The 288,358-nt window shown below is 40.7% G+C and overlaps 10 protein-coding genes across 16 annotated transcripts; 7 read left to right on the forward strand and 3 right to left on the reverse strand.

The window, feature by feature from the left end:
• Positions 1-710: 710 nt before the first annotated feature.
• ube2wb (ubiquitin conjugating enzyme E2 Wb) lies at positions 711-10,432 on the forward strand. Its single transcript, XM_079361653.1, has 6 exons — positions 711-813; positions 1,550-1,641; positions 5,637-5,739; positions 7,723-7,878; positions 7,967-8,042; positions 8,161-10,432. Exons 1-6 carry the CDS (start codon positions 799-801, stop codon positions 8,172-8,174), a joined length of 456 nt encoding a protein of 151 aa, XP_079217779.1. The 5' UTR covers positions 711-798; the 3' UTR covers positions 8,175-10,432.
• A 1,233-nt stretch (positions 10,433-11,665) lies between these two features.
• On the forward strand, positions 11,666-99,861 carry stau2 (staufen double-stranded RNA binding protein 2). Of its 2 annotated transcripts, XM_079361669.1 has the most exons (17): positions 11,666-11,737; positions 11,894-11,950; positions 13,579-13,786; positions 14,439-14,569; positions 15,273-15,432; positions 16,071-16,145; positions 17,380-17,515; positions 36,382-36,541; positions 41,610-41,717; positions 47,640-47,852; positions 48,061-48,198; positions 51,461-51,589; positions 54,134-54,191; positions 61,696-62,057; positions 73,822-73,935; positions 97,120-97,185; positions 98,353-99,861. In XM_079361669.1, the coding sequence occupies exons 3-17, from the start codon at positions 13,588-13,590 to the stop codon at positions 98,386-98,388; spliced, it is 2,085 nt and encodes a 694-aa protein (XP_079217795.1). In that variant the 5' UTR covers positions 11,666-11,737; positions 11,894-11,950; positions 13,579-13,587; the 3' UTR covers positions 98,389-99,861. The 2 variants fall into 2 exon arrangements, with proteins under 2 accessions (XP_079217795.1, XP_079217796.1); XM_079361670.1 differs by lacking the exon at positions 16,071-16,145 and having other exon boundaries at positions 11,669-11,737.
• A 4,885-nt stretch (positions 99,862-104,746) lies between these two features.
• rdh10a (retinol dehydrogenase 10a) lies at positions 104,747-115,242 on the reverse strand. Its single transcript, XM_079360805.1, has 6 exons — positions 114,638-115,242; positions 114,031-114,266; positions 108,162-108,260; positions 106,903-107,048; positions 105,952-106,083; positions 104,747-105,815 (listed from the first exon to the last, which is right to left on the reverse strand). The coding sequence occupies exons 1-6, from the start codon at positions 114,921-114,923 to the stop codon at positions 105,692-105,694; spliced, it is 1,023 nt and encodes a 340-aa protein (XP_079216931.1). The 5' UTR covers positions 114,924-115,242; the 3' UTR covers positions 104,747-105,691.
• A 1,886-nt stretch (positions 115,243-117,128) lies between these two features.
• Positions 117,129-121,407, forward strand: rpl7 (ribosomal protein L7). Of its 2 annotated transcripts, none has more exons than XM_079361682.1 (7): positions 117,129-117,236; positions 117,732-117,831; positions 117,919-118,085; positions 118,610-118,747; positions 119,661-119,770; positions 120,557-120,772; positions 121,359-121,407. In XM_079361682.1, exons 1-6 carry the CDS (start codon positions 117,223-117,225, stop codon positions 120,763-120,765), a joined length of 738 nt encoding a protein of 245 aa, XP_079217808.1. In that variant the 5' UTR covers positions 117,129-117,222; the 3' UTR covers positions 120,766-120,772; positions 121,359-121,407. The 2 variants fall into 2 exon arrangements, with proteins under 2 accessions (XP_079217808.1, XP_079217807.1); XM_079361681.1 differs by lacking the exon at positions 117,129-117,236 and adding an exon at positions 117,593-117,627.
• A 274-nt stretch (positions 121,408-121,681) lies between these two features.
• Positions 121,682-124,862, forward strand: cUnh8orf89 (chromosome Un C8orf89 homolog). 2 transcript variants are annotated; one of them, XM_079361678.1, is made up of 7 exons: positions 121,683-122,059; positions 122,159-122,204; positions 122,331-122,425; positions 122,836-122,974; positions 123,398-123,505; positions 123,599-123,654; positions 124,153-124,862. In XM_079361678.1, the coding sequence occupies exons 1-7, from the start codon at positions 121,858-121,860 to the stop codon at positions 124,290-124,292; spliced, it is 786 nt and encodes a 261-aa protein (XP_079217804.1). In that variant the 5' UTR covers positions 121,683-121,857; the 3' UTR covers positions 124,293-124,862. The 2 variants fall into 2 exon arrangements, with proteins under 2 accessions (XP_079217805.1, XP_079217804.1); XM_079361679.1 differs by lacking the exons at positions 122,159-122,204; positions 122,331-122,425 and having other exon boundaries at positions 121,682-122,059.
• A 3,027-nt stretch (positions 124,863-127,889) lies between these two features.
• sbspon (somatomedin B and thrombospondin type 1 domain containing) lies at positions 127,890-135,251 on the forward strand. 2 transcript variants are annotated; one of them, XM_079361676.1, is made up of 6 exons: positions 127,890-128,189; positions 130,768-131,816; positions 132,749-132,943; positions 133,543-133,621; positions 134,331-134,507; positions 134,742-135,251. In XM_079361676.1, the coding sequence occupies exons 2-6, from the start codon at positions 131,594-131,596 to the stop codon at positions 134,857-134,859; spliced, it is 792 nt and encodes a 263-aa protein (XP_079217802.1). In that variant the 5' UTR covers positions 127,890-128,189; positions 130,768-131,593; the 3' UTR covers positions 134,860-135,251. The 2 variants fall into 2 exon arrangements, with proteins under 2 accessions (XP_079217802.1, XP_079217803.1); XM_079361677.1 differs by having other exon boundaries at positions 131,035-131,816.
• On the reverse strand, positions 135,153-139,588 carry terf1 (telomeric repeat binding factor (NIMA-interacting) 1). Its single transcript, XM_079361672.1, has 10 exons — positions 139,310-139,588; positions 138,640-138,735; positions 138,252-138,379; positions 137,957-138,043; positions 137,714-137,863; positions 136,555-136,664; positions 136,441-136,467; positions 136,238-136,335; positions 136,053-136,123; positions 135,153-135,898 (listed from the first exon to the last, which is right to left on the reverse strand). Exons 1-10 carry the CDS (start codon positions 139,491-139,493, stop codon positions 135,737-135,739), a joined length of 1,113 nt encoding a protein of 370 aa, XP_079217798.1. The 5' UTR covers positions 139,494-139,588; the 3' UTR covers positions 135,153-135,736.
• Positions 139,589-142,176: 2,588 nt separating this feature from the next.
• On the reverse strand, positions 142,177-224,616 carry kcnb2b (potassium voltage-gated channel subfamily B member 2b). Of its 2 annotated transcripts, XM_079361667.1 has the most exons (3): positions 224,079-224,616; positions 222,247-222,955; positions 142,177-146,899 (listed from the first exon to the last, which is right to left on the reverse strand). In XM_079361667.1, the coding sequence occupies exons 2-3, from the start codon at positions 222,829-222,831 to the stop codon at positions 144,914-144,916; spliced, it is 2,571 nt and encodes an 856-aa protein (XP_079217793.1). In that variant the 5' UTR covers positions 222,832-222,955; positions 224,079-224,616; the 3' UTR covers positions 142,177-144,913. The 2 variants fall into 2 exon arrangements, with proteins under 2 accessions (XP_079217793.1, XP_079217794.1); XM_079361668.1 differs by lacking the exon at positions 224,079-224,616 and having other exon boundaries at positions 222,247-223,133.
• Positions 224,617-243,616: 19,000 nt separating this feature from the next.
• trpa1b (transient receptor potential cation channel, subfamily A, member 1b) lies at positions 243,617-262,417 on the forward strand. 2 transcript variants are annotated; one of them, XM_079361666.1, is made up of 29 exons: positions 243,617-245,500; positions 245,832-245,956; positions 246,127-246,294; positions 246,759-246,921; positions 247,094-247,269; positions 248,447-248,554; positions 248,750-248,858; positions 249,416-249,561; positions 250,632-250,768; positions 252,209-252,257; positions 253,298-253,397; positions 253,483-253,583; positions 254,046-254,221; positions 255,462-255,626; positions 255,855-255,969; positions 256,159-256,325; positions 256,696-256,786; positions 256,909-256,968; positions 257,070-257,165; positions 259,018-259,088; positions 259,230-259,386; positions 259,564-259,653; positions 259,889-260,058; positions 260,154-260,283; positions 260,676-260,858; positions 260,968-261,036; positions 261,259-261,360; positions 261,452-261,570; positions 261,862-262,417. In XM_079361666.1, the coding sequence occupies exons 3-29, from the start codon at positions 246,199-246,201 to the stop codon at positions 262,073-262,075; spliced, it is 3,360 nt and encodes a 1,119-aa protein (XP_079217792.1). In that variant the 5' UTR covers positions 243,617-245,500; positions 245,832-245,956; positions 246,127-246,198; the 3' UTR covers positions 262,076-262,417. The 2 variants fall into 2 exon arrangements, with proteins under 2 accessions (XP_079217792.1, XP_079217791.1); XM_079361665.1 differs by having other exon boundaries at positions 243,617-245,956.
• Positions 262,418-265,088: 2,671 nt separating this feature from the next.
• Positions 265,089-265,808, forward strand: msc (musculin (activated B-cell factor-1); the record flags this gene model as incomplete). Its single annotated transcript, XM_079361437.1, has 2 exons — positions 265,089-265,511; positions 265,725-265,808. The coding sequence occupies 2 exons, from the start codon at positions 265,089-265,091 to the stop codon at positions 265,806-265,808; spliced, it is 507 nt and encodes a 168-aa protein (XP_079217563.1).
• Positions 265,809-288,358: the final 22,550 nt, after the last annotated feature.

A 288,358-nucleotide genomic window follows, 5' to 3' on the forward strand; every position in this document is an offset into this window, starting at 1 on the left:
ATATTGGTAAAATATAAGTGTTTTGTAGTATGACATCCACCCCCATACATTTAACATGTATTTTGTAATAATTAAACACTTAAAATGATCAAATTCATTCGTTGTTGCTTTAAAATGAATCTCAGGAAAGTGACTCATTAATTATGTGATCTTTTAAGGTCTCACGCGGTCAGATCAGATGCTCGCATGACTCACCCCATTTCAACTTCAGCTCAATAAAAATCAAGGATATGCTATCTAGTTGAAGTTTCTTATTTTGCTGTATGGAAGCAAATTAGATCCTGCAGTTTATACTTGCACATTAAATAAAAGGAAAGTCAAATTAATGGAGAAAGTGCGAGTTATAATACAGGTTTTCTTTTAAACATCTTGGTTAAGGTTAACCGGGTGTTTTTGAATGTCATGCTTGACGTGTGTTACGAAAAAGAAATCAGAACAGTATGAACAAAAATTAATGTTATAATTGGTATGCACTAAATGTTTATCTGGGATGTGTGAAGCAGGTCCTCGCTCCGTGAGCAGAGGTCATTGACCCTCCTCCCTTAATGTCCTCTTTGACCTCACTAGATATGGCTTGAAAGCATCATTGCACTAATTTTCAAATTTCCACTTTCATTTAAAAAAAAAAAATCAAATTGCTGTCAGTCAATAAGGACTAAAATGAGTGAGTAGTGAGTAGAGTCGTTGCTTTGACGTCGCTCATCGCTGGCTTGTCTTCTGTCAAAACAACTCTTGTTGTCACGTGACTCGGTGACGTACACTCCTCCACTCTGCGCTGATGCAGGGGGGGTTTCCATCATGGCGTCGATGCAGGTAAGAATACAATCGCCTACGGTCGCATATTTACAATATAACTCACCTTTAGTGTTGTACTATCTGCTTGTTTATTACCTACTTAATTCACGAGCATGTATTGGTTCGAAGTAGCCATGACATTGGCGTAAAAGCGGTGTCATTTATCAGCAAAGACCAAGCGCTAGGTCTGTGCTAGCATTACAACTAGCCCATCATCAACCCAGAGCACCAAGTCAAGGCAGGCAGAGAAACCTGCTTCCTGCTTACAGGCTTCAGATATTGAGTAGTATTTTCGCAGCATCTAGTGGATTTTGGCTCAAGGGCTGTAAAGTTACGAGTTGAAATTCATTGCGATATTTTATAAAACAAGCTAAATGCTGTGTGGTTGACGTTGACGTAAGCGAGCTAACGAGACAGTGCGCAGATTGAGTAGTCCCAGTTTCCTGTGGTTGAACAGGTGCATCATCGCTGTGTGACATTTTCTTTTTTCAAACATCCCATGAGCCGAGTATTTAAAACAATATAGACGGATGTGCTGTGATTGGTCCTTATCTTTTCTCTTATCATAAAATCTGCAGACACGAGGTGATATCAGTCTGGGTGGAGTTGATCTAAAAAAAAATCTTCTTTAAAGAAATTAAATAGCACTGGTAGTTTTTAGCACTGTGGTGTGAAAAGGCAGATTTCACATTCAACTTTGATTCATTTATCTCCGTTTTTATATTTACTGTCATTGTACTGCTGTCACCAACAGAAAAGGCTACAAAAGGAATTATTAGCCCTGCAAAATGATCCACCCCCAGGAATGACGCTTAATGAAAAAAGTGTACAGAACACCATTACACAGTAAGTATTTCTTTCACATTTATGTTTATTTCATCTGTTTCAGCATGGCAACACAGTGAGCGTTAAGACATGACCACCTTCACCTGCAGTTGCCATCATATTATAGAGTGACTGATCACTCTGGCTGTTGTTGAAAGTCATGTTAATCACCACGCCTGGGCCCACACATGTAATGAGGCACATTGTTTGAATTGAAGTCGTGAGAACTAAAAGTGGTCGAAGCCTTGGCTGGTTTGGAAGGACTCTGAAGACTGGTAGATTTGGGGCCGTCATCGGAGTGTCTCTAATGCACAGTGTCACTATTCATCCTCATGAAATATTTACAGGTTGGCATTCGGGAGTTGGACTTGGGTAGCGTGGAATAGAGAGGCTACTTAGCTGACCTTTCCGTCTGGGTTTCTGGGTGTTCCTTTTAAAAATCCATTAAGTATGTTGACTGGCTGAGTTAGACAAATTGTGTCGGGTAAATCAGAGAGGAAGAAAAGGAAGTGAGGTCCTGTGAACGGTTTAGATCTAACTTTATGGACATCACTCTACTGCAGGCTCGCAACTCTTGACTTTAAAAGTTACTGCCTGATTGCATTTGTCAAATTGTCTCCCATAATAACTACTTGGCACTTTTAAAGAGGCGTCACACAGCCTCACAGTGCACTCTGGTTGATTTAACAACATTATGTAACAATGCAAGATCAATGCTTTGTTCCTTCATGACTCTGAAACCTGTTTAAGTAGCTGCTGCGTGCAGCGCGTCCCGGGTTTGACATGGTATTTACGGGTGTGCCTTTTTTGTTCAGCTCTGATTTTAGAGGTCTAATGAGCCTGTGGTAGTTTAATGTCACCATGACTGACAGTGGTAGGGACAATAATCCAGTGAAGTAAGATACAGACACTCGCTTCCTGCTTTAAGTACAAACTAAGCTTATCCCTTTTTTACGAAAACAAACCAAACAATGATGTGCGTGTCAAAGCGATAAGGTGTTCTCTGTTTTGGTACACATTGTCTTCCATTGCTGCTCCTTCGATTGCGATCTATGTGTCAGTCATCTGTCTTGTGCAGTCGGCGTAGCTCGATGCTGTAATGGGTAAATCGTTGCAAACAAGGAAAGTGTTGCTTTAAACTTAAAGCCCTGCTCAGATAACCTGTTTGCTTCTTCCTTAATCAGATATCTTTTTTTTTTTTAGTTGTTGGTTTTTTTTTGTTTTTGTTTTAATCGCAGATATCGACCACATTCCTATCCTGCACCATCACAGATAAAATGAAAATAACTTCATAGCACTCAATAAAGAGATGATATGAACGCTGTCTGGCTCATGCCACACCTGCGGTTCAAAAAATAACTCGCATATAGAGAATGAATGTCAAAACGTCCTTCTATTATCGAGTCTGAAAGTCATTCAGGACCGAACTGGGATCAAATGAACATATCTTCTATCAAACAACAGTCCTGCACAGTCACTATGTCGCTGACAGACTCTTTGCTTTTTTCTCTCAAGAATTTCAGTGAAACCCAAATATTTACTCAGAAAGTGAGTCCTGCGCCTAAATGGCTCGTCTTACAGAGAGACGAGATGCTACAGAAGCATGGACCCTATAACTGAAATCGCTTCCTTTCCCCCCAGTTTCGCTCAGAGTCACATGAAGTCCGTTGCTAGCACGACACCGCACACGCTAGCATCATTGATGTACTTCTAGCCATTCCCGTACCACGCTCAATATTTGCATGGCAGCGTTTCTCCGAACGGCTCTGTGCGACGTTTGTTGGCCTGATCATATAATCGCCAGGCTGTGGGGAATTTGAGCAAGCTGAGCATTATGTCCTCTGAGTCCTTGGCTGTGGTAGGCGTGGGTTGCATCAGGTGTAACTTGTATACAGTGAGGCTGCCTCTCTCTAAGCTGCTCGGCCTGGGAGAAAAAAACGGAGCTCCTTTTAGATGCTTTGACCGCTGGACTTTCCGAGGGGGCAGCTTCAAACGGCACTGACCTTGTAGCTGCCCTAAATGATTCTACGCCTAAGGCTAGATTTGAAGGAGACACAAGGCTGTATGTTGGAACAACAGCCACAAGTCTCTTTAGTGTCCTTTCTGGAAGAAATTAGGCCAGAGATTGTGATGCTGCCGTCACTGCTCCCTTTTCTTCTCCTATGCGCTTTTCTACGGCGAGAAGGCAATGGCCGTTTTTAACAGTGAAGCAACATCGAACCGGTTGTATGACCACGGAGGCGCTGCACACTGAACAGACTGGGCTGTCCTTCAACTCGAGCGTCTCTTCCAATCGTCTCTCATGTTCAGCAAGACACCAAATCCCTCGCAGCTCAGTCAGCACAGTTCTGTAGCAAGGCTGCAGAGGCGAAAATAGATTTGTCCACCAGATCAATAAGAGTATCGCATTATTTCTAAACCACTGTCATAACCCAGCTGGCTGTTCACTGTCATAACCCAGCTGGCTGTTCACTGTCAACGGAATGAATCAGACGCCCAGCTTACATCGACAGCTCACACACTTTTGAGTCTTTTTTTTTTTTTTTTTTTTTTTTTTTGAGTGGTCATGACACGAGCTCCATGTAAGTCATGTTGTACTTGTGTGTCGCAGCAAAACTTATGTGCTGCTGAACATGGAGAGGGAGGGAACATACTTTATGGGGCTTTGGTAATCATTTGATATTGTGACTAAAAGTCTGCAGCCACGGTAACGGATGAAATCAAATCATAGAGGCAGAGAGGCTCACAGCTTCACTCTCTCCAGCTGCATTCTCCCTGAATGAATTGTGCATTACCCAACAAATAACTACAGTCATTGACTACTTTATTAAGCTATTGCTTACAGGTTTTTTTTTGTTGTTTTTTTTTACCTTTCAGCCTCTCTTTCCCACTGCCTTGGTAAACTTTTTTTTTTTCTTTTTTTTTTTATGGATGCAAAGTCTCATGTTCTATATCTGTAACAATCTCAGATTTAATCCATGATAATTCCTGCAAAGTGAAGTGCAAAGGTCAAACTTCTTAATAAAGCACTCACACGCTGAGGTTTTATAATTTCGTCGTCCTCATGTAACCAAGTAGGGAGTTACGTTGGGGCAAGAGGAGTCAGTGTTGGGTTGGGGTGGGGGGGGGGGGGGGGGGGGTCGTTGTTTTATCCTCTTGTGGGTCAGTGCTTTTTTTTCACGGCTGCGTCCCTCACACCCACGCAGTGAACATGTTTGCTTGTGCGTGTGTATGGCTGGTGCATTAATGTTTGACCGGCTGGTCACGGGTGACAGCAAACAGGCTGAGAACGGTCTGAGTCAGGTCGTCAGGCGGGTCAGGCGGTGTGTCTCGGGAAGCATTTACACGCATAAGCTCACATGTACACATTTGCAGTGAACACAGAGTAAAGCTGAGGTAAATGAGTAAGTGCAGGAGACAAAGTGACATGTTTAAATTGATGTAATGATTCAGAGAGGATAACCAAAGCCACCAGGATGCTTCCTCCGCACACCATAAACATGGTCCTGAGGGAAATCCCAATCCGGCATGAAGTTGTTGAGGCATCGACATACAGACCGATTTTTCAATCTTTAAGCTTTAAAAAAAAGTTATCAGTGGTGTTGAATATACGTTGTATTACTCGCTCAATTATCTTAGAAGGTTTTTGCGACAGATTTAAGGTCGAAACTTGGTGCAGTGCATAAAAACATGGAATCAGATGATGATCCTCCTCACGTTCAGTTTTTCTGTTTTAAACTGCTTAAAGTCTCGTTTTCTGTGTTCCTGGGAGAAAGGCTGAGTGTACTTGGAACAGGGTATTAAAGGAAATGCAGCAGCTCAGAAAGCTGAGTAGTCTCACACACACACACACACACACACACACACTCACACTCTGAGGTCATGATGGGTCACCTGAAGTGTTTCAGTCTGAACTGAAGTTGTTTTTTGAAAGAGTTTTGACACTGCCTGTGTTTTGGTAAAGTAGAGCTTCTCTTGATGTTTGACATGATTTAATCCAGTTCCTTTCGTTTCAGGTGGATTGTAGACATGGAGGGAGCGCCCGGCACTCTGTACGAAGGAGAGAAGTTTCAGCTGCTTTTCAAATTTAGTAGTCGATATCCTTTTGATTCACCTCAGGTAAGAGCGAGATTATCTACCCAGCGATCAGTCCGAGTCAGTTAGTGGGTAAATGTGGCAAACTTTGTTTTCTCTCTTCTCAAAATGTCATCATTGTCCAAAGGACTGACAATTCAGTTAGCCGTTACCCGTCTTTATCCACAGAATTCATAAAACACAATCCTCTCTCAGAGCAACTCAAAGTTAAACAGCGATAAATAAAGTAGCCTGTCAGGTGCACTGTACAGAACATACAGAGAACTAAAGCTTTGTATGAAGTGTCTGCAATAATCCCATGAAACACAGCAGCTCTGCAGTTGTTGATGGAATGAATCTGGCCTCGGAAACATTGGAGCCAGGAATCACTGACCGAGACAGCAGCACAGAGCATCCGCTCAAGCCACGTTTGAGGGGATTAGTTTAACTCAACATTCTTGTTTCACTCATCAGGAGCTTGGCCGTCTATAAATAGAGAGTGAGTCGGTGTAGAGAAAATTAGATAATCTAAGCTACTACGCTCTCAAATAGGAAGGGCAGGCCCGCTGTTGGGCTCCAGAGTTAACTGCTGCAGTGCATTGTAGGTAATCTGAGGAGCTTTGATCATAACGTGTAGCGCACACATGTTATGTGTTGATAAATTGTGTGTTGGTCTTCCCTTCATGCATACCTTGCATACTAATGTTTCTATGTTTCAATAACAATTAAAAAAACCATCCAGAGTCCTTTTTTATGAATCGAATGAAACCAAAATAATATAAACGTTGTTCATCACTTGTTGATACTCATAAGTTCAATATTTTTTACTGGAAATATTTAAAGAATGTACCGCCCTGCGCCCAGTAGGTCCCACACACAACACGTGGCTGGAAGAGTCAGGCGTGTTTGTCATTAGACTGTGTGTCCGTCTCAAGAAAAACAGACACCTGCGAGTGAAGTCTATTTGTTGGATTCCCTTTACCTTAGTAATGTTGATCGTAGTCGAGACACACCAGCCTGATGACGAGAAGCCTCTGTGGTCCATGGAACAATTTAAAGGGACAGTCACCAAATAGTGGGGATGTGGATAAATTGCTCAGATGTATTGTGAATGTTTTCACCGTTATTAAAAAAAAAAACCCAAAAAGTTTACAAAGTCTGTTTTCATACCACAGAGGTCATGAACTTATTTTCGGTACATGTTATTAGTTATTCCACTCTGTAAGGATGTTTTTCGTCTATTTCCACCCTGACTCTTAGCACTTAGCTTCAGGTTTCGAAACTGTCTCTTTGCTCCATGCCGTCACCTCAGATTTGAAAGTGTAGCAGACGTTTCAGTAAATATTTGAAGTTTCTGTAAGCGAGGAGCTGTCAGATTGTCTTGATGTTTGCGTTGTAGTGCCAGCTCTACTCAGTGCTCCTATCTGTAACACTCATCCTGTCAGACCCCCCCCCCCCCCCCCCCCCCCCCCCGTCTGGTGCCACGCTGCCTCAACCCATTGTTACCCTTCATCGCCCTCTTTACTCCCTCCTTTCTCTCAACCTCACCACTTTCCATCCTGAGTTCGTCTCCTCTCATCACACGTTCTCTATCTTCATGTTCAGCTCCGACTCCTGCACCCATTTACCCGACTGCTGGCTGTCGTTGCTTTTTATAGACCATGGCACCTTTTTTTTTTTCTTCTTCTTTTTTTTTATTCAGCATGTCTCCTCTCTTAGTCTGCCATTCTCTCTTCCCCTCTCTCACCCCACCTAGGCCTCTCTGTCCTAATCCCAGAGCTTCATACTACCACAGAGCTTAACATGTGCCAATACAGCACAACTCATTATTTTCCTTTAAAAAAAAAAAAAAAAAAAACTATTTTTCCCCCTAACAGTTACTCCTCTGAGTTGTATCGTGAAGTACCAATAAGGCCTGAATTTTGTCCACACACTCTCCTTTTCTGCATCAGATACTCTCCACCATGTAGATGTATTAAGTTGGCACTAAAGTGACTAACATGTTTTTATTTTTTTATTTTCTCACAGGTAATGTTCACAGGAGAGAATATACCTGTCCACCCTCATGTGTATAGTAACGGTCACATCTGTCTATCTATTCTAACGGAAGACTGGTCACCAGCCCTCTCAGTGCAATCAGTTTGTCTTAGCATTATCAGCATGTTGTCCAGCTGCAAAGAAAAGGTAAGAAGCCTGCACTCGTGCGAAATGTAGTGCTCGCTACAACATCCAGCACTCGTTTAATCTTCATCTAAATGTTGTTTTTCTGCAGAGACGACCGCCTGATAACTCCTTTTATGTAAGAACGTGTAACAAAAATCCAAAGAAGACAAAATGGTGGTATCATGGTGAGTATTTCAAACCTCATGTTTCTTTTGTTTTCTGTAGTTGGGGGGGAAAGACGAGCTATTGATTGCGCCTCTGCCGTTGATGTAACCGTGCTATGTATGTGTTTTTCCTTTGCAGATGATACATGCTAGTGTACAAACTTTATAATAATCGTAGAAGAAAGAAGTCCTACTGACCTTCGTAAAGCACTTTTTAATCATTCAGTCTTTGAACTCTGACGTTTGACTGGAACAATGGACACCACGCGCTGGAGGCTCTTGACTGCATTCCCCCCCCCCCAGCGGACGGTTGGATGCATGTTTTAGGCGGTTGTAACATAGAGAGAGCAAAAGTAGTGGAACATAAAGATGCACCCGAGACGGATTGTTATTTTTTCGGTCGAAGAGATAGTTGATTCAGAAAAGCAGGCGAGGTGGATTTGTGGTGAGATAATTATACTTCCTGTTTTAAGATTCTTATTGTTTGTGTGTGGGTGCATTTAAAGGTCCTTTTTGTTGTGCAATAAGAAGTGATGGATGCATGCTTGGGCCTACGAAGAGAAATCCAAATCTGATTGTTTTTCCGGAAAGGATCTGACCATCATAACCCCAAGAAAATGCTTCATCTGTTTGTTTTTTCAATGATATGCACTGTGAAAGTATCTAGTTTAAAAAAAAAAAAAAGGCACTAGTAGTATGATATTCCCAACTTGCAGTAGTTCTGTAAGCAGTCCTCCGCGTATATATCAGGTTTGAGGGGTTTTAGTTTGCAACATTGTATCAAGATAAAAACACAACTGTCTTCTTCATTTTCCAACTCGAGACCCGGCTGCGGTTCCTGCTGCTGTTGGCGAGAATGTCGGTACCAATGGGATGAAAGCAGAGGTGATGACAGATGTTTTTGAGTTGAGTGCATCTCCTTGTAGACAAAGGGGGCTGAACGTGTGCAGCGCTCACAAGTCCAGCTTGGAAGATGCCTCTCCCTTCGTTTTTAAGAATGTCCTTTATGACAACGTCGATGCACAACCCATTTGTATTTGTGTGCTAGTTCAATTTTTAAATTTGATGCTTTAATCTTCTGAAACGTTTGATTTTAATGTCTTGAGTTGTTTGGGTTTTTTTTGTACTTTTTCCAACTAGCTCATACTGATATTGAAAAATGTCGGGGGGAGGGGGGTTGTTTTTTTTTTTTTTGTATTTATTTTAAATTTTTTAAATGACTATTTGTTCATGAGAACGGTAAATGAATGACTAAAAGAAGTGTCTTTACAGGAGTGGTAAAGATGAGGCTTTTGTGATTCCCCCTGGTCAGAGTTTTGGCTCAGGTACTTTTTTCAATATAGAGCTCACCTCTAAAAAGATACCTATCAGATATTTTGAATTTAACTATATTTTCACCAAAAGAGACTGTTATGTTGTAACATTATAACATGTCTGAAACTATTGTACATAAGTCTTGAATTGCCAGATGATATAAAAGAAATTAGCAGAGGATGCATTGACTTTATAGCAGAATGATAATAGGAGTGCTTTATTTCATTGGATGTTAGGCTGCATCTTTTGCTAATTACGACGTGTACAGATGGCGACAAACATCACTGCTGGTTAAAAATAGAAAAAAAAAGTGACGTAGTTTTACAGTGGGGATGCATGCGGTTTTAAACCCTACTTTTTCTTATTGGCATCAGGCATTGTGACAACTTTTGAGTATTTCCTTAACTTAGGTTCAGGTTGATTGGATGGATTTTATAAAGCTGAACTCCAGAAGCTTTGTGGCTCGTTGTCATTTTTTTTTTTTCCACACTGTAATCGCTCCATTCCTAAACAAATGTTGTATCGCCATCCAGTCAGAGATACTTGAATTTTTTTTCATTTGGGTTTGTTTGTTTTGCTTTTTCCAGGGTCTAGGTGGATCTCTTGAATGAACATGAGTGAATGTGATGATGCTCTATACTGTAGAGGAGATTACCACAGCACACTGCTATCTCAAAAACTATATTGATAACTTAAAGACATCTATTTAACCAATGATTTTTTTTTTTTCAATAGCTTAGTCTTGTCTGCTGTCACTGTGTGAGGAGAAAAGGACGGTGGGATTGAAATGATTGTGTGGAAACGAGAAGCCTTCACTTCGTGGCTCAGATTTGAAGATTGAGATTTGAAAACACATGCAAGGGAATATGTTACAAGGGTTTGGATGTGACTTTTTTTTTTTTTGCGTTCCTAGGTTTTTCTTTTCCTTTTTCAATGTGGTTTGAACTCTTAGCTTGCAGGTTGTTGTGCGTGATCAACACTAATGAGGGTGTGTTATTTATATTCGAAATTTTGTTCTGGGATGTGCAAGCTCCATGTAATAGGTGCCTGTTCATTTTCATAATCAATAATAAAAGTAAAGATTCACTTTTATTCAACCTTTGTTTGGATGTTTTTTCTTCAGTGCGTTCAGTTAATTGTATGTCTACAAAAGTTAAAACTGTCACGCTCAATAGGCCTAAATAATGAGGTTTGCAGCTGAATTCAGAGAATTAATTGTCTTTTCATGAATGTCGCCATATTTAAAGTGATAATGTAGCCTCCATATTACATCAAGGGTGCACCAAATAGACAAAAAACAAACAAGCTGCAATATCGACATGGAAATAAATGTGTAGAAAATACTTGCTTTTTATCAGTTTTCAATGAGTTTTAAAATGTATTGAGTCTGAAAATCCAATCCGGTGGGCGCCCGATGTTCGGAGGCTGTGTTCCTCCAAGTGTCATCCCCCTCAATTCTGACTATCCACTTATCTTGTCACTAAAAATAAATAAAAGCATAACATTGATACAGTCCAACTCACAATGACAATGGATACCTTTATCTGTCTCTGGAAAATCCATTTTTAAAAAGATAAAAATACTAATTTTTCGCCTTGATTGTGTGAAAAAGAATTTATGTTGTAGTTTTTAAATAGTTGTTTTCTTTTTCTTTCCTTTTTTCTTTTAAACTTTTGTTTAACCATAAAAATGTCTTGTCTCTGCATATGAGAGCAAAAAGAAGAACAAATCCAAATCGTATCATTTCAGTCAGCGCAAGTGACATAAAAAAAGCAAGGTAGTGGCTCCATCTAGTGGTCAAAAGTAAACGTCCACCATTGGTTTTTCCTTTTTTTTTTTTTAACCTCACTCATGTTCCCTCTGAAGTTCATGTCGGTTCCTTTCAGAAGTTGGAACCCTTGGTCATAAATACCCATCATCTGCTGTCATGTGACGTAAATCTTACAGCAGGAAATGTCTAAGTGACATTATTTATTATTATTATTAATAATAATAAATAATGTCACTTAGACTTACTAATGATTGAATCCATAATTAAACTCAAACTCTTGAGTCTCCCCTCAAAAAATGTTTAAGCTATTCAAGTTATAAACTGAGCCTGCAAACTGAGTGTTTAAAAGCTAAAGTCTTAGCTTTGGTGGCCAGGTATGTTTAGATACGAGGAATATTAATCCACATTGTGATGTAGTGCCTGTAACATGCATTATTCAAAAATCAAAGTATATGAATCAGTGTGTATGTAGCATGTAAAGAGGCTGTGCGTGGACAGCCAGGTAGAAAACGTGTTTGCTCTGAATCAAAGTTACAACTGTATCCTCTGAGGAAGCAAACCAGGACCGAACCATTTGTGTCTCCGCGGGGGTGGCTGATTCATTCAGGATTTATCTCGTACTGTAACGCTCGTAAGTAAGCGATATGCAATATTTAACATTGGAAAAAATAAACAAAACACAAACTTTATGCCTGCAATGTCAACATGACTAGTCTCTTGCTTCAAATAGGACACATTTCACATTTTTACCCAGAAAAAATAACTTGGTCTGTTCTCTTCCATCCAGTTCTCTTTAGTGTTTGCCAATGTCGGAGGTGTAACTGGGGTCTGGCCCTGGACAAAGGTAAAAAATACCCTTAATTATGAGACCCTTTGTTGCCTGAAAGTATCTGGGTCGTTCTTTACTCTGTCGCCTGATGATATGTGCAATTACTGTGGACTGAAATTCACCAGACTTTCACGGAGGGATGGGGCGGTATATGGAGATGCTAGCAAGATGGGTGCTCGGCCGATCAGCGATGATGAGCGCTAACCGGCTAAACTAGCTTTTCTGGAGCAGGCTACATGATGTATATTTATCAGGCGAAACCACAGAGACACAATCACGACGGCATGCATGCTTCCCGAGTGTGTTGAACAGTTTTAAGCAGCTGACACTTGCAGGAAACTGCGTTTTGTAGTTGGTGACGTTAGCTCATTGCTAAGCTGGGCACTGTCGAAGCTATATTTTGTAGGTTCAGGGGGTTGCAGACAAGCCATGTAGGACTGCAAAGTCAACCCGAGCCTTAACACCTCCCTCTTACTCAACTTGTGTGTGTGTGTGTGTAAGTGCAGGAGAGGCATGCATTTGGCGTGTTGTTCGAAGCTGTGTTTGTTTATGTTGCATGCAGAAGCTAGGAGAAAACCAAGACAGATTGTGACCCCAAAAACTCCAGGGCATTGAGATGAAATCAAAAGGATGCAATGAATGAAGTTACAGTCATAATATCATTATACTGTTTGGAAATATCACATATACCGGCTGTGTAATATAACAAGTCACTGCTGTGTTGTTTACACCAGTCTAACCATAGTCTCAACCATAAACAGTAGGCTTGGAGAACACCTGTTTAGTCAGTGTAAAACAGGTTTTAAGGTTAGGTTTGCATCCACTTTATGGTTTTTGTTATTGATCTCGATTTACCTGATGTAAATGTAATCATTTTAACAAAGAATGAAAGTTCAATGAGCCTTATCCCCCCCCCCCCCCCCCCCCCCCCAACCCTGTGCTCTGACCTCTGTGGGAACACACACTCCCTTCAGTGCTTTTCACAAATAAATAAATGAACCAGTAATGGAGCCATTCTGGTAAGATACGGTGATATCTATTTTTTTATGTTCATCATTTCCTTATAAAAAAACCCACATGGAAGCCTATTACGTTCCCTATCTTGCATAACAACGCTCAGTGTCTTTCTGTTTCTCACCTCAGTACTGCTTGTGACCTCTACTTCATCTTTACGGGCCTTTAGACCTCACTATAGTCACAGATAAAATATGATTAGATATCAATTGTCTTGTTCAGGCTGCTATCACAGGAATCTCTACATCCCACCCCCCCCCCACCCGGACTTTTTGCAGCAGTAACATGAGCAAAGCTCCTTCAAATAAAGCTTCATTGTCCGGGTGTATTAGCTGCCAGTGGATCAGAATGTGAGATAGGCCCAGAGCTGCCCAGCTTGAAGTCTTGTTTTCCTGGCTTTGCACACAGAAATCTCTCAAATGTCACTGAACAGCTGTAAAATGTGTAAAAAAAAAATCTGCTGCTTAATAACGTGTGCTTAAGTACATGCAGACATGCTTGTGAGGTGGTTATTTTTTCTTCTTTTGTTGTATTGAACAACTTGAATTTGAACAGCATTCGTCCATCTTAAGTGACATGATTACAGTGGGTGTCTTACTCAAAGTGTGTTCATTGTGGTTCGGTTCCAGGTATAGAGGATGGCTCAAGTGAAAGTACAGACCTCAGCACCCCTGGCTGGTCCTGGCCTCTCCCCCGGCGTTCCCCCGACGGCCATGGCCAGCCCAGGACCCCTGGGTCTGCAGCCCTCCGTCAACGGCACAGGCCCGACCCCCACACCCGCCTGCCCTGCTCCTGCAGTCGGATATGGGGACTCCCCTGTGTCTTCCACATCGCCAGGTAGAAAACCCACGGGGGAAATGCATCCCTACATCCCTGATGCAAAATGTCAGAATAAAGAAATATATGCTCTGCCAATATTAGAACTTGTTTCAAGCCTTTTCTGCTCTTGATCGCTTTGGATGCAGCTCTGCTGTCAACATTTCTGCTGTCACATGCTTGAATTTCCCTCGGGATCAATAAAGTATCTATCTATCTAACAGTAAAGGCTGAACTCACTGAGAACATTTGACAAAAAATGTAACTGTAAAAAAACTGTAGTTGTGTTTCTCTATAGAGTTGTTTTGTTGTTACAGTTTTTAAGATGTTCATCAGATAACCCTGATGATATTTCTTCTTATATGAGACTTAAATCACAGTCCCTAGCCTGGAGCTTCCAGACCCACCTGAGCTCTCACCCATAAGTAAACATCTTAAACAATGTCAGTGTCTCTTCTGCAAGATGGATCCTTTGTTTCATGACTCCGTTGTTTAATGTTTTTTTTTTTCCCCCACCTTTGTGCATAAAACACGATTATTACATGTGACATGTGTTTTAGCATTACTGACATAAATGCTACACAAGAAACATAGCGGTAACTCTGAAATAATTCATAATAATCGCTCCGAGTGTGACGCTCAGTGTGTGACGTATTCTGCTCTCTATTTTAAGGCCCGCCCCAGGAGAACATGGCAAACCCTAAAGAGAAAACTCCAATGTGTCTGGTGAATGAGTTAGCCCGTTTCAATAGGATCCAACCTCAGTACAAGCTCCTCAACGAGAGAGGCCCTGCACACGCTAAGGTAAGCGAAAGGAATGTGACTCTGGAGTTGAAACTGAGCCGAAAAACGAAGAAAACTGAAATGACACTTCATTTTCACAAAGTCAGTAATGCAAGCATGATTAATAATGAAACGATTGTAAAACTTAAACAAGAAATCTTTTAAAGTGCCAAGTTCACAGTTGTAATGCGTGCTTATTTATGGCATCTCCACTGGTATTGATGTTTCCGATTTTTAAGTACTTTTTATAAAAGAATCTTGAGCCACCCACAGCGCTGTATCCTTCATTACCGGCTTCTACAGCCACATGGTGTCAGTCGTGGTGTTGCTTTCTCGACTGTGTGTGGTTTCCTTTTGCATTGTGTTGTTGTGGAGGTGCAAAAGAGCCAGCGTGTGAGCAAACAGTGTGCGCTCCACATACTCACACACTCAGCATGCTCACACTCCCAGCACTGTTCTGCACTTTCAGCTTCTACATTACATGTTTGCCACAGTCTCCCCTCTGTTACGTCTCTTTAACCTCCCGTGGTGGATAAGGACTTAGCCACACCATTCAACCTCTGCACTTTACTGCACAGGAGACGTACAAGGGGTGTGTGTTCTCTGCCTTCAACTGTGTGTAAGCGCCATTAGTTATGGGTTATGCTATGGGTTTCTGAGATATGTTTATTCAGACATAGTCGATGTTAGTGACCGTCTCTCCCTCTGGGTGTCACTGTTGTAGATCTTCACAGTGCAGCTTACTCTTGGGGAGCAAGTGTGGGAGGCAGAGGGCACCAGCATTAAAAAGGCACAGCACTCCACAGCCGCCAAAGCTCTGGACGAGAGCGTTCTTCCCAGGCCAGCACCCCGCTCCCCTAAAGTGGACATCAACAGTAACCCAGGTAATGCCACATAAGAAAATGACAGGGAAAGATTGCATTAAAAACACTCCTTGAGTGGCTGATACTTTTCACATGCAAAATGTCAATTTAACTGATTGAATTATTATCATCATTTTGTGTTAATAGCACATGTCTTTTAAACGGAGACAGTCCTGAGTGTAAAGACTAATTCATGTACAATACTTTGAGAAAGTGATGAAATACAAGCCCTGCCGCCTCAACTTCAGCAGCAGCAGTTAACTGATTCTGGCACTAGCAGCCGGACAGAGTAGGATGGGATAAAGATCTTTACGGAGCAGCAAACCTGTTAAGCTTTGCATAAATCTTGCCAATATGGATCGTCATTTTTCATGGCAGGAAAGCTGGATGAAACTTCTGATGTTAATGCTGCATTTTAATTTGACGTGTTGAAAGCCAAAGCAGTCCCACATTGCAAAAAAAATTAAAACCATTTGCATGTAATCATGATAAATGTAAGGTATCAGTCTCTCCATAACATTGCTTTAAGGTCACATATTATGCATAATACACTTTGCCATGTTTTCCAAACACTAATTTGTGTCCCTATCCTGTCTACAAACCCCCCCTATTATGAAAAAAGTCCTTCATCTCCATCTTTTGCCTGCTCCACTTTTCAGAAAATGTGTGCCCAAACAAGCCGTTTGGAGATTTTCCCTTCATGACATCACAAAGGGCAGTAACCCCTCCCCCAGGTGGGTGACACTCCCACAGCTAGGTGTTTGTTCTGCCCTCTGAGTCTGCCTTCTCACTGTACACAATAACAGGGCATGGCACAAGAAAGCCCGAGCCACATCCCCTCCGAAGGGGGCGTGGTCAAACACAGCTTGCTTGCATTTAAAGCTACAGACACAGACACAGCCTGTTCAGAGCAGGGCTGAAATAGAGGGGTTTATAGGCATGATAAAATACAGTACAGAGTAGATTTTTAGAAAGAAACTTCACAGACATTTTTAGGAAGCTTTGAGTCTTATTTAAACTTGTTGAAAATGAGTATAATATGTGACCTTTAATAATATTGATGTTAGGTGCAATCCCCACTTCAGACACGCTGACTTGTTCTGAGTAACAGTTGGATATTGCTGTTAACATTTACACCTTAATCTCAAGGTTTTCAGAAACTTGCTAAGGGTGTTAAGGGCAACAACTTCAGTGTAGTTAATTTAAAAAATACAGCTTCTCCACAAATTATCTGCTCAAGAAAGCTATGAAAGGAAAATATGGCATCCATGTTTCACTTAATAGGTTTCATTCTTTAGGATTGTTGATGATTGGATTCCCAAATGATGTGCTGTTTTGTTTTTCAAACCACTGATCACTTATGTCACACAAGCATGGAAGCTCTAATCTTTATTTAACCTGTTCCCTTAAGGGTCCAGTAGCACACTCTAATGTTCATCGTATTGTTGAATGAGGCATTGAAACAGTCAGAAAGCTGCAGAGGTCCCTTCAGAGGGCGGTATTTTACTTTGGGACGCCTCATCTTGTCATGTGTTAGTTTAATCATAAAGTGAGAGGGCTGACATTAACTTGTTTCTGCATTATTAATGCACTGTTTCAGGATTTTGGGGGGGATTTTTGGCTTTTAGAACAAAGCCAGGACCCACGCGTTCAATAAAGATTAAGTGAAGGCTTATGGTTTTTTTCTCTGGTCAAATTAATTCCCTTAGTCTGTTTTACCCTCTTTGCCCTCTGAGATGTTGTAGTTGTCAAGGCCTCATAGTCATCTCTTAATGGGATTTAAGAAAGCCCTGTGAAAGGTTATGCAACATCAGTGTGCATCATTGGGATTTAAAGTGCATGCAACCGACAGGTGAGAAAAGTCTGCAGTATAAAGGTAGAACTTTTGGCTTTTAGCTGCCTGTTTCATTTCTTCTACAAATATGCAATGCCTTGCTTTAAATCGTTGGTATTTGCTGTCACACACAGGCAGTATAACACCGACAGTGGAGCTGAACGGCCTGGCCATGAAGCGAGGCGAGCCAGCTATCTACAGGCCTCTGGATCCTAAGCCCATGCCCAACTACAGAGCTAATTACAACTTTAGAGGGATGTTCAACCAAAGGTGAGCCCAGCAATCCAAACCTGTCAACTTGCCAAAAGTGTGTACCAATTCTCCCCCTAAAGGCCCTGACACACCAAGCAAACGGCAAAGAAGTAGTGGCGACGAAGGCCGCCCGTGACGTCGCCTCACGCCGCCACACTTCTTGGCCAAAAGGTGTTACAACACGAGAAAACTATTTTCACACATCTGTCAGTCACCACTCGTACCGAGAATAATGTCTGATAAAAAGTTGTCAGTTGTCAGTTGTCAGTTGTCAGGTCTTTTAGATGAAAAAGAAAAGAAGAGGCAGAGGCAACAAACCACACTAAATGGGTGAAAGCGTGGACACTACGACGGCATGCTCAAGGGGGCTTTCCCGAAGTGGAACGCTGGAAATAAATGAAACCTCGGGTCAGCCAGTCAGAGAGATTCCTATCACCGACGCTGCTCCAACGTTTCAAGTCAACCTAAAAAAGATCGACGGGGGGGGGGTGAAGGGTAGCGATGGAGCCGGACACACCACAAAAAACTAGGGCGTCGACCGCTCACTGATGGCCGACGATCTCCTTGGCGTGTCAGGGCCTTAATGTTACCGCATGTATGCACAGCATGTAGGCACTGATTGAGGATGGCCGATGATAAGATGAAGTCATGTGATCTGTAAATGTTTCGCAGTCCCACATTTAGTTGTGTCATATTCCTATCTCAACATGTTCTGCTAACATTGTATTGCCAACTGCTCTGCACAGTCACTCTCCTTACACTTCTATCTACTGAAGCCAAACCCTCACTTTGGGGTTTTTACATTGTGTGCAGTGCTGCTGCAAAGTCCCGCTGCATATCAATTGTTGGAAGAGCGTCATTGATGTTGTCTTGTACGCTGACTGTGTGAGGAAGTCCAAATGAAGAAAGAGAATGGTCTTGATGTATCTTTGATGGCCTGACACGGGATTGTTTCTTTGATCCCACCGGTCCTGATGCATGTCAGACGTGGTCCTCATCTCCATGTGTTTCTCCAAACGGATGAATGTGTTGCCCTCATGGGGTCCCTTTGCAACTCTCCGTCTCTGTCAACTCCCTTTCTTCCCTTGGTCTTCTTCTTCTTCTTTTTTTTTTTTTTTCCTTTTACTGAAGTCATCCAGCCATTTCCAAAACTCCATAAAAATGCCACAGTGGTGCAATTAATGATTCCCCCTCCCTCAGGGAAGGAATGTTTCTGAAGGCTCTGGATGTGACACGTCACGTTAAATCAAATTGAACTTTATTTTTCTCTGAGTCTAAAAGGTTGTTAAATTTACTATCTTCAGATTGAAAACTCATCCTTTAAGACTTTTCTGCTGAAATGCCATTACCTCTACCATCATAGTTTATAGTGTAACTAATGCTTTGATGATCACTCTCAATATACAGACACATGGGGACATTAGTTGTGCCTACAGTTAAAACAAGCTGAGCTGTGTGGCTCCACTTTATAATCTGTTAGTTTAATTTTCTTGAAATCATTTCCAAAGGTTCATGTCACTGCCTCCAGATGGCAGTGTTTCCTAAAGCAGTAATCCAGATGCTCTGCTCAAACACTTGTGTCTAAGGAGATTGAGCTCCCATTTTGTAATCTGTTTAGTTGAAACGTCATGATTTATTAAAACGTTTCATAAAACTGTGTGCAGTTAAATCTGCAGTCTTTACATACAAAACTTTTTAAAGCCGTAAAAAAAAGAAGACAGAAGTCTGTTTTGCTTTTCACTTAAACTTTTGGCTCATGAAAGTCCTAAAGTAAGGTACTCTGATGCCAAATGTGTGGGATTTGTTTTTTTAAAATGTGACGACGTCGCCAGAAGAAGTCAGTGTTTCAGTCGCAGCGTTTGGTAACCGAGTCAAGTCAGCAGACCGTCTAGCATCTGGGCCACATCTTCTACTATCTGATCCATGCAGGAACAAACACGGGAGGAGGGGGGGGGGGGGGGGGCGGGGGGGACGAGACGACTGTGTGCGCGCTCCAAGAGAAAATCTGTTTTCCAGCAACTGTCTGTCAATGTCATGTGTCACAGCGATGAGTTTCCAAAGAGACGGGCTGTAACTGCTGCTGTCTGTTTTGTTTTCTTAGGCTACTTTGGGAGGAAGATCGAGGGGTGAGGGGGATTCTGTGTGCGCGTCTGAAAACCTGAAAAGAGCTCAGAGTATATTTTATCCCAAGGTCATTTATGTTTTCACCAGGTGTCTTTCTTTCAGTGTAGTCGAGCCCCGGATTAATGAAAGCGAGACCTTTTGAATATGAATTCTCTTCATCAGACGGCGGCCTATGAGGCGGAGTGACAGGCCATATCTCCAATCGGTCACTTTAATGACACTGCGGGGAAAGGAAGGTTTCCATATGCTCATGTCCTTACCTATTATGATGAATAAGAGTGATCCGGAGGCATGTTGATGGAAAATCTGCCCATTAAAAGGGCAGCCTGGCTCTGATCCATCAGCGCTCTAATCACCACCAAGACCAGTATTGATTCATTCAGAAAGTGCCCCGATGAGGAAATATGGCAATAATATGAAACATGCATTCATCAGCGTCTTAATGAATCTTATTTATGGTGAAGGGCCTGTGCATAATTTCATACCATCAAAGTCCACTTTTAAATCAGCGACGCGTCTCTGCAAACTCGGCAGTCATAACGAAGCCATCGTACATTCTTAAGGACTGAAAATATGATGAAGAGTACAGTTTTTTTTTTGTCCAGCTTCTTCAGTCAGTTACAGAAACAGTAAGTGAAAATTCTGCTGAAACACACTTTCATTGAATCAAGAAAAATACTTTTGCTATTAAGAAATCTGGTGACATCAGACATTTTTTGCAGACGATCCCTGACTCCCATGTTATCAATGGAACACCTGATTCCAATGACTCATACTGGGCTCTTCTAATCTGTCCGTGGAACCTCCCAGTTTTCCTCCTGCTGCATCAATCCCAGGGGGTTCGGAGTACATGCATCCGGCATTCTGTCAGTTGTAATTTTTGGATCGGACTTTCCCTGTGAGCAAAGCAGAACAGAAAGAAGCCGCCCACCTCCGCCCAGCCCTCATTTGGTTATGACCGAAACATTATGTCAGCTGGAGGAATAGTGGGTTGAATGACTGGGGGGTGTTTTGCTCCGTGACATTTCCTTCTTTGATGAAGCTCAGATACTGATCTAACAGCTGCTTTCTCTGCAGGAAACGATGTGGGTCAACTGTGTCGTAGAGGATTCTGTACCCAGAGTAACGTTGTATTAGGCCGTCTGCCGCATTAGAGGCATACAGGCACGTGTTTGAAAAGTGACGCTAAGAATGTGTGGTGGTCACTTGCACAGGCGAACTCCCCAAGTTCACTGATACAATGGAGAATTTGAACCATAGCTCTTCCATTTCTCTCACCAGCAGGCAGAAGTTCACTGACAGAGATTAGAACTGTCACTAACTGTGCTGCCCACTGTCCACCATTAAAACTGGAGACTGCTAAAACAAAGTGTAGGATTTGTAAAATAAGAATCAGTGTAGAAACCAAAGCAGAGTTGCAATGAGAGCACCAAGCCAACATTAAACCAAACCTTCGACTGTGTTCAGGTTGAAAAAACTCTCGGCTCTCGGGTTTGGAAGCATTCGGTTGTATTGATTCAGATTGTGTTTCTTATCGAATTGTTAATTGAAGAGTAAAAATTAAGCACATATATTTTATGAACAAAAGCGAACCTTCTGTTAATTTAATCGATAGTGATTTTTCCTTGCACATCACGTTTCAATTCCAAATCAAATTCTGATTTATACAGAGGGGAGGGGGGACAGCGGTATACAGAGGGGAGGGATTTTGTATACAGGGGGGGGGGGGACAGCGGGTGTGTATTGTAACTAATGTCTTGTGTCCTGCCTGTCTGTATACTGCTACTGGATGCCTTGAATTTCCCTCGGGATCAATAAAGTATCTATCTATCTATCTATCTATCTATCTATCTATCTATCTATCTATCTATCTATCTATCTATCTATCTATCTATCTATCTATCTATCTATCTATCTATCTATCTATCTATCTATCTATCTATCTATCTATCTATCTATCTATCTATCTATCTATCTATCTATCTATCTATCTATCTATCTATCTATCTATCTATCTATCTATCTATCTATCTATCTATCTATCTATCTATCTATCTATCTATCTATCTATCTATCTATCTATCTATCTATCTATCTATCTATCTATCTATCTATCTATCTATCTATCTATCTATCTATCTATCTATCTATCTATCTATCTATCTATCTATCTATCTATCTATCTATCTATCTATCTATCTATCTATCTATCTATCTATCTATCTATCTATCTATCTATCTATCTATCTATCTATCTATCTATCTATCTATCTATCTATCTATCTATCTATCTATCTATCTATCTATCTATCTATCTATCTATCTATCTATCTATCTATCTATCTATCTATCTATCTATCTATCTATCTATCTATCTATCTATCTATCTATCTATCTATCTATCTATCTATCTATCTATCTATCTATCTATCTATCTATCTATCTATCTATCTATCTATCTATCTATCTATCTATCTATCTATCTATCTATCTATCTATCTATCTATCTATCTATCTATCTATCTATCTATCTATCTATCTATCTATCTATCTATCTATCTATCTATCTATCTATCTATCTATCTATCTATCTATCTATCTATCTATCTATCTATCTATCTATCTATCTATCTATCTATCTATCTATCTATCTATCTATCTATCTATCTATCTATCTATCTATCTATCTATCTATCTATCTATCTATCTATCTATCTATCTATCTATCTATCTATCTATCTATCTATCTATCTATCTATCTATCTATCTATCTATCTATCTATCTATCTATCTATCTATCTATCTATCTATCTATCTATCTATCTATCTATCTATCTATCTATCTATCTATCTATCTATCTATCTATCTATCTATCTATCTATCTATCTATCTATCTATCTATCTATCTATCTATCTATCTATCTATCTATCTATCTATCTATCTATCTATCTATCTATCTATCTATCTATCTATCTATCTATCTATCTATCTATCTATCTATCTATCTATCTATCTATCTATCTATCTATCTATCTATCTATCTATCTATCTATCTATCTATCTATCTATCTATCTATCTATCTATCTATCTATCTATCTATCTATCTATCTATCTATCTATCTATCTATCTATCTATCTATCTATCTATCTATCTATCTATCTATCTATCTATCTATCTATCTATCTATCTATCTATCTATCTATCTATCTATCTATCTATCTATCTATCTATCTATCTATCTATCTATCTATCTATCTATCTATCTATCTATCTATCTATCTATCTATCTATCTATCTATCTATCTATCTTCAAACTGATTCACTACATACAGTACAACCTATTTGTTACAAAGGGACTCTTGTTTCAGGATCCACTCCAGTCTGCTGTGCACTTTACTCTTTGAGAAAATCAATTGATTATTCAACCATAAAAGCTAAAGCGTTTATATTTGTGAGTTTTTATCAGCTGATAGAAATAAAGTTTTTACAAAGAGAAAAACAGAAAATAATTATTTATGCTTTACTAACATGACACTTAAATATGAATGAGACTTGTGGGCTAAAGACAGCTTAGTTAGTGTTCATCAGAAACGTGTCTTTGGAGAGATTACCCGATCATTTATCTAAAGCTGTGAATGTCTTTTAAAACAGACCATAGGATCTGTTGGTTTGAATAGGCTGGCAGATTGGTAAAGAGTCAGCGGTTTATAGCCATGGTTTCTTATTTGAACTCTGGGTAGTGTATGATATGACCTTGTGCTTTTGAATCATTCCCAGGATGCTTTGCTTTCATTTTTGAAGTCGTTTCATATTGAATAGGTCAAGTCCGGCTTCATCTCGGTACGTCCAGTTTTTAATTAAAAGGAGGACAGACTGAAGGCCTTGTTGCTCCATAATCATCAGTCCTGGCAGTACATTGGTATTGTTGTACTTAGCCGCTACTTATCATTACCAACACTGACAACTAGCTAATGTTCAAAGTGCGACTGGTGAGCTAGAACCATCATGTCGAACAGGTGAAGGAGGGCATGGAAGAAAATGCCGGCAATTTTCTGTACTCCAAGTGGCAGCTGGTGAAAATGTCCTTAAGTTGTAAGAAAATATGTTTTCAAATAAACATTTGTTGGTGTTTTGAATCGATTCACAGCCTTAGGAATTAAAAATTACAATTTTGACATTAATAGATTTTTTCAATCATGACTTTTTTCCATCTTTTATATGAATTTATATAAATAAACATTACTCCCTCTTATTATTTAAAATAAACACGATATGTGTCTGCCCAAATGAAAGCATGGAGAAACCCCTCTTCTAATTAAGCCCCTGCTGATAAGTTACATAACCAACCTGAACAGCATTACCCACTTCAACAGACCCAGCACAGTGACAACACCGATACTACCCACCCTACCACATGATCACCACTACCACCGCTCACCACACCAACACACAGACCTTCTTTATCTCCATACCACGTGACCATCACAGCTTCCTTCAAATGACCCAGGCCTTACCTACCCTACAACATGGCCCCCACAACCAGAAAGCACCTATTCCTTGTGCCAAAATAGAAAGACGGAGAGAAAAGTCTGAGGAGAATTCTTAGAAAGAGGATGAGGGAAGTAGTGCCAGGGTAAGTTGCCCTGATGGGAGCTCGCAGTCACCCCTGCCAGATCGGGCTGTTGCTCTACTTCTCCTTGCTGCGAGGAGAGAAGGAGAGAGGAGAGAAGTACAAAGGAGATGAATGGTCTCCTCCTACCTTTAGTTTGGCCTCCTACTGACATTATTTGATGCTATAGACCAGTGTTTCTCAACTCGTCTATCTTCAGGACTGGCCACCAACTACTCAGTGAATTGAAATTTTTAGACCAATCAGATTTTATTTACCAAAACATGGTATAGTTTGAATCGGCACAAAACATTTGACAGAAGCAAAAAACTGAACAAAACAAACATGTTTAAATAGCACAAGTTCTTTTCCTGGCACACATCAACCCACCAGTTGAGAACCACTGATATAGACCAGCAGCACTTCCTGTTAGCTGTTTTTGATGTACTATGAGGGCACACCAAAATGTAAAAGACGAGGCTTGAATCTTTGAACGTTCTGCAGAAGACACAGATGTCACAAAACATGACGGTAGGCTGATACTGACTTTTTGATCAGGAATTAGAGAGAGGTTGAATTCCTAAAGGATCTGTTCTCATAACTGTGTGGCAGTGTCCTTGTCAGTAACATCCTGTCAGCTGCATTTCCATACTTATGAAAGAAATATATAGGGACTGTTGCCATGGGAAGCGATCATCCTTCAAACATGAATACCTTTCTCATGCCTGCAGGATGTCAGAGTGATACCAGACACAGAGACGCAGGCACAGGTAGACTTTGTCATCTGTGTGTCTAATTGGGCCATCTCGTAGAACTGAAAAGGCAAATCTGCCCATGAGCACTTTTCTACATTCAACATTTCCTCTCATCCTTTTCTCTTCGTCGATATCAGATATCCCACGGGGTATGCTTCTCACACGCGCAGTCCCTGTGTTTCTTTTTTTTTTCTTTCTCCCCACTCGAGCTCATTTCGTGTGAAGCTAACTGGCCTGTTGGGCTTTACAATCTCACATAGCCTGATTGGGACACTGTGTGCTCTTTCGTCCACTCCGGCACGTCAGAGAGTTTTTTTTTTTTAATAATTATTATTTATTTATTTTACATATAAAAAAGAACATCCGTCTTATCCGTCCAATCATCCCCTCGGTCCAAAAAAACAAAAAGGAAGCTGCCAAAGCCCACAAGGTAGAAACTTCAAAAGAATTTCTTTTTTATATTATTATTGCATTCTATCAGTTTACAAAAAAATCCCCACATATCTGTGTAGATCAGTAAATCAGATGCACTCATGCAGATGGTTCATAAAGTATAACCGGCGACATGCCAGAACAAAGCACAATCTGTTCAAATTGTACAAATGGGGGTCAACTCATAAAGCGGTGTTTTATTGTGCAGCCTGGGGGTGGAGGACTGGAGTACAGCTCCAACATAAACAAATGCTTAGAATGATTTGTGCTCAACAGACTCGGTGATACAGAAGTCTGGTGTCTCCTTTCATCTGCTCTCCTCTGAGTGGAGCGTCGTGTTTGTGTCTCCATGTGTGTCCTCCTCTCTCTCTCTTTTTTTTTCTGCCCCTTTTTTGAACGTAAAGACGAACCTTGGACCACTATGTACAAAGCATCTGACATGACTGGGAAAAAAAGCGTTGTCTTTTTTTTTTCATTCTGATTTGAAGCAGGCCTGACTGCATGGTTCAAACAACGAAAGAAGGCGTCTTCATAGGGACTCTTAAGACGTGCGAATGTGCAAACGCACATCACTGCTGCTCTCTCTGCTCATCGTGTTCACTTCACGGTCAGTTTTCTCTTGACGTCACGTTGCAGGGTGGGAAGATAAAACGCTCTTATCAAAAGTTCATGGAGTACTGGGGTATCCCATGTTTGATTTATGAAAGCAGGAAACATTAGCAATCTTTTAGCTGCTGAGAAGATAACTAATAGACTACCAAGGGCGGACATTGAGCCATGACGTTAAACGCGATACTGGATTGCTGATTAAAAAAAATCTGGTTGATACAACCACCATGTTTTACAGAGATAGGCTTCTGAGTGTGACACGGGTCAGTGTCACCGGTAATTTCTGTTTTTATTCTCAGTTTGGGCAAAAACGAGGCCACCTCGGCCAAAACCAGTTTCAGTTTGAAGCACTACAAAGCCCATAGACACTGAGAAAAGGCCTCCCAAAAACGCCTTCATGTCAGGGCCGTTCTGCAGCCCACACATTCATTTTGGCCAAGTACCAACTTGTATACCAAATTTCATCAAAATCTGAGATGGTGAGGTGGGGAGCATTGGACCACTTCGCATGATCCATAATGTCATTACGCTGAATCGAACCCTTCTCTTCCCACAGTACTTGCCATGTAGCTGTAGCCCTCACTTTGATAAAAACCCATCATCCGTACTCTGATTTTCCAAGATACTGTAACTTCAGTTTTTCTTCTGGGAAATTCACCCTGAGCAGAATCCAGAGATATCACCTTAAGTGTTCATACGGTCTCGGGAACGTCCTTACTGAATAGTGACTCTTGAAAACCACACGAACAGCCCTTTACTGTAAACAGCTAGCAGGTGTTTGTCTCTAAAACACAAGTTTTATTTCTTCACTTTAGTTCCTCAGAGCCCGTTCTGACTATACCGGCAGTATTCTTTTTAAAATGATAATAATACTTCTGAATGATTTTCGAAGCCTGCCAGATTTATTTCGCTGCCTTTTTGCGGTAAAGGTTATTATTCAGGAGACTGATTCTTGATTTTTAGCCACATTTTGAACTCACTCCACATCCCAATCACCGATCCTCTCTCTGTGGTTTGATGACGGAGAGTCATGAAGAAAACAGAAACATCATAATATCTATCACAAATGTATACTTATGTGACTTTGGTTCCAATCCTGCCCGCAGCAGAGACACACGGTTGGCTCCATTTGAAAGGTTTGCTCTGGCATAATAGGGGTACGACACCTATCATCTTGTCTCCGTTGAATACTTTCAACTGTACGCAATAGTCAAAACAAAGTTTGTTCTGTTAAGTGATGCTGCGCGTCTTCTTTGGTGGTCTGAACAGTTGAATGCTCACAAGGAAAATGGGGCGGGCGGGGGGGGGTGGGGGGGGGGCAACTGTATTTCACATCACGTAATTGGTTTGTGTTGCGTTGTCAGCAAAAGCAAACCGCACTTCTGCTCGAAAAGGCAAACGTTCGGGGCGCCACAGCGTGATGGGATGGTTGCACATACTGTACGTTTGGAAAGGAGTGTTGTTAGCTGATCTAAATGGAAATACAGGAGTAATGAGGAAGGAAAGAAAGTGGAATGAGCCAAATTTGTTGATTTAAAAAAAAAAAAAAGTGAATTTGAGCGTTGTAAGGTCACTAATTTTGTCACTTTCTTTTCATTTTCTGCTTCTCTGCCAAGATAATAAAAAAAAAAAACTGAAGTCATCTGTCCTACACGTCCGTGATGCGCCCACACTACTTTCCACAGGGACTCAATGCATGCAAGTGAGGTACTGTAAGCAGAGAATCCAATGATGAAGAACCAGTCAAGTATGTTGCATGTTGTCCCAGACGACTTCCCAGATGTCTTTATAATTACAAAGAGGAAAATCATTCGCAGGCCGAAAAGCTTGCATAGAAACCGAGACCGAACAGTTTGGCAATAACACATTCATATCATTTCTATTAGAAAATGGCACAGGAGCACTTTTCTAACAAAGCAACTCGTTTTCCCCTCTTAATGACAATGCACATAAACCAGCAGGCCACAATGTAATATTCTTAATGAGGACAGCAGGCTCTGATTTGAAACTGAACACGAGCCAGCCGTGCCTCTTAGTCGGCCAAGGCTTAGCAAGTTGGCACAAGAAGGGCACACACACACACGCACACACAAAAGTTGTTTTTTTAGTTTTGCTTTGTCACATAAATGCACACATGGTGTCATTTTTGCACATAATGGCCAGTTTTATATTACTTACGATATTTCTCTGAGCTGAAGGGTTGAGAATTATTCACGCGATGCCTGTTTTCAGTAAGAAGATTAGAGCTCGGACTATTTTCCAGTGGTTGCTTTTATGGCTAGAATAATGAAATCAGCCCTTGTTTTTTTTTTTGTCTTAATAAGCCCATGTGAATGTTTTATTTCCCTGTAGCGTGCTACCTGTCAGTTCGAGCTCTGTAAATCTGTCATGCTTTGGAAAAAGGGGGACTTGGTGTACGACTCTGACTCGACAATAAAGTGTGACAGGAGAGCTCGGCTCGGTTTACAAGGGGCCGGGACTTGTCGTGAGTCCTGGCATGGAAGAAAGGCAGCACACTGATCACAGAGCTCGCACAAAGAGAGCTATAATCTCGTGTTCATCCAAAATTGGAACCACAACAAACAGTAAAAACAATGAACACTGTCAGATTGGACAATTTAATTAAAATAAGTTATGAAAGCTCAGATTTTTTTTTTCTTCTTCTTTGCTGCGTCTGCTAGTCATTCTTCATAAATAGCTGTCGTGGGTACAGGGAGCGATTTGCGAAGTTTAGAACAAACATAAGGCGGTTTTAAGTGCTGCACCATCCTCGTGAACGAACGCGTAGCTCTGAGTCAGAGCCGCCTCTGGGGACGTCCGGTCGAATAACATTTGTTGTGGCTTTTTTCCCCCTGAAGCTTCTCATTATCACTTTGAAGGTGTCATGAAACAGGTTGACGCCTTTTGACACCTTCCTTTGTCTTCTTTGTAAGATGTCGAATTATAAATATCAGCAGATCAACACTGTCTGAAGGACGCACGGGCCCACAGATCGAGTAGTTATTCATTTGAGGTGTTCCAAGGCTTGGCAATAAACCGCCTTCTATAATGGCTTTTCAATGACAAGTGGACCATTGTAGCTGTTTGCGTGGACGCTTAAGGCCGGCCTCAGCCTCTCCTCTTTGCCTGTCAGTAGACTAATTAAGGTGGAGATCACATTTCTAATACAGTGACTGTCATCAGGTTCAGCTTCAGGTGAAGTAGTTAGATTAGTTTGCAGCCGGAAAGATGGACATCCATCACGACACACAGATTACAGAACAGGCGTAACAATGAACACGTTCGGGAGAAAAAGAACTATAAAGACGTGACATATAAAATGATACAAGTCCTCAAGGTTCCACCAATCAGGACTTAAGGAAGAGAATAAATTAGATCTCTTCAGGCAGGGTAAAAATATGTTTTGTTCATAAAGAAATTAAAGGGAATGCGCAAATATGGCTGCAGTTTGTTCAGTTCAGTGATAGCAGCAGAAAGAAAGCTTTGTTTGACACCTTGGGACTAAAAGTCTTCGGTCCACAGCTGAAGAGAAGGTGAGAATCATCATTTCAAATCTCTGTAGCCGTCCACTGCAACTGTGACTCACCAATCAGACGGCTGGACCGTTTAACAATCTCATTTAAAGAGTTTTAAGATTTCACTGAACCATGACAGCCAAAGAAACGCAACACTGATTCAATAAAAAGCACGATACAACCTTCTCATTACGGTTCAGTCAACGTGAAAGCAGTTTCCTTCAACGCTGCAAAGACTGCACTTACTCAATATTCTGACCTTTGGATTACAGGTCAGAATATTGAATATTGGTCAGTCACGTGAGTTTTCTTTCTCAAATCAATAATCGTATCTTTAGCTCGAGATACGTTCAGCTGGAGGTAAGGTTCCTCACTCCATTGGACAAGCTGGCCGGGCCTTTGCGGTTCTCAGTCATCGGCATGTTTTGTGATAGATCTGTTGTGAAATCTGCTCGGACACATGCACATATTTATTTAAACAATAAACAATATGGGGGAAAGCATGCACCCTTGTGGAGAGCCAGTGGACGTGCACTTTAGGTCAGACCGAGTCCCATTAAGTCGGACTCTCTGGTTAGGAAGTCGAGAATCCAGCCCACTGTTTTTTACTCACGTTTTGCACACCCATTACCACCCAGATGTTTGAAAATGTGTTAAGCTGAGAGATTCTCGCTTCATGGTGTAACGTAGGAAGCAGGACCTGCTGCGTCCACTGAAGAGTACAGCAAAAAGACTCACATTTATTCAGACCCCACTTTGGTGTTTTTACCAGTTTTATTCATCTGTTAAAAAAAAAAAAGAAAAAAGACCAAAGCCCAAAGAATGTGTGTTAGAGAAATTAAGCATGTACCATAAACTATATTCTAAAATGTGTTTAATGTCCAGGCGTCTTTCGTTATCAGTAAAAAGAAATGGCTGCATTAATCCGTTTTGATCAATCCAACAAAAATCTGATTTTTTTTTGAAATAGTTAATCTCTCAATATTCTCTTTGTATGAATGTGCGAACGATTGATTCTATCACACCAACCCTTTAAGTCTCTTGCTGTGTCTTCCACCCAGTAAAGTAGGCGGGACATGAGGAAAAAAACAAAAAAAAACAAAAGACAGAATCTGCCCGTCCACAACCAGATTAGACCGTAAGGCAACATCAAACCAGGACTCCCATCATAACAAAGGAAACACTCTGTATACAAGGCCACACAGTTGGTTAGATTCTGCTGATGTCATCGTCGAATCAAACCAAAAACACACAAATAACAATGCAATCAAACCAACACATGTTTATTTTCACCTTGTGTTGTCATGCTCCAATGTTTGTCTTTTCAATCAAGACGCTGATTTGTATTCTAATTCAGATTTAAACACAACTTGTCTGCTCGTGTTTCATGTGCCGAGGAAAAAATATTGCTTAATATAAAATTAAAAAATCAATGACAAAGCAGCTCTGCCATGTCGCTGAATCAGCTTCTCCCATGTGGATTAGCGGTTTCTAACCTCAAACTGGTGTCCAACGCCATGACAGTCGATGTTTTGAGCCCTGTGTTTACTTGACTACATGGACTGTTTTTTTCTCACACCACTCTGTATTTTCTGCATTCGCTGAACGTTGCGTGAGGCCGAAGGGAAGGAACGCAATCAATGATGGACACTGGGAAGGAAGGATGGAAGCTGGGAGGGAGAGAAAACGAGTGAAGTTCAGACAGAAGATTGGAAGGAAGTGCAGCTGGTGGAGGAGAGAGCCCCGGCTCTGTCCCCTTTTAGGAGAGTGTGTGTGTGTGTGTGTGTGGTCAACAACGTTATGTATTACATTACAGGCACTACATTTGAGTTTACTTTCACATCATTATAAAAAAAGTTCTTATATCATTGTTTGTTTTTATTTGGTTTGTTTTTTAATGTGCCTTCTTCAGTTTGTGTGGTAGAAATATTGTACAATAAACTAACCTACAAAAAAAACAAACAAAGTCTGCCACACTTGAAAAAACTCCTGCTATTTGACGGAGGAGCTGATTATGTGAACACATCTGAGTGGGCCGACGTGAGAACACAGCAGGATGTAATCTGGAGAATTCACCTGGAGCGAGTGGGGGGGGGGGGGCCTTTAACTACACGCCTCTCAGTGTGCGTAGTTAAAGTCTATATGACCTTTTCTGTTCACCGACTATGTTGTTCCTCACGTGATTCTGTTAAAGTACACAAAGCATTAATTTCGAGGCAAACATTCTCGTGATAGAATCGTTGAGGGGACGACACGCTTCGACTGTTACTTTTCCTTCTTTTTTTTTTTTTCTTCTTCCCTTTAGGAGTCCACACACAATTTCACATGTTGTGCCGACCTCAAAGACGGTGGTTTCCTGTTTACTTTAAGAGCAAGTGCAACATCCAGAAAGACAGAATGAGCATTTTTTCCCCCATTAAAAAAAAACAAAAAAAAGAACAACATTTTCCATCCCAAAGGAGAAAAAATAGTTTCCGACCTAAATGTCACTCTGTCATTTATAGTATTAATTGCAATACCATGTCTCCGAATTCCCATTAGGACTGTGTGTGGGCTTCATAGCGGCAGCGTTTTATTATTATTTTTTGCCTGCGTCTGCTTCTGTGTGTGTTCGTGAATGCGTCTTTGAATGATTAAGATGAAATAGAGAACTTTAACCAAGGAATCCCACATTAAAGAAAGCCGCAGGACCTCAAAGTCAAATTCATTACTCACCGCTGAACACCGATGACTTATCATTTGATTGAGTTGTGGCATCGCTCAGTTTTTCTTTCCCTCGCACAGTTTGCACAACACACACACACACACACACACACACACACACACACACACACACACACACACACACACACACACACACACACACACACACACACACACACACGTCATCCCCAGACAAAGTGGTGTGTTTTTTCCCCTTATGTTTTGCTTCACACCCTCCCTACAGGTGTCCTGGTCCAATTCCCTCTCTGCAGTAATAATAATAACACAAATAATAATTGATAACACAGAACAGGCAGATCCAGCCAGCATGTGCTGATTTTTGTACGGACCACAGAGCGCTGACGTGATTTTTATGCTCTCTCTCTTTTTTGTCTGCTTGATTTTGATGTGTGTGCATGCGCTCGCCGGTGCTCTTGGCTGACTTGCTTGTGTGTAAGCCACTACTTTCCCACGTTGTGAAGCAGGGTCTCCCACAGGCCTCCTTCCATATCGCTCTCTTTCTCCTCTCCCTGACTTTACTTCTCCCTTTCTCGCTCTTTTCTTCCCCCTTCAGTCTCCCTCTCTCTCTCTCTGTCTCTCATCCCTCTCTCTCTGTTTCCTCCTTTCTGCACCTGTACTCGGCGCTGCAGCCCCAGCTGCTCCAATCTCAGCTCCGTACTGTTGGCGAGAGCCCATGTTGCACTTGGCATGTCCTCTGAGACCCTGGGGCCACACTTGACGTGCGAGGCCCAAGCCGGCCCCAACCAAGGGAAGGCTGAGAGCAGACAGATGAGAGTCGGGCTGTGGGCTGGGGAAGGAGCTGCTGGAATTCCTAGGAAGTAAAACGCTGACTCATTGTTAGGAGACGGAGAGAAGACACGAGCTCAGCATGTCATATAGATTTGTATGTAAACCGTGCTGGGATTGAAAAAGTTTTGATGAACTTACGAATACTTAAGCAATCCTAGCAATTTATTTCGTTTTATTTTCTTTCCAACTATCAGATTGTTTTTGTTTGCCTGTTTGTGCTCTTTTGTTATTTTTTGTTTAAAAAAAACACAAGATATAGATATGATAGATGACAGGTAAGTTCTTGTACATAGACTTATGTAAGGAGGGAGGCAGCGATCCTGGTGTGGAAAATGGGAAACATTTCATACATTTCGCTTTAAGTTCTTCGCTGATTATTTAACAGAGAGAACATTATTCAGAGGCCTCTTTTTCTCTTGCTTTTATAGAGGTTTATCCTTGTCACTGCTGCAACAAGATTTGTCTTGGTGCTAAGTGATTACCAGCACCGAAAAAGACTTGAGCTTGTGTTCTCCACTGTGAAGATCACAGTGAGTTGTGTTGTGTGAGTTGGACAGCCGGATGAGGATATTCCTACGAAGAAAAAAAAAGGATCAACACATGACAGGAAGAGCAAAAAGATAAGAGCTTGTCTCGTTGGTTCACCAAGACTTGACGAACTGAACGATTGTTCCAGTAGTTTTAAGGGGAACTTAGTCAGGTTATTCCAAGTTAATTATAATCTATTAAACAAACCATTGTTTTGTTCCCTTGGCCATAGTTTCTATGATCATTGATAACACTCTTCTCTGACCAAAGTAACCGTAGAGGTCCAGAAACATGGCGTCATTGCTCCACAGAGATTCATGAGGGGAGATCAAGCATTAAGTCCGTCAGACAGCTTGTCGGCAATCCAAAAGAAATCTGTATTATCTTTCAATTTCTTTTGGAATAAAATCCTAAAATCACCAGAATTGTTCTCTAAGTTGTGATGGATGTGTACAGCCGTCAGTTTTAACAATGCTTTTTGTTTTCATGCTTTCAATTTGGACGAGAGTCTGGACTGCTCATGTTTCTTTTCCCATCTGAGCGCAGCTCTTCGGCAAACGTCCAGATTCGAGACATTACATCGGTGATCTCTCAGTGTTATTATTGCCAGTAAGAATGATGCCTAAAACTAACAAAAACAGATTAAAGTCCTATTGAATCTACGTTCGGAAACGGGTCACCTCGGTCGCCATTACCCCTCCGTTAAAGACGCGTCATGAACCCTTTTCACGGACGTTTGAGTATTTCTGAAGCGCTTCAGGGCAACCTTCCCCCTGACATGTGACCGAGTCGCCTTCAGGAGGCAGGACATGATCAAAAAACTGTAATGTTAACAACACAACCAAGATGGCAGATGAAGCAGCAGATTTGATTGGTGGATCATTAACGCCATCCATCCATGTTGTCCTCGATGGCCTTTTAAACTTTCTTCTCAGGCTCGAGGCCTCCTGATGAAACAGCTCAGCGAATTCAGAGAATCACTGACTTGTCTTAAAATGCCATATTGATTTCTCACCTTCATCACAACATCTACCCTGGAGGTTGTATCAGACCTACAAGGTTCAGTGTCGGTGTATACCGATGACTTCAGTGATCCTGTGGCTTTTCCACTCCCCCATTAGATCCTCATTTATAGTTTTGATTTCCATCTCCCTTGACACATTTCAAAAAACTTCTGTTATTCCTGGTTTTTCTTACTAAGTTCCACAAAACGTTAAAAAAAAGTAAATTTCCCAACCCTAGCTCAAAGACTGAATGCAAGTTTCACTCGTGACCTAACATCCATCTCAGGCTCAGCTGGTCCTCATGTTCAGCAAGATAAAATAAGATATTACTTTATTGATCCTCAAGGGGGAAATTCTGGCGTTGCAGCAACAATCAAAAAGTCAAAACCGAACAGAATAGTAACATAAATACAATTTAGAAAAATAGTGGTAGAAGATGTATACATAAGAATATGCATAATGGGGTGAAGTCAACGGGACAATAAGAAATGATATGCAGTCAATGGCAGGTTAAAGTGACTTGGTAGGTATTTAGATCCAACGCTAATATGCTAAAGTAAACTGGTAAGTCTGCTATAGTTACTCTGGTTACCTTTGGGCTGCATTGTATGCATTGTTTTGTGAGCAGGCTAATGATACCACACAAACGCTTCATATTGCACATATATTGACACCGAATGACCGGCATCAAAAGACATAACATCCAAATAAGCAGTGAGTAGGCTATATCAGTCTAAAAGCAAGGCCGTCCCAGCCACGTAAACATGATGTAAACACGGCTCCGACAGCAATACAGCTGGCAGGACTCACACTTCTCACTCATTGTAGACAGTCCTGACTCAGAGAGACATAAACAGAGGAGGACGTCTGCTGTATTTATGTGTAAAGTGTTCTTCATTTAACATGCACATGTGTTTTTTGTTGAAAGAAACTACAAAAGTTTCCACTGCGTACCACTTTTCATTGAGCTTCTTGGTTTTTTAAAGCTTCTTGGGTTTCCCACATTCCAATTTAGTATTAAATCTCACGTCTCTGAGCGGCTGCAGTGCCAAGCAGGATGTTTTGGAATAGCTGAAAATGAATACATATCTCCATTTCTGTCAGGCTTGTTTTAATATTCTCCAGCATGTAGTGTACTAAACACCATTAAAACATTGAATACTTTTTGGCATCGGACACAGTTCCATAAATTGCGCCTGCCTGCTGTTATCCATTTGTTTCTATAGAATATGTTGGCTGTGCGTCCTTGTGTGTGTAAGTGAATACTAGCCGAGGGCATGGAGAAGGATATTAAAAAGTTTGGATTCCTCTCTCCTCTTGTTAGCTTTCCCACTATTTCTCTTTCCCTGTCGTCGACCTGGCAGACATTCTCCCCCCAAACCCAGGAGGGGGTATGACACACGCGGACTCCCAGACCTCTAAATCTGCTCGCTGATGGCTCAGTCCCGCTCTGTCATGACCCAAAGAAAAGAGGAAAATCTATGTTTGGGGCCAGAAGAAAGAAGAGAGGATATATATTTCCCTGGGCCTTGTTTAGCAACACTTAGATTAGATTCAATAGTGAGACATTTGTCAAGCGGTTGGCCAACAGGCTATTGTGTAGTAATTGACCCTGATGAAGTGGTGAGCGGTGTAAACGCTTTGAATTGATAACTCAGCTCATAAAGGCTCAGCCTCTTCCTTGCCTTTTCTTGTAACAGATTTATCTTGTATTTGAAATGAAGACACAAGATGTAAAGAATCAACATTTCTATGTATAAAATTCACGTTTTCTTTCCTTTTCTTCCCTAGGTACCATTATCCTGTTCCTAAGATCTTCTATGTGCAGCTGTCTGTGGGGAGTCACGAGTTTATAGGCGATGGCCGCACCCGCCAAGCAGCCAGACACAACGCAGCCATGAAGGCGCTGCAAGCCCTGCGCAACGAACCCATCCCAGAACGCCCCCCACAGGTAATCAGAGAAACACCAGCGATCGCTTCAGACGAATCACACCCAAAGATAGCCTCTTTATTTTACTGGTCAGGACACGAATAATCCTTTTTCACTATCATCAATACAAGGTTGAATGGGGGGGAGGGGGGGGTTGAATGGGGGGGAGGGGGGGGTTGAATGGGGGGAGGGGGGGTTGAATCCAACCTTTGGCTCTTGTCCTGTATGTCATTCCTCTCTCTCTCTCTCCATCTTTACTTTGTCATGATTGAGCATCTTCTTGCAGGTCCATTTACTGTCTGTTAAGTCATCGATGTATCGTGTGATTGAGCTCATATGTTGGGAACATTTAAAGGGAAATGATGACTTAGGTTGTCTGCACACGGTTCAACCTTATGAAGTACATCCTCAAACTGTTTCCATCCGATATGATGTTCTGTCAGTCATTCTTTTGGCCAAAGGTCATTCCTCTGTCCTTAACAATCAGCACCTCGTCCTGCACTTTAAGTCACCTTGTGACTCGGCACGTGTTTTTTTTTTTTTGCAGATGCTAAAATGAGCGCGTAACCAGCTTTCATCAGATTTAATCCTAATCCACTTCAGCTCTTATTACTCTAATGTATCGTTAAAGCCGTGCTGTCTCCATAGTTTAGTTGACACCTGGCTCGAGTGCTTTTTTCTCTTCCAAGTTTCTCTTTACTTTGGCCCTTTTTTTTCTTTTCTTCCCGCCTCCTCCCAACGTCACTGTACCTTTTTCAAAGTTTCCCCTCAGGCATGGCTGTTAACTGTTGTTATCATCTCCCACCGGAAATCAAATTACCCCATATCCTCAGCGCCTGGCATCGCTGATGGTTATTCAAAACGCTTTGGCTCTTCTCACTTTGCCCGACTCGCTGTCGTTGTGGCGTCGGCCTGCATAAATGTGCTCTTTGTCTGCTGCTGCTTCTGAGTCTTGCTTTACAAATTGAGGCACATTGTGTCTGCAGTGTATGTCTGTCATGTTGTATATGTGTGTGTGTGGGGACACCCTGGGGCTAGTAGTGTTCCTTTTTTTTTTTTTATACCACAACCTGTCAAACCTTTGATTTAAGGAGGACCACAGATAAACATCAGTGGTGTTCTAAATGTGTTGTGTTTATACAAAGGTAGAGCAACAATATGTAACCCAAGGAAACACAAAGAAAATGGCTTCAGGCGTCATAAAAAAATGGAAAGTGAAACGTTGACTAACTTGTAAATCCCTGCGTGTTACTGTTTGTCGATATTTGCCAATGATCGTTAAATCTGTCAGCATTCATTTATTCTTAAATGAACCAATACGACCAATATTTTCATACAGAGGAACAAAAAAACCCTCTTAATCAGGAACGATCATGTCATCAGGTACTCCGACTTCATCGCTTACAATCCTTTCAGCACTGCAGGCCATGCAGAGTGGCATCCTTCAAGAAGACATTCGTTCACATAAGCATTGGTTAAAAATGTTTAAAAATGATATTTATTTCCAAGACGTTTAAAATTTAATTTAATCTAAGTCATCAGCCTTTTTTAAGCTCCTTTGCGTCGTCAAATCATTGCAGAAGAAAACTCTTTATTCAGCCCAGCTTTACCAGAATATCTGCACTGTATCAAACTACTTCCCCCAGAGGAGAAATCCATTTTTATTTCACACAAGAATATAGAAGAATTGGCACATGAAGATAATCTAAGACTTTGTGTATGATCATTAAAAACAACCTGCAGGTCGCAGACTTGGAAACTTCACCCAAAAGAAATATAGAAGATTAAAGAAAAGCACCAAACACAGACAGAAAATTAGACTAGATGTGTGATTAAAAATCTCTTGTAGTTGTTGTTACTGTTCCTCATTTTGTCGGTATCAGACCAGCTGCAGTCATATCTGAAGTTCAAACAGTTCTGTCCCTAGTATGGTGTGTCTTGATGTTTGTGAGGGGGAAACATGCAAAGTGAAGTTTCGAGGACAACTTCTCAGCGGTTCATTTGAGGGGAAGAAGATATATTAAGATCTGTGAAATGTTGGACCTTCATAATAAACCGTTACTTTTCAAAGGACTGTTCTGTTTCCGTCCATTGGGAGATCCATCCCTCACATCCCTTTTGATGTCGAAGCATTTAGCCACGCTCGTGGGCATGGATGTGAATGTGAGACCCTCTGTACGCCCACAGTCTCTGTTCATTCACACGGCTCCTTCAGGGCCAGACTTAGAACACTATATGACTTCTTCACTCGCTTGGACTTTTCCAAGGACTCTCTAAAAAAGATAATCCTTTATTCATCTCGCGAGCGGAGAAATTTAGTGTTACAGCAGCAAAGCTGGATAGAAGAAGAAAAATCACACAGTGCAAAAAATTAAAATAGATGAAAATATAAAAGTGTAGAAAAAAAATATGCATCAAAAAGGAACAGTTGAAATGCAAGTAAGAGCCAGTAACTTAAAGATGCCAGTCTGTATGAACACTATCATGCACACACTGCATATAAGGATGGAATGTTATTGCACAATTTGTCCCATAAATAATTATTGCAATCAAATTTAAAAATACAAATAAGATCTTAGAACATCATTGTTGCACAAGAGGTAGGAGTACATTGTCCAGTTCGGTTTTATGAGCTACTGACAGCATGCTTGGTTAAACAGTCTGACTGCAGCAGGAAGGAAGGACCTGCAGTATCTCTCCTTCAGACACGGCGGGTGGCCAAGCCTGTCACTGAAGTTGCTTTATTAAGTAGAGGTCCATTAGTCTTTGTTAAAGGAAGGCCGCTTCTCTGCTTGGTTATTCCAGCACGCCAACACACACCGTAGATAGATGCAGGCGCTTAAACCTGGTTACTTTTGAATTTAGCCTTGGTGGGGGCATCACACTATAAATCACATCACAAGGTGTGACCAAAACTACACTGAATGCACTTAAAAAAAACCATCATAACAGCTCGTAAAGGAAGTGTGAACAAGGCTCTGTGGAGTGACTCACACTGGGTTTCTTCTCATACCCCGATACATCCATCTCAAAACGCTTGAAAAACGTACACACATATACACACACCGCTCACCGACGGAAAGTCGCCGTCTCCTCCCCATGGTGCATCAGGTGCATCTACCATGTGACTGCGTTTCCTGTGATATCCTTGAGATCTGTCTGTATGAATCATGCATCAGATCAGGTCTCACAATGAAGCGGGAGAAGGGAAGAAGAAGCCCAAAGGGGGGGGGGGGGGTACAGACAGCAGCCATTCAGAGCCAATCAAACAAAGAGCAGGACACGGGAAGATAAAGATCGAGCATTCCCATACTGGCACTGAAAAGCCTTTCGGTTGGTGTGGAGCTGCTGATAGGATCTAAGTGGCAGTATCGAGGTTTCTTTACTGGAAGGGGGATTCAGAGTGAACTTTATAACAAGCCATCTGATAGGTTCAGGGAGGCTGGTAATTATTTACACAACTAAATGAATAATTAAAAGAAATATCAAACTGAGCTCAATCCTTTTTTTTTTTCTTTTTTTTCTTTCTTTAAATTCATGTTCGTCTGTCTTGAATCTCAAATTTTGTGGATGTCTGGAATAAAAACACAATATATTATAAAAGCCATGCTCTAAAAACCTGTTACAGCCGGCTAACAGATTTGTCTCTGACCATTACCAAATCCTGAACTATGAATTTGAAATGTTCAAACCTGAGGTACAAGGTCTCACACTTTAATAAGATCAGGCTCGAGAACTCTTTCTCTTTCAATCCTAAATCTTAATATGAAGCTGAATCCCACATTCCCTCTGAGCATTTGTTTGGTGTTTTAATGTTGTGTCAAGTCTTTGGATCTCTTCTTTATTATTTTTCTTGTAAATGGAGGCGCTGTGATGTAAGACATGGCCAATTGGGGCGGCAGTAGCTCAGTCTGTAGGGACTTGGGTTGGGAACCGGAGGGTCGCCGGTTCAAGTCCCGGCACGGACCAAGTCCGGAAACTGGTCTGGTAACTGGAGAGGTGCCAGTCCATTTCCTGAGCACTGCCGAGGTGCCCCTGAGCAAGGCACCGAACCCCAAAACTGCTCTGGAGCGCTCGCTGTGGGCAGCCCCCTCACTCTGAGACCTCTCCATTAATGCATGTCACTAGAACCCTGTTTGTGCATGAGTGTGTATCTCGGCCTATGTGTGTGTTAGACAGAGTGTAAAAACTGAATTTCCCCTCGTGGGATTAATAAAGTGTAAATTATTATTATTATTATTATTATTATTATTAATCATTGATAAAAATCTTAAAATAATCACACATAGAGACTAGATATCACAACGTCAGTTTTCTAATACCCTGAATCTTCAGGGCTTTTCTTTTTAAATTCTTTTTACAATTTGAAATCTGACTACCTAAGAACGGAGAGTTTTGATCCTGGAAGTCTTGTATTCAATCCGATCACACGGCGCAGAGATCTTGCTTTACAGGCTGAGGACCACCAGTCATGTCCTGAAATCAATCTTAATCCTGTAGCAGATAAAGATCGTATCCAAAACAGGCGAGTTTCTCATTGCAGCAGCAGCAGCACGTGTCACATGGAGGTGTTTCGTTCTGATTTTGATGTGACAAGTTCAAAGGGTCACAGTTGATTTTTTTTTTTTTTTTTTTTAATTGAAAGCTGGAATTTAAAAAAAACCCAGTCCTCTTCAGCTGTGTACGACTGTATGGTTGTTGATTTGTTGCTGTTTTCTTTCACCCAGAAGATCTGCAGTGAGGATGTAAGTTTGAATGAGTCAGCACTTCTCATGGAGCCACGTCCACAGACATCATTTTATTTAATGACTTTAAGTAGGTTATATGGTTCCAACTTTAATATGTAATCTAATCGTAAAACAAGTGATATTGAAGCAGGGTTTTTTGATTTTTGGCTTCTGATTCGAGTGCATGTCAAGCTCATCTAAAAACAGCATGATGTATCAAATGGTCACTGTCTGAAAAAATGATAAAAGCTTTGCAGTAGGAGGTCACACTTTCCCGTTTTTGAATGAATAATAAGAATGAAACAGCATGTCCACTTTCAGGTTGTTGTTTTTTTAAACCTCTGACGTTTTCCTTGTTTCAGAGCCCAGAGGAAAAGGAGGAGAGCGAGGACGGCACCGATGCCAGCAAATCAGAGATAAGCCTGGTGTATGAAATCGCCCTCAAGAGGAACTTATCAGTCAACTTTGAGGTGAGACTCGTGTACTTGGAATTCTCACTCCTGTTGTTCCTGTAAATCATGAAGAGTTAATGAAGATAAGGCCAAGCAGAAAAGGAATGCATGAGTACTTTTTAAAGTGTCCTAATACGGTAAGTGTTGGAACTGAGGATGCCCTCATGACGGAATATCCAATGGTGTGAAGTCTAAAGTGCGTCTGGGCTGCAGTTGGGAAACGAGCCTGGGGTGTCGTGACGTGGTCTGGTTGCCTGTGGTGGTGACTCAGCTGATAAGAAAATAAGTCCCTCGTTATTCAGCCATTTGGGAGAAAACTTCTCTGGAAGCCTGTTTTCACTCAACAAATATTATTCCTCAAAGGACACTCTCAGACATCAATTCAACAACAGGGAATGTGATACCCCACCTCCGTTTCATATTCACACAATATCTGTTTCTATCATAGAAATATCATGTGAACCTTGGGCTCGGCACTAGAATATAAAACGACATTTTGTGCGCTTGAAAAGTTCTTCTCTGATCTTCATGACCAACATAAGGATGTTACATGGAAAGGTTTCTTTTTGGGGACTTCTCATGGCTTTATTTGTAGAGATAGGGACAGTTGATTGAGTTAGAAATAGGAGAGAGACGACGAGCAGGAACGGAGCCACAGGCCTCCGTGTATGGAGCGCGCTCACTGTCCTCTAGTCTATGCTACCAGCACTCAAGTTTGTTACGTTCAAGGGATTTTTTTTTTTTAAATTATTTTTTTCATCTAAGGCCTCAGTTACCTTCTGCTGTTTTACATTCACCCACTTTCTACAAAAGAAGCCCTAACAGCGTTATTCTGTCAACAAGAAATAGTCCCATATCCCATAACACAGTCTACAGAATTCTAGTATGATGATCATTTCCTGAAGTTGTCCTTTAGCGTGTTTTAAACCACTGATTCTGCTCTTTTAACAATTACACCCACTGCTTCTTCTAAATTCACGCCGTAGTCTGGTGTGTCCTTACATGACCGGCTGGGTCTGTTCCCCTTGGCCTTCGGCGCATCTCAGCTGACTCATCCAATCTTCACTCCCTGATGGCCCCCTCTTCTTCTACTGCTCTCTGCAAGGTGCCAAAAACAAGGGAGGCTCAGTTTACTCTGCGTGCCCCCTCCCTTCCTCCATCCTAAACCCCTGCCTTCCACCTCTCCTACCAAAAAATCACAGCGAAAGGGCGGGATGCGTGGTTGAGGCTGGAAGGACGGTGTTGAGAGGGAAAACGGAGAGAACGATTAAAAGGAAGGGAAGGGAGTCTCTTCGCGTGATGACTTTGCTTGTAAATAGAAGTTTACATAACACTGAAGAAATGATGTGGAAAAGCAGTCCACTCCTCCCGTTCACACCCTCCCTTCTCTCTTCCCTTTGTTCGAAATTGCATTTGCTAATGAGAGCATGACATGGCTATCCTTCCTGGAACTTCTATTAATAATTTAAGCCAGCTCAGTCTGGATTGACGTGACTCATCTGTCACGTCGTTGTCACTGTCAGCAATTATGACTTTAATTTTTTGTCTTTCAACACTGGAAGCCGACAACAGAGGGTTTTTTTTATTTAGTTATTTTTTTTATACCCACATCCACAGACACACAGATCCAAACACTGTCTCTTCTGCTCACTGTTGATCTGGAGACTGGCTGTTCTTTACCACTGAGCACTAAATCAGTGACTTCTCTCCTCAGTAGGCGTCTTTATTCAACTGATATTCTTTGCTCGGGGGTTGTGTCTGGGTCTTCTCCTCCGTACTTTCAATTTGGACACCTAAGCCAGGGTACTCGCCGACACCGATCACCCCTCAGATACCAGTGCAATAAAAAGAAATATTTGGAGAGAAAACACCGCTCGCTGTTATTTTGCTCGCCGTTACTCACGTTTGACTTTCTGCTAACTCCACTCTGCGTTTGTCTTTTTTTGTTTCTTGATCAGATATCTGGAACTAGTTGACTCTTTTTTTTGGGGGGGGGGGGCAGATTTGTAATAACGGCTCAGTGAACTGACTGGCATTCTGCCCCGATGACGATCTACGGTCAGGCATCTTTTTATTATAACGCCCCCCCGTCTGTTTCCCTGGAGACCTGAGGGCAGAACACAACGGAAACGACAAACTCAACACCTAAATTTTTACTCTAACTTTGAACTGAATCTCATGTTATCTCAATTCGTTTTTTTACATTCACAAACCTCTAGTGTTTCCTCACTGACAATTAATGATAGCGTTTCCTCGTCAGTACTGCTTTTAATCTACGGTAGTTATTTTACCTGAGTTTTTGAATTGTGCGGTGGGGGAAGGAGTTGTGTTGTTTGATTTATCATGATGTAAAGCACTTTGTGATACATCTTTGGATGAAAAGTGCGTTACAAATAAAGTTTGATTGATTGATTGACGACTGGTATGTGGATCTCAGTATCAGAACAACTCGACTTGCTTTTTCGTTTGCGTCTTTTCTTTTTTCTTTTTTTTTCTTTTTTACACCCAAAAAACTCATCCTCTTCTCATATCAGTTGAACCACATTTCCTGTGGCCTATCAAAATAAAGTGTTCCAAGGCCAGGCTGTTTTCCTCCTCTTTCCTGATATTACATATCGTTCACTCCCCTCGTACGCTGCCACCGCGACTCTCAGCAGATTCTCTTTCACTCCCAGTCAACGTGTCGAACACAAGGCCACTACGCCATCGCTAGAGACTAAATGTGAATTACGCGCGTCTCTTTGGGTCTTCATTATACACAGACTCACGCCCTGCCATGTCACATATCCTTTACTATGTTCCCTTTGATGCACTAAAGAGAAATGGAACACACCCCATTAATAATCAAACTCTCAAACCTCATACATATCCTGTCACACGTTCTGCATTATTCACACCAAATACAAAGCCCTAATGGTCCTTTGCACCTTTGAGCACCTCTACATCAGCTATGATCGCACACCATTTCATCCTTACACTCTAGGGCCGCATGAAATTACCCATGAGTCATTGCTAGCAAGTGTCTGCTTTCCCATCCAACGATGCGATGATGAGGGTCGCCGCCACCCTGAGAGCCGGTTGGCTCATTTTAATCCCCTCGTCAGGCAATATCAAACAGATGTCAGCATCAAAGGGGAAACAATCTATAAATCACAGCTTGTGTGTTGGATCAGAGGCTCCCTTTTCCAAGGAGGACACAGGAGAAGAGGGTCCGGGCCAAGAACCACCCATCTTACAAGAAGCAGCATCCCTGAGGGCTTGTCCATCCACCGGTCGTCACAAAAGAGCCTTTCTTCGCTCTACCAGTCCTCACCATTGTCCTAGCCTGATCCCATAGCCTCCTCTTCTAGTGTACCTGAGGTCTCAGATCCTCAGACTGCTCAGGGTATTAATGACTCCCTGAGAAGCTGAAGTGAAGGCCTCCCATGTTTGAGAACAAAAAAAAAGAGATGAAGAGACGAGAGGAGAAGGGGGATCGTAAAAAACCAAAAACAAATCAACATTGAATTACAGAGCATTTCCTGTGCACAACCTGATCCTTGTCGTCAGGTGCTAGTGGGGTGTGTTTGCCTTTTTGTTTTGCATGTATGTGTGTGCGTGTAAATGAATGGAAGAGCTGAAATCCCATCGGTGTGGCGCAGATCCCGTGTCATCTGCCAGGAGACTGACTGCAGCTCGTCTGCCTCAATCGCGGGCCAAGAGTGTGTGACGTGTGTGCACAGACACACACTCACTGTTGACTGTACCATGTATCTAGACAGGCCAAGTTTGATGGCACGCTTAGTAGCTGCACGTTTTATTATTATTTTTTTTTTGCTTTAACAGCAAAGATGGGTTTCATTATTCTCCTTTAATTTTTTGCAAATACCCAAATAGTGTTTTGGACGAGCAGAAAGGACAGCAGGCAACTTTAGCGCAGCGACTCACTCACAAGTTTGCCCGTACATTTGTTCCTGTAAAGTAAATAATGAAAAACTAAAGTGTTTCCGCAAAGATCCTTTCAATAGAAATTTAAACAAAATGTTTGAATTGCTTGTAGAAGTGATTTCACATCTGTCGGACAATTATTATTTTTTGGTTCAGTCTTTTGCCAGTACCAGTAACTTTCGGGGGTTTCCGTTGGTTTCCCGCCAAATAAACAATAATGAATAACAGAGGTTTGCGGTAAGAATTAAACCGGGCACTCTGTGGTCACCTACCAGGATGCAAACAGGTTTGTTTCGAGGTCAGCCTACCATCTTGCTCAACCACATACACTAAATAGTTTCACATGTTCAGAGGAGGCCGCGATGGATGAGTAGAGAGAAAATTGAAGTGAGTGATTGGTTTAGTGAATACAGCCACAGAATTAAGGACAGCTGAGGACGCTTCCTGTCATGCACATCCCATAATTCAATGCTACTGCATCAGGCACTTATGAATGCTGTGATTTTTTTTTCTTCACATAACACTCATCTGGTCATCTACATTGAGTTAATTGCTCTTTTCCCCAAATGATGTAATCTCAGTTTGCCAGTGGTGAGTAGTGTCATCATCAACCACTCTGACTGACTTAAAAACATTCAGATGTATCTCGTCCCATTGAATGTTGTAATGCACAAGAAGCTGCCGTGTTACATTTCCCTTTTCGGGTGATGAGCTAGACCAGAGCCGATCCCCTGGGCAGGGGTGAGAGGCTGTTAGCTTGGACAGCTAGCGCGCCAAGGCTTCCTGAAAACACACGTCTTTACAGTCATTGTGAAGGAATGCTGACAGCCTAGCAGGTACACTGACAGCAAACACGGGGCCGGTGTCAGTTTAGTTACCAGAAGAGTCCTGTACTTACTCTGGTTGGAAGACAATTGAAAACGTTCTTCTTTTTTTTTTTATAAAACGTTAACTCACCCCAACTTTTAACCACTGCGTGTGCTTTTAGTGTCTGCAGAGGAAACAAACATTAGCGTCATCTTTGTAGGGTGTTTATTGAAACAAAAGAGGAGTTTGTGATTGTAGTTTGGCCGTATGGAAGGAAGGGGTTTGTACACATTATCCTTTGTTCTCCTCAAGGTCTGGTATTAGTCTGCGTTGATGTGTGAAGCATTCGAGGAATGCTCAAGGTTCCCCTTATCAGTTTTATCGGTCACTGGGTTCAAATGAACTGTTTCTAGATTGCATCTGATTGCTACAGTTTGTGCTGTCTGCACCACAAATTGAGCTCAAGTGAAGTAGGAGGAGGAGGGAGGGAGGGAGGGATTGGAGAGAAATGGTAACAGACAGCAGCTACAGCTAGAGGGAGAGCAAGGGAGAAAATCTGTGTGCTTTGACTCCAAAAAAAAAAAAAAAAAAGAAGCATCCACCTCAGCTGAAACATGTTCTGTTGGACTCAGTAAGTGTGTGAAATCTAATTCTTCCTCTCGTGTATTATGTTTTTTTTTTTTTCCTAAATAAGGTTGAGGAGAACCCCACCTGCTACACACACATGCACACACTCACACACTACTCCGACTTCACAGGAAGTAGATGTGATTGCAGAAGCATGACCTAACGCCAGCCGGTGTTTGTTTTAGGTCTCCCAGGTGACCAGAGGCTGGGGGAAGGAAACTGAGCCCTCAACACTAGAGACTGTCATAGAGAAACATGTTCCTCTTCAGATGTGTGTTTGTACGTCACGTAGTGTCCGTCTGAGTGTGTGTGTGTGTGTGTGTGTGTGTGTGTGTGTGTGTTCTCTATAAGTCACACATGCGTACATGGGTGGGTAGCAATGTGACCATTGAGAGCAGATGTTTCGGACCACCTGGTGTAGCTGCTTGCACACACACACTCCCTCACACATATCATGAATGACAAAAACAGATTTATTACATTTCTCTAATTTGTCCTATGAACTCTTTTTGTCTCACCCCCCCCCCAGATTTTAAGACCAAACATGTTAAAAACACAACATTTCCCCCTCCCCCCCAGGTGTTAAAGGAGAGCGGCCCCCCGCACATGAAAAGCTTCCTGACTCGCGTCACTGTCGGGGAGTTCTCTGCGGAAGGCGAGGGCAACAGCAAGAAGCTGTCCAAGAAGCGTGCCGCTCTGTCCATTCTACAGGACCTGAAGAAGCTGCCCTTCATCCCTGCTGTGGAGAAACCCAAGACGCACTACAAGAAACGAACCAAGACCATCCTCAAGGTAACACAGCTGGACTAGGAGCGCACATTTACTCTGCTTGTAAATTCAGTCACATAATGCAGAACTTTCTTAAATGCGCCTTTGCTTTTTCAGGATATTCCCATCTAACCTCCTTAGTCATTAAACTTGTCTCTGTATATTTTGCATCTCTCCTCTGCAGAAGAGTCACTCAACAATTATGTGTTTCCTTTTTCTTTTTTTCTCCCAGACTGGACCAGACTATGGTCAAGGTATGAACCCGATCAGCCGTCTGGCCCAGATCCAGCAGGCCAAAAAGGAGAAGGAGCCGGAGTACCTGCTGCTTTCTGAAAGAGGGATGCCTCGACGCCGGGAGTTCATCATGCAGGTAACTTTTTTGGTGCTCGCACCCCCTTGTATGGAGGCTATCATCCTCCAAGCAGGCGGCCAAGGTTCGAGGATCATTCCTCACTTTCTCTCTCTCTCTCTCTCTCTCTCTCTCTCTGAGCTCCAACTCTATCCACTGCCCTATCTCTCCAATAAACGCTCAATAAGCCCAAAAATAAAGAAGCCTGATTTTTCTTCTCAACACAAGAAGCCACGAATGAGGTACTCTTTAGCAAAGCAACCACAGCAGCTTTAATGCAGCATCTGAACTTACAGGTGAAGGTTATCTGAATTATGCCTGGTGTAGAGCAGGAAACACGATCAATGCAGCGACACTCAAGTAGACTTGCATTAGAGAACAAGTGAGTCTTGTGTGTTTTCACCCATCATAAATGGGTTAGTAAGAAGTTCATAAATGGGGAATACACTTTGGATGATGCTCAGGAAAGCGGTAATGAGAGATGCAGTGAGTTGAAATGTCATGGAGGGAAACACAAGCTAAATGCAGAACAAGAGTTACCGTAACCTTTTCTGTCTGGACAAATGTAGCCAGCAGCAGCATTATATAACCTCTTTACAGTAGAACACAAGTTTCTTGGTTTTCTCCCGAGACTCCGATCTGGTTTCTTATTTCAGTCATGTGTGTCGTCCCAGCCTGACATGAACTCAACAAACCGTGTGTTGTTGAACCAGAACCTGAGGCAATTCAGGCTTAATAACACTTTTCTACACGGGGCCCTTCAATTTACTACCACTTCTGAAAAACTGGAGCAGATCTGGATTGAGCTTTGTCCTTCTCAGGATAAAAAAGAAAAACAACCTTGTCCTTTCAGTTCTTTCTCTGTGTGTTTTTCTCCTTCATTATCAGCCCTGCGGAGGACAATGACAGCAAAACTTCCCCTCATAAATGTAAGAAATATCATGTGAAGAGTGTTATTGAGGGTACATTTCAACAACAGTCTGGACTGAGATGTTTCCAGTCAGGTGACTCCACTCAGAACAAACATCTCGAACATGTTGTGCGTAGAAGAGGATTCATAATTCACTTCCTCCTCGGTGCACTTTTTAGTATCTTGGACTTCTCTGTACTCGCGTTCTCTTCATCATTACCTCTCAAACCCTTTCTGTTTGATATTTATTCTTTGGACATCATGTACAATATCAAACTCAGAAAAGCAAAGAATCTTTCATCACAGCTCCTCACTGTTTTTATTATATTAAGCTGCTATTTCAAGCAGTTTTTTTTTTTTTTTTTTTTGACGTAAATTACATTTACGTTTTCTACACTACAGATAGGTAACAGACTGTAGTCTGTGCTGTGAGGAGCCGGAATCATTAACAGAATGAAATGTCGCAGTCTTACTGCGGGAACAACCTTTGACTAAGTCACAGATGATTCTCTGTTTATCACTAATCCAGAGCAGGACTCTGTGTAAGAGGGGAAGACCACGGTTAACATTAACAGAGGGTTTAACTTTTCAGCTCTTTACAAGAAGCTCTCCAGGCTTTTTTTTTCATGTTGTCGTTTTTTTTTTATAGACTGATGAATCCTAGTAAGCGTGTGAAAAAGTCCTACATGCATAAAAATAGGATTCAGCTAACATGTTCTTTGTTAGTTTAGATTTGATTGACGCTTTAATGGGCAGCGTCGGGCTGTTTCTTGGAAATGAGCTTGCTTTTTATTGCTTTACTGAGACAAATCAATTTGTGTGTTTACAGTTAATGAATTCAACGAGTTAAGATCTTTTTGAGTTCTGTGAGAAATGAGAAGCTTATTTTTTCCCACTTGCAGGACCTTCTGCTCCTGAAATCATTCTGACTTACTGATTCACTCACATATCGCAGCGTAAAGGTTCTGTGTCAGGAGGGGAGGGTGTTGGTTGTTAGGAGTGAGGACATGATGTAAGAAAGAAGCTACGGAAATCCAAGATGGCGGATGAAGCGGCAGAGTCGGTCACTATAATGACCTTTATATTGGTTTTCTATGCTACAATTAGACGTTTCTGCAGATTCCACTCATGAGTCATAAAAACATTCCAGCAAGCAGAAAAACAGTCAGGGTAAGAAACGTTTGTCCATCAATTGTAGGGATAAGACAGAGGATAGGGTTGGAAATCAGAGAGAGAGAGAGAGACGCACACGCAGCTCACCCTGTAAAGATGGAGAAATACAGGAAGACGTTTTCACATGTGTGATCATGAGACAAGAATAAAGAACACTTCATCCATTTATTTTGGATTGTTCACCACTTTCATCTGATCTGTGCGGAAACTGAAGAAACAGCTTTTCTTAACAAAACGGTACCAAAAAAAAAGCGCCACGACGACCTTTTCACTAGTGTTCAAGTAGAATGGATTCAGACGAACTGGACAGAAAAACAAGACGAAAGGAATTTTGCTCTGATCTTTAGTTTGTCAGCCTACTTCTGCTTGTTGTTGTGATTTTTTTTTTTCTATATCTAAATCTAAAATGAACAGCCATGTTTTAATGGATGCAAATTGCGTTTGTTACTCTCTTCCTGTAAGTCTTCCTGTGTCCGCCTCTCTTTCCATAATCCTCCTCTTTCATAAGAAGAACAGAACGTGGGGAAGTCATTTAGCCTAAGACTTCTTTCTCATACCTCTTCCACACACACATCAGGCTCTGCGAGTTAGTGTGTTTGCTCTGTGCTCGGTCCAAAATGTTCCACATGTTTCTCTTCAGCTCTCAAACGACTGTGTTTTCACATTATTGTGAACACGCTCGTTAAGGACGGTTGACATGTCGTCGCAATGGAGGACCGTCTTTGAAATATTCTGAAGGACTAATTACGTTGTTGATAATTTAGTTGATTTATCGAGGCATTCCATCTCGGTGTATGTTATGGACTACTTGATGCATTCGAGCGAGCACTTACAGAGCATGTCGGCCCACTTTGAGTTCAAGCAGGCTCAGGCTCCCAGAACATTATTTAGAGAGTGTAATTGTCTGTTTGCATAACATAACGACGTTTGATATTCACGAGGAAATCTCAGCTTACACTGTGTGTAGAGAGATGGAATGGTTTGGGCTCACTGGAAAACAAACACACTTCACATGGAGGCTTTTTTTGTTCAGATGAGGTTGGCATGGCTGACTCGACCCCAGCGAGAGAGGCGAACGCGTCGCCATGGGAAGTTTCGAGAGTGCGACAGATGGAGGGAATTTGTTGGGGGAGGGGTGTGTGTGTGTGTTTGAAAATCGGCATGTCAACATCAACTGAAACTGCTGCTGTGTGTGCGCAGGTGAAGGTGAATAACGAAGTTGCAACGGGAACAGGACCCAACAAGAAGGTGGCAAAGAGGAACGCGGCCGAGGCGATGCTCCTGCAGCTGGGCTACAAGGCCTCCACAGTCCCCCAGTCCCCCACCGAGGTACACACTCCGCTTAAGTCTGCTGCTTACACCAACTTCTGCATTTTAACGCCAGTTTGTTTACACGTCTCCCCTTTGGTTTATTTATATAATGACAGATTAATCTAAGCGTAACAAGTCATCATTTTGAAACAGTTTGAACCTGCAGAAGGGGGAGCTTGTTTATATCCTCATCACACTTAGGTACAACTACTTAAAAACAAATATGGGCACTTACTCCTAACCAGAGAAGAGTATAAAAAAAGTCGACAGTCGGGTTGAAAGAAGAAATGCCACACTGATTTATAATAACAGGTCTTTATTTACATTTGCTTCAATATTAAAGTGAATGTAAGTTACTTTGGTACTGTCTATCCTCTCCCTGAGCCGTGTATTGCAAATCGATTACAACACTTGAAATGGATAAAGTCACTTTTAATAGGAGAAACAGGATGCAGTGTAATTAAGAATATGACAAAAATGAATTATAATAACTGACTCAATAAATGTCAACACCATGTGTTATGAAGTGGTTGTCATATATCTGTATCCTCTCGACATGGACAAAAACAAGCTATTTGAAGTGGCCTTTTGGCCTCGGTGATTGTTGTTACCAACTTCTTTAATGTTAAAACTAACTCGGCTAATCAAATAACTGAGGTGCCCTTGAGCAAGGCTCTGAACCCCCAACCGCTCCAGTGCGCTCCCTGTGTAGTGGTGGATAACAGCCAGCCCCCACTCTGACTCAGGTCCTGTACATGTGTGGGATTCAAGCAAACACGAAATTGTAAAATTGAATAAATAAATAAAATAATAATAAATAATGATTAATTAATATAATAATATATATCTATATATATGTATAATAAGTATATATGTTAAAAAAAAACAACATTAGTGCTTCTCTGACTCTGGGGGTTTTTAGTATTTGTTCAGAGTATCGTTAGACTAAAAGGTAATGAAGATTTCTAAATGTAGCACACTTACAACAGTTTTTCTCTCTGCAGTTGAGACGCAGACGTAATTGAATTTTGCACGGGGAAATCCGGGAAATAATTGAGCTCTAGATTAACAGTGTTTTTGAGTGTTTGTGCCTTTTGGACAAAGAGAGGAACACGAACACATCCCCGCAGTGCCGTGTTTACAACACGTCTCGTATTTGGTATTCCATCCTCGTTCACAGGGCAGCACCTGTGCAGCTGTGTGCTGACAGATTACATCAATCTCTGCACCACTCCCATTCGGTCTCTACACTATCTCATCTCTCTCTCACACTGTGCAGAATTCAACAAAAGCTGATAGCCAGTCAGTTTTTTTTTCTTTTTTCTTCAGATTCCTCACGGGTCCGCGTGCCGCTGACCTCTTATGCAACCTGTTTAGCTCCTCTGAACCGAATATGTTTTGAAAGCATCCATTGATCTCCATCATCTTTATTCACCTCAGTGGGTTTCAAGCTCAAGGGAGCAGATTATTGATCGAGAGGACGTTACATAACAAGACTCCGTGGAGAATAGTCTTCGCTCCCCAGACAGCTCATTAGTCAGGCATGCTGCTGCTGCTGCATTTATCTTATAGTCCATACCATAGAGCTAAAGGATGCCACTTAGCTCCTATCAGAATCACTGTGGAGATGGGTTTTTTTTTTCATTTAGAAAACACAGCCCAGATTCCACTAAGTATCTCCTTTCATTTTCATCTTATATTGTTCTACACTCTGGTTACTTCTGGTAGATTTCCTTCATCACGTGAGCCTATGAAACCCTCTCCTCTCTGAAAAGGCTCCAGCTGCATGTGTCGACTAGACAATGTTTAACAATTCAAAATGTTTTCCAGTTCTAATGTTTCAGTTTAACAATGTTGTGGTGTACTTAAAATAAGCAGCTAATTTCTGGCAACAGATGAGCCCTCTCCGTGTTTTAATCAAGGCTGAAATCGGCTGATTCGGGGCTCTGCACTACTCCATGCTCTATACGATTTTTTTCTGGATGGCCTTCTTCTGTTTATGTCCTCATACAACTCAGGCTTCCATGCAGTCATTTGCCAAACTTCTGTTTTTGTAGGCTAGGTTGTCTCTCTTTAGATTCCTCTCTTTCTGTCCTCCCTTCTGTTTGGGAGAGCTCTGTTAGTCTACATTCCCACCGTGGGATTGTGGGTAATCCGTGCTATAGTGTGAAGACACTCGAGAGTGGGGCCGTAACGCCATGTCATCTCCTCAGCTGTCACGCGATCATCAGAAATGATTTTTTTCCCCCTCAGCTTCACACACATGCGTGTCTGCGGCTGTGTGTGTTTATGCAGGCAGACACGCATACCACAGCAGAAGTAACACACTGAATAGGACGCTTTTTAAAGTGACTACTAAACACTGACAACCCCCCTAATTAAGTATCTGGCGTAGATAGACGGACACTAGGCTCCTTGAGCATCCCCTCCTGTGAGCACTCGTCTCTTTGTAGCCAGAACAGTAGGAAGGAACTCGTCTGACATGCGTGAAGAAGCTGTCTGTTCAAGAATCTACATCTCTCTTACCTCCCCCTCCTTCTCCCCTTCTCTGCATCACTACAGATAGACAACAAAGGCTGGAACGGACAAAAGGCGTCATTTACCGAAGCGACGAGTAACAGTGAGTATCCGCACGTCTCCCTCTGTCTCTCTCCGTTTTTCCTCCTCCTCCTTTCTCTCTCCCGCTTCGTCCCGCAGGTGGTTTTAGCCGCCGAGACGGCCCGGCGTTTAATCTCTGTGACTGGTCAATGGGCTTCTGACTGTCAGCTTAATCGGCCGTGCGTCCTCGTGGGGAGCCTGTGAATTCAGGCTCATTCACTCAGGCTTACAGGGCCGGCACACTGGGGCCCACCGGGGAGTCCCTCCACTGCCTTCCTGTGCTAAAAAAAAAAAAAAAAAAACCCAAAACAAAAAACCATAGCCTTTCACTCAGGATTAGCACACAAGCACATTTCAGCCCAGATTCACGCACACAGCCATTATCCTCCACACAGAGGAACATTCTGGCGAGGCAAGATCTATGATGACGTGATATGGGCGTATAAGCAAAATATATGTTGGCTGCATTAGTGTGTGTTCCATCAGCTGTTGATAATATGAGATAATGAGCTCATTAAAAACTACTGGAACTTAAGAGCAATTTAATCATCGTCAAAACACTCGCAGTCACTCATTGGCAGGTCGGTTATAGTATAACGTAGGACTTACACTTCTTGACTCTGTATTTCTGTGTTTTATCTCTTTCCCTTGTGGTGTCAAAAGTTATGAGGCAGTTCTGAACATCAGATCAAAAGTCCTGTCAGTTGTTCTTTTTTCTCACCAGTTGACTGCAGGTGGAGATATTCAACAAACTTATTGTTTTTTTTTGTTTGTTTGTTTTTAAATCATTCATGGCCCCCAGATGAGGAATTGTTTTGATTTTGTTGATCCACTGACTTCCCCTTCTTCACCCACAGTAAGGCGGACGTTTTGGGTTTTTTCAATCCAATTCAAAACCTTTATTTGAACTTGAAAGACACTAAGGGTTTCCCTCATTTGTGGTGTCGTTGAGCTCACAGCAGACAAGAGGAGATGTAATGAAAGTGAGTGGAAAAGAAGAAAGGAAATGACCTTCCGGTTATAGTGAAACTGATGTGATCTGAGTACCGTACATATATTCATGTTACTTTCATCAACTGTGGGATAGGGTGGCAAGGTACTGTGTACAGTGTAAAAAAAACATTAAGCTGTTAGCTATATCTGAACCAAATGTCTTTTTTTATTATGACTTCTTTGTAATTCTATGAAATAGGACTCTGTGTTCATGCGATACTTTTATATCAATGTTACGTATAGTTCAACAGAATAACACCACATCCTGACGAACAGAAAGCATAATGCAGCCTTTAATCACGTGCAGGGAGATGGTTGGGATCGCATGCAGACACTCTATGCACCGTGCAGCAGTCACAGTATATAAACATCACGCCCCCCCCCCCCCCCCCCCCCCCCCCTCCAATTGGCTCGAGGCGAATTCTCTGGAGCATACCCTGCTGTGTTCTCACATCAGCTCACTCAGACTTGCTGCGGAAGAAACACTAGGGCTCCGGCAGGAGAAACTCTGGGTAAATTCTGATCTAAAAATGTGGCTGTTTGTGTTTGGGCTTTTTTTTTTTTTTTTGGAGGGAGATTTCTGCATGTGTGAAAGCCCTGATCGCCTTTCTTGGCCGCCAGGTGGGCGGTTCTAAAAGCGTGTGACATTACGTGAAAGCCATCTGCGTTTACTGTGCTTCATGCTCCGTTAAGCTTCATGCTTAATGGTCCCAGGCTAATGAGTTAACATGGTTCACATCAGTACACTACTGTAACATTGTCATTTTGAGATTTAAGCTTAAAGCTAAGTACGGTCTGATCCAGTTGCTAGAAGAGCTGTAAAGACATTAAAAACCAATAATATGTCAAGGTAGTGACCGCTACATCCCCTTTATAGTACAAGCAGGTTTAGATCTGCTATTTCCTATATGATAGCCCTGCTGTCTGCATCACACAACAACCTGTTAATTCAACACATTGTGGTTTGACAGTCTCTGTCAAAGATGAAACACATTTAGAGAGAAATGAAGCGACGTGGAAAAAAGACAGCCTCCAGACTCATCATGTCTTCTGGACAAAATTCTCTGCTAATGGACATTTTTGTCTGTAGACAAACACAGAATTGTCTCATGACAGGATTTATGTGGACTTTACGTGGGAATGTGACGGCCTTAAGGGATATTTCATTCACAACAGTGTTTGGACTCTTTACTAAAAGCATAAGGATGCAATTTAGTCGGAAGCAGCTGGTCTGCATCAGCTCTATCTGCAGTTAAGTTGGCTGTCTTCTCTGTAATCAAAATAAAAAATCTTTCCTCTCACAAAAGTCAAACGCTATTTCAAGACTCCATGTTCTATTTTCAGTGTCTTGGTCCGCACAGTCTGGCAGCATAGTTATTTTTCCATTTGTTCCGCATGAAGTTCAGTAAGTTAATATTTATTACAGGTGCAACAAGTTATCCACCAAGAGTATAAAGCTGGATTTATGTGCGTTGTAATATCTGAGTTTGGCTTGTTGGCATGTCCCGGCTTAATGAAAGGACACAGTGCAAGCAGCTTCATGCCGGATGCCAGCTCAAGTAAATGCCAGCAGCTTGAGAAAGAGCAGTTTAGGGGACAAAATGAACACACTGCAGTGTGGAGCAACGGAGTGGAAAACAAACAGATTGCCTTATTAGATTCAAATGTGCTGTTGTCACTCGCCTCTAAAAGGGGCTTTTGGCAGAGCTGCAGTCCTCTTCCATGAGGCATCCAGCTTCAGTCAGGAGAGGAGAATGTATGTGAAGGTTCAGCTTTCAGTGTTAAGAAGTGTAAAATATCAAGCGGCCTGGAAGGAGCAGCACTGTGACATATTTAGTTAGCTCAATGCGGGTCAAGAATCCAAACACAGAATCCAGAAAAAAGTTGACAAAACATTTATAGACCTTGTTTGTGTTTTACTCCAAATTCCCGAAAGATCCATCTCCTAAATGATGTTTAGAGATGAGTGTGTGTTCACTTGGGTCAGCTATTTTGTTGCTTGCGGTTTCTATGGTAGCCTGTGTTGCAGGCGTTGCCCAATACCTCTAGAGCAGAGCCCCCTGGGAAACGAAGTCTTCCTTATTTGGTCATTTTTTTCCTATTGTTGGCAACGTATTACGCTTGCCTTTGGTCCCGTGCCACTCCCATTCATAGTTCATCTCACACTCAGCACGAAGCTCAACTGTTTGCTAATTACCCCTTTAAAGTTGCCCAAACCGCACAACACTCACACGACGCTAATGTCTAAATAATCTTTATTGCATAAACACCATTTACAACCCATTCAAACAGATACAGCTGCGCTCAGTTTTTCTGTTTGTGTCTATGGTTGCTGAATGGAAGATGTTTCTCGTTTGTCAGTTGTTTTGATGGATCGTGCTTTTTATTGAGTCGAAGTGAGAATAAGTGAATCAGTGTGCCGAACTGCACCCTGTAAAAAGTAAGCTCGAGAGGAGAAACACATGGCGGGGAATTATTTGTATTTCATTTGTTTTGGTGCAATCAAAGCTCCGATCCAGCTACTTCTTCTTGTGGATGTTTGAACAGACTTCACAAGTGTTGAAAGAACTGCACTTTGTGTACAGCTTAGTTCCATTTCGGTAGTAAATAAACATTTTACAGGAATGATACCTTTCTAGTCAATAACAGCTGACGTTGTTGTCGTTTAAAATCGCTGACATCTTTTCCTGTTTTTTTTTAACTTGCACTCTCAGTTCTAACTCATCGGAACACACTCCTGACCACATCTTTCGGTTGATTCACATTCAGATAAAGAGGACCGACTTTATTAATCCGGCATGGGAGAAATTCACTCGCTCTGTTGCTGTGCTGCTTTTCTTCAGTATCATACCGGTGCCTTGTTGTAAACGTAGCTGCTCGTTTTCAGAACAACCAAAATGAACAAAGTCGACGTTCAGATGACGTGTCTGTGTTTGGAAAGCAACAGGCCTTTACCTTCGAGAAAAGAAGTTTGTTTTTTTATTTTTCACCAGAGAATTATATCAAGAAAGCAAATGTCCGTCATTCTCGACCTTATCTGTGAGGAACTTTTGACGTGTGCCGATTTTGGCAGACGAATCCCGACCTGTGCACTCCGTGCTGACCTTTTCCCTGCACATGTTTAAGCACTGTAAATCTCATCATGCTCTAATGTGCAACTCACAATAAATCTTTATTGTGGAAACTTTCAAAATAGAAAATGTCTGTTCGAGCAGTATGTAGTTAATCATCTCTTTGGACAGGTGACAGGGGTATAAAATAACCGTATAGCAATAATAAACCTTCCTTCTGATGGTGTGGTTTGCTTTTGTAGCTCATAAAGAGACATCAGTATTACCTTCAGTTCAGGAGCTTTAAAGGTTTGCAATCTCAGTAAAGACTCAACCCCTCCAGTCCTGGTTCATTCGACTCCTGAAGTTAAAGAACAGCAGCAGCAGGTTTACTTTAATAACACAGACGCTTGAAAGTCACTCGTATATCATCGCAACAAAACCTTACTTGGACCAGCTGCTTTTTCAGAAATACAAAGGAAGTGTAGCTGTTGCATTGGAGCTTGTGTTGGATGTTGACAGTCAGCCATTCAGATTTGTGTTAGTGCCTTTATTGTGGAGACAGGAAAGGGAATTTAGTCAGGTAAAAAGAGAGAGTGGGGTATGACATGCGAGAAAAGGGCCGTCCGCTTGGAGAACTACAGCACACGAAGCACTTGGCTGCCAACGGCCCCTTTTTTATTTTTATTTTAATCCAATGGGCCGTCTCGGAGTCGGGAAACCAGATCTTATCATAAATCTATGATCTCCTAACAGCGCTTATAAACAAGCGGGACGTTGTTTTATTAAGAAGACAGACAGATGTTTCATCTCAAAGGTTGTCAACAATATTATCCCAAATTTTGAGAATTGCACGCACTCATCTGCTTTTTTCTTCACGATTGTTTGCTGTCCATCCCTTGTGCATGGCAAGCACTGAAAAGTAAAGAGGGATTAACCTGCGGAATGATCACTGACAAAACACAGACCATAAGTACGGTCACATAGAAACACATAGACACTGTTGTCCTAAGAAGTTTCATTGGCCGGCTGTAATCAGACCTTTCCTGCTTTATGGAAGGTCCAGCGGGAGAAAACTAGGTAAATCTGTGAAAGGCTTATTGCTCCTGCCCTTTGTTCATACTCGCTTCAAACGCACACCATCCTTTCAAGCATTTGCATGTGTGTGTATGGTGATGGGATGCAGCGCTACAACAAACACTGGGGGGGTTTAGAAACAGGAAGGGAGTGTAAGAAAGCAAGAAGCGAGCAGAGAGTGATTTTTCTCCTTTCTATTCCCATGGGCATTGCAGTCGGGCTTTTCACTCGAGTTGCCACATTTCATTTCCTGCTGTGCATATTTGTGTGTGTGTGAATGTGTGTCTGTGAGTTGTCTGTGTGCATGTGTGAACTATGTGAGGGTCTTGCTCCACCGTGGTGATTTATAGCAGTGGGCTCAGGCCCTATCTGTTTTCGATCAGTCTCATGCTTGGCCCTGGCTTCCCTCCAGCGCTCCCCTGGCCCACCGGACGCCGGAGTCTGGGTGGGACCCCTCTGAAAGAAAAAAAAAAAAAAAAAAGAAGAAGAAGAAAAAAAACTGCCTGGAACCAGCACCACAAACACACACTCCCTTACTCTTTCATTCCCTACTTCTCAGCCTCTGCACTCTTCTTTTCCTGACTTGGTCCAACTTCATATCCACGGTTTCACAATCGCACTCCCATCGCTCTTACTCGTTCACTCTCACTCGCTCTCTCGCTGTCACGCTCTCGCTCTCCCATCAGCTGACAGCAGCTTCAAGCTCTCAATCTCGAGCGAGCGAGCAAGCATGCAAACATCCTCGCAGGAACGCCCACACGCAACGCCAAGCGCTAGCAACGGCCGCATCCACTGCCCCTTCAACGCCACCGCAACAGCTGATGTCATGTTGGCGAACACCTTTCATTGTCTGCGTTACATTCAGAATCCACAGGCCTTGCGTAAATCCAAATGAAAGGTGTCACCATGATTGGGAGGGGAGGGAAGGAGGGGGGGGCGTGGAGGAGCGAAGTCCTTGCAGTTGTGTCATTGCTGGCGTGGGGCAGTTTGTTGTAGTATGAGTAATAAGAGCTGAGCTGGATTTCATTGCTGCTTTTCTTCTTCTCGGGGAAAAAAAGAATATAACATTTATTGTTCACAATGAGGAAATACTGTCAACAGGTTCCCAGAAACCTTAGACAAGAGTTAGCGCTAAAGTTCCTGTCTTTGTAAGTGTGTGTCTAAGTGTGATGGTAATGTTAACTCAAACAGGAAGGGGCCTGTCAGTCATGCGCTCACTCCGGCGCTTTCTCCCAGCTGTTGGTCCGTGCGCACACACAAACAAGCACACGCAGATGTACGCACACACACACACACACACACACACACACACACACAGCTGGTCTTCCTGTCTCTGGTGACCTTGGCTAGGCTTCGGACGCTCTCATGGTTTTAACATCCACTCATCCCCACCTCCTCTTCCATCTGAACCGGCTCCCTGCTCATTCTTCCCCTTTAAATCCTCCACGTCCTCTCACATCTTTTTTTTTTTTTCTTTTTTTTTTTTATTATTATTCCTTCAGCCTACTTTCACTTTCTGCACAAAAAGTCATGAAAGAATCGGTGCTGCTTCCACCTGTCACGACCATTTCGAGGCAGTGATGTCAGAGGGAAGGGAAGCCAACACAAAACAAGTTGCGTCCAACTTCGTCCAAGTGGTCTGGATCGGAACAACGTCTTGGAGCGCCGTGGTGCTCAGCTGGCTAGATCCGGTAAATAATCTGGACACCAAAGGAAAAAGTCAAATGTGCTTCAGCTTATCCGAACCAAATCACCCAGGATGTTTCCTCGAGCCATCAAAAAATTTGCCATAGAGCTTTGATCCGAGGCCGAATCTGCTCCAGAGATCTGTTTGGTTTTCCTTAGAATAGAGACCTGACGGAGCTGTTTCTCATCAACGATGAAGTCATTGCACCTCTGTTGATATTGGTGGGTGCTCCGTTTGTCTCTGTGTTTGTGTTTAAGGAGGAGAAAAGAAAGAGGCTGTGTGTCTTCGTGTGCGTTCGTGTGTGTGTGTGTCTCCCAGCAGAAGGTTTGATGGTGCTCCGAAACACCAGTCCACATGAAACTGTCACTGATGTTTGGTGATTTCACAGGCCGAGCTTGCACACTCACAAATGGACACGGTTAGGCACACACACGGATTAACACTCCCTGGCATTGTGTGGCCGTGCGTGACAGGGAAATATGTGTGCAAATCATCTCTATGGTTAATAATGAGAACCAAAATGAATCAATTTTTCCTCTTCGATTTCCCCGAATCTTCCACCTTTGTCACTGTCCTCCTTCATAACCGGTTGGACCCCATCCATTATGTTTCTTCATTTTTACCCATTCCTGCTTCTTTTTCTGTTATTTATTAACTTGTCATAAGCTTATTCTCTTCCCTTTTTTTTTCTTCTTCCCCCTCCTCCACGATCCATAAAGCCCAAAAGGGTCTGCTCCACCTCAGCCCCGACGTCTACCAGGAGATGGAGGCCAGCAGAAAGCAGGGCGGCACCGCTCTGGGCCCGGCGGGCAACAACGGAGGCTCAATCAACTACATAACATCCAAAGAAATCGGACCATGCTCTGCCCCCCTGCCGCCAGGACACCCTCCGTACTACAGCGGCTCCGCCTCCTCACCCAGTCAGACGGCCACCATGGCGAGGGAGCTACTGCTCAACGGTCAGTCACCCACGGCCGACGCCTCCCTGTCCATGAAGGGGAAGAACCCGAGCTTGCCCTGCGGCGTCTCAGTGCAGCCTGCACAGCAGCTGGACTACCTGGCTCACATCCAGGGCTTCCAGGTGAGATGCGAGACCGTTTATACATAACAGGGTGTCAGTTGATCGAGAAAACATTAATCTGGATTTGACATATTGAAAGAAAGAGTCAATATATTCATTGCTGAGATTTGGAGATGCTAAAGCATAGCTACAGAAAAGTCAAGCTGAGGTAAAGAGGATTTAAAGAGTGAACATTAGGGTGTCGCTCCATCGTTGGCATCCTCTCTCACGTTCCCAGACATTCACAAACTGGGTCTCCAATATTACTTTTATGGATATTGCAATATGATTGTTTTAAGGAGGTAATGAAAGTTGACTTAGTCACAGCGGAATTTCAGCCTGTTTGGGCTTTTTTTCCCCATCAACATAGACATGAGAGGATTTTAAAAATGTGGCCTTTTTTATGTGATAAATCTCGTGGATTGAATGATTTTTCACGAAAGTACACAACAGGGTATGTCATGTTTGATTTCAGGGAAGGAGAGTAGACTCTTTTGTCGAACTTCACAGTTTTTCTTGTGTGGCATCTCTCTTCCCCCAGATTTACTCATGAGAGCTTAAAGAATCGTTGGCGAGTATATCACACAAGTCCAGACTTAAAACATTTCTTTCTTTCTTTTAAAGTTGTTTATTTCTACACGGTTTTTGTTTTTCCAATGTTTCTGTTTGTTTGGTCTTTGGTTATAAAGCCTCATACTAGAGGCTTCCATGCTTCAAAAACACATGATTGTTTCCAATTTCACATTGATTTCACTTGTGGAATGTCGGCTTGCAATTCATTTAAACTGTCATCAGTTTATGAAATAAAAGTCACGATTTAAACTTGGTAAAGGAATCAGATACTCTGTTTGCGTGATCATGCATTAATTTGACCCCCATACACACACGCACACACACGCACGCACACACACGCACACACACACACACACACACACACACACACACACACACGCACACACGCACAAGGACATTCCTGTATTGGTTTTTCTCCCTCTGGATTTTCGTTAAATAAGAATGTGCTTTTTGTCAGTATGCATGGTTTATAGTAGCATGCAAAGAAAGCCACACATTAAAGCCACATTTCCACCAAGCAGTCCGGGTCACTTCGGTTCACTATTGTACGTTTCCACCGTCAAAAGTTGGGAGTGGTACCAAAATAAGGGATCCATCCCCCTTTGGTACCCTTCTATGTAAAAGGGTTCCTTTTATTTACTGTGTCACGTCCTGCTCCACTGTATTGGGCTGCTGTGATGTCACAATATTTCATGGCTATCTTTATCTGGTTTGCTCTTCTCTTATCAAATAAGGCTACAGTTAGCTGTGGAAACACAAGCAAGATCAGAGTTTATCGTACCGACTTTAACTGTGCTGAACCAAACCGGACTGCTGGTGTAAACGGGGCTTAGAGTACCTGCATTAGTTACAGGTATCTAATGTGGAGGATTTGCAAACTAATACTACTAAGAACAACATATTTAAGAAGATGAGAGATAAATGGTGCTTCTCAGGAAAAGTGGATTTGTGTGAAGTGTCTTAAGTGGGTGACGTCACTGAGACTACGCGAATGTTTTACAGAGTAATGTTGCTAACATTAATTTACATTAAGCTCTCTGCTTGCTCGGCACTGTTGCTCAATACATTTCCAGAATAATTCACTAGATCAGTTTTAGGGGTCTTGTGATTTACAAGTACAGTATTACAATTTCCTTTAGTTATTGTCCAAAGCTACTTTGCATCTAAGAGTTAGCAAAAGAGCAAGCTAGCTCTGATTGGCGAGAGGGGCTGCCAGGAAGTGCACGGAGAAAATGATAGTTCCATCGCTGCATTGATTGGCATACTTGTAGATAGCTGCTTTAGCATTTTAGGCAGTATCAGAGACTGATCCCAATACAGGCCGGGTTACTTCTCCCAGGATATGTGTTAGCTTGAACTAAACCTCACAGGTGCCTCTGTCATTACAGAAGTGGATGCACCCAGAGCTAACTTGTAACTCTCGGGTGCAAAAGAGAGCCTGCCTCAGTGTCTGTTCGGATCAGATCTACCGGTGCATGCCATGCCACTGATACCATGGCCTGTTCATTTAAGCTGCACATGCTTTTTATCAGTTTGAGTGAAAACATTTTATCTTAACCTGCTGAGGGCTCCTTTGATGGGCCTTTGTTATTGCTCTGAGCCTTCCTGTGTGTGTGTGTGTGTGCGCGCGTGCATGTGCGCATGCATATGCACAAGTGTATTTGGGCTTGGCCAGGCAGCAGAGCTTTCTCAGGTTACACACACACACACACACACACACACACACACACACACACACACACACACACACACACACACACACACACACACACACACACACACACACACACACACACACACACACACACACACACACACACACACACACACACACACACACACACACACACACACACACACACACACACACACACAGCAGGTTCTGTTTAGGGGAAAAAGAAGAGTCATGCTCAAGCTTTTGTCGTTCTCAGACTGCAATAGCTGCTAAACTTAAAAAACAAGATATTTGTTTGTGTGTGGATCTTTTTTATGATCTGTGGGAATAACACACAAGCACCCGGTCCGCCGTTTTCATGTGCATGTGCACGTTCACGCTTCTTTAAGGAGGAAACCAGGCTGTAACCGAGACATTCGGACAATTAGCGTCTCTATTGAGGGAATGTTTCATATCATGTGGGTTTGTAATGAGAAACTCTGCTTGCCACATTAGGCAGACTTTTTAATGCTTTTGTTTTTGTATGGTTAAACCGCCACTGATTTGAAATGTTTTTGCGAAAAAATTGCACTTGCCTGCGTTGTTTTTTTTTCCGGCAGTCATGTAATGTGCCGCTCTCTCTGGGACGCGCTCGGACGTAATCGTTTTTGAAAAAGTAATTTGATGATAATCTCCTCGCCTGATTCGTGACTTTGATTTTGTATTAGAACAATGTTATCCAATGCGAGCGGATAACAGTGACTGCTCAACACTGGATTAAAGAAACTAATAAGCACTGAGGACATTCTCATAGTGTCTGTTTCCTCCGTGGAGCTCCACAGACAAAGGCACGGGCCTACCTGCTAAGCCCTTCTTTTGATTTGATTGGAAAATAGCCTCCGGTGGAAGCTTTGACTGGATGAGCAATAGTGTGTTGTACTCACGCCAGTTTGGAGCAAGGATGCTGGCACTTACGGCACTCTGTTTGTGTGTGTGTGTGTGTGTGTGTGTGTGTGTGTGTGTGTGTGTGTGTGTGTGTGTGTGTGTGTGTGTGTGATTGAGTGTGTGTATTTCCTATTAATTTGGCTGCGTGTTGTTGGCACGGCGGGTATGTGTGCTGGAAGTAGGGCAGAAACAAAGAAGCAGGAGGTAATAGACAACACATGGACTTAAATGAAGTACTGTGTAGGTGCCACATAACATCTCCCCCCCCCCCCCCCCCCCCCCCCCCCCATGTCTCTGTCTTTGCTTGTTTGTGGTTAACTAGTTTCTTTTAGTCATTTTGCACATCTTCACCTTTGCTTCCCAAATGCTCCTCTCTCTCTAATTTGCACACTTGATTGTGCAGTTTGAAGGGTCTGACCCTGATATCACAGTCATCACATGCCCATTTATTTGCCATCACATCACTTAAGAGAGTCCTCACAGGGTGCCACCACTTCATGTTATTAACTCGGACCTTTTTTTTTGAAGCTCACTGATTGATGGAAATGTAATCATGTCCTCACGTGGAGCAGAGCTACACACCTGGACTGAGATGCTTTTTACTGCTTCAGCGCCGATGAACTCTCGCGCACACCACAACTGTCTGCGCGCTCTTTATTTCTTACTCTCTTCTCGGAAGACAGAACTGAGCAGCTCTGTTTGTTTGTCCTCGTCTGAATGTGGACTGGCAGCGTTGCAGTGATTAAGTGGTCGAGTGAGTTAATGAAGAAGAGGGGAGTGAAAGGGGCTGAGAGAGAGACAGAGAGAGAGACAGGAAGTGTTGATGAATGACCAGTGTGTGTGTGTGTATCTGTGTGTGCCATCACATACTGCTTTTATATGTGCACTAACAATAAGAGTGGTTCCTCTAACAATCTCGGATAAAGGCAGGAAAGATGTTTCTTCAGACTTCAGTTGGATCAGTCGTCAGCTGAAGGATTTGAACAACCTGCACTGATCATTTAAGGCTGAAGATTTCCAGGCCACGATCTCTGCATCTCATCCCTTTCTGCCTCGCAATATTTTATGTTCTTTTTTTTATTATTATTTACATATTTATTTTTTGACTGCATATTTGAAAGCTCTAAACATCTTGCTCCAATACATAACAACACACAGTCGTTAAAAACTGGCCCCACTAATGTGCAAACTCACGTTTTCGAGCTATGAGTTCCGCTGTAGCAGAAAAAGCCATGAGTGTGCTGAATTAATAAACATTTCTTTTTTTTTTTATTGCAAATAAAATGAAGAGAAAATTTTATTTCCTCATTTAAAAGATCTCGCTTTCAATCACATCCACTCCGAAAACCAGCGGCTCTTGCATGAAAAACGGCGTGTAGTCACCTTGCGTCGAGGCTGTATCGCTATTTATAGGCGAACCTTGTTAAACCAAATGTGCATGAAAACAATGACACAGAACAGTAAGCACGCATCTCATTATTTTTTAGCTGCAGAGAATAAACCCTAAGTAACTGGCAGGTACAGTGAATGTAGCACCAGCGATGATGATTTAGAAATTACACCCCTCCTGAGGTTGTGTTCTGGTCGTGCAAATGGAAAATATGACAGAAGCGCGTTGTGTATTGAAGCTGAGATTTAAAGCAGCCAATAGAGTTTTGATGACCTGCATGAAGCATAACCTCATAGATTAGTTGGGGCTTTTGTGAGTGTTATTGTTATGTAGTTGGATCTTTCAAATCGTAAGTGCAGAACCCCTATTTGTAACACACATGGCACAATGTAAGCGGTACCAGAATGATGACTCATCACCTTTATGTGGGTCAGATGTTAACTTTTAATGATGCCGGATATTGCAGTGTTTCAGGAATTGTTAATATCCTCCTGCATGTGGGCGATGAAATGTCAGGATACTGTACTCTGACAATCCCGGGTGTGTCTGGGAGACTTGAATGGTATCTACTGTATCTATCAGTTCAGTCCACCTGCTAAAGCCAAACGCAATAACAGCACAGAGATAGCCATCAGCTGAGTTATGTTATCTCGCCATGACAGGCTTAACTCTGGAGACGGATTTAGAGAGGAGAAGGCAGGACCTGAACTCTTTTGCCGTGTTGGAATCACAACTCCTATGTTGGAAATCCTGTGTTGATGAGAACACTATCCTTGGCGGGTGGCTGGTGTTGAAATCTACTCGATACAGTTCCCAGGATTTCTCACATGTTCTCGTTGTTTGCTCTTCCCTCTCTCTCTCTCTCTCTCTCTCTCTCTCTCTCTCTCTCTCTCTCTCTCTCTCTCTCTCTTTCTCTTTCTCTCTCTCTCTTCCTTCTGTGGCTGTGTAGAAAGAAAAAAAAAACACTTGAAGTGATGCCGACTACACCTACCCTGCTTGGCATTTTTACCCTCCTTTTTTCACCACCTCTTTTTTTCTCTCTCTCTCTCTCTCTCTCTCTTCTGCTCCTTCTCGATCTCCATGGCGAACTCTCCTCTCGCTCTCTGTATCAACATCAAACAGCCTGATCTTGAACAAACGTTCAAAGACTCCTAACAGTTTGTTTCCAACGTCCTTGTCATCGTCTCATTCCTCTGCTCTCTGTTTACTCAAGGATTTGCTTCAGAAAATACATTTCGGGATGGCTAATCCCACCAAGTTTGATTTTCTGCGGCACAGTGATGGCTTCCAGCTGCGGCATATTTGTGTGAAGAGCGCTCTTCGAAAACAAGTTTTGTCGGTGGTATAAATCAGACAGTTAATGCCGTGCTGGCTCAGCGCGCAGCCTCTCTGCTTACATGGTGGCCCTCTGTGTGCGTGTCGATGCGTGTGTCTGTGTGTATTTGGCAAAACTGAGTGATGATGTTTCTTTCACCACAATCAAGCCCATTTGCAAACCCTTAAATCAAATACCCCCAAGTGCCAACACAGCAAATCACACATTTGAATATGCAGCATCGTCTTTTTCTAACTTGCCATTGTGCTTTGTATTTTGATAGGTTTGATCATATTTCATGTTATTGCCAACACTATGCATTAACAGCAGCTGGGTGCCAGCAGAGATGGAGGGCGTGTTAACATGGCACAGTGTTGGAAATCCAAACACTTCTCCTTATTGTAGCACTCGCACATTTGTGATGTAACTCATCAGACTTGCTCGCCTGACACTATCGAAAAGGTAAATAAATCCACCTCTCCAAACATCAAAGTAAAGACAACACTGGGAGAAAGCCACTGAGTATTGTCCTTTTTTTATCTTTATATATTATGTGAATGAACAGCAGCCATGAGAGGAGACGAGGCCCACTGGAACCTACACATCTAGAAATAGTTTTGACAGAATAGATAAATATATGTAACACCTCAGACATATCTGTAAATCTTCAGAGGTGATGGGTTGAATAATATAAATGTCCCTAAAGCTGAATCTATCAACAGACTGGATAATATTAACGCAGCATATCACGGCCGTGGTTCTGATCTAACAGACAACACTGAGACTCTGTGCAGGCTGAAAGATAGACAGTTTAATGATCAGTGTGGAGCCATTATATACAGTACAACAGGTGTCATAAATTCCTTCCCACTTTAGATATTTCTATACATGGTCTGAAGAATCACATCACCTTTACTCTTTCAATGTCAAACCTCTATTTGAAGAACAATTCCTCATTCTACTGTCAACTGAGGCCATTCATTATACTTTTGGAATACCTCAAATGACATGCTTCTCTTCAAATATGGTCATAGCTTCTCAGAGTAGATCGTAGTCTGCTAACAGCAAAGTCGCCTCTACAGAGTGTAACCAAACTGAACATATTGACAGAAATTCGTACTATCAAGAGGACAAACACAATTTGATGTTGAGGAAAAGAGAGTCGCTGACGGTCAGAGAGGATCTCTGTCGAGGGAAGTCCAAAGACGAACCACAAATTAGAGATGAGGGTCATACGGGCTCAGAGAGAAAACAAAACTGGAGATAGTTTCTCAACTTAAACCAAGACTTGGCAGCTTCTCATTCACCAGAGTAACCATCTGGATTCATATAATATTCTGTATCTATACCTTTGGATTTATTAATGAAACACTTTTCTTGGTAGATTCACGAGAACCACTAACTTATTGGATCAGATAAGTGTGTACAACATTTGAACATGTTTCTATTTAGATCTGTTGAGTTCTCCATGAAGGAATGGCCAGCTTAGAAGTTAGGACTCTCATTATTACAAGTCTTAACTCTGTGAATTGGGTCCTCTCAAGGTTTTAAGAGTGGGAGCTTTGTTTGTCCTTAACCTCCTGCAATTAGAAGAACTTCGAGGTATATATTAGCAGTGTGCTTTAGACACTCTTGACCCCTGATGTTCTCTCTAAAGTGGCCCGGCCTGGACCTCTAATTGCTTCTCACCAACAATGACAACATTCCTCGGCTGAGAGGGCTTGTTTATTTTTGTAAAATCCCAAGTTATTTCCGTGCCTCTTGACTCTCTACAAACGACACGCCATCGAGTCTGGATTCAGACCTGAAGTACTTCTTTCTGCGCCTTTAACTGCAGTGACATGAAAACCTTCCGTGTCAGTATTTGTGTTTGCTGTTACCTCGGCAGTATCACTTAACCGAGTGATAAAGACATTTGCGTGCACGTCTGTTGCATTTGTTTGATCATTTTTTGGGGCGCACACAGGCGTATGTGGGCACTACGTTAAATGTGATAATGACGACATGAATCCTGAGACCGTGATTGCTTTTTCAGTTTGTGCATGCTCGTGTTTGTTCGAATGAAGGGCAGCATTAGAAGACGAGCCATCGAGCTGTAGAAGCCAGATGTCAGAGGTCGTTCCACATTAGTGCCGCCGATCAATCGCAGGTCTTGCGTAACTCTCCTGCCTCTTTGTCTCTAAAGGAAGTGGATTAGAGGCTGTTTTCTGAGCGGGGACCTGGGATGATTAGTTAGGCCTGTTTAGAATGCATGCTCTCACAGATGCACACAAACAGGCGCCGAAAAAAAAAAAAGACGGGATGGGAGAATAGACGGTTTGTTTTTGAGATGCTTGTTATTTCTGCGTCTGCCAAATCATGGCAAATGAGATGATGCCATAATGTTCTTTGATGCTCATGCACAAGGCAGCTGTCTTCCCTGCCTCCAGGTTGGAGTTGCTGGAAAATCTCCTAAGTAATCAGAACTTTGACTATTTCATCAACAAGCCACCAACAAAGTAAGACCTCCAAGTGACATTTGATCTTTGGCCAAATGTGTTGTTGTTTGATCCAGAATTTGGCTAATGGCTGGAGTCATGTCATGTTTATATGAGCTGCATGCAATATGTCAATACACATTAGAGACCTACAACAGTGGTTTCCCAGATTCAGCTGAACATCTTCAGGAGGATGATGAAGATTAAAGGGAAAAACTTTGAAGAAAAGGCATCTCTATCAACAGAATCTACATTCTACATAAGATAACATAGAACCTGAACACACGGGGCTGGAGTGTTGTATGTGAATTGTTTCATTTGTTGTCCAAGTATTATTGGCCAATCACGTTTCAGCATGTTAGGGTGTATGCAAGAAGGCCAGAGCGTAAACAAGCTTTTGAGGACAGAACAAGACAAAGCAACTGGACAGAGCTTTCAGCTTCACTTTTTATTGATGAAGTCTGCATCATGATGGTGTTATATTGGCAGTCCTAAGACCCGTAAGTTGCAAGCAAACCACAAGAGAGATGAAATCCATTGTTGTGTTTGCGTAGGTCATTCCAGATGTTTGTTCACCACCTTATTTGCCTCTATGAAGGTTTATTCTCTGATGGGCCCACTGCCCAAAAGAACTGTAGTATTGCTTAATATTATGTAATCTGAAACTTAATTAACTCTGTGTGACTTATTTTTTACAGTTGAGCTGAGACCTACCTTAAACAGATAAACACGGGCCACTCCGGGAATGTGGTGATCCAGGAAATGACAGCGTTTACTTTATTATATTTTTTTTGCATCACACCTCCCCTCAGCGTTGCCATAGCCAAGGAAGTCCCTGAGCACGGTACGGCGTGATCACACCGGTCAAACAATCTGGACCTAAAGGGGTGAGGCATGCTTCGGTATGATCCAGATTGGCAGGGTGATCGCATCCTAAGGTTCCTGTCAGACTTCCACGATCAACAATGATTTGTTAGGGGCATTAAATGTCCTAGCGATTATGTTGCGTGCCCCATCGACAGAGGCTATATTCTTTGTTGCAGCAGCATTATGCGGTTTGAATCCAACCTCAGCTCTTTGGTGCGTGTCACTGATCCTTTGCTCCTAATATGTCCAGTAGCTCTTCAGCTGTCTTATCCATTAAAGAAAATGTGACTGAAAAAAAAACTTTACTGGAACTTTCTATCATCTCAGCAAATACACTTGCGTTATTGTACTTGTGTAAAGTTGGAAATTGTGAGAAATGTAAGAAACCCAAACATGTATCTGTTTGCATTGAGACACTGAGATAAAGTGTCTGTTTCCTCCAGCCTCACAGTCAGCTCGCGATAGATGAACCAAACAGACGTCCCTCCGATCACAAACACGATTACACATTATACATCACAGGCTCTAAAGCACAGGCCTCGGCTCTGCCTGAATGAACCAGCATTCTGGACGATCATGAAAAAAAACACCTCACACCTAAAAAATGCCTGGGAAGCATCTACATCTCAAACACAGTTCTGCACATATAAACACTAATTGGATTGAGAAGATAATGGCACAAGCTGTATTTCAAACTACCTTTATTCATTTTAAACACCTAATGATAAATGATAAAATAAGTTCCTGTTACGAAACACTGATACTCGCCGCCCCTTTTTTTTTTTTTTTTTTTTTTAACTTTTCTCTCTTTCTATTTCATTCTTTCTCTCCCTAATGTTGAAGTCTGGAGAATTTATTGGAGATTAACTTGTCAGAGAAGGCTCTTTCCACGGCTCACTTGACTACATTCATCATTCATACACATAACAAATAGCATTCCACAATTTATCGCTCTGGGCCCATCTCCTCAGCAGCAGGTGTTTGTGCACATGCATGTCCATATGTGCACATGCGTCATCTGCATGCATGTGTTCATATTTCTCCGTGTTTGCATATGTTAGGAAGGGGCTGTTTTCTAATCGGCAGACAGCAATGTGTCTGGCCGGCTGGAGCTCACACACACACACACACACACACACACACACACACGTATGATCATAACTCATTCAGACACACACACACACGTGCTCTGGAAGCTTTCAGTCACAGATCATATACATGTGCTGTATTTGTGTGTGCGGGCACAAGCGCGCACAAGTGTAGCATGTATAGTCAAGAAATTCTCGGCTGCATAATATAAAGCTTCTCTCCTGTGAGGTAATTACATACACACACATTTTGTGGTGTGAAGCCTATTTGTTGCTGATTAAAAGAATGTAACAGAATAAAGCTGCCGAGCCAACATAAATAAAGACAAAGCAACACCCACACTGTATATGTATTCAGCAGATACCACAGACATGTCTGTGCTCTGTAAAACAATTGAAAATGTATCATGATTGTGGTTTACATTTTAATTCAGTTTGGCTCCGTGTTCTGATGCCCGTTACAAATTTTTGACGCCGGAACTTCTGCATCGGCCAATACGACAAAACCAGTGGCAACCCTCAAGACTGGAGTTTGACGGACACTTAACTGATAGTTATTTTTTAGTGGTTTACTTTTCATTGTAAAATATCTTCACGTTGTCAACATGCTTGCAACGACTTGCTAACTGTGACTAATTGTACATTGCTGGCATAGAAGATGGGTTTAGAAGAGGGAAACAATTCTTGTGAAATAAGAAGGGTTTTTTTCTGAAGCTGTTACATAATGGTGCCAGTTTAGAGGGATGAGTAAGGTACTAACCAGTACTGATACCACATGTGGTATCTGCATCAGAACAATTTACTTTCCACTGAATTAAAAGGACTATATTGGGTTGGCAGCTACATTCTTCCGTGTCCAGTAGTTACATTTTGAATATACTCTTAAAACATTTTAACCTTTTGAACCAGAAATGTTCTTAGTCCAATACTACTCCTCCTATTCATCAAGATGCCTGCAGCTGTGCAGGGCAGAAGTAGGCCAGGCCAACACATGCATGCGCATTCAGACGTACACATGCAAATACACGCGCAGTATGCCGACTGAAAGCCAGTGAGAAGTAGGGCAGACAAGCGGCCAGCTTTACCAGAGCCTTTGGATAAGAGGAGCAGCCTGTCCCAGAGGAGCATCATGTCATAACAGCCCTGATTGCACAGCATTTAGAAATGCCTGCAGTGTTAACCTCTCAGTGATGAGGGGTCGCTCAGTGATGTCATCAGCATTCCCCCCCCCCCCCCTTTAGATGCACACAACCATCCTTACATCCATCCCCCTCGATTGCCATCTTTGTGTGGTGTGGGTAATTGTCCACAAATGCTCTGTCGGCAATTAGACATGCAAGATTTACTCTGAAGCCAACCACTTCCCGCTGAAAAATGGAGATGTTTCACTTTGCTTGTCTTCTGTGCTTTGACTGATCTTTTCCTGTATTTACTTTCGGGGTAACTCCGTTTTCTGTCCTTTGCCCTCTCCTCCAGGTGCAGTACAGCGATGCACAGAGCGGTAAGGATTTCGTGACCTACCTGACCCTCTCCCCTGTGCAAATGACTTTCCACGGCACCGGGAGCACCCTCCAAGCCAGCCATGACCAGGTACGTGTGTGTTTGTGTGTCTGTCTACTATTGATGTATATCCATCAGGAGGAGGGTGAGTGTCACATATTTAAAATGCATTAGTACATGCAGTAAACAGCACTCAAAGATCACATTTTATAGATTTAAGAGGATATCAAAAACAGGGCCTTGGGCTGATTGAAGTTCTTTCTCAGCATTGTCAGGAATTAAATTTAACTTTTAATGGCCGTTGCATCAAGCTGGCTGCAGAAACTTCACTCAAGTTTTGGGGATAAATACATTAATAGCAACATTGTGTTTTTTTCTTCTGCTGACTGCTGCATGACTTTGCTGAAATGCAAGAGCAAACAGCTTCCAACAAGTTGCAATACAAATCGTCGCCCATCAAACCACTTTACAAGCTCGGTCATTTATGCATGTCGTGTGATGCACAACACTTTTCACCACTCGCACACACGGACAATAGGGTCCTTCCTGAAAAACTAAATATAAGCATCAAATAAGAAATCTGTTGTTGATTGCACCAGCACTGTCTTTTTGCGTGCGATACAGATTCTTCTCTGGAGGAGTATTGTATAGAAAATCATTGTGTAATATAAATACAATTTCTAAATGATATATCTTTGCAAAGATACTTAGGAGTAACTCTTATCAAAGGTGGCAGTAACACTCCAGTTGACAACTTCTATGTGGAGTTAATAATAAAATCGAATTAAAAGACAAATCAATCAATGAAAAATAGCCATCAAAATGTTGTAAATAGATCAAATTATTATTATAAGTACAACACTGCTGTTTCTCTTTGCACTTAGGCTTTAAATAGTGATGCCCTCATGTATCAGATGAGCCAGTGACAGCATTAAATATCAGACAGGCTTTAGTGTCTAGGTTCTCTTTATCCTGGTTCCTGTATGCTGTGTGGTGCACTATGTAGGGCATACTGTAAGAAGACTGTAGCACGGGTGTCATCCATTAATGAACTGAGACGCCTCGTCTCTGTACTTTTTATCCTGAATCACCGAGGCATCAGAAGCACCTGAGATAATAATCAGTCAGTGTTCATCATGACGAGCCCCTGTTCCACCCACAGACGCATCACTGTGATTATGAGTCCATCAAAGTTATCACCATCCTCAAATCTGAAAGAGTACCTCCACCACTTGTGGCCTGCCCCTCTGTCTCTCTCCCTCCCTCTCTAGTTTTCTCTCTCACATACTCCCCGTATTCAGAAGGAGGCTCTTTGTCTTGTGTTGCCCAAGCAGAAAACCAGTTGCTTACATTCTATCATCTAAACATAGGACGCCCCTTTATTCAGCAGTCTTCAAAGCTTTAATAAAGCGCCGGCCAGGGCCCTGAATGGGACAGCTGACAGGGGGCTAGTGTCGCCACCGCTAGCTGCGAGCCAAGCCAATATAGGGCAGGCAGGTCTGCGTCGTCGGGACCTGTTGTTGCCAGGAGCACTGGGGCATGACCGACTGTTAGAGAGGGCCTTTCTTTTTCTGTTCTCAGTACAGTGAGGAGCACGACCACAAAGGGAGCACCTAACAATAAGGGGTCACTCTCTGAAGCCCCCAAACCCCAACACTTGCGGAACAAAGTAGGCCTGAGGGGGTCACACATTTGGTCGATGGTGGACATTTGGCGGTTTTTAGGATGGGACTGTTATTGACATACTTACAAGCGCCAAAGAGTTACCTGTGAGTGAGAAGAAAATGTTCCATCGACCCTCAAGCGTCATGTCTCGTCAGTTAGATAAACATGTAGCACGCGGGTTGGCCTTAGCACAAACATACCCCTCTGTTTTTGTTTTTTTTAAATCTGTGTGATTACGCTCTGTAAGTCTGATTAGACGGAGCAGGGCATTCCTCGTCTTAGAAGCGATAACAACCTTTCCTGGAGTAAAGTCTGTGACGTGGTACCAAACACACCTCGCACACAGAAATGTGTGGCGACTCCACTGTGAGCGTCCGTGTGGTTTTCGTTACACAGACGGTGAGTTATCTGCACCGTCATGGAGGTTTTTACGCCAGGTAGACCAGAGCAAACGATAAGGATCAACAGCCAAAGGAAATCCTCTCCACACCCGTCTGCACATGATCTATGGAGGGAAGATGTGAAGGATTAAAGCTGCAGTGACGAATGAAGCGTTAGGAACAATAAAGTTAAAACAATAGCTGTTGGTTTGATTTATATGTTTGTGACTGATTTGGTTGCCCCTTCATGTCTTGCTTGTGTTCAATTATGACTAATGTTTTTCTGATGACTTTAATGTTCCCTCTTTTTGCATTTTTTTCTTTATTTGCTGCTTAAGATGTGTTCAATTATTTGTTATGTTGTCAGAGGTGCAACAAAACTGTAGAGCTGTAAATCAGTATAGAAGGACATCCGCCATTGATTAAAACGTTGAATGTATGACAGTGACTCGATGAAAGAACACAGATGCTACCCAAATTTCAGATCCAGGAACAGATAATTTACTGACTATAAACAATGCCTCCAGGGGGCGCTGCCATTTGTGGTCGTCACTTTGTTGTTGTGGTTTAAAGTCAAAGAGCAAGTCTGTGTTGTCTCCTCTTTGTCTCTTTACCCGAGGACAGGTTACACAAGGAATTCCTGATCCATTCTACGGTTAATGTTGTGATGCCCGGAGCAGGACGGTTCAGGTTCATACCGCATTACCCACAATATCCACAGTTTCACTCATTGAGTCCTTTGTTGCACGCCATATCACTCTCTATCACCATGTTTCCTGTCTTTGAATGAGTTAAGAACTGAAAAGAAAAGTGTAACCAATGTTGTTTGTAAAAAGAAAAGAATGGCTCCACCTTTCAATATTTAACATATACAGTATATACTAATATAAACATTTGATGACTAGAAAACATCAGCTGGAGCGGTTAGAAAAGTTTATCATATTTATATACCACTGTGACAAGTAAGTGTACTTTTAGTCGTCTTTTATTCAACTTAACCACACATGCTTTATACAGTATATGATTTTATATATATATATATATATATATATATATATATGATTCATATAGGAGGTGGTAGTAGCTCAGTCTGTAGGGACTTGGGTTTGGAATCGGAGGGTTCAAGTCCCGGTGTGGATAAAAGCTGGAGAGGTGACGGCTGCAGGAAACTCTTACTCATGTCCCGTATAAGCAAGCTTATGCTACTTTTGTAAGTAATGTTCAATTTGGACAGCTCATCTCAAAATTGGTAGGTAATTTGTGTCGTTCATTTCTTTTAAATGTCGTTGTTCGTCAATGTTCACTTCGGTATATTCTTCGGTAAATCAGGATGAAGCTAATACAACGTCGTCGTGTGTATTCTTTCAACGTTGTCTCATCGTTTTCAGTCAGGGTCTGTTTTGTGTACATCGGTGCTCAACGAGTTTTGACAATTTTACAATGGTCTGCTCTTTATCAGCAAGTGCAAACACACGCGCACAGAAGCACCTACACGTACACAGTGTTTGGGTGCCATTATCCTTGGCCTCATGCAGACATTCCTGGAGGGCCTGTATGTGTGAGAGATATACAGCTGAGTGCTCTCTCTGACCTTATGTGCCATCTACTCTGTGCCATCTGCCAGACACATGTTATCCTGCAGGCTGCTCCATCCTCTGGAGCCAAATATGTTTGTCAACACGCTCGCCACTATGGCTCTAAGTCATTTTTAAATGTTTAATTTCAGACTCCAACTCAAACTTTTTTCTAAATGTAAAACCTCTCTTATGTTTGTGGTTATTTTTAGGTGACCAGAGTCAAACTTAGAAGCATGACCTCCTTTGTGGCCACAAACTTCTGCTCAAGGTCATATCAGTTTACTCAGTTAAAACTGCATTCACTCAGTTGTTACAATACCTAATTAAAGACCCTGGCTCTGTGATTCATTAAGATTTTTTTTTTTACATGACTACATGCTTTCTAGACAGGCTGAATTCTGTGTTTGTTCTGCAGAGCTGAAGTAACTCTCTGGCAGTCCGTCTGTGGCGGCAGTAGGACACCAGGGGGGCCGTGGCCCACTGAGCTGTGTGTGAGGTGTCGCTAGTCCAACATGAGCAGCTTGCAATCGAAGATGACAGGGTGACTGTTGTCTGCCACCAGCCTGTTTGTGTGCGGGTTTGGGTGGACGTGCATGTGTGCGGGGCTTGCTTTGCGTGCAGTTATGTCCTCAGCTGAGCTGTCCGGTACCAGGGGCCCTGTCTCCCTGATTGTCAGCTGTGGCTGCTTTAGTTTCCTGCAGCAAGAGCCCATTTTGGCTGATTTGATAAGACATGTTGAACATAGTTTATCAGGATTAAAATGTGTTTTTAGACAGGCTTTCAGGTAATGAGGCCTACCTTTTGGGGATTTTTTCTTGTGAATTCCACTGAGCCTGCCAGGTCTTTTTTTTTTGTAGTTTCTTAGCTCGATAAACAAACCGCTTACATATTGTCAGTTCAGGGTGGGTGCCCCTTTCAGGCTATCAATGTGGAGCACACAGACGGGCAAAGTCGTCGCCCAAATCCACCAACAGGGAGGGGCGGTTTCTCATGCTTCCACATACCATAATGTAATGGATACCAATATTATTTCCCTTAAATTTCCCTCGGGATCAATATAGCATCCATACATCCATCCATCCATCCATCCATCCACACATACAGACATACATACAGACATACAGACATACATACATACATACATACATACATACATACACACATACACACATACATACCTTAGATATTTATCTAAATCTGTTTCCATAATTAAGCCGTATCAGAGGCCTTACCTCACAAAACATTTCACTCAGTTGTGTTCTTATTCCCTTTGTGAGCCTTCACATGGCTGACATAACTGAATCCATTATGCCATTTGGTCACATGCTCCATAACCATGCCATCATGTTCGGAATCCACCCTGCAGGAACAACAACACTGAACAGTTTAACTAAATTAATTGGGTATCTGACCATGTCTCTGGTATTTGGGGTCTTGCTGCCAGCAGAGTTTAGCTGAGGAAACAAAAGATGAAGTGATAATGAGAACATCTATTTACATTTTGCCCACATTCCTGCGTTCAGTCATTCTGCAGTTGGGGAAGAAATGGCACTAAGAGAAGGTGGTGGCAGTGAGAGGATAGTTTAAACTGATTCATGGCGTGGTGACTGCTGGGAGGGTCTCCAGAGATCTCCTGTGGAGGTCAGCAGAACAGCAGGAGAGGGAGCGCTGAGGGGTGGAGGTTGTACAAGACTTGTGTTTGAAGTCTTTCCTTCCCAACTGGGGGCACAGACGTTAGCCAAGGCTGGGCTGCTCTCAGGGGGTCCTGCAGAAGTGTTACCCAACCAGGCAGGCAGCTGTCGGACAAGCTCTCCTCCCTTCTCATCTGTCTCGCCTGTCTCCTCTTCATGTGCCAGTGTTGTGTAACCAAACACAACACCTGGACGCAATTTAAATCGCTGTATGTGGAGAAAACGCGGGAATGTGACGTCATCTGCAGAGACATGCCCCGGAGGTGTGTCGTGAATATGGACCAGACAAGACTTATTATAGTTTCTAAAAGCCCGAGGATCTGTGTTATTTGTGTTATGGAGCCTCCCTCTTATCTATTGTATGATCTTGCCCTGTTAAAGAGGTTTATTGATTATCTAATGAAACCATCTTTCTTGAACAGCCAGTTTATGCTACTCACCGTTAATCTGCGCTGGGAAAAAATGTCCTTAAAGGCTGGTTTGGAAAAGCTCACAGCTACCTCCATAATAATTTATAATATGATTATATTAATATTTATAATAATAATATAAATTATAAATATGTTACTGAAGGTTTTGTTTGCTTTTTTAGGTCATATAGATACATCAGTTATAATCTCAGATTATTTCATAACTAGTTAAAAACTCCTTATTTGAGTTTTAGATTAAGTTAGAGATTAAAACCAACAGTTTGTGTCGTTGGTTTTCAGCAGTATTTCCTTTTTTTTTATCTTGACCACACAAATCTGAAAAGATGTTCAAAAAGCCGATCTGTTACATATAAGTTATGTTGGGATCTCAAGCATCTCTAATGGAACAATGTTGCTGTGTTATATCAAATTTGAAATGAATACCATTATGTACTTGCTGTTATGAGATTATTAACTGAGGGTAATATCATAAGCTTCTTCTGCAGAACATGGAAGACTTCAATACAGAAAGATAAGACATCAGTGTTTCCATAAAAAACCAGAACAGACTTTACTCTTTGTTACAGGATCATATGATGCTTCAAATACCAGATGTCATAATCGTAAATGTTTAATGTTTGTGATCTCCTGAAGATCCACATTGGTAAATTAATTTGATCTGGCATTCAATATTTTCTACTCATGTTTGACGATTAAGTCAATCTAAATGATTGCCTGCATCGTGAGCCAGTCAGAATCAGATTCATCAGCATTTAATTTGCACCTTCTCTCACCTGCACCACCTCGTCCAGCCCTCCAACTGTCAGACCTACCAGACCCTTGACGCTCCCCTTACTCAACCTCACCCTGTTCCCACCCGGGAGAGAGAGAGGACAAAAGCGTCCACGGAGCGATCCATCATTCGTCGCCTGTCTCCCCGCATGCCGTCCTCAGGAAACACCTTTCAGACCGAGGAGATTAGAGTGTGACATGAGAGGAAAGGAGTAGTGATAGAATGATGGAGGAGAAGGTAGAGGTGGTAAATGATTCAGTTAGGGGTAGAAAGAATCAGACGGAGCACTGGAGAGAAAATGATTAAGTAGGGATATCTGAGATTGATGACGAAACGGATTGAGAAAAGCAGTGATTGAAGTTTTTTTTTTAGCAGTGAGGTAGCAGTGACCAGCCGGGAAAAAGAATACACATGAACTTGCCCATTGAGGGAAGTGTTGATGGCTCCAAGTGGCCTCTTGCAGGATTAGCATGTTGATTAAGGGCTGACATAGAGTGGAATTTGAGCACACACTCACACACGCATGCAAACACTAAAACTGCCTTGTTGTTTAAATGTGCCATGTGAATAAACTTGCGCTGCCTTCAAACAAAAAACTTTTAGCAACCGAGAACAAAATGTAAAACTCTGCATTTAAGATCCTAAATCACCAGAGCAATCTCACCGTACACATTCTACGATGTGTACGGTGTGGAGAGGATTTCCTTCGATTTTCATTTTAACACAAAAGTTTTGATCACATGCTTTTATTTTATTTTATTTTAAAGGCCACTGCAGCACACGTTTGAGCGTTTAGACACTCACTAAAACGTGATCTACAAGTATTGAGCAGGAGTTACAAAACACCCTCTCATTCAGTGACTGTGTACTGCCAGACCTCGTTACACAGGCAGCATAATTAGCCTCTACCTGTTATAAATGATGATCACGAGTCATATTTTATGTACAATAAACCAAACTGGAAAAAGAAATAGTCAGATTGTGTTTCAGAGATTTTTAATTTGATAGGTCCTGTATTTTAAAACTTCTGCTCAGGATCCAGACATCTGAACTAGCTTGATAGCTAACTCCGGCCAAACAGTTGTGTTAAGAAGATAAACTTACTGACTGAATGATCTTAACAGTCTACTTACAAAACTAGGCCATCAACACGCAGCAGAAAATAAATTCTTATCTTTCCGATGAAAACTGAACAGGAGTGGTTTTGACTGCAGTCCAGAATGTTGAGAGATGTTTGAAAAGTATGTGCAAGAAAGTAACTCGACACATAGTCAGAGATGTGTCAAATTAAAACACTCAAATAAATGATTAACAAGATCTCCTAGTGTCATACCACCTGCCACTTTAGATCAAATTCTCTTACATGGTAATTCTCCAAAGGCTGCGTTGAATTGTGATTTACAGTGAAGGCTTAAACAGAGGGAATATTCACAACTGATGAGGAAATGTATTCTCCTACATTTAGCAGGTAGTAAGTAGGGCATCGAATTTCAAGCGGTAAATCAGTTGCTTCTTTTTCCGTCAAATTGATATCCATCTTTAGAGAGTCTCTCTCCCTGTTGTTTTGTTGGACCTGTCAGATCAGCGCGATTGTTTTAAGGCAACCAAAGGCGTCACATTCATTATCACCCCGGTGCTAAGAGGTGCAAGATGTTATGGCAGTGGCCTTGCAAACCGCCAGCGCTGTAAGGCACTGTGTGATTTCCCACACACACAAATTTGGCGTGGCCTCTGAACCAATCGCACCTCCTTTCACTCATCACACCTCTCCCCCCCCCCCCCACCCCCCCCCCCCCCCCCACCCGTGGGAGGCATGAGCGAGCTGGACTGCTAATTTGCTACCTTCCTACCTACAGCTCTTTGTATCGTCTTCGGCTCATTAGCTTAATGTCATTTGATACTGAGTGATAGCCCGCCTTGCTGAAAAGGTCCCTGAGATAAGGGCCGATATTTCATCTATTTTGTTTTTTACCTCTGCTTTGCAATCTGCCAGGGACAATGTGTGAGATATGTCACCTGTGGAGAAAACACCAAATCTAACAAAAACAAACACCATCAGGCTTTTTTCTTTTTTTTTTCGGCAAAGGTTAAACCGCCTTTGTTTCATAATCAACATTATGCAAATAGTTTTTTACAGTCCCTATTGTAACACAACATAACCTAGAGATTGATGAGGTTTTTTTTTAGTAAAATGTTCCTTTTGATTCAAAGAGAAGAATTTAGCAAACACATGTGCATAACATGTGTGACAAATGCCGTCTAATGTATCACACCATCATAAGACAGAGTTCAAAAAAGAACTCGCACTGATCCTCTCAGTCTTGTCCAGCTCTTGAAGAGTTGCACAATGTCTCTTCAAACCGTCAAACTCCTGAGAACGAGCCTTCCATCTTCAAACGCCCTTTAACTTGATCCGTGACACACGTACTGTGGTTTAAAAAAAAAAAAATCTCTGTGTGAATCATCGCGAAGCGCTCCGAGGGTAAATCAAACACTGACAGTAATTACATGAACACCTCAGGGACATAAGAAAAAACAACCACACGTGTACATTAAACAACACAAACTGAACAATAACCTGTATTGTTTCCTGACTGAATGTAATGAGATCTGCCTCGTGCGTCGATAATATTTGGTTGTAGAAGTTGTTTTTGATCTCCATCGTACGAAATGTGATTGTCGTGTCTTTCTGAAAGGAGAGGCGACCAATCAGATGTTGCTTAGAGGCTCCTGCTTGATCGAATGGGATTAGCCTTAACAAGAAACACAAGGCTTACAGATAAGATTTTTTCACATGGGTGTCACAATTTGTGCTCTTAATGATGAAACAGTAAAAAACGCTTGCACTGGTGGGGGCAGGGTTATTAATGTCCTACATTAGTATCAGGTCGCCATGGCTTCATACTGAGTTATGGAGATGAGCGTAGCGACTGGGGAATGTTTTTCTGTCTGTCTGAGACCCCCCCCCCCCCCCCCCACGACCACCTTCCTCTCATCTGGATGTTAACGCATTCTCAGGCCTCAAACTGCAGACATTATGAAACACTCAAAACAACAGCCACGCCGGGGGTTAACACCAGTTACGACTGAGGTGTCACACACTCCTGCGGTTTAAGAAAACAGTGTGTGCATCTCTGCCTGCCTCCCAGCCTTAGAACAGTCCCCCCCCCCTGATCGTCTAATTCACCTCTGTAAATAAAGTCACAAGTGTCAGCTTGTGTTCCGTTTTACATGCAAATTCATCCCGACCCTTTTTGCATTTAAAGGAGGTGGGAGAGATTAAGCAAACCACACGCCGTGCATGAATGTGAGAGGCAGCGGCAACAAGTGAGACAGGAGATGTGAGGCGATTCTTTTACAGAAAAGATCAACCCTGCGGTTGCTTTGCTGAGCGAGCAAAGCAAAAGGCAGGCTTGCTCAGGACAAGTCAACAGCAGGCATTAAATCTGAGCGGTTAAAATGACACACTGTATAACACCGTACTCTCTGAGGCAGTGTTTTGTATCTATGTGGTTTAAGTGAACTGCTGTGAGTTTTGTTAGCTGGCTAGCCTAGCTGTTAGATTGCCTGCTCCATGTACAGTAAAGAGGCGGCTGTACTCGAAGTGGTCGTCCTGGAGTCCTACCTGTAGCTGCTTTCCCACATGTCATCCCCCGCTCTCTGTCAACCTTGTTCCGACTCTATCCATGATCCTATCTGAAAAAGCTATCTTTTTTTTTTAAATATGCTGCTGTTATTCATACCCATTTAACTAAATATTAAAGATAAAAAATACAATGTTTTCTTAGCAAATGAATTTATGGAGCCTCGGCTGTTCGCTCTTAGCCAAGAAATAGTGTGACATAAAATCTCATTTGAAATTCTTATCACTGAATTTAAGCCTTCAGTTTTCTCTGTCCTGGAAAAGGCAAACCTTTTTTAATCTACTCTGAGAGAATATGAATATATTTTTTACTTCACTACTCTTAAACATGTAGAAGTTTGCTAACAATCTTTTAAAAAAACTTTCAATGCAGTCATTGTTTGCTTAATCTGTTCCCTGTATCCCCCAGCAGTGGGATTTGTTAATTTCACTCTTAAAATTTCCGCTATTAAAATGATTATATGAGCCCAAAGGCACACAAATCTAAGTGTATTTTATTTGCTTAAAACAGTACATTATTAAAGAAAGAGAGGGAAGCAACATAAAAGCACTCAGCAGAGAGTATGAATCAGCTTTAATTCACAAACTCCATCAACACGTTGACTTGCCTGCTGGGAATCCTCCAGACTTGCTCTGTTCCCTCACTGGCTCCTTATGACACTACAGTGGATTTCTACGAAAATGATAACGTCAGTATCACATCTGATTACAATCATTTCATTCTACCATACAACTCCTTCAGGCATTGCCAGGATAGATTCAGGGTTGCAGTGTGTTATGAAAGTGGCCTTAATCTCAGTAAAAGAAAAAGATAAGCTAATTAAGGTGTCCCATAAGGATCAATTTAAGGATTCCTGATATTCTCCCTGTATTAAAAGTCTGTCTTCTTTTTTTAATTGTAAAGATTGCACAGAAATGTATTTTTTTTCCCCCCCCGCTTTGCCTCGAGAGTTTCTGTATGCGTTACTGGTTCTGATTAGAGAGTCTCAGCTTCAGACAAAGTGTAGAAAAAGTGAGTATCAGGAAATCAGTCATTATAAATGCATATGTAACTCATCTGGCTTTGTTATGAATGCGTGGCCAAAGGAAAACCACAGAACGACATTATCTCAACGTTGGTTGTGTCTCCTATAGCGCACACGCCTCAATTTACCATGAAGGAAAGAAAAAAAAAAAAATGTTTTGATTGCTGTTCTATAGGTGTCGCGGAAACGGCATATGTGCAACAGAGGAAGAAATACTATCCACTCACATGCACACACACATGGGTTCAGATTGATGCGGTAATGATTTTCCCAAAATTGTGTGATTTATTGTTCATGCTGTTAACAGAGCGGTATGGAGCAGCATAGTTACTAAATAAACATTTGTTTTAGAGGCCCCCCTTTTCCTCTGGGATTCTCTTTATTCCTAATTTCCCTCTTAACATCTCTCTTAGCCCTAAACGTATTCTCTTTCTTTTGCTCTTTGTTTCTCTGTCTGTCTTTCTCTCTTTGAGTTCCGCACTCGCCCCCATGTACACGTCTCCCTTGTGCCCAGCGAGTAAACGTGGAACCGTGTGAGCCTTCAGGAGGACTTTGAAATGAGACATGGCTGGGACATCAGAGGACTCTGCCACTCTCAATGAAGCCTGCTTGATTTATAAGTGAGCAGGGATAGGGGGGTTGTTTCCAGAGGCACACAAGGCCACGAGGTCCTCCATTAGTACCCTGACCCTTGTTTCATGGGACCAACCGCTGCATAAGGGGAAAGGGGAGAAGAATGGAGGGTTGGATGGATGGTGGACATGGGGGTCTTTTTTTTTTTAAACCATAGAAAGTCTGCTATTTACATTTTCACCACAGAAATGAGAAACCCTAGCACGGTCATTTGTCAGCAGCCTGTGGTGTCCATACTTTAATGGCCGCTGCTTGTACCTGATCCCTCGCTCAGGTCTTTCCCCTCCCCCCCCCCCCCTCCCCCCCCCTTTTTTTTTTTTTTTTTTTTACGATTCTCCTCACAGTTTTACTGTCCGCAATCTAATTAGTTGTGTCTTAATCGCGTGTTAAAGCGTGTTGAAGCTCAGCGCCTTCCTGGTGTTTATTGTCTGTTTGCAGTGCTGTAAAAATGTGTGAGGCAGCTTGTAAAACCTCACAGAGGATTAGTTACTCTGCTGCTTTGTGGATAAAATCACAACATCGATGACGTCTGGGTGGGGTTAGGGTAGTTAACTCAAACCCCAAGCCTTTGTATTTTGCTGCTGCAGGAAAACTACACTACTCACAATAAATTAGGGATATTATGAAGTCCTCAGTGAGTTTCAAACATCAGGTGTTTGTTTCACTTCAGTGATTTTTGGGATAGGGAGGCAATTGTATTAGTGTGATAGACACACCTCATTTTGGGTTTTCCACGTAATGCTCTCACTGTGTACATTGCGCCTTACATACTGGGGCCAGTACTAAAAAATTCAGAAAGACGCGCCTCTTCAATGTGGCATCAATTTCAACATTCTGGGGTTGTAAAAATCTGGTATTGTCAGTAAGTCATTCCCAGTTCATCATTCAAGCAGCCATGAACACACGTTGTCACCTGGCCTTCAGGTCGCTAGCAGGCAACTACTGGCTGAGTTCATGACAGACCCAGGAGGGATGGACCGGATACTGACTTTGTCAATTTCTGGTTATTTGGGGCTATCTTTGTTATCGTCAAAATTGTTGGGGTACTAAATATTGTACTAAAGAAAATGGTGGTTGTTCTCATTCATTCATAGTAATATCAAAATGAATTATTAATTATTTCAATAAAATTCAGATCAAATAGAAAAAGCATTAAATACCAATATCCCTAACTTATTGTGAGTAGTGTAGTTATGATATACTCAAGTAGATTTTGAGAATAAAAGGTGTTCAGATGCCACATCTTTATAACTAATTCAACACTTCAAAATCCATTTTAAATCTAAAAAATCACTTCCAATATGAATATATTTTTTACTTTACATGTATTTGCCTCCCCTGTGTTTTACATTCAATAAAATCAGAAATTGCCATTTATCTTTTTTTCTGGTGAAAGTTGTGGCTGGAATAACTTAATTTCTTTTGCTTTCCAACTTTGGATAACATCATATCCTCTTTTCTTTTTTTTTTTATCCTGCATGTCTGCGTCAATCTGTGTAAGTACATCACGTCAGCCGTTCTGTGTTTGCAGTCTAAATCCATAACATGGCTTTGTTCCTGTTGGGATTTGTTCTTATTGTTTATGAACGCTTGGTGACCGGCCTGCCAGCTTTAAACTCGCCTGGTAATGGCATTATGCTAACATTTAAAAAAAAAAAAAAGACATGTGTTTTCAGTTTGCATTACATGACGTTCTTGTCCCTCACGTTCCATCTTTGGCTTGTTAGTGTGGCCCCTGGATCCATTCATCAGAAAACCTGCCTGGTTCGAAGAGCTGTGACTAGCAAGGCCCGCTTCTTGATATAAGCTTAGTGGAATTTATTGTTTTCAGTAAACATGCCTAAAACATAATCTGTCTTTGTTGTACATGTTTCACGTTGCCATAGCAACATAGGAGTATGTTTCAAAACACTTCAGGGGCTCCCTTAGGTACACTGGGTCTCAATCAACCACCATCAAACATCAAGCCGTCTCTGGATTTAAGTACAAGACAGAATGTCCATCCACATCCTATGTGCCCAGCGAGCATGCTGGGTAATAAGAAACAGGCACAAGCCTTATGGGGATCCATAGCAAATTATAAAACACTGCAACAGGTTTTACAAGCATGTCCCTTGTGTGTATGAGGTGATTAAAAGTTGACGCAGAGAAGGAGTTGAGGAAGCCAAAGGGAGGAAGAGACGGGAGGAAGAAGGTGTAAAACGCCGTCTGACTGCGCGTCCTCTCTTATTACAGGATGTCCTCGCTGACCAGACATCCACTAGTACTCACTGCTGCGTCTCTTCATGAGGAAAATAGAAAGGGGCTTGTGATGGAGAGTTGAGGATTATTGCATGCAGCTGGAGGGTGTCACGGTGATACATTTCGCCCCCTCACCCTTCATCTTAACCCTTTCTTAAACCCCATCACCAAGTTACTTGTTTTTGCCTTTACACACCTGTAAGTCTTTGTAAACCCTGTCTGATTTTTTTTGTTGGTGTAAATAGCTGAATAAACATGAAGCTACACACTTATTGGATTTCCAGACCAGATATGAAACTTTTTGGTTTGGGATTTGGTGTATTGAGTTGAATTTTTAGGGAACTTTTTGGATCTTAAAATTGTTTTTTTTTTTTTTCTCACTTCACACCTGTTCTCGTGCAAAGAAAGATAAGCTGGCTTTCACTTTTAAAACCGAACAGTCTTGCTTTCGAAGGTTGTCGTACAAGCAGCTTAGCTTCAAGAATAACCCTTACTGTAAGTCAAACTGATGTCAACCAGCTTCTCTGGAAATATGAAGTCTGAATATCTCCTCTGTAAAGTGGAGCTGTTGCTCCAATGACTCATCAGACTGGTGTCCTCATTTATTCAGACCCATCTTCATTGAAATATTAAATCTTCCATCACTTACCCAAGAGAAAAAAAAAAAGGATCCAATTAAAACGGAAGCACTGACAACTACAATTTGGACACTGTCTAAAAACATCTATCATAACAAGCATTTGACATGGCCTGGTGCACCTATTCTACCAAGTGTATTATCTATAAAAAAGGGGGAAGTGTATAAGAGCTTGGAATCAACCTCTGGTGTTGGCTGCTCTTGCAGGGATTTCCTCTTATGTAAGAGCCAGGCAACAACCAAAGCCATCACACTTGCATCCTTACCTAACCTCTAATTGTTCTTTTTGCCCATATTTACTTAATCAGCAGAAAAACATTGTGGGTTTGTCATATAGACATTCACTAGGATAGAAGATAAAGGCTCGAGGGAAAATACTGGTTAAAAGGATGATATTGTCAACCTTCCTTGGACACCAAGGAAAGGAAGCAGAGGGGAGCATAAAAGAGAGAAAAGAGACACCTCTGGAGACTGATCACTATCTCCATGCCGAGAAGCGAGCGAGTGCCTGAAGGCTCGCTTTTCTTTCCAACAGCTTTTTGTATCCCCCTCCAGGGCAATTTGAGTCAAAGTGTCCAGGATTATAGAAGCCTGTCCCTCCGGCATTGAAAGGTGGATCATTGCAGGTGGAAATGAAGTGATGTAACACTTATTTGAAATCACTGGGGAGTCTGATGGAAACATACATTAACTACACAGTATAAGTCATCCGGATGTTTCCCAATTCTCACGCCATTTTTTTTTTTAACTATCAGCCCGGGACGTCAATCTCCATAAGGCATCGGACAATCTTTTTGACTTTTTCTTACGAAGGAGTACCTTTAATCTTTCTGATGACTTGTAGTTGCAATATTGTTGTTGAGGCAACAGTGCTTTCAGTTTACGTCTCTAACAGAAGGGACACATCAGTGAGGAATGAAAAAGTCTCTTTGAATGAGTCATGGAGAAATAGTTCACCAAGACTTTGTCTCATCTCCAAGGTTGTGTCTCTTTGATGGGGTGTGTAATTCATGAAATTCAAGGGACCATCTTTTGAGATTTCAGCTGAGTCAGTGGTCCTGTTGGTGACTCACTGGCCTTGAAGTCATTTTTTTCTCCTTAACCAAAGTCTTCTTTAGTCGTTGTCACATCCCTAATGCATTCTTCATGCCCTATATCTCATCTCATGCTGTATTTAGTCACTGATGCATCAGCATCCTTGGAATTAGTTAGCAATACATGGAGTAGGCTGGATAAAGTAAGGTTCCCCTGCGCAACATCCTGTGGGCGGATGAAAATGTGTCAAGTTCTCCATAATTGATGGAAAGTGAAAGTGTAATGCTTTTTCCTCTTGGCAGCAATGTGTCAGATTTTTCATGACTCTTTACCTAGATGTTTTACTGTTTGAAGGCAAATTACTTAACATTCCTGTTTTTATGGTTTAGAATAAGATCATCTTTATTTATCCTGTGAGGGGAAATTCAATTCAACACTGTTGTTGTTGAGACTTGCTAATAGACATATAGACTCACAGGTGTTTTGCTGTTGAATTTTAATGAACATATTTCCACCATGACTTCCCTCTAAGTCAGGATATCAACTCGCATTTTAAAAAAAAAAAATCCAGTTAAAAGTAATTTTCATTTTTCGAGACTTTAAAGAATTAATTTTCACTAAAGCCTGTCGAGAAATTAAAAAAGCCAACTCATATTCCCTGGGACCAGCTGTAATGGGGACCTTTAGGTTAATCTGCTGAAAAACAAGGTAACGTGTTTTTATGCTTTTGTGTAGAGACAGGACAGTGGATAAGAGTCAGAAATCAGGGAGTGAGAGAGAGAGAGAGAGAGTGGGGAGTGGAGCCACAGGTTGGATTAAAACCCGGGCCTTATAGAGGACCATAGCCTCCTGCTCAAGGTTTTGTTATTTTATAAAATACGATGTAAGGAAACTCTGTTTGGTAACTCTAGACCCAGTCTGATCATTGCACTCTGGCACATTGTTATCATAGAGGCTGTCTTCAGCTGTATCTGCTTTTCCTCCAAGAAGCTTTGCTGACAAGGCAGGAGTAAGGTATGCTGAGGTACTTCTGCCCCTCGCCCTTTGCCCATATGTTTTGTATTACGCCCTAGGAGGTGCCATCCTTGGCAGCTCAGTGATGAGAAGGGGATAAAGCAGGCCTCTCCGGTCCAAATGACGCATGACATGGTGCTGCGCCCTGGGCTCTTATTTATGGCTTCCCATGTCAGCAAAGGCTCGCTCCCCCGGGGAGCTCCACAGCCATTACCCGCAAAACCAGCCTTCCGAGCTCATCTCAGACCTGGGAGCTACAAAAATCTCCACACATTGTCCTTTGTCGGAAAGGGTTTTTTGATCACCATAATATGGCAGAACATTCACAAGGCCGGGAAGTACGCAGAAATCAAATAGATATTCTCAGAGAGAAGTTTATTCAGCTGTTCAACATTCACAGTTGCCGCACTGTTTCACAAGACGTGGAGTGGTGCATATGAATTGCTACTTCAGAGGAATTAACGTCATGTCAGGCTACAGCTAGGCCACTGCCAGGCACACACTGCGCCTTTTATCAATCCCTCTGATGTGGAAGAGGATGTGAAATCTGGAGAGGGAGTGAGGAGGAGATTTGGTGAGAGGATCTGAACACATTTTCTCTGTAGTTACTCAAGAATCCATGTACATATCGCACCACATTAACAAATAGAAGCATACACTGGCAGCACTTATGCACACACAGGTGTTCTCCCGGAGTTATCCAGGAAAGCTCCAGTGATCTCTGTCCAGGCTTTTGATGTGGGTGGAAGGAAAAGAAAAGAATTTAGATGAAACGAGGCCAAGGGATGAGTACTGTCGAAGCTTGAGAGAAGATGACGGGAAAAGGGGGAGAATCTGTGATGGGTAACGTTTAAAAGACTTAAAATGAACATGAGAGGCAGATGTGACATAATGGCCCAGTAATGACAACACTAGACAAAAAGGTGGCTGGGACTTTCTCTTCCCCAGCATCTCGTATTTCTTTGTGCTTTGGGGAGTGAGCGTAAAAAGTGAGCACACTGTCAAGGTTTTATGTGGCCTTTTGAAAACTGAACAAGCCCTCCACAGAACAATATAACCTGCTTCAAAACCTCTCTGGCAACAGGGCGCTAGTTTTTTTTTCAAACTTCCCAGGTCCTGTCTGTGAAACACCCTTTTTGAAATCCACTCTCTTCATTGTTTAGTCTACTGGAAGTCCCTTAGATCATCCTCATCAGCAGCCGTGACGCGACCCCTTCATGTTCTGAGTCCCCTCGCCCCACAGCAGCTCAGAACCAGTCACTCGACATTAATACGACTTTACTGTGAACATGTTATTACAGAACAAGAGGATGAACGGTGACCATCCAATTGGGGAAAGAAAAGCAAGCGCTTCGGGATACGTTATATCTAAGCCAGCTTTGACTCAAGATAGTTGATAGTTTACAGACCATTCAAAGGTGATAAAGATGTCGAGATGAAAGATGTCCTGTTTTCTTGTTTATCGTGGAAGTTCAGTTCCATGACTCTTTCTTTAGCTCAGGATCAAAGCGGAGGTAGGATGCTGTCACTGATGCTCTTGGCCTGGTTTGTAAGCTAGGAGAACTCTTTGAGTCTTCAAGCCGGACTGTACAAAGCCCTGGAAGACTGGATCTGCTTCGTAAAGAGAGTTATACCACGCTGTACTATCTAGACTGGGTCACTGGGTTAAACCTTAAACTTAAAAAGCACTGACTGTGCTTTCATCTGGCTTCCAGCAGAGCAGATGAATAATCTGATAAAGCCAAGGGAAAACAAACTAGGAGGGACAGAGATGCAAGTATGGGAGACTGAATGATGTGTTGTTGGTATTTGCCTCATTAGGACCTCCCTGGTGTCTTTGATGGCTGCTTATGGCCAGAGGGTGAAGTGAGTGAGATCGACAAATTGAAGCCTCTTGTAACCCGGCTTTTTTCTGGTTTCTTTCCCACCAAATCATAACTCTTTGTCCGATTTTATTTCAACTTACCTTTTTTTTACACGCCGTACCCTCAGGCAGCCTACCATTCCTTAGTATCTCTTCATTGCTTCCCCCGAACCCTGTAATCCAGCAGTCAAATCTGACACAGGGTCTGATTTGTCAGGGTCAGTGTTATCCAACAATCCATCAGATCCCTCATGATGATACCGGGGGGGCCCTGGGGACTGGACTTTTGTTTGGCTAAGCCGCTGACAGAAACGAAGCCTCTGTTTGGGAAGCCATTAAGAGCGCAGCAGGCCCAGAAAAATGAGCCTCCCTTGTCAGTCCACATCAGGAGCTCGGCCACGGTCGCAGACCCTTCTCCGATATGTCACATTCAACCGCTGTTTGTAAAGGCCTTTGAACTCGGGGCCGCTTGATGGAGTGATGAACGAGCCCATGTGTGAAGTGACCATTGGGTACTTCAGGTTGGCTCCTAATCTTGGAATAATGGTGAGTGCTGGTTTGTTATCTGAAGTAGAGGTGAGTAAAGGATAGGTGAAGAAGGATTGATGAGGGTGACTACAATACTCTTTTCTACAGCAAATTGAGGAGGCTGAGCTGTTATCTGCATGCTGTTATAGGTACTGATGAGAAGATGTAAGATTATCAAAGAAACGATAACAAGTGACTTTGGATTTTGAGTTACTTGCTACGGCATACATAATGTTCCACCTACAACCTGTTCTGTCAAGGTTGTTGCAAATGGTGAAACCATTGAGATCAGCAACCGGGGCTCTTCACGTTTTACTGATGGTGGCTGGAACATGGCGTTAAGCTACCTCAACACAGGTGGCTATAGAACAGCTGTATTTTTTTTTCAAGAATTGCAGGAGTGCATCGAGTGTTTCTGTAACTCTGAATCCAATATTTTTCACAACTTCTATCAGCAATTACAAGTCATATGCCACATACTGTATGTAAATCCCCGTTTCCACCAAGCGGTCCGGTATGGATCAGTACGGTTCGGTACGGTTTGGTTCGGTAAAGCCTGATCCTGTTTGTGTTTTTGTCTATGGAAACGCCACAAAATGGATTCCGTACCGCGACAAACCAAACTGAACCGCTGGTTGGAAACGGAGCTTACGTCCCCCACCTTTGATTGATCCAAATAAAAGAGGCCTTTGAAGCTACGATTTAACTACACACTTCTATATCCGAGAAGTTTTACAATAACACTGTGCTATCAATGTTTCTTACTAACTGTTGGGTGGAAGAATCAACACCAAAGAGTCATTTAGACACTGTAAAGTTTGCAGCCTGACATGTGGTTGCTTCAGCATTACTCTGTCAAAAGATGCAGCACAAAAAAAAAAGCAAAAACGCAACTCAAGAAGTGCAACTCTACTCAATGTTGTCTTGGGTGTTAATTTAATGAAGTGTGTGTCTTGAAACCCTCCACCATTCCATTCTTCTCCCATTTGCTGATGACTCAGGATCTTCTCTGCCAATTGTTGCTATCCCACCTCTTGTGCTCTGTTTGTTCCATGACAGAGATGGAACACCTCCACCTCGCTCGTCACGGCCTTAGACTAAACACACTCTTCTCGTGTTGATGCATCAGTGTAGCGGCTGCCTCTAATGATGGCCAACTTATCTCATTAGAAAAATAATGATTTCACTGGCTGCCATTCCCACAGATAGGCCCAGTATGTGTCTTATACTCTATGTCCTTCATAGAGCTGCTGTGGCCCTCATGCCTGCCAGTCGTATATCAGCAGCACTGCCACTGTCAAGCCCCTGATTTATGGCTGTTTATCTCCACTCAACCCCCCCCCCCACAACCACCACCTTCCAACAGATGGGCTCTGGCTATTTACTCAGGGAGAGAAAAGTCCCAAACCGATAAAATACAACAAATAAGGGCTAATCATGGGGATGTTGGTTGTGATTGCAATTTATTGGTCACCAGAGAATATGGAAATGGATCCTTCCCTGTTGTGTATGAGGTGGCCTGATTATCTGTGCTTGCATACTCTGGCTTTAAGGTTTCCGTCTTCTCTAATTACTTTTTTCCGCCTCACGCGTGGACAGGCCTCGTCCATTTGAAATAAAACGATGAGACTTCATGTGTACAGAAGCAGATAGAACGAGAGTCCCCTGCTCTGATTTATGTTAAGTTACAGTGTAATTGTTAAAACATTCCCTCAGCTGTCATGTTCTACAGGGTTGTCACCTTAAATCTCTGTAAGTATATTTGCGCTCTAAATCTCGCGAGCTGTCAGATCTTCACAGAGAAAAAAAACACATTGCACCATAAATTGTCTGCTGCAGACTTAGAGGGGCTCCAGTTGATTTCTGAGTCTCTGGAGAAAGTAATAACCCAACAGTGTCAATTTTTCAAACCAGTCCTGCTATATTGTTGCCGTTTTTTAAGGATTGGTTTTTTTTCTCCATTTGATGGATAGAAACCAGATTTTGACCCTTGCACCTGTCGCTCATAAATTAGGATCCTGTTTTATGTTACTTATAATCCAAAGTTAAATGCGTTGAATATTATTTTGGGCGTGAGCACAGAGACAATAACGTAACATCCTCTTCTATATATTACATTCCATGTCGACATGTATAAGCCATGCAGTGGGATTTATACTAGCTCAAGTATTAATCTGTGATGAATGTATCCTCTCAGTGTATATACGATTCAATACAGACCGTTATTCACATGGAGGCGTCCGTGTCTCATGAGGAGCATTTCATTTATCAGCACCTAAAAAGCTGAAATAACTAAAAAAAAAAAAGTAGAGGCTGATGTTGGTGGGCTATTTAATAAAGAAGCTCAGCCAGTCGTCACATCTCACTCATCCCCCGAGCAGAGCCATGGCTGCCTTATCTCTCCTCAGATTAACCAGTGATGAAGTGTTTAGGATCCAGGCTACTTCTGACCAATGTAGCACCAGATGTGTGTTCAATATCAAAACGTTGAGCTGTAGAAAGTCTGCATAATTGTTTGTGTAGACTTGTCAATGTGTTTTAAAAATTACTATCGCAATCAAATGAATTGCAGAGCATATTTAAGAAATACTATTTAAGGAATTAAATGTTCTTTGTCAGAATATACCGGCATGAATTCAATAAAAGCTTCACCCTTCTCAATCCGACACGGCTGAAATAAAGAGTGCATCGCATTCACAACATGACTTGCTAACTCTACAAACAATGACATGAAAGCTACACAAAAATCAAGCAGACAAACTCTTTTCATTCACACGTAGCAGCACAACCTTCATCTTCTTGCAGAAGAAACTAGTCGGTTCAGGCACTCGAGCCACTGAAATACAAAGGCTGCTTCATTTTTTTGAGATTCAAATGAAAAAAAAACAGGTCACTTGTGATTTTTGTTGATAAAGGAATTGCACATTTCCCACAAAACCAAGCGTATGTATTGACCTGAAAGCTCGACAGTTTACTGTTCAGGGGTCATGAAAAATCAAGACAGAATGGAGAGGTTCACATTCACGATGGAAACATGAAAGTAACCCATGTTGTGTGTAACCCACTGAACTATAATGGACTCCTCGGTGGGAACACAGCTCTATATTTTCCTGACATGAAACCTGTTGAAGATCCAATCGACACATTCACCTCGACACCTCTTCATCAGCTCTTTGTCCAAAGTGGGCAACAAGTGGTTTTTGTTTGTCACATTGGTTCTGTTTGGATTCCAAGTTGAGCTCATTTGATCCACGCTTTGAAGGTAGCGTTTTGAAATGTAAAGGTCAAGATAATTGAACCTTATCTCCCATGCCTCTCTGGTTCATTTACGATGTGCGTATCCTGAGATCCTTCTACATATAGCACAGGAATGTAGCTCTGGACTTCTCGTGTATATTAGCTGATAGCACGTGGAGCCCTTACATCACTAGCTGGCACCGGCAGGCGGATGATGAACAGGAAGGAAATGACATCATGGCATTTTTAATTGAGACTTGGCACCAATGAATTACAAAAGCTGTATATGATATATATTTTTATGGACTTGTCTCTGTTGATTGCTACACAAGGCTGCTCGTGGTTTTGATCTAAATGTGACTGACTGTAAATTCAAAGCTGTTCTTTAATTAAGTGAGGCTGTGAAGTGTCATGTTTGGCACTCACAGCTTCCATCCTCAACCACTAACTGAGCTGACATAATTCATTATACAATTAAAGGTGACAATTTATTTTTCACTCATGGTTACCGAGTGTGGCAGTTGACCGCATTAATAATTTCATTCTGCATGTTTTGATCTTTCTATGATTTATGGGCACGTAAGACCGGCTGCTATTTATTTAGCTGTGGTCACACAGAATACAGATGCCACTCACGTTGACTTAGGAAAATGCCGAGCAGCCAAAACATAAAGTGGAAATGTTAACCCAATAACGGTAGATAAACAGTGAGCGGAGAGGAGCCAAAGACAACAGAGAATGAGGAGAAAGTGTCCTGCTGGCATCAGGTTTCCCAGAGTAAGTGTTATTTGAAAAGCAGCTGAAGGGTGACACTCACTCTCCTCCCACCCAATCTTCCTCTCTCCCTCCCTCCCTTCCTCACTCACTGACTCGACCATCTGTTGTTCCCTCTCTTTCTCAGGCTGCTCTAAGTGCCTTGAAACAGCTGTCGGAGCAGGGACTGGACCCCGTGGACGGCCCCATCAAGGTACACTAGGACCAAATCTCGCCAAACTCACACACACAGCACGCATCCCAACGTGCAGGATTTTGAGTCAATCAGCCAATCAGGTTGTTGTAGATGCTAGTTTAATGGGGAGGCAGATGTGAGCCATTGTACAGTAGCTTATTGCAAAATCTTAGCGCTGCAGGCTGCCCCATCTCCATCTACTTCCCCACCCACACACACACGACCAAACATTTCCTCCACACACTTACTTCCATAGGAAAGCATCGGTAGGCGTTTATATTTACATGCAACACACTCCTGTCAGCACCCCATACTTTGCATGATTGCTATCATTATAGCCGTGACAGGGGAGAGGGCTTTCTCCACACCCCTTCATTTCCCCTTGCTCTCGATCTCCTCCACAGCGAGGAAGGAAGGAGGATGGACGGCAGCAGAGGACAAAGTAGGAAAGTGGCAGAGGGGGGGTGGGGGGGGTGGGTGGAAAGCAGGGAGGAAATCAAGCATTTCTGGAGTATTTTCATAATAGGTGTGCCCCGGGAAAAAAAAAGAAAAAGTAGTCAAGGCCGAGCTGTGGTCTTGTAGAGAAGAAAAAGAAAGAAAAAAAAGGGAAAGGAACAAAGAAAGAAAACACAGTTGCAGCTTAATAACAGCTTAATTTATGTCAGCATCAGAGCAGAGGGGCCATTATGGCAGCAATTATACTATCACCTGAGCAGTTAATCGCTCGTTTCTCGCTCCAGTGGTTCACCTTCTTTTCTCTACCACTCTTTAACTCAGCCATACTTTTCTTTCAGTCGTTCTGCTTTTCATAAATGCTGTTATCGATATGAAGAAATGCCTTTAGTTTCAACTAAATCTGTTCTTCTTTTTTTTTAATGCACTCCCTGCGGGAGTTTCTTCCGTCTTCAGTTGTTTGTGATTTTTATTTCTTTTTTTAAACTGCACAACAGGGGCTCATCTGATCAGTTTGTGTAAAACAGATTGAGGTCAAGGACTTCTTAAGTGTCTCAAGTAACGGGCAGGAATTTCGTTTTCGCTAGAAGTCTGCTTTTACGAGAACTGCTTATCGTGTTTTGAAAGGTATCTTCCGGGGATTGAGACAGAACTATTCCCAACAGCAGGACTGATTATTAGCCAAGACCTTGACCAAAACCGTCCCTGACTTTGTTTTATTTGTCTTTTCAGACCAGTGAACCATGTGGGAGGGAGGACGGACATTAAACAGACTAACTCAGGCACCACCACTCAGGTCTGCAAGGATTCAAAGGCTGTCGTCTAGGAGCTGACAACCCCAAACCCCCTCCTTTTACGGCATACACGAACCTGACAACTACCCCCCTAAAACCCTTCACCCTGATCTCTTATAACCTACAACCCCACTACCCACAATTCCCACACCCTCCCTCCCTCCCTCCGTCCCCACCCCACGATTGCCACTGTATCCTGCAAAACCTGTCAACATGCAATAGGGTGGATGTGCACCGAGAAATGACCGACTAAAACACCATTACCTGAGTCTATGTGAAGACAACGCTATCTTAACACCTTTATTGATGATTTCAAACAAAAATTTAGAGGTCACAGAATAACTAAACAAACGAGAATAATGCATGGTACTGTATGAAATCAAGGGAAATCCAAAGTGATGACACTGCATAGACAACTTTCCCTTTGGATCAATGTCTGTTGGTATGGTTAAAAACAAATATGTACATCATGCCATTGAAATACAAAAGAAACATTTTGGGGGAGAAACCAACTTGCGTACAGTAGCTTACTTTCGGGGGTATTCTGTTTCTGTTTATTTTTTCTTTTGTTATTTTATTAATCTAACAATGCTTGAGTACTGTATTTAAAATTAACCAATGCCAGTGCTGTGAAAGTTGTAGTTGTTGTCTTCATATATAGTCACCCAGCTTACCTTGTATGCTGACATTTAAGAAAAAAAAGAAAAAAAAGAGTTCATCTATCTATATGGATGTGTATGACTTGCAAGAGTATCATATACGGAAACATAACACAGAAAAACATATTTTTCATGTGGACAAAAAGGACAAAACTGGTGTTAGCATAATCAGTAGAAGTGTTGACCAACCCAGGAGGGAAGGTTGGACGAGCCTTTTACTTGGTCAAGGCTCTAACTTTCCCCGTTTAACATGATCCCACACTGGCATGACATCACTGGAGAATCACCTGACCAAAAGTGGCGGCAAAGAGGCCATCGTAGTTTTTTCTTTTTGTCTCAAAAAAGATGCAACTAATGCCAGTACGCTTTGAACACAGTCCTAACTCCAGACGGTTTTATTTGGGGGCGTGCCTGCATGTCCTCCAGTCAATTAAATTAAAGAAAATCCTCTTCATTCCAGTGATTTTGTGTCAGTGTATCGTCCCCTCCTCTCCCCCTCACAGTTTTGTCGATCACATCTACACCCATTGTGTGTGTTGTATTGACCCGCCAAGGCATCGACTGGGTGCTTTTAATGCCTGCATTAAAGGAGAGCGTCTTTGAAATGAAGAGAGTCGGCGTGTGATTTGCAGACTCCCTCCCTCCAAAGGCCGCTTCACTTTGACTCACTTTGATCACTGACTTTGAGGACATGTCTTGTTCTTCGCTGTGAGTGCAATGTGTAATAAGGCTGTGTCTGTTACTGAAATGCAGTAAAAACACCTCAGTTCATGTGGAAAAAAAACAAACATCTATTTCTTTGTCTTATTTATCTCCTCACAATAGGTGCACACACAACATCTCACCGGACTCCACGGAGCATTGCTTGTTAATAAAATCAGCTTTTTACACATTTTCTAAGGGTGAAAGTGAATGGGTGTCACATTAAAGTAAGTGAGAACGAGAAGCCAGGTGATAAAGTCTGCAATAAGCAAAGATAGGGAAGAAGTAACAGGTTCCCTGTTTACTCTGCGTCAGCAGAAATAAGTAACGTGTCATCAATGTTTTCTTCTCTTTCGCAGACGATACTTTTCAGTGCACTGAAAAGGTGTTTTGTTATTTTCTCCACTCATAACCCCTCGTCGTCTTATACTTAGTCTGATACTGTAGAGCGTCAGATAGGAGCTCTACTTCTTGTATAACACTTAAGTGCAGAAAATGAGAAGACTACATTTATTTGCTATCTTCCAACATGCTTGTTCATGCATGCATGTTGTCTTATTTGACAATATTTCTCACTTTAAAATATTAGGAATGTGCCGGGTGTGACTTTGTCAACAAATCCTGCAGAAACAAACATTGAACGCATTATTGTGCCTCACAATATTGTCTGACTTAAGACATTGTTTTTTACTTCCTAAGATCACTGTTACAGAAAAACCAGATCCTCAAAATGTAGTTTCATTTTCCAAATGATATGGGTCAGTAATTTACTGTATTAGCTAGGAATTGTAGTTTTTTTTTTACCATATTTTGCTCCATTGGCTGTAATTTCTGTCTTGGTTACTGACTGTTTTCTGCCATCAGTCCCTCTGCGTTAGGTTTTAACAGCTAACAGTTTGAAACTGTAGATATACAGTGTAACTATTCAGGGTTTGTCACTAACACATTTGTATTTTTTTAGAATCTTATACAGACAAAAATTGGAGGAAAGCCAAAATGTGGCAATGTGGGTTCATTTCACTGGAACATTACTCAGCATAATACTTTTTTTTCTCTGCTGTACTTTTTTTTTATTGAATTGAAAACCAACTTCTTGTGTGATATCTCGATATCCTATTAACTTCTACTCAAAGCACAACTCATTCTGCAGTCGCTATTAGCATTTTTCAAAAAGAGACACTTTATCTTTAACTTTATGTCTCCCTGCTGCACTAATTGTATCAGTATTTATTTTGTGCGTTGCGTTGCATTCCTTTAACACCTTTACTGCCTGTGTAGGTCCGCCACCTCTGCATCACCAGACTTTCTCTGTTCCTTCCCATTAGCAAGATGAATGAGCGAGCTGGACAGCGGTGGTCTAATTCAGCTCCACTGACTAATGGACTCAGCTGGCAGCTACATCTGCTAGCCATTGAGGAGCGCCAAGGCTGTTCACACACATTAGCGGCAGATCTCTATTCCAGAAGCTTGTTCAGGTAGTGTCTGAGCAGCTTGAGGCCGTGTTAGATCCAAGATGAATTGCTCGGCTCGAACCAGCCAATATAGGAAGTGAACCTAAATGCCCAAAATAGAACAAAATCAATGGGGCGGTGGAACTTGTCCGTGCCATGCAAAAGCTAATCATTGATTTTTCTGCATGAATTATGTGCCATCGACCCCCTTGAAGTCCTCTAAATTATCAGGAGGATAAAGAGTGAGGGGAATCCTTTTGCATTTACTGAATGTTCTAGGATTTTAGCCAAAATCTTTATGGTTTCTTTCGTGGATGAGCATTTTCGCGTGTGCTCAAATCAAGCCCTTTTTTGCACCGAAGACCCTTTTGAGCAACAAAGGGTCCTGGAGTGTGAGCACTTGCCACTGATTGCTTGTGTGCACAAAGGAAATCAAAACTGTCAGTACAGCTCTCGCCTCATATTAGAGATAATCTGCCGCTGAGCAACTTCACAGCAGAGGAGCGTTGTGTTCTCCACATCTCCACGCTTCTCCCGTAACGCATCGAGGAGGTTGGAGAGGAACTCGCAGTGTGCTGGACGAGTTTATTCTCTGTGGCTGAGCAAGAAATTGATTGGTTTTGTAGAGAGATGAGTGTCTGTTACCACACTGATAGATGTGAGGAGATTCACTCAACACCCAGATTCCATTTTGGATTCAACAGCTTAAATACTTTGAATGAGTTTGTGCCCACATTCCTTCTTGAGCTGGTATCTGAACTCTCATGCAGTTTCACCAGAGAGCTCAGTTATAGTTTATGACACGTACAAGAATTGTTTCCCCAAGAATTGATCAGCTGTTTGAGAAATGTTTCAGATGACAGAAGATTGTAGATGTATTACATCATGACTGTCTGAACTAGATTTAGAAACACACACATGTTCAAGTGTTCAGGCCTTGACTCGTGACCATATTTTAGATTCTGCTGGAGGAAACAGATGACAACAGTATTTTACATTTATCACTTTAAAAGTGTATGTATATTTCCTCTGGACATTTAAAGGTTCATTTAAAGGGAGTTAATTCAAAAGATCACTGAGCACAAAAAGTACATTGATGCATTTCTGAACAAGAAACGTGAACCACTTGAATTTGGATGCTTTTAATGTAAAATGATAAACACAGATCTTTTGAGTCATCTGCAAAGAAATGTTTCTTTGTGTTCCCTTCAGTGATTTATTTTGAAATCATTAAGGCTGTCAGCATTAACTAGTTAATCACAATCTTTTTAAGCACGTGCTGTTTTGTCCCTTTCGGCGCACCGTGGACAAGCCTCAACAAAGTCTCCTTGTAGTCACAGTGATGGAAAAGAGAAACAGTGCTGCATCTTTGAAGGTTTAGAAAAAACTATCTGAGGAGGCCAGCTTGATGAGTCAGAAGTAATCTACCATGACATCAAACATTTCACCTTTTGATTGGTCCCTTTAGTTGTTTTCGTTCAGTTTGTTTTGCCTTTATTCAATAGGCAAGTGGATAGAGTAGGAAGTCGGGACAAAGTGGGGAATGACTTGCAATAAAGGAGCCACAGGTCAGTCTTGAACCCAGGCCGCATCGCTTGAAGGACTTTTGCCTTTACACATAGGCTGCCACTTAACCGCTAAACCATATGCGCCCAATTCATTCAGTGTTTGATCAGTTACAAGTTTCTTTTTCAGTTAGTCATTTTAATGTTGTAACTTCAGGTCTACCAAAAAATCCTAACTTTTAAAATAAAAGCATGTTTGAATTCAAACCATAAGTACTCTCGTCGAAGTACACTGATTCAAAATAAAACCCCAACTGTTTTTGTTGTTAAATGTGAAATAATGGAATTCAAACATGCCATTGATATTTAATTAAAAGTGATTGATTATCAAAATAACATGATTGAAAAATATAAGCGGGGACAGCGGTAGACGTCAAATTAAGTTTATGAACGATTATTAATTTAGCCGTGAGATGTACTCCACCATGCACTTACACTAAAACAGGGAACCTTTGTCATCCTGCATAGAGTACTGACAATGTTGCCATTTCATGTGTAAAATATGTATAAATATATGCATATGTACAGATTACAGATCATTTAAGTATCAAGTATATTTCTATCCGTACAGCCAGTTTCAATAACGATTAACTTGTTTCATGTAAAGAGTCATTTTAGACAAAATGATTTAAATTATTGTTCATTGAGTAAATTCTCAGTACTTGTGTCTCTCTGCTGGCATTCACTAAGTTAAGACTTTTAAACCCCAGAATATGCAGTCTTTTCCACCCAGCTCAATAACAACTGTGAGAAACTTCTACATTTAAAAAAAACCTCAACTGAGGTCACTGATATCCTACATTTCCTGACATAATTGAGGACATGAACGCAAACTCGAACAAATAACTTGGCATTTGAACATGTGAGTTTAAATGTAGCTCATGACATTTAATGTGAAACTAAACCAAGAAGCACTTTTTTCCCCCCTTTCTTCCCTATGGGGAAGTAAAAGGTCAGAGGTCATTTCACATATCAGCTAACCCAAGAACTGGTGATTTGAAACAAATAGTCTTGCCTAATTTACCAGTTTACAGCATGACACTCATGATAGTCATCCTTTTTTAGAAATCACATGATGCACTATGTTACATACAACTTTCAAAGTCACTTGTCCTTTTTAGCCACACCCTTATCTAGAGGCTACCTGCGTCACGATTAAGGACAATATGAGAGGACAGTGATACCGATACTAGTCAGAAGAGGAGGAAAGGGCTGGGTGGTTTTTATAATCACAATGAAAAACTGTCCAATAGGTTCATCAGCAGTGCAGAAAATTCTCCCGCTGGTTGCATTAATTCCCGGAATTTGGCATAACAAGTACTTTCCACTTCTTCACATGTGACACATTCAATAGCAGCTTGGGTAACAAAAGCATGTGGGTGTTCACACATACATTTCAAGTGTTTTTGTAAACAGCCAATTCAGGTCGATACTCCAGATGCCAACTTGCAAGCTAATAACGACACATTGTTTAATAATCTAAATTACTTTTATTAATTTAAGTTAGGTAGAGACACTAAACATTGGATCCACATTTGCTCAGAAAATTACAAAAAAAAAAAAAGGCTTATGTCATACTGTCAAAATAAAAAATGGCAAAAATTAAGAGGTAGAGAATTTAGGCTCATCACTGTGACTGGACGAATGACGCCTGTTGGAATGTAGTTGAAATTCATAAACTCTTGCCGTCCAAAAAAAAAAAAAAAAAAAAAAAAAAAAGGTATATAAAATATTCATACATCAAATATAATGGAGACAGTCAGTTTGGGATACTCACAACATTACAACATTTACATTTCACTTTAACTGGACAATGTGAACTATGGGCAGGAGTTAAAGTGTTACTTTGGAATCAATGGAGAGCTAGTGTCTTTTAATGCATTTCCCTCAACCAAACATCAGTGTTGGGACAGCAGTTCACCTACATTGGGTCTTTTTTTTTTTTTTCTTTCCCCTTTCCTTTCTTTTTTTTTTTTAAACAAATATTGGTAACAGATAAATTTACAATATAAACACTGCAGATCTGGAAAATCAAAATGCAATTTCTACTCTGCATCTCCCAAAGCAGTACATTCTCAATGTGTCACACATCCTAGCTCAACCCAGGACATGGACTCACTTTCTTACTTTCATTCCAAAGTTTAGTCAATACAGATTTTGAAATAACAGGACTGTTAAACGGATGAGAACTCATTACTCTAGATGCTCCTGTGAAGATTTAATCTGCCTCAATCTGGCCTTCAGAGGTCCCATTGGGAATGTGTAGACTTCATGATAAACATATATGCTACATGTCAGTAAAAAGTTAAGGATGTAACAACAGAATATGGTCAACTTTGAATGCTAAATATTCATCTTGCTATTTTGTTTGGCACAAGCTGAACATAAAAAGCCTCTGCATGGGGAGACGAAGGGGAAATTGAAATGTGTTGGACCTCCCAACAAAGAGAATGCTGGCAGTGTAGAGAAGAAAAATCAGAAATTACAGTGCATGTCTACAAAAATTAAATAAAAGTGATTTTCTTTTACTGTTTGTACAGTAACATACTGTATATTTCCACAATGACACTAGATAAGGCTGGTGACTACATTAGGTAAATAGTTAATTATTGAATACCTTTATCTGTATGATTTCAAAACTAGTGACACAGAATATACAAGTTGGTTTCTTTAAACTTAAAAAAAAAAGACAGACAAATAAATCCTTTGTGTAGTACACAGCTTTCTTTGTTCCAGAGGAACAATATGGTAAACCATTGCATTTGCTCAATGCAAGTGCACCAGTCTAGATTCAGTCTCCTTCCTTCCCTCCCCCCACCCCCACCCATTTCATCCTCAGTGGTTTCTTCCTCATGCGCGCAGGTTTTATGTGCCTCTTTTCTGGTTACAAACAGCGCCTCCTAGATCCCGTTCTTCGCCTCGTTGTTGTTCATGGCCTCCTTTCTCTGGGCAAGGAAGGGGTACATGCACTTATCAGCACCCAGAAACCGGTACATGCAAACAATGGCCTCAAAGGGCAGGATGCTGCGGAGACGGGGTGAAGAAGTTTAGTGACAGTCACTCAGAATATATTTCCCTTGTGAAAATGTACTATGTTAAAACTTAAAGTTAGCAACGTATCATCAAAAACATAAGAGGATGCTGTAAGGAGGCAGCTCACCTTTTCATGAAGTTGACCATGTAGACGCTGCGAGGCGTGCAGATCATGGGCTGGTCAGTGAGGATAGCCCTCATGGCCTGTTTCACACAGAACTCTGGCTTCAGGGGAGGCAGGAAAGGCTCGATCTCCTTCCTTCGTGGAAACAGAAATGACATTTTGTGTTAAAAATAGGGTCAGATGTAAAGAAACATTTTAAAGCAATTTTACTTCAAATGGAAAAGATTTGAAATTTTTCGGGTAAATTGATAAAATTCAGAAACTGACACGGAAAGCAGGGTTGTAATGCCTCATTTTCTATTTAAAAATAAAATGTGGCTCACTTTTAATTTGCATATAGCTATAGTCATCGCTCAAAATGTCAACTCTGGCCTAAAATTCAGAAAGCTAAGAATCAAATTTACTGAGAACTGGTTAGAAGTGAAATTTGTTGATAAAGAAAATGTAAATAAAACTAAAAACTTCAGCGATTAATGGAATTTAAAAAGTTTTTGGTTTCTAATTTATTTAAAAATAGCTCTCTGCCCAGAGCCACAAAGGTTGTTTCATGGTGGAGGGACAGCGAAGCCAAGAGAGCGTGCCACCTTCTGAGTGTAACCATCAAACAAAGTGAGGACTATTACAGCAGCAGGGGGGGGGGGGGGTACAGGTGCACCTGTTGTTGAGGTTTCCCCAGGGAAAGTCGCCCGCTTTGTTTAAAGCAGAGCACTGACCAACAGCATGAAATTGACTTTGTAATATCTCTTTAAAAAAACAAAAAAAAGACAGAAAGTCAGCTGCTGCTTTGAAGTTCAAAAGGTCTTTGTGAGGCAGTTTTAGATGGTGCAAATTAGAGACAAACTCATCCCAGGTGCAAGAAAGCTTTCAAAAAAAAAAAAAAAGGAGAGCCTCGTGTACACTCAAATAATAATAAAAAAAAACACAAAATTACAAAAAAAAACTGGCCAAGCTTACCTTATCCTGCAGCCTTTGAACATTCCTGTGTCGACCAGGTATGGGCACACCAGGGTCATGTTGATGCCTTCCTTCTCTGAGGCCTTCAGCTCATGGCTCAGCGACTCGTGGAACCCGATGGCACCGAACTTACTGGCGCAGTAATCCTGTGGGAAATGAAGAGAGAACAGGTTAGCCCTGTAAAACTCTGCACCCAGGGACGGCAGAGAACATTCTCAAACATGCCCCCCGGGCTCAGAGGGCTCTCCTTGCTGTTAATGATACAGCCACAAAAACCTGAACCAGCCTGTCCGCTGTTCTACAGTTTCATTAGTATTCTTCTCCAGTGTATCAGGAGACGACTCGGCATGAAGGAAAGGTTTTTGATGTGGTTTGCCGTGGAAATAATCTTTCGAAAAAAAGAAAAAGAAAAAAAAAGGGCTTGTGCAAACACAGATGCATGTTAATAAACACTGGGAGCATGAAGAGATTTGACTGCGCACACATAATAGGCGAGGGTTTTGGTTCCCTGAAATTAATGTGCGTGTCTAAAATAACATTTGAGGCATTTCCAGGAAGCATAATAGCTCAACAAAAAACTGACTAAACTTTAGTGCCTTTGAAGGGGACTTACTCATTATGCTTGTGCAGTGAAAGTGAAAGAGCAGCTATGATAACAAAGACAAGTGTAGTAGTCGTCTCAGCGGCGCTCTTATTTCAGAAAACACGGCTCTCATTTAAAATCGCCTTGGCATCATACTCAAAGTGAAAGCCTTCTGTGAAAGCTACCAGTTGACTGTCTCTGTAGTTATGGAGATAAATGACTCCACTAAGTAGGTTTGTAAGTGTTAAGATGAAAAGAATCTGTACGAGGAGCAAAAAAAAAAAAATAAATAAAAAAAAAATACATATAAGACGGAAAACCGTATCCATTGAGCGCCGTGTGGGCTGAATACTGAGTGAGCACAGAGTTGTTCACAAAGCAGTGATGAAGATGTCTCTGTCCCTTGGGGAGCTGTCAGCTCATTCTGGCCCCGGGGCCAGAGCCCAATAGGGGCCCCCAACGCCCCACTGCTGCAGATAGAAGAATCTATAAGAGGCTCCCCAACGCTCATGTGTGTCCCTTAATTTAACGGGTGGAGGGACAACTAGAGAAAGGGGGCCTAACCTCCCCCAGCGCAGTGTGCTCGCTGGCACGCTGAGCATTTTGGAGGAAAAGCACTGGTTTTGGATGGTGGGAACGATGGGGATGTGTAAGCGTCGTTGTGTATGATACTAACCTCCACTCCAGCTGTGGTGAATAAACCCAGGGAGCTGGCAACCGTCACAATGTGACCGTGATTCAGCTCCAGCATCTTGGGGAGAAACGCCTTGGTGGTCTGCGAGGAAGGACAGAAGAGACAGAAGGGCAGAGAAAGAAAAAGAGTAAGGTTAGTTCACTTGTGCAGTTTGTCTGTGCCAAAGCCCTTTGATCCTCTCTGCCTTCCTCTCCCTGTGTTTCTCCGACTTCTCCATGGTGATGCAGAGAGAGGCGTCTGAATGAGAATTCATAACAGGCATGATAATAAAGATCAGTCTGAGCACTGAAGGTGCAGCATTTAAAAATAAAAATGTGCCTTTTTTTCCCCCCCTCTCTCCCTTCTTGGTAGGTGTGAGTTGGACGCCGAGAGAAGAAAAGAGTTTGGGTTTCCCCTTTTAAGGCTTTCACTGAACCAAACAGGTATTTGGTGTGTGCTGCTGTACAATCTGTTCTTTTCCCACACAGATCTAATGCCCGCTGTCCGGCCTGGCTCTAAAGACTTGGTGACAACACCAATCATAGGCCTCCGTTCACTCAACAACAATACAATTCAGCCCCTCGTCTACCCGCACAGCCCTGCGCCCCGTCCGAGCAGCAGAACAATCGACGGCGAGATGAGCGCCGAGATGAAAGAGTTTCACCGGACCGCCACGTGAAACCCTGAGTGACTTCCACCAGCCGGTCCAATGAGAGAGAGAGAGAGAGAGTGACGGTGAGAATAGAAACCCCAGCAGAGACAAGATTCACAGAAAGAGAAAGGAGGGAGGAGTTGATTATGTGCCCCCCCCACGTCTGCTGACTTTGGACACAGCATGAGCCAATCAGCAGGTGTGACATGTGACGGCAATGATAGGAACTGACCAATCACTCTCCCACTGGGAGGTCTGCAAACAAGCAGCGTGCCTTTTGTTCGGTGCGCCGATAGATCTATTCAAGTCAGACAGTGCCATAGTAAGGAACAATGCATGAAGGCTCCAACACCCTTTTAAAAAACATTGAGGACATATTAAATCACAACAACAAATGTCTCAACAGAGCAGCAACAAGTAGTTAAGCAGTGGATTAATCATTGTTTTAAATGTGAAACTGATTTGTGAGCATTCTTTTTGATACTCCCCCCCTCCCCCCCCCCAACTTTTCTGGAAAGTGAGTGTTTCATCAGTTGGAACAGAGCGAAGGCCTGGCCAGAGAAATGCTGCCTCCTTTCTAAACATTTACTGCAAGATCCAGAGAGTGCATGGTACCAGGTTGTACAGCCATGAAATCACTGGCAGGGGGGGGGGGGGGGGGGGGGCCTCATTAAAACTGCATCAAGAGATTAACTTCATTGGATCTTCCGACTCCTACTGTAGTGCCATCTCCTCTTCACCTGACACCTGTATTTAGACGCGTTCAACTCGGTTCTGCGAGATAAGCGAAACTGGGCCGATTTAGGCCGAGGAAATGACTTCATTGTTTCAGAGTTATCCTATAACCTGGTACAGAATAACTGATCTGACTCAGCTCCAAACATCTGCACTTTTTCCAGAACATAAATTTTCAAGTTCCTGAAATATTTAACTCATTGGATGATGAGGCCCAAAGAGGGAACAAGAGAACTCAAAGCTCTGGGTAAAAGCCGAGAAAGGCCTCTGTGAGAACAGAATGGCAGCAGATGACGCAGAGAGTTGCGTGCAAATGAAGCATTAACTTCAGATATACCCATACCTGACTTGAGCCAAGGTTTCCCACTCCCACAGAAACTTTCAGAGAGAGAGAGTGCGGAATGACTTGATCTGGCACAATGTTGTACGGCTGAGGCCAACACTCGGATACAACTGGACAATTTTGCTGAGTGGTGTGAAAATAACTGTAACTGATGGGAGTGAAAAGGCTGGTTCTCTCATCTGGAGAGCTCAACTTAAAGAAACATCCCATCTCTGTCCCCTCAGCCTCGCTCCATATCCAGCTTCTCATGGCAGCTCTGGCATGTTGGTATGACCCCCACTGACCTCTCAGACACAAAATGTGTGAAGGCAACCAGGGGCTCATGTCCTACATCAGAGTGGCTGTAATTGGGTCTCAACGCTTCCTTGTTCCGCTAAATTACCCACTGACACAGTCGGGCCTCCTTGGCCTATGTGGGGGTGCTTTGCCCACTGCACCCCCTAATTGGTGCGTGCCCCCAGGAGCATTTAAGCCACACAAAGCTTCTTGCAGCTGGGGTGTCAGGATGCATTAGTGCAATGGGAATATGAACAAAATATTGGCCTTTGCGTCTGACCAGATGGCCATTTAATTGGGCTGACTTCTCCCTGGACAAGAGAAAAAAAACGCCAGAGCTCGAGAGCTTGTCTGATTCTACAACAGAACATGGAATTTGAGTGGGCTGGGTTTACTGGACATCAAGGGTGATGGATGGAGATCGGTCATGTTGTGGTGGTCTGTAAGCCTCTGCTAAACATCCCTGCCCTCTGTTACTTAAACAACGGGAATCCGATTAACCTGCAAGGCAACGTCAACAATAATTCTGGAAGGAAGTATCGTCAATATAGGACAAAAGGACTGTTCTGGAGAAAGACGGCTTTAAAGTTATCAAAGCCATGTATGAATGCAGTAACAGTACTTTAATGTGATTCAATCTGGGTCATGGATCACAAGATAAAATTGGCTCAGTATGCTGCTCTGTGTCCAAATGTGTTAACTTTTTGATGTTCTCAGCTACCCATTCTAAGATTATAAAACCCATCAGCAACTGAAAAAAATAATAATAATAATCAGGAATAAGTTAGTCCCTTTTCCAGGCAGAAAAAAAAATAAAAAATTGATTAAAGCGTCAATGCTGCTCATCACATGAGTTAAGACCACTTTTCAGTTTAGTCCAATCGTTCAAAGAAACGAGTTTGACCCCCTAAAAAAACCCAACAATGGCCATTCTATTCTAGAAAACATTCTGTAGAGTAATGGATAACGAATTAAGACGATACTGTTCGCCCTGAGCCACCCTTTGGGATATGAACAGGTACCTGGTCACAGAAAAGACCAAAGATGGCCTGATCCAATCAGGGGTACAGGTGCGCCAGGCCTGAGGAGGGGCCCATAAAAACCAGTCAAGTAGGACCCTTCTGCCTGGCTGGCTCCTTTCTCTGGCTACAGAAGGAATGCCGCCTGTGGAACTTGGCTCCTGTCGCCTGGCATCTTGTCAGGCTGATCCACAGACAAGAAAGCAATTGTCACATAAAGTGGGTCAGCAGCAGCAGCTCACCATTATCCTCTCGCCTTCGCCTGTGGATGGGCCGACACTGCCTTCCTTCCTTCCTCTTTTCTTTCCTCTGCTCTTTTCCCGCCATGTCTATGTCCCGTAATTGGACCAGAGAGGTTTGATTTCAGCGAGAGGCTGCGGAAATACTGCTTATCGTTTGTGAGCCACCTGTTGGATAACCAGCTCAAGATGCTGCGGATGATTTCCTTTCATGTCATTCCACTACACAAACACTAATCCTTAAAACGCAAACTCTGGGGACATTTCCTGAAAAGACTGCACACCCCATCCCGGAATGACTCAAAACGGAGACTCAAACCTCACAAATGTGCAGCTGGACTAATCAAAGAATCATCAAACAAATTAAAAAGCTCTGATCCCCTGCATCTGAAAAAAATAATCAGGGAGCAAGGGACTGATTCATAACTGTGTGTGCATGCGTGTGTGCATGTGGCAGAGCCAGATGATCAACCTACATGACTGCCATGCAGCTGCACCCACTGCCTCCAAATCAGGTTGGGAGGGGTCAGAGGGGCCTGAGGAAGGAGGGCCGAAGGAGTGTGGGCTCTGACAAACACTCACTTAAATTACTATCCATTTCCTTGTAATGTCTCCATCCTCGTCTCATTCTCACTACAGTTTCCACCATATCAAAAGGACACAGTTTCTCCCTTTTGTTACACTCTGTGGTGCATGCTCAGATGTTGGGGTCAGCTTTAAAGCTGTTGTCAAGATTTCATGTGGGACGATTTATAGTTTGATTTATCGTACTCGCTTGGATAGATGCAGGGTTGCTGATTATTTTTTGGCACCGACATTAAATCTTTCATGCTTCCCTGCATGGCCAGTACTTATGTACTGCCACATACTGACACACTTAGAAAACTTAAAGAACATTTTTTGGTAGAATTCTCATCACCTATTTTGTTCAAAACTACAGGAATAAAAAAATTTAAAAAAAGTAAGCACACCCATGTTCTTTAAAAAAGAATTAAATGGCAAAAGCTGATGGACTCTTATTCAGAATTTTGTAAGGATTAGGGAGCATCTGCCAAAATAGATGCAGATATTACTTGAGTCATAAACCACAAATGGGCCCTTAAATACCTGCTGTTCCTAATGGAAGAAAAAAAAAACAATAGTGTGTGTAATGTAGCACCTGCATGCAGTGACTAACCGTACTGTGTTTGTGTAAGAGAGAAAAGTGGACAGATCCCTGTTAATCTAAGCTCCATTCATCTAGCTTGTGTCTTTTAATGAACCACATCCTCCATTCTGCCTGTCGCCATTCATTAAGTCCCTCTTTCATCTGCCCTCCCGCCCCCCCTAAAGAAAACCACCCTCTCCACAGAGTACGAGTGAACACAAACACAGACCCCTATTAAAAAACCTAAATCTCGCCACCCAACCACTGGATCCTGACTCCAAATCCCGGATGTAAAAGATCGTGGAGATAGCCAGCGGAGAGACACATGAATGGAGAGTCATTAAAAAGGAGGGAAAAACACAACCTGTCTCACAGACAACACAAGAGATTTGCATGCTCAATTAGGTAGCTTTACAATCAGTGGTTTCATGGCATCCCTGGGAATGCAGGTTTATGTTTAAAAAGAAAAAAAGGGAGAAAAAAAAGAAAAGAAAGCGCCTGTGGCAAAACGAGCTTCACTGGACACTTTGCTCAATATATTGAGACAAACAGTCAATTCAAATGGCATCCTCAGTGCTTGCATTTACACTGCAATAGGTCTCTAAACCAATTTGTACACCATTACTGTGACTGGGAGGAGAGGGGCTTAGACAGCAAACATCTCCAAATCCTGTCAATAAGATTGCTCTTCTTAGTGGATTTTTTAAATGGAAAGCTGCAACCACCGTCTTTCCATGCATCCAAAAACGCACATGAAAAGCTTTTATAGCACCTCGCCAGTTCAAAATGCACGTGTATGTTTATCTAGTGCGCCATATTCCCGCCATCAGTCTCACATGGCCTTTCAGATAAATATTCACAGAAGAAAAGGAGCCAGAGAGGGAAGGAAAAAAAAAAAATCTGATGTACAACAAATCACTCTGCCAACAAAATATGGCAAGCTGATTTGGAACAGCTCCAAGCCCTGTATATACAGAACCTCCTGCTTCCATCACAATAAGTCAAGATGTGAGCAGATATGCGTGGCGGCAAAAGGAGGAAAGAAGAAAGTGCTGACATACCAAAAGAATCACCACAGACTCAGGATGCCAAAGAGCTAAGGCAAGACAAAAAAAAAAAGCCAAACCTGTGACTTTCCTCTGAGAATTAAACTCAGCATTCAAATCTGAACATCAATGGGAAGTATTTATGGTCAGAGTTTGTGAACCCTGCAGACACACATTCTGACACACCTTGGATTTTTGAGTTTGGCATACAGAAGGAGATGATTACGAATAGGCATGCGAGACAGACTGGAAACATTCCTGAGAATCTAGCCTCACTGTAAACACATTTGATAACACTGTGCTCATGGCAACTGATGCAGATGTAATCCATGATAATACTGCAAGTTCTAACACCTATTTACAATCTAAATGACTCCAGTAAATTACTTGATTATTTGCCGGTGCATCGACTCACCCAAAAGTGTGCATGGCAGTTGACTATCATGGTACGCTCGATCAGCTCATCAGGGCACTCCAGAAGATGATGTCCGGAGACAACGCCGGCGTTGTTGATCAGTATATCCACGTCTCCCACCTCTCGACGCACCTTCTCAGCTGTGGAATACACATTCTCCCGCTTCCCCACATCACACACATATGTGTAGACCTGTGGCTGGAAAGGAGGGACCTCCTCCACACCTCCAACGGGTCCTGTAAAGGGAGAAAACATACATGAGAAAAAGGGATCATGTCAAAAGTTTGATCAGCAGGTGGTTACACATTTTGTCAATCTTTAAAAAAGGTGAAATATTCAACCATTTTCAGGCATGTTAAGAGGTCGTTTTAAGCTTAAAGTTGCACACCAAAGCAAACCAAAGCAGGCATTTAGAAATGTAAATCTGAAATTGTGTGCAGAGGAGCACGTGAGACATTGCAGCCATTTCGAAGTAGCTTTGTGAGATATAAATAGGCGACATCAACAGACAAAGATCCCCGTCGCTGATGTCCCGTTTCAATGCGGTTTCGCTGACCATGCGTAAAACAGATAACGTTCATAATTGCTTCAGAGAAAGCATTCTCACCGTCTTTGGTAATGGGAGTGTCCAGCTCGTGGTAAATCTGCCGCACCATCTCCGCCGTTTCCTCATTGCTTTGGCTGTTTATGTCCCATAACACCAGTATCGCTCGTCTCCGGGCGAACTCCTTGGCGAAGAGCCGCCCGAGGCCGCTTCCAGCCCCGGTGATCACGCACACCTGTCCCGCCACGCTCTTCTCCTTCGGCCGCACAACCCACTTAGCCCCGGCCGTGACAAAAGCCCAGAGCACTTTCAAGATGACCACGAAGAACTCCGCGATAATTATCATCATCTTGACCGAGCTTTCAATCTATGAAAAGAAAAATAGCGAGCGTCTCCGTCTTATAAGCTTCTTGAAGCGCAAAGGAAGAGTCACCAGATAAACTTGGCTCACAGTGCGCGCACGAGACGCAAACAACGCTCCAACACGCGCACAAAAAAACTAACGAAAAGAGCGCACAAAAAAGCTCATGAAAGTGTGGACAGAGTTCAGATGCTGCTCAGTCAGAGTCCAGTTGCATTGAGTTATGATGAGCAGCTACTACAGACTATGCCTCCTACTTCCTCTGCTGCTCCAACACTCTTCTCATCCTCAGACGCATCTCTCTCCCTTTTTATTCAGTCCACCCAGAGAGCTGGACCCAATAGGACGGAGACATCAGCGCCTGTCAGAATACAGCGCTTAGTCCGTACTCACACACGCGCGCGCACACGCACACACACGAAGGTGATGTAACTCAAAAAAATTTACCTAACACCAATCTGTCGAGATTTTCTCCCTGAATTCAATCGGCTGTCTCATTTGATGACCGCAGCACAGGGTTGCATACTATTTAAAAGCCACTGCTGTCTATTCCTGGGATTTATTTTTGTTATGTTTTTCATCACTTTTTTTCCCATTAACTTCTCATTGTAACGAAAACCAAGAGTGACTATTTTGTCTTGATTCCTATAATATATTATTTTGTTTAAATCATAATCGTTCATTAAAATGTAGAGAATTTTATGAAAACTAAATATACTTATACCGAGTTTTTCAAACACGAAACGCAGATTTCATGCAGTCACAGAGAAGGTCATACCTTTTAAATCTAAGGCCAATGTCCATCCATACATGAAGGGGACTCAAACGTCGTTCTTTCTTCAAAACGATCCTGGCTCTAACTCGAGCTGATCTTGATTTGAACAAAACACTGAATAGAAACGTCAAACAGTATAGCAGGACTACATCTAATTGCTTCTGTAATCCATGGTGTGCAGCTCTTAAGAAAGTGAAAGTGGCTGACTACGTCTCCGTGCAGACCTGTGGTAATCTTATCTTTATCTGAACGAATAGACGCAGTCATATGTGTTTTTTTTTTTTACATTTATTGGACACTGGACAGCATGTGGCCAGAGAATCCTGACCTCGCCTGGTACATGGAAAGCATTGGATGAAAAATCGTGTATTTTTTTTCTTTATTCATCGCTCGATTAGGACATTGTGTAATAATGTCTCGTCAACGCCGGAGATGTGTATGCTAGGGGTTCCTCGGAAACAAAACAAATGGTCCAAGAATGTATAAACCCCAACACCAAAATAGGATTATTACACTTAGCGAAAGTTCCCCCAAACATTTGCAGTGGAAATTTCGTCCAATTACAAACAACAACATCCAGTAGGCATATCCTGATAGGAGCCTTAGCAGACCTTTTTACCCTGCAAAGATTTATAATTTAAAGGCCTATTATTATTATTGTTATGGAGGAGTTTAATAGACCTACTTTGTACTATTTAAGCATGAAGTCATACGCTTTTCTTGCAAAGTATTTGAATTTATAAGGACCCATTGAAATATTTACATGAGCTACGAGGGAATTAAGCATTAAGAGCCTTGAAATAGAGCCTAAATACTCAAGCAAAGTAGTAGTTATGGCCACAAAAACATGCTTTGTTCTTGTAATACTTTTATTAAATGTGCATTTCTAAAATATTGGCAGCTGAATTCGAAGTGACAAAAGTCTTTCTTTCTACTTTATAACGAAGCTGTTCACCACACAGCTTGTTGTCTACAACCTGAAGCAGACGATGAGGTCTTTCCGACCCCCCAGTTAGTTGCAGCATCAAGCGAAATTATTTTGCAAAAGAAGCTTTTCTTATCAGACGCTTGACTGTGCTGGTGTGAAAAACGAAGTGTTAGCGCCCTCTGCCGGACACGTTACTGTGTTACTGTCACCTGTGGCACACATTACAACACGTTCATTAGACATTATAACACTGCAATATTTATTTAACATGAGTTAGGTGGTGGATTACAGAAGGAGCGTTTTGCTTTTTTTTTTCTTCTTTTTTTTTTTTACTGTCATAAGGCTTTCCAAATAGCCTCGGCTAAATCCATAGACTAAAAATGAAAAACCGTTTACATTTATTTCATATAATGATTCCAGTGACAGTATGGCAAAAAAACGCTATAATAAACTGATGCAACATTTTATGAAAAGAAAAAAATGTGACTGTAAAAGTCAGGCAGCAGAAAGGACAGTCCTCGGCGGTCCTAAATCCTTTAACGCGCACATGCGCAGAGAGAAAACCCTCTTTCCCGGTGGACGCAATGGCGGACGCAGAGTGAGTGTTTTCTGCCGATCAAAAATCTAATCACATCCAGTGTTTAACTAACTGTTTTTCTTATTTTTACATTTTTTACAGTTTGTTAAGTTACCACATGTCTCAGAATTGTTTGTATTTTTTAAGGATGCGCGTTTTTATTGTTGTTAAGATGACTTTGTGTAAAAGTATGTGTCGATACATTAGCAGAACAACATGGCTGTCGTTTCCAGGCTCCATGCTCTTAGTTGTTCTCTTAAACTGTAAACTACGTTGGGATTACGTAGCCATATAACACTTCTCCCCAGTAAGGAATAATGTCGTAGACTGTAGTGTTACTTTGAATGGTTCAAAGTGAAGTATGGTAGCGCTAACGCTGTGTTCACGCCTGTATGGAGCCGGTAAATGACAGGTTAGCAAGCTAACAGCAGCTACACCGTGGCATGTTAAATATGGAGAATATACGTCTATACTGTTACTGATGCATCGCTGTTTATTTTCTATCTCGTTTGATAGAAAAAAGGTCCCGGCTGTCCCTGAAAGCCTTTTGAAAAGGCGAAAGGCCTTCGCCACCATGAAGGCCATGCGCATCAAGAAGATGCTGGCTGAAAAAAAAGTAAGTTGTATGGGTTGTTTTTTTATTTTTCTGTAAAATGTGTGAACTTTTCCTTGAATGATCATGTGCTGTTTATTTTGTGTACAGGCCCGCAAAGTGACCAGGAAGCTGATCTACAAGCGGGCTGAGAAGTACCACAAGGAGTACAGGCAGATGTACAGGCGTGAGATCCGCCTGGGTCGTACTGCTCGTAAAGTGGGAAACTACTATGTTCCAGCAGAGCCCAAACTGGCCTTTGTCATCAGAATCAGAGGGTGAGAAGCTCATTTTGTATGATAACTTGTTTCTTCAGTGTATCTGTCATGGATTGCTCTTAGACACCCGTTCAGGTTCTTCTCTTGGTTGTTTTATACATGTAAGAAATGGTGTATTCTAGTATATAGTCTGCAGGCTTGTTTACAGCATGTTTGCTTTTATTTCACGATACTAGTTCTGGAGAACACATCAAAGCTTCTGTATTTGCATGTTGTTTAAATACGGTTGTTCCTCTTATGTCAAGTTGTTAACTATTGTTAGTAAAAGTTAAAGTTGCTCTTTAATTTTGAATGGGACCTATGATGGTGTCCCTCATGAAGTGATGTCCATAAAGCAATCCATCTGAATGTACTGCAAAAGTTGTGGTTAATGATGTATCCTCTTTCCCCGACATATCGACTATGGTGATAAACAATATTGTAAAATAAGCCAATTATTTCTGAAACCACAAAAGAATCAACGACGCAAACGTAATGTTAACGTGTTAAACTGTGTTAATCACAATCATCTTTTCTTGTCCCAGTATCAATGGTGTCAGCCCCAAGGTCCGCAAAGTTCTGCAGCTCCTTCGTCTGCGCCAGATCTTCAATGGCGTGTTCGTCAAGCTGAACAAGGCTTCAATCAACATGCTCAGGATCGCTGAACCTTACATCGCTTGGGGGTAAGGCTGTCGATTCTCATCCTAAATTTAGGGAGACCAGATAAACGAAAGCTTACCTGGGGTCATTGCTCCATGTTAGTGTGCTGCTTTTCCCCCATGAACTGGTTAATTTAAGTTTATTTCTGGAATGTAGTTGATGATGCTGAACTTTTTTCCCCATCTTATCGACTGTGGTGAATACTTACTGAACTAAGCCAGTTTTGTCTGAAACTACATTCCAGTTTAGTAATTAGTGTAGATATTTACTCATCTGATGTTTGAGAAAAGTAATTGTAAGAAAGTTTGTTCAGAGGCATCTGATAGATGTGTTGACGGGATAGAATAGTTTTGTCAAGCTTGCTTCCAACAGAATGAGCCGATGACCACAGTGACACTTGAGATAAGATTTAGGTTTTCCATTTTACAGAAGTCTTCAGAGAATGATAATATAACCTGATATTCTCAGAAGTTGTCTTTATGCACATTCAAAAACTTTAGGTTTGGTGAAGATTGAAATGCTTTGTCAGACAGTACTTATCCAAAGTGTTTTCTTCTGAAAGCACCATCACCTCAATATTATTGTTGTTAAAGGAGCCCAAAAAGGATATACGTTTCAACTCGGTTTAAATTAAAAAAAAAAAAATTCTACTTCATCCATTAATTTTAGGTTTTGTTGTACTGTAAAGGCAGGCCATTGAAACACACCAGAAATCTAGTAAAGAGAAGAAAAAACAAATGATACAAGGAACTTTTAAGTGATGAAGTTTCTATAATGAGACCAGTTCACAGACCTCGCTGAACAGGAACACTTGTATACCAACTTGTGGGTTACTCTGTTATTTGAAGTATTATGAGTGACTTGTTATAAGTAACGTAGCTTAAAATGGAGTATATGCAGGCTCATATTCAAACCTTCATGACCGGTTTCCTCCAGATATCCCAACCTGAAGTCTGTGCGCGAGCTCATCTACAAACGCGGCCACGGCAGGATGAGGAAACAGCGCATCGCCCTCACAGACAACGCTCTGGTGGAGAAGGCCCTTGGTATGGACATGTTTGACTTTTAGATTTATAAAATCTGTGATTTGAAGGGACAACTGTTTAGAAGAAGAGTCACCTGGGCTTTAAAATCTACAACACCATCAGTAGATGGCTGTCAGTGAGTCTGCTTAAGTTTTCCCACAGTGGTAAAGAAAAGTGTTTTATCCTGCAGGTTGTTTAATGTTAATGACAAATATTTTGGCCTAGACTGGCTACTTTTAGTTGAGACATTTCTTATGAATTGGTCTTATACAAATATAGATGTAATGGAAGCATTAAGGTTGTATACAGTTTTGTTTTTCTATCTTAATAGATAATTTCAGCTTTGACTGCAGACTGATGATTTAAAGGTGAAATACTAGACAAAGTGCTACATGTGGTTAATGATGCACACTTTTTTCCCCGTCTTATCGACCATGGTGAAAAAACTGAAACTAAGCCAGTTGTGTCTGAAACCACATGTCATTCTAAAAGTGACAATGCATTACTTCAGTTCTTCACACATTTCTCCTAACTGATCAGACTGAAATCCCAAAAGATAAAATGAATGTGTGACTTTGAACTTCAAACCTTACTGGGGAGAAGTGTTAAATGTTTGTCAAACTTTCTCTTCTCTCCACCAGCCCAATTAAAATAGGTTTAATCTTTGAAGTTAGTTGTTTCTGTTTTTTAACTTGTATTGTCTCAAATCAGCTCCAACCTTCCCTTCCTTCTCCTTTTTAAACGTCAACATGTTTTTGAGCTGCTATCAAAGCAAATGTGTTAAGTACTCTGCTTTTTGACCTGCAGGCAAATACGGCATCATCTGTGTTGAGGACCTCATCCATGAGATTTATACAGTTGGAAAGAACTTCAAGCCTGCCAATAACTTCCTGTGGCCCTTCAAGCTGTCATCACCCCGTGGTGGTATGAACAAGAAGACAACACACTTTGTGGAGGGAGGAGACGCTGGCAACAGGGAGGACCAGATCAACAGAATGATCAGGAGGATGAACTGAAGCTGTGGTGAGTCTGGAACATTGCATAGATGTATAAATATCTTAACAGCTTATTAGATGTGGTTAATGATGCATATTCTTTTTTCCCCATCTTATCGACTCTGGTGAAAACAAGCTGAAAATAAGCCAATTATGTCTGAAACCACATCAAACCCATTAATATTAAAGTCGTCCGTTAGGGATGTCACTTTCCATGAGATGCAGTAGAATTAATTAGTTACGTCCAGATCAGAAGGATGTTGATTTTACTCTATGAAGTGTTTTTGAGGTGTCAATTTCTGATGGATTAACTTCTGGGATGCATTTAGACATGGACTCTTAATCGTCCTTCAAACTTGAACTTTACAGTGCAGATAAGAATGACCTTTCATTGCAGTGGCTCGTAGTGCATTATAAAAACGGCCGTATTTAACATTAATAGCAGTATTAAATGTGTTCCCAGCGTAACTACTTTAAAGCTGGTGTTTATAATTTGAAACTATTTTGACACCAGACTTAACTTTAACAAATTAATATTATTGACTTGAGTATCATATTTAATGGGCATCCCTTAGTATATGATCTCTAACCTTGTTTTCTTCTCCTTTTTTTAGGTTTGCAAAGGACTCAAAATGTACAATAAAACATGGAAGAAAAAAAAAACTTGGTCTTGTCATTATTGTACCTTTAATGTCATGAAAACTGTTATCAACCCAGAGTTTTTAATTGTGTTAAACAAATTCATCATAAGTACTCATCCTATTCGCTGTTCGTGTTTGATTCATCTGTATTTTTAAGAGCAGTACTCATAACTCAAGATAAGTGAACATAGTTTAATCTTGGACAAAGCTATTGAAACCCCTTCAACTCAAAGTGTAACCTGAACTTTTAGAAGTTTTTTTTTGGCTTACAGCTCATCGAGAGGAGCAATGCAACGGGAATAAGGGGTTAGCCTGTTTCCATGACGACGCAGTGACTCGTTAGCATTTGTGAGCTGCAGCCTAGCATTTCTGCACGGAGATGGACAGCCAGCTAATCTTCACCGTTATAAAGACCGGTCAGCAATTTTATCAGCAAGACAAGCAGTTATAAACACTTTGTTGTGGTTTCACCATGATGACTTTTCAGTTTAACCCATCGTTATCAACCGCTAAGGTGTTTACATCACAAGGACGCTCAAACTGCAGCGAGCGCGGCCCAGACACAGCTGCGTATCCAGCATCCAGGAAGTTCAGGATGGGAGGAGGTGGAGGACCAGCAGCTTTCAGACAATATCTCTTGAGGGAGAAATATCCTGCGATACATTCCTTAAACGGTAAGTAAACTTAACCCCCTAAATGCCTAGTATACGTTTCCAGATGATAGCGCTAGCTTAACAATGTGATGGAGGCTAAAACAGTCATCTCTGTTACAGAGTCGAGTGGCTGGAAGAACTTGGTCTCTGACTTCGTTGTCAGAGGGTAAGATCTGGATCTTCAGTGCTATCAGATGAAACATAACATCTATAGTTTAATTACTGGGTGGATTTAATTTCTAGACATCTGTGCCAATATGACGGGCTCCATTTCTCTCTTGAATGTGTGCAGCTCAGCTAATTCACCCCAAGATGTCAAACTGGAGTTGGAAAACACTGACCCAAAGAAAGACCTCTGTGGCAGACAGCTGCTATATGATAACAAATGTAAGGATTGCAGAAACGTAACTTAAGTTATGTTTTTTTTTAAATTAAAATATGTATGAAAGTATTACTGTTTGGTGTTTCATGGATGTATTTATCACATTTGACCTTATAAAAGGATGCACATTGAATTTAATGTTCCTTCCTGGGTTTTAATTTGATGACCACTAGATGGCGATATCGTTCTATACATTATGAACAAAGGTCTCAATTTTATGTAGGCATATTAATGACTTGAATGCCACTTACAGATATAACCTTGCATTCAGAATTAAAGGTATTTATGGAACAAGTGACGTGCAGTTTCCCTTGCTCTCCAAAAAAAAAAAAAAAACGCCTGAATTTACGAGTTATGAATTGTGGTCACACGAGGTGCTAATCCTACATCTCTGAATCCTAACCTAACCAATTAGGTACGGGATTTGAGAGGACCAGAACCGTGATTCCTCCGCTGACCAGGGACTACCCTGTGAATAGACCTGGCCACCTGCATCCCTTCAAACTGTCCCAGGACCTTCCCCACATGCATGGTGTGCGGCCCCTCACCCTTGGGTAACCAGTGAATTTCTGTTTATGTTGGAGCTGCGGTCTTCAAAGCGTATTCTTAGAGACAGCTGCATAAATTGCTGTAATAAGACTGAGTCGCTGTCTGACATACACCAGGAAAATGAACTCTGAAAAAATCTGACAGATATAATTAATATTTTGACACGTGTAATTTATCTGTCACAAACAGAAGGGTTCAAGCTGTTTCTTAATATCTAACTACCCAGTGACATGAATAAAGTTTACGTTTTTACTTTCCAGGGTAATGAGATAACAGAATTTTATGGGAATAGATTAGTTTTATTGCTTCCCCATATATAGTTCTTACTGATGATCAAAACACATCTGCTCTCCATAGGGTTAAAAAAAAAAGTGAAAGTTGCTCTATAATGCTGTTCTGCATGCATGCCCTCATGTTTTGTCTTGCAGGTGTCATGGAAGATATGAATTCAAAAGAACCCCAGAAATGGGCTTTCCCTCCACATTAGTCCTCAACGGCCGAAACACCTTCTCAGTTGGAAACTGCAAACTCGGCAGGTATTTTTACCCTCAATCAGACCAGGCCAATCAATAGTTCTCTCAATTATTCCTGAGCCCTGTGCCTTCTCTGCTTTCCCTTCTGCTCTGCAGGCCTAAGGTGAATTATTCAACCTACACGCTACAGACTGTTAAAGACAATCAAAAGAGTGAGTTTGTTTGGAAGCTTTGGGTCAGGTATTTGTTGTGGTCTTAACAAGTCTAGTCAGACTGTCTTGTCTGCAAGTGAGAATACAACTTCATCCTGTCCAGGTGTTTATGTGGATTTATTGGCAGCAAATGTGTCATATTTAAAGGATTTTGTTTCTCCAAACAAAGTGGGGCAGGAGAGAGGAGGTGTGTTCAGTGTTTTCAGATGATGTGGGGTCTCACTTTGAATCAGCACAGACCTGTGCTTTTCTTTCTATTTAGATTTGATTCTCTGCACCAACAAAAATAAGTTCTATCTAAAGCACACTAACTAAGCAAAACAAAGTATCCTGATCCATGACGTACTAAAGCAATACGACCAATGACAAAGAAACAACTCATCTTTCAAGGGAAATCCAGTATCAAAATATTGCCCGTAACTTCTTTTGGTCAATGTTTTTCAACCTATTTTTTCTTCTCCTCTCTTTCTTCATCCCTTTTTGTCTCCTGGCATTCAGGCCAGTCCTTTCCAGACCCAATGGTCGGAGCGCCTCGCTCTTTCATCCACAGGGTAACTGAGCTGTCCTCTTTGGAGGGAGAGACGGTGAGACAAGAGAAGCTCAAGAAAATGAAGAAACAGAGGAAGGCTCCATCCTGACAATCACCCTCCCCCCAGTCAAATGGGTTCAGGATCAAAACCTTGGAGTCTGTGCCAACAAGGTCAGAGCAAAATAAACCATTGACACTGTGCTCCTTTCAGTGTCTTCTTCTCACTGCTTGTCTGTCCTCAGTGACATTAGTTTTCTGCTTATCTTGGCTGATATTCACATTTTGGGACTCCTGACCTGAACTCCTCTAATTTAGTGATTATATGCAGTATTTACTATCTATGGGAAACGGCAGCACGTGCTACCGAAATGAATGCTGAAAAATTATTTTTACTCAGATCGCAAAGCTGCATGAAAAGATAGTTAGTTTACCTCTCCAATGGCTTGTAATGGCTGTTATGTAATACTGCCATATTTCTCCATGTATCATCAATATGTTATAGACGCTGTCAAGATTGGACCTCATTGCAATACTGTTTTAAACATTGCCGATATATATTCATTACGCTTTGTCTGGTAAGTGAAATATCTCTGAACATATGACATAGTTTAGCAGAACCATTACTGTGCCTTGTAAGACGTCTTCCTGAAATGAAATAAATGTATTTTTGTTATTTCAATTCTTTTCGTCAAGAACACTTGTTTTTTTGGGGGGAGGGGGGGGGGAAGACAAGTTTATGCATATAGCACATTTCAACAACAAGGCAATTCAAAGTTCTTCTTCGTTTTGGTGTCATCTTCATGGATATAGACACAAAGTGCCTCCAGATCCCAGAATGTGGTTTTTTCCCACATATCCCATTGTTTGGTTGCTGTGTGGAGGGCAGCTCGTGTCTCAATAGTCTTGTTCATTGAAATGACAATTGTCTTTTTGTTTCGAGAGAAATGAGAAGTTCATTTAAGTTTGAAGATGTAGCAGCAGTTTGGGCTTAGACTGTCCACATTTTTTTTTTACTTTTTGATATTTCAGGTTGCACATTGTTTAAAGTCTCTCGTTCCCCTTCAGAGATGGTCGCTAACCTTTTATAGCTCTTGCTTCAGAGTAGAGCACACTCCCAGCAACATGGCGGTGTGCATGCAGAAGACAAAAGAAATCCCCAAGGTTTGAAGTCCTTAAGGAACTTTGCATGTCAAGAAAGATTGCATGTCAAAAGTGTTGAGTAAGACCTGATTCTAAATATTGGGTTTAATTTAAAGTCGAAGTTTAAAGAACTTTTGTCACGTGTTATCGTTCTGCTGCAGTCATCCTCAGTTTTCACAAGCACACAGAAGCAACAGGACCAAGACGGCCCCCTTGCTGACTCTTAGGTGTCAGTGTTCTGCAGTTTGTCATTGAGAGCGTTTCAGTGTCGGACAAAGAGAGGGACGGATCAAGTCTTTCTGGTGAAAGACTTTTTAATTAGTGATCAATGGGCCGCTGATGGCCTAGTGGTTATGTTGCGCGCACATGTATGGAGTCTAGGCTGATAGCAGCGGGCGTTGGTTCAAATCTGACCTCGGCCCTTTTCTGAATATCATCTCTCCTGCCAACGTATTCTGTCTCTCCTCAGGTGTACTATCTATAAAGGCCCAAAGAACGTTAAAAACCAAAGATCTGGTTATATTTTAACATGTTCATTAGGATAAACAAAGTGGAGACATGAGAGGACTGCTAACAAAGTTTAGAAACACTTCAGGAAGTGTGTACGTAAAAGACTTTTTTCCAATTTTAAGCCAAGCCGTTAACAGTTTTATTGAAGGAAGTGTATCCCTCAGCTCCCGAAACAATTGTGATGTTGTTAAATGTTTGGATCTGTTTCCGTTCGTCCCTCCCTCCCTGCAGAAGGTGAGGTGTGCATTTCATAGGACGCACATTGACCTAGAAACACTGAGCCATCCCCTTATTTATGCTAAGTGAAGGGGTTGTGTTCATGCTCAAATGGACGCTGGGACTCGCTCTTCTTGCAGGCTTTTTTTTTTTTTTTTTTTTACTGTCCCTTTCAAGTGGAGTGAAACAAAATGACCTGGAACAAACAGTCAACAATGAGGGCTTTAATAAGCAGTGAAGTGAGGCCTGCCCACCGGCGGTTTATCGTTTCACTGTCGTCCCACTGAACTCTTATCCAGGACACGGCACAGTGCTCCTTTAAACAAGTCTTGGTGCATTTTGATAAACAAACCAGAATTACCAGGTACCAGTGCATTCCTGTCATTTATTTTTTTGGTTAAACATTTTCACTACACTCTAACACTCTTTCATACAATATTGTTATTATAGGATTTTTCTATCAGAACTGCAACATGTGAGGAGAGTCCAGATACCTCGGCTCAACCAGTGCCATAATGAAGAAAGGCCAAGTTGTGTTACTGTTCTTCGCCTGACTTGATATTGTGCCAGTCGGGTCTATCAGCGGGGATCAGAGAATGTGGCCTGTCCGCCAAATTATAACCTTGCCAACGCTTCAAATCAAATATGCCCTAAATATGTTCGGGCCAGTTTCAGTGGAAAAGGACTAGCTTGATTTCGGGACAAAGATCTTCTGTTATTATTGGATGATTTATTGAGTATGCATGTTGTTGTGCTGCCACATTCCCTATTTATTTTTTTTTTCAACAACAAGAGGTTGAATAAGTTATGGGTAACGTGAAAGGAACAATGAGTGCTTTAAATTTCTACAGAGCTTTTTGACATTTTTGCGTCATTGTTTTATCTTTCTGCCTTTAACTTTATACTTTGGTCCACATGGTATGGCTCCAGCTCCTATACTGGCAAATCAAGACGTGATGATGTCATGTTTGGCTCTACATTTATTTCTGTACATCTCTAGAAGAATAAAGCTCTACACTCACAGTATCATATCTATTATTTAGGAATAAATGAAGATAAAAGACCTCCAGTCTCCCAAACCAATGTTTCCTACCAAAGGCTATGACTCTCTTATTGACAAGTTCTGTGTGTTTGTTTTGTCTAACCAGACAGGGTTTTGAATAGACTTGTTAAAAGATTCTAAAGGGTCCTTTTACAGTGCTCAATTACAAATGATAGTGCCAACAGGTGACGTGTAAACAAGAACTCCCGGTCCCATAGCAACGTGAAGGGCATTGGAGTCAAATCTTAGCTTCTATCATCACAGAACTACAGATGAAACCATAGAAAAGAAGCTAACTGTGCTGCAAATATTCACTTCTTGTCCTTGGGATTTGCATTTATAGCATCAAGATCTTTGTTTTATATTTTCGGAATATCTGCATGCAGCTTGTGTTTTTTTTTTGTTTTTTTTAAGCTGCAAGGAGGTGAGGTTTTCATTTCCCCAACATTTCTGCTAACTTCAAAAGTATCAACAAGCACGTATGACTAAGTCAAACAATGATTGAGAAACTCTATAAAATGATTTTCAGTCCTTGACATATAGCTCGTGCTTTTTATGACATTTATTAACGTTGTCCTTGGCAGAGCCACAACCGCACAAGTCAGGCAGCGTAACCTCTCCTCTGCTCTCTGACATTTCACAATATGATTTATGAAATCCAGGGTGATAGATGCTCCCTCTCTCTTAGTCATTACCTGAAGTCTCATCCCTCTCAGCGGTGCAGGTCAGTCCCCTGACACACACACACACACACACACACACACACACACACATCTCACCTCACCTCATCTGCCTCTGCGGCGTCTAATGTATGCATTGATTTACACGCATATGGAGGTTTATGTCAAGATGGCTGACTGATGAGAGGACAGTTATCAGTGACCGCGTCAGGTCCGGGCAGGGAGAACAACTTTCATCAATATCGCTCTCTTTGTTGCCGTTAGGTTGGTGTGGATCCGCAGCTGCTGCCAGGGCATCATCATTCCTCACTGGAGGAGCGTGTTATCATCCATAAACTATCGAACAGTAATGACCCGTAATGAATGGAACATCATTAGTGGGATGTACAGAAAGGCTCATCAACTCATTTTGTTTGATGTGAGGACTTTTTCATGCTAAAAATATCAAAAGGTTTTCATATTTCACCTGGCTTCACCTGTTGATCCTCACATCTGTTTCTAGATTGACCCCTGCCTCCATGCTGTGCTTGATGACACAAGCCAAGTCCATCGCAACTGCTCAACTCTTTAAACATTGACTCATACACCTTACTGTGTGTGTGTGTGTGTGTCATAGAAAGGTACACCATTCACAAGAAAAAGGACAATTGACTTTTAGACATTATTCAAATGCCAGCAGCTGAACAAATGCATGCTCACACACACTGGAACGCCCACAACCACACAAGCCAATTGAGTAAATGTACTCATCAAGGGAGGAACAAGCTGAGCAGTAAATTCAGTGAACAAAGGCCCTCCATTCATGAGACGAAAACTGACTGAACTCATGAGAAACAAACACACTTGGAGAGAAATAGCTTGTCCACCTCCTAATATTTGGTTAAGGTTAAATATTTATGAGGTGTATTGATTTTTGAGTTACATACTGGAATTTGAATGTCAATATTCAAGTGATAAAAAGTAACAACTAATATAGAAAAAATATTTGGAATGCATGTGGTACCATGTACTAAATATTTCCTTGAGTAAGGACTCAAATCGTTTGTGTATTGGAGGCTTTAGACGATACTATTGTCCGTATATGTACATGTGTAATCCCCCTCAAATATCTTCTTGTGTGTCTGTGAGATACAGGGAAGTGTTATCTTGGTCAAAGGTGACATCATCGGCACACCTTTACAACCTGCGGAAAGAAGAAAAGCAGAATTCTAGCATTTGCAAACAGAGCTTTTGAAACTATAGCAACCCAGGTCTGTGGTAACCATGGGGATGGCCACAGTTTGCATTCCCCACGTAGGCGAGATGGCGCTAGGATTCCCCCCCGTTTCTTTACACCCATTACAAAAAGTGGTAGCACAAACACTAAAGAAATCTAATCCCTCTGTAATTTTGCTGCTCCTCTATCTATCAAATGATGTTAGCTGTGTGAGAGAGCGTTATTAATTCAGCCTGTAAAATGACAACTTGTCATATACACACTCAGTCCCAGGTCTCTATCTGGAGAACCATTAACATGTGTAATCTCCTTTCCTCTCTACACTAAGAAAACTCCAAGCAGGGTGCGTCACTGCGGGGAAAGATGATTGGCTTTGACAAGTGCACAGTAGGGCCAGGAGGTCTGGGGTTTGGGCCCTGTCAGATGTAAAACACACATGCTTTGAAGTGTATTTTCCAATATGCTGGAGCCACAGCAAACAGATGCAGCTATAGGTCTGGACAGATCAAATCATCGCTGAATGTCCAATGTGTTTTTTAGTCTTTGTGACACACCTCTTTAGTAACCCTGCAAGACTTAACATATTTAATATTGACAATTTTAAAGTCAGAAACCTTCTTACAGTATTTGGTTTTACAGTAATGATTCTAAGCATCGAAAAAAAAAAGTTTAAATGTAATACTTGTAGATAGAAAAAAGACCAAAAACACAGTGTAGTTTGGTTACTTCTGAGGTCAGTCTGGGTTCAACTCCCCCCAACTTTAATATACACTGATTCAGACACATGCTCCCCAGTGATGCTGATGATGATTATGGTGAAGATGAAGGCTATTACTGTCGCTTGACCTACCTGCTTATGGTGAGAAGAAGAATCAAAGGAGCCAAACAGACCCCCCTCTGCTCTCTGCGAGCTGTTTTTCTGGACGGCAGAGGCAGAAGTATCCATATTCTTACACAAACCGGCTCCTCCTGTAGCAGCAGGCGCAGGGAGGCCCCCCCCCCTCCCCTTGCTTATGTTCCCCGCGAAGGCCGAAATTGTTTCCCATGAGACGGAGGACGGACCACTCAATGAAGAGATGACCCTCTGAGTTCACAACATCCTCAGACATTCAGGCTCCTTGGGCAAACATTACGCTGATTAATGTGGCTAGCAACCTTCAGATTTATAGGATAATTTGTCCTTAAATCCATATATGAAGAAAAATCTATGATGGAAATGGTTCTCTTTGAACATTAGGGGCTGCAGTGACCTCGAAAAAAATTATGTTTGCACTATGTGAATGTAAGTGGGCAAAGCAGCATGTAACGCTATTAACTTTTATATATTAAAATCCACACGTTAGAATCAGTGAGAGCACGTTTTAATTTCACTCTGGGCAGGAAATGGAATTATCCTATTGATCAATCATCTGTCAACCACAAGCCCCATCTTAATGAGGTAAAACAGTTCGCCTCACTATAAGGAGGTCTTGCATTCCTCACCAGATTCAGTGTATGGAGTGAATTTATCGTCTACTAGTCCCCTGCTCTGCACATCAAGAGTTATGAATTGAAGGCCACACCCTGGCCTCTAAATGAAATGTCATGTACACTGCAGCTCCAGTTTACTGATTCACCACCCTGCACCTCACACTGAAACAGAAGGAATTCACCTCTTGTATCTCAATATCTATTATTATTCCATCGCACTGTAGGTTGACAGTGATATAGCATGTATTGAGTCAGCAGTAAGTGATACATTTTGGGAAAGACTCTCTAACTCTCATTTTGGATAATTTAGTGCCTGACAATTACTTTGGACACTTGCAGGCACTCCCTGGAGTTATGAAGTCAACTCCCTTGTACCAAGAAAGAAAGTATTACCAAACTAAAGGTACAAGCTTGTTTTGGTTGATTACAGCAACAATATCTATAGTAAAGAAATGAGTCAAAGATAAAGAGGTGAGAACCAAAGCGGTGGCTTTACAACACCCAGCAGGCCTCCTGGCACAATTGACTGGACACCTGCCAGCTGCTCACATTCCTCCCTTTCTTTTTGGACTTACAGGTCTTGGGTGGCAGAGAGAGACTGCGTAAGACTGGCAGCAGGGTCTAAGTAACTGAGAGGTAAGAAGGAAAAACAGCCAGCAACAAAAAGACAGGTGAGAACAGGGAATGGGCAGAACTTGAGGAAAAACACACTTTAAACCTCCCAGCTCAGCCCTCCCTTGCCCTTATTGTCTCCTCCCTTGCGCGACGGCTGATGGGAGGTGCTCAGCTGGGAGCAGGGAGAGAGATAGCCAGCAAATCCAAGGGACAGGCACAATATGAGATGCATGGGAGTCTGAGCAAAGCTGGTACGGGGTATTCAATGCTGTAGGTTGATCTGCAGACCTCGCTTTCTGGAGGGAAACTAAGGGGCTGGACACAGGGGACGGACAAAGGAATTCCAGGTCACAAGGGCTCCTGTGGCAGAACAGTGTTGGCTGGGTTGGGCTGGTATTCCAACCTCTCGCTCTCATGGTTATGAGTAGGAAAGAGTAGCACCAAGTAAACATAGAGACAAGGAAAACGCTCAGAAGCAAGTCAAGGCGAGTGTTTTGCTTCAGTGGTCAACCTCTGGCCTGATGGGATCCTCTGTGCTTGCTTGTTTGATATTGCTGGTGTCCACTCTGGGAAATGATTTTGTCCTGGTGTCTGGAGGTTGCTCAGGGAAATGCTGCAGAGGTAGAGACTTGAGCTGTTTGACCACAGACTGGAGGATGGATAGAGTGTACGGGACATGCTACTGCGATGAGGGCTGCGTCAGGACCAAGGACTGCTGCTTCGACTACTTCACTGAGTGCCCAGGTGAGGGATGAATGGAAGGGGCTGCCCTGAGCGTCACTAAATCACATGTGGAGGCTCTGTTTGTTTTATTGCACACACCTTAACTATATGATACCAAGTGTGAGATAAGCGTTGACATGAGATAACCTGATTATCTTCTGAATGTGTGTAGACAGTAAAGATAGTTAGAGAAGAGAGATGATTTTTTTTGCACCTTGATGTTACAGATATGGCCGGGGTGGATATGCTCAAAATTCTTTTCAAGCATGTGAAATTGTTTGAACACATTAATCTGCACAGTTATGAAGCCCTGTCAAACTCTTTTATTGTATTCTTCACACTGTTTAAGCTCTTCAGTGCTCCAACAATAAAGCATAAACATACATTTTTCTACATTAACGTGTCATTAAAAAACAGCAACAATAAGTACACTTTGGCAGCTCTTTATTTAACCTCCTTTCATAGGACTGGCCCACATAATGGAATTAGTACAAATATTTGAAGAATGTAATTCTGTCAATCACTTGTGGCAATTACAGTTCCAGTCAAACAAGCCAGGCGTCCCTAATAAGTGTGATAGGCTGGTAGACACAAAACATGCATGCTGAATACATCAAAGCTTGATCATCAAGCAGAGAGAGCAACTGAAAAGAGAAGTCACAGGACTAAGTGATTGAATGGTTGCTCACTTGGCATGCTTTTAGAAAACACGTAGTCGAGCAAGAAACACTAATTCTACAAGTCACAATCAATGCTTCACTGACTTAAAGTTATTTCCGGCAGATTTAGCCTTATAGCGCTGTCTCAAGGGAAAACTGTTATCAGACAGGCTGCAAGAAGTCAGAGTCAGGGTTGGTGTTTGGTGTAACTTCTCACCGTACTTTGACTGTTTGCAACAAGAGAAGACATCCTCAAATAACTTTTTCTCCAACAATGTGGACGCCAACATCCAGCTCAGGACTGTGCAGTGAGCAACTGGAGCTTATGGAGCGGATGTGCCAAGCCCTGCAAACCCTCAGTGCGAGTTCGTGTCCGCCACGTAGAGCAGCAGCCGGGTAACAGCGGAGAGCTCTGTCCTAGCCTGCAGGAACAGAGTGGCTGCAGGGAGTACAGAGAACACCAGGGCGGACCCTGTGGACTCCACTCAGGTAAATAAATAAATGACATTACCCATGTTTTAATGTATCTAAAGTTCGGTGGTTTCATTTGATTTGTGTTTGTTTTTGTAGGCTTGTTCTAAAACTGATTCCACTATTGATTTGGCCTGCAAGACATTATCTTATCTTTGATGATTCTAGTCAATGCACTGATCCATTACTATGATTAATTAGCCCTTTTCTAGTGGAACTTGAAAAACAATAATTGTACACCACCAGAGAGTGGGATCAAAGTCAAAGTTAGCACTGACGTCACTAATCAGTGGTTGTTTTTTTTTCTTTTTTCAAAACAAGGTTCAAGGTTTCCTTATTAGTACCTAGAATGCTACAACCATTGTGCAGACCGGAGATTCAGTGTTCCATAGATACATACAACACATAACAATCGAAATGTAATCAATCCCACAAGTAATGTACAGTCAATATTAGTTGATATGAAAGTGTAGGTGTTTGAACTGTAAAATAAGATGGAGAATAAGAAGTGGATCTGAACAATTTACCTTTTTTTTTTTTTACTGTTAGTAAAGTTAGTCCGTTTCCGTTTCACTTCAGAAATTACAAATAGAAACTTACCTGTTTGCTCTTCTGAGGTCCTGCATTCATCACCAGTGTGGAGTTTGGCAAAGGAAGGCCCAAACATGACAACTATGGAAACCCCCTCGACCCTGGGTAGGCTCCACTTCATGCCTCTTTAAGAACTTTAATACTGCAAACTAGGGGCCCAACCAATAAGGTTTTTTTGCAGGCCAATACTCGGAACTGCTTGTGTAATACAATAAAACTCAAATGAAATGCTATTTGAATGCTGAATAAATCTAGTAATATTGGCACACATCTGCGTTAAAATAGCCGATACGATAAGCAAATATCAGCAGATATTATCGGTCGGGCTCTACTGCAAACAGTCTCAGATTACTTGAAATATAACAGTTGAAAAGTTCACTGATGTTGCATTGGGTTAACTTTATAGTCACATGATGTTGTATAACCACAGCCATTCTGAAAAGAAGATAACAGCCAAATGTTTTCTCCATCTGCATGAGCTACCAGAATGTGTTTGCTCACCTGGACGTCTGTCTACAGACCATTAAATATAGCAGTGCCATGAGATTGCCCACAACCCTTTGAAATTAAATATCAAGGACTGCCACATAAAAGCACACACACAAAAGGTTTGGATGACAGTTGGCTGAGTTATTGTGGGCCATTTTTAGTGTGCCCATTGGCTGCATTTTTTACTTCCATTTCAGAGGGTTTATCTCCACTACAATGAAAGAGTAGATTACGCTGTAACTTTAATTCCCTACCTTGATTCACTGGTGTTGACATCCAAGAACTGACTGTGTGACCCTCATGACCAATCTTCTTCTCCCTTCAGGTTTTGTGTTGAATTCACACTGGAGTCCCGGACACCCCACTGTACGGTGCAGAACCGGCCTCACACACACTGGATGCGCTACATAACCGAGGGCTTTAAAGTGTGTGTGGCATGTGAGCCTCCTGCCATGCGAAACAACAGTGGCAGCTGCCAAGGAGATGGTCAGGAATCAGACAAGTATGACGCTATTATCCTTTGCGTGTGTTGTCTTAGCAAAGTTGTTAAAGGTTGTATACCTGGTGGTCAGCAGCCAGACTGTCTTGATGCTGTAATTTATTTCACATGGGCCTTTTCTCACTGTTCTTTCAGGTCTTGTAAGTCTCAAATTCAGTTGGAATCAAGTGAAACGATCCTTGTGAAAAAGAGAATTTGCAAATAGGTGCATCATGACTATTTGGGTCTGTGTTGCAGAGATGCTGTGCTCCACTGGCAGGCAGTAGGGAACCATCAGTGCAGCGGCACATGGAAGAAGATCCAGAGAACCCAGCAGTGCAGCTGTCCCCCCCAGCACAGCTTCGTCTTCATCTGATCCAAACTACGGACCACAGAAAACCAATGAACTGGTGTCCACGATACCATCTCATCAGTGAGGCAGACACACAGCACTCATATCAGATCTCTGAACCCAGTAAGCTTTCAATACTGAAAACAGATAAGCCATACAGTTGTTGCAATGCAAATGTAACACATTGCTTCTTAATTAACTGCCAAATAACTAGTCATGAAGCACATTTCCAGTGTATGTGCAGCCTCACAGCGCTGTACAGTCTCTTGTAATTTGTACAGTCATTCAGCTTTTTCTAGCACATATAAAAGCACCACTCACATTGATCTACATATTTTATTGAAACACGCCATTTGTTTTACTTCATTTACAATTTTCTGTCAAAAATATGTAACATAATAAAAAAGGTATATATTTTACATTTCAAATGCGATTTTTGCTTAAAAAAATAATGAGTTGTACCATGTTAGTATGCAAGCGGCCTAGTTAACAATCAAGTCTTTAGTGCCCCCTGGTGGTCCCAACAATTGACATTTTCTTACTGAAAAAGGAACAGCAAGTACACCCTAAAAACAACAGTTAGAACAGTTTAGCCTGTGGACTGGAACAGTTCAATAAATACTGTAGGAAAAAATACAAGCTACATTGTACAAGTTCACAAACACAGTTTAGATTTGTGAACTATCATATGCATTGTACCATAGAAGGGAAACCACATCGGAACTGTCATTACTCTGTAGGGTGCCCTCTCGTGGTATTTCTTTTTTTAGTGCAAACAAAGCAGCGTCATATAACACTCAAAAACATCGCAGACAGGGTTCAATGAGACGATCAGCAGAATCAGTGTTTGAATTACAAGCTGATTGCTTCGTTGTACAGGTTAGAAAGGCACTGCCCTCCTTTAGCAGACTTCATGTGCCTTCAGTAAAATCCTCCAGCGGTCTTTGAGCATGGTGCCTGTGCGTCCTTTAAAGTCATAATCAAGTAATATCTGAGACCACTTCCCCTGGCCGTGACGTTTAACACCATCCTTCAGTTTTTGGTCCAGGTCTTGCGTCCATTTCTACACAAAGTAGAAACAACATTTCAAGCGATTATTATTATTGTTTTTTTCACTCCACTTTATCAATCTCAGAGAGGGAAATTGTGGTTCAGACCCAAACTTGTTGAATGTTATTTAAACTGGACGATGAGCCGAGCTGTGTGATTGAACCTACCTGACGCGTTTTTCTTGTTTTTTCCATCTTTGAGGAGCTGAACGACTTCTCCGGCGTCATCTTCAATAACTCTGACAGTGAAAACATTCTCTTTAGCTTTTGATCACACTGTGTACGTCAAACCAAAATGACTTCAGTTAATATGTCGAGTGTTTGACGGAGATATCAAGAGCAGAGAAACATACCATTATCAGAGATTCTTCTGAGGGAGACCACAGCCTTTTTGCACGAATCTGGTTTCCATGCATCGGGAATCTTAGTGGACAGGAGTTTCCGTTTCTTTCTGCAGATGTGTTACAGTGTAGACAATTAATATTCCTATTTATTTAGTTTATTTACTGTTCTTACTGAGAGAGGAAGAGAAAGATAGAGAAATATATTCACACACCTCACACACCCTGTGTTTTTCTTTTTCCTATAAGGACAATAGATGAGGAGTGTGTTAAATACAGGAAATGTATCAAATTCTAACACAAGCAAGGGTGTTGTACTTATTTCCTACTTTATATTATCTGTTGATTTGTTGGGTGTTTCTGTCCGAGTGTTTTCCCATGTGGCCACATCCTCCCAATCTTCAGTTTTCCGTTGAGACTGGGTCACCATAGTGGCTTCCTGATAGATAGATAGATCATCGAATAATCAAAGAATTTGCGTAACTTCATATTTCATTTTTGTGTATGTCCACAATGATGACCTTACAGGTCTAAACGCAGCTATAAATGTGAAAACAGAATTAATGAAGCCTGTCATTGGAGTACCCTTTTACGTGTAACCTTGGTCTGTAGCCTCGACAGTATGTTAATCATTCTTGAAACTTCCATGAATAAGCGAGTCTGTGAGACCCTGAGGAGGCTCCGCTGAATCCAACAGTTTGCCCTTCAAACTAATTTTGATGACGAATCGTCAGTAATGTGTGACTGATGATGTCTCATCAGCACCTTCAGCAGGTGAAACGACATAACTCAGAACGATAGCAGCACAGTTGAACGGAGCAGAACACACAATCAAGAAAAAGTACCCCCCAGTAAAATGTGTTTGTTAAATCTCGCTTGAGCCGAAGCCATCCACAACACGCCTCGTCTATTTGCCGATTAAATCAGGTGTAACTCCGGTAACTTGGCAGATACCTGAAAATTGTTCTCCCCCTTGAGCAGCACTCAAACCATTAATTTTCACTCATAAGGAAGGAAAGGCCTCATCCTCAGATCACTTTCACAAAGACTGAATCTTTTTTGTATCTCTGTCTTCATTCTTTATCTTTAAGAAATACAAAGTCAATCTTCCCTATCCGTAGGGTCAGCCGCAGAAATGAGGCATATGTACATTTTTATTCTTATCAGGAATAAACTGAATAATCCTGCTGTGGGGTTCAACTTAAGATGTAAGACCTTCTTCCTGCAAGAGTGATTCGCAGAAATAATATGAGACTGTCAAACTGATATATACATTTGAATATATTGTTAATGCTATTCCCTAATTGGACATTGAAGTGTGTGGACTATCGGCTGTCAAAAAGGTGTGGAAACGCTCATCATAGCTTCCTCTAAAAAAAGGTGAGACGAGCGCATTCATTGTTTGATAAATCCCCAGAACTAGCATGCACTTATCTCCGCACCTTGCAGTTCATTTGCAGTTTGATTAACAGAGAGGAGGTTTTGTACCTTTAGAAGGTAGTCTGATGGGTTCTTCTCCAAGTAGTCATCCAGGTAGGATTGGATCGTCTCCCTCAAGCGGCTGAAGCTGAAGCTCATGAGTAACGGGTGGTAAGTTTCCCTCTCGGTCACTACAGCTGACAGCTTAACTTGCAAACTCTGAAAAAAATAACATTGGTTAAGAATGGATCACAGGCCCCAAGATTACATAGTTAGACCCTGTGGAAAAAGAGAGTGAGAAAAGAGGCAGACCTGTGGGAAGGCATAGTTTTCTTCAAACCACTTGAGGGCACAGGAGGCCGATGATCTTTGGCCTTTCTCCAAGCACACAGCCACAGACTAGGAGGAGAGAAAATGCATCATCACAATAAACCCTCAAAGGAACCAAGTGACCCATGTGACACAAGGACAATGTTATTCTTTAAACAGCCAATATCTAGTATGCGCTCATTATAGGCAAAAGGACAGAAGGGTTCTCCTAAATTATAGTGAAATCTTTTTTTCAATAGCATACTATTAATGCCATCTCTGGGAGGTGTATGATTACCTGGACAAGCAAAAGTACTGTTATGTCTTTGAACAAGCTTTTGTCTGCCACATTGTCTTGCAGGTCTGACCAGGTTTTCGCGGCAGACATCAGCGGCATCACTCGGTCGTCCTCCTCGAACACGACATCTGGGGAAAAAACCGCGTATTACAATTTAAATCCACACATTTTAGCTTCAAGTTCCTTCCCTTGTGATTCTGGGTCTTCACAACATTGATTTAATGTCTCCAATATGCATCACTTTTACATGAGCTTTAATCTCAGCTGGGATTTCCGTTGTAAACAGCCTCAGGTACAAGCTAAATAACGCTTTCTACTCACATATCACATAAATGTGTGACAAGCAGAAAAGCTAAACAAGAGGGAGGCCGTTTACAGCACTACTTACCCAGTTGCTTTCCATGCATGACTCTTGCAAGGAAAGCACAGATCAGTATTTTCTCCTCATCAACTGCTTCCTTTATAGAGGGACCCTGAGAAACAGCTACAAAAAAAGACAGAGAAGGACAAAAAAAAGGATGAACACGTTGGTGTTTGCCACATCGTTTTCAGACAGTAAACAAAGATCACATGATGTGTAAAACACTCCTCTTCTTAATGTTTCAGTACTTAAATAGGAAGTTATCAGGAGTTAAGTTATCGATTTGTTCGCGATGACGTTTTAATGGTTAATTGGATTAACTCTTGGTGAGGCCTTCTGTGCTCCAAATGTGTTTTTCTAGAAATTGTGTAGGATTACCGGATTCCTCATTTAATATCAAAAACAATTCATTGAACTGTACTCCAGCAGTCTATTTCTATGCTTTCAACTTTTTCATTACAGCTTTATTTTATCTTTAATTTAGATTCAGATGTCTATTACAACATGTTTATTTTATACTTAACAGCTTCGTCACATATTTAAAACAGTTTCAACGTTGTAACCGTTTTTTCTCCATGTATTTATCACAAACTAATATTAAACATCTCACGAGGTCTTGGACATCTCAGCAGACTGAGGAGACACTCTAACCTTAGTTTGATGACTATTTACATGGGTAGCCTATATGAACACTTACCCTCGAAATGTGACAGCGTTTTATTGAACTCCTCAAGTTTGCTCTCCTTAAAATACCGACACAAACTCACAAACATGAAGTCCAGCGTCCACCGCCGAACAACAGCGGAGATTTGAAGGAAACTAACAGTTTGATCTGTGTTGTTTACATCTGTAGCGCTTTTATTGTTGTCTTTTACTTCCATGTTTTGGTTTGCGTTATTCACCCTTTAAAAACAAACCCCCAGTTCATTTCCATTTTCTTCTTCTTCGTCTGAATTAAATTGATTTCCGCGCGCTTTAGAGTATTGCGTCATTTCCGTAGCGCCCTCTGGCGTTTCGGGGGTGAAAAAACAACAACGTGTACGTCTTTGAAAAACAGAGAGAAATGCTTGACCAGTCCCTACTAATACAATCCAGTGTAGTCCTTGTATTTCTTGTATTTGTTTTTACGGTGTCAGCTAGTAGTTGACTTAGCTGTACGGTAACCTCCCATTTATTCGACTTCATAACAACAACATGTCTCCATCTAGAATCAGAAATCTGCACGCACATGCTGCTAAAACGCCGCTGTTAAATGTTGTATGTCAACAACAACCTTAGGTTTACTTTAGAAGTTACTTCGAGTCAACGCAAAGGGAAAGTCATTCCTCTGAGATCAACACCTGTGGGCGTGAAAGGTTGAGAAGTTCCTGTCATCACATGATGGATCATTGTGTTACAAGAAAAAGACATCGAGGAGCTGCGAGGAGGCCGCACACATGGATGACTGCACGATACAGTCATCTGAATCTATGTGTCTGACATTTACCTAAGCTGCAGGTAGGTAACGTGTCCATGTTAAGATGACTTTCTACATTAAATTTGAGTAGTGCTGCAGTACTTGTGTGGTCTGGATATCGTATGCTGTATTTTCCACAGATTCCTCTGGTGGAGACTTGATCTGGATAGTGATTATTAATGCTTCTTGTACGTTTTAATGTAGGCCTCCCATGTTTTGTTTTGTAGTACATCGTGGTGTAATGGTTTTTGTTATGTGAATTCCTTGTTCAGTTCATTTTTCCCTGAGCAAATTGCATCTCGTTTTTCTGATGTGATATAATTGATCTCATCAGGAAACATACAGCTGCTGTAGGTCTGAGTTGTCCTTTAATTGTGACCAGCTTGAGGCATACCTGTCAGGTGGAGGATTTTTTTTAAGCCAAGGAGAAGAGCTCACTAACACAGATTCAAACATATTAGTGAGCACAACTGAAGAGGAAAAGACACATAGTGCACATCGAAAAAGTCTTAGCTCTTTCATGGAGACCACAGACTGTGAATATTAATGGCCAAAACCAGAGGAAGGGCCCAGTTAATTTTGTTTACAAGGAACAACAGACATTTCTACTGACTCTACCTTTAAGTGTTTTCAAGAATGTACAGCTTTTGCAACTTAGCCAATTTTTCTGACATTAAGAAAATAATGCAGACTTTCTCACCACATATCATGTATTGTAGATTATGCAATGCAGACCATCTTTAATCCCAGGTGATAGAATACAATATATCTTCAAGAACTTTGAGTTTTTTCCACCTCTTAGTTTGTCATAATAATAATAACACCTTGTGCTTCCTGAGGTTTGGGAGCACTGTATACACAATCATATCATTTCGATGGCAGTACACAACAGAAATGTGAAACCTATTATCACCAGTATCAGATATTAAAAACAACTTGTACATTCTTTCCACTTCTACAACATCAGCGTTAGTGCAACATATTTTTAAACTCATGTTTGTATCCTATGATGTATGATCCTAAGTATGCAGACAATACACCCAGAAACCGCCTTAAAACACCAGAAACAGAGACGCCAGAATTATATACACATTTATTTCTTATTCTGCATATGCTAATAGACGTAATGGGGATTGATGCTCTACAGAAATGTTGACATACATGTACCATAACAAAGTGTTCTGTGGTCACATAATTGTTCGGACTACTACATGCATACAAAGATGTTGTTTTGTACAGAAACAGTCTGTAGCTTAACATGTGTCTAATGATTATGTTCTCCAAAATTCAACGGAAAATAACAAATCAAAGAGAAAAAAATGTAGGAGGCAGAATACACAGAGAAATAAGAAGAAACAATGCTTTATGCATTTTAGGGAGCACGGTTCATTAAGCACGCATGAGCCACATGGACAATACCCATTCTCTCAGAGAAAATAAAGACACAACCTTCCTCTCTGCACAGTATCACAGATGATAATGCCATTGTGAGACAGTGAGACAGAGCACAGTTCATTTACTGTCAGCTCACAGAATTAATGTAAGTATCCACACAAACATCATCCCAGGGGAATATAGCTGATCAATCCAAATCTCTTGTTTGGTCTATCCTATCTGTCAAAATGAAGGATTACTTGAGGTTAACACAGAAACATGGTAACAGGAAAACATTACATTTTACGTACAGGTACATAAATAAATATGTCATTTCCTTCATTAAAAAAAGACTAATGACGACCCCAAACAAAAACCATCAATGACCATGCTTTTTTACTTCGGAGGGGTACCAAATAATCTGTTTCCATCAGGGATCAATGTCTCCAAGAACAACTCTGAGCTTAATTATGTAGGTCTGGGCATAAAGTACACGGACAAAAGAAAATATGGACAACAACTGAGCACTGATGTGATGTTACCATATTGAAGGACTCCATTTCACTTCTCTTTTCTCTCATAGCCTTCCCTCTTTCTGGTTTTCCTTCCATTGATCGCTGTTTCTTAGGGCATTCCATGGGGTTAGAGCCTCTGAAGCTGTAAGGGTTAGAGCATTCAATGGCATCAGCATGGGAAATAATCAGATGTATCGGTTCAGGGATCTCCTCCTGCCTGTCTGAGGTAAGTTAGACACATCACGCTCTCCACTGTCTAACTCTCAGCCTTTAAACTCTATCCGTCTGACTTCTGTCCCGTTTGTTTGTGCTGCTTCCTGCCTCACTGAACACTGATGGGGTGGACACTGAACGTGGTACACAGATTACTTTAGAGCAAGGGGAAATATTGCCACTCCTTGCTCCAGGAGCCAAGACATCAGTGTGGATTTGACAACATCAGCTTTCAAAAAGTACAGAAGTTACTAGTTGACATTTAGCTGTTAAAGAAAAACAGAGAATTTATCCAATTGGAACATCAGAGAGTTATAGAAAACCTGAGAACTCAATAACATTACTTGTATCTATTACATAAAGACCTGATTTCTCCTATAAAATTAGAATTTTCTGTACAGTGCTATATGAACAAAGCAAAATGACTCGCTACCTTCTCATAAACTGCTGTGTTATGAAAAGGCACGCATCATTTCAACCACCACATGGCAGGAAATAGTGGTCGTGCTCCATTTTGGTTTAGAAAAAATAGATCATTCTCAACTTTAATTCACAAAAAACATAAAATCCTTTGTGTGTGGCCATTGAAATTAGAATATTTTAATATCTCCCACAGAAATGTGTCAGATGTGTCAATGCAAATCTAACAGTAATATAAAAGGCCAAAAGTGGTCAATTTGGATGCAATCATATTTGAGGTGCATAAATATCTGGCATTGTAGATCTTGAGAGCATATGCCAGCCATATGATCAGAAAAAGTCAAATTTAAATTCTCCTTTGCATTGTTAGATTCTGGTAGTCGTAATACTGTTTTGCGTCATATTAAAGATATAACGTTTTAAAAAATACAAGTAATTTCTGTCTGTACACTTACAAATCCCAAAGACAGAAAATAAAGTGCCACATTTCTTGGCCTGCATAGATTTGCAGTATGCGGTATTGCACATTCCACACCTCTCTGTCAGAACATAAAAACATGATCAACAATAAGCAAAATGAAAGAGGAAACAACAAAACAAACAACAGAGAATTCAACCACATACTTTCTCTTGGTACCATTCAGGTTTGTGCGGCTCTCGTATACTCAGCCAAGTGTCATGCTGAAATAATAAACAAATATTCCAGCAATAAAATTGGAATCAAAGGCAACATAAAACAGATATTTTCAGTCAGTGTAAAAACAAAACGCGACAAAGAAGACAAGAAAAAAAAAAAACTCATTTAGGTTTAAGTTGGACTGAAAATTGTTTTGTTCACAATTAAACACAATAATTACATTCCAAGCCACTAAGGATATACAAAAGAAATGCCTTAAACTCATCAGCAGGACTGGTTAAACTTGCAGTAGTTTGGAACAAATCTCAACAAAGACATCAGAGTGCTGAGGGTTGGACAATGAACACAATGCAGGTAAAAAAAAACCCAAAACACTAAAAAGAGAGAGAAAAAACAACTACTGTCAAAATACATGTCGTCACGTTTGTTACTATGCAGCTGAGATAGTTATAAGCTTGTCACTGTGCTTAATTTGGTCCATTGACCCACAAGGAATATTGTCTTTTTGTGTGGTAGTCAATCCCTTTTGAATTGCCAAAATCATTATAGTTGAAAGCATATGCGTATTGATGATTGGACTACTGTGTTAATTAATAAATAGTCTTAACTCTGCTTTATGGAATCCCACTTACCTACAGTAGTACTTTTTTTTACAACCAGTCTAGACCTACTTATTTTCACATTTTATTATTACAACTACTTTAAGGTGTATACATACTGTATCTTATGTTGGAGAGTAAATAAGGATTATTTCTGTGATTTGTATGGAATTAAAAGGCTGAACAGGGAACTACACATCTTGGACCTTACTCAACTTCTTGGACCGCACGATAGATATATTTTACTTGCGGTCATTCCCTTGATAGTTCCTGTCCTTTCTGGTTACTTGCGTATTTGGCAACTACATGTATTAAGAGGGATTATGGTGTTTTGTCCTTCTTGTTCACTGTTGTTAATTCCAAAACTGAACATCGGCTCAACTGATAGTTCAACAGTTGTTGTGAAAACAAAAAAAACAATATGTCAACATTACAGTTCCATACACCATTTTCAATGCGAACAAACATTGCAGGGTCGCCATGGGAACACTTTGCATTTCCACAAAAGGTAATGATATGTTTTTTTTTGTTGTTTTTTTTATAGATCGCTACAATGCAACGCCCATTTTAAGGGCTCTCAATCCAACCCCCCCACCCACCCAGCCCCTTTCACATTACAAATATTTGAACCTTCAGAGACTGTATTCCTTTGCCATCCTGTGCATTGTCATTGCCTTTGATGTCCCAGTATTTACAGTGGAGTGCTTTCAGCAAACTAAGCACCGTAAAATATCTGTCTTTTTTAAATGCATGCTTTATACAGATACGTCCCTCTGTGCATTTTCCTTTGTTTGCTAGAAAAAGGAGACTGTCATTATGTACATTTGGAGGACCAAAATGTCTACCCAAGTTGATGAATTCCCTCTAATTTTCAAAGCCTCCTCATTAAGCCCACTGTTTGTCCCAAAGTCATTCTTAAATCTGCACGAAGAACTGCAGTTTCTTTTTCAGCAATACACAACAACACAAGTAAAAGGGACTTGTCATGCCATGCAAAAATTTCTGTTACTGCAACTGCACCCTTCTCGTTTCTTCTCACACACCAAGCTGAGTTTGCAGTGGGTCTGCAGCATAGCTTCTCTCACAGTCACATGCTAGTTTCTAAGGTTGGGGAGAGGCTGCCTTCCCCAGGTATCAGGTGGATATCTGTTGTAAACATGTGGTTTTCCACTTTGTGTCCACTTTGGTTGCTGTCAGCCTTGACATCCTCACCCACACCAACCACACCTTGGGTGCAGTTTTGTTCTGCTGTTTTGGGTGACAATGGTGCAATTGCTGCACCTGCAACCTCCATCAGATACTTCTCATCATGGTTCTCTGAGGCCGGATCCTCATCACCAGGTGGGGTGTCCACAATCAGCCTCTTAGGGGACAATGAACAGGTTTCCTCTTCAGAAATTGGTAATGGTTCCTCTGCCATTGGGATAAGGGGTGACGTCTCCCCCTCTGGGGATTCGTCTTCCAGGATGCTGGAGCTGATGTCTCCAGGAGAGGTAGTGCTAGGCGGTGTTAGCGGACCTTCAGCAGAGGTTTTGTTGAAGTTCATCTTCAACCCTTTAATTTTCAAAGGGTTATTTCCTTTTGGAGAGCTCTGGATGGTCTCCACAGCCCTGTTGAAGCCCTCCCCTTCCTCTATGAGAGGTTCTGAGCCGTCTCCTGGATTGACAGATTCATAGAGACCATCCTTGTGTATAATGCCTGGAGAGCTGTGTTCATCAATGGTCTTCAGTAGGCTAAGATCGAAAGCAGATGGTGCCTTGTGGTGTCTGCTTTGACCAGGCCCAGTTTCTGCCTCACCTGAGTCGGAGCTTTTTCTCCTTTTTGCAGAGCAGCTTGCTAAGTTATCTGGCAGGTATTTTTGTACCTCCTTCATTTCCAGTTCTATTTGTTCTTTTAATGTAAATTCAGAGCTGTGAGTTTTTTTGGGTGAACCATTGGCAGTCATTGTTGTGCTCAGAGTGCTCATGGAGCTTGTAGTATTAAGGTTGGTGAACGACTGTGATCTAGTCATTTGGTTATACACCTCTTCCAGTTTTTGAGCATTAAGGTGCTGTGGGGTCCTGTTTGTTCGCTGGGGACTTCCGGTGGTGTTGATGGTTATTTGTTGAGGAGAGCTTTGCACCAGAGACTCTTGGTTTCTTTTCTCTGGGGATTTCAGGTTACTCTCTGAGGAGTGCCTGACCGAGCTATCCCAGCGGCTTGGCGAGAGGTGGTTGTCAATGGAGGTTTTGTCCTCTCCTTTCTCTACCACCACGTCCATCAGTTCCATACTGCGGGCAAAGGCATCTTTCAAGTTCATTGACACAATGCTGCCATTTCTCTTGGCTCTCTCAAGTGCCTCTCTCCTCTTGATGGCCTTCTCCTGCCTCTTCTGTTCTTTGTAAAACTCAGAGAAGTTGTTGACAATAATAGGGATAGGAAGGGCTATTACCAACACCCCTGCAATGCAGCAGAGCCCACCCACAATTTTACCAAGTAATGTTTGTGGGTAAATGTCCCCATAGCCCACTGTTGTCATCGTAATGGTTGCCCACCAGAATGACGCAGGGATACTGGTAAATTTGGTGGCATCTTCATCTTTCTCAGCAAAGAAGACCAAGCTGGAAAATATCATAATGCCCATGGCAAGAAATAAAATGAGCAGCCCCAGTTCATTGTAGCTCCTTCTCAAAGTAAACCCTAGAGACTGGAGCCCTGTGGAGTGCCTGGCCAACTTCAGAATCCTCAATATTCTCATTATCCTGAATATCTGCACCACACGACGCACATTTTGGAACTGTAGTACGCTTTTGTTTGACTCAGTTAAGAAGATGGTGACGTAGTAGGGCAGAATAGCCAACAAGTCAATGACATTCAGTGGGCCTTTGAAGAACTTCCACTTATTAGGAGAGGAGAGGAAGCGAAGGAGGTACTCCATGGTGAACCAGGCGATACACACAGCTTCTACATGTGCCAGCTGGGGGTTGTCGTTGGCTTGGCCAAACTCGTCTGTTTCCTGGAGCTCTGGTAAGGTGTTGAGAGACAGAGCGATGGTGGAAAGGACGATGAACAGGATCGAGATGATGGCAAGAATCTAGAAAGAGAGCATAACAATAAAAAAGTTAAAACACATTTTTTTTTACATGAAAGTTACCTTTTCTTTGAAGGCTTTTCATTGTCATTGCTATGAAAGTTTCTTCATAAAATCTCAGTTTGTGATATAGAATAAACTGTGAAAATTGTACTAATGCATTTAGTGCAATTAATGAGCCTCAGTTTTGCCAACTGTAGTGAATGCAGCTTTAAAAATAGACCAGTAAAGTATGTGTGAGTGAATGATCCATCCACAATACATAAAAGCATAACAGGGTTTTGGCTCCACCTGTTGGCAATAGTCTATACCTACCTCTATCTGTCATGAAATCTAGATGCATGAAGTAAAAACCTTTATGAAAACGTCTATTCAATCTTTAAGTAATGGACAATAGAAAGGAAATGCTTTGATATTGTTTACTCTTCTTTTTGACCAATAAGAGAATCGCTAAGAACATCTTGCATAATCCTATGAGGTAAGTGCAGAAAGATGCTGTGTTTCATCTGCAGATCTTTAGCTTGGCTGGGATTCAAAGACCTTAATAGATTAAATCTGGCTTTAGATGTTCTGACACAGGTTTGGTCTTTTAAAAGAATCCTGTGTGCGGTAAGTGGAGTTGCTTGTATGACAGTGACATTACATGTGATAAGTGTGATGAATGAGTGTTGCTTGTTGGTTTCGAGTGAGCACTATTACTGGCTCTTTCAATCATTCATCCCTTGGCTGTTCTTCTACCTGTACATATTTTATCTAAGCCTCTGCCTCACCCCAGAGCCAGACATTTATTTCATACCATTGCTGCTTGGATTCATTTTTTTATTCACACAGGTGAAAAGTCCTTGCCCTACACCATAATGTTGCAGAGAAATTTTAACAATCAGCTGAAATCAAGTTCATTTGCATCAATTCTCACATTTGCATTCTTTTGTGTGAAGTCCTCTATGACCTTAGCAATACACAACCTATTAAAGTCTAATGAACAGAGATTGAAGACTCACAGTCACGATAGGAAAACGAAGCCCACTGAATACTAATCAAAAACTGCATTAAGTTGCAGGAGGCACTGATAATCTAACAGAGATTTACACAGTGCAGTCTGGAGACAGTCGCTTCATCTCGTATGTACTTCCCTAATTTAGCAAACATCCTGTAGCAGATGAATACATGCACAGACGGCTATCAATGCAAGGTTCAGGGTTTAGCCCATTATGTGATCTATGCATTAGTCTATATAGCGCTGACACACTGATAACGCTAATAAGTGGCCATAGGCTCATTGCACAGCTTAGACGCCTTCCATTTGGTGGGGGGGAAAAAAAGGATAAAGACGGAACACAAAGAGAGACAAGGGGGTGTCATGGCTCTGAAGAGGAGGTGTTATCACTAAATTAATGCTGGTGCTGATTAGGTTAAACCTATTAGAAGCTAAGTGAGGCAATCTGGGCAGGAAGACACAGTAAGGACACATTTCTTCCATTCCCCTGAACTTTTTGGCAAGCACATTTGAAGCTCAACACCTGCTGCCAAGACTCTTGACCGGAAGACCTCTGCCTTGTGTCCCTGCTGATGAAAGCTTTGGCACCAAGGGTAGATTAAAACACGAGTCAATGATCTTGCTAAATTTGTTCACTTATTAACATTTATTGACACCGCAGATTTTTCTTTATACAGTCTGGAGATGAGTGTAGCTTACTGCCTGTAAATACAAGCAAAAGGTCACTTGTTGTTTTAAGTAAATGATTAGTTATTTTGTTTTAAAGTGGGGAACAGTACAGATTAGCTGTCTCCTCTGAACTACTTAATGTAGAACTCGTGAACTTTAAAAAAAACACTCACACATGCAGACAGAGAAAAAGTTATTCATGTTTTCACTGACCCACACCAATGTGATCTCACTTTCCTATACACCTATAAGCACCCCTTGCTTCTGGACACCAGCAAATGGCATTTTAGCGTGAGGATGAGCAATCTCAAGGTGGCTTGCATTAACCTACTGTAATTGAGTGGGAGTTGTTAAGAAGATCAATTACTTTGACTCAGTCGTCTTTGGCCCTGATTTGCATGTGCGGTGGTATTAAATATAGCACCAAATGCTTTGAGTGGTGGATTAAAAGACCGAAACGCGCAGTCAGGCCTGCTGACCTGGAAGTGACCCTGTGGAGGAATTTATCAAAGACCGGAAAGGAAGCAGGGAATTCCACTCAACTGGACACCTTCAAATATCTTAAGATGAATACAAATAACTATAATGAGCAGAATTCCCTACCTTCATCATATTAGTGCAATGCTACCCACCCACAAAGCTAACAGCATGCATTACAATGACATGGTTTTTACATGATTCTAAAAAATAAAATAAAAATTCTTCTGTCCATTCAAAATCTTTTCATATCTATGTCTCAATGTTTAACTTGCTCGGTTATGGCAAGATTAATGATTAGTTATAATGGAAGGGTAAAGTCCTTAGATGATCGTGCAAGATGTGCTTTTAAGTGTCTGATGCTGCCCTGGCTCTTCAACTATCCCTGCACCAGTTCTACTGCAGTGATTGTGGATAAACTGTATCACTTCAAGACTTCCAATGAGATGAAATCCAAATAGTATGAGACAGAGAGAGACAGAAAGGGAGGGACAATTATTGCACCTGAAATGACTTTTATTTTCATGCAATACTTTTGAGACTTTCCGTGGATTCTTTGGTCTTTACTCCTGAGCATGTTATAAAACACATCTTTAAAAATAAATCTCTCGATGAATGTCATCACAAAAACAAAAACCAGCTGGCTCAGTTCCTCGAGGGACGGCTTAAAATGTGGCGCCAGCAACAGTGTAGGTAGCATTTTGGAATATTTCCTGTGTATCAAGGGAATGACCGTGCTTTAGCCGCCAGAATCTGAATCCCTCGGCTCCTTTAAGGTAGCATTAGATCCTCTGGAGGCACAAATAGGAAGTGTGAAGTAGATACAGATGATATAAGAGCCCTCTAGAGCCCCTCTTTGAGCCACTCTTTTCTATTATCTACCACCTGTCTTCCCAACCACTACTCTTGAAGTTGTAAAAATCCCTTTCCTCAATCCACTTTTAGTTCCCACAGGAAACAGTCAATAGGCCCACTCACTCCTCTATAAATGCCTTGTCATCAGCGACAGCCCTGTGGCCGCACAGATACTCCTTACTTCACTTAATCTCCCTGCATTCCCATCAGTCCTTAGCTTATGGGAGCAGAGATGCTGTTGGGAAGAAAAATATCCCACACCACACCGGTGGCCCGTTCGCCAGCTTGTGGGAGGCTATCGATTGTGTACACATCACATTATGGACACTGAGCCTGGCCCAGCGAGTCCCTATTGATCTCCTTGCTCGGAGCTCTTATGAACCATGATCCACCTCTGAGACCCTCCCCCACTCTCCCTACCCTTTCCTGTGCCATTAATTTGCACTGGACAAATTGAGCCATTCCTCAAGTATGATAATTTTTTGCTGCGGAATCAATCCAGGCGATTATGGCTATGGTAATGGGGATTGATCCCAGGACTTGTGTGCTATTTCATCTTCAGAGACCGTACCTCTTCAAATGTGACGACCCTGTCAAAGCATGCAGGAGCGCTGGGTGTCAAATGGCTTAACAACCTTGAGTCGTCTCTTGATTAATTGTGTTTAGCACTTAGTTTATATGTACTCGATTGCAATTTTACTGCATTATTCAGACCAGTGGCTTCATATTCTTGAAATAGATTTAGGGAGAACTTTAATGTCGAGGTTTGACTCCCAAATGTGCCTAAATTACATTAGAGCGCTATTAATGATGGCGCTAAGCAAATATGGCATTGTAAAAGAACCTGGCACACATACTTAAAGAGAGATTTATAAGGCGCACATAGTCAGAGTATGACTTGAATAGATGCACCCTTAGAGGGACTCAACATTAATCAACAAAAGAAGAGAGACATTCCTACCCACTCTATCAAGATTCAGCTTTTTAAGTGCCTTTTTCTTTGGCTGGTTTCCAAAGATAGAAAAGCAGAGGGTGGCTGTCAAATTTGTTGGCCGTCCACTGTTTAGTCCCACAGCTCCTCCGAGGTTCAGAGGTTTGGAGACATGCACAGACATGATTCGGGCAAAACAGAACTCAATTCCTCGAAACTGGCACAAATTTGTGCAACAGAAATATGTCTCAAACTTTTTTTTTTTTTTTTTTTTTTGAACAACTTAGCAACAAAATTAGATAACAGTTACCACTCCAGTGTCCATCTGGCTATCTATTTTCAGCAGCTCCAGTGGGAGTTTGGTGCATCATAATGAAGGCTTGTTATTTCAAGGAAAACTTTTGAGCTCTTCGTTAATCTTGGACAGCTTTTAGTGCAGTCATAATTGCAGTGGATATGACCCATTTGTATTGTCAAAACTAGGCATCATATTGTGTCACTATCACTGTTATTTCTCATCAATCAGATCAGACTCTATTAGTTGTCTCTCTGTGTTTGGCATTAATTGGTTATAGTCACAATTTTCAGGGTCAAGCTCCCTCTTTAACCACGAAAATGCAAAGCTATCTTTTCTGGTCATTTAGTTTTGTTTTGACGAGGCAAACAATCCTTCACAGAAATGTTTCTTACTTTTAAATTCATCTTGCTGGAAGCATTCAACAGCAGGCATCATAAGGGTTTCAAACAACACTGTCATCTGAAATGTAAGGGTTCCTTCTGCAGCACAAAAAACTGGTTGAGTGGGCTGACAGTTTATAGCGGAATCAATAACGGGATCTCTTCAGTTTGAAGGCAGTCCTCACCCTTTCGCTTCCAGTGTGCTTGTTTTTATTCTACAACGTTATAAGAGGAAAAAAAGAAGAAGACACAACAGATAAAGGAATACAATTTCAAGTGACTCGTCTACATTATTGATGAATGGCCCTCCACCATTGTTTCCACTGTTCTCATTCGCTGGAGTGTATTGCCTTTGTAGCTACAGTACTTTGTTTTCTTTGATGTCCTTGCCAAAACAACATATTGTCTATGGCCCTTACACTCCCCCAACCCCATAGCCAATTTACTTCTTTAAAGATTGTATTTCTATTCAAGTGATATTTGTTTGTGTGTAACTTTTATTTTCAAAGAATCAGGGTGGAAAGTGGGCTATCATCAAATATTTATAGAGCGTGTTTGTGCGACTCTGACGGACAAACGCGCCTGCACAGAGAAGGGAAACTGCTGTTTGTGTCAGCATATGGTGCTCAATTACAGCACAGAGTTCAGCTTCAGTGATGCTACAAATATAATACCCATAACGTTACATGTAGAAAACCCTCTGTAGCTGCTGGCATTTTGTCAAACGACAAGCTACTTGCATTCCATTAAGACTGCTGCTAATTCATTACAAAAGAAAAAAAAAAAAACTTTGAAAGGGAGATATGTGCCAGAGTATGAATCCATAAGAATGCTCTGAGTTGGCAAACAGCACAGATAGAAGTCTTTGTGATTCTGTGGAATTGCAAAGATGTTTGTTATCGAGGGAGGAATAATATACTTAAAATTATGACAGTTTCATAATATAATATAAATATAATAGCCAAACGGGATTAAACTAAACTTGAAAGGGAAGTGGAAAAGTTCAGTAAAATTAATGCAGTGTGCTGTCCTGGCTCCTAATACAACAAACTGAAAAGTGAAAAAGTCCAGTAAGAAGCAAAAGTTTTCCACCACCTTCAATCTCGTCCTTCCCTTTCCAGAATCAATCAATCGATCAATCTTTATTTGTATAGAGCCAATTCATAACGGCAGGTAAGAGTTTGTACTCTTTGTTATTCTATGTTACAAAGACCCAACACTAATCCATCATGAGCAATAAGCAACAATAATCAAAGTTACAGTGGCTTGAATGAATAAGCTTCAAGAGTGAACAGACATACCCATTTAGAGTTAACTGTTTATTTCCTCCCCTAAATGGGACATATTATGAAAAACCCACTTAGTGCTTTTGAACATTTGGGTAACCTGAGTGTCTATCGACCCCCAATGTTTGAAACAAATCCATCCACTACTTTGTTTGTTGTCTGCATTACTTTCAACCCACAGAAAGTTCCTCCTTAAAAAAAATACCCTCCTCTCCAGTTTTCTCCACCCATTGACTGCACCTCCAGCATAGAGCAAAAGTTTTGTGCAGGTCTGCCTTTTTTTTTTTTTCTCTCTCTTCACTTAAGAGGAGAAATGTCTACCAAGAAAACTCAGGGAGGCTCATTGCATTTAAAGAGACACACACCAAAACAGAGCATTCTGCAAGAACTGGTTTCAACAGGGTCACAAACCTCCTGGTGCTTGATTCATGTTATATTTTGACCCAATCACAGCACAGATTTAGACCACATGGGACTGTTTTCTTCTTTAAATGAAAGCGGAACCAGTTTTTTATAGCTTGATTCACTGAGAAATTACCTGACGCTCACCCACAGAGTCGGCTGTGAGGTTACTTTGAAATGTTTCTCATTCACTTTAAGTCAAGAAATCTGTTAAAACATGCACAAGACATGCGATTAAGCTGAAATAAGCTAACGTCTAGATACCAAATAGGCAAAAAAAACAAACAACAACACTTAACTCTTTGACATTACCCCTTGCTACATTAACATCTTGGTTCTCACACAGTGGAAGTCTAATCTTGCTAAAAATGGATTTCGCTAATTACTGTAATCTCCAAAAAGAGATCATGGCTTTGATCCCCCGTTTCCTGTGTTCACTGTCATTATGAGAGATGGGAAGAGCTTCTGTGGGGGACATTCATTGTAACACATTGAAGACTGCTAAAGATTTATTTGTATGGTTTGATAGGTGGACACATTATATCCTTAAAAATCTAATGAAGCAAATAAGCCTACAATTTTTCCTATTAATATTATTATAATTAAAGCTCCATGAGAAACTCGGGCTGTGTCGATTTCGGCGACCTCTAAGGACAAAGCAAGACGATTAGACTTCTTTGCTAAGCTTTTCCAGTACATGACTAACACCGTGTCCTAAAAAACACCGTGTGAGCGTAATATATTGCCTCACATTGCACAAGATCGCACAATCATTGCTCCCACACTGCTATCTGTTCAACATATAATTATTTGCTCTGTGTCCCCTTGCAAACAACATGACATCCAGTGACTTTGTATGGAATATGGATAAATAGATGGGTAGTGCCTTGTGTAGTTAAACATATATACATTGATAGGGAATTTGGAGAGCCGATAATGAAGTGACATTTATCCATGCTGACCACCAGTGTAGCTTTTAGGCTAAAAATAAGCAGCAACTTAGCACAAGAAGTACTCGGGTAAATGTTAAAAGATTTATGAGCAAACTGCTACACAATAAAACATAAACACTCCCAGCAACTAAACTTCACATCACAAACTAGCGAGACTGTTTCTGGACTCAACCTTGAGAGAAAACCTGCATCTGTCCTTTCCAATCAAGTGTATTGATGAGTTTATTTAAAGCTCTGATGGGATCCTTGAACCATCTGTCGACTGAAATAGATACTTAATGCTTTGTCCATCCTACTCTACATCCTGTAACATAGCTCTTTCTCTCTGATATCATGTTTCTACACCCACTATGGTCTTCAGGAGATATGATTGCAGTTCGACAGAACTTTATCTGTGTGTTAGTAAAATACTACCCACATTTTGCTGATGCTATTTCCGTGTACGACTCAGCAGTTTTCTGAATAAAGCCCAGGATTTATAAGTAGCTCCTGCTGAGATCGAGCCTCCAAGCAAGGGCAGTGAGGAAAGTCATGCCGACTGCGCCACTAAGAATTTAATGCAAAGAACAAACTGAGATTTAAAATGACGTTCTGATAAGTTGAAGACGATCATCACTTTCAGCTTTTTAAACTTTTGGCACACTTGTAATCGCAGTGATCTTTGTCGCTCTCTTTATCAAACTCTGGTTCCCTCGGTAATCTTTCCATCACTATTGCCCTCTTGGCCACCTTGCAACCAATTATTGCCCCTGACTTTCACACCAAATGTCATGGGGAAGAAAACAGAGAGGGAGGGCGCATTTGCAGTCCCAGGCAGGTCTGGTGAGGCATTGGAGAACAGGCTGAACTAACAGTGAGGCAAAGCTGTGTCCCTGTACACCGCCAAAAATGGCAAAGATATGGACGCAAAATTCATTTAGGAAATAGAGGTCATTTAAAACAAGTTTAAAACCCGCAGTAATAAACAAAAGAAACTACTCCTAGCAGGAGAAAATCCAATAAAACTAATTTTCTAGCTGTAAAATATGTAAGAACTCGCCGTGAGCTATGAGACAGGCAGAGCTGATGGTTCGCTTATTTCAATGACTTTGTGTTGCTGCTGCTGCTGCTGCTGCTGTGCGACTGTTTCGCTAATGCCTTATCATGACAATAAATCTCTGTGATGATGATTAAGATTTCTATATAATTATTTATATAAGAAACCAATTCACACAATGTCCTTCTTTCATGTCCTTTGAGCAAAGCAGAGATGATGGTGGACATAGGCGCGTGAGTGAACGTGCATATGTTTCTGTGCGTGCGCTGCATGCTGCTCGTATGCGCATTTCTGGAGTGAACAAAGCCTTCGGCCCTCGTGTCGTGACAATGTTATTAACCTATATGCCTCCCCTCCTCTCCCAGGAGAGAGACGGGCAGCAGGCAGACTGCGACGTACAGCCAGTACTCTCTACTAGCCTCACATCCACACGTGCACTGTGCACACAGATGAGCATGTATGAGCACTCGAGGCCTCTTTCAGTACACATCATTTAGTACAAATAACACATAGAAACACATGCTCATTGTGCTATGTATCATGTGCAAAGATGAAGCTTATATAAAGAAACCATTTTTTGAAACCAAACACAACCGACTTTATTGCAATACAGAACTTTTTTATGTTTTGAGAATTTTTCAGCAATCAGCGTCTCCATGTGTGAGACAAAGAGCCAGATAGGGCTGAGTATAATAAGTATAATTACTGCACTAAGTGTGCTAGCCCCTGTGCCTAGGCTGCAATAGCCATGTTAATCACCCAACCAAGGCCCCATAATCAACACTTCCTCAAGGCACAGGCCAGAGGAAATCAGAAGAAACAAATGCGCACCCCGGACACGGTAAATATTCATGATATACTGAGAGCTGAAAATAACTGGCTAGGCGCTTGGCTGCTCCACAGCTTGCCTGTACGTATGCAGATAACGGCACGGGTAGGATCTTTTACAAGCTTCCTGCTCCCCCCCAAGCACCCAGTCTCCTGATAACATCATGCATTAGAGCTCAGAGGCTGATGGTGGATGGGAGAGGTGGGTGTAGCAGTGGTGCCGAGGCACGTATGTGTAGCTTGGCAGAAATATTTACACAATAAGAATTACTCTCCTGTCACCTTTTCCGGCCTGTTTTTGCTTCACAGATAAGACTGGGAGAACCTCGCTGGAAAAACTCTGCTGTCCACCTCCCACACACGTATGCACACAGGCGATTTGTGTGCGCACACAAACACACTTCAAAATGCAATGCAGATGCTCGAAGAAATCCCCCACCACCACCTTTCGTTTTCTCACCATCGTTTTTCTCTCTTTCCAAAACACACACACTGTCACATTCAGCTGCACTCAGCAGGCACCTCTAGCTCTCGGCATTACACCCTCGCATGAAAAAAAGAGAATTCCCCACTCTCTCCCTTCTCTCTCTCTCTCTCTCTCTCTCTCACACTCCTCCTCCTCCTCTCGTACCTCGATCTGTTATCCTCAATGACTGCACGTCACCTTGCTGTCTGAGTCAAAACTCCGTAACCATGGCGATGTCTCTTCCAGCACTACTAGCGCAAGTGGAGCAGCGAGCAGCTTTATGACTTAAACATTGTTATTTTTCTGTGATGCGGAGTCTTTGCCGCTCTGCTGAGTGATCCGCAGAGGGCCTTTGAGTGGCGGGATGACGGAGACCTGTTTCAGGGTAAAGAGAGGTAACTTAGAATACTTGAATGAGGAACAGTGTCAGCTACACTGGATGCTTCATCATGGATTCTGACTACATAAGAGGAGTAGGCATTTGTTAGAAACTTTTGCTTAAAGTGACTTTAAGTTCAACCAGCGGGAACAATAAGGGACATCTTAGAGATCCATGCTGATCTTTAAAGGAGCTCAAAGACTTTGGAGGGGTTACTGTTTGGTTAATGATTCCTCCCACAAGAGGGAGCTCCACCTTCTTCCAAAGCTTAACTTAACTTACTGACCTTGTGATTAGATTTGTCTTTTTTTTTTTTTTTTTTTTTACAAAGGGGCAACTCTGAGTAGTAGAGAAAACTCAAACTTTTGATGCACAAAGGCAGGGTTGAGATATTCCCTTGGCTATGGCCTGTATGGTTCATACAGAGAATGAAAAGTACACCCTCTCTGTCTCCTTCACTGTCTCTCAGATGGGACTGCAGTGGTCACTGAGGAGTCAGCTAATACTAATCAAGTATAGGGATAAAAGAAATAACCATGAACCCTGAGTGGTTCTCCCCTTTCCTTTTATATTCCCCATGACTTTAGAATCCAGCATCCACCCAAACATCATCACTCCATATGTGGACTGCCGAGCTATTGACTTCAGAAGTGCACACTGTGTCAGTCTCAATTGTACCTCTCACAAAGTGTCTTTCAAGTTATGTGCTGCCGTTGCAAAATTCCCCAACGTGGCTTTGCTGATTTATTGTTATTCAGCTTCACTTCCAAGGACAGATCCACGCCTCCATCACTGTCCGTCTTTAACACTCCTCCACTGACGGGCACGCTCACACTTTTCCCCTCCATTCTTGTGTGCATCTTTTTCTGTTCTTCCTCAGGGGAAACTGTGGGGTAAATATGTTACCAAAACTCTGTTTACCACCAGAATCGCACAAAGCTGACAACGTGCTTTCCTCTCTAATGACATTCACGCTGAGGATGTTTGCATGAATATATTCATGAATGACACGGGAGGAGAAACAAGACGGACACAAAGAGCAGCCAACTAAGCGAATCAGTAAATTAAGAGTCCCGGAGCAGACAGGAGGACCAACAAACAAATAGCTGACCAAAGAGAAAAACTAATTAGTAGCTACAAAAAGACATAAAACCACCTCTTTTAATGAAACTGTCGCCCTGCTTCATGGTTATTGATATTTCAGAGCCTCCTTTTGCCGGTGGTTCTTTTTTTAAACTAATTTACGTTTCAGTCCTCTTCTTTCCAAATTACCAAACTACACATCGACATTGTCGTCTACTCCTGGAAAAAGAGACGAGCTTAGCCAAAAGGCTGTCAAAAACGATATTTACATTCTCTTCCTCTCTTTTCCCTTCTTTCTTCTTGTCTTGTTTTTTTTTTTTTTTTTTAATTTCAATAATTTTTATTGGTTCATAATTGAAGCCTTGCCTAGAGTATTTTGCAACTATTTTCACCTTCCTCCAACGCCATGTTTTGTACGTTTTCTAGAACTTTTATCATTTACACACTTGTCAGAAAGATAAAAAAATAAATAAATTAAGCTTTTTCCTGGAACCATTTAGAGCCACTTGTGACTTGAATCACGGCTCAAATGTGTTTAAAGGACAACATCATCACAAGAAAGATCAGAAGACGTTTAGTTTTTCTATTTCTTTTTTTTTTTTTGTCTGGGCAACTATATAAAACACAGTTTTACCCTCACACACATTCCAGTTTTAATAAAGCAACCAATCAACTGAGTGATTTCAGCAATTATGTTGGCTGGGGCAGCCCTTCAAACGCAGAGCAACACATGCTGTTCGCTCCCCTTGCAATGTGCCATGATGTTTTACTCTGGTGATGACTCATGCTGGATCACACTCAGTGGTCATCAGCAACAAAAGAACAGCCAACAAGCCGCAAAAGAAATGTGACTTTAGGTTTAAAAAAAGAAAGGAAAAAAAGTGGGTATGAATGACTGAGCAACTGAGCTGAGTGCTGCTTCATGGTGGAGGCAAGCAGGGCGCGCTGATAAGGGAGCTGTAATAACGGGCAGAATTTCACAGGCTTTGTTCCACCGCAAATGAGAGTGATCATCACTCGCCTTGGGAACGGCACTGGGTGACTGTTTCCATGGTGTGAGAATGAGATGTGTGTGTTTGTGTTTGAACGTGTGTGTCTGTGTGTGTGTTTGGATCTGAGTGGGTGGTGGTATTGTGTATAGGTCGAGGGGAGGCAAGGGTATTATTGATAGTTTGCCTGTCCTTGAGACGGCCGGATTGGGACGCCCCCACTCTTCACGGGAGATTTCCTTTAATTAATCCAAATGAGGACACACTCGCAATTCACACGAACACACAGATATGTGATCTTCACCACAGTTGTCGGGAAGAGTTTAGTGTAGTTTAGCGCTATCGTACAAATTTGATATGATATTCTTCATACAATCAAATATGCTAGAACAAGACTAAAGGTTGTACTTAGCTGCTACTCGCAAAGCCTATCATTTCGTTGAACTCGATGCTAGCACCATCATGAAAACATGCTCATGTTGAGACTTTTAACACACTGATGTAAAGCAGCTAAAACATGGTTAACTCTTCTAGTGGTTAAGTATCCTAGAACAGGGTTTCTTAAGCGCCACCTGCAGGGCCGCAAGGGGATAATATGTTTGCATCTGTGGGCCGTAAGGGCCGTGATCGTTGGCCTGCAGTATACTCTCCGACCACCAGAGGCAGTATCATCAGTTAGAAGTAGTGGAACTTTACAACGCGACACTCGCGACACTCAGCAGTATAACCACTTCCTCCACAACATCCTGTTTAGCGGCTAGTTCTCCCAGGTCTTACCTAAACGCTGCGTATGGTCGCCCTGTGCTTGGGTAAAGGTTGAACTATTTGCCGCAAGTATTCGTTGCTCTTTTGGCGGCGACATACACGATGTATCATATCAAGGTTCTGTTTTAAAAGACGATACAACGCGAATAGCTGCTGCACATAGCCGCCGCCATTGTTGTTTGTTGTCGACTACTGCGCATGTCCAAATGTTTCGTCTTGCTGTCACAGCGCCTCCGTGTAAATGGGGCCTGAATCTGAATGGAAACGTAATGGAGAGGTTCTTAAAACGAAAAAATAATGACAGCAACGGGGGCAGCGCTACACAAAACAGAATGCTCTTTTTAATTTCAACAAATCTACCTAACTTCATTGAGCACCTAATTTTATTGCTTTTGTTGCTAAGTTTATATTGTGTTACTTATTTGACAAACATGCACTTAAACATGGTTTTATATGAGCAAAATTAATTAAATGATCTTAACTTGTGCAAGGTTTTATGCATAATTAGCCTATGTATAGGTTATATATTGATTAAAAAACATACAAATGAAGAACAGGATTCATTATTACAACATAGTGACACAAATAGCTATTAAATAAAGATGACCGCAAAAGTTAAATCAGAACCATTCACTCGATTGGGCCCCAGACTACCTTGCCCTGAAAATGTTGGGCCCCAAGGTCAAAAAGGTTAAGAAACCCTGTCCTAGAAGTCCTCAGGCTGGTTTAGGCCAGACGGTGTCCAGAATCACTGTGGCAATATCAGGCAATCCGGTTGAATTTGTCCTCCCCCTCTCATCGTGAAGGAATCTTTGGCAGGAAATATCTGTGGACCTCCAGCTGACTGGGAATAAGTAATATGATTTAGCTAGCAGCTAGTTATCTTGTGTTTATTGGTGATACTGTGAAAGAGAGAGTGAGAGGTGTTTGCCAGCGTGTATATTTGAGTTGTGCATAAGTCAACAGAAATGCAGTGGCAGCTGGCTTCTTGGAACCATGATTGATGATACCAAATCCAAAAGCATCCTGTCATCTTATCTTATTTATATATTTTGGACCACCTAGATTCCCATTCCAAAGAGTGAGGTGGCAAAATAACGAATATCCATAAATAAGAAGTTCAAAATACACACATTGTTGGAGACTGCTTTCTTGTAAACAGATCGACATCTTTACAGTTTCCATTAACACCCTTGACATTGATGAAGTGTTATCACTTTCATTTCGAGGTGACAAGTTTGTCCTGCCTCTGTCCATCCCTTGTTCTGACAAACCTTTGAGTATGATGTGACTGAGAATCAGTGCGGCGTTACCGCTTACGGCCTTGTCGGATCAGGTAATCAGCGCAGTAGGTCGGAGCAGGTATTGGATTAACAAATCTGTGTGTTGAAGAGGATAAGCCCCCAAAACATTTCCGCAAACACCACAAGGGTTTCCCTGCAGGTGGGTGGGGGTGGGGGGGGGTGTCTGGAAATGAAAAGCGAGGTGTGCAATCAGATTATTTGTCTATTTCCGCTCATCTGAGTGTAGCAATGAATAACTGCTTACAGCCGTTTTCATATCCTTACTAAAGATAGACTTGAAATCCTATTACAATTATCCTGAATCATCCGCAGATTGAATGTAATGAATGCCCCTGTGGATTAGACTCAAGCAAAACAGCAGTTCCCTTCAGGAGGCAAAGAAGGAGCAAAAGGAGAGCCATGGGGGGGTTGCACCAACACAAACAGCGAATTCAGCATGCTCGAGATATTCTTTGCACAACATGAGTTAAGTACACTACTGCACAGTTATTACAGACCAATATGGGGTTGAACATTTATGAGCAGACGCAGTCTGAGACAAAAATTACAGCTGAGTGTTTGCTGATAATAATATAGTCATCATGCCCCCGCGGCTGAATTGCAAGGACCAATCCGAACGCACTAAAAATTCACATGTTGGGGAATGATGTGGTGAAGTGAGAAGTGATTCTGGCCTTCATGAAGTAGGCCTAATTTAATCCCACATGTTGGCAAGCTTCAAATCCCAGGCAGCTCTGTGGCTGACCGTGACCTTTCGAAAAAGTAGAGACAGAGTATTACCTAAAATCTCTCATCGGTTTGAAAAAAAAAAAACAAGAACAAATCGTGGAAAAATTGCGTATTAGATCTGACTGAGAAAATTAGAGCAGTCACGTTCTCACTTACATTTTGAGAACCAATAAATCTATTGGTGTATCGTATGAAGTTTCTATACAAAACTAGCAAAAAAAGGGAGAGTTTTAGCTTTCCAAATTTGAGAATTTGTTTGGCATTTCTCCAAGTTTATTTGAATTTTTCCAGACATTTAACAACCCAGCAGCTATCTAATTTTTCAGCCAAACTATTGAAAGCAGAACGTAAAAACACAGTTTTTAGCTGCAGACACATAACATTAATTCTCCTTTCCTCACTGCAACACCACATGCAATACAAATGAGGGAAGCCATGCCGAAGTAACACTTATAAATACAGAGAAAATAATCGCATAAAATGTTCATACTGCTGGGAAGACGCGGTTAAAGTAACGGGTGGTACACTTTGTTCAAGCTAAAATCCAATAAAGAGTGAACAAACAATTAAACCTTCACACACTGACATTGTCTGATACTTAATCCTATTACTGAAAGAACTGCTGTCCTGCATTAGTGGGCTGTGAAGTGGATCCGCAGCAGTGTTGACAAACATGATGTTAACTTAGGGAATAATCTTACAGGGTTACACTTAATGGAAATAATAGAGAGACAGGAAAGAGACATTACTAAAGTTTGCTGATGGAGATCAAATGAGAACATGCAGCTCTCTTTAACTACTCAGGTCAGGCAGGGTGAGTGCTACTTTCAGATCACAGGATAACTTCTTTGCTCCTCTTTTAATCATCCCTGAAATCTACAGTATAGGCAGTTCTTTCAAGCCTGTATCACTGCTGGAAGTCTTGATGGTTTGTTTGGTCAAATATTGTCACCAACTTGCACTTCTATTTTAAAAGGCTTGTTAACTCACCAGAGCATAAATCACAACTTACCAATGTTAGGTGATAAAACATTTTGTTAATGAGACTTGAAAATGCCCGGGCTATAAGTGTCTATTTATCACTTTCTTTTACCAAGGCTAATAAAAAGCTAACACTGCTACATTTTTAGGGGACAATCTCATTTTTAACAGCCTAATAATCCCCATGTGTCACAGAAAGAAAACACTATTGAACAGGGTCATATGAGATCAAAGTCAAATTACATCTTCATTTTAAAAAAACCCCCGAAGAGCCAGGAGCATGTACTTTCTTCCAGCATAAAACCTGTAAAAAAGCAACCTCTCCCTGTGACCTAAACTTCCCTTTTTAATCATGAACATCTCAGAAAACTGTCTTATCTCTAACAACCATATAACTATTTATCCCCAGTCGAAAGTGGGGCAGTCAGAGTGAACTCCAGAGCTAGACATCTTCTATTCTGCACATGTTTCATATTCATGCCACAAAAGAGTGTTGTTTCTATAGGATTTGTTTGTTTCCCCTGTAACAGCTGTCATACATTAAAAAAAAAATCAATATATTGATAGACTTTTAATGAAGAAGGCCATGGCACTGTTTGAAACCTGGACTGAATTTAAGTAATTATTTTAAATAGAAGATGAAAGGTCTTTGTGCTCTCGCAAGTTTAATGAATACGTTAAGGGAACTTTGCTATTTATAATTTATAACTTTGGTTTTAGTTCTCACTGAGCATGTGGAAAAAGTAGAGAATTGTAAGTAAGAGTTTCCCAACTTTCAGCCTTGCAGTAATTGGCCTGCTTTTTTGAGCTTGTTTTTTTCACCAGCTCACAGACTCTATGAAAGAAAACACTTGAACAACACAACACATTGTCATTTTGCTTTCACTTTCTAACCTGAAGAAAATCATGGTCAAAATAATTGGCTGTCTCTTCTGGTGTCACTGATTCTTAGTCTTTTTTTTTTTTTTCACGCTATGTTGCCTCAGCTGTGTAACATCAGGTAAACAATTTATTATGGCAACCCATTCGAAACAGCAAGGGAGCTCTTCCTCTTCATAATTTAAGCCGCGGTACAAGATCCTAAGTCCCCTCTGTCTCGCTCTGCTAGTGATGCGCATCGAGCTAACACCTCACAAAGTGATTCGTAGCTGAGCAAACAAACATTCTCCTGAACCCTTAACTTACCAAGATTGATGCGCTGGGGGCAAGTCTGAGGAAACAGCATAGTACAGACAAAAATTGAATAATGTACAACATAATGAGTCAACTTCTGCCCCTGGCTGACATGGTTGAAACATTCACTTTTTTTTGGATCGGAGGACGGGGCAAATAGTATTACAACATAATTTTCAGTTCATCAATTACTGATGTCATTAGACAAACACTGTTTGAGGATATTTGCTTAAGGAAACAACAACTCTGACATAATTTTACCATCTTGGAATCAAGGATGTGTGTGATTAGTCGACGAAACAATTAAACATTGTCACTCTCGCTTGTTGGCAGCACTTTGAATATTTTTCTTTGGTAGTGTTGGCCCACATTGCAAAAAATATTGTCCAAGCTCTAACTCTGCCACCTGACAGTAGCCAGGGCTTTGGCTCCAGTTTCACTATCGGCCTGCTCTCCCTACTCTACAGCAGTGATTTAAATCAGAACATTGGATGGATGGCATCTCCAAGGAGCAGCACGGTTTGGCAGAACACTGATGCTGGAGCAATGCAGATCCACATTCAGCACAGGCATGTGGATGTTAACCTGCAAGGACGACCAACGGATGGTGGTACTGGCACTACTGGTGTTAGTGACATTAAAAAAAAACCCAAAAACAATTTATCATCCGATTCAATTTGCAGATGCTGTGGTCCCACTCCGTCTGAAAAGATTACACAGCTCATCACAACAAAGCAGCGTTTTCTTACCTTTAGCCCAGTCAACCAGTCTGAATTTAAATGTCTGTTTATTCAACAGGGAAATGTGTCCTCAGGACCAGCCTTAATTAAAATGTACAAGTAGGGTCGTCATTGTTTATGTGGGAATAGGATGGGTGTTTGTCTATACCTGCTATTGTGTTGGTGCATATTTTTGAATGCAACTCATTCTAGCCCATTTGCAACCGGTACTAATAACCACTGTTAGAATCCTCCCACTTCTTGTCTTGACCTCCCCTGACTGCTTAGCTTTACAGCCGAGTTCAAATACAAAATGTATACCACTGGAATGGCCCACTGAGGCACATCACACGCTCAGAAAATCCCTGAATCAATTTCAAATATTGATTCTTATTCATTAAGTCCAGTCACAAGCCCTCCCAGTGTGTTTGGGCGTTTTACTCTGAAAATTTCCATCAAAATTAATAGGGATCGGTTGATGGGGAAATGTGGTTGCACCAACGGGGAGGTTTGTGTTTGTTAAAATGGATTTAGGACAGTGGCTTGAAATAAAGGGATTACTGATGCAATTGTTCAGATCTCTTTAGCAAAAATCACAATGTAATCCCTGTGTATGATAAATTTTTTTCAAGGTATACATCATTTGTTTGTTTCTCTCTTTTTGCATCTGAAGCACCTTTCCTCCAGTGAAACAATGGCTGAACTGTGACATGACACCAGTGTAACACAAATAACATCCACTGCATTTGTAGCTAGTAAAGATGATAGTCCTGCAGGGATACTCAATGCCTGTGTGCGTGCGTGTCTTTGGTTTAAAAGCTTTTCTGTCTATCTCAATGATGATGTCATTGCTGGCATCAGTGGTTGCTGCTTGACAAACGGGAACAGTGGATTCCATGGCTGCCAGTTTTTGTGGCTAAATTAGGCTCAGGGACAGATGACCACTCTCTGATGTCACTAAGGGTCTAAGAACAGTTGCTAAATGAACAACAGTGGCTTTAACCTTGGCACCCAGTTTACATTGCATTCCATCAGTGCATACTCTGCGTAGCCTCGCTTTCTCATTCAACTTTTCTACTACAACCTCTCAGAGAAACCTCACTTGCACTCTTTGTATTGTCCCGGATTCACCTGCCCTGTGTCTTCGCTGGCTCTGGTGACTGTGAAACTACAGGGTAACATTGACTACCATAAGACTTGCATTCGTCAAATATCAGGTCATTTACACATGCTGCAAATGTAACCAATACCACTGCCTTATTATTAATAATTTTTTTTGTTCAAATTTAGAGTTCAAATTTGATGCAATGCACACAAAAAACATAATCTAAAGAATATTCCAAGCATCAAGTCTACATACTTAAGTTGTATCCACAAAATTACAGTATTATTGTGTTGGGCTGCCAAATCTCTTGTACCTACATTTCATACTGAGCCCGTATTGATAACTCAGTTTTACAGCTGAATAAAAATCGTAATTTAAATCTGAATGATATAATTGACAGAATAACTTTTGTCTTTTGACCAAACAGTCAATAACTTGGAAAACTGCTAATACAAACAATACTGAGCTGTTGTCAGGTGCAAACTTAATTATTCCCTTTGATATTCTTACCACTGTATGCCCTTCTTTTGATGCTTCCCTTCCCTTCTCAGAGTTAGAGAGAGGGGAGGGGACATATCTGAAATCAGCTTGGCAATAAATTGTGAGATGTAGAATCATCAAAAATGGACATTGTGGTCGGAATAATGAAGGAAGTAACAAGGCCTGTAATCCCTGTAGAGACATTTTTTCAGCATCAAGTGAGAGTTGGTCTTTGCTCTTTGTTTTCAGACGGTCCTTTTCTTTCACACAGAGCTGTTGGCCTTGTTTGAAATCTGAAACAATATTAGTAAAATCACTCTTTGGACAGTGAGGGCAAGTGGAATGTGAGGCAGGTGTCAAACATTGTAAATTTTTCAATTTTTGCCAACAACAACATGATTCAACTTCTTGTAACCATCTTATTCCCATTTTTTTCTTTACTACAGTTATGCTTTTAAAGCCATTTTCCCCCTCTTAACTTGTCTCTTTGCCTTTCATCGTCCCTCCTTTCCCCCTCGACCGAGCGCCTCATTACATTTCAACTCCAAACAGCAGTGTCTTGCATCCAATTGACACATTATCTCTTGTGACTGTCTTGACGGGATGAAGAATCAACACAGTATGACAACGTCTTTGTTTTCTCTGACGTCTCTGTTCAGGACAAGAAAAGAGACAAGTCGTGAAAGCCATCTGTGGGAGGAACGGAAGAAATCCTTCCTGACAGACGAATCCCTTAATGACTCTTTGTCGCTCCAGTCAGGTTTATCAGGACGAACAAGGCAGATATTAATGATAGTAAGTGGCACCACTCATATGCTGCAATGCGCAGAAGCTTGTGGCTTCTGGGGGCTGCTGGGTAAACAAGCAATATTCTTCTCTTTTGCCTGTGCGGTGATGTGTGAGACTACGCCTGGAAATGATGGAAGACAGAGAACATAGACCATGTGGATGCCTTCAGGGTGAAGGGGGTTGGGACATTTTAAGCACATGAATGCTTACATATTGCATGTGTGTGCAAAAACACACAAACAAGCACGCATGCATGCAACACACACAGGCCACAATAATACTGTAAATGTGCTGAAACATTCATTTCTTTTGCCTTGTTCTTTATAATTATCTAAATTACTCCCTTCCTTGTTCCATGTAATGGTCTTGAAGTTAACCCCAAAGACCTTTCAAGGATCAGACCCTGATTATCAGAGTGAAATGACCACTTAAAGTAAAATATATGAAACAGATGAAGCATTCTTTTCGCAATAATCAATCTCTCTTAATTATTAATTTGTGAAGAGAACAGCAGCAGCTTTGCTTCCCCATCTCCCATGTGTGCCATTACTTTGGTCAAATTCGATTCATAGACATGATGCTGATCCTTCTATGAGCATGTGTTACAAATACCCTTGATTGGCTCATCTTTATTTGGAACTGCCTGTTCTGGGTCAGCACTTTGTGCAGGTACGCTATTTATGGGCAAGTGTAAACATGAGTTTTCATGCATCCCAAAGAGAGGCTGTAGAGGTTGGACATGTGGACCAGGTGGATGTGGGAGGCATACATACAGAAGGGCTGTTAGTTGAAGTGACAAAGATGAATTTGAAAAGGACGATGTGCATTTTCATCTTATAGGATGTCCATTTTGATGTAAGTTGTTTTTTTCCAGGAGAATTTGCATTTTTGTGAGCGGCAGATTTCTAAATGAAGAATACAAATAATTCTCAGTAAATGAAATGGTAAATGGACTTGAGCTCATTTAGCGCTTTTCTAGTCTTCTTAATACTCAAAGCACTTTTACAACACATGTTACACCCACCCATTCACACACTGATGGCTGGTTGGTCAGGGTTAAGTGTCTTGCCCAAGGACACATCGGATTAATGTGAACATTAAACAGAATTTAAAAAGGACATTTAATTCTTTCCTGTGGAAAGTTTGATGTCTGAACAAGTTTCAGATTACATAATTTACATATTAAGCAATACTACAGTTCTGTTGGGCAGTGGGACCATCAGAGAATAAACCTTCATAGAGGCAAATGAGGTGGTGAACAAACACATCTGGAATGACCTACCAATTGACTCATCTTGAACCTCTTCAACACGTCCTTGAAAGAGATGAGGGTTGGGAAAAACTCCAGAAAGGAGCAAACAGTCAAAAGAGTGAATCAGGGAAAGATGGAGGAGAAGGGAAGGGATCACATGCTTGGCTGTCTGAGGGAATGAGTATTTATATCCCTTTTCATGACAAATGAGCTTCACACACACACACCACACACACACACAGACGAAAATAGACACTCCTTTTTTAAGCAAATTTTCTCAGTCTCTCATTTTAGATTCCTGGAAGTCCAGCTGCATCACCAAAAACATGCTTTTAAAAGATCTGCAGCAGGTGCTAAAGACTTGATTGCTTTCCTGGACTGTGTGCACTCACATAGACAAATGTGTGTGTTGGTAAGAATGAGTAGGGAGTCACTGACATCAAGGAATAACTGTGGATAGGAGTACACGTGGGAGGACAACGGAATCTCCTCAAGAGTCTATGCTGCATCCACTCCATATTTGGTGTTTCAGAGTTTCACTGTCTGTCAAGCCAGGTTTCAAGTACGGTGTGTACATTCAGCAGACTTTGGATTAGACTTTCCAAATAATATCCAAAGTTGTTTTATCGTGTTTGGATTGCCTGAAGGTTGGCATGTAATGCATCAGCACTAGTATCTCAGATTTGCCAGTGGTCACTCACAGGAACAGCTTCTCAGAAATGCCCTAAACTTTCCCTAATTCCAGCTGGTACTCTGTGCTGGTGGGACCAATCCAACACATTTGGCACTCAAAATACAACAAAGTCAGCTCAAACAAAACACAACAACCCTCGATAGACATCCATCTACTCTGAACTGTAAATAAGAGGCCACTCAGAGCTGAGAGAGCCTCTGTCCAACCCAGCTACTTAAAGTAAGCCTGGGGCGTCCTAGAGTATGGCTTATGATCCCTGACCAGTGACAAGCACAATCCCTGCCATCTATTTTATGATCCACACCCCTTAGGACACGCAATTTAACACATGCATACAGACAAACGCTCATCTCTCTGAAATGCACTGTTCTCTTCAGAATTATAGCTGAGAGTAGAAGCCCAACTTAGCTACTGTATTGATGCATAATGCAGCTGATCTCTCCACTGAAATGTAGCAGTGTTGGTGGGACCGCCTACACACCTTCCTCATCCTCAGTTGCATCCTGACTCCTCTAAAGTAGTAAGTCCTGTGAGTGAGCCCATTACTGATGCCAACGTTTTGCCACCCTAATCCTTCACAGTGGATGTTTTTAGGGTTGAGAGTAACTTGACATCAAGAGAACTGTTCCGTTTTTAGGTACTTGCATATTCACGGGCCATTGCTGCTGCTCGGGCTGTACTGAACAGGCTATCAATTCATATGGGGATGCAGCGATTCAGATTGGATTGGAAACCTATAACAGGAAATGCAGATTGCATGCACACCATCCTGGGATGGTGAGCTCTTTATGGTCTTGGTTTTAAAAGCAAGCTAAACATAAAACATAAGTGGAAGAGAGAACTGTAGCAGCAGGGATGCAGCAAGGGGAGGACAGAACCTGACATGGACATATCACCTCCCCAGTGATGCATGGAGCGCTAAGGCCCAGGGCAACTCCTCTTGACTGCCCTCAAACCTCAATAAAGACAAAAGCAAAATCCCCAGCCGCTGACCTCCCTTCTGTTTCCCTCCCATCCATAACTCCTTGTTCTGCAGTCTTTGAAAAGAGGCCACCTTTAACCCCAAAGCGAGAAGAGGACCCATTGTTTTCCTCCATTTCTCCTCATTCCTGTCACTGTTCATGCTTACAAAAAGCCCCTGTGATGGGGAGATTGCTGCCTTTCATTCGTCTAGCCCTCTGCAGTGCTTACTGTGCAGCTGTAATTAGTGTCAAGAACAAATTGGTTGGTGCTAATAAGGTTGCAAGCTGTGGTGCTAGCAAGCACAACATGGTTATATACTGTACAGAGCTAAGGGACCAGATGTAGCCTCTGCTGGCTGGTTGATACATCAGGGGGGATAAAGATTCAGGAAGTGCCATGACATTTCTGTGATGCTAACTGATTTAGGACGGTAATATTGGTCTCAGAGTCTGTTGGTGGGTTGGTCCTTTCCCTACTTTTGTCCCGACGGAAATGTCTCAATATGGATGAATTGTTTCAAGCCCCCTTACTTTACTATCAGTGTCAGCTTGACATTTTTTGGCTTTAGTGAAATAATAATACTTTGCTTGGATTGATTACCATGGATGAATCTTACTCACTTAAGCTGTTGTGAGTTTTCTTTGGCCTTGAAGCATCATAAGAGTCACATTTTTGTGAATTTTGAGTGAAATGTCTCATCAACAACCATTGCATGAATTGTAATTAAAGTTTGCTGAGAAATTCATACGCCCCAAAGGATGCATTTTAATTGTTTTATCTCTTTAGTTTTCTTTCCAAACCGTTATCTGAAAACAGTCTAAATTTCATTTGGTTTATAAAAAAAGCCACTGGCAAATCTACTGACATTTTCATCTCCATCTACCCTCCTCCCTTGAACACACACACACACACACACAAAAAGTATTCGAACAACAAACTTGTGATTAACAGTATACTGTGCTTATTGCACAATTCCAGTAGCCATTTGAATGAATTCTTACTTTATACGTCATAACATAATAAATGATGTTCATGCAGAAACTAACAATTGTCTTGTATTTAGTGTTCAATGGCTAAGCCAAAGTGGTGTGAGTCTTCATGTATATACTGTACCTCATAGAGGGTGTGATCGCGGTAAAACAGAGAGACAAGTCATGAAATGATTGGAAGTGATCTTGAGCAGTACAAGATTTCAGCTAAGAATTTAACTGTGTTGTATTGATGCCCAAAGGTCTTCTTCAACTATTTAATTAAAAAGATTAGAAAAACTGTGTACAGAAACATTGAATGTTTCCATGTATACAGTGGTGTCACTGCAGTGATTATCTCGGGACACTTAAGTAGAAAACCACAAAACCGTTGACAGGACAGAAGAAACTCTCCAGAGAGGACTGATACATTTTAAGCATCTAAAATGAAATTTTGAAGACAGCTCTAAGGGAGCTCGGGATTCATGAGGAGGACCACTGTTTCACTTTAAACTATTTCACTGTATGAAACTAGATCGACTGTGTGAGACCTTTTGGATCTGTAGAAAATACTGTAGATAATATTCAGAATGTTCGCCGGCATGTCTGTAAATTTAAATTATGAAGTTATAGCACTTAAGGTTGGGGCTCTCTTGGGGAGACGCACATTGTTTCTGCTGCGGACACTCCGGGTCTCTGATAAACTCCAGCAACCCACAAATGATTAATACAGATGTTTGTCTCGTAATGTATAACAAGATACTTTACAGTGACAAAAAAACTGATCAGAGGAACTATGCAGTTTCAGAGAATGGATAAAGAGAGCCATTGCGGACATAATTTCACATAAAATAAATGACTATAAAATTAAATAATGATGTCATTGGATAAGTATGCATATGGTTGATTTAAGATTACACTGAGATGAAGACAGGAAAGCCTTGATTAAAAGATTTATGTACAATGAGATTTCCTCTGATCCATATAATGATCCGGAATGAGAATTTTGCACTCAAGCTGGCTGAGCGGCTAATTTTAATGGAAATTTGAAAAAGGATAATTTTCCCCATTCTGGGAAAGAAACACATAATTTTATTTCCTTTAAGTCACAATAGCCAAATCAATCATTCCCATTTGCAATGCAGAGCAAAATACAGGCCTAATCTATCTCTCTTTAGCGCTCTGATCTTTTCTATTCAGGACACTCTTTTCACACTCTCAGTATCCTTAGTGCTCCCTGAAAGTAGATCTACAAATATTTCCAGCAGCAGGGATCCCAATGTCACACCTAGGCCATTGTATAGAGGCACGTTATCAAAGAGGGTATTATTCCAGTGTATTCAGAGCGAGATAATCCATACGCTGCCATCTCTCAGCATATATATGCCTTAGGAAAAGCTATTTCATACACCTATCACAATTTTATTGCTTATGAGAGAAGAACTAAAATCCATGACGGTAGACTCGAGTTTAAGCTTCTGTGTGCTCAACCGACAAAAGTGGTGTTTGTGCCGCTCAATTCCCCTTGTTATGTGGGAGATGAGCGTAATTCACGAAAGAGAATATCAACCAGTGTGCTGAGTATTACCGTAAAACAAAACTCATCACTATACTGTAATTCACAAAGCACTTTTAAGTACACTGTTTATTTTTTAGGTGAATATTCTGACTGCATATTTGGCCTGATTCTAGTTTCTCTTTGTCTGCCTTCATCCCACCCGCTTGTCCCTGCTGTCCTCCTCTTTCTGTCAATCTGATGTCTCTGTCAGCAATGTCCACCTGAAATAAAGGGAACCTGTTTATCGGATGGTGGAGAGTGTGTCAGTGCTGATTAAGGCTCAGAAGAAGAACAATCTTGTTTACTCAGGAATGCAGATTGAGCCATAGATTACAGACAGGTCTGAAAGGGAAGTTCCAAAAAATATTTAAGATCACTCCTGTGTTAACATCAGACTCTTCAATTAAAAATTAAGAGAATAAGAGTCCCATTTCAACATACAGAGCAACTCATCATTTGGTATTCAACATCCCTTGTGCAATTTTAGTTTTCTCTTGCCAATGATATGTGCTCGGTGAGGAAATGGACTACGCTTCTGTGTGCGAGCTATGCAGTTAATTGGAAGGCTGAGTTTGCCTCGGTATCTCTTGGTAACAGAGAAGGCATAAGAAGGCAAAGGTCTTCTTCTTTTTCATAAGCTCCAGGTACTGTAAAATCCAAGAGTCAAACTAATCCCTCAGGCTGCACGCTCCGTCTTCACCCACTGTCTTACAGGGATGCTCAAATGTGTGACCTTTTAACATTACCACACAGCAGGCATTATGTTCCAGTGAGATACAAGAAATACATTCTCCATCAATGTTCATTAGAAAAAACACAAACACATGATATAAATGCACAACAACACTCATGAAGACAAAAAACAGGTGGCTTCCATCGCATACAACTCGATTCTGCTGAAATTTCTAAAATACTGCTAAAGTAAATTATAGCACTATTTTAATTTAAGGTTAAGATCATTCTCTTTGATGATTACTTAAAAGTACGCAATGACATGACAGGATGTTTACATTTAATAATTAGACAACAAAAGAATCATTTAAACCACTCAACCTTTTTTCAACCTTTCTCCTCAACACAGACACCATGCAAATCTGGGTCTCTTGTGTATAAATTACAGAAGCCATTTTGCACGATTCCATCCATGATGAGCAGATAATAGTGAACTTCAAGGCAATAACATGACCTTCTAGCAGGGGTCATCAACTACATTTGTACAAGGGCCAGCTTTTTCTTGACAAACACTGTGGAGGGCGGACTTTCGAATATGCTCGCCCATAAACCTGACAGTCTGTGCAGAAGCTGATGTCAGAGGGGAAAATGTAATTTCTCCCATTATATGCAGGGTTGCTCATTTTCTCCAGATACATTTTTTAAGATCATGGTTGAAATTGTCTTAACGTCCTGACAGAAATGAATAATTCATGTGATAAATCTGTGTGTGGATGCAGACGGAGCACAGAGGGAATGAATTACAGTATTTTAGCCTTGTGATTTACTTTGGACGTTTATTATTTAATCACTTCTCGTGCACTGATTCGCCTATCTGAACAGCCAATCAGAGAGGTTCCTCTCACCAACCAATTCAACATGTGCGATCAACCAAAAAAAAGGCCAACTGGGGCCGACGGAGCTGGACACACTGCAAAAACTAGGGCGACGACCGCTCACCGATGGACTATGGTCTCTATGGTGTGTCAGGGCCTGAAGGGAATTGCAATTGCTGCTTTCTTTAAATTGAGTAAATTCATGGCTACATTTTTTTTATTGAACTATATCTTAATACGTTGGACAATAAAAAGTACATATAGGTGTTTTTAAGATTAGTTTAATATAAAGCCTCCCATTGGCATGTAGATGATCACACTTTTTTAACAAAAATATTGCTATAAGCCTCACCAATTCTGTTTAATGCATTAATCAAATTCCAGACACAATGAATAAAGATAATGACATGAATTAGTTTTTCAACATTATGTTTATACATTAGTACTGCTTCTACTTTGAGGCACCTGAAACACAATGTTCAAGTGGTTAACAGAATGTAATCTGTAAAAGGATAAGTATTTTTCTAGGGCACAAAGACATTTAGCATTACTGGCATCACTAGCGACTTAATTGTACCCCAGAACCCAGATGGTTGGTGAGAAACACAAGCAACGATTTCAACAAGGTGGCTGGAAGGGCAGAGCAGATTAGGCAGGGGTCTGTAAGTGGTATGTTACAACTCTGCGTCAGCAAAGGAGTTCTGATTTCTTTGCCCCCCCCATCACTCTTTATCCTCTTGTCTATTTATTTCACTGACCTGTGGCCTGCTGCAGCCTCTCCAACATCTGCCCACAGGGAATCTAAGCAGATTAATTGAAAGATTTGGATTTCTCTTCATTTAGCCTGGCTGACTTTATAAGACTTTCTCCTCGTCTTGCTCGCAATCTTTCGACCTTTTCACACACTGCCCCTCGCCACCTCCTTCAGCTATGTGTATCACTACTCATTTTGAAATGAAAATACCCAAAACACCATCCCAGGATTGTTTATTGCAACATACCTCTGCAAATTTGGAAGTTTTCCTCTGCCTGGAGCTTGGAGAATCGTGTTTATCATTTATAGGGGAGATGAAAACAAGCTGGCGGGAGAAAGTACAGGCCTGTGTGCACAATGAGCTAAATAAAAAATATCAGGGGACATAAACTTGCGATCAATCCTAATGTCCCCATGGTGCAATAAAAAGCTAGTTTTACACATTGAAAATGTGCTAATGAGGTTTTATACAATTGTATTGCTCTTTCTGGGCTTGCAGACCAGTCACACTATTCATATCTTTATGGCTCCTAAGAATGGCATCTTACACATAAATACAAAGCCTCCAACAAGACTGAAGGACACGCAATCCTTTGGAGTGTTCCCCACTTTCATTGTGTTGATCTTCCCAGACAGGGAGGTGATGGGTTTTGAGGACATGCATGAATTACAACAAAGGTAGATGGAAAAGCTGGGGAACAGGGGAATAAACGGGAGCTGAGGAAATTATAGGGGAGAAGCGGTAGGTACAACTTGTAATCTGGAGTTTTGAAGGTGAACCTTCAAGGTAGCTATTACAGGCTCTGGGCACTTTGGCTCAACTCCATTGTTCCAGCTCACACGTGATCCTGTTAGTCTGCACACATACATACACACAACACTGTTATGCAGGTGCATGTAGACCTACAGACTTGTACACACATGAGGGAAAATGCACACTTAACACAAAAACTGGAGAAAAAAAAATCTCACCACCTCAAAAACTTTCCACTTTCCATGAAAAGGTCAAGTTGCTTGCTACCGTTTCTGAGTTAATTGATTGTCATTCATGCAACATTAGAGGGCTTCAACTGTAGTTTGCTTATGAACTGTCGAACAGTCTCAAAGAATGTGAAATGTTACGGCTTATAAAAATGACATTTTGCCAAAAATGCTAATTTCATACCATATTAGCAGCACTAAACTGTCTTTAAATGTCAACTGAAGCAAATCATTGATCAGCACCCTTAAACTGCCCCTAATTTGATATGTTCTGTTTAAGCTAATTCCAATGAGATATTTGCATGCGTTTAAAAATCCCACTAACACCTTAAATCTCAACAGCTATTATACAAAAGGCTCATACAAACGTCTGCTCTAAACTATGTTTTGGATTTTTCAATTCTGCATTGCACACATGGAGAGTCACACACAAACGCACACATGCCCATGGGTGCCATAATGAGAGCGTCTGATTTAGTGTATTGATCACCCGCTGTAAGCTACAGAGGGTCCTTGGAGAGCATGGCATCACATAAAAGACAACATTACAGCTTATCAGCCGGGGCCAAACACAAGGTGACCTTCACTTTACTGCCTCTTGGTCCGGCCTGTTACGATTAGTTGCATTGGAGAAGAGATAAAGTGTGTGTTCCAGAGTTTTGCTGTGTTTGCAGTCTACATGTCCAAGTACACATACATCAAGAGCACTTAAATGTATTTAACTGTACAGAAAAGGTTGTGCAGGGGGATGTTATGTTTAAAAAGCACCATGAAATTGTAAACTTAATGTATTTGCTTTAAGCACATTTTTCTATTTTTATATATGACTTTAAAACATTTCTGCGGAATTACTGAATAATTGTATTGTCATGGCAGCATTATTTCCATTTTCGTGACGGTGGCAAAAATGTCTTAAATCGACCTAATTTAAAATGATGAATCCCAAAGCCCACGCATTAAAGAAAAGAAGGCAAAAAAAATGCAAAAACATCCTCAAGTTCTGTGCAAAAAAATAAGTACTTTTGTTTGAATCCTTCAAAATTGTAAACATTCAAAACTTTAGAATTTTTTTTTTCTTAAATAAGGCTATAAAGCCAAACTCATTGGTATTACCTTCATCCAAGACTGGAGAACATATAAAATAGCAGATGAGCCTCTGTTGGAAAGCAATAACAAAAACGTATTTGTGATGTGTTACATCATGTTTTTTTGTGTACCCACTCTGCTGTTTTCCCTTGTCTTGAGTCATTATGGACAGCTAAGCTAAGCTACACTAAACCAAGCTTTTAGGCTTTTGCTCCATGTTTGGGGAAGATGCATTGATTACAATCATGACATCTGATTCCTAGCTAGACATATAAAAAGAGATTAGTGTCTGTTTGCAAACAATCAGCTGCCTTGACACATGGAGAAATGTTGTGCACTTGCAGTTTAAAAATATCAAGCATCATCCCGGCACAGCATTCTACAGCAGTCTACCCTCGCATCAGGCACAGACTGAGCTGAACAGATTGTCTATACAACATCCTTGGACAACAAACAGCATAAAATGACATCATTAGCCAGCTCATGCAGGAGGGCTGAACATTTTAGCTCTGCACCCTCCTCTCTTGTAATTTCAAATGACCATATGGCTTATGCATAATTACGTATACATTTTGAATTTATCACTCCTGCAGAGTAGTCTTGTTTTTATCCCACACTGTGATGCAGAGATTCAGAGTGGAACAAGATGTGTCAACACATCCAACACGATTCATTCAAAATTGTCTTTGTGTCACAATGTGTACAATCAATGTCTGACACCAGAGAGGACACAAAAAGCGTAGAATCTTTAGTGTATTTGTGCAGCTCTATAGGGACCTCCATAGTCTGTTTCCAGATGGATGGAAATAAAAGGGGATGGAGTATATCTCTCTCCTTGACCTATGCTCTGACAGGGCTTTGAATCACAACTTTATACTGCTTTCCAGGGAAATGATAGATAGGAGTGGTCACCAGGAGACGATCTTTTATCAGAGGACTTTTATGATAAATACCTGTGCTGCCAACGGGAACTTCTACAGATCAAACTGTGCTACATATTCTTAGTGATCTGTGTACTTTATTTTGGCACCCAACATCAATGTTAATGTAATTACACATTACAACCCAGTTTAATTTTGCACAAATGATTGAAAATGTATTCTGCGTTATTGTTGCTGAGGAACTTTATTTGTTGCTCCTTTTAGATTTTTAAAACTCTTGTGAGCTTAATGGTATATATAGGTGTACAGAGAGCAGAGGGTGAGTTGAGATATTTAGAGATGTTTATCCGGCTATGTATGTTAGAGTTCTTTGTGTGTGTGTGTAGTCTCCAGCTGCTCTTGTTTTTCCTCACAGCTCTTTATTTTAAAGATTTTAAAGCCCTGAGTAGAGCACTCATTTCTTCCTAAAGTTAAAACTTTTTAACTCGTGGAGACGCATCATCGCCTTAATTTGCACCCGCTGGCATCTTTCCATTGCATGCGGTGTTGCTCCCACTAATTTACTTCGATATCTGTCCAAACAAAATACAGATATGCAAATACTTTTTTTCTTGTGAAGTGACAAATCTCTACTTTGGAGAACTATTGTATATGTGTTCCGATGCCTGTGATTTTAGGGCACTTTTGGATATCAAATGATACAGCTGGGAAATGATACAGCTGCTAGATATAGTTTGAATATTTTGCATTGCATTACATTACAGATCACTGCATTCACTATCCTTTTTCAACAAAGGTTGGTAGACTTTAATGTTTGTTTGTTTTTTTACAGTAATTTAATTTAAGTTTAAAAAGTTATTTTAATATTTAAAAGTTGTAGAGTAATTTAATTGTTGTTTGATTCCTCAAAGGACCCACAGTAAAATACAACAATGACTGATGGCTTCACCCTGTAATTTGAGATAGCCACTGACATGCAAAGCTATCAACAGTGATGGTCAGTCCAAATGAGTATACATGTTTAACCACTGTGTCATCCAATATGATTCATCTGAAAGGATTCTCATTGGTATCTTATATCAAACACCCCAGAATGATGTCATTATTTCCCCTTCTGTTTCTTTTAGCCAGAGGTTGAAGGCTGAAGGATGGTGTATCTTGGGGGAACACTCTTTGAGTGTTATGTCCTCCAGAATGAGAGGCCAGTGCTACTTGCCCAAAAGAGAAGAATACCACAATCGATCCGGCCACAGCTATTCCAGGGACAGTGACAAAGTGGGTAGATTAAATTTTCCACATTTTGATCCGAAAGAAATTATATTATTGTAGAAAACTCCAAAGTGATTCCGACGAACGTTCCAAAAAGCAATTCTGTTGATATGCTTTTTTGAGGAGCAGTGCAAGAGAGCTAATTTCTAATAATGTCCAAAATTCACCAGCCATTTAAACAGAGCTGACTTCACCACCCTCAAAACCTCCATGTAACTTATAGTGCCTTAGATTTAATTCTGTGAGTTTGTGTAGGTGTATACCCATGAGTGTTTGGAAGTATGTGTGGTTGTTTGTTGAGCTGCTATGATTTCCTTTTCTATTCCTCTATTCCTTTAATGAGGTGTCCATGGTTACAAGCTTGTGCGGGTTCCATTGCAGGAGGATGGATAAGGCATCTATAGTAGAGCAATATAATCCATCACACCTTATGAACTGGTAGTTGGAGTCGACCATGCAGCAGGTAAAGATGACCAAGTATCTAGTACATTGGCTCTGACAGTCATATTTGTATAGATAGTCATATCACTTTACTGCTTTTTCCTATATCTTGCTGCTGACTGGTTATTTGTGAATATGAGGTTATCAACTCATGACTGCAAGGTTGGATGCTTTTATTCATGTACTCAAACCTTTTTACATTTGAACTGACAGGATGAAAAATACATCAAGTCAACTCTAGTTTGAGGTGTCTTTAGGCCAAGCTTCACCACAGTCCATCCTATCTTTGTTGTTTTATTTGTGCTTTTTTTGTACCTTGACATTGGTATAAATGAGGGATTTTGGAGGCTTAAATAATAGTTTTAAATCAAATCAAATCAAATCAAATGAAGCCTGGCAAATAATGCATTGATGGGTACGAGACCTGAACTTTCATTTCCTTGGCCCTTTACGCTAAGTTGCCCATTCTTATTAAATCTTATACGTATGACTTGAAAACTCCTGCCATTCCATTTCAGCTGCCAACAGTGGGTCCACTGAAATCCATCCCATCAGTCCAGTGCATGCAGCTTGAATAGACTGCCAACACTTACATTTTCTTCCAATCTCAACAAAGTTAGATGTTTTAAATGTAGGGGTTTGCGAAAATATACCAGAAAAAAGTTTTAATGCAATTAGTCAAGGGAAAGGCTAAACATTTGTCATTATTAAATCTATTATGTCAGGACAGTAGTGTGCTTAACCATTTGTACCCCACTTTCCAATGAAATTTTTTTCTGAAACAGGAAGGAGTTTACACATATCTCAAGCATTATCACAAAGTATAGGTCTATATATTAGAAAGTGATTAGAGTAGTAGATAGATAGATGTGTTCTCTTGCTTACAGTTTTGCCGCATTGCAACCACTGTCTTTTGCTGCACTAGTTATCTGAATGTTCATAAACCCAATGTGGAATTTTATGTCTGATTTCTCAGCAGCACTATGCAACAAATAATGTAATAACCTCCCTCACATTTCGTCAGCTTGGGTAATGTTAGGCTAGTATACGAAGGCTTTCTTCCTTGGGAGCGGCTGCCCTGGGCTTTATTGGTAATGATATGCACTTGGTTTGTTGATTTTTACAGGGGGTCCTTTTACTAAAACTTCATTGAGAATTATTGCCTAATGCAGCTTAAAATATCTTCGCACAATGCCCAGACACATTACCCTTCCAGGTTTTGTCAATTTGATAGCAGATGGAAGGACAGAATCTCAGACCTCAGTGCAAAACAATCATAACACCAGTAATAACAGTCGTAAATACAGATTTGTAGCTTCACTTAAAGTTACTCCCCAGATTGTGCTTTTAACAGCTGCATTTCTCCGGATCAGTATTTAACTCACGATACAGCGACATTAAGTGCTTAAAGTGGTATTATTGTTTCCACAAAGAGATGTTTATGCCTTACATAACATTGTACATATGTATCTCCATTTAGTGCAGTGTTGTGTCAGTTTTAAATCAAAAGTGAGAGGTCATACATATTACAGCCCCAACAAGCTATATAAATAGAACAGGTAGACACAGCTAAAACTCTTCATACCAGCTGTATTTGCATAAAATGCTTCATTAAATGCTTCATCCTCTTTTTATGGTGGTAAGCTTATTGAAGAACATTGGGATTAACATAAATGCTCTGTTTAAAAAAAAAAAAAAACTTGGAAGTTGTGTAAAATGGACAGCATGCCTTTATTTTGCAGATTGTGGGTGTTAAATATAAAGGAAATATTCCTAGTATCGTTCCTGTCTTTGTTAACACATTGCAGGTTGCATCTTTCTTTCTTTCTTTCTTTCTTTCTTTCTTTCTTTCTTTCTTTCTTTCTTTCTTTCTTTCTTTCTTTCTTTCTTTCTTTCTTTCTTTCTTTCTTTCTTTCTTTCTTTCTTTCTTTCTTTCTTTCTTTCTGTGGGAGTTACAGAAAATGGAAGAGGCATGGTCGTAGAGCAATTCAGAGGTAAAATCCACCCTCAAGCCGCAGAGTACATGACAAGGTTGGAGGTCGAAAACAAGTCATTTTCTCAGGGACATGACTGCAGGGAAGTGATTAAGAAGAGACAGTCAGCAATATGGAAATAGGACACACATTAGGATGTCGATCTGTGCAGGATGGGTGTCTTTAGGTGATGCAAGAATAGTCTTGAGGTGAAAAGAATGGGAGAAAATCTCGGCATGGAAAAGCAACGGGTAAATAAATGATGTAGCTACTGTAAGACAGGCATGTTAAAATACTTGGAGTACATGATGGTATGAGCCTGAGAAGAATTTGCAGGATAATAAAAGACTGTAATTGTTTCAGTCCGATTGTCAAGATTGTCAAAAGTTCTGTGTAGATAGCTTTCCAATAAGGTGACCACCTTCGTTGTTCTTTTTAGAAACCAATTGGTGACACTTAATGGTTAACAGTGTTTACTGTTTTTAAAGCTGGGGGAATGTAGAATTTTAGTGTGCAGCTTTGTGTTTTAGGTATGAATGAAGATATTACGTTTCTTAACCCTACTGCCTTACAGTTTCAGAGAAATGTACAATTCTCAACCTCGAAGAGTGTTTTTCAGCTCACACTCCATGAAATCGAGGGATAAATAATTTAATCGATTCTGATCCAGTCAATAAGTTTATCGGTTGACAGAGACAAGTTTCCTCCACTTCCCACACTGTCACCTTCTATCTATTCTTGCTCGTGGATTTTGTAGTGAAAAAAGAAAAACTAATATCATGATATCAGCAAGCAGTGGGACACACACAAACATACACACATACACTTCAAGACCAGAATTAATACCAGCTTAGGACTGGCTTGGGGTAAATCCATGTATGGATGAAGCAAAGCTGAGGAAATTCAATCTGCTGTCCTAACATTTGCTGCCAAGGCTAACACAGGCTAACACACACACTCTCCTCCGCTCCCTTCCTCATTTTGATCGTTGGTGGCTATCGAACTTTGGCTGATTTGGCTTCCTTTCATCAAGTCCAACCGAGCGATTGAGGGAGGGAGAGCAACCAACCACAAAAGTACCTCAGACATAATCTTAACGTCTTTAAAGTCATTACTGTAGCTTACACAGGAAACGCCTCCCTACATCATTTTTCTAATGGGAAGCACAGTATTATGGTTTGAAGAGGATGGGTTGCTATCAATACAGCGAGCAGGAGGGTAAAGAAAAACATGATCTGTCTTCACTTTTAAGACTGCAGGTCAAGCACACTTCAGGTTACATAGAGAGCTCTCATGAATACTGCGTCTGAAGTCAACAAGTCCATCATCAATTTGCACACAAGAATACAAGCATTCAGCTGAGGGGGTTTTAGGGTTTATTATTAAGTACATTGTATATTCAAAGATTTCCTCCATCGCTCAACTTAATTGATATTTTTAAACAGTCCACAATACAAAATAGAATATCAGAGTAGATTCTCAGTCTTCCGTGTGTGAATACGGTTATTGAAGGTGAAACACCAGAAGAGCGATGGTGTCAGATCAAAGTAAGAATTCAAATTCAGCAATTGTTTCAGATTGAAAATGATGCAAACTTAGTCATCTAACAACATTCTATTAAGGGAAACATAGATTTACCAAAGAGCTCATTACACATTGCATCTCTTACATCCACTCATCACTGATTTCCTCTTCAAACTGCAATTACTGCGTCTGCACTCCCCTATCATTACGATGTCATGGCTATTGAGATAACAGCGTTTTCCACAGTAGACGAATAAAAGTAAATTAAAGCCATGCAGGTCAAACAGCTATGACATGTAAGTCTATAAGAAGCTTAAGGTATCGCTGATATGTTTAGAGCGGAAGGCTTTCTTCTCCGGGAAGCTTTCCACAAACATCTGCCCACATCAGGCCATGAGGAGCGAATAAGCCACTGCTTGATGTACTCACATGTGCGGACACACAACATTCAGATGAGGAAAAAAAACCATCCCATAACTACTCCAGTAAGTGTCTACCATGTTTAAATGTTTACTTAAAACTTGATTTTACACCTAGGGAGCCTTTCTATTAACATTTCATGGTTCCATAACCTACTGTGGCAAAAATGTCAATACCATTTACCAATCACCTTCTTTTCAACCCTCTTTACCACTGTAACTCCCCAATGCTGAGAAAAGAAAAAAAACAAAAAAACAATCCCGCGCCACCAAGCGTATCTTCATATATGTATGCATGGCAACAGTTGCCCAGAGCTACCAAAGCTAAGAATAACTAGATTTAGAGTGAGGGCTTCAGAAAAATCATTCACAAGAAACCTTTGCAGTTCCACTTAATGAGTCTCTGCTCTCCCGCTGACAGTTAATTTTAATGAAATGCAGTTCTTTAAATTTACATAATGATCCCTTCACTACAAAATTAATAACAATGATGCAGAGTATCAATCACTCCTAATTAGGAAATCAGAAAGTCGTTTGGCTTCCTTATCTGTATGTAAACATTCTTATTTATGCAGGAGGTGGCGTCGTTAGGGGTTTTTAGGGCAAACGATGAAAAGGGCAGTAGAAAAGAGTGTCACTTTTGAAAAATCTAAGCTGAGACTTTAACATTACAATTCTGAAAATCTATTTTAAGCATGTGAAATTGCTTGTGAGCGGTTCAGTGTTTAACACAAGAACAATTTGGATGTGCTCTGAGACACAAAAACTCAGACGCACATCCACAGCTGTCAAGAACTCCCTCTGGCCTGCAGTAGGTACACGACCATGGAAAAGGCTAAATGCCACTGCACATTTTACCCAGTGGAAACATACAAGCATAATTCCAACTAAATGTCAAACAAGATTCTCCAATAAGGTGTCTCATAACTCTGGGGAAATAAAAAAAAAACACCTGTGTCCTTAAAAGCTGGCTTTAATAAATCTAAAGATTCAGTTCACATTAATAGGTTTTGACTGAATTGGCTCTCTTTGGAGGACACATCTACATGCAAAATACCAATTTTGTTAAAAACCCTATGGTGGAGATCAAAGACAGTGTGTTATGAGAACCGTAAATCCATGGAAGCGTTGATGCTCCTGACCTTTTGCCATCTGTCTGATTTTTTTATTTTTTTTCCCCGCGATTTTTCCATCCACCCTTTCTCATTTACGTCTTTGCATGTTTATCCGTTGTTGTGCTGACTCCCCATCTGGTCGTCTGCTGCCGGATCAGTGAAGGTCCCTGTGACCATGGTTGTTGCATTTGGACCTTGAAAACACCACTCTGAGGGGACTGTGGTGGGCTGGATACCTAGCTCTTCTTGTGTGTCCCTGCTGCTATCCCCCCCCCCCCCCCCCCCCGCGCGCTTTTATGCCTTTTTTATTTTTATTGTTTTTTTATTTTTCACATGACCTCCTCTATGGGGAAGGCGGGTAGGGGAGAACAGAGAGCTGAACAGGTGCCAGCAGCACACAGCTGCACCCCATCCTCGAAGGCTGTAACCTCGAGAAAATAATTTTTAGATGAACAAAACGGGCAGAACCTGGAGGCTTGAAGGAGAGGCATGCATGACACAGTGGTGGTCTGACTGTGTCCACAGTGAAAGGTGGAAGAAGGATGTCAAGGGAGTGAAATAATTTACAGTGGTCTATCTGACTTTGCTCGTCAATGAATGCACCAGCTAAGTCAACCTGAGCACACCATTGCCTGTCTGACTGTGATGTACAGGTAGAATGTTGGGTTTAACTATAAAACTTAGATTGTGAAATGGAACTATGTTATAGTATAGTTAAAATTCAGTAACATAATGGTGGGACACTGAAAAAAAAACACATCCTATGTAATGTAAATTACTTTTTTAAGTAAAAAAAATACAGTGATTAAGTTGTATTTATTAAGACTAACACCAGTAAAAATGAACATTTTGATTTCTTTTGTTGAAGGGTTGCTGAAGTGCCACAGCTAAACAGTAACAGACTCCCTGTGCGTTGCTGTCCGTCAGACGGCCCGCTCTCTACCTCAGTAGATCTCACTAGATAGTCTTCCTGAGGTTGCTTTGTTGTGATGAAAAATATAATCGTGACTCAGTATATTGTATTTATTTGCTATGGAAATACAATAATTGACTACAGTGGCAGTGAATTACGGCGTAGTGCGAGGCGTTGGTAGTGTATGTGGAATTTGGAAGTTAATGTACATTAAACCTGCAACAAGCTTATTTCTTCAGGTTGAGGGCTTTAGGTTGAATATATTTACGCCTCTCCCTAATGAAACAAATCAAATTAAAAAACTAAATGAAACTAATAATCTTACACTACACAAATATATATTCACTGAAAATCAAAGAACACTTTTCTCACGGCTACATCTACAGCTATAGATCATTTCAAATACCGGCAGAAAAATCTAGAAGAAGCAGAATAAAGCCTGTTATGTTGCAGGTTCAGCTTTCACTATAAAGAGAAAGTTTGAGGTATTCACAAATACAAGGTGAGAAGTTAGTTGGTATTCTACAACAGAACGTGGCCCCGAGGCTCATTTTCCTTCCCTGCATGGCTCTCCTCGCTGTGATTTGAGCTGGATTTAAAGAGCATCAAAAGATATTTACAGAGGAAAGATCTTTCTTTTTATTATTTTAGGACGTGAACAGGGCTTCTCTCAAGCTCTACTGCAGTATGAAGTCTTTGTCTTATAATGTGTTGCGTGCTAGTTTCACTTGCACTGCTTGTTATGTTAATTATGTTTGCATAACTCTTCTCATTATCATATTCTTGTTATTAGGGCTTCAGCTTACTCACTTACAACCTCTATTGACATGTGTATCCATCGCCATTCATACATGTGACTGAACCACCCCCATGTCTCTCCTGAGCTGTGATGCAAATGTAGTCAAATACATAAACATGAGCACTTGCCCAGCCATGTGCAGACATACACACAAACACACACATCCCACATCAGATTGCACTGCCTTCATTCAAATTTATTTTATGTTTTGGAAAACACTCAAATCCCACCGCCCCAACTTTGTGTTGACTGCACCAAGGTTTCGAGAACAGATAATGAAGATAGAAATCAGCACTAAAGAGGAATCAAAAGGCAAAGAAGAGTGTAGACTGACAGCTAAAGTGCAGAAAGATGACAGGAAAAGGAATGAAGGAGAGAAGAGGAGAGTTGAGAGATAGAGAAGTGAAAGAGAATATTGGCGAAGAGATAGAAGAGCAGAGGAGTGGGTACAGTAAAAGCTCTCTGTGTTGGCTCACTGCCAACCCCTGGACAGAGATGCTGCTCGCTCTCCGCCCACCGACCGCCTCCTCATCTGAACGCTCACTCTGCATTAAGCGCCCCAATCAAATATTCATTCTCCAAAACCAGCACTTATATAACCAATACAACAAGTGTGTCTCTGCACTGACCCAACTATAAAGAACAATGTGCAACACAGAGCGAGGAGCAAATAATTATCCGCGTGGCAAGCAGAGGGTCAGCAGCGCCAGCGAACTTGGAATAGATGATATTTTTGCACAGCAGCTAACAAGCTCTGGCTCTGAAGTGCTTTGCTGCAGCTAATTAATGATAAACCAAAACAGAGAAAGAGTAGGAGTCTTAGATTATAGTCAGGCAAACACAAAGATGCTCATGTTTCTTTATTTGCTTTGATAATGCAAAACAGCTCTGAAGTAGGCCCGGACGATACGACTTAAAGTGTTATCACAATAAAAAAATTCACATCAGTTCATATCGATAATTATAACGATAAATGCTAAATCATTGATTCTTTTACATTTAAAAGCAGGTTTTTTCTCCTAAAGTTGAAGAAACCAGAGAGTTAATTATGGTTTAATAATTCTTTAATATCAAACTATAATTTAGCAAGGTCATTTCACCATCATAAGCTCAGCTGGAGCTGGAAACACTTATATGACAGTTAGCTGCAGGCTAGTAACACACTTAGGGTCTACACTGTTTATATAATATACAATACAGTCCACACTAACACTGGTTTGGGATATATGGCAATTTCTTTCCTTCAGCGTGTTTTATCAGGTCATTTTGTTTCAAACAGTGAAGGTTCTGTGGTGTTGCACATTTAGCCGTTCTTGTCTTCGGCACAGTTAACAGAGCATGTTACACATTTTTGTTGGACTGTAAATATCAAAAATGTCTCTAAGCTGCTGCAGCTGAGCGTCATTTCTTGTCATCTGGTCGACAATGTTTTCTCTTGCATTGAGCTGGCAGGCTCAGCGCTTTCTTAAGTGTTGCTAATGCTAATTTCGGCTGTGTTTGCTCCAAACACAGCGAGCACAGAGTAGAGAGTGTGGGTGAATATGCTACTTTCAAAATCGTGCTAGATTTTTTAAAATTACCAATCTCGCATTTAAGCTCTGGTCTCACCTCAATGACAAGCCCCTTCAAAATAAAGCCCCAGATTTTGCACTCAGCTTTGAATTGATCCCTGCAAAGTGGCTGCCCCAAAAAGCAGTTGTCCAGCATAATCTCATCCAAAAAAAAGGAAAAGGCTCTATGCATTATCATTTATCCAAGAGTCCATGATCATTTTAAAAACTTGTAGAGCTGTGTCATAAAACCAGCATAATATCGAATAATAGTGTAAGGAATCCGTTGCACATGACTTTCATACAGAGTGAGGAAGTCAGCAGAGGTCCACTTTTCCCTGATATATTCATGTTCATGACCCCCAAATCAGTCGGTCAGACCTTAATCCACCTGTACCACCTTGTCCCTTTAACAATGTCACACCAAACTGATTTGATCTTATCACAAACCCACTTATTGCAACACTACAGAATTCAATGGCAATAACATTATGTTGCCATGGTAACTAGCCTTATCAGCAAACACCATTGAACGCCTTTGTTATTTGTCAATTGAACTCGATTTTTCTCGATTTGATCTTTAAGGCGATGTCAGACTAGCTCAGTTGAAATGCACTAATCCAGGAACCGGCTGAATACAAAAGCATGAAATCTGCCAAATAAAGACACTTTTCCACTGCTGATGAAACTGAACTGGATCACATTTAAGATGTTTTATTTTAAATCTTGAGGAAATTGCACCCTACTTAGAAATTCAGTGGTTGCAGAGAAAAAGATTTTGCTGCCAGTTAGGGTTATAGGTTAAGGTTAGTAGTTTGCATACAAACAAAGAAAGCTAGGAGATTCTTTATGATTCTCCAGCTCTGTACAGTTTTCATGACTTTTAATAAATCTGAATTTTCTCATCTCAAATTACGTGCTTGAATTTTAGATTTATATCTAAGCCTTTGAGGTTGAATTGATTTATAGAGACTATACACCCCAATAAAACCAAACGCTACACTGTAGCCATCAATCAACAACAAGCTACTGATCTAATGTGTTCCTAGAAACTTCTTCAAGGGCAATAAAGTCTGAATATGAATCACACATCAATACTTTCCAATACAGTGTTTCCTGCACGTCTGACATTCATGTTACGTGAGAATATGTCACGTCTCACAGCAGACTTTGGGAGCTTGATGCGTGTTTCCTTCTTGTTCTTTCCCCAACCTCTGTCTCTGAAAAGTGAATGAAATAGAGTGCCTATCATCTAGACTTTTATAACCTTAGATGCTGTTGTGTGTTTGGGGGGGGGGGGGCAAAGTCTCCTCTGTTAAGTGGTCAGTAATGGCTAAGTAATTCAATCCGAGTGGGTCTTTTTCTATCCACTCAAAACTTCCGGTACAATCCCTTCATGTTATGCGGGCGGAGGAAGCTTTCTGGAAAAAAAACAAAAAAAAACACCAAGACATCTTAGTGACTCTGCCAACAAGCCAGTGATGCAATGGCAATTAGAATGCAATTAGGGCTGTGATTGTTCTTTTATTGAATTGGGTCTTGGGCTGTGAAAATAAAGCATATAGGCCACATCTTAATCTTGAGACTGTGTGTAGTGCTGCTTGCTGAGGCGCTTCGGCAAGGTGGCGATGGCAGGCTCACCGGCTAATCCACCATCAGAACACGAGATTAGAGACGTGTAGGATGAGCTCAAAGGCATTGGAATCAAAAGAGAGAAAGAGAAACAAGATTTAAGTTCAAGAGGAAACAGGATTATTTTTGTTTCGGCATTCATAACAGTAAAACTATTTCCTCAAATGTACCTTTCCTTGCTCCAGCAGATAAAAACAACATGACTTTTGATTGGACAAAAGCCAATCCATAAGCGTTGATATACAGTATAACAGCACTGGGACTTTTAACCACTGATCAGTCTGTTTCAGGCTTTCTCTGTGTGTCATTAACGTGACATCAACAGTCTTTATCTGGAGAAATCAATCACACGGGCCACCAAAACAACTTTCAACCAACCTATATTTTTCTATTTTGCATGAAAGAAATCATGTAGCATATACATGTGATGTAGTTTGTAGTTTTGTTTGACAAAAGTTGAATCAATTTGTGGAGCCAGTTGTATTGGTTGTACCAAATGAACATTTACAACAAATATATCATCTATTGTTATAACTTGTAACTATACGGCACTTTCAGAGCTGTTTAAAGGGCAATACAGCATCAAAGATTGTACTGAATATCAGCAAAGTTGTGATTATTTAAGAATAGTATTATTGTTAATGATATTCAGTACGACTGCAAGAGTAGAAGTGTTAAATGTAAAACAGAGGTTGCTCTTGCAGAGCAGCAGCTTATGGATCACAGTAAACAGGTCTCACTTCAGGCTACTTGTCATGACAGAATGTTTATTAGGCGACAGATTTTTAGAGCCGCATTGACACTTTCAGGTCACTGAGCTGAAGCATTTTGCAAATCTACAAGAAGTGGTAGGATGTCAAAGTTGGTGCCAAGACACGCTTTGCTCCGTACCGACAAAGCAGCCGATGGTGATGTTCAGAGGACACCTAAGCTCAGCCTCTTTCAGTGCTGTTTGGTTCTACAATTGGGGACAGTCTCATCTGAGCTTTTGTTACACCAAAGAGATAGTTTACAGACCTTGAGATGCCTGAAGTTGCTTGCCATTAAACGTGAGAGACTCCTTGATGGTTTGTTAAGCAAAAGCACCTTTTACACTTTGTTGTTCAAAGATCAACAAAACTTGACTCAGTCCAATTCAGACTTTTTTGTATTTAAACAATGGGGCTTAAAAATTCCCTCTGAAGTCCTTTCTTTCTTTCTTTCTTTTTGGGGGGAGGAAGCTTTGTGTTTTAAGTACACTTATGTTTTGAGCTCTGTTTTCTCTGTTAGTAAAAGAAAAGTTTTGAGTCTATTCTTGCAAGTACATTGTGTGTTGTGCAGGGTCTTCCCTGACAGAACTATTTCACAATCCCTTACATCTCCCCTTATTTCTTAGAGGGCTTTCATACCAAACTGTGATTGTGATGAAACATACTCTCAAAAAGCATACACATAAACACACAGTGTCTGGTGCAATCCCATTTAACTAGATTAACCTCAGCCAAATGCTTAGCAAGCATGCAACACTGACTCAGACAGGTCGCACAACAACTCTGACCATGCTGCTTGTTAAACATGACCCAGCTCTCCCTCGTGCACACACACACACACACACACACACACACACACACACACACACACACACACACACACACACACACACACACACACACACACACACACTAAAAAGAGAAATCAGAGTGAGTATGCCTCTGTACACGTGTAATGTTATGAATTATGGATGTGCTGCATTGTCTGTAGAGAGGGTTGGGAAAAGGTAATGCAGTGCCAACTGATGTCATATCTCTGTAACTTAAAATGTTTTAGTCTTTCCAATAATAACATAGACTGAGTATATGTATACAGTACATACATACTTGCATGTTTTATTCTATAAACTTCGTGTACCTTTCACTGACCTTGCCTCTCCGTGCACACATGTTGAGTGTTGCTTTATGTTCAGCCTTTATAAAGTAACAGGTAGGCTGGTTGCCAACAGCCATCCACTTATTAACTGTCATTGTTTGCTCTCCCTGCAGGGCACTCTGAAAGTGCACAAGGAAGACATAATGAACCCGGAGACACCACCCTTCAGCGCTGTCTCATAGTGAATCTGACCACCGTGTGCTAACACAAGAAGTAAGTGATCCTATAAATGAGTCTTTAAGTTTAAAAGTCCCTTATTATGCTTTTGCTGGTTTTATATGCTCTTTAGTGTGTTTTCCAGGTGTCTTGTGCATAGTGGCACATTGTGTACAAATTCAAAGTGTGCGGAAACGCATCTTCTCCTACGTCCTCATGTTAGCAATAGTGGGAGTGTAACGCTCGCTCCCGAGATCCCCCCAAATGAAAATTGCCAGTGTGACGTCTTGCCAGTGTGATATCACTGATCCAAACCCATTTGCTCGTTTGTGCAAGACCAAGCTCGTGCTGCACACCCATGTGACAATAATGTAATTAGGCAGCAACCAGGAAATGCATCCCAATAATGGTGCAAAGTTTACAAGCAGAACATGGTGATAAAATAATTCCTTCTAAGCCATTATGCTGCTCTCGTGTGTGTATTACTTCCAACAAGTGTATAAAGCTTTTGCCTGAACAACACATCATAGTCATATTGGTGAGCAAGGAGGGCCGCATGTGGTGAGAAAGCTATCCCAGGTGATGACAGTGCTCTATAAAAGCTTTTACCTTCTCCATTTCCCAGAACAGACTTTAGGGAGGCTTCCATATCCAACAATTAGCAGCAGAGTGTATCATTAATGTCCACAAAAAAACCCATTCTGGCCAACCACAGCATGCTGTATAATGCAGAGATTATACATTATATATGTGTTGTATTGCCCAATGTTGATTTGTACCCAACTGAAAATTGCATTCACATCGCCAACTGTTTACACCTAAATAGATAAACAAAACAGCAAGTTTTAAAAATGTACAACGCTAAACAAAATCTACGTCACAGCCAGGATATGATGTGGCTTTAGGGGAGGACATTGTACTAAATTGTATGATGTAAACAATGTGAAGTTTTGCCATAAAATCAAATCAATACTCATTCAGAGAAAGATTTATGAATGCAGGCAGTTACAGAGAGTTTGCCAGACTCCATGCATGCTGCATGGGTTCGGATAAAATAGGGGCATGAATCATTTTCACATAGAAAAAGGCACTGATAAATCATAATTGGCTTCCACTGAGTCACAGGCTGGTGCTGGCTACTAGACTGGATCTACAAATTGCAGTGGAGATGGACAATGGTGGTGCGTTATGATGATTGCTTGCTTCCCTAACTTCTTGAAATGGGTCTCATCATAGGACACGGACACACTCTTTGTCTCTGTTAACCGATCCTTTCATGCAGTGTCAAACCTGCTGCGCTTTGTGTTGAATGGGCTGGCGGATCCTATATGTCAGACAATGACAGGACCATACACACTCGCACACACCCTAGACGACATCGGATGTGGGTAAGAGGAAAGTCATCAAGTCCTTGACTGTTGCAAAAAATAATTCCCCCTATAGACGTCCACACAGACATCCATGCTCGGTGTCCGCCCCATCCTGATAAGCATCGTCACTGATAATGGCCTTGTTAATGAAGTGAGACGTGCTTGAGACCAGCAGCTGATGCAGCTGATGCTTATCAGTGGGTGGAGCCGTCAGTGGCGCAGTAATAAAGTCAATATTTCCTGGGACAGGGATGTGCCCGGCTATGTTCTCGCACATTATCTGTGCAATCTGTGTCTTCATTGTAAGTGTGCTTCTGATCACGTCGCTGCTTGTGTAATATGATAATCATGCATCGTAATGACCTGATGAACACATGGCGCACGTGTTATGCGTGTTTGCTCTTCAAAGCAGCGTTACGACAGCTTCAATGCAAACAAAAGCAAAGCATCCTTCAGCTGCTCACACTAATAACATCTTTCATGCAACAAATTACAACATTCAATAATAGCAGGAGATCACTGCAGGGCGTCTTGACCATTAGCAAGTCTGCCAAACACAGATCACGCATATTTATCACCCATTATTTAGAAGCAGCCACACTGAGGATGTTACCTCTTCTAACATCCTGCGGTTTGATGGGATGAGAGTTTGGAGAATGTTCTTTAATGTGTTGTCCATATTGAACCCTATTAAATCTTTTAACCTCTCATTAAAATTGCTAACTGGGCTGGACTTAAGAAACCGTTCTCAGGCTTTCGTCACTTTGTTCAATCAATGCTTTCATTAAAATCAGGCTATAGGCAGATCCTGCAAATTCCTCTCACGTCCTTTTATCTAGTGATGAAACCCTTCAGGTGTGTCAGCGTGTCATATAATCAGCTTGCGTTAAATTAGACTCAGGCTAATGTCACCCCAATCTCAACAGGGTGTGCTAATTACTCTATCCCATCCTCTTGTCCCTCTGGAGATGAGAGGTCAGAGGGGAGGGTCAGTAATGCAGTTAATGTTACATCTCCAGAGGGGGGTTCTTGTCCAATGCAAAAAAAGTCCAGAGACTTTGAAAGAACTACAACTTTTTTCCTCCTTAAAAAAAAAGAATCAGAAATGGGAGTATGGATCCACCTGACAAATGTAATATATTGTATTTGAATTTTCCCAACCCTGGGCGCTATAGTGTTCCCAAAATGTCGAATTACTCTGATGAATTACACGTAAGTCTAAAATAGGGCATAACAGATCATTTGCCAACCTATACATCAAATGAAACGTATCTACTGCCATCTATCTCCTGTATTCTAGGTGACTGACAGCCATCTGCTCACACCAACCCCTGTTCAAATTCAAGCATTACGCTCATTATGTCTCATCTGAATAGAGGGAAAGACATAATTCACAGATGTCCCTGCTGTTTCTGTCAAACAGAACAAGCATAGAGAAAAGGAGTGAGGAAAAATGGACACGGGAGAAAAAACAGGTCAGATATGAAGACATGACTATAAGGGGGAAAAGAAGGAGATGTGCACACAGACATAAAGCAATCATTAATCACAGGGCTGTCCTGCACGCCTCATGTGACAAATGAAAACGGAACGATGGTTCTTGTGTGGAGCAAAATATGGATATGAACAGCCCTCACTCTGTAATGATCCCCCCACCTCTCCTTTGTAGCAGGGTATAGATTTAATGCCAGCTATAGGAGCCAACTTAGAGTATTACGACCCTTTGCCACACAGGCCTTTACTTAATGGATTAGACAACTATGTGACATGTTTGACATAATTTACATAAACTCATTTGCCAATTCCCACAATTTTCAGACTTTCAGTGAAGACTGCATTTGCACCCCAAACACAAGCAACTGGTTTAGCATAATCATGATAACAAATCACTTATCGAAGGCACCTAGCTCGTCCAGGGAGGGCTGCTACAGAAAACTATTACTGCTAAAAGATAAATTGTGCATTATTTCATTGCAGTTTACTGAGTTTGTGAGAGGACTTCAGAGATACACAGTGGATCTGAGTATTAATGATGTTATGCCCGTAGGCACAAAACAGAAAAAGAAAAGAAAAATCCACACCAAAGTAAGGATTGCTTTGATATACGGTGGACTTCAACTTTTTTTTTTTAAACTAGCCAAATGGTAACTTTTAATTTATTTTGAACATCACCTCCAAGTTTAGATTTGTAGACACAAATGTCACATTGTAGTATTTGAATTTTTAAAATGTTTTATTTAGCACTATGTATTTGTTTAACCCTTGAACACTAGCTTATTATGAACACTGCAGTTACAAGCATTATTATGACACTTTTTTTTGCCATTATTTTTTCCTTTTCTAGTTTGGTGTTTTGTGACAATATGTTACATGAATTTATCACCGCTGAACGTAGGCCTGTTTCTGTTTTGCTTGAGTTTCTAGTTGGTTGGTCCAGTTCTAAAGTAATACTGGGGTGTGTGACTTCCGGCTAAAAAAGACAGAAGCTTTAAAAACTTCCTTCTGACAAGAGATAAATCCTGCTAAATCCAAAGTTTATTTGCCTTTTGTAAGTTCTTAGCTTTTCTTGCTTGGAGAATTCGTAACGCCTGCTGCCTCACTGTGACTAGACCGCTGAATGCTAGCTCTCCGATTTAATGTTTAGCTAGCAGTCAGTAGCCTTTAAACTTTAGGCTAGCTGCCTGTAAAACCCTTATTTAAGCTAGCAGTCAGTCAAAGATATGCCGACCTAATTTTCTTTATGCGTTTAACACAGAACTTGCAAAGAATTCACAGCTTGTTTTAAGACCACTTTTACAGACCCATGTTGAGTAAGAACTGTTAAAATTTGTCATTTGACTTTTGTTGAGGAGTTGTCAAATTATCTAATTTAATAAATGGGTACCGTAATTTTCTGTTACTCATTATACTTTCCAACAGCCTTTTCAACACCAAATATTATGTTTCAAGAGGTAGCATTCACACAGACAAATAGTAGTAGATTACTTTCCCCTCCTTTACCTGCATGGTTTAGTAAGACATTCAGAGGAGACTGAGGCAACGTCATTCATTGGAGCTACACAAAGAATAATGCATTTCATATCTTCCCTCCTCGCGTCATATCCAGCTGTGTATTGCTACACCAAACCCCTGCTTTTGTTCATAATTGATCGTCTGCTGCGTTGTGAGACGTCTGTTTGGTTAAGACATGAGACATTGTGTTTGGAGTGGTGCAAACATGGGTTAACACCACAGAGAGGGGCGGTGGGGGACTGGAGAGAGACAGAATACAGATTGGACTCTGTATTGGATGAGAAAGTGGGAGCTATTACTGTAGCTTCACACACGGTTCACAGCCCCTGCTTCTGCCCTTCCTGTGGGTTTTAGATGAAATGTCAGGATATTATGAGGTTTGATGAGGTGAGAGGACATATGTGTGTCTTCACCTTGTGTGTGAACATAAAAGAGAAAGAACAAATGTACACTAATGGGGGCATGTGCATTTATGCATAAAGTACAGTTATATGATCCGTATAAATATAGCTTTAACTAGGATTCTCTGCGGGGAATATTGTGGGAGCGTTCATGTATTTCTACATCGAGATGTGGGTGTGTATCTGTGTGTGTATTGCATGCGCGTGTGTGTGCCCCAGCTTTGGTCAGGTCATGTAATATAGAGTTATTGTTCTCTTTGAAGTAAATACAAGAGAATAATCTAAGCGAAATTGCTTTTCAAACCGCCAACACCATCTCACTGAAAACAGGTTCCCAATCGGGTTAAGTATAGAAGAAAACATATAGCTAACCTTTCTCTGTCTCTGCTCTCTCTCATATAGGGTCCAGCTTAATGATCCTAATACAAGAACTAAAAAGACACTAAAACAGAAAAACAACCCAATAAAAAGCCACGATGATGTTTCAAATGCCACTGAGTAAACAATGTGCATATCCACAAAGCATCCCTCGGAGTACTTCCTCACACTCCCCCAGAAGTCCATTAGCTTGTCATTCGCTTTCTTTACAGTCATTCAGCTTTTGCACATGGCCCGTGGCAGTGTGGAGCAGCTTGCTCCACATGAATAACAATATCTGATTATTCAGACAGAAGCCAAGTGACTCAGCTGTCTCTACTGTATTCTATCATCTAATTTCTTCCCTTCTTCTTTCTCTTCTTTCTTTCTCCTGCATATCTCCTCAACCACTTACGTTCTTTCTTTTCTCTGTATTCTTTCTTTCCTTTGACTTTCCCCTTTATTAATTTTGCAGGTTATGGTACATGTCGATCATTTCTCTTCTCCTTCACACTCTCCTATCTCTCTCTCTCTCTAACTGTTTTTTTTTTTTTTATCATGTCTCTACATTCTCTGATGTGTGCAGAAAAGCTAACTTTGCCAACGGCTATGTCGGCTTGCTGCTGTGTGGGCGGTATCACAGAAGGATGAGTGGGAGTGTGCCACATTCATAGGACAGGTAGAGCACAGCAGAGTCAGTCCTGCTGTCGAGACATAAAAATAAAGCCTGGGAGAGCGCGCCCACAGGGAGAGCCTCGTCTGATTTCACCTTAGAATATCCCCAAGCTGCATCTGGATATATTTAGACAAACAGTCTTGTTCATGTTTTCCTTCTTAAACTTCTACTCTAAACTATGAATGGCCTAATTCAAGAGAGCCAAAATTATTTGGATAAGGGAAAACTTTTATTTCCATTTTTCTTTAAATCCACTTCTTGAGTTTCTGAATCGATTAGATTTCAATCAGGATTGATTTGCTACATCACTGGTGGTAGCAAAGTGTGTTTAAAGATTAAAAAAACAAACAATAATCTCCTTTTCAGATATATAATCGAGGAGCAACTAGTGTGTCTGTTTGCAGTGAAATCAAACAAACTTGGCTAAATGTTTATAACTAATGTTACTAATTTGGGGAAAATGAGATTGGATTTCATGCTGCTCACAGTATGAATACTGTAGTTTGCATCACAGCAACAGAAAACCAAAGAGTTGGTCACATTTCTTGACGGCACACTGTTGCTATTCTTTTCTTTCCATTCCTCTCTGCTGTAACAGAAATGTCCGCCATGTCGTAACCGATCAAAAGATTGACTTGTTTTGTCAACACAATCTGTATGATTGCAGTCAGCCAAATGGGGCCATTTGGATGTTTTGCAAGTTGATCGCTTTAAATGGGAACAAATAGCAGCAGGAAATGTTCAGCATTAGTAAGAACTTGATACAGCTATAATATGATAATATAATACATGTTCAGAGATTGGAAAGTTGAGGGAATGGCTGTTAATGATTACAAACAATAACACATTACCATCAATGCAAGATTTTAAGAGTACATAGATTTCCTGTATAGCTTCATATTGTGTATTAATAGCATGCAGTTATAAAAGAACCTGTCACTACTCCATAGATGATTACTTTCAGCAGTTGCAGATGAATATTTTAAATGCAAACTAAACAAAGTTTCACTTCATACCAACAAATCAACCTGACCCGAGTGAGGCCTTTCCCTGTTGCTTGGATAGAAATGGAAATGTATGAAACACCTGCCCTGCCCTTCTGACTCGCTTGCATAAAAGCTGGGTTCATTTAAATGCTGTGTAAACTGAACGGTCAGGCAGTAAAACAGGCTCAGAGTCATGCTTTCTGAGAGGCAGCACGCTTTGATAAGGAAATAAGCCTCAGAGGACACCACAGAGCTGTCCAAGTCAGCTGATTTCACATCTGGTTAAAGTGCACCTGAACAATGGAGGTGGGACTTTCAAAGCCAAACCAAGTCTACATCAAAAGAGCTCCGTCCTTACTTTGCCTTCTATAGACGCTCTTTCTTCTTTTGCCCTCCTTCACTTTCTATAGTACCTTTTTGTGTCCCTTGATCGGCCGTTTCTCCCTTGATGAAATAAAACACCTTCCCCTCTATGTTGAATACTTTAAAGTGGGAAACTTATTGATAAGGATAAATGCAAGGACAGATTATCCCCCAAACCTTTTCAACGCACATCAGCCCTATTTCAATTTCCCCCATGAAAAGCCTGCTTTCCAATCAGCCTTCTTTTTATGGCCTGGTTCTTTAATTTCACCTTCTCCAGAGCAGGAGACCTTGTGACCTGAAACATAAAGCGTTACTTGCGGTGAAGGAGTGCTGCTCTGCAATGACAGGGGCCAAAGGAATCAGTCTTGTAGCAGGTTCATGTTATTTGCAGATAAAGAGATGCAGCGGCATTTATTGCCCGGCAACAGAGGCACAATAATGCTACTATAACAAGTTTCCAATAATTCTTGAGATTAACCACAAGAATATCAGAAAATTGTCAACACGTGTTATCTATCTTGAGTCAAACATAGACTCCACACTTACTGATTAGAATGATTTTTTAAAGAAAACTTTCTATAACCATTCATTAGAGACCAGTGCTGTCTGAATCTGTAGACTTTGAAAGAGTAGTTTATGTACTTTGATCTAACCAAACAGATATTTGATAATAATAATAATAATAATAATAATAATGATAAAAACTGTTTTTATCACTCATTGGTCCGTTTACATTCTAACTCTAAAAACTGCTGATTCGTGTCAAGAGTAAGGCATCATTTAAGCAGTTACCAAATGCTGAGTCAGGATGTGTCTACTTAATAGGGCTATGATAACAGTGCTATCCTGCTCTACCAAATGTTGTGCTCCAGTTCAGTGTCTTGGGGCTCTGTTTGATAATTACCCCTGTTTAATAAGAGTTGGGATGGGGGGGGGGGGGGCACAGATCAAATCAGTACAGTTAATGGGGGCTAAGTGAATTGTAAAGACAGGAATGACCGTCTGAATGACTGTTCTCCAACAGCACTAATCACTGCTCCGATTAGCAAACGCAAAGCCATGTCATGAACCCTACTGTTGTTGCTCTCTCCAACACAAAGAGAACAGAGACAAACATGAGGATCAGGATCCGAGAGGTTTCAAATTTCAAGCCAGAACAAAAGATTCAAGGAAGTAATTCATGCAATGCCAACTTTGAAAATATGGTACACAGGATTTGTGCTTTGTCTATGAAGGATAGTTGGACCTTTTGCGCAAAGATTTGGCAAAAAAAAACAACAACAATACCTCTACGGCTGAAATCAGTAGCTGTACAATTCTAATGGAAAAAGCTGTCAATAATGGAAAGGGTCAGAGAGATGAGGTGAACAGACAACCTAGTTATGTTGCAGTAACCATGAAAGGGTGTCCCTGTTTTGCTTTTGATAGGAAACAGGAATAGATAAAAATGAGTGTGGATAAAAAGAGAAAGCAGGTGCTCTGGCATTGCAGAAAGGCCAGGGATTGATCAGGGAAATGGAGAAGAGGCTGTGGGCACAAGCCGAGGCCTGGGCCAGGGGCCAGAGTGGACGCAGCTGCACAATTCCCACTGTCCTAGCCAGGTCTGGAGGCGAGGCGCCTCCATCTTGCGCTCTGTGTGTCTAACACACTTGATCTGCCAAGTGGTCCTTTTTAATTAACTACTCTATACCGCTGCATAATTACAGCTCTAACCTTCTCTAATCAGTCGCTCGCTGGTGCGTACCATATTTTTCTGCCCTTGTTCATTGTCTATTACCTGAATGCATCCCTAATGTAAAGCCAACAGTCGACTCAGCGCTTACTTTACCGGACAATAGGGAGTGCAAGCGAAGCCTGTTTTGTCTACCTTTGGCACCAAATTGAAACATTGGCCATTTTTAATCCAAGACAAACACTAAAGAAATATCTTTTATGAGCTGTAACTGGGTGTAAGGTGTGTACATGCTGCACACCCTGTTCCACAGTCTATTCTGTTGAGATGCTTTTGTCAGCTTTGTGCATGCTCCGTCTCTATAATCAGGCAGCTGTATCACAGGAAACGTACATAATTGTATGCTTTCTTTTCCATTCAGCCCAGTTCAGTGTGAAGTGTGAAAGTATCCACTGTTGTCTTGGTTACATCTTCCTTCTTGTCTTTTCTGCCTCTATAAATAACACTGGGGGCTCTGAACTCAGAGGAAGCCCCTGTTGGTATGAGTCAACAGTTGGAACACAGTGTGAAGCAGCCAGTAACAGAAATGAATGGCAGAGTAGAAAAAAGAACTTTTGGAACCTGGTCAAAAGACCGTCTTATAAACCGTAATGATACAGATCATGAAGCGAGGTTCGGACACGAGATCAATTCAAACCTCCCCATCTGTCACTGTATCAATAATGAGGTTTAGTTTCTGAACATAAACATACAGTGTGCATAAGTAAACAAATACACAAAGCTACTTGACACACTGGCATGTGATTCCAACGCTTGTGGTAGCCTGACCTTCTCTTAAGCCGCTGCATGAGCAATCTGACACTGGAAACCTTGTGATATAGATTCCTGAGTGTTGCTGTTCATGCTGACTGGCAGGTAGGATTTAGGACAGAATTTTAAATGCATTTCGTATTTAGTCGCTCTTAGTTTAGTCATTAATACGGAATACCTAGAGCACCTGTTTTCTTCGAAACATTCATTTAATCTTTATATTTAACAGAGGCGAGGCCAACGGCCATGCAGACAGAATAAGCATCTACGAGCATGACAAGGAGACGGAAATAGACAGAAGGTATCATATATCTCACAGGATTATGGTTTGAGTTTGATTCAGTATGAACATTTTCCATACACATAAAATCTGTTGTGTATGAGTGATGTAAATGCAATTCAATGAAACAAAAAACTGTAAGGATATTGGGCTCTTGTGAAGGAAAAAACATGATCATAAAAAAAGGTCATAATGAGATTTCTGAACATGAGCACATCGTGTACAGAGAGGTGAGTCAATAAAAAAGATATTCATAAAATTTAAGAAAGAACAAAACATTCAGTGTTTCCAGATTATACATGGATAACTTTTGCTGATTTGTTTTTAATTCCTCAATGATGATTAACTAAATAAAAACAATTTGAGGTCATTTGAACGTTCCAGCTGAGATTTTAACAAATCACTGTTTTTAGATAATTTTATAGAAGTAAAACCATAATTAATAATTACTAATACAAAAAAAAGACTCCGCTCAAGTGAAAAACTGACTGGAAATGTAATGAACAAATAAATGATCTTTCAACAAAACAGATTCCTATATAAGCTGAACCTGAATAGATGTAACCAAAGGGATGACACTTCTTCTCAAGGAACCAGTTGGTTTTTTTTTACATACACACATGCAAGTGCATTACAACTAATATAGCTTGTATGTTATGCACAATACACAGACCACTATTAATGCACCACAGGCATGATTTTTTTTTTGTTGTGAGTTACAAGAATGTAGGAATTAATCGTACATGTTGTTTTCCCGTCTCTTACATGTTGTTGCTGCTATGCATTTTAAAACATGCAAAGCAGTAGTAAACACGCCCAAACCACAGCGGCTGCCGCATCCTGCGGAGATGCTGCATGCTCCCATTGTTCCCTCTGGGAGATGTAACTGCCTGCCTGGGATGGGCGGGTGATGTCACTGATGCTTTCCGGTGAGCTGCTCCTGTAATGGAGTCAATTTAGCTTCATGCTGGGCCATTTCTGTCCAGCCTCACCCCATGAAGGACACATTAGTTCCTCCTTCCCTTCATCCCACCATCTCGCCTTTCTTTCTCTCTTCTTGCTCTTACGCTTCTCCCAGCTTTCTCTGATCTTTCTCTCAACATCTCTTCTTCTTTATATCTTCAAATGTACATTTTGTTTCCTTTATTACAGTCTATCAACCTTTTCCATATCACACCCCTTCAATGCCTCCCATACCCGGGCCTGCAATCACCTCCACCGTGTTTTTGAATATCAGCATTTTATATTTCATGGTCAAATGAAAACTACATCATAATGTCCTGATTAAATACTTTGAACTTTGAGTAGAGAAAGAAGATGTGCAAACCACAGTCTGACAAACACACATTTGCAGCATTTGACTGTATTTTTGATTTCAGTAAACTTCACTGGGTTTCTGAGAGTCTTGGAAGCAGCTGTGTGGGAGTACATTTTGTTTAAACACCCCATTATCTGAAGCCAGCACTCCAGTTGCCTCCTTTGAAACTGCCTCAACTTTAACCCAGACAAGTTTCACATTTTCTCTCAATGTTTTTTTTTTCTGCTTCTTACTGGAAGCGTAAACACACTTTGCCATCCATCCTACTCATTCCTTCTCCATCACCTTACTGTATCTCCAGAAATATTCGGTATTTTCCTTTTCCTCAGCTCCAGCCAGAGCTAATTAATCTAATTAACACCCATTCAACCTCAAACTCCATCCCCTCTATCTCTGCCTCCTGCATGACTACACAAAGAAGGGATTACGTTATCAGGATGATGAAGTGATATCCATACGCTTCTGGAGCTGCGCTAAATTTGACTTGTCACAGTGGAAACTGCACTTAAAATAGCTCACTCTGTGTTTATGCCAGATTAGTACCAGGGCATGAACAGCTCACTTGCTAATTTGCCTAAATTGTCTTACCCAGAGTCGTCAGATTATGTGGTGCCATGACTTGCACTCTTTCTGCACGGGCCTACAGGCATGTCCTTCAGAGCTCAATAAAGGGGGGAGGATGCATGCACAAACATAAAAACAAGAAATTCCGGCCTGAAATGTGTTGTGAAAAATGGTCGGGTGCAGTTGCATGAAATATTAACAAGCGGCATAAACTTTTATTTTGGCTGATAGAGGTTACTTGCTGATTCCACCACAGGGGAGGAGTAAAACACAGGGCAGTTTTCTCCGCTGGAAACAGGAGCTGAGTGGGTGGGTGGGCGTGTGGGTGGAAGCAAATACAGGCCAGAAAAAAGAGATCAACATAAAAGGAGGGAAAAAGAAGAGAAAAATAGATAAAATAGCAGGCGGGGAAGAAATGAGAGGAATTAAAATGGGATTTCAAGAATTAAGGCTCTGGCGTTTTATGTCATCGACAATAAACACAGAGCAGGTAAAGTGGATCCCCACCCTGTAATCCAGATTACATACTCCCCCTATGTGTAGACGTTTAAGCCTCCAAGTCCCGGAATGAACCCGACACCTTGACTTTGCTCTATTTTTCTGTTTCCCTTGCACCAGATTATCCCCTGTCACACTCAGCCTAGTCAGCTAAATGCACGTGTGTCTCATAAAGTACATAAACAGACCTAAGCTTTGAACTTCAAAATAAGAGAGGTGGTGAAGCCATATTTGCTCTGGTGAAAAACAGTAGGGTTGTTTAAACAACATACCCAGTATTGGTGTCAGCACCATTACTGCTCAAATGTGTGATCAAATATTAGACAGTATTTCATTTAATTTATAACAGTATATCCAATACCAGAACCAAGACGCCCCCAAACATCAATTGGATTGTATTAAAAGATGGACAACCTAAAAGCGCCAAATCATGAAGCCACAACATTTGGAGCGCTCCTTATTATTATACAATAATGATAATAAGCTCCACCTCCTCCATGTTAACAGAATGGTCACTTTTATGAGAATATTTGTTTCAGTTAGGGACTTGATATTATGGAAAGGGGTTACATGTTAAACTGTGATTGAAAGCTGTGTTCTCAAATGAGGAGCCTGTTTAGTAGACGAGAGAAGGAACGGCAAAAGAAAATGTAGGAAACACAAACAGTGGAGTCAACCACACGTTCTTGCTTTTAACCAACATATGTATCCATTAAGCCAAGGGATGGTCATCTAGAGGTCCTTGCTGTTTTGTCAGTGAGGCATTTCAGGCTTCACTTTGGTTTTAACAGGAGGAGGCGAAGATGCGTCGTTCTTCTTTATTTACAGTCAAAGGTAACAACAATGTTAGTATGGGCATCGGAATCAGTAAGTAAACAAAATAGTTTGAAATGTCTCTCCAACAAAGGGACGATACTGTAAATCCATTCATGTTATGAGAAACACACAGGTTTTTGTTTTGCTACTGTACAAAATCAAGAGTGGAACGTGTGCTTTGCAAAAAATGGTACACCTGAAGTCGTGAGCTGGGACTGAACAAACATGGTCATTAAGAGAGATAGAGAGAGAGAGAAGGGGGGGAGAGAGCTAAAAACAACATTATTTTATTTGACAGCAATATTGATGAAAGCCTTGGATCGAACCAAACATCAAATAAACAGAGTTAGGAAATTATTTAGGGACTATTGATTGTGCCTCAGTGGTGTGTTTTTCCTTCCTTGTTTAGACTTGTATGTGGCCTTACGAGAGAAAAAAGAAACTCAGGGATGCTGAAGGAAACAGGAGAGGGAGGAGGGGACAGCAGCCCTGAGGCAGTAAGATCTTTTGACTTGTATCTATGACCCTGTTATGGTCACAGAGTCACAACCTTACACCCAAAGTGCCATCCTCTGTGAAACCAGGAATACAGGGCTTTTATTTCTTCATGGCGCTGCAGACTTTAACTGACACACTATAGCTAAGCCCCCCAACCCCCACCCTCCTACACTCTCTTTCATTCTTCTGTATGTTCTTTATGTTACATTTCCTCCATTCAAGACTCCCTGTTTCTGTCTGCCAGCACTTTGTTGAGTTCAAGTAAATGTCCTTGCTATCAATATTTCATATCAAAGTACATCACCCTTACTGACTCCTCCGTTGGAATACCATTCACTATCGTTACCCGATACAACTGAGTGCTTTGTCAGAGAAGAGCACAGATATAAGCCTGATAAGATTGAAGATTTAATTATCATTCCATTGCAAAGTGTTCATCCAACCATGTTTGATGTTAAATCTAAAGGACTAAGAACGAAAGGGACATTTGTTTGACATTTACCATTGAGATAGTATCTCATATGTTCTTGTGAATGGAGCTGCAGAGCACTGGACCTGTTACTTGCTTTGCATGATGCTGTCCATGCAATGTTCTACATGGCTGGCTACACTGTGCTGCATTTGCACTCTTACACAGTCATGCACACACTCTTTACACACATGTATGCAGCTTGAACAAATGTGATCTGCAGCCTGTGTAATCGGCATCTTTCTGCGTAAGGGCCTATGGGAACCAACTGGAAGACTCCTGTGCTGTTTTTGCTTTTGCATGCATTTTTTCTGCCCACATTTCTGTGTTTGGGTGGGTAGAAAGCCTTAGCACATACAAATACACCCATATGATAATGAATATATCACTTTAAATAACTTTAGACGGACTAAAGATCAGGGATAACTGTTGCCATAGCAAAGCATGCTCAAGTTCAATCTTTAGAAACTTAATCACTTTCTTACAGTAAAAGAAAGATGTTGGTTTCATTGAAAATAAAAACATTGAGATCGCATGCAAATTTTCCTCTCGAGGGTTCGTAGTTGCGAATGTGGGTTTTGGCATACAAACACAGTAAATGGGGAGCGACATGAACATTACTGTAAATTAAATATTTGTTTCAATTCACCAGAAATATGAGACTGCAATAATCATGTTTAAGCTTTCCAGTTTCCATCGTTCAATAATGTGGCCTGTTTAGCTGCTTTTTGGTTCAGGGCAATTTGACTTAGGTACAGTATAACAAGTTTTTTTGTATAAACCATAGACTTAATCAAATACCAGCGCTTCTCTTGAAGCCTAGAAATATCCATTTTGGCCATCTTTTCAAATTTTAGATGATAGCGTGAATATGTATTAATAGGTTGTTATAGTTGTAGACATGTTGCAGTGAGCAGCAACAGAAGCAACAACCTGAAGAGTTACCTGCTTGGTTGTTAACTTCACCGTTATTGAGACCGTACTGTATTTCACATCGTCCCAATGCTGCTGCTGCTGTATCGAAGAGAACTGGAGACTAACATTTTTAAAGGTGATATAGGCAACATTTCCCACACAGGGACACCTACTCTAAAAAGTGTGTGATGTACCTTTAAACTTAGTGGGAGAATGTTTAATAAATGTTCAAATGTGATAAATAAACTGGGAAGAAGACTTGTCCAGATTGTTCGATAATAGGACTTTTTTTTAGCAACCTGTACAGTCTCCCCCTGCTGGCCAGCAGTGAAAATGCAGGTGTACGGCATTTTGGTGTTGCTTCACTTTTGAAAACCAAAAGATGTGTCCACCACTTTGATAAATTCTGTTTTATAAAAGGAGCCTGCTGCCACGAAGTGACCTTGATAAGAGCTGCTAGAGTTACCTTTAACTTAGGTTAATGCCATTAAAACCAAAACAATGAGCAGAGTAATCGCTCCTTAAGATATTAATTAAAGCAGCTTCAAATTCAAAATAAATTTTAAAACCATGTTCACCTCTTATTCTGTCTCTCTCTGTGGACTTTTCTCAGTCTGGACATAGAAGCCAATCCCTCCGGATTAAGATGTGAACCCCGGCAGTCCATAGTGTCCCTCAACAAGTTAAACCCTCCCCCTTTTAAGCCTCTGCTTGGCTTGCTATTTGACAAGCTCAACAGACAGTCGTTTTAATGAGCCCGCCTCTGGACTTGTTTAGTCTTAATCTGATATATGGCAGCAATGCTAATTGATTCGCCATCGTCATGAGCATGTGATTGTTGCGATGACAGACAGGCAGGACGTTGCAGCTGACACAGGGCTGTTAATTTCTGTCCTCAGACTCGGTAGTGTCGTCAGAGGGGATTAGGGAGCAGCACATCAGGTTGGGGGGTGTTCGCCTGTCAGTCAGAAGGACAGGAGGCCAGATTTATACCTCACCACACCACCGTTAATCCCAGCATGAAGACAGACTCAGGCGTTCAATTAGGTAAGGGTCATTTGAGGAATTTTCTTTGTGTTCAGGAAGATAAATTACACTGCCCTGATTGAATCACTGCTCCTCTTAAATAGTTTGCCTCTTATGGTGAACAATGTAAATGAATATTTATTGGACTTTTAAACTATTTAGCATAAACAGCATTCCTCTAACACAACTTTCCACTGCTAAAGAGTGTTTTGTTTGTCCAGACACATTCCTCCAACTATGTGGAGAGCCACCAGCTTTACATACTCGTGTGAATGTGCTTGAAGAATCACACACATGAGAAGAAGTTAAAGGATCAAAACTCATAAAACTTTTTGTTTTAACATGAATAAATCAAAAGTCAGCAAGAATGCAGATTACGGCCAACCTTTTGTTGGATACAGTACATCCCTATATGTTATCGACTGACATGTATCTCTTTCATCTTTCATCCCCCATGTTTGAATATTAGTCAGCTCTTTATGCATTTGTGTGTACTTTTGCGCTTAAGACTACTTAATATTCAAATTGATATGCCATCCAAGACATGTATACTCATTTATACACACTAAGCCAAAAAGGTCGCACTGAAAGCTAAATTTAACAAAGATTAAAGACCTCCGCTTCTTCAGCAGTGACATGTGAAGAAAAGGAATAAATACAGTACATATTGAAGTAATAACAAAGGAGATGAATCACGCATCCCGGGGTGGAAGAATCACTGACTTACCCGATTTAATGCTTCACGTTATAATCCGCATTAGCTTTTACCCATTCACAAAGCAGATATATGTAAAAATGAAACCTCCTAATCTCTCATTGTATTCCCTGAGACTAAGCACTGAGTAGAAAATCTCAATTTCCAGGTTTTATTCTCTGCATGATTACACATTGATGTTTACTCAACATGTTGTAATATGATAAGAATGGTTGTCTTGTTGGTATTTTTAGAAGTCAGATCCCTTTACATCTGCTTCTAAGTGTTAAGCATTTTAACCCTAAGCTTTATGATGTCTATCAGGCATATACGATGATTTTAATGCAACAGAAATGGAGTTTTAAAGCTGTATTAATGTGATCCAAGTAGAGCAAGAATACTTAGTATAGTAAAAGAGAACAACCACTCAAATATGGCAAGAACAGCGACACTGGAAATGTGACAAAGGCAGGAACTACTTTGCCTGTATTCAACAGTCATCCATCAACATTAGTAGGTGAAATCGAAGGATTCTAAAGAGCGTGAGGCAGACTTTAGATACCGTCACACTGCTTAAGAGGGATTTATTGCAAAACAAGTATACTTTAAAAATCTTTACTCGAGCCAGTGCCAGAAACAGAAGCAGGCACAAGAACGCCTGGGTGGTCTGGCTACTCATTTGCGAGCACACGTAGCAAATTTGATACAAATAGGTGAGGTTCAATACATGCTTTCACATTGACAGAATAAGAGACTCAAAGAGGAAACAAGTGTTTTGGGAGCAAGGGTGGGTGATTAAAGGGTGCTAAAGCAAGATGATAAAGGGCAGAAAGGAGGTAAACAAGCCTATTTCACGAGACAGGTGCAGATGGTAGAAGAAGGGTATAAAGAGAGTCAGCGCACAGTGAGTCACTGAAGGTGAATCATAAACAGGCATGAAGAAAAAAGCTGAACTGCTGTAAAAGATGCACAAAGTTCAGGAAAATGAAAAGAATCCAGACACAAACACACAATATGTGCTGGAGCGGAGGGGACGGGAGGGAAAGAACAAATATCAGCAACATGCAAGTACGCAGAAGTGTTTGGTCAGCTGTGGTTCTTGGTCAACACTTAATACTACACGGCCCTGTACTCTGAAGAGACAGGTGGAGATTTCAGCACATCTGTCAATACCTGAGAGTTATCCTATCGATTGGCAAGGCTTCAACCAAATGTCATCATCACCCAGCAGACCCAAATCTGAGCTGATCCTGCAATGATGAAGGACAGATTCCTCTCACACTGGCAGTAACGCATAAAAACACCTGAAACTGTGCTGCAGTGTTTCTGACAAATTTTTACTTGAATCAAACATACAAAGACAGGTGTGTTATAATAACTTTTAACTAGAATGCAATGGGCCACACCTTAATCAGCAAAAATAAAAACCCATGACCTGAGTGGCTGATTCTTTGGCCCACTGCTGGGCTTCCTGTCATTGACACACAGGGTCACAGAGTGTGGGTGTATGTTGTCGTCACTGTGTGCCCTCGGGCCTGCCAGGTCCTTTTCCTCCAATGACGGTAAGCTGATTACAATCACACTAGGTAGCTAAATGACTGTATCAATGCCTCTTGTCACCTCGAGCGACTACATGCACAGGTGGACACTTCCAGTTGAGGTCACATTTAGTGATGTGTTTGACTGATGTACTGATTTGGGAAGAACTGAATAGAAAAGGGAAGTGTGGTTGGGAAAAAAACAGATGAGGGTTTTTGTGAAATTGTTCACACAGCAGCTGTTAGGGGAATTAAATCTGTGACCTTTGATTTACAGAGAGGTTTTTGTGAATGGTTGTTGATTCAATAAATTTCAATGTCACTGTTTGAACTGATGGGAAAATCTGTAAAGTTAACAATATGGTAAAATATTGTGTATTTTTAAACATTAGACATTACACATATCCAAAAAATACAAGCTGGTGTGCAATTGATTCAGGCTGATGCAGCTTCTCTGGTTAGTCTGTCCTGTACACAACTGTGTAAACGTATGCTGGGTGGCATTGTAAACATCGTTATAATTTGTGCTGGATATATCTGCATTATTAATGCCAGACGAGAGACAATCTGAAACCTTCAAAATGAAGCACAGCCTTTAATTTTTCTGACATTGTTAAAAGAAATCCCATAAAAGACAAATCAAATATGTGGTTAACGCAACTCAATTTTAGACACTACCTAAAAGATCCACAGCTATGCTTTACGGCGGCTGTGGCTTAGTGGTAGAGTCGGTCGTCTCTCAACTGGAAGGTCAGTGGTTCGATAACATGTCCGATGTGTTCTTGGGCAGATGCTTGGAACAGCCCCAAATTGTTCCCGCTGCTTGGGTGGTGGCGTATGGATGTAATAAGCTAATACTGACCACTTTACATATCAGCGTCTGCCATCAGTGTGTGAATGGGAAGGTGTATTCACGGGAGGCCGACATGTTTACAATAAAAATGGTTGTTTAGAAAGTCAGAATCTTAATTATTCGCCATCTTAATTCAGCAAGTAAGCATGGGGATAAAGTTAGTACTTTGAATCCTCTGAACATTTTCGATCTGGCATCCCGAGAGCCAGGTCACTACCAGGAGCAAGAAAACCACTTTTGGCTCACAGCTCAAGAAAATTTAAGTGAAGAATCTCTTGAAATAGTAAAAATCCAGTATCCTCTGCCATGGGCATGAACTGTCAAAAAGTGTGCTCAAACTTTTATGACTAAATGTGTGGACTATCGCTGAAAAACTTTTTTTCAGAATGGATGTCAGACAGATTGAAATTAAAGGTGCATTCAAGCATTTGAAACGGGGCAGAGTTACTGTGGTCAGCACTGAGGAGGAACTCCTGTGGCTAAGCAGATGACAAAGTAGGCTCTCACACACACACACACACACACACACACACACACACACACACACACACACACACACACACACACACACACACACACAAACAAAGAGCTTCAGATATAATAATAACTTCTTTTGTCACTTCCGGGGGTGCAGAGAGACAGTAAACAGCTGGTAGCACGGCCCACAGTGACGCCAGGAGCGTGATGACAAAAGAGAAAAGAAGCTAAATTAGGAAAAAAATAGGAGGAGGTGATGAGGAAGAAATGTGAAGAAATGCCTTTACCAAATCAAGACATTTCAATTCTTCACCCAGTATCCATATGGCAATGGCCACGTCACTTCAGCCTCCCACTGATCCTGGCAATCCGTCTCTTTTCTCTTACACATCCTCAGAGGCGTCCTCTTAAAGCAAAGGTTTTTAATTAATCTCTTATATCCCTACAAAACCAAGTCCCTGTTCTGCCGCTTTTACCCTGGAGACCCTCTGACCGTCGGCAACACACTATTCTTCTTCTTTCAAACTCAACTTGAGAACCTGCTTCTATTCTTTTTTCTTTATTCTCAAACAAAGGAGAGCAGATTATTACATCCTAGTGCAATTAAAAATGACAGCATTTCTACGCTCATCATATCACAGCGCCAACTGCACCGGCTATGACTGTATGAGCTAATTTGAAACCCTTCGCTGCACAATAGGAGGTAATTCCAGTGTCATCGAGAACTCCTGAAGCGTTGTTAGAAGTGACACAAACAGAAAATGAGCGAAAACACTTCAACGGGGTAAAGAAAAACATCCCAGCGAGGGTAAGACTGAGCTGCACGAGCGTTTCCCTTACATTTGCATTCGGGGTTGGTTTGTGGGGGCTGAGGTACCAGCTGCTCTGCCTCTCACACAGCCTGTATAGAGATGAATTGCTCCCTGGGTGTCAATAAGTCACCATGGCGCACACTGGTCACCATGGAAACAACACAAAAACAGCATTTCCGGGGACACAAGTGAAATTAACTTGTTTACACGTGCCTTTTTTTCCTTTCCCAGTAATCCTTGAAGGGGTTTTCTCAGTTGGAGAAGATAGAAAGCCCTCCAAGGATATTCCCTTTTGTTATTTCAGGCTCCTCAGTGTGTCATTTATCAAGTTGTCTGGGTTGTTTGTGTATTCATTGCTGAGACAGAATGAAGAAGCAACACCTCCATGATGGAGCTCTGCAAGCCAACGTGAAGTCGGAACACCTGAGGAAGCATTTCTATGACCCTAAATACTAAATCATAAATACGAGTGATATAGAGCAAAATGTAAAAAACACTATCATGAATACCAATGCACTCTCATATCACTGCCGCTATGATGGAACTGTGGGCAGGATCACAATTCAGCGTTGTCACCCTGAGTGTGCGTAAATAAAGACGGAAAAATGAAGGCGGAAGGAAAAAGGGAGGGAAGTTAGAGGTATAAGAGGAAAAGGAAGATCGGAAAATCTAATGTAAAAAGCAGGCTCTGAGGGCAGCTTGGGTGGTAAACGGGGAATACTGAAAAGGTGAAGGATATTGAAAGAGAGATGGCATGGGGGGAGCGAGGGAGGCAACAGTGGCACCCAGAGAAAGCCGGCTCAGCAGTTTTTGTAAGTTCACTGATAAAGAGGTGTGTGTGTGTGTGTATACTGGCACCTGTTTGTGTGGTGTACTAGCGAGGGCATATTGTGCGTATTAAAGTACGTATGTGCAGGGATGTGGAAGACTGACTGTTAGCTGTGAGTGTGTGTATTTGTGTGTTTTTGTGTGAAGGGGGCTCACTGAAGCATGTAATAGAGACCTGGTGTTCTTAGTGTTTAGAATGATGACTCTTCTCTTCCTGTTCTCTTCCCGTCTCCCCCTATTTCTGATGCCTTCTGAGACGAGGAAAACAGCAGGAGAAGGGTTGAGCACACCTCACACGGGGGGCAGCGAGGGAGGCAATGAGGAGTAGGACGGGGAGGAGACGAGGAGGAAGGAACACATTAGCCTCTTTCTCGGAGTGTCACTCAGGATGGCGGTGCCAGATCGAGCTGACGCCCGCTGCTGCTCCTCAGCCACTCCCCGCCTTGAATGGGATTTATGTCTCGCTCTGATGGTGCTCAGACCCGGGGCTTTTTGCCAGTTTACATCCCCTGGACTTTTTGCAGGATGAACAAGCACGAAGTGTGCAACTCATACAGAGTGTGTTACAAGAAACGGTATAGCAGGAACATTAATAATGCTGTGAGAAGCTTTAATACGACAGTTTCCTCATAGCAATGACACAATAAAAAAGGACTCTGCAGTCTCTGTTAGCTCTATGAAACTTTTTAGCTTCCTTTTGAGAGTTGAGACTTTCAGTTTTCCGGCCTGCAGCCGTTGTCTTGAAAACTGTTGAAAACAGCTCTCATTGCATTGTGTATGGCTGTAAGCCAAAAGTAGCAGACCATACTTGCATGCCATCCTAAAAACGCTTTTATACATGCCTGGGGAGTTTGTGTGACAGAAAACCTAACCAGACCAAGCGATTCAATAAGTCATTTATTAAGACAAGTAGTCAGAAACATCCCCCTACAGCTTCTGAAATTAGAGTTATTGCTTCTTTCTTTTTGGTTTGGGTCAAAATAAGCAAAATATCCAAAGATTTTATGCCGCTGGTCTGACAAACCGAGACAGTTAAAGAGGGCTAACATTTTCCATAGATCAAATGAATTGTTTATGAAAATAGTCCTCTGTAGCAGCAGCCCTCATCATAACAGATTTGTTCTTAGGAAATGTGAGGGTGTATTCCGGGGATGACAGAAGAATTACTAATAAGACTTCAGCCATCAGGCCACCCGCACCATCTGGCCTCTCATTAGGCCTGGCTTGTATTGAACATGTTGTTTGTACTAGACTTGTTTCAAAGCGAGTTTTTCTTGTTCTTCTGAATCTCTCTTCCCTCTGTTCCAATATTTGTGCAGATAACAGTGTTTATTAGTTGGGCCTCATGACTGTCATTTCATGATGTAGGGATTCATTCATGAATCACCACACGCATGTTCAAGTGTAATACTCGCATGTTCAAGTGTAATACTCCTGAAGACAGGCGAGTGGGCTCTTCTGTGACAGCTTCGCCTCTGAGCTGCATCCTAAGTGTAATTCCTCTGCATGCGAGTTCCTACAAGTAATCATGAAAATGGAAGAAAGCAGCGGCTGTTTATTTGTGCAAAGCAAAGCAAAAACAAGAAGAAGATGGAGGTGTGTTTTCCTGTTGCTGCAGACATTGAAAAATGGGTATTTTGGAAATAATTAAAAACGTACAACAGCTCTGTTTGCACAAATCAATTCTGAGAATCAGCTGCATCAATAGCCTTCTTCTTCTTCAAGTTCAACATCTTCCACTGCCTCACTTCAGATTTTCCCTTCTAAGCCTGCGGGTGAGACTCACAGTTACTGTGCTTACATTGCATCAATAAAGGGCTGCAGTGTCCTACCCTGCTCTTCAGTTTAAATATGACTGGGATAACTGCAGGAAAACCCATGACATCAAGTCAGCCTCTTAGCAGTGGGAGATAATCTTTGCTTTTAAAGTCAAAGATTGTTTGTTTGACAAACTACTGATTTTTAAGTTCAATTGCATATTGTTTGCTTGCTACATCATTTTGAATCTACACTGTAGTGCACCTCACTGGATGTTACGTAAGCAACTCCACTGCTAAGAATTCAACTGTAAAGCTACAATCTAACACATTTCAAACAGGTTGAAGTAGTTCACAGTTAACTGACATTAAAGCATTAAATGCTCATCTTTAACTGTTGTTGAAGTTTATTTTTGGCTGCTCAGTAACAAAAGCATCAATTCAAACAGCAACAACACAAGAGTGGAGTGTAAAATGCTCTACTGCTTACGCCTCTCTCAGCTTGTTGTCCATATGAGGAAAATCATGATAAGAGTGAGTAAGTAGCACAACATGCTTGTGATTATTCGCTGAATAAAAAAACAATCATTCATCTTTATGTAAACCATAAGAGGAGTAAAATAACCTCAGGGAAAGAATAGCTTCTTAGTTTGCAATTCAATTCCCTGTGACTATAAAAAGCTTGCACTATCCTTTAACCCCAATTTTATGCCATTTTAAACCAAATCATAAGTAAACTGATTTTAATTTAGTTTAATCCTTACGCTGCAGGTGCATTTATAGAATGAAAAAAGAAAATCAGCAGTGGACAGAGAGACTGGGTTCAACTGTGTCACGGAACATCCAGATGATAAATGCCGCGTCCTCGGCCAATGCACTGGCCAAAGGACTAATGTCACCTGTAATCTAGGAGGTTCACTCTTATCTGATTATGATTGTGGGGTAAAGAGGATTTAGGTGCTGTTGCCTAAATGCCAGGCTGTACTGATTAGAGACTTGGAGGCAGGCTTATGTAACTATAGGAGACTGCAGAAGGTGTGTTCCACCTAAATGACAAACTCCTCTCCTGTAGTACATCCGGATGGCCCACTAAAGGCCAAATAAGATAATGTAGTACATTACTTACAGCTGAAGCTTGGAGATGCTCTTCATATTGTTATCCCCTTGAGAGAAATAACTGACTTCAAAACATCAAAATCAGATTTTTCAACAGACAAGGTCAGCATCCCTTTGGCAGGCTTTTCACCAAATAAGCAAAATGTCCAGGAAAAATATCTGTTTGCCAAACAGGCCGAGGACATTTTTCTCCTAAAATGCTGATGCCTATTGATTTTACCTTCTGAAGATTGACCACAATCTATACAGAGACGACGGAATGATAAGAAGACCACCTTTTTAAATTTAACCCCAGGGCACTTAATGGGAGGATGTTTGACTGTAAACTGACTAAAGGCCTGCAGCTTATCACCTTCCTCCATCTTTAACTCTCACACTGTCAGAAACTACATCAATATGCACAAAAGACCAAATGCTTCCTTCACTGCTGTTAAAGCATGGGAGGATATGGATGGATGGATGAAGAGTAAGAGGCTGTCAGTAGCAGTGATATGAAACAAGTGCTGTTAATGAATTGTACAGTGCCACACTAGAGCTAGTTTTCCTTCTGATGTTTCATAGGTCCAAGAGTAATCACCTAAACATTTTTCGGTATTGTTTATTCTTTTTCGATTGAACAGCAACTCAAAAATCAAGTAAAAGTGGAACTTAGGTCATATTTCAATTTAAACAACATATTGTAAGATAACAGCTGTTGTTGTCCTCCCACCATTCGCAGAATAATGTTTAGCTAAGTGGCTAAAAGCTAATAATAGCATCTGGCTAATAAAAGTTGTAAAATGCTAACTCGAATTTTATTTCTAAGCTATTGCAATGTTAGCTTGGAAGCTTAAATAAAATTAGCTGTTATCTAGCAGTAGTTGTTTTCAAATATATTGTTGTTGTCAGTTGCTAGTTAAGACCCACTTCAACTAAAAACCAGAAACACTGCAGTACATTGTTCTGATAGTGCTGGAGCCGCTTAACATGAGTGTGACATCAGAGACAAATTGCTGCATTGTGAATGTAGTGAGTTAAAAGGATAAATATAACCAAAGTGACATTCACAAAGATTGGCATTTGAGGTGTCTGCTGCAGTACTGTATTATGCTACAGTCTCCTCACATGGTGTCATCATCGTCAGCTGTGTCTGTGCTGGACTCACTTCGGCTGCTCTACAGCGTGGGAGGACCAAACAGCACAAGTCTGCGCCCATACAGGCCCATTGCTTAGCATTCCCACTAGATAGACTCGATTATTAGATAAGAAAAGACTAATGGTGCACAGCCACATTAAGAGCAAGCACGGGGCTAGACACGGCTGATGTAGGGAGGAGTGAGGGAGATAGAAAACCCAACTTGAAAGGTCTGGCAAGTACAAACATTGATCTCTTTAAAATGCTCTGAATCTTTGGCCATTATTTTCCAGGACTGCCCACACACTGAATGGACTCTAAATTGAAGAAAAGCCTGAAGAGGGGAATGGTTTCTCTGAAGTGAAGCTATATTACAGCTTTAATATTTCATACAACATTGTTAATATTCTGGAAAGCTTTGCACAACACAAATCAAAGCAAAAACATGCTGCTCTTGCAAACTGAGCTCTACTTCTATTTAAATTGAGCACTGTAGGCTTCCATGTAACAACTAATAGCATTAATTTATGATACCAGCACCACAGCCTGACTCGTATGTTAATATTGAAGCTCTCACTAAATCACCAGTTGTGAAGCTAACGGTTGGCAACGTCCTGATATTTATTATACACTTTCTGCATTTCGTTGTGCCTTTCTGGAAATAGAAAGAAATGCACTTGAGGAGTCTAATCCCAATAGCAATCGCATTGACAAAATATACACAGTTGCAAAAACCCTGGCAGGTTACAAATTACACTTGTGCGTTCAAAGATCTGTCTATGCTGGAAAGATGATTGGCTATGGTATTGCTTTTAAACGGGGAATTATGAAAGCAACTGTCAGTGCAGTAGAGACTTTCTGTAACACTTTATAAATCCTGTATGTATGACTTACTCTGCAGCTAGGTAATATGAATAAGAGTTGTCCATCCTCAGCCTCCTGGTACTGCTCAATGGTGGTAAGTAAGGCAGCATTTTTACATCCATTAAAATGTTGATGTGTTTTTTTTTAAGTATGTTACAAGGTGATGTTACCACAATGGTTGGCACAGCATTTTAAACTTGTTTGTTAAATCCCAGACAACAAGACTCTGGTAAGGAACTTTGGATTGTGACGATTGTTGCACCCTGTGTTGACAAGGTGCTTCGCCTTTTCTCTGCTGATCTTGTCCTGCATATGTGTAACTAATATTTAGCGCTGCTTGTGAAATGTATCACTCACAATGAATCTATGCTGAGGAAAATATTAACAAAGTCTGTTCCTGCAGCATGCTCTTTCTCACTCTGTCTGACCTCTACCCTCTCTAGTTACAATTTAAATGGCAAGTTATTGTCTTCTCTACTTCTAGCTTCTATACTGTACGTCAAGTCAATTTTAGTTTTAGTCTGTTATAAAGCCAACTAAAACTTGTAAATTTCTCATTAATTTAGAATATGCATAACATGATTTATTTATTTATGTATTTGAAATATAAATCCTACAGTAATGCAGCACTTTGTGTACTGTTTTCCTGTGTGAGCTTTGCTAAGTGTGCAGCGAAAGCAATGACTCATTGCAAACAGAAGAGGGTCAGAGAAGTACAAATCCTTCTGGCTCCATATCAAGGATGCCACGTTCTCCATGATTAATAGAAATGATAGCCTACAGTAAGGAAACAAAGGCAACATCCTTTGGATATTTTCGCACAATAATCTTTTATAATGTTATAGCATGTGACAGCTGTTGACCACAGGCTAGAATCTGAGAAAATACAAATTTTCTTCAATTTTTGCAATTCCATTTTGAATTAAACCTCCAAAACACACCTGTCATGGAAGTTCAGCTGAGGATATCCCAGTGTGAAGCTCCTGCAGGTGTCCTTTTCAGTACAAGGGCTTACAAGATCATGTTGTGACATTAGCGTCCTGCTTTTTTCCCCTGGATGCTCACTTGTGTCAAGCCAAGCACCAGATAGAACCGGACACCAAGTAACTCCCTGACCCTCCTTCTGTTCCTCCTCACACAGCCAGGTCACTCGGCCAAAAGTCATGGGTCAAGTCATGCAAGAACACAAAAAGGCCACTGCATTAGCCCACGTCCTCGTTGTTTTGACTATTGCAGTCATCATTCATTTGAAAAAGGTTTGCAAAGATCTAGCTTAGCATCCAGAAGTAGGGGGACTGCATCTCTTAAGCTCCATTCCCACCAAGCGATTTAGTTCTGTTCATCTTGGTACAGAACATATTTTGTGGGGTTTCCATAGACTAAAGCCAGGAAAGAGCCTCAAATTACCGACCCGTACCATCCACTTTTTGGTACCCTTCTGTTGTGGTGCCAAGAATATCGATCTGATCCTAAAAAGTGGGGCGAAACACTGAGGTGCGTTGATTGGTCCCGGACGACGGCTGCATTAAAAGACAGTAAACACAACCCCGCCGCGTTTAAATACCCAGTCAATGTTTTTTTGGCTATATATTTTTCCTCGTGGCACCAAAAAAAAAAGCTTGATTGCGTTTTGTAACAAAGAGCCACATGCCAATGCACAGTTTCTCACTCAGAAGTGTTGTTATGATGTCAAGCGTCCGTTGCGCAAAATACTATGAAGTTATTTCTTCTCTGTTTTCTCCTTTCATTAAAAAAAAAAAAGTTGGTCATTTTTCAGGAGGGCTGCACCGTCGCTGCTAAATGCATTTAGGGGAAACACTGCAATGACAAAGTAGATAAGCAATTCATCTGTTGTCTGATGTTGGTCTTTGTTTACTGTGGTGCATTTTTCTTCGTTGAATTTATTAGCGGTGTACACTCTGTCGCGCTGCCAGAATGTCAATGTCAAAATGTATTTTACGTAGCTGACGCGGCTATGGGCATCTGGCTAAAGACGCCGCCGAAACGCAAACAGGAGCAGGCTTCACACGAACCAAACCGTACCAAGCTGTACTGATCCATACTGGGCCGCTTAGGGGAAACAGGGCTTTACATCACTGTCATGCTCTCAGGGCTTTTCCAACCACATCTTTTCACTCCCAGCTTTCACAAACAATTACGCTTTGTTTTCTTCCTCTTTTTTTTGTTGCAATGACAGCAACCTTTACAATTCTGCGAGGGCTTGCACAAACCCCCAAGGCATGCATTCCTGTTTTTGCTGATAAATGTAATCCTAGCTTGATTGACCCTCCTTAAAAGGTCAGCCCTCTCATACTTAACCTTTATTTAAGAGCAGAGAGTTCTATAGGTTCCATAAAATAGCACTTACAGTCTTGTCTGATTAAGGGAGGGACTGAGAGAAAAAGAGATAATATATCTGCCAGAATACTCAGATTGCATTTAATAAAGGGCTCAGGTTACCTTGTATAAAAGTACACAGCTGTGTACCAGCCTGCAATGGCCTTTCCTTGGTCAAGGGCTTTCAAGGGTTCTCACTGCACCCACAAAAGGCTTCCCTGACCTCGGGGAACTGCTATCTGACAGTCGAACACCCCCTGAGAGTCTTCTTTGAAATGTACTTTCAGCCGTGTATAACCTTCGTGCGATCGCAGGGCAGAGCCATTACAGTCGCGTTCAAGTTCTCCTGGTGGAGCACTCAGCAGAATATCAATGCAATTTGAATTAGGGTGGGATTTCCCTTGAAGGTTTCACAGGCTTCCCCCACATGATAGTGATCAGGTCAGCAATACCCTGATGCGTCTTGATACCGGGGGACCACATTAAGAAGGCGAATCACTTCAAATATCCCATCAGATTACTGCTGCCACCCGAGTTTGACTGGCGTTAGATATTGGCAGCCTCTTTATAATTGATTCTTATGGTATACAGCTTCCTTGTGGAGGCTGAAGACTATTATTAAGCTGAGGCGGGGGGCCAGTCAGTCACAAATCACTGGGTGAAAACCAGCTTTGCAGGGTTAATATAGAAAGGAAAGGAAACATGTTTAGACGCACAATAAAAGAATCTCCACTAAGTATTATGTCACATGTATTTATTTATAACGTCTTCAAAACTGAAAGCAGTTCTTTGAATTTAGATCAAGATGAACGAGGTCTGACAATTATTATACACTTTAGATTGTTGTGTATTAGCACAAAATTGTTTTATCCTTGCTCTCGGTTATTTCATCTACGCTCCTGATTCTTTAATCTGCGCTTCAGTTTCATTTATTTACAGCCTTCATTTTTGAATTTTCACTTATTCTTCGAACTATACTCTAGATCCCTGAATCCAGACCACTCTGTGGTCCAGAGTCTTTTTTTTATTATTATTATTATTTACTCTACACTCACTTGAATGCAGGCCTGTTGTTCCTTACATTTCTGCTCCTTTTAAATTCGTTCTCTGTATTGCTAATTCTTAACTCATTTCTTGACTCTAGGCTCTATATTCTTGGACATATAGTCTTTATTCTTGAATTCAACCTCCTGATACTTTAATATACAACCTACATTTCTAAATCTCCCTTTTTGATTCTTGAATCAACTGCTCTTATTCTTTAATCTGCGCTCTATCTTTTTGAATCGACACTCTAGATTCTTGAATCCACATTCTTTTCCTCAATGGGAGAGTCTGCAACAATGCACCACACAGCACTCACAGCACATCAGGAGCTGTGTTTCTCACACAGAGCTTAGGATGTGTCTTCAATCGGACACATTCAAAGGGGCCCTGTGTTTATGATCCTCTGACAGGGAATATAATCCTGAGGACAACCCTGTCCTGCACTACCTGGTGATGAGATCAGGATACTGGAGAACCAAAGGTAAATTACCAGTGATTGGATTTCATCAGGGTTGACCTACCTAATTGGGCACTGAGTCAGAGCAGGGATGAGGTGAGAAGGAGGAGGAGGAGTTGAAAGAGACGTCATTGTTTTGGCAAGCCTTGACATTTCCACGCAGTTTTTGAATTTCTGCGGGACTGATCAAGAATGAGTGAATCCTGCCTGTGTCTGATGCAGCATATTTCGACAAAAGTTTTTCACGGGAAGCGAGAAGCATTGAAGTCTACCTCCGTTTGCATCAAACAAACGAAGAAATGTGCTCAGAATGAAAATAGCAAACAGCTCCGCTCATAACAGTTAACCCCAACACACCTGCAACTAACTTTTGACGTCATCCTGTCAGATACAGAATGAAGAAAATCCACAACGACTGATGCACCAGAAAGCACCAGAAAGGAGGCATAAAAATATCCCTACGAAAGAAGAGCCGTGTCACAAATCTACTCAATACTGACATACTTTATCCCAGCAAGAAAAACAACACCCGTCGCTGACGTACTCAACAATTATTTTCTTTAAAGCAAATGCAGTCTAATTTTAGCCCCTGCAGTAATTTGTAAGTTGTAAGTGCCAAAACTTTACATTTCTTCTCCATGGTGTTTGCTTGGGTATCACGCATCCACATCATATTTTTGCTACATATTTTTCCATATTTAGTCGCCTCTTGACAATGGTTGCTTTGTACAAAAGTTGGACCCAGACAGATTACAGAAGAAAATACCTGATGAGAGTACAGTACACACCTGTTTCAGATTCAAATAGATGGAATCTTGCTTTTTTTTTTTTTTACACGTGGGAGTAGGCCTTTAAAAGCAAGTGTGCTTGTAATGTGCTATCATCCAGGCGGAGTGTTCTGCTTTGAATGTGATCAGGGAATGTGAGAAGGGGGCAGTGCGATCACACTTCTTGTTTTGGTACCCTACCTTGGCAGCCACTGAGGAGCTGGGCTTCTCCAGGAGATCCCACAGCTTCTTCCTCTTGTCTGGGCAGCAGGTGTTATCAAACTCTCCCTCGCCCTCCCTCTCCCTCATCGTCTCAGCCTCTCTCCGCAGCTCCTCGTTCATCTGCTCCTTTTTCTGGTGGTAGCGGGCCTGGCAGCACGACTCAAGGTAGATCTCGTCAATCCCCCAGTAGTCTAACTCTTGGCCGAACGAAAGGGCACACATCTCTTCCATCATGTGTAACTTTCCTGTGCGATAAAAGTTCAGGATGGAAGTGAAGGCTCCTGGGTGCCGGTCAAAGAAGTATTCGTTTTCGTTTAGGCTGTAGTCGTCGCAGACTTCCATAAGGGACTCATGGGTGTTGCAGTCTCGAAGCTTGCCAAGCCGGGTCCTGGGTAGCCGGTCCAAGGTCCGCCACAACACCTCGTGGTTTAGACCCCCGACGTTGAGGCGGACTCTGCGGGAGCGGGCTTTGGTGCGGATGATGTCAATGGGTTCAGGTGGCAGGGAGGGAGCGTTTCTGATGTTTTGGGGCTTGAGCCCTGCTGGTCCACTCTGCTCAGCCATTTTGATGGAAGAGGAGACTTATTGAGGATGTTAAAATGACAAAAAAAGGTGGGGAGAGGGATAGAAAAAAGGGATCTATGGTATTAAACTAAGTAGGATCCTCCTTAGCAAAGTCCCTCCATGACTGAGAAAACAAGTAAGAGACAAGACACAGTTTGTGAGATAACACATTCACTGATCGCACAGAAGTTAATCACTTTATGCAATACAAAGGTAACTTTTTCACAATCCTTTTAATACTTTGTGTTTCTCTCGAGGAATAAAAATAAATCTGTTCCTTTCAAGCAAGCACGAGGACACCACATTTCTAGTCAAAAATAGTAACAGCTGTTATTGATCCCTTTCGTTTCATTTCTAAGACATGTCCGACAGAATCAATGGTTTTGTTTTAACAGTCAATATGGCTGCTTTGCTTTGCTCTCCCCTCCAGCGCTGCTGTGGCTATAGGGGGGAAGGAACTCCTGCTTGAGCACCACTTCCTATGCAGCCTCATCGGTCGAAATGGGACTCAGCGAGTGGTTAGTCAGGAGACAAATGGACTGAAAGGAGCCCTTTAAATCCACTGATATATTCTGGATGGGGAAAGCATGTTTGAGTTATTTTGGCTTTTTTTATGTTACTTCAAATGTTCAAATATATTTTGTCCTGTTATATTTGGTTAATATAATCAGAATCTTTGAAAAACATCCTCATGCTTAAGAAAAAAGGTAATTCTATAAACATTTTAATTTGCCTCAAACACTTGCATTAGCCTTTAATATGATTTATAAAGTTGTAAATATCAATGTATTCAATCTGCATAATTGAAGGAAGCAGTTCCCAATTAGAAACATCCTTTTACAGGATTGAATTAAGCTGACGTATTGAATGGAACATTTTTAGCGGCATGTAACACTTCCAAATGTGTTCTATCTGCAATAAAGCAGCATATTTACTATCCAAACCAAGTGTTTTTGGTGGATAAATATCGATACATAGTATTATACAGTTTTCCTCAAAGCAGGATTACATTGGTGATTCCTATATCCTATCTTGTTCTGCAGTCCTTAAATTCAGAAACACTGCATATACCTGTTACGCTACAACGTATTTTCTGTTTGGTCAGGTTTTAGTTGTCTTAACACCTTGAGCAGTATGTAAATCAGTTTTCAAAACCTGTCCTGGCAACACATGAGATGTGTTTTCCATTCCATTCAAAGTGGTCTCCAAATTCGTAAAAAAAAGTAACCGAAAACAGTTTCTCTCACCTTGCCGAGATAAACCACCTTTTGCATGCAAACTCCTCTCGTTCCTGAGGGAGTAGAAGATGAAATGGGAGCCGGGATCCCCCTCCAGTCAAGCGGCTACAGCTGAAGAGAGAACTCCGCGGTCTCCGCGGAGAGAACGCGCGTCCCACATTTTGTTGAAAATGAGTAGCGAGGAGAAGAAAAAAAGAGTGAATGTCTTCATCTATAAGCGGTTACCGGGACGAAACCAGCCCTGTTTCGCCATTGAAGCACTGGGGAAATACAGTCATGTCTGCCTTCATCCAAAAACAGCCTGGCGCGTGAGAAGAAGACAGGCTCACTGAATCACTGAGTGCTGCAGACGTCGCGCGCGTAAAAGGCAACGGGAAGGAACGGGATAAGCGAACTGCGGAGTGTCCCGCTGTATACTACATGAGGAGGAGTAGAGGGGTGCACACGGGCTGCACCACGTCCCAGAGGTGACACCTCAATGTAACTGGATAGGAGAGTGTCCTCTCTTAGAACAAAATAAAACACCTCAATTTGTGTTCTAAAAATCTATAAGTGTAGGAGCACGATAATGTGGGAGCGCGCGCGATTTGATTTACTGGTTAAATTATTCTGAAATATCAGTTTAGGATAAACACAGACACACAGGCGTCTGTAGTAATGTTTTTATTTCAAATGATATACTGTAAGGTGACAGTTTGCTTTTACAGACGACTTATAGTGAAATGACCATGAAATTTAAAATTTCCTATCAATGTTTATAGACAATAAAACCTAAGCTCTCATGACAAGAAATGTACAGAATCTTCTCTGAGGGGAGAAAGGAAAGAAAATAGTATTTAAACAAATGGTATTATTTATGCTTCTGTTTGGAACATGAGTAAAACAAATACACCCCCCCTCTCCCTCCCCCTCACAACAAAGAATTTACAAGCAAAGTATCTTAACCATGAAACATGACAAAGACTTGCTCCATTTGATGTAATATGCAACCTGAGCTGGACAAGACAGGCTGGCACTACCAGTTCTACCCCTTTTATTGTGACCACTTCAAAGAACTGCCAGCATTGATAAACCCGGGCAGGTATGCCTCCAAGTAATCAAAATCCATCTTATCTATAAGCCATCAATATGCAATGATCTCCCAACTCCTAGGTCTTAAATGAATAAATAGAGATATTAAATTATGTATCCCGTATTATCCCTCAGATCGTTACCTACAGCACTCGAGTGCTCACTCCTCTCCTCCTCTGTCCTCTTCTCCTATCTCTCCCCTCACTCTCACTTCATATGAGTGCTGTTCAATACAGCAAAGATATTTCCTCCATATAGAGTTAATATGTCAGTTGAACATTTCCCTTTAGCCAAGCGTTTTTTTCTGGCCAGAATTTGATTACACACTGCGTATGTGTAATTGATTCTTTTGCCATGTTCCTTCCTTTCAGTGACAAGTGATCAATAATGCTGCATGGCTTTTTGTATATGTGTACCATGTCTTAACTGTGTGGTCACTGTTGAATGAAGGTCAAAGGCTTTGGCAGTGTCCACATGTCACATATGGAGCAACATATTCACATATTCTAGTCCTATCTTCTTTATGGCATTAAATATGGACCTGATTAATTATTTGAATGTGACTTCAGCTGCGTGGCTCTCTAGCCACCTCTTTGCCATGCAAATTTGATTTGAATATGGCTAAGATGTTTTGGAGTTCTGTGAATGTATGCAGCGAAGGTGCATACTATTTAATTCTGAAAAAGCGTAAAGATTTTTGGTAAAACTTCAATCTACAATGAACACGATAAATTGGATACAGTTCAGGGATAGAGCAGCATCCCCCTGACCCCTTAGTGATGGACGTAAATTAATCTCTTACTGACAACAAAACTGCTGATGATACAGTCGTTTCTCAGCGAATGAGGAAATTATTAGGGGCAATTGACTGTGGCCCTTTTCCTTAATTATTATCAAACTGGCAGCCAATAACCAATCCTGTGAGTCATGATGCAAGAAATGCGGTAACGATACTATACAATCAGCAAAAAATGCTTGTGCAACAAAACTTTCAATGCAAACCAATGAATAAAGGAGATATGTCAGAACTTGTGAAGTACAATCTTCCATGTCTACACAAACACAACCTGCATGTACCTTACCTTAGAGGAGGTGAAGCTAGCATGTGTCCAATCAGGTAGGCGAAGAAAGCAGCTTGAAATCTGTAAATGGTAATGTTTCACAAAGGAATGATTTCATGCACGTCAAGTAGGAAAAAGGCTACAATGAAGAAGGTGTTCATGAAGATGAGATAATGCAATTGTTTTTAATTCCTATTTACTATGTGGGCGCATTGCTTGTGTGGGCTGTTGCTATAATGAGGCAAATTGATTTACTTTGTCAATTCATTTTGGAGTCAGAAAACCTAGCTTGTAGCTTGGCTGACAGTGATTTAATCAACGATTTGGTCAATTAACCTTTGCTGACTGTGTTCATCTGAATATATTACACACCCTGACCGCCTTAATGTGGCCAACAAGGGCAAAAACCACCCCAAAGTCAACAGTATTTGGAAATATGTTGAGAATAAAAATAATGTATTTTAGAAAGTTAAAACAAATCCATTAATGGCCGATGTGATTACGCAAAGTAAAACATGCAAGTTAAGGTGACTAATGAAACGGTGAACACTGCATAATGCTTAATGCCATTGGAGTTGCTCAATGCCCATATGCATTAAGTGGTTTTAGATTATGTGAAACACTTTTTATGGAGAAAATAATGTGCATAGAAGAATCAAGACACCTGAAGGATGGTCTTTATGTTCTGCAAGGACAGAAAAGTTGGACTTGGACAACACAGCCCCCTTGACCAAGAGACAGTCAGACATTGACAGAGGATATTTATATTTGTTAAGAATCTGTATCATTTCTGAGTTTGTACCCAGCTTTATATAGCACATTCTGCAAAGAAGAATTTCTTTGTGAGCAGATTCCCATCAATCCAAGATAAAGACAGTTGACTGACTACACCGACTGCCTCATCCTTGAGCCGTCACTGCCTGCTGTATCTCCCTTTTGAATGTGTCATAAAATGTGTCCACTCTATCATCCATCCAAACAACACTGCGGACACACTCACAGTCCACAAGTCCTGGCTCTGACGCTGAGAGAAACACTGTCATCTGTTCACAATGCCTTTATTAGAGAGATACACTACAGTACATATTCAGCTTCTCCAAAGTAGCTGAATGTATTCACTTTTAGATAAAGAAAATACTGGTGCACTGAGCTCCTAATGTCTTGAGGTGCTGTGTTGAATGTACAATGAGTCTGTGTGTGGCAGAGGAGATAGAGAGCGAGAGAAAGAAATGTGGACAGCTGTAATTTACTGTGAGCGTCTGCAGGAGCGGAGGAGCAAAAGTTACATTCAGTTCTATTACAATAATAAGCATCCAGTCAGTGTTGGTCACTTTTCTATAAATAGAAAGCTGCAAAGTTGTGAAGGAAAAAAGACATAGGTGGTGGGCCAGATAAAAAAAAAAAGAACTTAAATGTAACACCTTTTCCCAGGTGTCATTTTGTATTCGTTGAAATTCAAATTTAAGGAAGGCCAAGAACCAACATATCTTGAGGGTAGACAAACAGTGAGCTTTTGCGTCTTTGACACGACACCAATATACCGTACGGTGGCTACAAATGCTGTAACTAATGTGTGTGTGTGTGTTTTGTCAATAAGGAGGAAACGCCAAAGCAGTAGCCTGTTTATTCTCTTTGGCTATTTTTAGCTGCTGGCCATGTCAAGGTCCACACAAACCACCCACCCACAGTGGGCAGCAGTGGCCTTCAATATAATGGTCTGCTGCAGACCTGGGTCATTAATCTGTGTCATGTCTTCATTCATCCAACGAAACACACCTGTTCACCTCTGATGCTGCCAACAACAGCCATGGTGTCAGAAATACACACAATAAACACACTTTGGTATTTTAGTGGCGAATAGTACAGCTTGAGTTCAGGGGTGTCCTGGGGGCTTATGGGTCTGAGTCTGTTCTGTGTAACCGTGCATCCACTGAATCCTGGTTCTAATCCATCCAAGGACCTTTGCAATATGTCATCTCCCTCTCTAGTCCCCTGAGTTTATGGTCACCCGCACCTCCTAACATCAATCAAAGTGAGGAAACACCAATCCTGTAAAAAATACATCCTGTTTCAATGTGCATATAGTCCATTGAGCGCTGGTTATGTTTGTGAAAGCAGAGGACAAAGACACATGATTGATTACAACTTCAGAATGCTGGTTATGTTTGCATACATCCAGGGCCATGGATCAGTAATTGGATGGCGTTTTCTTGATATATTTTTCATTGGGATTTCAGCTGCAGATGCTGGTCAACAAAACTGCTCTCACATTCATTTTTCCCAGCACAGCAGCACAAAGAGGTGACTTTAATCCGCTTTACCTCTACGACTCAGTATCATTGTTAACCAAACCCAACACACAACATCCTCTGCAGCAATGCTTCAATGTTGCCTCCAAAATGTCAGTGTTTTGCGCCACACTCATCAGCATTCACTGGTGTGAATAATGCCACCTTGCAGTAGGAGACAAGATACTCAGCTCTGCACCTTAACCCAAAGTGATTGTGGCTGCATGATAATGTGGATATAACACACTTGGTCTAATTGCTGCCAAAACACAGAGGCTGGCAATTTGGCCCACTGCTACAGACAAGAGTCGTCCAAGCGTTTATGTAATCAGGGCAGGTGTGGCACTGCTCGCTTGTTCCAGTGATCACTGCATGTTGTAACTGAAGTAAAAGACAGGAAGGGGGGACTGCGGGTTGAATAGCAATGAAGTATCTTGTGGTGTAGCTGGCATATTACCCAGGCTAGAACATTTAGTGTATCCAATCTGAACCTGAGTTGTGCTAATATGATGAACCTGAGAGTGAACTTTGTTTGTTTTCCCCGTATTTACTGTGTATTAAATTGCAGCAAGCACCTAAAAGTTTGTACATATATATATCAGTGGAGCCGCTGTTTAATTGTTACCAGCTTCCTCATTGTTTGTATATTTTTCAAAAAAAGTTAACATTTCCAGAATGCTTTGTATTTATTGCATACACCTCCATCTGCCTGCTAATCTTTGCCGATCGTTTCTATAAATCACTCGTGCTGATGTAGCAAGGTTGCCTTGTTTATGCATCCATAAGTCAGAGAGTCACATTGATACTGATGTCAGTTGTGTAATTGGGTCCACAGGTAGTGTTCTGGTGTTATGAGTCCCCCTGCAAAATAATGTGAAAGATTAATCATTTGGACAGGAAACCAAAACTTGCCTACTCCTGGGAGGGATATTGTGATGGAGGAAAATTCCTTCAAAGAGACTCAGAAAAAGGAGCAGGGAGGACCATTCAAATTGTAGTGAAGTGCTGACTGTATCTCTTCATCAACGATGCCATCGTTAAAACAAATGGATTTGTTTGAATTCATTTAGGAAATGTCAAACTCCAAAACCAGCCTTAAACCACAGTTCTACTAGGATTAGGCCGTTTCAAGCATAAACAGGCAAAGATTGGATAATTTAAGATAATAGCCACATACTGCATTAAGAATTTTTCACCAGTCCAACTTGCTGAAAACAGCAAATAGTTTATTGGGTCCTATTCATGTTTTTCTTCAAGTTTTTGAGATTAACTAAAACTACAGTTTAAGACCTTTTGTAGTACTCAATAATTTTTTTCTTCTTGCATAAATCTTTCATTCATTTTACTTTTGCTTTTCAACTCATTTACATGATGTATCTATTTTCCGTCTGTATTCTATGTCCTGCTGTGAACATAGCAATAGCTGACAAATACGCTCACTATAGGCGTGTACAGACATACATTGTCCCGTGTCAAGGTTAAACTGTAGCATGCGACGTGGCCCTATCTTGTTTCTTTGTTCGGGATGTTGGTTACCTGCTGATGTGGTATTATACCTGAGGTTTGAAAGGCAGCACATCATTTAATTCACATAATGTATGTGAAAATGGAATTGAGGCAAAGTTTATTTTTTCTGCTGATGTGACTATTATATACTTCTTCTTCCTTGGAGAGTCCAATCAAAAACCTACGCAATGTTTAATGTTGTCCAGCTAAATCTTTATAAATTAAGACCAAAGCTTAATGCCAATAAGACAAACATGGTGTGCTTTCAAGATTCTTCTCAGATTTTTATTTTGGAAAATAAAGCGATTGATTGTGTTTCTACATATATTCTTTCATTTCTTGCAAGAACAGAACTTACACAAGCATTGTTTTTGTCCATTATAGGGGCATTATGCTATCCTAACGGAAAATTGTGGACTCAGCGTACAGTATCATGCTGCATTTGACCATGTGTCTTGCAGTAATGTCTGCTCATTATGGTCTGTTTGTTCTTTGTGGAAACTTTTATGTTACTGTCTTGGCCAAGACTGCCTTGTAAACAACATTGTATACCTCACTGGTAATTTCTTGGTAAAATAAAGACCAAGGTAGAATTGGGTCCACAGCCATGTTGAGGAGCTGGAGCAATAGTGTTTCTGGGAATATAGCATAGCAGAGACAGCCAATCCCTCTCCCATGAGCTAACTGGACAGTGTCAGTTCACGTGTGTGACTGATAACCTTGGATATTAGCATTTACTGATTCATCAAGTCACTTTATGTACCGCAGTTCAATGTATTTAACTGACAGGTTCAATCACTTTGAGTCTACAGTGTTGATGGGATATCATTTCATCCTGCTTGTGATGTTCAAGGTTACACATATTGGACTTTAAAGATAATGCTAACTGCTGGACATGTCAAATCTCTTGATGGACTCCAATACATGGGCTCTGGAATGGCCCTCTAATTTAAAGCAGTGTATTAAAGGGGGCGATGGTGATGATCTTGTTTCCTATCCTTGACTGCTGGTGATCCCCTGAATACCTCCCACAGTGATTGACCCAGGCATTGTTTGGGACTAGAGACCAACTATAGGTTGCTTATGATACAGATGTCCTCCATTTCAACAGGTTTGTGCCTATTTAGTGACTTCATTTCTGATTTGTTTCTGCACCCCATAGCAATAAAACTTATGTGAATTTCCTTAATTTTGTTGTCCAGATTTGACTGCTCATATGTTCCTTATTAAATGCTCAATTAGCAAATATCAGGTCAAGCAGTATTCTAGTGATTACAGAAGACTCAACACATTGCAAAAGAAATGGGAGTGCAGAGTTCATTGGAAACAGCAGTTTACGAGCCCCTAAGGCCTCCTAGACCACAAATTCTGGATACATTGTAGTAAGAGAAAGTACTGTCTGATTCAAAAACGGGCATATTCAAGGGAATCCCTTGCTTTGCAGGGAAATAGATGAAAAGACCTCTTGTCTTTCTGACTCGCTACAAACACACAACCTCTGATCCTCCCCTTTCCATTCCTGGAGGCCAATGTTGGGACCGAGAGTAAAGAGGTAGCAAGAGCGGTAAATTAGTCAGGCTGAGATATCTGTAAGAGCTGACACTGAACAAGATTTGGTTTCGGTTTAAAAGAAGAAAAGGTTAGACCTTTATTGAGTAGCCATGTTGTCTTAGAAAACCTATTATTCACAGTAATGGTTTACTCTACTGAATGAGTCCCAGGGAGATGGAAACTACTTCTCCACGCCAGTTAGAGGATCAGCGCCTTACAGTTTCATTGTTTAGGAAATGCAAGGGGTCATCTGTTTCTGTCATCCACTTGCCTTTGCACACATCCAATACACCTGCCTCCATATAGTAGAAGTTAAACATTCCGGTTTAACAGAGTAATCTTTGATTCTGTTCATTGCTGTTGCATTGCTCCTTTAGTTACACTTGTGGAAGGATAAACATTTTTCTGCTTTTTAAAAATAAACCTCAGACACGTTTTTCTTATGCAACAAGAAGTATAATACAGGTGACCAGATTTGTTTGAGAAGTACAGAGTTAGATGTCCTAGCCTTTAGTAGATTTTGGAAAACAGTAAACTGATACATTTTTGCTTCATTTCCAAACACCTCTGACAAGGCAGACAGAATAGACCCCATCAAAAAGTATTCCTTCCCTTCATCAATCATGGTGCATGCCTAAAAACTCGAGCAGCTCAACACGTCCTCTACCCAAAGCAAAGGTCCAAGCCCTTGTCCACAAGCAGAGCCATGACGAGAAAATCAAAATGAGTTATTGCTATGACCATAAAGGAGTACCCCAGAGGACAGATGACAGTCCTTGGGTGGTTGTACCCACATTAACCTTCCTGTGAAGAGATGAGGCACAGGCTTACTTTCACAAGGGAGTTAGGTCAGTATTCTAAAAATACATTTTCTGTTTTTTGGATGGCACGGATACAGACCTGTGTTCAATAACCCCTTTGGCAGAGAAGCCCTTCCAATCTGGCAGAATGTATCCCTCAAAGGAAACATCCGACAGGCCCTTGCCAGCGGTAGTAATGTTATCCCTTGGGTGCTTTGTTACTCACACCTGAGGGAAAGGTTAGCATGCAGCTGAACTCTATCTGTTTGATTATCGTGTCAGAGGCAGAGGTAATTAAGTTAATACAGTTTAATTAAGTTGAGATGGATTCAATAAATGTTTCATTGTATCTCCACTTACTGGCAGCACACTGTAGTGTGAGATAGCCATGACACCAACAAATGTCACCGGAAGTCTGTTTAGACATGGTACCGAAAATAAACGCTTCCACAGCCGACAAGTCACTCTAGAGAAGCAGGTAGGAGTTTAATTATTCATGTGGAAAATAGTTTGGTTTTCTTCAATTATATAGAAGTTATAAAGTAGACTTTCTTTGATGTTAAGTATGCTTCACAATATCTCTGAATGAAGCCTAAAAAAAACTCTGTTTAAATGCCATTATCTGTCATGCTGTGAGGCGAGATGTGTTCCATCACTGTACTGAATTGTTTTGAGTGTCTTTGCAGCAGAGTTACTGTTATGTCAAGAGCACCATCCACTTATTTTTCAAATGTGCATTGGGCACAAATTGGGTCCTTTCAACATGTCACAGTATGATTAATTTGAATCCAAAGCAAACATTTTCTCCACTTTCTCCTCTGTGTTAACACAATCTTCATATTGGAGTTTGATCATGAGTACACAAAAGTGGTTTCTAAACCTGTCAAAACTAATTCTGCTCCAAGGTTGACAGTGTGTTTACTGTCCATTGTTGAGACAGTATTGAGTGCTGTCTTTTTTAATGAGTACATTCATCTCATTTAAAATATAGCTTGCCCGAGTTCTATGCAAGGTGTTTAATTGTCTGCTCTTTAAGTGCCCTCTTGGTATTTTATTGAACTAATTTATTCTGAAAGGAAACCCTAGAGGGTGTAAAGCCATCTGTTTGACATTGCCAGCTGGACTCTGTCCGATAAGAGACATTTTTACAGCAAGGTTAAGCTTTGGGGTATAAAAATACACAATGCTGCGTGGTTGAGAAGTGTGTTGACAGAAATGATGGTGGTATAAAACTCATTCTAAATAACAGGTGGAGCTACTGAATACACCCTGATTAGATCATAAATTATGATCTCAATCTTGTTTGTCCTAAAGACAGCGTTTGGAGAAATCAATAATCCACAGATTGCAGGAATAGAGGACTCTTTTAAACAACTGTGATAAACACTGAACAGCTGATTGAAGATAGAGAGAAAATTTGTGCAATGCCAATGAATAAATTATAGTTTTTTTTACTGCAAGGTCAGCTCTGGTACTCTCCTTCTCCAGGGAAACCTGTATCAACACGTATGAACACACACATGCAGACCCACACTGGTCAATCACAGGCAGCCCCTCCAGCACATGCATCAGTGCAAACTTCACAGAAATGCATCTTATCAGGACTTGCACTTACTTTACAGCACATGCATGTCACTTGTATCAATTTAGAAGAGATTTATTTGTGCATAAACACTCAAAGTCTCCTTTGAATCCAATGGTAAGTCTCTTGACCTGTGCACGTGGAAAACAGTTTGCTCTATGGATATGGAGGTTCAACAGTCTACATGGTTTTCAAAAAACGACTAGAATTACTGCAGATGGAAGAATGCCAAGTGATCATATTCACAGGGTGAACTCAAACATTACCACTTGAAAGTGTCGTAGCACAATACAACAGGAAATGCACTGCAAAAGCAACACAAATGATAACGCAAGATAAGCATAGTCACGTCTTTGTTACCGTTACTGTTAACTAGAAAAAAGCTTTTTTAAACATTTTGTAAATGCCTAGCTTTTTAGTTCATAATAAGCTATAGTCTCTATTAATGCCAATGTAATCCCAAGTTGAAAAACGTTTTCTATGTAACAAAAATAAGTGATCAGCAACGTCTAGAGCAACATTTAATCAACTCATTACTAACTTTTAGCTAGCAAATGAACTAGCTCCCTTTACTTCTGGAAGGAGCTGACTGCTTGTTGTCACCTTTTGGAAGTGTTATACAGTACAATTAAAACGATTTAAAAAAAGATTTCAACTGTAAAAGTAACATCCAATTAGCCTTTAGCAGCTAAACTATGCATTAAACCACACCATTGCTAAATGTACTATTATAAAGAGGTTTCCAGTCATAAACACTAAGATAATGTGAATGTACAGACCTCTCTCAGGTCTCCTAACATTATCGAGTAGGCCAAGTAAGTAGCGTAATGTTAGCCTTTGTATGGACATTTTAAAATGTTTCTAATATGTCGTAGATAGATAGATAGATAGATAGATAGATAGATACTTTATTGATCCCGAGGGAAATTCAAGGCATCCAGTAGCAGTATACAGACAGGCAGGACACAAGACATTAGTTACAATACACACCCGCTGTCCCCCCTCCCCTCTGTATACAAAATCCCCCAAACAAGATTTAGCAGCCTCTATGTGACTAAGAATAAACATAATTATATGTTAAACCTGTGCAGTTAGCATTAGCATTAACACTTTCAAATGATCATGCTTGTTGGCCTATATATTTCAAGGCTAATATAAGGCTAAGATGCTAACTTTATTTGGATGATCACAATCCACTGACTTTTGATTTCTTGATGATTAATAAACACCTTTTCATTATTTCAGTTTTTAATCTAGAGAGTGATGTCAGATGAAATTCTGAATATAGAGAGTAGATTTTTAGATGATTCATTGCAATCTTGCTGACAGGGCAACTTTACTTTTTTTCATACAACTTCACTAAATTCTCCCAGATTTGAAGGTGACTCATGGTGTAAAATGGAATGATAGTGTAAACCTCAGCCTGCATGTACCTTACAGTATATGCTGACATAAATATACAAAAAAAATATGCTCAAAAAAAAAATCAGGAAGTATAGAGAATGATTAAACTTTTCAGGATTATTTATTGTGTGCTGAGCAGACATACTGGGAGTTATTTATGAGCCGGCCATCAAAAACATTTATGAGTGTTTCAGCAGTATGCTCCAAACAAGAAGTCGTTAATCTACCAGTGTATCCTCACTCCTGTCCTCTCCTCTCCTCTCCTTTCGTTCCCTCCATTTAGCTGTCTACACATTGCTATCTTTACTTCCAACTCCTCATCCTCTCATCTCTCATTTACAGCACCTCTTATCACCCAAGTAAGTGCCTCTGCTCGTAAAGATTTTCCATTAATTTCAAATTCATCAGTTGTGATTGTTTTTTTTGTTTTTTTTTCAGAGCTCAATTTGATTTAACATTGCGTCTTATATGGTGAGGTGGAACACATTTCATAACTAAGGTCATCAATGCACCAAAAAAAAGTAGGATAGAATGTGGCCACAAGGTAAAAAAGATTAATGAGTTGCCATGGTTTTCAGATACTACATCCAAAAGCACATTCATACATTTGTCAGAAAGGCATTTCCTCTCTAATTAAAAATGTAGCATCCCGCGTCTCTTGGCACTTGTTAGTCGTGATTTGCCTGTTAAAAGAGTTCTAGTAGTTTGTGGTGAAGTCCCTCAGCTTATGTGTTCCAGTCAGAAATCTGTGTTGTCTCCACAAGGTGGTGTCATGCTCATTAGCTAAGTGTTGCAGCTCATTTTACAGCTGTTCTGACTCTTGTTCGTTTGTTGTGTGGGTGATACTACCTCTCCTTTCTCACATCAACAGCTGAGGTAATAAAGTATACAGTCGTCCTGCAATGTGTAAGTGCTTTTTTGTTTTGTTGTTCCCAATCATTTCAAACTGTCTGTTGACTCTTGTTATCCTTTTGTATGAAATGCAGACACTGACAAAACCACCAAGAGAAGTGCAGTGATGTGAGACGGTGGAACAACCGCACAGTTTGGAAGGTTTCAGTCCGTAGAGCTGGCATTCTTGACCCATCCATTGACCTTCAAGATAATGGTTTAGTTGGAGTGGAGACAGTTTATTACCCCCAATGCTTGTCAGCCCACAAGCTCCTCAATCTTCAATCACTGGATAAGGGCAAGAAAACAAAGCATCTTTGAGTGGTCAGTCTCTCACCCCTTTCTCATTATAATCTGAACTCTTTTTTTTTTTTTACATACATTGCATCCTATTAAAACCTCTAATTCCCAGCTGTACGCAAAAAAAATGGCGAGTAATAATGCAATACAATTATGAGTAAAACCACTTGTGTCTCCTGTGAGACGCTGCCTTGTGGTTAGCTCTGATTGTGGCTGAGTTGACCCACGCATAACCCCCCTGGCGTCAGCTTTAACAAGCTTTGTCTGGACAGGGTAAGGGGAACAAACAGAGTCATGATCCGCTTACTGAGCCATAACTAGAGTTTGTAACACTTTTTACAGTAGACACTGGTCGGTCTGCATGTGACCACATCAACTTTGCCAAAACCTAACAAACAGATCAACCCTTTGATCAACCTTTGCAAAAAGGACATTTAAATGAATGTAACACCTGTTATCTAAGGAATAGCCTTTGAGATCCTGAGCAACAAAAATTACAGAATGAAAAGTGTGACTTATGTTTCAAATAAGTGGTTGTTTGTTTTGATTTATGAAGATTGGAGAAAGGCCAGATGACTGTCGCACCACCGGGTCTGACGTTCATATCTGTCCAAGTTCTGAAGTTTTATAAAGAGGAGATTTCCACAGCAGGATTTTAAAATGTTCGGCACCATCCACACCAGCAAAGACAAGTTGGTCCATAGTTTTCACAGCAGATAAAGGGTAATTCAGTCTATTTAGGTACACTAATGCTAGCTCATCCAACAAAGCTAACATAACAACTGTTGGAAGCCAAAGTTCAGCATCAAGGGAAAGAGGAAAATCAAATTTTCTCTCCACTTTCACTATCATGTGACCACAGTGATATAGGGAAAAATATATAACATTTTAACCTGATTAGAAAAATTGCAGTAATACATTTGAAAATGAATCTATGGAAGATAAAATAGGAAAGAACAAAACAGATCATTGTTGTAGCCAAGGAATATTTAGTCTTTGACAGAACATATTTACTTAACATTTTTGTAAAAACACATTTAAAAAGTTTTACTTTAAGCTGTTAATTTATGTACTTTAAAAACTTTTTTTCTATTTGTCACCACTAGGTCATCATAGAATAAATGTGGGATATATAGAGTCTTAATAATGGCTCTTTAATTTGTTTTCTGTTAAACAGTAATTTAAGATGTAAAGCTTAAAACAACATTTTAAAACACTTTTATGACAAATGACTAAAGAACAATCTTTAGGCTACTCATTGACATTGTTCTACTCAATTTAAACAGCCTTAGTACTACTGATATTGATCCATAGACATTTCTTGTAGTGTGCTTAACCGACATGCATAATGTAAAGCTATACCTAATGGATTGGAGTTCAGTCTTTCCAATTCTTTCATGTTGACATTCATGTTACAGTTTGCAAGTTCTAGCCTACCAAGTGAACGTATTGCCACTTTCCTCAAGTCTTTACAATCTAATGTATGAAGTTATATTGGTTTGTCCCATACTGTAGTATGTGTTTTTCAAGTTCCCTTACTCCATACAGTTTGCTTTAAATACTGCTTTTTCAGAACTTCTGTTTCCAACATTAAAACTGCTCTGGATGCTATAAGTTTGTGTGCAGAGTGAACATTTATTGTTAATGATCCACACAGAGCACACTATTGACAGATAGATGAATGCAGTTAAAGGGGATTTTAGGTCTGCTCAGGGGAAGTGGTCCTTCAGGTACTGTACGTCACAGGATGGAGCCCATGAGGTGCATTGATTGCTTTCCGGATACATCCTTCTCGCAGTCAGAAGTTATTGCTGAGTTGTGTGATTAACTGTTAGTGGGCATCAATAGAATATAATCTTTCAGTTATATAATCATGAAGGATGATTAAGTAACAACACATTGCGGTTGCAACTGAGCTTAGAAAAAAAAAGTTTCAAAAAAATCCATAATTTGTGTTTTGTGTGAAAACTGGATTACAGGTTTAAAAAAAAAAAAATCTTCTGAAGTGTATGAGGGCACAGCCTTACAAACTGAGCAGATGGTGTCTCTGAGACAGGATGGGAATGATACTGTCTCTGACCTGACAAGCCGCAGCAGCCTGTGTAGCCCATGATTGTTTTTCCAATTTGACCTGTGTGAATCCACACAGATAATCACTGGCTCCAGGATCAAGGATTTAGACCTCAGGGGGGTTCCACCAGTCATTATGCCCGAGGCAGTCCCAAGACAATGCAGTAGAGCTCACCTCAGCTTAGATCAGACCAGCTTGGACCTGGGGAGAAATACAACATGAGAAAGAGACATAGAGAATCTATAGGTTAAACTCTCCTGGAGGAAAGGAACATCATCTTGCTTACTGTTACCTCTCTGCCCTCATGCTCAGATAGTTTTGACTGTGTTGTGTTATCCTTTAAATATTAACAGATTATCACACGAGGAACATTTTAAAAGGCCTTAAGCACTTAACAACCCCTCAGAACCACTACAATTCAGCAGAGAGAGAGAAGACAGTCCCTAATCTGTTTCGTCAAAGATTATCAATAATTAATCATGTCACATCAATACATGTTGAGGAGCTCCTCTTGGTTTGATGCAAACCGCGAAAAATAAAAGCTTAAAAGCAAATTTGACATTTGACATGGCATTTTATGTAACACAATATTTTCCTGTCAAAAGTTGATGGCTTTTCAAGTTCACATGGAACAGAATGGAAGAAAATAAATATTGATACATAGGTGATTATTTTTTTCAGAGAAAACAAAGGTGTCTTTAAGTTTCAGTCAGTAAACATTATGCACTAATGTTTAACAAATTGTTAATTACAAGTTAGAGTTAAAAGATTTGAAACATTTCATTTTTTTTACATTAGTTTATGGCTTCTAGCCTACTGCCATCTACGGCTTATCATTGGGTAGATCTTTGGTCAGTCATATGCTGCAGTACAGAAGTCAGAAGAACAGAGAGGAGTTGTTTCTGCTAAAAAAAAAAAAATCTGCTTCACTTCATTTATCTGTAAGTCATACATTTGGGCTATTTTAAAATTGTGCAAAGATGAAGAGGAATATTGTTGGAGACTTTTTGTTGTTTCTTTGTGCTTCCATGTGCTTTGATAGCTAATGCTAACTGTACTAGCTAACAGTTGTCTTTCATTGCCTCGGCAGCTTGTAGCTTTGTGTTGATTTTGCAGTATTTTAAGCAGTTCAGTCTTTGTCTGTCTTTAGATAGTGTACTAATACTACTGTCTCCACTGATCTATTGTTATTGTCTTTGTAATGTTGCAGTTTTGGAAACGAAAAACAGAATATTTGAAGCAAAGATAAGTCAAGCCTTGTGTTTATATATATATAAATCTGGCTGTCTAATCCTGTACGTGAAAATTCTTTTTATACGTTGTCTTTTTTTTTATTTTTTTTTAAGTATAGTTCATTTTTAAATAGTGATATTCTCCCACTGCATTCGTTTAGCTAAAATTACTTAATGTTAATTGCTAAAATGTTCTGTAAGGAACTTTTGGTTTGTGTCCCAAGCACGAAGTGGTAACTCTTTGCTCATCGTTGTTCTTTCACTCTTGCTCATTGAAAACATTTGCAATAGAAAATTTAAAAGAAAATTAAAAATGAAAAGCCTTTTTCCTTAGCATGACGCTATCTGACACCTACCCTACAACAGGAGCTTCAAGCTCAAGCTGACATAGCCAATCTTTATAGTGATGGTCTTGTTTGGCTTTTGTAGCTCTTAAAGAGGCAATATTGTTAGTTTCAGGCTTTTTCATTACCAGCAAAAAAAAACTCCCATAGGCGCTTTAAGCTTATTTCTATTCAAATAACTTTTACTATATGTAATACTAACTGTATAACAAAATAACTTAAAACTCCTATATTTACATTTACTGTAAAAAGTGATGTCACATTTTCTCAAAGTATTTTTTTTTCCAGCAGGACATTTAATTTAAACTAATTGCTATTTTTACATTGACGTATGATTCAACAAGTAAAAACATTTCATACATGTGCTGTATGCCACAATAATTAAATACCATTCCTCTGAATAAGCTCTACACATTAAAAACTATTTTTACAATATTAATGCTTCAAAATCTGCGCAGGGGGAATCCAAATACTGTTTCTTGTGCAGCTTTTTTTTGTAATGGTTGTCACAGTGGAGCAGACAATTGATAAGAAGTAATACCTCATGTACTACCTCATACCTCATCAAGATAAGTGAGATGCCAACACTGCTGTATGCTGTCTTTCTTGGACTGGCAGTGCATCACATTTACATCACAGCCATTCCTAATTCATTTAGTGTTGCATGGAAAAGCTCAAAGAATGACAATTTTCTTCTTTATATCTCTGCGAGTAAAAGCACCTTTCAGAATGTTTTAATTGCCGGGGGGAAATGGAAGCATAATACATTTTTCCTTTCAGAAGAGGAAAGCATTCAAATGTGTGTCTCTGGCACAAACCCATATCTAAGAAAAGCCTAAAAAGCACACCTTGAGCTCTTAATTACATGCTTAGAAAGAATTCAATCCCCAGTATGACTAAGAAAAACCCCATTGCAAACATTTAGATTGAATCTGCATCCTTGAGAGAGTTATTTACATGCTCATCACCGTCAGAAAAAATCACAGAACAAAAAGAAACAAAGGTCTGATGACTTCAGTAAGTTTTTAAAAACACAAGTGTTAGGTTTAGTTTTTGTTTGGTTATAACTCAGCGACGTGAACAGTCAAACATGCTGAATGTGTTTTCATCATGGGACAAATAAAGTGTCAAAAAGCACGCTGGCAGCAAGGCCTGCATGCTGCACACTCCCCAAGGACACCCCCACTCTTAAAAGGTTACTTCATCTATAAGTGATGGAACACCAATGCAGAGCCACATGTCACCTAGTACACACACACACACACACACACACACACACTCTCAAACCCCACTTAGGCTACTTTGAACTTTAGATTGACAGCTCTGCAGGTAAAGCACTCTGCTTATCGCTGTTCTCAGCCACTTTTTCTGTACAGCAACACGTTAACTTGTCCCTTTTTTACACTTTGTACACCAATGACAGGCTTTTCTTCACCATGCATGTCACTTTAAATCGCTCTTATGCAACACATGCTTTGCAAATGATTCTCCATCTTGCCCGAGGATGTTCTGGTGTTCTGGTACCAACAAAACACTCAATATGTAAATCAGGGTTCATGTGTAAAATTGGAAATAAAGTTTTTATGTGTATTAGTAATAGGGGCATCAAATGCATGGGTGAACATGTGGGGAGGGAGCATGTGAGAAATGGTCCTTTCATGGAGTGGGGATTTTTTTCTACAGTATATGTATGTCCTCTGCATAACGGTATAAATGTATAATCTAGTCCACAGTAGCCCTCCCAGCAAGCACCTCACTTACAGACTTGTCAGCAGTTGTTGCATCGTTTGACAGGTGCAGAGAAGCATCGAAACATTTAAGCCACTTCACTACATAAACATGGCCTCTCTCTGATCGACTGAATAGTCAAATCATACTTTCCTTACAAACAAAGACACGTATTGGCTGAAGTCAGACCCTGAAGCAAATTTAGTCAAAACACACACACGCTCATCACTTCTATTTTCCTCGCCCTCTCTTTAACCTGTGCTTAAATTTATTACCGGAGGCAAATTTCCAACACAAACACAACTATATTGTCCATATGCAGGTCATTATTTATTATTCTAACACAATGTGCAGGCACAATGAAGGGCACAATGCTGTCTTTGTGACACTGGCTCCACTCTTGCTCCTGTGTTTTTTTTTCTGCAAATATTGCCCGGACAACAGCACATCTCAAAGATAACCTGAGAGAACAATAACCGGGCAAATATTAGCTTTTAGCTGTCAGATGTGTGCTAGACTCAGACTCAGGGTCTGAGGAAAGTACAACTGAAGACATTTATTATGATAGATACTTTGTGTTTGGCTGCAGAAAATTTCAACACAACATTTTAAGTACTGTATACCTGGATGCTGGCTTTTCTTGTTTGTAGATTTAATGGTTTGTAGACTGATGTGTAATAAAGCAAAACTATGTCAATTTTATAGCTAGAAATGCATGCTACATTTTTTAAATCTGTATTTACTGTCCTCGCTTATTTTTTTATTATTGCTTGGTGGGTTTTCATTTTTTTTACATTTCATGTATTTAAATTGTATTTGTTTTTCGAATCAAAATTCAATCAGATGGGTTGTATTTGTTCCACTGGGGATATTCATATATTTCTCATTTTATTGTCATTAATATTACTGATGGGTTTTTGCTCCTTATTGCTTTTAATTGTATTAATCATCTGTTTTACTGTGGGTTTTTTTTGTTCTTTAAAAAGCTCTTTGAGCTCTATTACCGGTACTTGTATAAAAAGTGTAAAACAAATCGTAAAAATCATCTTAGCACGTTACCATGCTAATAAGTGACGAGCTCTGAACAACAACATCATATGCAAAGAACAGCTGAATATGACAGGGGTGTCTAAATGGCCAACGGGGTACCCCATGCGTAGCCTGTAAACTATCAGGTCACACAGTTGCAGGAACATACTATCAAAAAACTTGTAATAATCCTTGTTACACTAAAAAGAACTTCACTGTATTTTATAGTGAGTGAACAACACAAGTTGACTGTTGTTTATTTCTACAATATCTAATATAAGTTTGAATCTCTATCATGACTGTAAGAATAACCATTGTGTGTGGCTAAATACACATCTCCCTTCTCAGCAGATACTTACTCCTATAATGATAATACTGCTTGACAGACTCCTTTAATCCTCAGTTAATGATATATCTTATCTGATAATCCTACATGATAAAGATTCTCTGTGGAATATTCCTTAATCCCCTGATCAACAAAAAGATCCTACACGTTTTCTTTTTTTCTGAAGAAAAAAAAACGTCAGGAGAGACAACAACAGGAAGTTGTGGGTTTTTTTTCCCCATACAGTAAACGTTTGATATGTTACATGCAATGTGTTATGAGCTCAATGTCATCTTTATTGTCAATTTTTCATGTTCTTGGACATACAGAAAACTGTTTCTCTCCGAGCCACCGTGTAAAAAAAAAAACGTAGAAAGATTTAAAAAAATAAATACAAAAATATAAAGGATAAAAATAAAATGCAGATTTACAAAACTTTCAAGATACTGTGCAAGGATGTGCATTTCAACAAAACAACAGCAGCAACAACAAATGTGCATGGAATTTTATTAACCAAAAGTGAATAAATATAAGGCACTAACTTAGCGAATGAAAATAAGTATTTGTTTTCATATTTTAACTTTTGTTTTTAAAGCGACTGATGCTTATGTTTTGCTGATGAAGAACAGTCTTTATAAAGTCGGATGTTTTTGTCTGCTTAAAGTGGTATTTCAAAATAAGCAGCTTTGCAAAACTAAGGATTTTGTCCAAAAATAAATAAATAATAATAATAATAATAATTAGCCACAAAAAACACACCCAAACATTTATACCCATTCTTGTATGCTGGACTAAAACTCACATTTCAAAGTTAATCCATTTATCTTAAATTCTTTTGATGGAGGCAGAAGTATCATGTTTTCTGCTGCAGTAAATGTACTGTAGATAGCCAAATTTCCTCTCACATTACAACATGGGCTCGCCTCATTCTCTGTGAAAAACATCTTGATTGTCATTCGGTCACAAGGGGCAGCATCTTGGCTGCATTAGGAGACAGACTGGGTAATAGCTCACTCCCAACACTATTTAAAGCCTTTTTGCAGCAGTGAGGAAAACATCCAGAGTGCTCTGCTGGACTCCAGCCTCACACACATACAGTGAGTAGCTACTTCTTTCACTTTTGGCGTTTATCATTTATGTATGAACAACTTAAATGTTGATCAAATAACTAGAGATATCTTAACTTTATGGCAAACAAGTTAAATATAAAAGTGTTACAGAAGATGCTAAACTGACTTCATTTATGTTGATTGTTTTTATTAAATGTACTTATTGTAAAGAGTGCTATGTGATATTCAACAAGTTACCACTTAAAGGGCGGTTAATAAAGTTCCTCAAAGTTTTTTTTAGCATATACTGCTGTTTTAATTAAGTTTGACATGTTCTCAACATGTAAGACATTATTCATTAAGTTTTAAAGGACTTTATTCGTATGCCTCTTTATTATGAGTTCATAGGAAACTTTGAATTTGACACATTTTTACTAAACTGCTGCAAAAGTATATTCAAGAAAAACACCCACATGTCTTACCATTTTAATTGATTTTATTATTTAAAACATTTCTGTAATAAAAAATATCTCCGATGTTTGTTAAAGATTAGAATGTCGTTAATTTTTTGGGAAATCCGAAAAGCTTTGTAGCACAAACATGTCATTGTTAGATGTGTTCTTCCTCAAGTGTTTGGTAAATGTGTTTACCTCCGTCCATTAGTGCACTTCCTGTATACTATCCTTCTGCAAACAGATGACTGTCAGGCTCAATTACACAAACCAATGACACTTATTCACCGCTGCTTTTCGGAAGTGATGCGGAGGATGACAGACAAAGGATCATTATCGACTCCACGAAATTAGAAGAAAATGTAATCTGAAGTTTGTCATGGAGGGCAGAGGAGTTGAGTTTAATTAGCATTGTGGTTGACACTTGAAGAAGCAATAGCCTGAATAAAATATCAACACAAGTGGGATATTGTATATATTAAAACGTTTTTTTACATCATTTTGTTTCCAACATGAACTGAATGTAATTAGATTCCTGGGACTTTGTTTGCCTCTCCTGTAACATTTATCCATCTATCGTTTACACCTGTACCTACAGTATGTACCTGATTGACAAATAAGATCTACACCTTGACTTTATGATTCTTTTTCTTTATTTACTGGCAGGAGAGATCCATTAGTAATCTGCAGAGCAGCCCGTACAGAAGTAAATCAAATTGATTGGCACAGTGACCAGAGCTCAAAGAGGTTAGAGTTAATTATTGATCTTTTATCCCAGGAGAGTTGAACTGCTTACCTTAAAGGGAGTTGGCATGAGAGCAGACCTCTTTAGAACCTCCATCCAGGTGAACTGAGCCACACCATGCTTAAATATAAATGCCTATTTTAAAAAAAATGACTTCCATCAACATAGGGTAATATTTAGTTTTACTCAAACAGTCACAGTACAAACACAAAGAGCAGATGTAATAATTAGCTCACAAAAAACATCAGCTCTCATTTGCTCTTCTCATGTCGCTGAGTCGTCCCTTAAACTGTATAACAATTACAAGGTCTCTTCTCAATCCCGCTCACCCAGGATCGCCTAAGGACACCTGGGACTAGCTCGAACAAGGCGCCCTCGCTGCTCGACGCAGATAATTGCTTTCTTCCACAGAGGGGCTTCAACCTCTAAACACTCGGCGGATGTGAATGCCCTTACGGGTAAAGACAAAGTCATCTGTATCCCCTCACGGCCACAGCGGCGTATAGCTTAAAGCGTTATCCTTAAATTCCTTTAGCTTGTCATGCAGGACTTATACACAGTGATATGACTTCCTTTAAACTAAAGTGCACATTTCAAATGTTGTGTTTCTTTTGTTTCCTGTATGAAGATATCTCTGTCCTTTGACATCACCCTTTATGTGATTACCCACGGTTCCTGTCCACTGAGTGTCTTCTAAGTGATGAACTTCAGCAGGGAGGTGGCCCGGCAGACCAGTTGTTATACGTATGTGATAGAGGATGAAGAACCAGCCCTGGCAAGCTTTAATGTGTTCGAGGTGAAGCTGTCATCAAACTGCATGTACAAAACCAAACAAAAACAATGTGTATTTCTTAATATATATGTAGACGCACATCAAACTGGAGAAGTTAAAAATGCAACATTTGAATATGTGGTTTCTCTCTTCAGAAAGTGTTTATAATATGAGTATTTATGTAACACCCAGTCCGTAATCCCTGCCTATGCAACCTAATGTCATTAGTAAGAGCTGAAGAGACCTCATAAGTCTGGTGTTGTATAATAATCTTACACGAGTTGCAGGAGTTAAACTTAGATTGTTAAAGCCAGTAACAAAGAGACTTTAGGTCATGTGTGTTATTGTATCAGAGCAACACACTTAAAGCTGTTAATGCTTCTAAAAAGGCTTTTAACTCCTTATTATATTATCTGTGTTCAAATCTGATACATACAAAGGACATTCTGCTCTTCTTCTGCTAAATGATATTCTATATGACCGTCTAGTTGGCTGAGAAGGGTGATTTGGCTCTCCTGGAGAACCTGGTGAGGAAGAGCCCAGAGGTCCTGAGTGAAAAAGATGATTTGGGAGCCAGTCCCCTTCATCATGCCGCCGCAGGGGGCTATGTCAACCTCATCCAATTCATCACCAATGTCATGGACCCTGAGGGTAGGCACGCCTCTGTCATCCATCATACACTTCACTTGCACTTGCAATGTATGCATGGGAAATAAACATGTATGAATAGAATTGGCAGTTTGTTTGATAATTATATGACAGATGCATATTTGTTTGGACTGTTTTGCACAAGTGTGTGTGTAAGGGCATGCATTCCTTTTAGAGTGGAGCAGCTGTGATGAGCATGGCAGCGTACCTCTGCACTGGGCAGTGGAAAGAAACCAGAAGGAGAGCTGCAGGGTTCTGATGGACCTGGGGGTAGAACCCAACATCCTCAACAACGCCCTCATGTCCCCTCTGCACCTGGCTGTCAGCCTGGGACACAACAAGCTGTTGGAGGTGGGGAGGCTGATAGTGTCCAGCTGAAATAACAATTCATATCAAGTGGATTTACTCGAGAGTTTTTGTGTTTTCACAGGCTTTTTGTAGATGCACAAGGCGCAAATGGCACTGGCCATACAGTGTTTGTTATTTCAAGGCAGGTTGCAATTTCATGCGAAGTGACGGGATGCTTTTTTTTGTCAATGTAGTTATATCAAAGCATAGCACTGAGAGAAAACAAAGTATGGTTTCCTGTTAGAGAATTTACAGCTTTGTTATGTTTTTAACTTAAAGTTCTTGTTAAGAACTTTTAGGACAAAACAGGACAATCTATTTCCTGCTGATTTTGTATCGTACACGTGCAAGTTGTTTTCCGACCCACACAAAAAAAATCTTAATTTTAATTGTCTAACATTCAACTCACAAGAAGTGTGGGATTTCTAAATATTTGAGCAAAACACTCTTCACAAGACCTTCAAGTAAAGGAACAATATTTAAGAGAATGAATGAATGCTTTGGAGGGACAAAAATAGGGAGTGAAAGTAGTAATTTCTGTTTTTACTGGATGGAGGATAACTAATAAGAAAGGCAAGCAAGGGGATATTTTAACTTTTAAAATGAAAAAAAAAAAACTAATTCTAATTAATTCTAAAAAGTCAGAGAATTGCAGTGTTTTTTGCTTATTGGGGTGAGGGGGGAATGTATTTGAGTGAATTAGATGGTCCAAAGGATAAATGTAAATACCGTGGCTTCTCCGGCATTGATAATAAATTAAAAAAATCAACACAACATACCAACAAATAAGCTTTAACACAGTCCGTAGCCCCACTAACTCGTGCCTGTTCTGTTCTGAAATCAATGATGGCAGGCTAAAAACTCTAGTAGGATGTTAAAATGATGGTAGTAATATTTTCTCACATCTTAATCAGCATATGAACTTCTCACTTAGAGCAGCCACTTGCCTCCAAAGGCAATGAAGAACTGTTTACATTTTGGAAGAAAAAAAAACCCTGACTCAACTTTCTACTTGAAAAGACCTTGTCCTATCTTCCCATAGCATTTGGCTGTTTTCCACAGAGTGACACGGAAGCAGTGTGTGAGAGGATAAAGGAGGACACATGGGTGCATGTAAAAGAGAGTTGAGGACAGAAAGAGGATAGACTGTTAAAGTTTTTATCTTTCCCTCCCCCTGCAGCTGCTTCTGACCTACAACGCCACAGACTGTAATCTACAGGGAGACCTTGGGAACACCCCGTTGATTCTGGCCTGCTCCATCAATAACTGCGAGGCTCTCAGCATATTGGTGTGTACAAGAGTGGTTCACACTACTGTATTCATTCTGTCTACCTGCAGCAGCCTCTAAAGGATAATGTCCAGCTGTACAGGACAGATTATGAAGCTGTTCTTTCAACTGACTGCCAGCCCTCTGCAGCTTTGTCTCTGACAAAGAATTGTCTCTGTTTGTCTTTCTCTACATCCATTCTCCTCTCTGTCAAAGATAATGCATGGAGCGCGGCTCTGCCAACAAAACAAGCTCGGCCACTTCCCTATCCACGCAGCTGCCTTTGCAGGTGCAAAGAAAGCCATGGAAGTGATCCTGAATGCCGGTATGTTAACAGGTACCATTGGTCATTAAAAAAACAAATTGAGAGCGCTGAGAAAGTATCAACAAGGCCGGACATCATTCAGACATTATTTGTATTGCGCCCATTCATAATGAATGTTATCTTGAGACACTTAACAAAAAGAACAATAATTTCTGTTATATTATATTATTATTAGGGCCATGCAGCACATGATAGCACACTGATAAATACCAAGAGAGTTCACCTCAGCTGCAAGAAAGGAGGGAAATGGCTATGCAACTTCATATACAGGCCAGATGCCACAGACTAGACGTGTGTTTATTTGTAGTGGGAGGTCTGTTTGTTAAATGTTGTCTTGTTGGCAAAAGCTTTAGTCAGAGCACAAAAATATTTATGATATTTCTGTGAATGCTCAGCGAGTGACGTAACTAAGAGCCCACCATAAATGAACACAATTATAAGTCATGGGTATAAATTGACTTTCAAAGTTTGTCTGAGACAAGCTAAGTAACTTTTATTTTAGAGTATGAGTATTAAATTCATTATTGAGGACTGTTTTTTTGATCTTCTGCTGGCAGGTGAGAAGACAGGCCACCAAACCGAAGCTCACATTAACTACATAGACAAGTCAATGAGTAGCCCCCTCCATCTGGCTGTACGCGGCGGAAATATTGAGGCCATCAGTCTGTGCATTTCTATGGGGGCCAAAATTGACCAACAACAGGTGCTACAAATATTTATTCATAAAGAGATTCTGCTTTTTAAAAACGCATTCTGTAAGTTGCCCACAACTTTTGGTGTCATCAGTGTTTTGCATGTGTCCAGAGTAGCATTTTTATAAAGCTTTCCTGGATTGTTTGCAAGAAAAACTGTTTGTGGGAGGATCTAAAGAGACGTATCACAGAGACTATTGGCTATGTTATGCTTTTTAGAGCTTAATTTATCTCTATAAGAAGGTGTTTGCTTTAAGTGCAGCTTACAGTTGGCTCATAGTTTACATTTTTCCACCCATCTTAAGTAATAATACTGTAAACAATGACCAGAGCTCAAAATAAGGCAAACATGTTTTATTGCATATCTAAATTACAGCTGGCACAGTCCTGACCCTTAGCAATATGCAGATGCATTTGTAAAAAAAAATTATCAAGAATAGCAAAACTTGATTACTTGTCACCACTGATTTTCCTACCACTCTAAACATACAAGCTGTCTTACAGCTAATGTGACATCTGTGCATGCAAGCTTTGTCATGTTTGCATGGTTTATGTTGTTCAATTTAAATCCTCTTTGCATACACCTGTTAAGCATTTCCCTGGCAGAGGCTCCCAAGCTCTGTTGTTAGAGCATGTCAATCTTATCATGCCAATCTTGCAGTTATCGTTTCAACCAGTTCTGGGTTTTTGGCCAGGGCTGCAGCAGGAGTAGTGAGTACCATAATGGATTTGGGTTGACTAAATTGATACAAATTGCCTTCACATACACAGTGGAGCCGAGTGGAGCAATCACTGTCCTGCCCCCTCTGCCAGTCCTGGTTATCATATTAGTTCAGTTCAGCCTGCGAGTCTGGGAGATACTCTACTAATGTTACACTGGGGAAGTGTACAATATGTATGTGTGTAAGTGAGTACTATGAGGGCCTGTATGGATACTAATTCATGTTTGGCTCTGTCGTACAGATTTTGTCTGAGTGTCTCTGTATGAAGCAGACATAATCATGTTTGAAGATCTCCTGAATATTCATAATTTGTATTTATTATTCATCTCTTGCAATGTTTCCATGTTTGTTAAATCCAGAATGACAAGTCCACACCGCTTCATTTGGCTTGTAGCCAGGGTGCTACTGAGGTAGTCAAACTGATGCTATCCTCCATTGACCAAGTGGAAGACATCATTAACCTGACTGATGGGGCAAATCAGACCCCCCTACACAGGTGGGCCTATTTCGATCTCTACACCCTTGTTCTCTTCGTAGTTCTTTGGTGGTCCATGATACTACTACTACCCTTATTATATCCATTCCTTTTATCGTACATGTTGGTGAACATCAAATGGAATTGTGTGCTATTTGTTTGCGCATTTAACTTGATGCATCCAGCTGATGTTCCTGAGTGGACTTTATTTGATGGGTGTCCATGATATGGGGTCCCTTAAGTAGCCTATGACTGTAGTTCAAAACATCCGGAAATTTGTTGGAATTTTCCTTGTATTTGCATCATTTTGAGGAATATCACAGATTATTTCAAGCTAAAGCAGCAATTTTGACAATTCAATGGGTACCAACTAAGAAAACAAGAGCTAACATTAGCATTCAATCAATACCTTGCATTATACCTTCCCTGTTGTTTAATTTAAATGATGTGGTTATGTTAGCTCTGATGCTACAGAAGCTACTTTTACTTTGGTTTTTGCAATACCATTAACAAATACTGCGAACCAACAGAAAACCATCCCAGCAATGTGTTGGGGAAACGATTGCAGTTACTTAATGTCAAAATTTCATGGGAGAAGCTACTGTACGTTTTATTGAACTATCCAATCATAATATTGTTGGCATAGAACTTACATAAATAATGAACCGCTCCACAAATAGGATGTAAGAACAGATTGGTACAAATATTGACCCTTAATTAACCAGTTAATGACTTAAAAGCACTTAAAAGCAACTCCCTAAGCCCCATCACAAACAAAAAAAGGAATGAATCGTACTTTGCCTTTAAAATGAACAACAAAACATTTAAGTAGATTTGTGATATCTGTGGTACTCGGAACTGCTTTCTCATGCTGTGAATAGACCAATCTATCTGCATAATATCAATACTCTGACAAACAAGAGGGGCATAGATATAAAACACTGTAGTATTTGACAAGTTGACTATTGATTCTTTAACTAGGGACCATATATGAATACAAATTTAAGCTCCAACTCTGGTTTTTATCTGAGAGATATGTGTGTTGTCACAGACATCCTCAAAGTATGGCTGCTAGAACAAGAGGAGAGGATGGATCTATTTAAGTTGGTTTACTTGCTGTCGAACACAACAGCCACGCTTTCATCTTTCATCAGCATCTTCAGTCAATTTTAGGTAGCCTTTAAAGTACTGTATTTCAAGTCTCTGAAGAACAACATCCAGCCCTGTAAACGTCCTTCTTCCAATTAAATCATTATCGTTATGCCGATTGTAAATGGACAAACAGACTGTTATCAAAATACACATTTATAGGGGGGGAAAAAATCCCATTTGTAAAATCTTGCCATGACTTGGCAGATTTAAAATTGGGTCCTGATACAACATCAGATGATAGTTGAGGCCTTGGCACACAAATCACGTGTTGTGTGGCTGGTTTTACAACAACTGTGTTTGCTTTTCCAGGGCTACAATATTTGACCACGCTGAGCTGGCAGGGTACCTAATTTCTTTGGTAAATAAGGCAAACACACACACAAACACATCCCACAGCTGTCATGCACATGGCATCCCCACCTTCAGTATCAAGGACTGTGTTAATCTATTGCCGTAAGTGCAGGTTCTCCAGCTAAACAATACATGCAGTGTAAGACACGCCTTTTGGCTTGTTAAATTTAGATGCTATCTATTTCTTGTTGACCATCTGCTTCCTTAATTACTCTTCATGAATCATATTAAGATAATTAAGATGCTAGGAAAAACCTGGAGTTAATAATTAATCTTTTGTCAGCTCATTTTGAGCGCAAACACTACGAGAGGAAATATATATTGAGTGTATTTAATTGAGAATGATGTCAGTAAACAGCAAATGAGGGATGGCATACTCATTAGCTGATGACTCATAACTGTTGTTTAGTTAGCAGTGTAAGATAATAATGTTAATATGTTCTTACATCACTCTGTTTGTCTGCCTTGTGACATAGTTGTTTTTTGTTTCTAAAATTAGAGTAGCTTTATTTGCGGTTGCTTGACTGTGGTGTAAAACTTGTCAGTCTTAATTTACAACAAATTAAAGCAATATAACCTGTTACAAGTTTTCATGTTCATACTAGCTGCTAATTTTCTCCTTAGCCTGGCAAACAGTTCGAGTGTAGTAGCATGCTAGGGAGCTCGAGAAGCTAATGATGATGTTTTTTTACATCAGCAAAGAATTAAAGTTTAATCCATTCTTTACACTTCTATTCGTGTATGATGTATTTTTTCATGGAGACTAATCTTAAAAGATCTTTATAATGACGACAAATATTTACATTTAATTTCATCAGCCACAAACACTCTCTGCACGCCTCATATTACTCATATTAATCTGACATCATGAGAGACGAAGGGTTGCTTTGGTGTTTGTTTTATTAACTCTGTTTAATTAAACTTGTACGATACCGAATATAATCTTAAAGATGTTGCTTATCCCTCCATGGCCTTATTTGCTGAAATAATTAAAGCATTATGTGTCCAAACTGATAGGTTAATCAATGAGGTGTTTTCTCTCCTCAGGGTGCAGACCTTAACTGCTTTGATTGTAAAGGGAACTCTCCCTTGCTGCTTGCTACTAGTTGTGGAGCATGGAAAACAGCAACTCTGCTACTAACTAAAGGTATGCTACTGTGCTGTACTTAAACACCAGCAAGTCTGTACACTACTCATTATAATAATACATGTTTCTTTTAAATGTCTTTTAGGGGCAAATATGAATGTGAGAGACAGATATGGTTGTAACTTCCTCCACTTGGCCATTCTGCAACCTAAAGGTCTAAAAAACCTCCCAGAAGAAGTGCTACAGGTAATCTCAAACAGTCTTTGTATGTGACTCATTCAATTCATTAAAACATAACTATCATTAAGTCCAAGATTAATTTGCCTTGAGCCTACAGTTGTTGCACACAGTAAAGGCCAGCTGATGAAGTTTATTATACTCAAACTAATCTGGATGATCCTTGAAAACATTGTAAGCTTTACCTTAAACCACAACGATGCTTTTAAAATGATCCACTGAGGATAGTTGAAATGTACACCTGTTATAACAGGATACTCTCGCACTGATGATCAAATATAGTTTCTCTACACCAGTTTTTATATAATCTTTGAAGGCATGCACTTTACATATGTGTACATCAGCACCTACAGTTATATATTATGCACCCTATACTGCATGACTGCTGCAGCCTACTTTGTGAAATATGCATATTACTGCATATTATAATGTTTGAATACATAAATGTGTTAATAATATGTCTGACTTCAGCATAACAGTGTGAAGGGACTATTGAGCTGTGAGGATAACGAGGGCTGCACTCCGCTCCACTACGCGTGCAGACTGGGAATCCACGACTCAGTGAAGAACATGCTGGGCCTCTCGGGGCAGGTCGGCCTCGAATGCAAGTCCAAGGACAAGAAGTCTGCCCTGCACTTTGCTGCTCAGTGAGTTCAATTGGTCCCCGAGGGCACAACTTTCCATACCAATGGTCTAAATAGCTCTGATCTGACATGATTTTTTTCTGCTCGAAGTTGCATAAACTTTACTCATGTGATCAAAGAAGTACCAAAAATGTCTGTGGTTTAAAAATTGTATGAGGGATGAAGAGTGTTTGACCTGTTCCTTTTGTCTTGGTTCTGTTTCCTTTTTTAAAGCTACAAAATTGAATCTGCAGAAAATCTGCAGCCATCAGTTTGTCAGAAATGTTCTCATGAATCCTTCTCTATGACCATTAAAACTCAGTATACTACTGAGTTTTAGAAGGAAGATATAGCTGCTGTACACACCTTCCTTGTCTTAAAAAAAAAATCAATTTTCATGAACACCTTTCGATCGCCTTCTGTCACTGTTATTCTCTAACAAGTGTATATTATTGATTAATAATACCACAAGGAGAAAAAAACTTAGATCAAAAACCCGCTGAAAACTTAGTCTTACTAAAGCCAAGATGTTCATCAGTGTAACTGAACAACACTGTTTAGATGAAAAATGAACACCTGGCTTCTTTTAAAACTGTTACCTCACTGCAGTTTTAATCCATTGAGCTCGACTCAAAAGCCTTTTCATGATTAATTGCCGTGACATACCTATTATACAGTGACCCCTGAGGAACTGTCACAAGAATAGAATTCAATTAGCAAGGTGCATGTAAAGAAATGTAACTAATAGTGTGAAATGAATGGACATTCAACGTCATTACTATTGATTTTTTTTTTATCATGTACACCTCTTTCATTAGAGCTAGAGGGCAAATGAATGCCACGGTATGATATCATGCCTTAACTCTTACAGACAGCTCGATTTCTTTCCCCACCAATCCCACTGAACAGGCACAACGTGCTGCTGACCTTCTTAAAAGGTTCAGAGACAGAGAAAAATCCCAGCACAAGCCAATGTGTCACCAATTTGGTCTTGCAATGTGCAACACCATTAGTCATTTACATTCCCAAACACTTTAAACCTATATTTTACCTGCAGGTTCAAACCCTGCAAAAGCAGTCTTAAGTGTTGAGTGAGATAATAATCGACCAGATGAACCATGCTGTAACTGCGTCTGGCCTCTGGCTTTGCTGTGCTGTGTGCCGTGCACAAAATGCATTTCCATTTCAGAGATCAGCAGATCATAAGGGTGAGAAAAGTTCCTTTCACAAGCTAAAGCGTCGACTCATCTCTCTCTTATTTAAGATACGGGCGTATCAATACGTGTCACAGGTTACTGGAGACCATCACGGACTCTCGACTGCTAAATGAGGGGGATGAGCGAGGCCTGACTCCTCTTCATCTGGCTTCAAAGGAGGGACACGTCAAAGTGGTACAGCTGCTGCTGCGCAAAGGAGCTCTCTTTCACTGGTACACTCAAACACGTGTCGGAAAATGCATGTGTGCACTGCTTTTACAAACAGAATGACAGAAGCCCTCATAACCAACATATGCAAAATGCATTAATATTGTTATAAATAAAAAAAATAGACCCTCAAAATGAAATACACTGCTACTCCTTGCTATATTTGTTGAGTTTAATACATGTTTAATATTGAAACCCCTTGCATGTATGTGTGTTTGTCCTTTATTTTTCAGTGACTACAAAGGCTGGACTTGCTTACACCATGCTGCTTCTGCAGGATACACTCAAACTATGGAAGTCCTTTTGTCATCCAATCCAAAGCTAATGGATAAAACAGACGAGGATGGGGTATAACTAGTAGTTCAAATAACTTTAAATCTTTCTATGATGTTAGTTGTGATTTCTGTGTTCATGATGAGCTGTGACAAAGAGTATATTTTGTTTCTGGAAGTTGGATCACTAAAAAATACCTGTCATATATATCCCTGTTTAACAATAAATGCAAATCTCCACTTCTACTATAACTTGATACAACAGAACACTGCACTTCACATCGCAGCGAAAGGGGGCCATGTGGCTGCTGTCCGGCTCATGCTTAGCCGTGGAGCATTGATCGTCTTAAACAAAAATGACACTTCATTCCTCCACGAAGCTGTGCAAAACGGGAGGACAGATGTTGTCAATGCTGTGATTGACAGTGACAAGTACGTGACTAATGCATGTGTCAGTTCAGAAGCGGAGAATACACTTTCAATAGATCTTGCACTGCAGTTTATGAGCCATGTATTCATCAAGGTTGTGATGTTAAAACCACAAACCTTCAAAAGCTCAACTTTTAACTGGCTTACATAAAATAACCTGTCTTATGCTATGTGGCTCTGCAGTGCTGTACAATATGATGGTTTGAAGTGTTTTTTTGCTTGAGTAGTTGGAAGCTTGACAGCATGGACTTAAGATGTCAATGATTTACAGTATATGTATTTGCTATAATTTGAGCTGTGGAAGAAGTAGTGTGCATTTGTGTTTGCCACAATTGTTCAGTGAAATTTGTTTTTGTTATTTTCTTTCTTACAGAGTGTCTGAGGCTCTGACACTATTCACCCCCAACTCCAGCCAGCGTTGTGCCATACTAGATATGATTGAATTTCTTCCTGAAACCTACAAGGTTGCAACTAGCAATGGAAAACAATATACCGCCTAAATGTGTGCTCACCGCTGCACTGTTCATATTAAGAATAACTTTGTTCCTTATTGATTTTTTCTTATTTCTGTCACTTTCCATAACAGCACCTTTTGGACAGCTGTGTAAGGGAATCTGATGACGACCACAACTGTCCTAACTATCATGTAATTCCACTTTGAGTTTAACAATTATCAAAAAAAAAAAAAAAGTGATATGTATTGTACCCAACAAGCTCAACCTAAAATAAATGATTTGTGTAATGTAGATCGAATACGACTTTGGATTTCTCCAAGCTCCTCTTCATAGGATGAAGAAGTCAAATGACTATCCGATGAAGGCTCCTCCCCTGGCTGCACTGAACGTAAGCAACTTTTAGTGTTTTAGTGTTTAAAAGGTGACATATTACGTTTTTTTTTAACAAGTTTTAACAAGTCTCAGAGCTCGTCATAACATTTCTGTGAAGTTCCTCGCTTAAAATCCACTCTGATGATCTCTTTAAGTAAATATTCTTTGAAAAGTGGAGGAAGCAAAAGATGGAGAGGATTGACTTTTCTCATAATTGGTGCTTGAATAGACAAGCTAGGGACACATATTAGTGTTTGAAAAACATGATGAAGTGTCTCTCACATTATATGGGACCTTTACAGATGTATTTTGGGACTCTTTTTGGCTTTATTGGAGAGGCAGGACAGTGGATAGTCAGAAATCAGTGAGAGATCAAAGAATGACTTGCAGGTTAGAAGCCACAGGTCAGATTTGAACCCGAGCAGCTTGTTATGAGGACAACAGTCTCTGTGCACGGTTCTCACAAACTAACCATTAGTTCACTGATGCCCCCTTTAAATAACGTTTTAGCACTGGAGCTGCCGAATAATTCACCCAGATATTGTTAAGTAGCTACCTTGTATAGTAGTCGCTAGTCACACATCACTCTCTAATGAGCCTCTGTAGGCTTCATAATTTACCTTCATGTATTTTGGGCTCACATCCAGATAAGCCTTTAGCTCCATAAGGGAGAGTGGCGATACTTTCCTCTGTCCTCTTTTTCTGCTGTGACAGTGACAAGAGCAAACCCCAGATTTGGAATTTTAACATGAGATATTTACGTTTTCTGCACCGATAAGTGAGGAGCACTTCGTACCTTATATTTGCCCTCGAATGATCAATTCATGAATTGAATCAGTTCATCTTGGAATAAAAAATTGCTGCATGTACTTTAGTAAAGGCTAAAAGATTACATTCATGCAGCAAGGATGTCAAAGAAACCATGTTGTTGTTTGCTGGCTACTAGTCTTATCTTTTTTTTTCCATTTCTAAGCAAGTGCATATTTGTAAGGATTGTTGTTGTTTTTCCCCAATCACAGGGGCAGTAGTGACAAAAAGGGGGTTTCTTTCATTCACTGGCCGCTCTCTCACCAGTGATTTGGCTGAGCAAGAGGCGAGTTTGCTCGTTCCACAAACTGTCTACGCTTTTTTTTTTGTTGTTGTTGGATTTTTTTAAAAAGGCAGCTGTAGTCAGTCACCATTAAAAGAATCTCACTCTGTGGGAAACACAAATATAAATTAGCTCAGTCACTAATGTATACCTGCTTCAACAACTTGCCATTTGCGAGACCTCTCGAGCCCATTTCATGCAAATATGGCTACTTACTATAGTAACATCATAATAGGCTACAGTTGCAACTCACCCCAAATGGTTTTTATGAACTTGTGACCGACTGATCAGGCACATAGCTTATCACACTTATGGGGTTAAAATGTCCAATCAGATTTCAGGGCTCCAGGCCCCCCCTTAGACACACCCTGGAGTTAAAGAGAAGCAGGCGTTAAAAAATAAACCTGCCACATTTAGGCAGGTTTATTCATCATTCCTGTGAATATAACAACATATGCTTTGTAATACATTCATTCGGCATGCAAATGTAATTTGATGAGTCTACAGAGCCTTCTTAGATGACTTGTCACTTGCAGCTTCTTTTAATACACGATTGCGTTAAATTATTCCATTTGTTAACAAAACAAATAACCTCCTCTGCCATCATTAGTTCAAAATTCCTCATGGCATCTCTGTGCCTGCTGAGATCATCCTACATTATGCCTGTGGAGATCAATAAGATGCATTCACTTTTAAATCTTTTAGGCTCCGGCTGTCAGGCTGCCTGTAGAAAATGTGTGGTTAACATCAGGCTATTCTTCTGTTTGTCTTTCTGCAGGCAATGGTGCAATACAACCGCATTGAACTCCTCAACCACCCTGTCTGCAAGAAGTACCTAGCGATGAAATGGTGTGTATACTTATGTAATTTCAGTAGGAAGAAAACATCTCTTCTTCTGATATGTCTCTGATTTCATTGCAAGTAAGATCACATATCATTCAGAATGTGTGTCTTTAAGGTCTGCGCATCTTTCTTTGTTTGAATCCTCAGGGTTGCTTATGGGAGCACTGCTCATGTCATCAACATGTTCATGTACATGTTAGGCCTGTTGCCCCTCACCCACCTGATCATAAATCTAAGGCCCACCCTGAACACCACAGCTACAGGCGAGCATGATATCATCATGGTTCCCATATCTTTCTTTGAGGTACTAATGACAGAGAGGATCTTTATGTCAACTCTGTAAGCTCTGGGGGGGGGGGGGGGGGGGGGGTTATGTTCTGAGCAGGAAACAGCTGTGCAGATTACATGAACAGAAACAATATTTGTCACTGTGTTATTATCTATGAAGGTCAATTACATCTTACTCTTCTTCCTTTCACAGCAAAGCTTGCTCTTGTCCTTCTGCCTGGTGATGGTCGGGGTTATGAGCATCTCCTCGTTAGTGAAGGAAGTGGTGCGGATATTGGAACAGGTACGGTAAAGTACATGTCGTTACCTCAGATGAAGCTTGTGCCAATAAATCTGTTCAGCAGCAGGTCTGTGTGGACGCTTTACCATTGAAATGTGATGTATGGGGGAACCTCTGATTTGAATGACCGCAGTCAGAAAGTCACCTCCAACCTTCAGACATTTTGGTTAGAAAGTTTTTCTGTTGGAGACTTTTGTAATTTTTTTCCTATTTATTATCACTCCTTATCATTCAAAAGCGATGGAATTACTTCAAGGATTATTCCAACCACAATGACTGGGCTTCAGCCATCTTGTCCCTCCTCTTCATCATTCCTCTCATGCTCAATGTAGAGGGTTCTCTACACTGGCAAGCGGGGGCAATGGCAGTGTTGAACTCCTGGGTTGGATTTCTACTTTATCTCCAGAGGTCCGTTCCAATTTAATTTCGACAAACTATTCTTCAACATCATGCATCTTTACAGTGTTGAGACCGCTGACTGCTTTAAACTCCTGTTTCTCCAGATTTGAAGGCATTGGCATCTATGTTGTAATGTTTGGGGAGATCATGAAGACATTGCTGCGTATTGTAATGCTCTTTATGTACCTGCTGTTAGCATTTGGTCTGGCTTTCCATGCCTTGATGCTCAACCAGGTAGGAAAGGGGGCGGGGGAACACATTCCTAAAAACACTAAGAATTTAAATCCCATTAAATCAACCCACCAGACTCCATTGATTCTTACAACTCAGGTTAAATGGTTTACTATTATCGATCTATCCATCTACAGCATCTGTCTTCCCAGCCATATTTCTGTCATATCATGCAAAGCATAGCACTGGTTTTTAAGCTTAACCTATGACACATAGGAATATCCAATATATCATACTGTATGGTATTGTCTGCTGGACTTATGTCACATGCCCTAGCACCGCACCCATGCACTTCTTTTTATTATGGGTTTGTTTTACCGATCGTCAGAAAAGCGCAGGTGTATTTGAGATGAACACTTATATAAGATGAAATGTGCTTGCTTTTCTACCCTTAGAAAGAGTTTGACAGCGTGCCACTCTCAGTGATGCAAACCTTTGTGATGATGGTTGGCGAACTGAACTACCAGAACAACTTCCTGGAACCCTTTCTGAAGAACCACCTTCCTTTCGGACCTCTGACTTACTTCATTTTTGTAAACTTTGTTCTGCTCATGCCAATCCTTCTGGTAAACCTGATGGTAAGTATGTACGGTCATTTTAAATCGACTGCTTGAAGACATCGGCATCTCCAAAAGCTCCATGAATTAATAATGCTGGTTGTGCTGATTCTTTGTGGTTGTGTTGTAGATTGGTTTAGCTGTTGGAGACATTGCTGAAGTACAAAGAAATGCAGCCCTAAAGAGAATCGCTATGCAGGTATGTGGAGACAGAGTTAATCTGCTCCTAATATCATTTTAGGAGCATTTAGATTTGAACAGATCAAACATTGTGTGAAGATACAAAAAGACATTAGTTGTAATATTGAGTATAAATGGTGTGACAGATGCAATTAAAAAGGTAAGTGAAGACATTTGGATGGCTCTAAAATGTTCTTTAAAAGTTTAATTTATGACTGAATCTCTTCAAATCTGAGCCCAGATCGACCTCCACACTGCTCTGGAAAACAAACTGCCTTATTGGTTTTTAAAACGAGTTGACAAGCCCTCCCAAATCATCTACCCAAACCGCAAGTGCTCCAAGGTAGGTGACATATTTTCTATAATTGTATATTGTAAAACCCCTCTGTGTCCTTTAAAAAAAGTGAATTTTCCCTTTCATTTCTCTGTGACAGCGTTTTCTTTTTCGCCTATTCACGGGTAGTGAAGAGACACAGGAAGTGTGGAGTCGTGTGCAAGCCAAGTCACAGCGCTGCTCCGTGTTAGAGAACGAGCTCATGAAGCAGAAGAAAAGGTAAACTGTGAACTTGTCCATCACATGTGAGTTTTGTTTTGTTCTCTGGAATATTTAAGGATCCAAATCATAAGAAATCCAAAACTGTGGTTTGTCAAACAATTGAATCATAGTATTTGATGCAACAGCGGCCCCTAGTGGTCACAGAGAAACAAGGCATGTGCCAGGAAAGCTGTGACTCACTGTCATCCCTTCAACGATTAGCAAATAGATGCTCTCAGCACTTTAGACACCTGATGATAAATCTATTCAAGCTTATGTCGAGTCCGTCTCTGACGTGTTCCTCTTCAGGATGAAGGAGATGTCAAGCATGATGGAGAAGCAGCACGACCTCCTCAAACTCATCATCCAGAAGATGGAGATCTCCTCGGAGGCAGACGAGCACGACGGCCCCATGAATGTCAGGGGCAGCATGTGGCCTAGCCTGAGTCAGGTCAAACCGAGAGGACACAGTGTGTCTCGCTGGGTCCCTCTGATGAAGGCCATCGAGGCTAAAAAGAAATGAGGAGCATCAGACAGATATTAGAATAAAGTAACAGATATAAACTAAAGAAGTCTATTAATCCAAAAATTACAGCAAATGGTATAATAATATAACATGGTATAATATTCATAATCCAAAACTGCATAATAAATGTAATAATTTAGAGATTTAACACTCCATCAACTATATACAGGTCTTTTAACACGAGTACTGAAGAGAAGAGGGCTCATGCAGCTTACTTTCTGTCATGCACAACATGTGCGTCTATGTGCAATTTGTGTCCTCTATTGTGACTTTTCATGTCTTGCATTGTCTTGTTTGATCTTTAAATATGTACCTGCTCTAAAAAGATACCCCTCCCCCCCCCCCCCCCCAAAAAAAAAACCATTTAAAAAAAAATCTAGTCTCTGCTGTTTTTTTAAACACGCTTGATTTTTTTTTCCTTTATGACACAACTTAAGGCAAGGAAATAGAGTAAAACTGCAACTGTAGGATGTAAATGCTAACCGTTTTAATGAACTGAAATCAAGGTGAAGGAAGTGAGGAATTTCCCCAGGCTAAGAAAATCCTGCAAATTTATCAAGACGATCATATTTGGACAATTGTTCGCACCTACATATGAAGACATTTAAACCCCACAGTCACTGAGGTTTTTAAGATGTAATCAGAAGTTTGTGGGTTTGGGTTAACTAAAAGAAACTTTTGTCTATGTCTTACTTGAATGAAATCTTTTTCTTGTAAACCCATGCAGATTAAGCATTGCTTAATGCATATTGCTTAATAGTTAGATGTCCACAAACCTTAATGTATTTTCCCCTCTGATTTCTGCACTTGAGCAGATGTTTGGACTTGAGCTGCTTCATGGGAATCACGGGAGGTTTTAGAAAAGTCTCTGACATCATCAGCCTGCACCTGTCCCTCTGCTTCTCCAACACTGGCCCGGATAGAGGTCACGACCCCTGAAAGTCTCTGCTGATTGACAAATGCTGGCTCTTCCTTTAAGTCTAACTTTCATGTGATATTTATTACTGTTGGGCCTGAATTTAAATACTCCCAGGGCTACTACTACAACCATGTAACCATTAACCACAGTCATGTTTTAAACAATATTTTGAGCCCCATCTTATGGATGACAAAGGAGCGCTCTCATTTGATCTCAACCTGCTCTGTTGTTGACGAGTGAAGCAGTAGGTTGAAACACATGTCACAAAGCCACGACCTTCTCCTCCTGTACAAGAAAATGACAGTTTATAAAATGAAGAGTAAATCCACCTGCTGTATCCCTGAGCGTGCGCCTTCAGGTGTGTTAGTCAGACCGTCAGGTCTGCTGACGGATGCAGTGACAGGGGAGGACATAGCACCCAGCCTGAAGGTCCAACCCCAATATCTCATCCTCATGACACATTCAAGGATAAACTCGGTGGAAAGATCCCTCAAATTTTCAGCCAATGTAAGGTCTTGCGAAAACGACTTAAAGGAGGTGGATTTGGGAAACATTGGAATGTGTCCTTGGTTAGGGAAGCATAATGGGTTTGTGAGGGGGGGGGGGGGGGGGGGGCAAAGCCTACAATAAAAAAGTACATACACAGGTATTATAAACTTTAAACTTAGTATAATGTTCAGTATAGATTAGAAACCATGATAGGATCTGTTGAAGTACAGTACAGCACTCAAAGTACAGTCATTTTCCCTGGCATGACTTGCTAACTAAATCTAGCATGGATTTCAGCTGCAGTTGGGTAATTCTTGGCATAGTCTCGCTCCTATGATAAAAAAATAAATAAATCTAGATTTCACACATATTATGTGGAGTAATAGCTATCAGGGACTTGGGATTTTCTGGGAATATGTTGAGAAAGCCGGGGGGGGGGGGTTCTTGTCAGAACTCTAAGACCAAAGGGGTTTCCATTTATCCAGAGACACTGTGCTCACACGCTTCGAAGCTCCCTTATAGTTTGGATCCAAAGCTTGTTTCGCACTTTTTGACACACTGTTCTCCTTGCACTTCTCTTTGATTCACTTGAACAGATTTTCTTTCTGACTTCTGTGTCTCCGAAGATTTCTGTCAGTGTGGTATCTCTGCAAACACACGCTGTGCTGAAGTAGCTCTAAGGCTCGGAGCAATCTCAGTTTATATCAGTCCTCACAAAAGTGTTCTACCCTGTCTGATCTCAGTCCTTCGAATCCCTCAGAAAAGTATAGAAAACTAAAAGCTAAACTGGCCATAATGCTCTTCACAAACACATGTGCTTCTATGGGAAGTAACATAGGGCCTTCTTGCTTCTGCCACACCCTTGTCATGCCAACGCTCCAGATGTCATGGGAACGGATAACAGCTGGTGCTGGTGCAGGCAGGCTGCGTGTGAAAGGGCGCTCCATCTGCAGAAACCCAATCCCTCTGTGAAAGCAGTGGAGGATTAGACACTTTTGATAAGGTCATCAAGACATTTCTATCAACCTAACACATCTGTAGGACCAAAAGAATTATTCCATTTTAATGTGTGTTTTCTGAGTCTTGTAGTAGCTTATGTCTTAATTATAATGTCATTTTTTGAGCAACATGTGAGTGCACTGTCTGTGTTTCAATCCTTACAAGTAATTCATGATTTCATCATGTACTGAACCATGATTACATGCTGCAGAAGAGCAAATTAAGTCTTCAAAAGTAAACACAAGAAGACAGTTGTTGTCTGGCTGAGGTTGTGGTGGCTTTGGGAAAAGGGGGAGGAGAAAAGTTATGAAAAAAACTGTACACATGCCAAGTCCTGGACACTTAAATTAGAGGGGCAGCAAAGCAAGGGGGGCATGCTTCAGATTTGGAGAGGGCTGCAACTTCAGACCAGACCCCAAGAAATTGTTGCTGTAACATTGAAGACATAAATTGTAGGATTCCTAAATCCAAGTTTTAATGTGCTAACAGTTTAGCGCACTTTTCCAGTTTTTCAACAAATAGCATGCTTAGAATCTAGAACTCAATTTACTCCTGTGGTTAAAAAGCCACTTGGGTGCGCGTCAGAGCCACAGGTGGCGCACAATGTCCACCGGCTCTCCAGCGAGTGATGCTGAGGACTATGAGACATGCAACAGACGGACTCTGGAGAGGAAAACACACAAGACCACCTGCTATAAGCTTAACAAGTATTCGGATGAGGAGTTGGAGGATGACACCGTGGAGGTTAGGACGAAGCATCCTGAGCGCAAACTTGCCAACAAAGCGCACCACCAGAGGGACGCTCGCCAAACGCAGAGAAACGCGGCCAATGCCAGAGAGAGGGCGCGCATGAGAGTGCTGAGCAAAGCTTTTTCCAGACTGAAAACGAGCCTGCCTTGGGTGCCTGCGGACACCAAACTGTCCAAACTCGACACACTGAGGCTCGCCTCGAGCTACATCTCTCACCTGAGACAGCTACTGCAGGAGGAGCGCTTCGAGAATCGATTTGCGCACCCGGTCAACTTGGTAAACAAATGCAACTTTGTAAAATGAGTCATCACCTACGCAATCAAGTTTAAAGGCTAAATATCTCAGTATAAGTTATTATACGTTTTTAAAGTTTTATAATGAAATGAAAAACCTCCAGCTGTTCATTAACTTGAATATTTAGAGCGGTTTTGTTATGTGTTGGATGTGTTTCTTTCCTTTCTACTTAACTTTTTGTTTTTGCCCTGACAGACCTGGCCTTTCATGATGACAGGACGGTCAGAGGACAGCCAAGATATCTCATCTACTGTAAGACTGTGTGGAGCCACAGCCTAGCCTTTCACTCTTCAAAAGTAGAATCATCCTGTCCAGTTAGTGGCCATCTTTTGGATAATCATCCACACATTTGTCTTCAAAGAGCTTTGAACTCGACCTTTGACCTGGCTTGCAAGAACAACGAAGACAGTGGAGAAACATTGTTTTCAGATGTATTCTTGTGTGTGCATGTTTGCTGTAATAAGTATGTTGGCACGCATGTTTACACCGTGTGTAAGCTCTTTTACTTTTTTTATATAACCTGATTTGGTTTTACCAACTACTCCCCCCCCCCCATCTATTGACTGCTGGACTGTTTAACACTTGATCACTAAACATCATTTGATGTATGCTTCAGTTAGAAGAGCTCAGTCATCCCACAACTTAATATTTTCCACCTCTTGTGCTTCTCTTGTTTGTAACCAGCAACATAAGCTGTAGATCTACAGTATTTATTTTGTTTGTGTTGTGGTTTACATTTGTGCTATAAAATTACTTTGACAGTGGTTGTCTTATGTCCTTGTGTTCAATCAATTCAAAACCTTTACATTTTCCTTGTTTTTAGCTCTGATGTGCATCTACTGAAACAAACAGTAATCTAATCAATAAATCTCTGCAGCTGTATCTGATGGTCCTGTAGCTGCAACACTCAAGGTTGTATTGGTGGTTTCTGCATGTAACCAAACTCATAGTTTGTATTCGGAAAGACCAAGAACCCGTTTACAGATGAATATTCTATCATTTAGTTTGTTGGGTTTTTGTTTATTGACGAAATATAACATGTTTCTGGAGACTGTTTTTTTCTTTAAAAAAAACAACAACAAAAAACATCTGATGTAATGCAGATGCAGCTGTGTGTGTCTTTGCTATTACGCTTCCTGCTGCCTGTATTTATGATCATTACATCTCCAATACAGCCATAAGAATTGTAAATTACACAAAGTCAATATGATGAGGTACCACATCACATGTTGGATCTGCTGCAGGACTCCAGAGCTGCCACATCAGACGATGTGCAGTTGTTCAAATTTCAGTCAAAACAAAATCCTTCACAAAGTATTGGTCACAGGGTCAGACAGGCAACACACACACACACACACACACACACACACACACACAAATTGGCAAAGTTACACACATTCTCACAAACATCCACTCTAAGATGGAGAAAGTTTAAGTCTTCTCTTGCTCTGACTCCTTTCTTTCAGTTAAATCTGATGGGAGCACAGACGGATGAAGAGTCGCAGCAGGGAGAGACTAAAGAAGATAAAGAGAGAGAGGGAGACTTTTCATCAGGTTCGTGTACCGCCGCAGCTGTTGGCAAGCTGGTGAGTTTCCCAGAAGTCTGAGCCGCTCTCCTGGGAGAGAGAAGCCACTCTGCCGGACTCACACAGCTAATGAGCTGATGCCTTCTCTCACACTCGGCCTGCTCCGTCCTCGCACCATCAACTCCAAATGTGCCACAGAGGAAAAGAGACTTGTAAATATCTCATGTAGTTGCTGACTGCACTGAAAATAGGGACCGTTTATCAAAACACGACATAGCAACATAATTATGATGGCTGAGATTGTTTGCTCATTTCACAGATAAACTAATTCATAAATCTATGGTAGACTAAGTGGGATATTAAAAATATTGCTGCTAACATGAAATCCTGTAGATATTCCACCTCAGCCGATGCACATTGTGATGTTGCATGAGCGTCATCTCGTGGTGAAGAAAATGAATACATGCAAATACATGCTTAAAATAAAATACTATTTTCATCACTTTAAGTTTTAAAAACAATCGATGTGCACTGAATGCAGAGTGGAACTCTTTAGTTAATAGATTAATAAAGCAAATTAAGAGCGAGTGGAGTAGGTCGTCTCTCAACCAGAAGGTTGGAGGTTCGATCCTCAGGTCCTGCAGTGTGTACAACGTGTCCTTGGAAAAGACAAAACCCTGACTCGCTCCTTAGTCAGCAGCTTACTTTAGGTGTGTGTGAATGGTATGAGTTACCTCTGATGGTCACTTTACAAAGCAATCTCTGCCATGAGTGTTTAAATGGGTAGGTGTTATCTGTGGTGTAAAAGCACATTGAGTATTCAGAAGACCAAAAAGCTATACTTGCTCAAATCAATTTAACAGTTCCTTTACTATTTATGTGAAATGGCACTCTTCACTAAATATCTTCTTGCTTAAATATTTTTATTTCAACATTTTGGACTAGCCCTGTCTTCCTGACAATTGTCATGCATAATCAAACTAACCCCTGGGAAATGTGTTTTCAATAATCATATGCTATAAGCTAAACTGTGGTAAGTCAACTAGTTTAAATAGAGCTAATTGATAACTATTTAATAGACAAATACACTTTCATATGTTACTCAACGAAAGCGCATGTCGTGGAACTTTCAGTAGACGTTTGTGTTTCCTGGTTTCAATAGGTTTTGTCATCACATTTAATTTGATTTGACAAGAGACATCTTCATGATTGAAAAAAAACAACAGTTGAAAATAAGATTTTCTGAAATTACAGAAATCAAAAAACAAATGTATAGTAACAGAAAACAACCCCAAGAATCAAACAAAAACACATACAAAAAAACACACATTCAAAGAAACAAAAGCACCACCTGGAGCCCATATAGTTCGAATTATATCTACTAACAAGTTCTTCTTCAGCACAATAAAAATAAAAATTAAAGAATACATGCCATACATCCTCAATACATGTTCTAATACATCCATGTGTAGTCGTCAGATTAGAGTCATGTTGTTTGTGTCTTAATAAACAGCTATGCTTTAAGTCAGAGTCTGTGCTGCTGGTTTGAAGATGTATTAACACTTTCTTTTTAATTGCAATGTGCAGTAAAAAAAATAATGTATGTATGTACGTATGTATGTATGTGTGTATGTGTGTATGTATGTATGTGTGTATGTATGTATGTATGTAAAGGCATGAAAACATTCCTGATTTAAAAAGAATGCATCTATGCTCACCTCTGTTTCACCTGAAACAGAAAAAAGTTTAAACACTAATATGAACAAGAATTTGTCTGTTCGACAACCGTAATGTCTTTGTCCAGCAGAGGTCAGTATATCTCTACAATGGTGAATATGTTCAACACAAAAATAAGATGTTCCATCACTGTGCAAAACACATTTTCTGGACAAACCAAAAAGTAATTCTGTGTCCAAATATAACTGCTAGATATCACCTTCTCTGTAAACCTTTCTTTTTAAACAACTACATGGGTATTCTCATGACATTGCAGCTACTGTGCAAATCCCATTGCTGATCCTATGCTGATCATGTGCTTTTAACACAGATGTTTTCTTGTTTGTTAAAACAATTTGCAAATCTTTGTTCAATTATTATAACCACATTTCTATTCCCTTCATTCAAAGTATATTTCCTTGATATGAATCTGCATTTCCAACCACCAATCTCAGCAAAATTCATTTTTTAAGTATTACTGACACATTTTTGTTGAAGAATTTGCATGAACAGGAAGGAACCAAGGGTCCAAAGCTAACATCAGGGTTCAGTGAGTCTGCCTTTGCTGCTTTAAGTTTAAGCCTTACAGTCAGCAGGAATCCAGCCGGCTCGCTTTGAGCTTTCCAAACCCACTCTCAGCATGTTTGTTATTCAATACCCACTCACTCAATGCTGCTAATGAGAGAAGGGATATGTAAATCCCAAACTAGTTCAACCACATTTGCCTAATGTATACACTTCCACAGAAGTTTGTCTGCAGTGTCCAGCCTTTGTTTACAAAATGCATTCTTTCCAGGTATGAAAGTTCTGACCCCTGATTCACCTAGAACAGACATTTAAGGTAACAATCGGGATATATCTTTGGGAAAATTGCTGTACTTACAATTATTTCTGTGGGATTGTAGAGCAATATGGATGTGGATGTTGTTGTTTTTTTATTGCTGGCTGTAACCACACTCACTTTGTGATAGCTCTCCAGAAACCTGGCCCTGAACTGAGAAACCAGAAATGTGACTGCAACTGATCCAAACCTGGATTCTGCCTGAAGATTGTGGTGAGAATGTTTTTCCTCCTGAAGGTCAGTGAGTGATACGAGCATATTTATGTGCATGAATTGAGAAATGTATGCTGTTAAGTACACAGACAGTTTTTTTTTCATACATTTTGTGATTGTAAAACACACATAAAGCTTGTGCTTTTATATGGCAAGACAAACATCTCTTTAAAGAAAAAATGACGACCAAAATGATGCGATTTTTAAAAAAAAACTAGAAGTGGACTTTTCAACAAATAGATAAAGAACAATAGTTTATAGTCTATAAATAATTTCAATTTTTAAGATTTAATTATTTAATTTTCAATGTTCTATTTTTTAACAAAAGGCCTTTACTGCTCAAATATGATGGTGACTGTATTTTTTTTTTATCAAATGCAGTATCATTTTAAAATTACTTTTCTGTTGATTTCTGTCTGCAGTGTGGTGTAAATATTTTATTTTATTTTAGTTAATTGTTAAGTTTGTCAGGGACCATTCAAAATATGCTTTAATCTCAATGCATGAGAGGAGATGCAGTTCACCAGATTTAGCTGATGAGTAAGATTCTATCTGCAGTCCCTGAGCAGTTAAATACACAAATGATATATAATACGATACACAATTGATCATTTTAAAATATAATTAGGCCTTGATCAAACCATATAACATCATAGCCATCCCCTAACCTAAAGCCTACCACCCTCTAAAACCTCTGTTCACACCCACACGTAAACACACACACCTAAAGTGTCTTCTATGTACAGTAACAGGTCATGACAAAGAAAAAGACTACCAAACAAGGATGACTGCTGTCAAATTAACTGTTAATTAAATGAAGCCATATGTCCAACTTTGTTCACAACCTATATCTGTTTGTTTGTTTTTCTCTCAACTATTGAAAAGGAAAGAAAATCAAACACTTTTTCTTGAAATAACAAAAGAACAAAATCACATCTGTGTAAATCTCCAAGAAAGCTGTTCAAATACCCAAACATCAAACATGTAATACTGTTTTCCCAAGATTTTCGTACATTTGAGTATGAACACTTTGAACGCCCTCTGGTGTGTAAATGTGACTAAAAGAGACATAGAGACTGAGATCTCCCTTTTGCACGAGACTTCCTGCTCCTCTGTGGAGAAAACACACTCTTCTGTTCGAGAGCTGATCTGGTTACAGCGCAGGACTGGCAGCCTCCTCTCAGGAGAGAATGGAGGCTCTTTGTGGCGTGATGAGCTGGACACTCTGAAAGGAAAGGATGAGCCAATCGTGAAGGGGGGAAAAAAAGAAGAGGAAGATGGGAAGGAAGATGCATAAATTGGTGAGGAAGGATGAGGAGGGGAAGATCAGCAAAAAAACATCCAAACACAAACCCTGTGGCTTTCTTTTGGCCCTCATCCTGCATTGTCTCATTGACTGAGCGGCATAGCAGGAAGCGAATATCAGCTCTGAATGCTGTTTGTTGTCTTCGTTGGTGGTGTCATGGTGCCAGTGTTAACCTAGAAGAAACTGATATTTGTGTTTGCTCTCAGGGCATGTGGACTTATCCCTGTTTACAAGCAGCGGGCGGTGCTCCCTGGCCTATTATATGTTGTCCTCGCCTTTCTGTCTCTCACAGAGAGATTTACACCAGCAGGTTCTTTCAGAGGGTTTGCTTTACGCACACACTTACGATACATTTCTCCTGTTGTGTCGGAGTCTCTGGATATGTAAGACGGGCTGTGAGCTAGGCTGATGCAGACATGCAAGGAGATTTATGATAAGTTCAGTAGTTTTTTTATTAATTGGATGCTGTTTTGTGGTTTTAGAAATGTAATTTAGGCAATAAAATGTACATAAAAATATGGTAACTGGCATAATAAATCAATTCAAAACCTTTATTTTATTATACTAAATCACAACATCAATCAATCAATACGCCGACTTGTTGTTTAGAGAGAGTCCACATCAATGCACCTGCAACTTTCTTTTTTTCTTAATTTTTTTAACAGGCAGCAACCTCGAGCAGAAGCAGACTCAGTGGTGAACAGCTATCTGGAATAATAAACTGAGCCTAGAGAAAAAATACTGTATAAAAAAAAAAAATACTATCATAAACCCTTTTGCGTGAAAAGTTCCTTGACATTTGGGTAACACTCTGGGAACAACGATGAGATCAAAGATGTGTTTTGAGACAGCATTTTAGAACAAAACAACTCTTACCCCTGTCTGAATTTCCTTCACACAGTCTGTTCTATCTATGTTCCAGTCCCCCCCCCCCCCGGTGCTACATTCTACCCCAGTTCATCTTCTGACATTACAAAGACGGCCACAGCCTGACAATGGAGATAATATTTTCCCCTTCACAATGGTCTCCCAGTCTCCGCTCTGGGCGAAGGCTCAGTCGTTATAAGCAGTCCGGGTTTTCCCATCCCTGTCAGACGACGGCCCTGCCCAGCAGAGAAATGAGTCCCCAGGTTGCTTAAAGGCCCAACCTGTCAGCGGTCCAGAGGGATTAGCCATTCACAGCCTCTATATTGTTCTCCAGGCCACAATGGGGCTGCATGGGGCCCGGCCCTTTGTCATCAAGTCTGTTGTGAACTTCTGCTGGGGCAACAAAAGTGTAACACACCTGAAACTATGGATTAGATCTTTTTTTTTTTGGCCTCCTTTTTCTTCTTTCTTGTCTTATTCTCTTTCTTCCCTGACACATGGCCCATGGCAGTGTTCGCCACATCAAAAGTCAGCTTTGAGACTTGAGTAAAGAAAACAGGTCAACACCCAAAGCCATGCTGGACAAGATATGCATGCTATTAATTGTTCAGGTTTTAATTGCTTTAGTCTTTTTATTTTATTTAACATGTACGAGTAATAAAAAACAACCTTCATTTAGACGCATGTTTCTTCAAGATGCTGAAAGAGTTTCATTTTACGAGACCATTACTTCAGTCAATCTAATCACAAGTCTTCAATGTTTTTTTTTGTGGTTTTTTTTGCGAGTTGAATTAATGTCAGGAAGGACATATTGTCCCTCCATCCATTTTATTTTGACATCGCTGTTTCACCTTTGACCTTGTGGAGAAAATAGTCCGTCAAAGTTGCTCTGATGGCCACATCCGAGCAACCAAACCCCAAATCCAACCTTATTTCAAAGAGGCTTGAACTCTCCATGACCACACGAGAAATCAAAGTGATTTCATGGTCATCGTGTTGAACGTGATGTCTTAAAAAGTCAAGCTACAAGAAAGACATTTATTGAGACGTGTTTTTTTCCCCCTTGTTTATTGCCTCAGAGCAACGTTTTCCTGTCAGCACAGGTGCATGATAAATGTTGGCGTTTTAAACTGAGAGAAAAGATATATCAATTTAATTTTCAATTTTATCTTCTTGTGTTTGAACTGTGGTCTTAGTTTAGAGAAATAGTTGACAACATCTTATTTTACGGGAGAATAACTTTACACACTTTTTTTTCCTTTTAAGAGGGTTAAAAATCTCCTACACAACCTTTACATAGATCACATCGAAAATCAGCTTCAGAAGTTTTTACCCAAATAGTTTCCTCTTTTAAATGTCTTTTAGTTTCTAAAAAAACGTTAGACATGTGCTTACAAGATCAAGTTCATTTTGGGGGAGTTTGATCCAGTTTTGACTTTAGACTTTTGTAAAACACAAGTGTTTAATATGTATACGTTTTTATGTTTATGATAAAATGGTCATATCCAAAATTGCTTTCACTAATCAAAATTTAATTTGATAGAAAAACACAAAATAGTCCATTCATAAGATTCACAGTCATCCCTGAATATTTAATACACACTCAATTTACTTTGCAAATATGACATAATGGCGTTTCAACAATAATGTGTATTATTTCTATGTGATGTAAAAATACTTCAATTAAGAATAATCCAACAATGAAATTGTGCTGTCCTTAACTGTAAACGGGTTAACCACACGTTTAAATCATTCTTCAGATGTAAAAATGTCCCTCACACCAAATTATTCCTTTAGGCTGATTGTTAGAGACCTTAGACCAGACACCACATCTTTAGGATTAGTTTTATGGTGCATCCAGTTCCAAATTGCTGAAGAGGGGATTGTCATTATGGCCCATGATGGTCTCTCTGGGCTAAGCTCGGGGTCACCATCATACACCGAGACACAGCTGACAGCAACACTTGGCCAGTTAACGCTGTTTGATGGATCGCCTGTGCGTGTAAGCGTGCAAGTGTTCATGTGGGTTGTGTGTGTGTGTGTGTGTGTGTTTGTGTGTGTGTGTGTGTCCCTCTGGAGAGCCTCTACGGCCGGATGGTGTATCAGATGGCACGCTAATTACTCAGCCTTCAAAAGGAGGCTGTCCTGGGCAGAAGTGAGTGGAGGGCTGATGGCTGTGTGGTGGTCAGAGAGGTGGCCCGTGGGGAAAAGGTGTTGGGATGAGGGGGCACATGGGGAGATCTAATACACACATACCCAGTGATGCAGATATGCAACCAGTCACACAGGTGACAAATCCGATCAGACTTGCTCTCTGTCTCTTTTCCCATATGTTGTTCGTTTTCTAAATGTTAAAATTTAGCAGCCTTAAGACATATCATAGATATATGATAGTCAGTACATTTAAAACATGTTTGCTCACACCTAATGAAACCTAAATGTAAAGGATTGATGCATGAGATGTATAATTTGTTATGGTTTAAACTCAAATACTAAGGTTTTGATCCTTCTAGAGCAGCAAGGAAAACGCTATAAAAATGATCTGAAACTTATGAGTTCAGTATTGCAACAGTAACTAAACTTAGACAGTTAACTATCAACATCAGCGATATTTCAGGTGTGTGTTTCAAAAATATGATATATTGGTCTCAGGAAAAATATATGGCCCCTTAAATGCTAAAGGCCTTTATTTTTTTATGAGTTTGTTTGCCAGTATCAAATGAAACAGTTGTTTTATTAATATTTAAATCCAATTTTAATCCAAACACCAGCAAACTAAGAGGTGGTCCTTCTAAACCAGCAAAGAACACCGTTTTAAAAAACAATAACTTTTAAAGTCCTCACTTTAAATCCATTCTCTTTAACGTTTATATATCTAATAACTCTTCCTGCACTCAGGGGCATTTATACATTTTCTGACCATTTAAAATGCTTTGTCTAAGCCAGTGATCCAATCATATCCATTCCTGCATTATGTCCCGCCTTTTATCTTGTGACGGTTCTCTTTCATTTGGAAATACGTCATGACCCGATAGTGAGATATTCTCGAAGTTTGGTGTCATAGTGACTTTTAGTTTTGCTATCAGTAGCCTTGATTTTTTTTTTAAATTGAACTTCCTTAAAAAAAAACTCACTACATTGTTAACTGAGAGCATGGATCAAAACTGCTGGGGGCCCAAGATCAAAACAATAAGCCCTGAAAGCTACAACTATGCCATAGGCTAGAAGCTGCGGGATATTGAGGGTTCTTCAAAGGTTGGCTATCTGCACTTTTTAAATTTCACATACTTAGTATATTGTACTTGTATTTTTGTACAAATATAAATTATACAATCTCTACACAGTACCTTTAAACGTTCAGTTGTTGGTGGCTATACTGGGTGTCTGTGTGTGTGGGTGTCTTTCTGACACTGCAATCTGCAGTAGCTGTTCTTCAGTAGGCAACAAATAAGACAGTCGGGATGGACGTCGGCCTTTGACCCTACCTGACCTAGACCATCCCCCCGCCTTTCTGTCTGATCACACTCAAACACAGAGCTCAGAGTTCCCAATGCCCTCTTAGACCCCCTTCTTCTGTCCGTCAGATCAAAGCCTGCCAGAGGCTGAGAGGGACCTGACCCGTGGGAGAGGTGGAGGACCATGCTGTTTGGCTAGTCGGCGGTGTGGAAAGAGACAAACAGGCAGCTCCAAGGACAGCCAAAGAACCCCCTCCTCCACCACCCTCCATCCTTAGGCTGATAGAGCTTTAAATCCATGGAGGTTTCTCAAGGCTGGGAATGACAGGGGAGGTTGTTTGTTCTGTCACTGTAGGGAGAGACACATTTGAAAGCCACACACACACTCTGTTTCTCTTACTGTCTCTTCCTTCTCATAAGACATACTCGCTGCCCTCCTTCATCAGTACATAGCACACATGCGCTCAATCTCTTTCAACACTTTCTCTCAATAATCATCAATCAAATTTCTCACACTCTTTTGGTCTGTGACAATGATTTATATGAGCCATATTGATGAGTTGAGAAACAACTTAAGGATAACCATTTATAATGAGTAATAGAGAGTAAAAACTTTGTTTTCTTGTTTTCAGATAAACAAATCAATCATAAATAAACTCATGTATAATATCTACTCATCATCACATAAAAACATTATTCATCTGATACCAGAGAATTGATTCAAGCTGACATTTTGCTATACATTATGTAATCAAAATAAAATAAAAAACTACTCTGATAAGTAAATATATGGAACAATCATTTTGTGTTATAACCCCCCCTTCCCCCAAAAACAACCATATATACATGATATAAAAAACATTTTTTTACTCTTTATTGTTATTTGTATAAAAGCACATACATCACATTACATCATTATTTTCAAGACAACCTATGTTTCATTGAACAAAAATGACCCTGAAATTGAGTATATTTAAACAGTATAAAGGGAATTGTGACTCCTTAATATGATTTCTGTTTTATCTCTAGGCCAACTTTTAAAAAGTACAACATTTTATTTATTATTAATTATTTAAAAACATTACTCTGCCCTCTGCTGCGTATCACCTATGGTGTACCGCAAGGATCAATTTAAGGCCCATTTTAGCTTTCTATTTCATATGTTTCTATCTGGTAAACTTGGGTTTTTTGTCATGTTTAAGTGTAAAATATTAAAAATGTTCACAATTAACAAATATATTAAAATGGTTTTAATTCTGAATATTTATCTTATCCACTGTGAATGTTCTTTCAGCCAGCTGCCTGTGGGGTTGATTAATCTGTTTGATAATAAAGACAAGCACAAAACCCTTGTGGGTGTGTAATTACCATAATCCCTTAATAATTATGTTGTATTCATAAGGAGCGGATGCTTCATGATCCGTTTACTCACTTTATCAACACTTGATTAGCTCTAATCACTCCTCTGAAAACAAAGTTGTTTTTTATAGTAATAATAATAATAATGTGTCACTCTGGTGAATAATGAATGTGCCCTTTTATCTATACGTCAATTTTTAAATAGCGGTGGCTCATTTGCATCAATATTGAAAATCAGAAACTATATAATGTCTAATGTCAACAATCACAGGCTTGTATTTCACAACCTCTCTTAGCTGAGACCCATAAAATACACTTTTGCAGCATGAAATTTCCTTTGAAATCCCACAGACACCCGATGCTTGTTTGAGCTACTTCATGCGTCTCATACTTGCCTCCTCCGCGTTTTTATTGAGTACCGTACAATTTCAGACCCCGAGCTTCCCTGTCTGCTCCCTGCTGCCTCTGGTGTGCAACAAAAAGACAAACTGTAGTACCACTCATTGACTTCCCCACACTTCTATGTCTCTCCACTTTCGTTTACAAGGTGACAAAGCTGCTGCAGTGTCTCAGTGCAGCTGGCATCCCCAGTAAATGGGGCCTCCCATGTGATCTGCATGGCGCTCATGTTATCTCCAGTGAGGGCGTTTAAAGCTCTATGTCTTTTCCACATGGCTCGGACTACTTTAATTACCCTGCCCTGCCTCAGCTGTGACTGTGGACGCCCCCATATCCCTGGTTCAGAATGTGGGAACCAGAATGGAGGAGGACACGGACCAGATGTACTAATACTAATATAAACGAATATACTTTAATACTTTATGATGAAAGGACATCAAAGTTTGAAACATGTTATACAGTAGGCCTTTGTTGAATGATCTGATTTACACATATCTCCCTTCAGATGCACAATGTTATGGTACTTTTATCTTTTAATAAGATCTTTAAAACATTCAGTAAAATGAATGCTTAATCCATTTGCTGTAAATGCTGACTTTATTCTTTTATCACCCAGTAAATGAGAGGATTTAGGCAAGAGCATGCCAACCAAACATCATTCAAAATATGTCCAACACAATGCGTGCAAATGTGACATGATTAGACTGAAGAATCACTTCATTGATGTCTGCTACTATTATCTGTACGACCATTTTTGGGGGGAGTATAGTGCAGAATTCTCAAACTGTGCTAGAGAGCGTCATCATGTCTTTACAGAAGCTGAATTACAATATAACTATAGAAATAACTTACCAAGCAGTGTGAAAACAACAAGAAAAAAACCTTACTGGGTTTTTAGAGAGATTATGGACAAATATTCAAGTCAAGCTCAATATTTATACTGAATTTTATGTTAAAGCGAACAAATCAGAATTTGAGAACGAAGCTATTTTTCATCTGTATTGTCCCTGTTATGATGACTTATGAACACGTGAAATAAAGAAATCAGGAAATATTTTGGAGCACTGGTGATGTCAGGATGGTATCGTTGTTTACTTTCAATGTTTGTACAGTAAGCTGGCAACTTCTTTCAAAAACCTGGATGATACGCTCGGATGGTTTATTTCATTATTCTTAATTTGTGTAACATTAACTTGTACATGTGAGGACTCTTAAGTCTCTTAAGGTACCACTGGGCAGTTTGGTATATATCTTTTGATTTGCTAAAAATACATAATCTAATACTTTATTTATTAAAACGCAAGACACCTGTATGAACCTGAAACACACACAAAAAAACCTGTACAGCATGTACACATTAATTGCAAAACAATAGAAGACCTTTCAGGAAGAAAAATGTGTTGTTTACCCTTACAAGAAGCACCCAGTGATGTGTTCATATGATACTGCAGGCTTGGCTTGGCCTGTGTCAGGTCTTCTCTGGCTCTGAGCAGTATGAGAAGGTGAGACACTCTAATAGGATCAGCCTGTATGACCTTTCCACTCCTTGGCTCTCTCTCTCTCCCCCTCCATCACTCCATCCTGGCAACATTGGCGCTGGGTGGCACCCAAGAGCCACTCGGCCTGCAGGTATTAGGTTACAGCAGCCAAGGCTCACATGTTTTAACAATTTCCTCAGTCCTCTGTGAAATTATGCAAATATTTTAGTCCAGTTTCCTTGAGTCTGGAACACCAATTAAGAGTGTCTGTTTGGTTTTCATGACAGCTGGTTGAGGAGGCTTACAGACTGTCAGGCCTCATGCTGGAGTAGAAAGGCTAACACCACATCACTGGACCCAGAAGTGCACATAAACAGTAGTCTGCAGCTCAAAATGGAAGAAGTACTGATGAGCGAAGGCTACAATAGGATTGCTTATGTGCCTAAAGGTTGAAATTGAACCATACAGCTATTTTTGTAGATATGCACAGGTAACAATGCACAATTTCAGTTATGATTTCTTACTTCTGTGAAATCTATAAAAAAGGAATTATTATTATTATTATTATTATTATTATTATTATTATTATTATTAACATGACACGAAAGTAAAAGAAAAAAAATGTTTGTGAAGGATGTAGCTAATGCTTATATTTCATTTAGCAATAGAAACAAAGTTACATGTTGTTGTATTGAAACCAAATTGGTAATTTCAATCGATAGCTACAATCACAAAAATGCTATCCTGACAGCGTCCCACAGCCTCCTCCTTCTGTTAAGCCTGATGAAGCAAGAAGATTGCTGTGGCCCTCATCACGATTTTTCGACCAGATTCTGCACAGTAAAGATTGGCTGGAAGAGCCATTGCGTTGACATCACGCCACCTACGGTAACAAAAACTTACACTCAACCTATACTGAGAAGGTTGACAAAGATCTCGCTATTGACTGCAGTCCACAGCAGAACAGACAACATTTCCCAGTATGGCAACCACCTTTGATGGGCTTTGGAGGTCCCCTTCAGAAACCAGTAGTGATATCACTTAGACTACAGGAGAAGTTTATACCAGGTTATCATGTCTGCTATTGGCCACGTTAAAGTACAGACCATGTCAGGAGAACAAAAATGACTAGACTTCCTCTGTTTCAAATCAGTCCCACACCACTGCTACAGTATGTCCAACCTGTTTTCACCTGTCTCTTTCTTTCTGCTTTTACAGCTTAATCTAAGGTCTAAAGAGCTACCAAGTCCACTTCACCTAAATGGAAGTCCATCTTTGCTTTGAAGATCCACTGGCTCCAGAAATTCTCCATCATTTTTAAAGAATTTGATCCAGGGGATTGTGCTGTCTGGATAAATGTTCACCTCACTCTAAAGGGGGAATGGATCGAGGCCCCACAACTAAAGTATCACCTGCAGTTCAAAGGTGGGCATTAATGTGAGTCCTGAAGAGAGATTCATCTTGGTCAGGAAAAATACTCTTAAAAGGAAGGCATGTAATCGCAATGTGAACTGTGACGGACCATATCATTATTAAATGTATTGTTCGAGGAAATAGGAGACAGAGGTCAGATTTTATGGTAGCCGCTTTATTGTGACATTTGAGACAAGTCCTCAACTGAAAGTGGTGATAGATTTAGGTAAACATTTATCCATCACTATGAGTAATAGTATGGAGAAAAATGTCCTTTAGGATTATTTTTTCAAATATTTAGGCGAACAAATCTTATAAATATAACCATTTGATAAAAATTGTATTTCTTTTAAGTCAACAGAGTTATATTGCTTCTTATAATCCCATTGTGTGACCTATCTTCAAAAAATGTGTGGTCCCAAACTTTGTTTTTTGAGCATTATTTATGGAAAAGAGCTTATTTGCTTTGTTAAGAGCTGAATGAGTGTAGTTGCATGGTGTCTATGTTTAATTTAAGTCTACAATATGGCCAACTGCTGGTTAACTTGGTTTAGCGCAAAACAAAAACAAGGACAGGACAATAAGAAATAGCAAAAAAAATAAAACAAATAAAAGTCCATTGGAAAAACAAGGTGTAAAATAACAGCTGCGACTACAAGAAGTCAATATCCCAAGCCCCCCAAAAATGTTGCGTTGATAGTTGCTGTAACTGTTTTCTAATACATATTCAAAACAACAAAACAGGTTATAACATGTTTATTAGCCAGCTCGAGCGGGTACCGCTACTGTAGGCAGATTTTTTTGTAACCTTAAGAGCTTTTTTCCCCTGTTTTTAGTTAAGCTGGTATGCTTTGAATTGGTATAGAGTGGTTGGTAGGGCTGGGAATTTTCAGGTGTCTTAAGATTCAATTAGATTTAGATTCTTGGGCTCACGATTCGATTTAGATTTTTTTTTGTATTCAAAATGATTCTTCATTCATTGGTCCATGGATTCTTGATATTTACATATTACATTTTTTCTTCTCCACCTCGAGTGATTGATGCCACAAATTTGAGCTTTGCTCGTTGAGCACTAGAGTTATAAGCTAGTAAGCATTAAAAGCCTCTCAAAATAAGTTGCATGACAGTTATTCACTTATGGCCTGCAAAGTCTACTGCACAGCTTCTACCTTGCTATGCTTTGTTTTCTTATCCTATTCCCTTCACTGTGTCTACCCCCTTACTCCCTCCGTCAAACCCCCCATTTCCAAACTTTTCTCTTACTGGGCTGTCTCCCAGAGATCTTAGTGTGGTTGTGCTTTTCTGCTCCAGGTGGTCTGCAGCCAGCCACCTGTGTTGTCTTTGTGGCGCTGTCATCTGTCTCCGGACAGGCTTTGTGGGGTTGCCAGTGTGAGGACAGGCCTGGTGAGCGCCGATGATGGAGATAGTGCTTTCTGCTGCTGCTTCTCCCAGATTCTCACAGGACGTCAGTGTTGCCAGACACAAGGAGCAAAGTTAACTTCCGTAGCCTGACCCAAAGAGGAATCCTCTGAGACTGTGGTATTCATGTTTTTTTTTTTAAATTTGGTGTGTATATTGAATGGGTAAATGGCCTCGCCATGTTAACCCTATTAAGAAACAACACGTTTGAACCATCTTGCTAGCTTTAACATCAGAACAAGCATCATCATGTCTGTCAAACTGTCAGGCATTACACTCAACCTCCATACTTGTATTCCTTTTCTCCACCACACAAAACTACATCTATTACATCTTGAACCTGACTGACTGAGGCTGTCTGGGTTCATGCTTGACAAAAAAAAGAGTTTTAGAATCCATTGAACAAAGTTAGAATTTTTTTGATAAACACATTTTCAAGCCGGGGACATTCTCAAACATGGACCAATGCATTTTCCCTCATCTCCACTTGAGGGAAACATTATGCAGCTATGGCTTTTATTGGTTTCTCTGCCATACAGCTGCCAGTAAAAGCAAGTCTGATTAAAAGCAAAACTATTGAATGTGTATTGTTCTAGCTTTGAGAAAAATGCGACAGAATTATTCAATTAATTCATTAAAAAGATCTGCTTATAGAAAGCTTATAGAAAAAACACGTTTCATGTAGGTTTTCCCTGAGATCCAAAAAGGTTTATTGTTAAGGCCTAAGCAATACGTTAAAGTAGTCCACGTATTCTGTCATTAAAGTGATCTAAGATAAGTTAAAGGACGAAGAACTATAAAGGAAATTTCCATTAGCTGAACAGGTTGAATTGACGACTGCTTGGAGGTCAGAGTTTAGGATTTCTTTATTTACAATTACACCAGTGGATATGCTCAACATCCCAGGACACCAGCCCCCTATTTTCCCTCCGTTACAAATTCAGAGTTTTATTTACTCCTCATCCGGAGTGGAGAGTGTTGATAAATGACGGCGTTGCACCCTGGGACTCTCCTGTTTAAGGAGCGGCGAGGCGATTTATGAGCATGCCCTCACAGGCTTCACTGTGATTAATCGACGCCGTCCTCCGCGGCCACAGGCGGGGCGGGGGCAGCCGGCCCTCCACTGTTTGTATAGGGAGATAACATCAAAGCAGCCTGCTGCTTGTGTTAAGAAAATACTGCATTCTGGGTCAGTGCAAATGAATCCAGGAGGAGCTCGAAACTGTTTTTTAATGGCATTGCCATCAATATATTATCAGTGTGCAGAATGTGAGCATGGAGGTCACACAAGACATTTGCAAATGTCTTTGTACTACAGCCCCAGAGCTTTCTTCAGGCCATGCTTGACTTTGATGATTTAGCTGTTTATGTTGGGCTACACTTATGAATGGAGGGGATCACAAGGGGAGTGATGTCAGTGAGAATAACCATTATTAACTGTTGCAGAGCTAAAAAAAAAAGAAGAAATACCTTCAGTTATGTAAACAGAAATAGCAGTTTTCTGAACTTTACACATTCCTGAACAGTTGATACCGATTGGAGCGTATCAATAGTTAAATGTTAGTACCTGAGATACTTTGCCTATATGTATAGGCCATTTGTGAATACGAACTTTTATCACATCACACATGTAATAGCCCTTTCTAGACTGTTGATCTTTGGTCCTTGTTTTGCGTTGTGATTTGTTCGTTTTTTTCACCCGCTTGAAACTGACAAAATATTTTATCAGATGTGTCTTGCGTTTAGACGCTGTTTACAGGGCTTAAAAATGCAAAAACTGAACCCACCCTCCTGACCAGAAATCTTAAAAACGCTCCACCGTCGCGTTCCTGTCTAAAGGGCTGCTCACCCTGGCTCTCGTCACGTACGTTCTTTAGCCGTATTGCATGAACATGATTGTGCATTTAAAAATATGCATTTCAATTCTACACAGGGAATAGATAATCAAACCTTTTTCTGTAGCAATACTATTTTTCCACATAAGATATATATATATACACAGTATATATATATATATATATATATATATATATATATATATATATATATATATATATATATAGTACCTGCCCTGGTGTTCTCCTCCCCACCTGCACCTGGGATCACAGGTCACACTGATGAGCAGGTTGCTTCAGGGCTGACACTGCTGCTCTTTTGATCTCTCCTCTTACTGACCTACTCAACGTCAGGCCTAAAATCCCTTCTGTCTCATGTTAGATGTTTGTCTTGAGGAAATGACACTTATAATGTTAAACTGAATTCTTTGAGTGCATTTTTTTTTCCAATAACTCATTTAGTCACATAAGTCACGATTAGTGTAGTCTGGTTGGATCCATTTAAACAACAAGTAAAGCTATCCTCGCCAAAGCCTTTATTTTCTTATCTCATTTACACATCAAAATAGTTTCTCTCCTTTCCCATTATTAGAGCACCGTACTCCTCAAGCCAACTGGGAATCACACTGCGAATTTCCGCTCTTTATTTCCTAGATCTGACTGTTTCCCGTGGTTCCTAAAAGGATGCCAATTTAGCTGAATTCAGGCTGAGTTGAAAGGCGCACTGTTACCTGTCCGCTGGGGTAGAACCTCTGCGGTGGTTGCCCTTTCCCATGCTTCCACTGCGGGACCTCGACCACAGACAGACAGAGGGGACACCTGTTCACTCAGAGAGGTTGGCCAGAATCTGAAATCTTAGCGTCGACTCTGCCTATTGAGAGCAAGTAGCATAGTAAAGTTCCACACTGTGATGAGGAGGAGGAAACCCGAGGAGCAAGCAGGAAAGGGGATGCCTGCAGCTTGATGAATCTGATGCAGTTTGCCAAAACACAGTGCCTCCCTCCACAAAACGATTACATACACTTGCAATAGAAAAGCCATTGTCTGCTACGAGTCTCCACTTATCTGCGTATTCTTTATCGTAATGCAGACACACAATGGTCTTCCTGTGCTGCAGCAAAGGACAGAGAAAGGGGGAAATTAAATGTTTCTGTAGCCATTTGGTGTAAATCACCGCAATTATAGCCTGGTAGGAAAAACATTGGCCTCTCCAGGAAATACCTTTGACTCAGAATCGTAAATGAATGGGGCAAAAACCCATCAAACTTGCACTTTTTGTGTTGCTTGTTTGTTTTTGGCCTGTCTAAGCTACTTTTTCAGCTCCTACAGAAACAAGAAGGGTTGATTTGAGGCCCAAGCAGGACTGCATGCCCCATTGATTATGATAACTTTTTAAATATGTGGTTACACGGGACATGATTCTTGTCTAATGTATTCTGCCCCTCATGCTTACAGTATAAACCAAAACCTTGGATGTTGCTGGACTATTGCTCTGGGGCATCTTTTCATGAGGAAAAAAGTAAAAATATTTCTTCTCTCCTGACTGAACATGGGTCACGAGGTCACACAAGGAGTGGGGAGAGTTTGTCAAAGAAGTTTCCGTATAAACCCCTCTACGGGCCTTAAACCGTCTCCCTTCTCACACCATATATCAGCCTCTCCTGCTGAGGGTGAGTCACCTTCCCCATACCACCTTTGATGTCCTGAAAAACTTAAAGGACAATTTGTGATTAACCAAGCTCGCCTTGTGCAGGCCCGAGTCGGAGATTGTTTCAATCCTTCACTTTCATGACTACAACACCTTACAAGTGCATCCCTGTTGATTTTTTTTTTAGTTGTCTAAGTTATGCTTTAAAAATGTCAAGACCTAAAGTGCTCAACAATGCTGAAGATGATGAGAGATTCAGGTTAATGTCTCAATGCTGCATTCAGGGGGCCAAGGGGAAATAACATTCAGCTTTAAAGCAAGGAGGGAACAGTACAGATGCTTGCTCCTGACTTCTTCAAATATTGCTTCCATTGAATTTCATTGGACATGTATGCAGTAAGAACACTTTATATGATGGTAATGGTTGACAACTCAGAGGAAGTGTGATTTAGACAGCAGGAGGATTACGCTTTATACAGCAGGATGTTGTTTCTTGGAATACCTCCTTAAAACAGGAAGGTTTTCTTAATAGCTAAAATAATATAACTAATAGTTTAATTACATCGTCTATCTGTAAATATCCTTTAAGTGTAAGGATGAAGCGAAACATTCTGGATGAATGACCCCTGATCCCACTCCACCACTTCTTCCCAACAACTGGCTCTCTGGATCAATAATCTCTGCTTGTGCCCTTACATTTCCTTCTACAACATACGTGCTGGGCCATAAATCACTGCTCTGGTGAAGGAGGGAGGCCTTGGCTAAAAAACATCTTAAGCAACCACAGGTCAGTTGGAAAGGTGAGGACAGCTTAACGGACTGTCCCCAATAACGTGCCCTCTTCCATTGCTTACTTAAAGGCTTTTTTCCCATGTGGCCTTGAGTCAATGGATGATAGAGATACATTAGAACACATTAAGCCTTCACCTCAGACTTTGAACAACAGCTTTTCACAGTTGGTTGTGCTTTTTATACACCAAACTGAGCAAGTGGTGCGGCTTATAGCCACAATGAATACAAAATGTTTTTTGTTTTTTTAAGCTGAGTGTGTTTATAATAGTTTTAGACAAATATCAATGAAGAATGTATTACTGAGTTGCTATGGGCCAATTACATAAAGTGCAGAACAAGATATTTAATCTTGTGAAAATAAAACTATTGCTACTTTTCTCAACAATTAAAATATATTCAAATGTACTATTTAATTTAATGTTTTTTCTCTGATCTTCTGGATGAACACATTTCTTTAAACATTGTTATGTGCCACATATCCATAAATAAAAAACAAAGTTGGGACTTAAAGTATCAGCTTCCATAAAATCAAGAAAATACTGCAACAAATGTTTTGGCCTAAGCAGCAGATCCGTCCACCTTCACTCTGATAGTGGTCCTGCTGGACAGTCTGGCAATGGCTTTATTCTGTGCTCCTGAGGCCATTAGCCTCTTCTCCCAGCCAGAGGCCGTAGACAACGATGGGTGCTCACTTGCAGAAAGATGAAGAGTGGAGCAGAGGAGGGGCTCTAATAGGATAACTCCCCCATTAACTCAGGGGAGCTGCCTTTCAGAGATGCTATCAGACTAAGCACATGTCTCCATCATGCCTGTCTCACTGTCCCCATAACAACTACAGCACACAAACTCCAGGAAAGGCAGCATCTGTCTATCATTCATGCAGAGAATATGTAACTCCTGTCTGACGGAGTAGACTCACTGTGATGGAATCAGCTTAATTGTTAAGTTAAGGAGGTAGAGGTGGTAATAGCCTGCAGACTTTTTGCATTTGCGTCATTTTAATATTAACTTTGTGTTTATACTGCAAAAATCTGAACAGAGCTGTAAAGCACTTAAGGAATTGTGACTCTAATAGGCAAGACGCACACTTGTTTTCTTAAAATAAGTATAATCTCAAATGTGAGGGCATTTAAAAGGTAACTAGCAGTGCCTATAAAATGTCATGAGAGGCCATCGAAGCCCCCAGATTGAAAATATGATGGAAACAGTTTCCAATTTAGAGCGTTTAGTCTACAGTATAGCCTTCTTTTAACCAAATGGTTCACTGCAAAACAGGCAATAGTTTGACTGTAGACAGGGAGAAAAAAGTTGGAATACTTAAATCAAAGCCCCATTCAATCATACAGCATTATATTTTTTTGAGAAATGCCAGATTCTACCAAAAAAAAAAAAATCTAATTTTTCTATGGTTCTTCCTGCTTTGATTAAATAAGCCCCTTACTCTATTGTTTATTTGAAATGTATTAAGAATGAGTGTCTCTAGACACCTTAAGTGGATAACCATATGCTGTCACAGTAGACCAGACGTGCCTCATATTGAGAGCTTTGTTGACCTGGGAATTGTGTAGGAGGAGGTGGAGAGCGGGGGTGGAGACGCACAGGGGACTTGTGAGACTTTTCGTGAGGTACAAATCAAGAATTTAACTACTCCAGTCCTCGCTCCTGGTCAAAATGTACTGGCCAGTATTTACATTTACAGAGCAGAAGACAAAAAAAAAATAATTAAAAAGAAGTTCTGGGCTGCTTGATGGTTGACAACATATCCTTTTTGAAGTCTGTGTGAGTCAGAGAGTGAGCTGTCAGAGAGAGAAAGACATAAATTGCACCAGTGCTATCGTCTTTATTGGGCCACAAATCAAAGGCAGATGTTCCCTTTCCCTTCAACCAAACCACATCAGCTGTTGGTCCCCTAGTTCCCCGCAGCCTTGCCAATAATTCCTCAAAATAATAAAAAAACAACTATCAGTAAACATAAAAACCTATCATATTCTATTAACATCAAACTTTACAGACAACAAGCCATCCAGATCCTGTTATTACGACTGGGAAACCCCTTTGAGATTCTGACACAGAGCGACAGCTTTCCTGCTAGCTTGTGGGAGGTGTTATGATGCTAGCAGTTCTCCATCATCATATTATAAAGCACCAACATTTCAAACAACTATTGCTTTCTCAGAAAACACATTATCAGTTTGCTGTGTTGAAGTCTTAGTTGTTGTTTGTGTTTGAACCACAGTAAAAAGTTTGTTTGTGAATTAGGGATGCAACCCGGAGAAAATGCCAATGCTAATTTGTTATTTATAATTTACAGAGAATAGCAGTTACAAAAATGTGTCGATCTATGAATGCGCTCGTTTTTTTTTTTTGTTTTTTTTTGACAAATGAGGAATAGGAAAGTTTAGTTTAGTTCACACTGGGGGCAGAAGTTGTGAGAGTCACTGGGCGTTGTGTGCCAAAGTCAGATTACAGTGCCTCATATGCATCATCTGTTCAAAATTTATCAGGCCTTAAATGTGCTGTGCTTTTTGAAGCAAAAACTCAATCTGTTATCGTTCTTCTATG

Source organism: Symphodus melops (assembly GCF_947650265.1).
Source record: "Symphodus melops genome assembly, chromosome: 14".
NCBI lineage: Eukaryota > Metazoa > Chordata > Actinopteri > Labriformes > Labridae > Symphodus > Symphodus melops.

Coding starts and splice junctions, on each gene's coding strand:
- ube2wb (XM_079361653.1), top strand. Junction 5,740..7,722: donor ATCCTTTTGATTCACCTCAG/GTAAGAGCGAGA, acceptor ATTTTCTCACAG/GTAATGTTCACAGGAGAGAA. Junction 7,879..7,966: donor TGTCCAGCTGCAAAGAAAAG/GTAAGAAGCCTG, acceptor GTTTTTCTGCAG/AGACGACCGCCTGATAACTC.
- stau2 (XM_079361669.1), top strand. CDS start 13,588: ATGGCTCAAGTGAAAGTACAGACCTCAGCACCCCTGGCTGGTCCTGGC. Junction 36,542..41,609: donor TCCCAGAACGCCCCCCACAG/GTAATCAGAGAA, acceptor TCCTTGTTTCAG/AGCCCAGAGGAAAAGGAGGA. Junction 48,199..51,460: donor GCCGGGAGTTCATCATGCAG/GTAACTTTTTTG, acceptor GTGTGTGCGCAG/GTGAAGGTGAATAACGAAGT.
- rdh10a (XM_079360805.1), bottom strand. CDS start 114,923: ATGATGATAATTATCGCGGAGTTCTTCGTGGTCATCTTGAAAGTGCTC. Junction 114,267..114,637: donor CACTCCCATTACCAAAGACG/GTGAGAATGCTT, acceptor CTCCCTTTACAG/GACCCGTTGGAGGTGTGGAG. Junction 105,816..105,951: donor ATGGTCAACTTCATGAAAAG/GTGAGCTGCCTC, acceptor CCGTCTCCGCAG/CATCCTGCCCTTTGAGGCCA.
- rpl7 (XM_079361681.1), top strand. CDS start 117,608: ATGGAGCCGGTAAATGACAG. Junction 117,628..117,731: donor ATGGAGCCGGTAAATGACAG/GTTAGCAAGCTA, acceptor CTCGTTTGATAG/AAAAAAGGTCCCGGCTGTCC. Junction 117,832..117,918: donor AGATGCTGGCTGAAAAAAAA/GTAAGTTGTATG, acceptor TTTTGTGTACAG/GCCCGCAAAGTGACCAGGAA.
- cUnh8orf89 (XM_079361678.1), top strand. CDS start 121,858: ATGATGACTTTTCAGTTTAACCCATCGTTATCAACCGCTAAGGTGTTT. Junction 122,205..122,330: donor TCTGACTTCGTTGTCAGAGG/GTAAGATCTGGA, acceptor GAATGTGTGCAG/CTCAGCTAATTCACCCCAAG. Junction 123,655..124,152: donor TGTTAAAGACAATCAAAAGA/GTGAGTTTGTTT, acceptor CCTGGCATTCAG/GCCAGTCCTTTCCAGACCCA.
- sbspon (XM_079361676.1), top strand. CDS start 131,594: ATGGGATCCTCTGTGCTTGCTTGTTTGATATTGCTGGTGTCCACTCTG. Junction 132,944..133,542: donor ACCCTGTGGACTCCACTCAG/GTAAATAAATAA, acceptor TGCTCTTCTGAG/GTCCTGCATTCATCACCAGT. Junction 134,508..134,741: donor GATGGTCAGGAATCAGACAA/GTATGACGCTAT, acceptor TCTGTGTTGCAG/AGATGCTGTGCTCCACTGGC.
- terf1 (XM_079361672.1), bottom strand. CDS start 139,493: ATGGAAGTAAAAGACAACAATAAAAGCGCTACAGATGTAAACAACACA. Junction 138,380..138,639: donor CATGCATGGAAAGCAACTGG/GTAAGTAGTGCT, acceptor TTTTTTCCCCAG/ATGTCGTGTTCGAGGAGGAC. Junction 138,044..138,251: donor CAGTACTTTTGCTTGTCCAG/GTAATCATACAC, acceptor CTCTCCTCCTAG/TCTGTGGCTGTGTGCTTGGA.
- kcnb2b (XM_079361667.1), bottom strand. CDS start 222,831: ATGGCTGAGCAGAGTGGACCAGCAGGGCTCAAGCCCCAAAACATCAGA. Junction 146,900..222,246: donor GCTCCTCAGTGGCTGCCAAG/GTAGGGTACCAA, acceptor CTCTCTTTCTAG/ATTCTTGCCATCATCTCGAT.
- trpa1b (XM_079361665.1), top strand. CDS start 246,199: ATGAACTTCAGCAGGGAGGTGGCCCGGCAGACCAGTTGTTATACGTAT. Junction 248,555..248,749: donor GCGAGGCTCTCAGCATATTG/GTGTGTACAAGA, acceptor TCTCTGTCAAAG/ATAATGCATGGAGCGCGGCT. Junction 261,037..261,258: donor TAAAGAGAATCGCTATGCAG/GTATGTGGAGAC, acceptor ATCTGAGCCCAG/ATCGACCTCCACACTGCTCT.